At 43.7% G+C, this 288,358-nt stretch overlaps 5 protein-coding genes and 2 long non-coding RNA genes across 12 annotated transcripts; 2 read left to right on the forward strand and 5 right to left on the reverse strand.

Moving 5' to 3' along the window:
* The first annotated feature begins 26,804 nt into the window (after positions 1-26,804).
* Positions 26,805-65,335, forward strand: GALNT5 (polypeptide N-acetylgalactosaminyltransferase 5). The gene is made up of 10 exons (XM_081006545.1): positions 26,805-28,760; positions 39,674-39,840; positions 41,550-41,669; positions 43,079-43,214; positions 43,741-43,860; positions 44,705-44,822; positions 45,654-45,977; positions 48,489-48,569; positions 54,227-54,388; positions 61,654-65,335. Exons 1-10 carry the CDS (start codon positions 27,490-27,492, stop codon positions 61,792-61,794), a joined length of 2,640 nt encoding a protein of 879 aa, XP_080862671.1. The 5' UTR covers positions 26,805-27,489; the 3' UTR covers positions 61,795-65,335.
* Positions 65,336-67,615: 2,280 nt separating this feature from the next.
* ERMN (ermin) lies at positions 67,616-80,257 on the reverse strand. The gene is made up of 3 exons (XM_081009077.1): positions 79,660-80,257; positions 78,786-78,866; positions 67,616-70,778 (listed from the first exon to the last, which is right to left on the reverse strand). The coding sequence occupies exons 1-3, from the start codon at positions 79,901-79,903 to the stop codon at positions 70,297-70,299; spliced, it is 807 nt and encodes a 268-aa protein (XP_080865203.1). The 5' UTR covers positions 79,904-80,257; the 3' UTR covers positions 67,616-70,296.
* Positions 76,313-142,248, forward strand: LOC308479457. The gene is made up of 4 exons (XR_013987678.1): positions 76,313-77,061; positions 108,353-108,440; positions 136,537-136,654; positions 142,011-142,248. It is a non-coding gene; the product is annotated as an uncharacterized lncRNA (long non-coding RNA).
* LOC308479659 lies at positions 88,150-93,795 on the reverse strand. Its single transcript, XR_013987776.1, has 3 exons — positions 93,677-93,795; positions 91,462-91,592; positions 88,150-88,251 (listed from the first exon to the last, which is right to left on the reverse strand). It is a non-coding gene; the product is annotated as an uncharacterized lncRNA (long non-coding RNA).
* On the reverse strand, positions 100,198-116,592 carry CYTIP (cytohesin 1 interacting protein). The gene is made up of 8 exons (XM_081008689.1): positions 116,183-116,592; positions 113,826-113,875; positions 112,503-112,557; positions 110,697-110,799; positions 109,945-110,038; positions 108,362-108,431; positions 105,460-105,526; positions 100,198-101,862 (listed from the first exon to the last, which is right to left on the reverse strand). The coding sequence occupies exons 1-8, from the start codon at positions 116,339-116,341 to the stop codon at positions 101,396-101,398; spliced, it is 1,065 nt and encodes a 354-aa protein (XP_080864815.1). The 5' UTR covers positions 116,342-116,592; the 3' UTR covers positions 100,198-101,395.
* On the reverse strand, positions 136,850-182,351 carry ACVR1C (activin A receptor type 1C). Of its 4 annotated transcripts, XM_081007498.1 has the most exons (10): positions 181,807-182,351; positions 168,878-169,111; positions 161,954-162,094; positions 153,035-153,280; positions 150,315-150,545; positions 147,392-147,559; positions 146,232-146,388; positions 144,846-144,970; positions 142,255-142,385; positions 136,850-140,231 (listed from the first exon to the last, which is right to left on the reverse strand). In XM_081007498.1, exons 1-10 carry the CDS (start codon positions 181,880-181,882, stop codon positions 140,106-140,108), a joined length of 1,635 nt encoding a protein of 544 aa, XP_080863624.1. In that variant the 5' UTR covers positions 181,883-182,351; the 3' UTR covers positions 136,850-140,105. The 4 variants fall into 4 exon arrangements, with proteins under 4 accessions (XP_080863624.1, XP_080863625.1, XP_080863626.1 ...); XM_081007499.1 differs by lacking the exon at positions 161,954-162,094 and having other exon boundaries at positions 181,807-182,347; XM_081007500.1 differs by lacking the exons at positions 161,954-162,094; positions 168,878-169,111 and having other exon boundaries at positions 181,807-182,037.
* An 8,393-nt stretch (positions 182,352-190,744) lies between these two features.
* ACVR1 (activin A receptor type 1) lies at positions 190,745-262,139 on the reverse strand. 3 transcript variants are annotated; one of them, XM_081007676.1, is made up of 10 exons: positions 261,713-262,139; positions 225,126-225,199; positions 213,719-213,982; positions 211,746-211,963; positions 208,608-208,707; positions 206,858-207,004; positions 205,051-205,326; positions 202,891-203,088; positions 193,679-193,809; positions 190,745-192,520 (listed from the first exon to the last, which is right to left on the reverse strand). In XM_081007676.1, the coding sequence occupies exons 1-10, from the start codon at positions 261,718-261,720 to the stop codon at positions 192,386-192,388; spliced, it is 1,551 nt and encodes a 516-aa protein (XP_080863802.1). In that variant the 5' UTR covers positions 261,721-262,139; the 3' UTR covers positions 190,745-192,385. The 3 variants fall into 3 exon arrangements, with proteins under 3 accessions (XP_080863802.1, XP_080863800.1, XP_080863801.1); XM_081007674.1 differs by lacking the exon at positions 261,713-262,139 and adding an exon at positions 260,480-260,515; XM_081007675.1 differs by lacking the exon at positions 261,713-262,139 and adding an exon at positions 225,558-225,670.
* Between the last annotated feature and the right edge of the window lie 26,219 nt (positions 262,140-288,358).

Consider the following 288,358-nt stretch of genomic DNA (forward strand, 5'->3'; position numbering starts at 1 on the left):
TGGCTTTTAGGCACTGTGAGTGGTTTATTAATGAGGACCACACCACAAGGTTTTTATGAAAGAGAGTTAAAAGTTTGTTAAAAAGATTAATGGGGTAGTTCTTTGGAAAGGCGTTTTACATAGGAAAAGTTATAGAAAACCAGCATATCCCACCTAAAGAGCAAAATAACTGTCAAAAGTTTGCCACCCACTTTCCCTTCAGCGAAGACATTTCACTGTCAGTGTAAGCAGCCAGCAGTTCTTTGAAGGTTCTTCTGATGTCATTCTGCCTAGCAGTGCAATCCTTTGCCTGAGACCCTCCTTGATTTGAATACCAAAGCCTTGCCCTGGCAGATACAGCCTGCAGCTAGAGTGATTCACATGTCCCGCAACATGTCCCTCAATCAACAAGGTTCAAGGAAGTCCTTGGAACTTAATCCCCAATGGCAGACAGACTACCGCATTTACTCTAATGCACCAGTGAATCTAATGTGCACCTCAAGGCCCTAGGCTTCCCTCACAAGCATGTGGGCACGGGTGGTAGCTGTGATGACAGAGAGCATGAGAAGCCAGCCTGGGCCACCTGCCTGCCTATTTGTTTGCTCATTCTCCTGGCTTGCTCACTCATGAAGCTGGTCTGCCTGCTTTGCTCCCTTGCCACACAAACTACAGCATGATGACAACCTTACAATTTCATTATACAGTATGACAAAGCAGAATATTTTTATATAATACCAAACAGTCCATTTCATTCATATCCACCTTTCCTCCGAGGAGCTCAAAGTAGCATGTATGACTCTCTTCCTCACTACAACAACCCTGTGAGGTAGGTTAGGCTTAGAGACAGTGATTGGTCCAAGGTCACCCCGTGAGCTTCATGTCTGAGTAAAGTTTTGAACTCTCTAACAACTACACCAAGTCTATTTTCTGGATGCTCTCCATCTGGAATTAAACAGCTTATGGTTGCAGAGAGAGCCTTTCCAGTTGTGGTGAGCTGTCCTGCCTCTGGAGCAATCAACCAGGGTAGCCTACATAATTCCTACTCTTATTTACTTTGTGTTGTCAGGCAAAGACATTATAATTTTCTTAGACTTTTAAAATGGTTATTATTATTATTATTTTGCTGTGTCCACCTTTTAACTTCTTGTTTTTATGTTGCTGTTTTATTTTTCCATTGTAGCTTCATGTTTGATTGCTTTTCTGATATCACTGTTTTATTGTGATTTGTTGGTAACTTCATCTTCTGTTCTATATCAACACAGTAGGGCTATGAAACCCAAATCCTTAAATCTACATTGTATGTGCCATTTGTACAGCCATGTTTCAGCTGGTTCGTTCACACCAAATGTCAGCAGAATGCCGCACCATAATCTGTCATGATTTAAAAGCAAATGGCCCCTTGGGGAGGAAAAGAAATATATCATTTAAAAATTAATTTAATTTAGCTGCAATAGAAATAAAAATGAGCCTGTTCTGTTGCATTTGTATTACAAAACATATTAGACAATATGTAAAGGCTCTTTAAACCCCCATTAAAAACAAACATTCCATCTTCACACTGAAGAACAGAAAATAGATTGTGGGTAGAACCATCATGTATTATTTCAATTTGGCAGTCTGAAGGGATTACCTGGACAAGGAATCACAAAGACTTATCCCTACAACCTGTCTACAAATACTGGGGTTTAAGAACTGAACACCAGAAGAAATAATAAATAAGATAGTTTCTTTCACTATATGCACAGCATCTTTCTTACCACTAAGTAACCTAAAGGACACACTTCTAGGTATGGGGCTAAGGTACTCCCCACTGCACTAAGGCCATTTAGCACACTATGGCTGGAGAGGCCAGGCAAGGATGGAGGGACTGATTCAGGTGACCCACAAAAAACAACAACTAGTTGGCTAGTCACAAGGGCAGCAGATGGCTATAGCTTTCTAGCAGCTGAATCAAGTGGTGCTTTAATTAATTAGTTTCTAATAAGAAGAAAATAACAACAGTAGAATCAAAATTCTGGAATACAGACACATATAAATAGTAGAATGAAAGGTTACAGTCCTCAAGTTGCTTACTCTAAAGAAGTCCCTTTGAAGGTAATAGGAACCCTGTACAGTTGCAGATCTTGTGGGTCTCAAATATCAGGGGTGCCCTGTGCAACGCCAAAATTTGGTGCTCATCCAGCTCTTGTGCTCCATGGTTAATCATAATTGTGGCGCCCCCAACAGGTCCACAAGGTTCCATGCCCAGTGCAACTGAACGTCACGCTCCCTTAAATCCACCTCTGTAAAGACAGTGGGCAAGACAAATTCTCAGTCAACAACGAAAACCTTAAGAATGTAAGAAGAGCCCTTTGACAGACCAAAGACCCATCTAGTCCAGCATCCTCTTCTGAACAGTGGCCAACCAGACGCCCAGGGAAACTAACAAGCAGATCACCCATGTCACTGATGCATGCTCAAATGGGGAATGGTGAGGTGGCAACAAGGTGCATCAATAGGAACACTGGATTGGCTTCTCCATTGTGATTGCACCATGCCCTCCCCCTCTCTCCTTCCAGTGACCCAGGAGACTTGAGGTCAGGTAAACACCACCACCCTGCCCCACTGTCTGCTACTAATTGATAGCCTTGTCACCCTCGAACATCTCTAGACCTCCATTAAAGCTGTCCAAGTCAGAGGCTATCGCTATATCTGGTGGGAGTGAATTCCATAGTTGTGTGAAGAAGTTCCACCTTATGCCTGTCTTGAATTTTCCAACATTCAGCTTCATTGGATTATGAGAGAGGGAGGAAGCTTTCCTATCGGTCCACTTTTTCCATGAATAATTTTATACATCTGTCCTTTTTTTAGGGAAAAATATTCAACTTTAAAAAAATGAAAATGACCCAAATGTTATATCACGTCCTTTTAGGAGAGTTACTTTAACCCTGGGATGGGGAAACCCGTTGACCTTCAGATGCTGTAGGACTACAGCTCCCATTAGCCACAGCTCCCATGTCCAATGGCAAATGATGGGAGTTTAAGTCCATGAACATCTGGAGGGGAAAACATGTTCCCCATCCTTAGCTATAGCTTCTTCTTTGGACCTTGTCTAGGTCTACAATATCTGTTTTGAGGTAAGGAGACCAGAGCTTTACAGAGCATTCCAAATGTGGTTGCATCTTATATTTGTATAACAGCATTATGATATTGACAGTTTTATTCTTAATTCTTTTTCTAATTATCTCTAGCATGGAATCTGCCTTCTTCACAGCTGCTGTTCACTTGATGGACAGCTTCACCGAGCTTTCTACTATGGCTGAAAGGCCTTTTTCCTGGTCAGTCAACACACCAGTTCAATTAGGAGTGAGAAGTGAAGCCCAAGGGTGGACCCTATGACTGTCCCTTGGAGAACAATTCTTTTATGCACAGAAGGTCACCAAACATTAAAGACTTCTGCCAAACATTAAAGACCTCAGCCAAATCTGAATGAAGAAGGGAAGCATGAATATTGCTTATGTTGTTACCCCTCACTTCTGTTAAACTGTTCAAGATACTCAAGGCAAGGCACTTTTAATATCAACCCCCAAAACACTGTCTCCTCAGATGGATGCTTCCATCAATGTCAAAGCAATCCATGGCACATTTCATGTTGAAAGCAATGCTGGGGAGCGGTAGCTTTTAACCAGCTATGATGTTTAGCTTAGCAGTTCCTATCAAATGGGCAGGTTGTTCTGCCCAGGCTGAATTATAAAGCAGTAGAAATCAGATTGTTAAGTCCTCCATCTCAGCAGTTGTCCTCCTAATACAGCCAACAAAAAAAGTTAATTTCACAAAATCTTTTCGGACATTAGTATGAATTGAATTCAGACAGCTGGAAGTGCTCTTGAGAAAATGTGCCCTAGGTAATTCCCTTCCAACACACGGATCAATGGGGAATCAGTCCTCTGAAATAAATTACTGCATGAAATTAGACAGACATCCAACACCATCATGTTCAGGTGCCTACTGAAGAAACATACTGAAGAGTTGTGACCCGGTCATTTATGAAACATTGTGCATCTGCGAGAATGGTTTGTGGCTTTCAGAATTTGGAGAAATTGTTTTCCTGGTGCAGAATTCATTGATCAGGTTGTTGAGTGGGCCACGGTGGTCCAAATACCTCAATCAATTCTGACAGGACTGCACTGGCTACTGATTAGTTTGGGCTCACTTCAAAGCCTTATGCTGCTCAGGACCCCAGTACAGTGGTACCACGGGTTACAGATGCTTCAGGTTACAGATGCTTCAGGTTACAGACTCCACTAACCCAGAAATAGTACCTTGGGTTAAGAACTTTGCTTCAGGATGAGAACAGAAATTGTGCTTCGGCGGTGTGGCAGCATCAGGAGGCCCCATTAGCTAAAGTTGTACCTCAGGTTAAGAACAGTTTCAGGTTAAGAACAGACCTCCAGAACGAATTAAGTTCTTAATCCAAGGCACCACTGTACAGGACTACCTCTCCCCATATGAATCAAGGCTGTTCTCCACTTGCCCACTCCATGGGAGGTGCAGAGGGTGCAGCACAAGATAAGGCCTTTTCAGTGTTGGCTCCCTGCCTGTGAAATGCTGTCCCATGAAGGCTTCCTTGTGATATCTGTATCTATTTTTAAGTGCCAGGCCTGGATTTCTGGCCCTTAATTTGAAACTTTTCAAGTATTTGTGGCCATTGCATGTTGGTTTTCATCAGGCAAATAGTAAGGCCAAACTCCATGTAGGCTTGGACAAAATGGTTGGTGAGACTCCATAGAACTTCCTTGGCATGCGCTGTCAAGGCTGGGTCATCTGCAAAAACATATCTCAGATAAGGACCCACCACACTTTTGTCTTGGGATAATGTGTAGTTGATAGGATGGAATCACAGTGCTATGTAGCCAATCAGATTTAACAGTCAATGAGGGGAAATGAGAACAACATACAGTGGGACAAATAAGGGTAAGTTCACTGTCTGCAAAGGGTGCTGAAGAATTGCTTCAAAGGTGAGGGATGATTATGACGATTTAACATTTGAAAAAGCAGAATTAGTAGCTCCACCAGAATTTCAGATACACTGAGAACTCTGCTTCAGCTTTCCACCTCTGTTGGATTGGGAAAAGTATGTATTAGATGCAAAAGACACTTGGTTGGAAGAAGGCATGTTACAAATCTACAGTTCAGCTGTCAGGCCCAGAACGTATTGCTTCCATAAGCAATAGTCTTGTTTCCAGGAAGATGCCCATTAAGAATGATCAAGGCCTGCAGAAACACAGCATCTCTATCGATGCCAGTGATATACATGCGGAGCATACAAGCTCACAGAGCCTTATCTTGACAAAGAGAAACCAGGCCTTTCCACTAATACAACATGGCTCCCAGGGGGACAGCATTTCCAGAGTGAGAATGCCATTTTGAACACTGACCTTCATGATCCCTTTCTGAAGCCAACCAAATCTGAGGAGGATAAGAACTAATTTGCTCCATCCTCTCGTACTAATACTTTCTGCCAAAGAGCAAACACACTGGAGTGCTTTCTTTATGCCTTGACGCAAATACGTTGTTTCATACATACTCTTTGTGAACAATACTTCTCATCTTTGATACAGGGGGAAATTTTTTTTAAAAAATAGATTTTCATTTAAAGCATTTTATAGACATTGGACGCAGATTATGTTCTCGCAACAGATGGCAGAGATAAATACCGAACGGAGATCTCTTCTTAATACCCAATATCAGTTATAATATCTGTTTTGCGAAACAAGAACCTCAAAATAGTTAAGCTGGGGTGTGGGTGGGTGTACATTTCAGCCAGTATATTCTTTGTTGCATTCTTTGTTGCACAGAATATCTGACTGATATGTGGACTGCTGCCAGGATTGGCCCACCCATTAGCCAAGGTGAACCCCTTTCCTCAGGCGGCAGCTTGGGACGGGTGACAGATCAAAGGCACCACCTATTCCTATGTGCACCATTATGCTAGTAACGAGGAATTTGTCACTGGAAGTGGGAAAGGCTGTCTTTTCATAGGAATGTGGAAGTTACAGCATCTTCGTCTTGCATCTTTTACTGCCTGCTTCCTTAGAGAAGGCAGGTGAACAGGAAGCAAGGATGAGGAGGAGCAGGGCCAGGAAGCTCCAGGGACTGGCGGCAGACCTACATGCCCATGCCCATGTGTAGTGGAAATGCGGAAGACAATTGTATTTCGAGGAGTTAGGTGGCATGTCCCTTTCCCTTTAACATTCCCAGTTGGAGGTCTGCTGGATTCTTGTGTTTCACACACCTGTCGGGAGTTTCTTGGGTTCTTCTGTGTTGCAAGTGCTGGCGGCTGGATGCCCGGCTGCAGGTAGTGGGAGACTCTCAGCCGCTCTGTATTAATTCCATCTCAGGGTCCTGGGCTAATCATGAGTAATGCCAGGTGCACTTGATTACATCAAGGCAGGCTATAAAAGCCATAGGTGGGAGGGGCCCAGAGAGCTTCTGCCCAGATCAAAGGACCTGATGCTGGGAGACCGACAGTTGGGGTCTTTCTCCTGCTGCTCTACCTGGGGCTCCAGGCAGCTGAAGGGGAGATTGGGTAGCCTCTGTTGGGTATGTTTTATGTTATGCTTTGTATGCCTGCTGTTTATTTGTTAATAAAACAGTTTTGGTTCCCCTTCCACCTCATTTCTTTTGTCCTGATATCCTTGGAAAGAACTGCTGCAGCACACCATGCCCATCTCTCAGAGTGGGGCAAGGGGCAACCATTTGGAGGGAGTCAGCAGCTGGGAACCATCTGATGGAAGAACGCAGGAGCGCATGAAAACTCATTAGGCTTTGCTGCTCAAGCAAGGCCCAGTTAGGTCAGGGAAAATTATGTTTCCCCTTCCTGCCCAGCAGAATCCAATAGCCAGATGGGTTAACAGAGTTAGTCTAGGGCCTGGAGGTACTTTACTGAGAGTTCTGCTCCCTGCTGTTCATCACATGGGGACACCACACACATGGATTCAGCAGTTCCCGACATTAATGATCCTCCTGACCCTGGAGGTGGGAATAGGGAAAATACAACAGTGGCGTTCCCTCTCACAGGCTACTGTTCCATAGGGACTAGATAATATATAAGTCATTGAAATAAGTGAATGAAAGATAAGATATTGAAATTGTTTGATGTGTTTTAAACTGTTTTTGTTTTGTTTTGTTAGTTTAATGTGTTAGTGTTATGTAGGGTTTTTGTATTGTTTATTTTTTTTTGTAGTGTCTAAATTGTTGGAAAAGCAATAAATATTATTTTCCAAAAAAAAAAAAAAGATAATATATAAGTCTACTGAACAGCTCACAGTGCTCATATAACACCAAGCAAAGCAAACAAAAAACAACTCCGGGTTGTCGTCTGGAAACATTTTTATGCAGCATGATCTAATCTGCAATTTTTAGTACTTTACATAATTTATCCCATTTCTGCAAAACACATTGGGAAGCCATATGCACTGGCCAGTAGAAGCATTATTTGGAAGTTCCTGGAGCTTTGGGGATTTGTCCACACACTTCACTGATATTTCTACAGTAATCAGGACCGGACAGTTCCTTATGCAAAGCAAATGAAAGCTAAGGCCTCCTCCTCAGGGAGCTACAATTCAGTACCAATACCATATTTGGGTCTAGCATGGAATAATGGCATACAGATAGCCCTGACTGTTGGGATCCTCTCCTTAGAGATCCCCTTGTGGCTAATAGTCCACATCACGAGCCTAACTTCAGATAGTTTAGTGGAGAAGATATTTTGTCTTAGCAAAGAGGACAGAGGGCAATACGTTGCTGTTCTGCTCCACTCCAAAGCAAGAGGCAAAAAAACACACTGACAAAGGAATCCTACGTGTATTTATTTCAAAAGTAAGTCCCACTTGTATTCAATGTGGTTTATCCCCGGAAATGTGCATAGGACTGTCCATATGGGCTTTAAGATTTTATTTTATTTTATTTTATTCTATTTACATTCTGAATGCAAGGAATAGCAGGGATGGAATATCACAAGCGCCTTGAACCCGAAACATACTTCTAAAATTAAACATATTTCATCAACCATTCCAGGGATGCTTTTGCATTTCTCCTGAAAAAGACAGAGAGAGCAAAAGCCCCACCTTGTGGCGAACAAATGGTGCAATTCTCATGCAACAATACTTTTTTCCAAGTGAATGACGAATCTCCTTTTTTAATAGCTAAAGGGGAAAACCTTCTCTGCTTTAGTTTATTTCTCCCATAGTTGAATAGTGGATAATCCTATGCATGCTTACTGAGAGGCAAGCCCTACTGAGTTCAATGTAAGAATGTGTGTGTGTAGGATAGCATCCTAAAGCCACTTCCAATGGCAGCTCCTCAAACTCTGCTGGAGGTCACACAGGAAGGTGTCTTGGCATTGCAGAATGGCTTTTTTGAGCGCTTTTGAACGAAAGGGAAGTGGCAGTAGTGGTGCCCCCCCCCCCTGTGGAACACCCTCCCATCAGATGTCAAGGAGATAAGTAACTATATAACCTTTAGAAGACATCTGGAAGTTTTTAACGTTTAACATTTTATTATAATTTTGTTTACGCTGGAAGCTGCCCAGAGTGGTTGGGGCAACCCAGTCAGATGGGCAGGGTACAAATAATAAAAATTATCATTATTATTTTTAAGTGGGTCAGAAGCCCTGATGAGCACAGGGAAGTTCTCAGCATAGCCCTCTTCTCCTCTCTGATGGGGCATATCTTCTAAACCAGTTCCCACAATGAAATGTTTTCTATCTGGCCATGTTCTCCTAGCATTGGCTGATCTCCCAGTTTGTCGTTTCCATTTCGCCTTTGATTATTTTTTCCTGTTTTTATTTCTAATGGCAAGCTATGCTTGGTTACTCTTGAAGAGGAGGGGCTGTCCTCCCACACGCTATGGTATGAGTAGTTTGATTTGCATCATCCTGCCCAGTGGAGTGAATGGGAGCCCCAGTGCACCCCACAGCCCTGACATCAAAGGCAGCTGTATAATGTAAGCTGTATAATGGCAGAGCTACTCCCTGTTTTTCCCAGAGGGTTGGGGTTTTTTAAAGAAGGAACATTTTAATTTAAAATATCTGGAAAAGATTGATATAAAACTAATCTGATGCAATGGTTAAAGTGTTGGACTAGGACTTGGGAGACTCAGATTCAAGTTCATACTGGGCCACAAAGTTCACTGGGTGACCTTTGGATAGTCACTGTATTTCAGCTGAACTCACCTCACAGAATTGTTGTGAGAATAAAATGGAGAGGGAGGTGGACCAAGCCCTCCACCTTGAGCTCATTGAAGGAAAGGTGGGATATAAATATAATAAGAAAACAAACTTTACAAATGTGCCAAAAATAAAAAGAGTCCCCAGATGTTGCTTAGATATATGGTTCATGACTTCAAACGAGTAAGTGTTCAGCTAAACATTCTGCAACTGATACGTCATTGTGCTTCTGTAAGAAAGCAGGCTGGGAGAGATGTTGCCTCATCTGTTGACTTTAATAGCCTTCAAAAAGAATGACACTTGGAAAAACGTACATCTATTTTAGTTCATCGATCAAGAAGGGGAAAGTGGACATTTATAATGGCCTTAGTCCTTGAAACTGTCTCCCAGCGTCTCTGCTTATACAATGTGAAATACTCAAAGCATTTGGCTGCCTGAGGCAAAGGACAAGATGGCACCCACAGACCCTATTCCACAAACGAAGCTGACAATTGCATCTTATCAACATGGGTGACAGGATAACATTCTCCACAGCACCTAGATTGCAGACAAGGTTAGGGGCACAGGGGAGACACACATGAGGCACACATGGTTCTGGCCAGTGTGTTTTTTCTAAAAAAATGTTTAGGGGTACTCTCATTCCGTCTCAGGAGACTCAGGAAATGCCGTGACAGGAAATGAGGCCACCATCGGGAGTAGCAACGGAACCGATGATTCACCGTGATAGAGAAGAAACTATTTTTTTAAAAAAAAATTGTTTCTTCTCCCATTAGATTCACAAAATGTTTAGGAGTATGTGTACCCCTGCATCCCCCCAGGAAAAAAAGCAGTGGCTCTGGCCACATTTACACAATACATTCAAAGCACTGTGGTTTCACTTTAAACAGTTGTGGCTTCCCCCAAAGAATTCTGGGAGCTGTAGTTTGTTTAGGGTGCTGAGAGTTCTTAGAAGTCCCTCATTCCCCTCTCAGAGCTACAATTCTCAGTTCTGAGTGAAGCGTGGTTGATTGTTAAACCACAATGTGTGCACTCTGCCTGCTCCGACTGTCAGCAGCTCTCAGGCCTTTCCCATTACTTGCTACCAGCCCCTTAAATAAGAGACTGAACCTGGGATTCATCTTCATAGGAAACTGCCATAGCTCAGTGGAAACAGCATCTGCCTTGCATGCAGAAGGTGCCAGGTTCAATCCCTACCCACTTTAGGTAGCGCTGGGGACTTTCCATGCCTGAAAGCCCAGAGAGAGACTGCCAGTCAGTGTAGACCATACTGGACTAGAGAAACCAATGTCCTGACTCGTTATAATAATATATATATATATATATATATATATATAATAAAGCAACTTCCTGTGTTCCTCGTGCAAAGGATGTGCTCTGCCACTGAGGGTCCCACCCCATCATGCAGTCACAGACCCTGCACAAACTACAGTCTTGAACATGCAATGGCTTTGCACATTCACAGCACTGCTGCATCTTCACTGCATGTGAAAAGTTGCTTGCAAATAGCCTTGTGAACAGGCAGGGGTTCATGCAGTCCTGTTCTTTGAGTTCTCTTGCTGCATAGGAAGCCTTGAACTGGGGTGGGGGGAAAGCATAACAGAAACTCAGTTTGTTGTTGTTGTTGTTTAGTCATTTAGTCGTGTCTGACTCGTGACCCCATGGACCTGAGCACGCCAGGCACTCCTGTCTTCCACTGCCTCCCACAGTTTGGTCAAACTCAGCTGTAGCAATAATATCAGACAATTATTTTTTAAAAAGCGGGGGTGGGGGTGGGGAGGGAAGAGACCAGAATGAATGTATGTCAAGTTGCTGGAGCCATCCCACGTTTCCACACGTCAGAGAGCTGCTAAGAATCTGACATGAATATTCATTGCCATTTTGTATGTAACTCTTTTTTAGTTCCGTTTGCAACTCTTTAGTCTCTCATTCTGCCAAATTAGTTCCCTAGCAAGAATATCATTTGCAGTAGGGAAAACGACTGTGAATATTTAAACCCATATATATAATCTCACCAGAAAACATTTCCTAAGGTCTTGTGGACAGATTGTACCTGTTCCACATGAGGCAGCAAAATGTCTTTGGCCAGCCTTTGGGCAGACTTTGGCCTTTCAAATCTTAGCCCACCCTCACCTCTCGTGGACAGGGTTGCAGCCAGAAGCTGCAGTCTTAAACACAACTTATGCAGAGTCAGTCTTGCTGAACACAGTAAGCATGCACAGGGTTGAACTTTAATTAATAAAATGTCCGTGGTGTGCAAAATAATTATAAGAAAGGATATATCCAACATAGAGTTAAGTAACTGCCCTGCCAGTGCAAGAATTTACATTTGTGGAACTGGATTTCCCCTTCCTCCCGCAGCATGCCCCTCGCACCCTCCCCAAATCTGCTCCACAGAACAGATTTAAGAGGTGCCCAATGGGAGAAGAGGGTGGAAGTCCGATTGTGCAAATGCAAATCCTTATGCTATGGGTCATAGGGCTACATAGAATACAAGGTGATGATAATTCCATAGACAAGTTACTTGAATGGGCATGGATGTATCCTAGTGGTCTGTGGGCCTAGACTCCCAAAAATCATCAAGACCCAAAGCAGGTCACCCCATTGAAACATTCTTTTCTAGGGACCAAATAGTAAGACCTGCCTGGTTACTACTGATTATTGCAGCTGCTTTGTACTCCTGGGAGGGATGTGGGTGGTGCTGTGGTTTTATATCTTGGTTTTATTCTGTGAACTGCCCTGAGACCTCTGGATATATGGCGGTATATAAATAATAATAATAATAATAATAATAATAAACCACTGAGCCCTTGGGGCTTGCTGATCAGAAGCTTGGTGGTTCAAATCCCCACGATGGGGTGAGCTCCCGTTGCTCTGTCCCAGCTCCTGCCAGCCTAGCAATTTGAAAGCATGCCCGTGCAAATAGATAAATAGGTACCGCCCCGGCGGGAAGGTAAACGGCATTTCCATGCGCTCTGGCTTCCATCACAGTGTTCCGTTGCGCCAGAAGTGGTTTAGTCATGCTGGCCACATGACCTGGAAAGCTGTCTGCAGACAAACACCGGCTTCCCTCGGCCTGAAAGCGAGATGAGTGCCGCAATCCCATAGTCGCCTTTGGCTGGACTTAACCGTCCAGGGGTCCTTTACCTTTTTACCTTTACTCCAGGGAGCAAATGCAGCCTTCTAAACCTCTCTCTTGGTCCCTTGAGACTCTTTCCAGGCTGTGACCCCTTCCCAGGCTACCATCCTCCTCAGCCTTGTCCTGTGCTCTGCTTAAGCAATCTTGCCTGCCTGGAACACGTCCTTACACTGGGATAATGACTTTGGTTGTTTGCCTGGATAGAGGACAGAGATAGGTTTGGGAGTGGAGCGGGTATAGGAATCTCTTGGTGTTTGCATGGCTGGAGTACACCTTACGATACAAAGTTAAGAGTCACATCCATTGCTCTCCCCATTGTGCCTTGGGCCCCACCCATCCCTGGTCTGTGGGCCCTGGAAGTTGCCCTCAAGGGCCTCTTGCCCTCTGCTTGAAAGAAGTTCCCCAGCCTTGCTATAACCCTATGATGTCAGCATTAGAATATTACTTACACCAGATAATAGATAATATCTAACAGATAATGAAACATGTTCTATAAATTTGAGCTCCACAATCAGATTTCTGTTTTTTCAGTCCCAATCTAGCTAGTGGATAGAAGCAAGCATACAGAATTTGTTTTTGCCTTCCTGTCCATTCCTTGAGCTGCTGCATTATTTTGCAGATTCCTACATTCTGTAGCTCTCTGCCGATAACTTGACAAATTTGGTTTAACTGTTTTGATGTAATAATCTAATTTGGTAATGAGTTCAGCAACAGATCGTGTTTCGTTAATGTAATGAGTATGGGTTGCTCGTGCGTAAGTTGCCGCCTCTCCTGGCTATGTTGCCTTGTTAAACCTTTCTGTCTGGACAGCCCTTCACTTTGTGGCTGCCTCAGTCGCTAGCAGAATCCGTCAGTGGGCGTTTCTTAAACCTTTTCCAACATAAAAGTTGTTTGACGCCAAGTCTCCTCCTACTCTCCCTGCGCGGAAGTCTTCTGCGCAGGGAGGGCGTGGGTAGCGGAAGACCCGTGCTCTCCCCACTGGTGTCCAGTGAAGAGTCCTGGAGCCCTCTCGCCGATTCCCCCATCTGCCCCCCTTTATCCCTGGTGTTGCGCTGATTTGCTTCCCCATCTGCTGAGCTGCCTCTCTCCCTGCTGGGCCCTTCTCCAGCATCATTTGAGAGCCTTCCCTCCGCCTCTAACTCCGATGTCAGTTCCCTGACATCCACCTCCCCCCCAGGACCCCCTCCACCCCCGGCCCAACCTGTGGACCCAACTTCGTCCCTTTCTTCGGCCGACGATGCAGGGAACCCCCGGAAGGAGCTGTCGTCATCCTCTGAGGATTCAAAACCCACTTCCCACCCGCTCTGATCCCTTCCCGCGGGGTGGGCCTCCCAGTCTGATTCTTCTTCCTCCGAAGCCTCTTCTCCCTCCCCTTCGGAGGCAGAAAAACCCACAAAATCCTCTTCATCGTCTGTGGTTCCAAATTGCTCCTCCCAGATTCTCGCTAGTGGTTTGGGTTTGTCCGGGAACAGGCGGTGGAATTCCTCCACCAGATACCCGTCAGTGATTGCCTCCGTGGGAACCCACGTGTTTTCCGACCCGGGTTCTCCCTCCCAAGCCACCAAGTACTCCACCTGGCGTCCTCGCCACCTTGAATCAAGTATTTCCGTGACCAAGTTGTGGTGCTCCCTCTCTTCGACCTGCGGGTGTGTGGTCACTTCTCCCTCTCGCCCCGGGAATCCCCGTCCTTCCCTGTACGGCGAGAGTAGGGACCTATGGAACACCGGGTGTATCTTCATGCTGTCAGGCAATTTGAGCTTGAATGCCACGGGGTTCACCTGCTGTGTTACCTCAAACGGTCCCAGCCGCCTGGGCTGCAACTTCTTGCACCCCCCCTTAAAAGGTAACCCTTGGGTTGACAACCACACCCGATCTCCCACCCGTATGGTCTCCCCTTCCCTACGGCGCTTGTCTGCCTGCCTCTTGTAAATTTCCTTGGCCCGCTCCAAGTTCTTCTTAAGTTGCTGGTGCAGGGCTTCCATTTCTTCCACAAACTGCTCTGCCGCCGGTACGCTCCAACCTTCCTCCCCACTCCCCGGGAAGGCCCTGGGGTGACACCCATAACTGGCCATGAACGGGCTCATTCCCGTGGACACATGTTCAGCGTTATTGTACGCAAATTCAGCCAGCGCTAGTTTCTCTACCCAATCGTTCTGCCTCTCGCTGACGTAGCAGCGTAGGTATTGCTGGAGTATACTGTTCGCTCTTTCTGCTTGCCCGTTGGTTTCCGGGTGTCTCGCCATTGAGAAGCCCACTTCGACCTGCAGCAAGCTCATGAGCTTCCTCCAGAAACGGGAAGTAAATTGTTTCCCGCGGTCGGAGATAACCCTCGAAGGAGCCCCATGCAACCTGAAGATGTGATCTACAAACAACCTGGCGGTTTCCTCTGCCGTGACCGCATGTGAGCAAGCTATAAAATGGCACATTTTTGTTAGTAGATCGACCACTACCATGACTGCTGTCTTCCCCCGGGACTTGGGCAAATCGGTCATAAAATCAATGGACACCACCTCCCAAGGTTTCCCCGGCGTGGGTAAGGGTTCCAGTAATCCTGCGGGGGCAGCCCGCTCCCCCTTTGCCCTTTGGCAGCGGTCGCAACCCCGTACATATTCCCGTACATCCTCCCTCACCCTGGGCCACCAGAACTGTCTGGTGACGAGCATCATGGTTTTGTGCTGTCCAAAGTGCCCAGCTGTGGGGTTGTCGTGGAGTTGTTTGAGTACCTTCCCCCATAGGGTCTCCCCCGGTACATACAGCGCCCCCTTATAGTACAGCACCCCTTCCTTCTCCTCAAACCCTCCTTGGGTTTCTCTTCCGTCTCGGAGTTCCCGGATTTTAGTTTGTGCAAACACGTCGTTTCTAGTAAGTTTGGCCAGTTCTCGTTTCCCCACCAAGGTTCCCCCACACACCCATCGGTCCTCGGGGATCACGTGTCGTATCTCCGGCGGCCCCTCTCCTTCCAAGTACTCCGGCTTCCGGAAGAGAGCATCTGCTCTCACGTTTTCCTCTCCTGGCACGTATCGGATTTCGAAGGAAAACTTGGAGAACTCCTGTGCCCATCGAATCTGTCTCTGGTTGAGCACTCGTGCGGTCCTCCAGTATTCCAAGTTCTTGTGATCTGTACAAACCTGGATCTTGTGCTGCGCCCCTATTAGTAGATGGCGCCATCGACGAAACGCCGCATAGATCGCAAGCAGTTCGCGGTCATACACAGTATAGTTTTGCTCCGACTTGTTCAGCTTTCTCGAGAAAAAGGCACACGGTTTCCATTCCTGCTTGCTCCTCCCTGGCTGCAAAAGAACCGCCCCAATGGCTCTGTCGGACGCGTCGGTCTCTAGCCTCATGGGTTTCTCCAGATCCACGTGCAGGAGCTGCTCTTCCGATGCGAACGCCTTCTTCAGTTTTTCAAAGGATTGCTGGGCCTCCTCCGTCCAGACGAACTTCCTTTTGCTACTGAGACAATCTGTGATGGGTGCTGTCAAGTGGGCGAAGTTCTTGATGAACTTCCTGTAGAAGTTGCTGAACCCTAGGAACCTCTGCACGTCCTTCCGGGTTTTGGGAGCCTTCCACTCCAGCACTGCCTGCACCTTGCTTGGGTCCATCGCTAAGCCTTTGTCTGACAACTTGTACCCCAGAAACTCGACTTCTCTGGCGTGAAACTGACATTTTTCCAGCTTGACCCACAACTGGTGCTTCTGCAGTCGTTTTAGCACTTCCCTGACGTCTCTGACATGTTGCTCCTCATTGTCCGAATAGATTAAGACGTCGTCCAAGAAGGCTACGCAGTTCTTGTACAGCAGGGACCCCAACACGTGGTGCATGAAAGCTTGAAAACAGGCGGAGCCCGACTGTAATCCAAAAGGCATAACTAGGTACTCGAAGGCTCCCAGGGGTGTGAACATTGTGGTCTTCCATTCGTCCCCCTCCCTCATCCTAATCAAGTTGTATGCTCCCCTGAGATCAAGCTTGGTAAAAAATTTCCCCTGCCTCACCCGTGTTAAAATGTCGTCAATCCTGGGCATTGGGAAGGTCACTGGTTCCGATACCAAATTGACGGCCCTATAGTCCACAACGAGCCTGGGTTGATTAGTGTCCTTTTTGTCCACAAAGAACACCAGACTGCCCCCTACCGCTTTTGATTCTCTTATGAAGCCTCTTTTCAGGTTCTTGTCAATAAATTCCCGCAACTCCTTCATCTCCCTGTCCGACATGGCATACAGTTTACCCACCGGTAGCTGCGCCCCAGGGAGCAAGTTGATTTGGCAGTCAAAGGGCCTATGGGGGGGTAGTCTATCTGCCTCCTTCTTGCTGAAGACCTCCTGCAGGTCAGCATATTGTGGTGGCACCTCCCCTTTCGGCTCCACAGCTATCCCAGCCACCCTGGCCACGGTCATTCTTGGGGTTTCCCCCCCCCCCAGACAGTGTTCCAAGCAGTAAGCGGACCCAAAGGTGACCGTTCTCTGATGCCATGCCACCACTGGATCATGTTGTGCTAGCCAGCTCATCCCTAATATTATTGGGGGCCCTGCCAGTGAGGCTACGTGAAAGGCGATGGTCTCCGTGTGCCTGGAAACCCTCATTCTCATTGGTGGGGTCTGGTGCGTCACTTCCCCTCCCAGAAGCTCCCTGCCATCAATGGTGGTTACTTGCAAGGGGAAATCCAGGGGCAGCAGGTGGAGCTGGTGCTCTAGTGCAAAGTCCTTGCTGAAGAAATTGCAGGAACTGCCTGAATCCAACAGCCCTTTCACCTTGACTGGGTGCCCATTCGGGAGTTCTAGCACCACTTCTATGGCTATAGACCCCCTGGGGGGGTCTGGTTGGGGCACTTCTATTGGTTGCTGGCCTGGCTGCTGTGCCCGCTGAGTGGCAGCCAAGCGTTGGCGTTTCCCTGCTCCTGCCCCTTTACCATCTCCCCCTCACCCCCTGCAGCTCCCACCATCCCTTGCCAGGCCTTTCTTTGCAGGCAGACCCTGGCAAAATGTCCTGGCTGCTGGCAGAGAAAACACTTCTTGGTGGTTTTCCCATCCTTTCCCTCCCTCTTGCGACCTTCACTGGAGTTTGAAACCTCCCGCGCGCGCGCCCCATCGATTTCCATTGGCTCCGCCAGCGGGGAAGGCTGCCTTGGTATTTCAGGAATGCGGTAGTCGTGGTAACGTTGCTCTCTCCCTTCCCGCTTCTCCTGGGCCCGCGCTTCCTGCCTTACACCAATCGCAAGCACAGCCTTGGTCAGCTGATCCATTGACTGCGGGCGGGGTGTGCAGGAAAGCTCATCCTTCACCGTTGGGGACAACCCCTCCTCGAACAGCATTTGAATGGGTTCAGAGTCCAATTCCCACCCGACCCGGTGGACTAACATGGCAAAGCGTGACCAGTAGTCTCTAACTGACTTGTTCCCCCGTTTGCAGCCCATCAGTTCCCGCCGAGTCACACTTTGCTGTACATCACTGGAATACATCGCATCCATCGCCTGGAAGAATTTCCTCAGGTCTTTCAAGGCGGCATTCTGCGTTGCCATTAGGGGCCTGATCCATTCTCTGGCCCCATCCTGCAGATGTCCGACAATATAGGCAACCCTCTCCCCATCGTCTGCAAAATCATTCTGTTGCAGTTCCAACGCGTACTCTATTTCCGTTCAGAACGCACTGTAGTCCTGGGGTTTCCCTCCAAATTTGTGTACCAGTCCCGGTACCTTCCTTGCTACGGGGGTGGGTCTGACCTGAGCATCCTGAGCCCGCCTTTCGTCTAGCCGCGCCGTCAGAAGAGCCACATGCTGTTCCAAATCTCGATTCCTCTCCACCAGATTTTGCACTCCAGCTGCTCCCTCCGTGGCGCCAGCTTCTCCGGTTTTGCTCATGATGCTGCCTGCCTGTCGCTGTGCACGAGCGACGTCAGGGACTGACGGATTGCTGTAATGAGTATGGGTTGCTCGTGCGTAAGTTGCCGCCTCTCCTGGCTATGTTGCCTTGTTAAACCTTTCTGTCTGGACAGCCCTTCACTTCGTGGCTGCCTCAGTCACTAGCAGAATCCGTCAGTGGGCGTTTCTTAAACCTTTTCCAACATAAAAGTTGTTTGACGCCAAGTCTCCTCCTACTCTCCCTGCGCGGAAGTCTTCTGCGCAGAGAGGGCGTGGGTAGCGGAGGACCCGTGCTCTCCCCGCTGGTGTCCGGTGAAGAGTCCTGGAGCCCTCTCGCCGATTCCCCCATCTGCCCCCCTTTATCCCTGGTGTTGCGCTGATTTGCTTCCCCATCTGCTGAGCTGCCTCTCTCCCTGCTGGGCCCTTCTCCAGCATCATTTGAGAGCCTTCCCTCCGCCTCTAACTCCGATGTCAGTTCCCTGACAGTTAATTTCAACCATCTGCTTCCGCATTTGTTGATATGTATACCAGATTTTCAGTGCTTCTCTGCTCTAATAGTAATTAATGGTACTGTTAATAAACTACATATATCATATTATGCAGCAATAATTCACCAATGGATCATTTTATGAGACAGATTATATTTAGCAGTGGTAGAAAATACTTCACGTTACTGAATACTGCACACTGCTAACTAGTTGTTTTACTTTCCTCTTCGTGAAGTCCCTAATTAATTTATTGCACACTTCATGCATAATTTGAAAATTTTAAAAAAAATGTTGCCAGGTCATGTTTTATCATCTTTTATTTAAAACATGCTGTCTGCTTTTACAAGACACATATTAGCCAAACATGACCCTTATGCAAATTTGCAGAGACCTGATGTTGTTTTAATTCTGAGTCCTTGTGAGCAGATTCCAAAGCAAACATATCCTCATCTCTGGTTTTTCCACAGGCTTGCTTTGCCTTTACCAAATTGTTTTCTTCCTGAAAGGAAGAAACCGACATTACATAACACAGCACAATAATTTCTTTGCCAAATTTGCTTTCAACTCAAGCCTTTAGTGAAACTGAAAAAGAAAGTTATTACTAAAAACAAATAAAATAAAATTACAGATATGACCTAGGTGTTGAGGTTTCAACTTGACCAGTAGTGAGAATCAGTTCTGCTCTCTGCCTAACAGGAGATTGCAAGTGTTACAATTAGTTATAGAGACAGCTCTGAATAACTACTGGCATTTTTATTTTCATGGGAAGTGGAAAACATTATTTCTTAACTCCAGCAGCTCCTAAAGGATCTCTCCAAACTGAATGAACTGGCAATAAAAAGACAAGTGCAATTCAATGCAAGTAAGTGTGTAGTGGTCCACATTGGGGCAACCCTCCCCTCCCCCAAAAATAACATCTTTCCCTGGTAACAAGATCTTGAGTTTGTAGTGGATAGCTCATTGAAGATGCTGACACAGTGTGTGGCAACAGTGAGGGGGAATGCATATTCCATGCTAAGGATCATTAGGAAAGGATCCTAAAATACTATACAGATCTATGGTAGAAGAAGAAGAAGAAGAGTTTGGATTTGATATCCCGCTTTATCACTACCCGAAGGAGTCTCAAAGCGGCTAACATTCTCCTTTCCCTTCCTCCCCCACAACAAACACTCTGTGAGGTGAGTGGGGCTGAGAGACTTCAAAGAAGTGTGACTGGCCCAAGGTCACCCAGCAGCTGCATGTGGAGGAGCGGAGACGCGAACCCGGTTCCCCAGATAACGAGACTACCGCTCTTAACCACTACACCACACTGGCTCTCAGTACAACCATATTTAGAATAATATGCACAACTCTGATCACATAACCTCAAGAAAGCTACTGTAGACGGAGGTGTACCTAAGCTCCCTTGCACCCTTGGCAAGGAGATGTATCAGTGTGGAGAAGTGTGATTTTTTGCACACACACATCCCAGGGCCTGCGCCATTGGTGGGAGCCAAACTGGCCAACTCCTAGGTATGTCCCCCAGCCCGGCTGTAGTTCTGGAAATGTTTCAGGAAGAGGCAACTGAAATGATCAAGGGGTTGGAGGAACTCCTCTATGGGAAGACATTACAAGATCTGGGGCTTTTTAGTTGAGAGAAAAGGTAAATAGGGACAAGAGGTGTGTAGAATTAGAGAAAATGGATAGAGAGACATTTCTCTCTCTCTATTAATACTTCAGCTTGTGGGTTTCTCACAGACATAAGGTTGGGCATTGTGAGAACAGAATGCTGGACTACAGTAGATGGGACTTTGGCCTGATTCAGCGGGACTCTTACGCTATGTGTTATTCTACTATTTCTTTTCCCCCACCTTCAATACATAATACAACTTTTTTGTCACTGCAACAGCAAAATGCTAAAAATTTATACACATTGCCCACAGAACCCATTCCTTGGTTCTCTAATAGGCTTTGGGGTTTAATATTTGCTCCTTAGAACTGAATGTTCCCTAGCACAAATCACTGCTCTGCCACACACTTGTGTTTAGTTGATCCCGACAAAGACTGAATGGTTGGAAGAAGCAATTAAATAATGTTCCACTTCTAGTGTAACCCTACATGTCTGGTTAGAGGCGGTAGACTTTGATGGCTCGCTTGGAAAAAGATTATGGATAGATCTTTTTATTTTACATCATAAAGCCAGCTTTTGGAGCCGGTTTATTGAAATACAATGCCAGATGATTTTGGGGACTTCCTTACCTTATATACAGTGGTGGCTAGGGCCTATTGAGGCTGGCAGGGAGGAAGACAGGAAGATCAGCAGGAGGTGTAGCCAGAACCAAATACAGGCAGAGCCACCTTCTGACAAGTTTTAAGATGGCAGGTAGGTGGGTATTGGCTGACAGTATACTGATGTCCGTGGGGCAGTGCCCCCTTTGCTATAATAGACAAATAGCCTCCATTACTTATATACAGCGGCGGAGCTTCAAGCTCTGGTGGGAGGGCAGAGAGCAGGCGAGGGAGTGGCTGGCACATGTCCCAAGGGCGTGATGTGGTTCCCAGGGGCATGGCTTGCGTCCTGAGCATGGCGCCCAGGGCGGGGGGGGGGCAGCCGTGATGGCACCCCACCAGGATCGTGCCACTGGGGCGATGCGCTCCCCCCACACCCCTGTTCCTCTGCCGGTGCCTATACAGTGGTACCTCGGTTAAGTACCGGTACTTAATTCGTTCCGGAGGTCCGTTCTTAACCTGAAACGGTTCTTAACCTGAAGCACCACTTTAGCTAATGGGGCCTCCCACTGCTGCTGCGCCGCCGCCGCCCGATTTCCGTTCTCATCCTGAAGCAAAGTTCTTAACCCGAGGTAGTATTTCTGGGTTAGCAGAGTCTGTAACCTGAAGCGTCTGTAACCCGAGGTACCACTGTATATCCCTGCCCTGTTGCTGTGTTCCTCAGGAATGACACTATTTGTAGTGTTACATGTTCCTAAGGTTTGTCTTATGTCTTAAAAACAAAACAAAACAGGCCTTTTTGTGTTGTGGCACTTGCTCTTTGGAATGCATTCCCACCAAATATCAGTAATGGTATTTAGGTGTCTGCTTAAAACACATTTGTTCACTCAGGCTTTCCCTGTGGGAAGATCCATTTGTGTTGTTAATCTGATTCATTTAATTGTTATTTGTAATTTGCTTTATTGATATAATTGTATTGATTGTTTTATGCTGTTGTTCACTGCCCGTTTTGTTTTGTTTTAATGTTTGGCAGTACAGAAATATTTGCAAATAAATAAATGTGTGCACCCTCAGACGAGGCAGTCCAAATTGGTTTCAAGGCTGAAATGAGAAAAGCTGCATAAATATTCAGACAGAGATGTGTGCCCTCTACGAAAGGGAACAGCTCATGCTTGCCATTAGACGATTCATCGGGAAATATGAAAGACAGAACAACTATTCTTATAATTAGTTACTCCATGTCACGTAACAAGTCTTTAGGCATGCAAGAACGCTAACATCTAATTACCACTTATGTGAGTGCTAACAAAACATTAGTAAAGTGGCAAATGCTGGCAATGTGGTAAAGTGTGAAGTTGCAAAGTGACAAATTTTCCACATGAATGGTACAAATCTGAAGCACTGGAATCAAAGTTCAATTATGAAATTGTGAGCATGAAATACTTAACGGAATTTGCATGAATATTCAAAAGAAACCTTATATTCACTCATGCGCTATTGTATCCTTGGTCCACAAGACACATGTTAGCATCGAGACAGATTCCATGTAGTGCAGAGGCAGGATTGCAAAGAACAAGAAGTTGGGCAAAGGTGGGCAGTCTCCCCTCTCCCAAAATTGTAAACCCAAGACTTCATGTGAGGGCAGGACAACTTGGGCCTCTAAATCTAGGGGGCCTCGCCGGCCTGCCCTCTCCCAAAATTGTAAACCCAAGACTTCATGCCAAGGGCAGGGCAACTCAGGCCCAGCAACTATGAAAATCAGGGCTAGCCAGTGGGGCCCAATTTGAAGCAGTCGGGAACAACTTGTTTGTTGTTGTTGTTGTTTTTTGGTTTTTTTGTAGGGCCCCAGTTCACAGCCAAAGTCTGCAAAATCTTATAAATGAAATCCATCTAGATTGCCCTGGAGAGGGGGGCCCCTTAGGAGCGGCACGTGGAGCCCAATTTGGGCAAATTGCTCCAATTGCCTTAAGGTCAGCCCTAATGAGACTGTGCAGGGGTTGGACTGACAAGCCCTGCACCTTCAAGGTCCCTGGTGTCACTATTCAGAGTACAGACTCAAGGACTTGTTATAGAAATAAAGGGGGGCACTTATTGGAAATAAGTTTTGTCACCTCTCCCCCCAAAACCCCAAGACAATTAGCCCAGCCACCTTTTATTCACAGTCGCATAAGCACTACACTACAGCATGGCCATAAACCTGTACGTTCAACCGCTGAAATATACACCCAGTATGTAGCAATGGAGATTTATGTTACTGCTTTATGAATGAACACTGTGTTTTATTAATGGACTCTGTATTTTGTGAATTACCTAAGAGTCACCAATAGGGAGCTCTAGAATCTGACAGCTAACCAACTGGGTTCTACAAAACAGCGACCCCTATTGCTGAAAGCCGGTAACCAGCAGGGAATGCTTCAGCTCAGCCTTTGCACTGTTGATTGAACACCCCCTGCTGTGCAGATAATGGAGAAAACTCGTAAATTGTATCCCTTCTGGCATCCTGGCCAACTCTTTTACGCTAGTGTAAACCCTGGTGCACCAGAAGCCCAGAATAGGAGCAAATAAAATCTGCTCATACGTCAGTGACTGATAAGACTTGTCAACCAGTTCTTCCAAAGTCTTCCTAAATTATAAAGCTCCAAAATACAGGCCAAAAGAAAGCAGGTCTGGGAAGAGCGAGGCATACAATGGGCACCACCAGTGAAAAGGCCCTGCTCCGTGTAGCTCCTACCCTGTCATTTGATAGGGTGCCCACTTGCCCTTCTTCTTGACATGGAATGCTCTCTATTGGAGTCTCCAAGTCCAGTACAAAGACCATAAGAAGGGAGAGCAGGGACCTTGAAGTTCTCAACAGCTGTTAAACAAGCAAGCAGGTAAGCACACAGGTCACCTTTGTCACAGTCAGGATGGCTATGTCCTGGCCAGCCCTGCGCCCAATCTTGTTTTTGTAAAATCTTGTTTGTCCTCAGTAACCAAAATTATATTATCAATATATACAAGCAGAAAAGTTGTTTTCCTTCATTTGCAAGCAATCATACAAAACAAAGTGGCACTAATAAAGAAAAGTTCCAGGGTGGCAACAGAAAGCAAACTAAAAATGCTTTTGCAGTTCATCAAAACTATCCAACAATATCAAGTTATAGGAAAACTGGTGGTATTAACAGTAATCCTTCTAGTTAGTTAATTGGTTCAGCAACTTCCATGCACATGATATGTGATGCTAATTATTTCCCCAAAGAGTTAAATGATAACTAATCAGAAGCAGCTACAGTTGCAAATGGCAACAAAATACTTGTGAAAGGAAGAGGAGCAGGTTTGCTCAAGTGTGCTGCAGGTAGAAATACTGTTTGAAATGAAGTGAGAGAAGTTGTTTACTTGCTCGAATTAACAAATAAGAAAGTTATGAGAATTTAAACTCTAGATTAAAATTGATTACTTAATTGAGAAGGGGATTGTAACAAAAATACTGGGGCCTAATTGAATAGTAAAGTGCCTGGTGTATAGTAAATAGAATAGTAAAGTGCCAGATGGTGGGCAATCTCATCCTTTATTTCCACACTGTGGTTGCAAACCAAAGCACTCGTCAGGAGAGCTATGAGATTCAGGTGAGGGTCAGATGCCTTGTCAATCCCAGCAGGTATATAACAGGAAGACCCGGCCCGCCCAGCCACTGTGTTGCTTCTAGCATATACAAAAGCATAAAACATTAAAATCTTCCCAAACAGGGCTTTCTTCAGATGTCTTCTAAAGGTTGTATCTCCTTGACATCTGATGGGAGGGTGTTCCACAGGAAGGGAGCCACTACCGAGAAGACCCTCTGCCTGGTTTCGTGTAACCTCACGTCTCATGGTGAGGGAACTGCCAGAACGCCCTCAGAGGTAGACCTCAGTGTCTGTGCTGTAGTGAAGTATGTGATCCATTCCTTTCTGAAGACCCCAGGTTGCTCTGACACCTGAGATGCCTTGATTTCTTATTTTATTACTAAGCAACAACCTCCACTTCTGAAGCCCTGCACTTAAAATAATCTAATAAAAACCTATGTGTTTTATTTAACACCAGATTTACTTGCCGATGTGAGGCTGCCCCTCAGTATTTTTCTAATGTTAAGAGTGGTCTGAAGTTAATTAACCAGTTCATACCCATAAAGGTTGCTGCCCCATGTTGAGCAAGTCTGTTCAAACAAACCCTGCACGTTTGTATTTGCTGAGCAGGAAAACCAGATGGCAAAGTTTGCGGTGGAGCTGTTTGACCATGCCATTTCCAGCTGTGAAATGTTTCATGATTCATAATATGCAAGCACCGGATTCACAGTGAGGGTATTCCCCTTCATTCACTGTGAATAATTCATTCATTTGGCAGATAGGAATCGGCTCAAAACATCCCGTTTTATTTGGGCTGGCCACTCACTGTGATTTGTTGCTATCAGAGGCTGCAGCCTTGTGGTAGGGTGTGGGCGCTTTTGGAGCCTCAGTGTGAAAACCTCCATTTGGAGCATGTTGCATCCTAGGCCCTGTGCTTGCAAGGCCACTTCTATCAATAGGCAAAGTGAGGCAACTGCCTCAGGCAGGTTTCGGTTTTCATGAAAGGGCAGAAAACTGTGTTACTCAATTTTTATTTTTACTTTGCACAGAGATGATATTTGCACTTAGCACTGTTTCTGTATGTTGCTGGTTTTTTTAATATATATATTTTAACTTCATTTTTATACTTGCCACTAAACACGTATTATTTAGTAGATACCTATATTAGGTATCTACATAATATATATGTGTTATATATGCACATTATGTCACCTGTTGTTACTTTGTTGTCAACTGTCCTGTAGTGTGATATATAAACTCCAACAACACATACTGCTGTTTGATGTGTGTCCCCGCCTCAAACCAGTTTTAGTCCAACTAGAAAACTGGATGCGCAGTAAGCGATAGTGGGAACATAGCCTGAGAGCCATCGTGCCTGTGCAGATGAGCATGCAAATGAACAGGAGTTCTAGGGGGGTTGCAGGGCCTGGGAAACTGAAAAAGTCATGTGCATTGGGTGAAGACATCCTCGCCCCGATGCCAACAATTTTGTACATGCAGATGTGTTTCTCTGTGTTCCAAGCCACTAATGTGAATATACCCTTAGGCCCAGGAGTTTAATGCATGTATTAAACTTCCAAGCCTATCAGGACTTTTCCTGGGCCACAGCCCTCAGAGACCCTGCTCCACACTCTCAAGTGCTTTTGCCTGAGTGGTGGAAAGCATCCTTGAATTGTGATAGTGCCTCTTTCTTGCCCGGATAGAGCAAGATAGAGAAATAGTGTGGGGGGGTGGGTATACTTTGACTTTTGCGTGGGTGGAATGTAGCCTACTGTACAATGCTTGAGTCACACCTGTTGCTCCACCCACTTTTTGACCCTGACTCCACCCACTGCTGCACCTGGCCCCACGCAGCACTGGAACACAGACCTCGGAAATTTCCTCTTGAGGAAATGTAGCTGCTTGGTTGAAAACAAGTTATTCAGTCCTGCCTTATGCAAAACATCTCTGAAGGGTGGTGTGTATATCTTAAGACCCTCTTCCAGGCAACTGGCTGCGATTTCTCAGCAGTGGGGAGCGGGGTGATTTTTTAACATGCTCAGAAGCAAATTATTTCTCAAGGGACACCATTTGTTCCATTGCTGGCAGAGCTGGCTGCCAATGGACACAGCAAAGTCCTATCTTAAAAATGAATAGAGAAAGGATATCCTTACTGTACCCCAGAACTGCATGCAACTCTATTTTTTCAAAAAGCTATCATAGTGTCCCAAAAATGACCCCTTTTCTTGAGGAAGCAAGGCTTGGTTTGTTTTAGTTTTATGATGTATTGTACTTGGTATTCTCATTTTGCATTTTTCTGTGGCGAACCGCCCTGGGATCTTCGGGTGAAGGGAAAGAATACAAATTTAATAAATAATCACGATACTAATAATCAGAAAGGGAGAATTTCCTCCGTGACTCCGTGAAGGAATCTCCAGCTTCAAACCACAAAGCGGATCTTCGCTGCCAGTGTTTGCAAAGGCGCAACCGGGTCGAGGTCGGGAAGTGGCGGCAGCCAAGGAGCCACGCGGCACTCTCTCAGGAACTTTGCAAAGCTGGAGGTTGTTTGCTGCTCCGGGAAGGTGTTGGGTTACAGAGGAGGAATGAGAGCGGAGAGGGGGTGGGGGAGGCGGGAAGAGAGAAAGGGAGCAATTGCTCCAGCAGCTGATCTGCTGCAGCCGCCTGCAAGGTTCCTTCCCATCCCAGCCAGGGCAGCGTGCGCCGAGCCCGAAGGAGGAAGGGTCCGGGCGAAGAGGCGAGGCGGGCGGGCAGACCAACAAGCAAGTGGCCCCGGGGGCGCTCGGGCCATGCCGCGTGGCTGCGAGGCGCGCGCCGAGCCCCAGAGACGATGCCACGCAGGCAGGGAGCAACAGGCGGCCGGCGCGGCGGCGGCGGAGGTTCCCCCTAGTTCGAGATGCCCAGGGCGGGCAGCCGGGAGCGGCAGCCTCGGCTAGAGCAGCAGGCCTAGGAAGCCTCCCGAGCGGGGAAGGAGGGCCCCAGGAGGCGCCTCCGGCTGTGCCCGGAGCGACCCGAGGAGAACTTTTCTCTCTGCCGAGATGAACAAGCTCCGGAAGCTTTTCCGAGGCAGCGGGCGAGCCTTGGCCTTCATCTTCGCCGCCTCGGTGGTGTGGCTGCTCTTCGACATGGCAGCGCTGCGCCTCTCCTTCGGCGAGATCAACACCCGCGTCCTCAAGGAGGAGATGGTGCGGCGGGAGAGGCTGCGCGGCTGGCGGGAGAAGAGCCTCGACGGCGCCCGACGAGGAGAGGAGCCCCGGGCGCCGCCAGGGGCGCTGCCAAGGAGCCTCGAGGAGAAGGGACGCGACGGCCTGAGCAAGAAGAGGGGGAAGCCGGGCGCGCAATGGAGGCGCGCAACCCCCCAAGCGGCGGCAGCAGCTCCCAGCCTGCACTGGACGGTCGACGTCCGGAGCCACGCTCCGTCCGCCCCCGCGGAGAAGAAATCGAGCGCGGAGGCCGGCTCCCCTCGCCCGCCGCCCACAAAGCCGCCTCTTGCCGTCGGAAGCAAAGTCGCCGCCAAAGGGCCCGGGCCGTTAAGCATGGGATCCAGGGGGAGAGAGGCGGCGGTTTTTATACCCGAAGGTGGATTAGGGGAGAAAGGCGCCTTGGCTGGATTGCCCACCAACGGAAGCAAATCTGAGGGACCTCGGGGCAGCCCCGGGCTACTGAGCGGGCCAAATGTCCCTGCAAAGCGGCCCGGGGGCCTGGATTTGCCTGCCGCTTCGGAAGCAGCGCAGAAGTCTCCGGGTGCGCCACGTCCAGGAAAGCTGCCCGAGGAGGAGGCGGCCAGAATTGCCGGTGCAAAAGTCGTCCTGCCTAACCAAGTGGTGCTTATAAGCAAGGAGGGAGCGCGGGTGGTCTCCGCGGCCGCGCAGGCTCCCGAAGGCGGAGGACGTGGAGCCGTCGGGGAAAAGGCGCGAGTGGCTGCGGGCAAAATCCATGAGGGCCCGAGAGCGGCGGGGGCGACCCAGGAGGTCGCTGTTAAGGGAGCGGCGGCGACCCTAAAAGTTATTCCAGTTGGAAAGGCCGAGCTAGGGAAGGCCGATGGGGCCCGTTCCGCCCATCAGGACCAATCAAGGCAAACCAATGGGACCCATTTCACAGAAAGGGCCAAGCTGCACAAAGTGTTGACCATTGATAGGACCTTGGCCCCAAGGGACCCCAAAGCGCTGGGTCAATATGGGCGCCCGGCGGTGGTCCCAGGCGAGAAGGAAGAGGAGGCGAAAAGGAGGTGGAAGGAGGGGAACTTCAATGTCTTCCTAAGTGACCTCATCCCACTAGACCGAGCCATCGAGGACACAAGGCCCGTTGGGTAAGAGACCCAATTTCTTGCCTTGCACAAGTCTAGACTTGGGCTGGCATGAATTGCCCAGTGATCAAATGGATTTTATGCCAGTTGCTTAGCGTTAGTTGCCAATAAATCTTGAGCAGCAATGGAAACATTAACATTTAGCGTAAAAAGAAACTCATCCCCATTCATTTTATGGGAAGCCACAACAATGCTTTTCATATACTGGGTGCAAGTACTGCCTTTGTACCTTGGCTGTCAAACGGCTTGGCTCCCAAACATATCAGCTCCCAAATGCCACAAACCTGGAAGTAAGTGTTCCAGTTTGTGAACATTTTTTGGAAGCTATACGTCCGATGCGGCTTCCGATTGAGTACAGGAAGCTTCTGCAGTCAATCAGAAGCTGCACCTTGGTTTTCGAATGGTTCCGGGAGTTGAACGGACTCATGGAACGGATTAAGTTCGACAACCAAGTACCATTGTACACAGTTTTAAGACTTGCTCCCACTTTAAAGTATCAACTGGAAACAAGGATCCTATATAGTCTTAATTAATCCAAATTAACACCTTAATTTAATATGTGTGTTTATAATAACCATTTCTTAAATTTTAACATCCAGCCTTACACACGCATGCAAAAATGATAATAATATACTTATAGTAAACAAATCCCTGTGTCCCTGAATAATGCTACCTTTTTCCTGCAGTTAAGCTGAGAATCGAGCTAAAGTTTTTTAAGGTTCTCAATGAACCCTGTTTTCTGGCTCACACTAGCTCTCCAAATCAGGGCCGTGTTGTTGATAGGTAATCACTGTACCTATAGGATGTATATAGGATGAAACGTTTCATTACTACATTGCCTGGCTTCATAGTTCATGGCATTGTAGCTGTTCTCTATAGCGGTGGCTTGATTAATAAACTGTCCGGTGATAGGTTCTTCCTATATTGTATATATAGATACAGTGCTATCTCTGGATGCGAATGGGATCCGTTCCGGAGCCCCATTTGCATCCTGAAGCAAACATAACAAGCGTCTGCATGTGCACGGGTCACGTCTCGCCGCTTCAGCGCATGCGTGTGATGTCATTTTGAGTGTCTACGCATGCGCGAGCGGCGAAACCTGGAAGTAACGTGCTCCTTTACTTCCTGGTTGCCATGGAGCACAACCCAAAAATACTCATCCTGAAGCTATTTCGACCCAAGGTATGACTGTAACAGGTCCTGGCTTGGTTGAGTGCTAACCTAACCTGGGCACTAGGTGGCAGTAGAATTGAGGAAATGTCTGGAACAGGATGCTCTTGGGTCTGTTGAGGTGTTCTGTGTAACCCAAGAAAATTAACAAAAAGAACATGCAGGCCAATGGAGTGTTTAATTCAGAGTGGAGGTGCTCTTTTAGTTCCAGCATCATGTCTCCTCCTACCAAGTGTGTGTTGCAAAAAAAGCCCCAACACGCAAACAGCTATGTACATGTTAGGGGCTCCATCAGGTTTCCTTGGAGCCTCTGCATGCGAGCTGCTGTTGGACTACAACTCCCATCACCTCCAGCCAGCATGTCCAGTGGTCAGGGATGATGGGAGTTGTAGTCCATGCCATCTGGAGGTCCAAAGGGTCCATCGCTCTAACCATTGATCACACTGGGACTCCATCCTGGAAGATGAGTTTTTTTCCACTGTGGATCATTCTGACATGTGTTGGCAATATACAAAATATCTGTTAAGCTCCTCTGATGGAAAGGAAGCACTTCAAGAGGGAGCTTTCCTTGCTGGATTTGATGCTGGGAGTGGGCTGATTCTCTGCATTTCTTGATTGCTGCACCCAGTATAGAGTGAGGTGGGGGGGCAGGTATATTTTCCAGAGAGGCTGTGGATTGTTCTAATATTTTCTGTTTGCGCAGTAGTTCAGCCTGAGAGCCATTATTATAAACTCTCAAGAGTTAAGTGGGGGAATTCTCCCAGGCAAATCCAGCGCATTGCTGTAAGAGGAGACAGAGTCAACTCTTTTGAAGGGCGATGTGGAGGGACTCAAACATTGGGACGTGGCTCAGCCGCTGCTCAAGTGTATGAGGGCTGGGAGAAATAATGGGAAGATGCTTGAGCTTCAAGAATCTTGCGTGATCCCTTGCACTGAATTCAAGCAGCACAATCCGAAGCAGTTTTGCTCAGAAGCCAGTCGTACTTATTCCAATAGGATCTGCTCCCTAATCTTAAAGGTAAAGGGACCCCTGACCATTAGGTCCAGTCGTGACCGACTCGGGGGTTGCGGTGCTCATCTCGCTTTATTGGCCGAGGGAGCCGGTGTACAGCTTCCGGGTCATGTGGCCAGCATGACGAAGCCGCTTCTGGCGAACCAGAGCAGCGCACGGAAACGCCGTTTACCTTCCCGCCGGAGCGGTACCTATTTATCTACTTGCACTTTGACATGCTTTCGAACTGCTAGGTTGGCAGGAGCAGGGACTGAGCAACGGGAGCTCACCCCGTTGTGGGGATTCGAACCGCTGACCTTCTGATCGGCAAGTCCTAGGCTCTGTGGTTTAACCCACAGCGCCACCCGTGTCCCCGCTCCCCAATCTTATTTTTGGCCAATTGCAGCATTGAGGAACCTCCAGCCCGCAGGCCTAATGAACACCCCCTGAGCTTTCTCAATTAAGTCACCCATCTGCCCTACCCTTCATAGAACTGTACAGTTGAAAGAAACCACAAGGGTCATTTAGCCCAACCCTCTGCAGTGCAGGAATCTTTTGCCCAACACAGGGCTCAAACTCACAACCCTGAGATTAAGAATATCATGCTCTAACAACTGAGCTGTCCCAGAGGCCGTGTATGTCGTCAGATGTGTGTCTAGGCCCAAAAGGGGTTTGCGGAGCCCCGTGCATTGCTTTTTGCAAGCCCCGGCCATCAGCTGACCAGCAGGACTCTCATAAAACGGCACGCATCTCTTTGAACACTTGACAATCGGCTGATGGTTGGTGCTTGCACCACGCTGTGTATGGGTTCTCTGCAAGCTCCGAAGATCAGCGGATTGTTAGCACTACAAAGTTTCGTGAGAGGCATAATCCCCTCTTCCAATTTTAATTTTAAACCCCGTGGGCAAAATCATTCTGATGCCAGGTGGCTTTACAGGTGAGGGGCCGCCAACGTGAAATGTGGCGGGTGGGGACAGAAGGATCCGGGCAGCTGACCGGATCTAGTTCCTTGCCCTTTATCTGTCATGCTTCGTTAGCGCTGATTACAATGCTTTTTGATAAGATAAAGTGGCTTGTAAAACGTTTTCAATGAATAGATGTGCCTGTTGTTGCCAGTCCTACCATTAGGCAGAGTGAGGCGGCAGCCTCAGGCGGTAGAAGCTGGGAGGGCAGAGCAGGACATGGCCTGCTCTGTGCCGCTCCCTAAACTAGCCAGGTGCCCTCAGGACTCACATTTTTAGAGCTGAAGTGAGGTTTGATGGCCAGTCTTGTCAGCTTCTCGATATGGAATTGTGCAGGAGGGAACGCCAACTCACCCTTTGCCTCAGGCAGCAAAATGTCCTGGTCCGGCCCTGAGTATTACCTCATTAAGTGGCCATAGGATTGTGGCCTGAGCCACTGGAGTAAGGTGTTCTGCTATCCTATTCTTTCTTAATCGAAAGTCCCACAACAGCATAAATCTGCAGGGCGTGTGCACTCAGGGCACTGTGTCAGAGTCCAAAGTAGAAGTGGTGTCTACGGAAATGAGCCTGCAGTTTTCTCGGTCAAGATGTCCAGCCCAGTTGTGGGAGTGTTAATTCAGGCATCGGAGTATGCACAGAAAACTGGAAAGTTGTCCATCAGATAAGGTAGCCTGCACTGTTACCGCAAAGCTAGCAGAACAGTTAGTGATGCACTCGTTCACTCAAGGGGGGGCGGGGAGACTGTTTCTTTTTGCAGCTTTGAATACGGAGCACAAGGATTTCCTTTTTAGCTTATCGGCTTTGGAGAACGAACGTTCCTGCCCATGAGGGCAATCAATTGCCAAAGTGTGTCAGGGTGTATCGGCTGGGATAGGCCGGTTGCAGACTCCAAACAAGCAAACAGTCAGCCACTGATACAGGACACCCTTAACTTTCATCGTTCACATCAAGCAAAGCAACTTGTTTGCTCTGCGTATGTCGACAAGGAAGTTGTGTGAGTGTATCGTTGACGCTGAACAAGTTTCTCCACTGTGAACATGCTGAAAAGTTTGCTTTGGCAAACAAGTATTTCCTCTAAAATCTGCCTAGGGTGGTGGATGTTGTTGGGTTTTTTTTTTTTTTAAAAACCACACTCTTCTTCTTCTTCTTCTTCTTCTTCTTATTGTTGTTGTTGTTGTCACGTTTAAATTATTTAAAATGCCCTGGGAGTTTGTTTTATCCTAGTGGAGGGCTTGAGGTAACGCTTTTACTGTTGAGGTCTGTGTACACACCATACATTTAAAGCACATATTGTCTCCCTCCCCCAGGAATCGTGGGAACTGTAGGTTACCCCCTCACACATACAGAGACAGCTATTATTCCCAGCACCCTTAACAAACTACAGTTCCCAGCATTCTTTGAGGGAGAAATGAGTTTTAAATGTATGGTGTGAATGTAGCCAGGAGCTACATTGCCTCAGGAGCAATTTGTTTGGGGGCGGGGGCAGGGCCAGGTAGGTGAGGTCCAAATCCAAAGTTGTTACGGCCCTCTTTCTTTCTTTCTTTCTCCCTCCCTCTCTCTCTCTCTCTCTCTATCTCCCTACCTCCCTCTCTCTCTCTCTCTCTTTCTTTCTGCCACCTCCTTTTCTATTTGTATTTTTCTCTGTCTCATTCCGCTACCTCTTCCCCCACCCGCCTGTTCCCCTCCTTCCTAGCCACTCAGGTGAAATTGTCCCGGGGGTGTAGATACCCCCACCTCTCCTCTACTGCAAGGACAATCCTGGTATAACACAGTGAGGCTTTCTTTAGGCTGCTCAGCCTCCCCGCCTGCTCAGCTGATACGCAGGGTGGCGGAGCAGCTGCCACAGACACTTTCCTGCATATCCTCCAGCCTCCAGAGCTTCAACTCTAGTTATTTTAGTCTGGATTAGAGAGAGACCTGGAGAGTAGGGGGGAATAGGGATTTAGAGGCTTTTTAGAGGGTGCTCTCCCACTTTATGCAATTACAGTGGTACCTCGGGTTAAGTACTTAATTCGTTCCGGAGGTCTGTTCTTAACCTGAAACTGTTCTTAAACTGAAGCACCACTTTAGCTAATGGGGCCTCCCGCTGCTGCCGCGCCGCCGGAGCACAATTTCTGTTCTCATCCTGAAGCAAAGTTCTTAACCCGAGGTACTATTTCTGGGTTAGCAGAGTCTGTAACCTGAAGCTTATGTAACCTGAAGCGTATGTAACCCGAGGTACCACTGTACACTTATGTGCATGAGGGCCTGGGACGTAACCCCCATGTAAGTGGAGGGGATGCTTGCACCATATATTACAGGTTCACCTTCCATGCACCTACCTCATAGCACCAGCAGTGAATGTACCTGCCTTATACCAGGTCAGGCCATTTGTTCATCAAGCCAAGATTCTCTAGTCTGACGGCAGTGGCTCTCCAGCGTCTTTTCCACCATCTCTCTCTCTCTCTCTCTCTCTCTTTCTCTTTTTCTAACTTCCCTTGCTGTGAGGGCTGCTTGGAAATTCCAGCCATCTCCCCAAACAAAACGTCCCAGAGGCAAGGGAGGCAAAGATATGGATATGGGGGAACAACAACCACATAAAACATTCTCAAGGAACAATCGAGAGAATGGACTCTGTGAGAAGTTCTTTGGTAGGATGTTGTGGCCTTCTCAAGATCCCCTTGAAGATATTGGAGCTTAGGGAGCAAAGGCCCCCCTTAAGGCACCACATCAAGCCCACCAATGAATTGCAAATAGGAATGGAGAGAAATGCTTTTCCCTCAGCCTTTTGTTCAAGCAGGAAAGACTCAGACCTGACCCAGCCCTTTGCCTCCTCCTCCTTTTTACTGCCATGAAATGAAATGACAAATTCATTGAAATGGGAGAAATTTTTATCGCCCCCTCAGATCTGCAGATTTTGTTCTGTTCCTTCTTGATATATAGGCCTAGTGGGCTACATTCAGACCTTGTTGCTTTGCAGACATCAGCGTTCGCTGGCTTAGGTAGAGCGAAAGGAGAGGCTTTTATTTTGACAAGCTAACAACAACAACAAAAGTTTTGCAAATACAGTGGTACCTCTGGTTAAGTACTTAATTCGTTCCGGAGGTCCGTTCTTAACCTGAAACTGTTCTTAACCTGAAGCACCACTTTAACTAATGATGCCTCCCACTGCTGCTGCGCCGCCGGAGCCCGATTTCTGTTCTTATCCTGAAGCAAAGTTCTTAACCTGAAGCACTATTTCTGGGTTAGCGGAGTGTGTAACCTGAAGCGTGTGTAACCCGAGGCATATGTAACCCGAGGTACCACTGTATTATTATGGTTGCTAGTTAGTCGCTTTGCTCTTAGAAATGTCTCAAAGTGACTACAAACACAACAGAAATAACGAAAACCAGTTGTAGTAAACACAGAGGGAGGAGAAAAGGGGGATGCAGTGGTCAAAGTCCTTGCATTGAATTGGGCTGCCAGGAAGCATCCCCAGGGAGAACGTTTCTTAGCTGGGTTGCAACACCTGAGAAGTCCCTCTCCAGTCACCACCCATGTAACCTTACATGGCAGGGGTGCCTGGGGAATGCCCTCAGAAGCACTTGCAATGTTCTGTTTTGCATTTTTTACATTTTCCATTTAAAGTAACCTTTTTGCCAGTAAAATAATTGGCCCACTTCAAGGTTTTAACTTAACTGGCCCTGCGGCTCCCAGTCTCTGCAGCCTGCTTTGGCCGCAGTGTTCCACAGTGTATTTATTTAATCATGATTAACAAGGACGAATGGCTACACAGCGGCTAAGGAAGTATCGGTGCTAAATAGGCATTTTAGCTGTTTTTCCTTATTGCTGGAGTCTTAACGTTTCCGTGTTTTATATCTTCTCACATTCCTACTTCTATGAAGCATGGAGAAACAACTGTAATTTCTTATAGGATTTCACACATCCGGCCTGCAGCCACTAGAGTGCACTAGAAATCTATTTTCCACCTCTTCCGGAATAAAACTAGGATTGTTTGTATCTGTTTCCAAACTGAAAATCACTTCGGAATACAGTCATACGTTTGCTTCAGGTTGCGCGTTTTCAGGTTGCATCCCGCGGCGACCCGGAAGTACCAGAAAGGGTTACTTCCGGGTTTCGCCGCATGCGCAGACGCGCAAAATGACCGCATGCGCAGAAGCGACGAATCATGACCTGCAGACGCACAGATGCGGGTTGTGTTCTTTTCAGGTTGCGAATGGGCCTCCGGAACAGATCCCGTTCGCAACCAGAGGTACCACTGAACTGTATTGAGCTTGCATTCTAAGGAGCCCCCAGTGTTAGTTTAACTACAGTAATTAGACGAGACTAGGAAATTTGTTTTGTGTGTGTGGTTTTTCACCCTCCCTGCATAGCCAACCAAAGTTCAGGTCCAGCCCAGTTCGCAATGCTGCCAGTTGCTCCTCCCATTTCCTATCCTTGTAGTGGTTGTGACAGCAATGGAGAGATTCAGAAGAAGGGCTCCCTTCAGTCCCCTAGTACTGACATCCTAGACTCAAGGGGCCATAGGTTTGTAGTTCCCATGGCTCCTGGGCATGTGAGGAGCTATGGGAACTACATTTCCCTTGGCCCATTGTACCTAGGCCTAACAGAGGTTCCATTTTGAAGCTTCCCAGGAAGAAATTGCTTCCTCGCGAAGCACACACTTAAACCGGAGAGGGCTCTCTCCCACAAGGAGGCAGTGATAGCGACCAACTTGGACAGCTTTAAAAGAGGATTAGTCCAGTTCATTGTGCTTTGCCGCCACAGTCAGAGACAGTATCTTTCTGAAAAGCGGTCGCTGGAAACCACAGGAGGGGGACAGTGCTCCTGAGCTCAGGTCCTACCTGTCAGCTTCCTGTGGGCATCTGGTTGGCCATTGGGAGAACAGGGACTGTGTTTGAGGTGGTCTAAGAGCTCTTTTGTGTTTAAATCTGTGCTGCATGTTTTACACATTGCTGTTATTTCCGTTCGTTTACTGTTCCGCCTCCAAGGTGTGTGTATCACATCATTCCATTTCTCCAGTGTTAGAAACTCATATGCACAAGCTAGGTGCCAAATGGCTCCTTAAAACCAAGGTTGCAGGTGCCAGAAACAAAATGTCTAGCTGTCATTTTTAGCCAAGAAGGCTCTAAAGTCCTTTTTTTTTTCTTTTTTAAGGATGGGCTGTCTTTGACAGATTATCAGTTAAACATCTGGCTAGTTCAGATGACAACCTTGAGCTAGGTTAAGAGCTTTGAGAACTTTATCCAGGGACAGTCCACATATATATTTGTCGACTCCTACATCTTTTTTTTCTTAATGGTGACATGGACCATTCAAAATGTAAGAATATTCTGCAGGGCAGTGGGCTGGAGTAAGTGAAGGCAAGCTACAACAATTAGCTATGATGTTTTTCATTGCTCCTGCTCAGGCTGCACAGAAAAAGCATTTCGCTTCCGGAAATTTATTCTGATGGTGCAGATAAAACATAACTGATAGAATTCTATGGGATGTGGTGTGAGAAAACAGCCAAGATCCAAAACTCCCCAGGCATGCACCTCCAGCTGGTGATGTCAGGCGCCATCCTGGCACCCAGGCATCTTCACTTGGACGCAAGCAGTCAACAGTCAGGCACAAAATGCGCCTGGCGCCTGGCTAATTTCAAACACTGCATTTCTCCACCCAGCCCTCAAAAACTCTTAAGAGGAAGTATTACCCCAAAAGTCCCCAAGTCGGCCAGTGAGATCTATGGTTAAGGAAGGATATGTACTCATATTTTCCCGGTCCTGATATTGTATCTGCTACTCCACCCTGCCACATGCAACTCCACAGCTTTTTAGACGACAGGAAGGAAGATTTGCTCCTATTCTGCACCTGTGCTTTTTATCTACCATGCTTTTGCTGGTCACCCATAAGTTGTCACAGTGCAGGTGGATAATGAACAGTTGCCTGTTGCAATGCCAATCAGACAGCGAGATGGATGTCAGGAGTACAGGCAAGCCATGCATTGGTTTTCTCTTTAAATAGCCACTGGATGCTTTTTCTGTTTGTTAGCTTATACCACGGGATTCACACACACGCCGCCCTCCACAGCTGGCTTCCATATACTGCAAAATCCACAGGACATCTGCTCTTTCACTTCTCCTGACTTCCAGTTCATTATAACACACTGCACTTGCCAAGCCATAAAAAAAAAAGTTACTCCTCTGGAAAAATCATTTGTGCGTCTTGGTTTTTCAAGACTAGGTTGGCCACCCTGCTTGTTCTGAGCTGGCAGGTGCTCTCTTAAACACAGAAGCTGACTAGCAGCAACGCAGGCTGTAGACTAGATCAGTGGTTCCCAATTGGTGGCTGGTGGACCCCCAGGGGGGTCCGCATAACCCACACAGGGCGTCTGTGACACCATTCACATAACAAGAGCTATTACAGAGATACCAAGTTTTTCAAACATTAGGGGCTACATAGCTTGGCTTTTGAAAAACAGGGGGTCTGCAGTACTTACCGTATTTTTCGCTCTATAAGACGCACCCGACCATAAGACGCACCTAGTTTTAGAGGGGGAGAACAAGAAAAAAACTTCTCTCCCTGTCTGCGCAGCGCCCCTTCAGCGAAGCGGCAGGAGAAGCAGAGCCCCTTCCATTTCTCCTCCCGCTTCACTGAAGGGGCGCTGCGCAGAGAGGGAAAGCTGCGCAGCGCCTCTCCAGAGAAGCGAAGCCAGGAGAGCAAGAGGGATCAGTGCGCACCGATCCCTCTTGCACTCCTGGCTTCAGCGAAAGCAACGCGAAGCCTCCTAAGCACAGTGGGAGCGCTCCCGCTGCGCTCAGGAGGCTTCAGGCGGCTATCCCTGAAGCCAGAAGAGCAAGAGGGATCGGTGCACACTGATCCCTCTTGCTCTCCTGGCTTCAGCGAAAGCTGCACAGCCTGCATTCACTCCATAAGATGCACACACATTTCCCCTTACTTTTTAGGAGGGGGAAAGTGCGTCTTATAGAGTGAAAAATATGGTAGCTAATTGGGTACCACTGGTCTAGGTGATGGTGGTGATGTTTTGATTGAATCTGCCTGAGTGGCAAAAAATCAGGAATTATAGCAACTAATCCCTGGATCTTATGAAGTTCCTCTCCATTAAAAGGAGACTCATTAACATAGTCTATTTTTATTGATGTTAGCTCCTGACAGGAAAGTACAACCACTTCCTTTCTTGCCTGCTCAACCCCTGATGTCGGTGCTGACCAGCATGATAGTGCTACATGGAAATTTGTTCCTTGGTTCCCTTCGTTCCTTTTGGTTGAAAACATCACTAGCATTTATTTGGATTTTATCATGGGTTGCCAGGGCAGGTTGAAACAATTAAAAAAAAAAAATACTCCATACACAATCAAAAAGAAGTTACGACCGTAAAATAAGAGAAGCAGAAAACAATTACAAACATTTCCATACATAACAACAGTGGGAAATAGTTCCAGTGCAGATGCAGGCTGTGATAAAGGCTTTGTTGAAAGAGGAAGGCAGTCAGTAGGCTCCAAAAAGACAGCAGAGGCAGCATCTGTCTATTACAGAATGGGAGGAGGGGATTCCAAAAGATAGGTGCAACCACGCTAAAGGCCCTGTTTCTATATCATATGGAATGGACTTCGTGGTAAGGCAGAGTCTGCAAGAGACCCCCTTCTGCAGAGCACAGTGATCGACCAAGTATATAAAGGGTGAGACAATCTTGAGGTAAAATGTTTTGTGGCAAGTTAGAAACGCCAACCCTCCATTCTTTTTTGCATGTGCTTTTACCTATGTGTGTGCACTGCTTCAGTGCCATTTATGCCTGTTTCTGTTCGCTACAGATGTAGAGATCTTCTTGTCCACAACAACCTTCCCACCACCAGCATCATCATATGCTTTGTTGACGAAGTGTGGTCCACCCTCTTGCGCTCTGTTCACAGTGTCCTCAACCGCTCCCCTCCTCAGCTTATTAAAGAGGTTATTCTGGTGGATGACTTCAGCACAAAAGGTTGGTTGGTGTTTCCCAGTGTGTTTCGGCTTACTGAGTGTCCTGTTTTCCAAGCCGTTTTACTCAAAAAAATTTTTGCTCAAAAAAATCCCAGAGAACAAAACAAAACTCAAACCAGTCCAATTATATATAAACCGTGACTAAAATACACAAACCCAATGAAAAAACAAATATGTGTAAAACTATCACTAAATATCAAGATAAAAACAATAAAACAAATGTAACTTAATACAAGTGGTTGTTGTGATATTCTAGTGAAATTCTGTTGCCTTACATTTCCTTGTGAGCTCAAACTGGTTTGGTTTGGTTTGGTTTGGTTTGGTTTGGTTTGGTTTGGTTCCTATAGATGACATTTTATTTCTATATACAAAAAAAAAAAAAAAAGACAATTAGAATACAGTTGTACCTTGGAAGTCGAACGGAATCCATTCCGGAAGTCCATTAGACTTTCAAAAATTTGGAAACCAAAGTGCAGCTTCTGATTGGCTGAAGGAAGTTCCTGCAGCCAATCAGAAGCCGCGGAAGCCCTGTTGGACGTTCGGCTTCCAAAATAATGTTTGAAAACTGGAACATTCCAGGATTTGATCATTCAGGAGCCGATTTGTTTGGGAGCCAAGGCGTTTGAGATCAAGGTACGACTGTACGTGTATCCTGAAAGTAAGGACCCCTGACCATTAGGTTCAGTTGCGTATGACTCTAGGGTTGCAGCACTCATCTCACTTTATAGGCCGAGGGAGCCGACGTACAGCTTCCGGGTCATGTGGCCAGCATGACTAAGCCGCTTCTGGCAAATCAGAGCAGCGCACGGAAACACCATTTACCTTCCCGCCGGAGCGGTACCTATTTATATACTTGCACTTTGACGTGCTTTCGAACTGCTAGGTTGGCAGGAGCAGGGACCAAGCAACGGGAGCTCACCCTGTCGCAGGGATTCGAGCCGCCAACCTTCTGATCTGCAAGCCCTAGGCTCTGTGGTTTAGACCACAGCACCACCCAAGTCCCTTATCCTGAAAATATATTTGGCCTAAAAGAGGGCAGACCAAGGACCCACTGTTCTGTGGGGTGGTTTCTTCTGATGATCATAGATTTGATTCTACCTGTTACTGGGGCCTTATTGCGAGTCCATCACTCAATCCAATGCCCTTACTCAATGCAAGGAATCCATAGCTAGAGCATCCCAGCAGATGGGTGACCAGTCTTCTTGGAAGACCTCCAGTGAGGAGGAGCCCCAGTCCCACCCCTCTGATAATGGTTCTGGTGTCAAACTGTTCTTAATGTTAAAATGTTTCTTGTAACGTTCAGTTGAAATCTTATATGAGTTATCACTTCTCCACTCAGCTTGAGAGAAACCGCTATGTAGTCGCACTATGGATGCAGCTTAAGAGATGTTAACTTTGGGAGGATTATTGAAAGGAAATAAATGTGTCAATTAGTGCTTAAAAAACAAAGTATTTTTGGGAGGCGACAATTCATATGCAATGAAGGTAACATGGCAGCAAGTGAGTGTTGGGTGGGGAGCCAGGGGAAGGGGGTCCACCGTTCCTGTCATGGCTGTCAGAAGAAGGGAACCAATGTTTGTTTTCCACTGTCTCTCCTCCAGCAGCCTGAACAAGTGGCAGTGGCTGAGGGCTGGTTGGTTCCTCTTTATTTCTTGCTCATAGGCACGAATCTGTGGTCCATTTCCTTGCTTCTCTTCTGTTCTGTTTTAGCATACCTCAAGGATAAACTAGACCAGTACATGGCCCAGTTTCCCAAAGTACGGATCCTTCATCTCAAGGAAAGGCATGGTTTAATACGAGCTAGACTAGCGGGAGCAGAGATTGCCAAAGGTAAGAAGAGTTGCATTTTATCAACAAAGTGCAGTTGGTTATTTGCTGTTGTTGTTGTTTAAAAAAAGACAGAAGTCACTGGAAGCAATCTAGTGGAAATTTGACTCATTGCACTGACATCAGTGGAACTAAATGGGTCCAATCAGAAGTTAAGTGCCATTCTGCTAAATGGGGCTCTCTCCCAGAAAAGTGTGCAAAGAATATAGCTTTAATTCATTGGGATGTAGGCATACTTAACCTTCACTGGACTGTACCTGATCACCAAACAATTTTAAAATGCGCACTAAAATCAGAGTAATAGAATGCAGATATTTTCCCCCACCAGTCATGTAGATTCAGTAGTACTACAAAGGTGGCGCCAAATATTCTCTTCCTTTTGATTCCCCCCCCCAAAAAAATAGTGAGTTAAAATATGTTTTTAAAATATTTCCTGAAAACCCCTTTAACTGTGAAAACGTTCATTTTTTTAAAAAAAATGTTTTTTGGTGCTATCAGCATCCCCCCTTTCTGGTATCAACTGGAAATCAGGTCATGAACACTTTAATGTAAAAACATTTTAAAATCACAGAGATTATTGTTCCCTGATGATGACATGGGAGAAGGGGGGGGGCAAACAAGACTAACTAAAAATGAGGACAGTGCTTTCTTGAATCAGTCACACAGGTGATCTTAGCCCACGAGAAGTCATGAACCACTACAGACAATACAACTGTGATAGAGGGAAAACAAGGTGCATTGGGAGAAGGGGGTCCTGGGTGCATCCCAATGTAAACACAGGTTTCTCCAGGTGATGTGGGATAGCAACATTTTAAGCTATGTTATACTGAGTCACATCATTGGTCCATCCATCTCACTGTTGTCTGCACTGTTGTTTCCCCTTTGCTGTTTCTGTGTGAAAATCTGATAAGTAAAAAAGGGGAGAACCCAGATGAAATGGGAGGGTGAGTAGGATGTCATTATGATGAGGGTGACATCATGTTGATGCTACACAAAACTTGTGTGCATGAGCAGCACCAAGTCCACAAAAAACTGCTGCGTGGAAGCACTCTTACTTAAGCTGAGAAACAGTGAGTTGGGCATTGTCCTCCCTGGCTGTGTGTGGATGTTCCCCGAGATCTCTTTCTACAACAGGACACCAAGAAACTATTATCACATGCACACACCCAGCAATGTTTTCACAAGAGGCTATCAAGTACGATGGATGAGGAGCCTGTGGGCTTTCAGACTGTGCTGGCCTACAATTCCCATATTTTCGAGCCATTCACTTAGGGGTACCTGGGGCTTATGGGAGCTGGACTGCTGCATTATCCGGAAGGCTGCAGGTTCGCTATCCCGGAGTGAGAACTTTCCAGAGTTATTCCATTTCATCTTCTGCAATGGAATTAGCTCCTTTTTATTTTCTTCTCTAGGTGACGTACTGACATTCTTAGATTCTCATGTGGAATGCAACGTAGGATGGCTGGAGCCGCTCCTGGACAGAATCCGTTTGAATAGGAAGAAAGTTGCCTGTCCTGTTATTGAAGTCATCAGTGACAAAGATATGAGGTAATTTTGATGCCTCCATATTTGTTCTGGTCCCGCCTTGGTAATCCATGCACAGGGAAAAATACTTGTTCACGTGGATCATTTTTCTTGGCAGGGATGGGGAACCTGTAGCCTTACAGATGTTGTTAGATTCCAGTTTCCATCACCCTTAGCCAACATGGCCAGTGCCAGTCCAACAATGAAGGGAAGTGTGGAAGACCACAGTTTCCCCTTCTACGTTTTGGAACCAGTCCTTTCTACCCTTTATCTTCTTAAGCATCTTCTGGTTGTGACAGTTTCCAAAATAAATTGCAAACAGGAAAAGATGTTACACCAAGAATTTTAAAACTATTTTTAAAGGATGTTACACATTTCACCACTTGTTTAAAAAGCTCATAATTTTGTGAGAGTATGTGTTTTAATGTTACCCGTGGGATCTATTAACAGCCCCTCCCCGTTAAAAGTATATCATTTAAGTTACAGTTACTCTTTTCAGACACAGCTTTTGTTTCTGAAGTTAATTCCTGTTGTGACTTCCATTCCTTAGCTACATGACCGTGGACAGCTTTCAGCGTGGTGTTTTTACATGGCCAATGAATTTTGGATGGAAGCCCATTCCTCCAGATGTCATCTTGAAAAATGGGATTAAGGACACCGATATAATTAGGTAAGTTTATGCTGTTAAGCTTTTGTTGACAGAATTGCTCCTTAAAACGCTAAACCCACAAGTTGGGAGAAAGGCGTATATTACTCAGGTTTGGAAAACATAGGTAACATTTGTTGGGTGTGCAACCCTACTCTTTCCTGAGTGCAAACTAGCATCATTAAAACACAGCGAGTTCAGCTATGAGGATCCCATATAAAGAACAAGGTTGGGTAAACACTGGGCCTCTAGACCAGAGTTGTTGGAGTCCAACTCCCATCAACCCATAGCCAACATGGTCAGGGATGTTTGAAGCTTTAGTTCAGCTCAGCCACAATTTCCTGGAATAGAAAAGCAGGAATGGCCAACCTACAGATGTTGTTGAACTGCAACTCTCCAGCATAGCCAGGGTGTTCAGGGATGATAGGAATCATAGTCCAGCAACATCTGGAGAGCCCCACATTGGCTACCCCTGATTTATTTAAAGTATGTATCATACAAATAGGGAGATGTCAGTTTATAAGCATGTTAAAACTACCACCTGTGCAAGGAACCTAATGCTATGTTTGGCTAGATGCAATTGTACCCAAACTGTGCATTTGCAAGGCAAGCCATCTACACCAAATTCAAGACTTCCATCATATAACAAGATTATATTTTAGAGTTTATAAACAGTGGCAGAGCCTGCTGCTAAGTTTTTGTGGCTGGGGGCGAGCAGATTTAATTCATCCTGGAAGTCATAAAGGGAACTCTGATGTAAGCACATGGAGCACTGTTAAAATTAATGTGGTAGGCGCCCTTTAATAGCAAAATCTGTATTTTCTTTTAAAGCACAATGTATAATCCTAAATTATGTTTCAATTACTAGGTGTCCTGTGATGGCAGGTGGGTTATTTTCTATTGATAAGAAGTACTTTTTTGAACTTGGGACATATGATCCTGGCCTTGATGTTTGGGGAGGTGAAAACATGGAGATCTCATTCAAGGTATGTTGCATTAACTGTAACAGTATTCCCCCTACCCCAGTTGATTTGCATCACATTCATAATCATATTAATGGTCATATTACAGCAGCAGTCCTGCATATATAGTGGTTTCAGATGCTCCTTAGTAGAAATAAATGGTCAAAAATGACTGCATCAGGGCAAGCAGTATATTGTATCTGTTATATTTACATATTATTCCGTCACGTCCCCCCAGCAATCACATTTTAAACTTGAGGGTGCTTTGTAAGATGTATGCACCTTTAACAAAATATAGCTTTCATGCAATAGATTAAAATAAAATCCTAGGCAAAAAGCACTAAATAATACAATGGCTCATGTCAGATACCACATATGAAACCATGGTTAAGGAACATTCAACATGGTTAATGTTTTGTGTGAACTGATAGATCATGGGTTGTGATCCAGTGGCAAATTAGAATGGGAAATGGATTTGCAAGCCATGATTTGTGCTATATCTCATTGGTGTGACGTCTGAATTGACAAACCATTGTTAACAGCCATTGTTGTGCCTCTGAAGGCCAACTGGAGACTGTAGTGCTGAGCAGATATAAAACAAAAACAGACCACAGGTTGCCTGTACATACAGAAGCTCCAACTGTGGTTTGGGATCTTAAGCCACATTTACTGTAAACTATGGTTAGGCATGCTGTCTGAACTGAGCTGGTGTGCTGTGGAATCCCCTTACATAATTATCAACAGCAAGTTGTTCTAAACCTTCCCTATCCAGATGCACCCGAAGGCATATTACACGACAGAATCCATTGGCCAGTAGCTGCCTCATGAAGTGTTATCCTACCTCTTTTTCACCAGGTTTGGATGTGTGGAGGGGAAATAGAAATCACCCCGTGTTCCAGAGTGGGCCACATTTTCAGGAATGACAACCCCTACTCCTTCCCTAAAGACCGCCTTACCACGGTGGAGCGGAATTTGGCCCGAGTTGCAGAGGTTTGGCTGGATGAATACAAAGATCTCTTCTATGGACATGGTTATCACCTCATCCAAAAGAACCTGGACGTTGGGGATTTGACTCAGCAGAGAGAACTGAGGAAGCAGCTTCAGTGCAAAAGCTTCAAATGGTACCTGGAGAACGTCTACCCTGATTTAGAAGCTCCCCTTGTTAAAGCTAGTGGACTGGTATGTTCAGTTTCCCAACTCCAATGTGCCCCTTGGGCTAATGTCAACTTGACACATCATTGTCTAAAATTTTATGTCTTTTGTGTGATATTTGCCTGCGATGGATTTTGCCCAGTGTTTGGTAGCCCAGAGCTGAGGAACATCTGGCCCTCCAGATGTTGGACTACAGCTGCGTCATCCCTGACCATGGGCAATGTTGACTAAAGCTAGTGAGAGATGGAATCGAACTACATCTGGAGGATCAGAGGATCTAAGGAGATGAACTCATGTCCAAAGGATGAGTGGGAAACTAATGTGGGGGGAAAGATCCTGGTGGATTTTGCATGTGTTGCAATATATTAAATGGGTTGATGTTTGGGGTCCAGACCCCACCTCTCTGCCTTGGGCTTGGTGAGCTGAAGCTACTCACTTATCTTAGAATTGTAGTGTTGGAAGGGATTCTGAGGATCATCTAGTCCAACTCCCTGCAATGCAGGAATATGCAGCTGCCCCATGTGGGGATCGAACCTGCAACCATGGCGTTCTCAGCACTACGCTCTAACCAACTGAGCTAAGACATCAGGTCCAGAATTCTGCATTCGCTAGTGACCACCCAAATGCTTCTGAGAAGCTTTTGAGCAGGGCATTGGACCCTGCTGTTTGTCCCCAGCACCTAGTTTTTCAGAGACCTCTGAAGATGAAGGTTCTATTCAGCTGTTGTAGCTGAGGTAGCTGTGCCCATTTAAAGCACTGGAATCTGTCAGGGAGGAGGAGCTTTGGGTGAAGCCAAGGGAAGATGTCGGGAGCAGCCTAGTGTCGGTAGCCCCTGCAGTAACGATTAGCAGCTAAAGAAGAGTTGTTGATATTTTAGATATTTGCCCTAGAATATTGGTGCTTAAAAGATCTTAGGTTGGTTTGTTTTTCTTCTTACATTCCTAACTCAAATCACCGAGGCTCAACTTCCTCTCAGATCTCAGACTTCTTGCTTGCAGCCACTAGAGTGCAGTAGAATCCCATTTTCCTCCAGTTTCTGGAATAAAATTGGCATTTTGGTACCTTATCCCAAACCCAAAATTTTCTTCCGTAAAGCAGTGATATGGCATCCTAATGAACTTTCCATGCCCACCATCCAATTTCAATGCTAATTTATAAGCTGTAATTAGGAGAGAGGGCATGAAAATTGCATTGCTGGTGCTGATGGGAGTTGTAGTTTTATCGGGGTCAAAGATTCCCCACTCCTGCTTTGCACCTTATGCATATTTGCACAGTGTTCCTTCTGCCCCTGTCGTGTCCCCTCCTTTCATTCCATGACAGCAGACATAGACCTGTGATGTTGCAGGAGCTTTTCTGTGCCTGGCCATCACAAGAACTCTGACCTTTCCTTGTTTCTACAGGGCCAATAGGTGTACAGAGAAAGTGAGAGAGTGCCGTGCTCTATGCCATCATGGGGAGAAATTGGGAACCTGTGGGCTCCCAGATGTTGCTGCACTCCAAGCCCTAGGCTTCATGACCCGTGGTCGGGGATACTGGGAGCTGTAGTCCAGCAAATATCTGGAAGGCTTCAGGTTCCCCATCCCTGACCCTGGGCGAGAGAAGGTGTTGTGATGAGAGAGTTGGAAAGAGATCCTTGATAGGCCACTTAGTACACGGCCGTAAAAATTGCAAAATGCAATCAGTCACTCATCCCCCAAATCCATTAACAAACTGAGATCTGGTGACAGCAGGAGGGCTTAGCCACTTATTTATATTTATTTTGTTGACCTTTGCATTAACAAATTACAGTGCACATCATTAACCCAGAAGATTTTTGTTTAAAACTCCAAATTAGTCTTGCTTAGGCAAGGTAATCTCAAGATGGAAGATTGCTATTACGATGGGTTGGGCAACCCAATTGACTGCATAAGGTCAGCTGTGGAGAATTGCTCTTTTTACCTGTCCCTGGCTTAGGTTTGCTGATAGGGGGCTGCAGCAAATAGAGATAAGTCATTGTTGCTCCCTCCAGCCTGAAAACAAACCTGAATTACAGCATTTGAATCAGTAGAATGAAAGTTTTCATACTTCCAAAACAGAAAAAAGGGTTGATTTTAGGGCTGTCCAGAAACACAAGAATTTGAAACTGATTAGAAACAATTTGCATGCCACCTAAACTTTTTAATGAGATAACAAAGACAGCTAGCAATTTAATAAACAAGCACTGCCAAGTTGTTAAAAGAGAAGGCCATCTTTTACATTTTCTTTTTCTTTCCCTGTTAGCTGTCACACACCTGTCAAAATAGCCTCAGATGCTCAGGCCAACTAATTAAAAGTGAGCCCAATCTGATTGATCACCTTCAATGACTATGTTTCAACTTACGAAATACCCATCAAATGTCAGAAATGGGGTAGAGGAGCTCTAGTGGCTATTGCCCACCTCTAGATATTGAATTGGGGTTTTTTTTTAAAAAAAATGCTGCATTCCTTCTTCAGGGTCTTAACGCCCACTTTGACATCACATTTCTAACCTTTTGCTTCAATTTGCTTGTTTTATTTTAGATCATTAACATAGCACTGGCTAAATGCATCACTGTGAATATGTCTAGCCTGGCCTTTGAAACATGTGACGTTAATAACAAGGTAAGACTGTTTATTGCCTTCCTGTTGCATTTTTTCATATTGGAGGCCCAATATGGTTGCACAGGGACTGCTGCGCTCTGCTGCCCAGGAGGACTCTCCTGTGTGGGTGTCTGAGGGCCCTGCTCCTTCCTGCCACTCACCATCTGGCCCAGGGCGGGGCCTGAAGGACTCACAGGGACTGCTGCGCTCTGCTGCCCAGGAGGACTCTCCTGTGTGAGTGTCTGAGGGCCCTGCTCCTTCCTGCCACTCACCACCTGGCCCAGGGCGGGGCCTGACAGGCCTTACAGGGACGGTTGTTGTCACTGCTGCTGCGACCCAGGGGGATCCGGAGGGGCGCAGAGTTTGTTTTAAAATGTTCCTTTTCCTTTTATTTTTTTGTATATGCGGGGACGGGGATGGGGGTGGGATGGATGTTTAGTTGGGAATTTGTTTGATTTTAATGGATTTGTAATTTTTATAGTTTTTCATTTGTATTGTTTTTTGTTTTCTGGGGTTTTTTATTGTTTTAAGGTCTTATTTTGTTCTTAAGGGGAAGGGGCAGGGCGGCCGGGGAGTGGGTCCCAGCCAACAAAATGGCTGGGGTATGTTCCACGGAGGGGGATGCGCTGGGACAACCGATCTCAGTGATCACGGGTAGGAGGAGGAGTTACGCTAAGACCAGACCATGTCATTACAGAGGAGGCAGGTTTAGTCGTTGTCTAAGGACTATCCCTGCCTCCGGGTCTGGTCCTGTCCGGACGGATACTAGAATCAGCAAGGGATACCCACATAGCCTGAAGGTGCTGCTGTGCAATGCCAGGTCAATGATTCATAAGACCACTGCCATCCATGACGGGATCATGGATGGAGGATTTGACCTGGCTTGTGTAACAGAGACTTGGTTGGATGAAGCAGGTGGGCCTGTTCTTGCCGCTGCTTGTCCACCAGGTTTCTCTTACGCACAGCAACCCAGGCCCTGTGGGCGGGGAGGGGGGGTTGCAGTGATTTTTAGGAAGTCATTAGTTTGCACCAGGCATCCTATTGGGAAGACCCAGTTCTCTGAGTGCATGTTCTGGAAGTTGGGCAATAGGGGCAGTACAGGATTCCTTTTGGTGTACCGACCTCCCCGCTGCACCAAGGATTCCCTGCCCGAGCTGCTTCAGGTCGTGGCGGATGTTCTCCTGGAGACACCTAGTTTGGTTGTCCTAGGGGATTTTAACATCCATGCCGACACGACCTTACAAGGGGCCGCTCGGGACTTCGTGGAAAGCATGGCCTCCATGGGGCTGTCCCTGAATAAGTTTGGCCCAACCCATAGCCACGGACATGCCTTGGACCTGGTGTTTACCTCCATGGATGTTGGTGTTCTGACACTAAGTAAAAGCGAAACAAAAGAAGTGCCATGGTCAGACCACTTCCTGGTGCAACTTGACTTCTCCGCGACCCTTCCCCTCTGCAGGGAGGTGGGACCGATTCGGATGGTCCGCCCCCGCCACTTAATGGATCCAAATGGTTTCCAGAGAGCGGTAGGGGATGCTTTATCCCATGTTGATGGCCTTTCAGCTGATTCCCTGGTGGCCCGCTGGAATGTGGAGTTAACCAGGGCTATTGACTGTTTGGCTCCGAAGCGCCCTCTCCGATTGCATGGAGCCCGGACGGCCCCGTGGTTTTCCACGAATCTGAGGGCAATGAAACAATCGTTGAGACGGCTAGAGCGCCGGTGGCGGATGACCCATTCTGAAGCTGACCGGACACAGGTTAGAGCTCAGTGTCGAGCCTACCAAGTGGCGGTAGCGACGGCGAAGAAGGCTTTCTTCGCCGCCTCTATTGCATCTGCAGAAAACAGCAGCAGGAGACTTTTTCAGGTGGTCCGCAATTTAGCGGAACCACCTGCTACATCGGGGCCCAATACGGGCCACATGATCTCCTGCAATGATTTTGCAAAGTTTTTTGCAGATAAAGTCGCTCAGATTCGGGAAGAGGTAGACGCCACCGTGGGAGCAGGGCCGGGGCGGGGGAGTGCTAGAGTCCTGTCTAGTCAAACTGTGTGGGATCAATTCCAATCTGTTACCTCCGAGGATGTGGACAGGCTGCTTGGACGAGTGAAACCAACCACCTGTCTCCTTGATCCTTGCCCATCCTGGCTTATAAAAGCTAGCCGGGAAGGGCTGGGCGATGGGCTTCGTGGGGTGGTGAATGCTTCCCTCCGTGAGGGAGCCTTCCCAGACCCGCTGAAAGAGGCGGTTATTAAACCGCTTCTTAAAAAACCATCTTTAGATGCGGCCACGATGGCCAACTATCGCCCAGTCTCAAATCTTCCATTCTTGGGCAAGGTGATTGAGCGAGTGGTTGCTGAACAACTCCAGGCACGCCTGGAAGAAGCGGACCATTTGGATCCCTTCCAATCGGGATTCAGGCCTCATCACGGGACTGAAACTGCCTTGGTCGCACTGGTTGATGATCTCCGGCGGGCTAGGGACAAAGGTGAGAGCTGTTTCCTAGTTCTGCTGGATCTCTCAGCGGCGTTTGATACCATCGACCATAACATCCTTCTGGACCGTCTTGAGGGGCTGGGAGCTGGGGGCACTGTCATACAGTGGTTCCGCTCCTTCCTCCTGGGCCGTGTTCAGAAAGTGGTGGTGGGGGATGAGTGTTCAGACCCTTGGGCTCTCACTTGTGGGGTGCCTCAGGGTTCTGTCCTCTCCCCCATGCTTTTTAATATCTATATGAAGCCGCTGGGAGAGATCATCAGGGGGTTTGGACTGGGTGTTCATCAGTATGCAGATGACACCCAGCTCTACCTCTCCTTTAAATCAGAACCAGTGAAGGCGGTGAAGGTCCTGTGTGAGTGTCTGGAGGCGGTTGGAGGATGGATGGCGGCAAACAGATTGAGGTTGAATCCTGACAAGACAGAAGTACTGTTTCTGGGGGACAGGAGGCGGGCAGGTGTGGGGGATTCCCTGGTCCTGAATGGGGTAACCGTGCCCCTGAAAGACCAGGTGCGCAGCCTGGGAGTCATTTTGGACTCACAGCTGTCCATGGAGGCACAGGTTAAATCCGTGTCCAGGGCAGCTGTGTACCAGCTCCATCTGGTACGTAGGTTGAGACCCTGTCTGCCCGCGGACTGCCTCGCCAGAGTGGTGCATGCTCTGGTTATCTCCCGCTTGGACTACTGCAATGCGCTCTACGTGGGGCTACCTTTGAAGGTGACCCGGAAACTACAACTAATCCAGAATGCAGCAGCCAGACTGGTGACTGGGAACAGCCGCCGAGACCATATAACACCGGTCTTGAAAGACCTACATTGGCTCCCAGTACGTTTCCGAGCACAATTCAAAGTGTTGGTGTTGACCTTTAAAGCCCTAAACGGCCTCGGTCCAGTATACCTGAAGGAGCGTCTCCACCTCCATCGTTCTACCCGGACACTGAGGTCCAGCACCGAGGGCCTTCTGGCGGTTCCCTCACTGCGAGAAGCCAAGTTACAGGGAACCAGGCAGAGGGCCTTCTCGGTAGTGGCGCCCTCCCTGTGGAACGCCCTCCCACCAGATGTCAAAGAGAACAACAACTACCAGACTTTTAGAAGACATCTGAAGGCAGCCCTGTTTAGGGAAGCTTTTAATGTTTGATGTATCATAGTATTTTAATATTCTTTTGGAAGCCGCCCAGAGTGGCTGGGGAAACCCAGCCAGATGGGCGGGGTATAAATAATAAATTATTATTATTATTATTATTATTTTCTTTAATGCCCTTTTTGAAATTTCAACTTGGGAGGCTAATACTGGGAACAGTCTTCCTGCTGGGCTCACAGCTAGGCTTCCCTCACTATCGGGAGATGCAAGACGGCCCTTTATACTTACCCGGAGGCACAGATGATGGAGTGGAATCTGTAGCCCGGTCTCCAGTGAAGTCACAAACCAGTGGCACGTAAGTGGCCTCTGGAAGCCAGATTATCCCCGCTCCATTTCCTGCAGCTTCCAGGAAGCATAAAAGATACAGTATTTTTTGCTCCATTGGACGCAGTTTTTCCCCTCCAAAAATTGAGGGGAAATGTGTGTGCGTCCTATGGAGCAAATGCAGGCTTGTGCCACAGCCGCGCGCAACCCCTCCGGCAGGGAGAGGCTGCATGGGGCTATGGCTTCTTTAGCTCCACGCAGCCTCTCCCGGCAGGATTTTTTTTATTGATTTCCCAGTCTAAAAACTAGGTGCGCCCTATGGTCTGGTGCGCCCTATGGTGCGAAAAAAACAGTATGTAATATTTTCATGGGGTTGGTTACTACTTTTTGAACTAATGGGTTGTTCCTAACAATCCAGTTCCTTTTCCCATTCATACCACTGCGAAGTGCCACGGGTGAGACACGTTTTCAGCCACCAAACCAAAGGCAGGCTTTCATGCCTACCCTTCACCCGTAAATACAGGTAACAACAATATCAAACTGCAATATTAAAAATTAGTTGAAAACACAGTCTGATGTTTATCCCAGGATCGTAGAGAACGGTCTCAGCAGCTCTACCCATTTCACAGGTTGCCTTTAGGTTAGTGTTAGAAGATATATAAGCCAGGCAGCAAAATAACTTCATAAACCAGGGTTACCATCACCAAAACGGAATGCCTCGTTGCCATTTTGGGGCGAGATGGGCTTGAAAGTCGTGTTTTTCAATATGACTTTTTGGTTCCTGGAAGTCATTCTGACTGTGCAGATAAAATATAATGGATATAATTCTGCAGGATGTGTTCCAAGTGTGTGAAAACCATTCAGATCCAAGGATCCCCAAGCATGTAGCTCCAGATGGCGGAGACATCAGGCACCATCCTGCTTCCCAGGCATCTTCACCTGGTTGCAAGTGGCCAGTAGCCAGGTGCAAAATGCACCTGGCGCATGGCAGATTTTGAAAGCTGCTTTAGATCGCCTGCATTTTGCATACTGAGGGATTCAACTGCATACTAGAACAGCCAATTTTAGTCATTTATTTAAAAAAAAATACTTGTATACCAGCCTCTCACAAAACATCAGGGAGGTGTACAGCAATGTAAAAAAACCATGTAAAATAAAAGCAGTACAGAACAATCATTAAAATGACTGGCTACTGAATAAAATTTTAAGGAGCTGCATACAGTATTACTACAGTGGTACCTCAGGTTACATACGCTTCAGGTTACATATGCTTCAGGTTACAGACTCCGCTAACCCAGAAATAGTGCTTCAGGTTAAGAACTTTGCTTCAGGATGAGAACAGAAATCGTGTGGCAGCAGCAGCAGGAGGCCCCATTAGCTAAAGTGGTGCTTCAGGTTAAGAACAGTTTCAGGTTAAGTGCGAACCTCTGGAACAAATTAAGTACTTAACCTGAGGTACCACTGTATTACTAAAATTTATCTATCAAATCGCCTTCCAAACCAGGTGATCTACATGTAAAATAATTTAAAACAGCTTAAAACACACACAAAAAACAAATACGTTTAAAGTCCTAACAAGTGGACACCCATTTATCCAGCTGAGAATGCCTGTTTGAACAAAAAAGGTCTTCAACTGTTTCTGGAAAGTGCAGATATTGGACGCCTGTTGTGTAGGCCTGTTGGCACAAAAATGTCTTCCGAGTGGCACCTGAAAGCAGGGTTGAAATTGAGCATGATAACCAACCACCGAAATTTAGCCTGCTACTAATTCTTTCCCATGCGCAGAACCAGAAGTTCAACTATACTTGGCTGAGATTGATCCAGCACGGAGACTCCTGTGTAGCAGTGACTGATGCGGAAGGAACACCGGGCCTGCACCCTTGCGATAAACGAAACAATAGCCTGAAATGGTTGCATAAATCACTAGTGGCTTTTCATCCAGAACTCGTAAGTGCAGCATTTGCAAAGGGCTCCTCCTCCTCCCTCCCAGCTCCCTTTGCTGTGGCCAAACTGGAACCGGTGCAAAACAAAGGGAGCCTTTTTTCTCATTTCCATTTGTATGGGGGCATGTGAGAGGCATTTGTCATTCAAGTAAAGAAAGGGTTTGTGCAGGCGTTAACTTTTAGCTATATTTGATGAATCGAAGGGCATTTTTTAGTTATTTCCATATGTTTATCCTTCCCTTCCTCCAAGGGGTTCGGGGTGGTCACATAGTTCTGTTTTATCAACCCATTCTCTACTCACAACAGCCCTGTGAGGTAGGTTAGGCTGAGAGATGATGGCTGCAGTGAGTGAGCATTCTGGCAGAATATGGGTTTCTCTGGTCCTTAGCCCAACACGCTTAAGCCAGGGGTGACAGACCTGTTGGCTGTCAAGGGCTGCAGTCCACCAGGGTCAATCAACCGTGGCACATTGTGGCAGTGGGAAAGACGGAAGCCAAAAGTGGACAGGACACGCCCTTTCCCCCCACCCTCTTTTTACACCAATTCCCTCCTTCCTCTACGCCTAGTAGCCTGGTACAGGCAGGGGTGTAGATTGCTTTTGTCAGTTGTCCAGATTTGCCACTTGCAGAAGGCTTTCCTTCTCTCCTTTGATCACTCCATTCATTTCAGCTCTCCCCCCCCCCTGCAATTTCCCCTCTGGGCTCCCCCCACCTATATGAAATTAAGTTGAGGGCTGCATATGGCCCTCAGGTTGCTCACCTGTGCTCTAATCATGCAACCACACAGGGTGTAGCAAGCTTACATACTTAAACTTCCAGTCCGTACAAACGAATCAAAGTAGACAGGGTCACGCTGTGGCCTAAACCACTGAGCCTCTTGGACTTGCTGATCAGAAGGTTGGCGGTTTGAATCCCTGCGACGGGGTTGGCAGGAGCTCCCATTTCTCCATCCCAGCTCCTGCCAACCTAGCAGTTTGAAAGCACGCCAGTGCAAGTAGATAAATAGATACCACTGCGGTGGGAAGTTAAACAGCGTCTGTGCACTCTGGTCTCCGTCACAGTGTTCCGTTGTGCCAGACGTGGCCTGGAAAGCTGTCTGTGAACAAGAGCTAGCTCCCTCGGCCTGAAAGCGAGATGAGCACTGCACTGCACAGTCACCTTTGACTGGACTTAACCGTCCAGGGGTCCTTTACCTTTATCTTTATATGTGTGTGTTTGTGAGTGTGTGAAAGAGAGAGAGAAAGAGAGACAACAGAAGGAATCATTGGAACTTTTTCGAGCAGGTGCGTTTCTTAAGCCCCAAGTCCTGTTTCTCCACTGAGACATACGTGCAGGCCAATGAATTTGTGGGATTTCTCCAAAAGCTTCCTTGGGTCGCAAAATCAGCACAAGTCTTGAGGCAAAGGTCTGAAACCAGGTGGCTATAAAAATAACAGGTTGGGTTCAGACTATAAGTGAGTTGTGCTGGAGTCCCATTGAAGTGACTAACGTAAGTCATGTGTCTCCCCCTGTGTTGTATTGTGTCCACCACCCACCACCCTGCAATCCAATTCCATCAGCAGAACCCTTGTTTCAACACTGGCAATGAAACAACATCCTCTGCTGCAGGTGAGGCAGCTGGGTAGTTTAGAAGTTAGAGAATAGGCTAGTTTAAGGGACTCAAGGGAAATGGTTGGGGGACTGTCCCCCTCCCCACGCCACCTGAGGCAATAACCTCACACTGCCCTGGGTGCTGGGGGTAGTTTTCTATTTTAAGACCTCAACTTTGCCTTACTAAGTACTGTGATTTCAGTTTCTCACAGATCTTCCTTCCAGGGTGGTCATCCATACATCATAGAAACACTTTGCAGTGATAAAGAATAGATTCTCTAAACTGTCCTGGTGCAAAAATCAATCTAATGACTGTATTTAAAACACGAACACCAAAATCGTTTGCAGCCTCCTCAGCTATAGCTTCTAGAAATAATTCTAAAGGCTTTTTTTTAAAAAAAGAAAAAAGAAAAAAGGACCAAGGTAAATTAAAATGATTTTCCCTATCTGAAAGAAGCTGATTTTTAGCAGGTCCTTTCAAGACTTTGGGGTGGGGGCTGTTGAGAGGGAAGAATAGCAATTATAGGAGCTGATCGATAATCTTGTACAAGATCCTGACATTGTGACTCTTTCCATTTGTTCCTCCTTTGCCAATCTTGGTTCAAAACCTCCTAAAAAGTGAAAATACTCTTTTTTTTTAGGCTAAGACATGAAAAAGCATATGAAAAATGAGCAGCCATTTAAGCTACCAGATAGCTTGTCAGGTACCACTGACATTCTTTGATCTACCTCTGAACTATGGGCCTTAAAACAGATTGGACCTTCCACAATATAGAAAGTTGTGTTTCCCTTCTTCTTCTTCTTCTTCTTCTTCTTCTTCTTCTTCTTCTTCTTCTTCTTCTTCTTCTTCTTCTTCTTTTTGCTAAATTGTAATACCCAGTTCAGCACAATTGGATATGGGCAATTGCACCTGTACAAAACTAAGCCAGCAGCAAGTTTGAGCCGTACAATTTTATCCGCCAAGGTAAAAGATCAGATTAGTTTTTTTATGAAAGCTTTGGAGGGCAGGCTGGCCCTGTGGGAGCCTAAAGTTATTGCCGTCACTTGAAACCAAAAGATGGATTTATTTTCTACAAAGCTAAGGGCTGTCCTCTGCAGGCTCGTCTTGTACCGGCACTGTTCAGAATGAATAAAAATCGTCCACAGCACAGCCTGTTCTTTGGGGGTAATCAGGAAGCAAACCTGTACCTTTTGGAAGCTTTTGGTGTTCTCATTTGTACATTTCAGCTTACGTTGGAGTACAAAGAGGGGGATTTGAGCATACAGCTCCTATGTTCGTCAGTTCTGCCACAGGTACTCTGCAGTTGTACATGCATAGGCACCCCCAGGTGATCAGGACTCCCGATTGTACAGGGCTACTTACTGCATGACATTTCTATATGCACACAGCTGTATGTGCATGGGTGCTCTTTTTCAGAAGTCCTGTGCAATGCATGACTGTCATGGGTGGAGCCAGTGCGGCGCAGTGATGTTCGCCCAGATCTGGCAGCTGAATATATATACACATGGAGCAATGCATGGAGTTTATTGATTGATTTATAGCCCATCTTCTCCTCCCAAGGAACTCCCAAGGCTGCATACATAGAATAATGGAATCGCAGAGTTGAGAGGGACCCCGAGGGGTCATCTAGTCCAACCCCCTGCAATGCACATATCTCAACCAAAGCATCCATAACTGGTGGCCGCCCAATCTCTGCTTAAAAACCTCCAGTGAAGGAGGTTGGACCCTCCAAGGATTCTCTCCTCCTCTTGTAATCTCCACAACAACCCTGTGACGTAGCTTAGGCTAAGAGGCAATGCCTGGGTCAAGGTCACCCAGTGAACCTCATTTGAACCCTGGTCTTCCTTCCAGGTCCTAGCTCGACACTCCAACCACTAAGCCGCACTTGCATGAGGGTCCATGAACTGGGTTTTTAAAATTGCCACCACTATCATCACATTAATAGTAATAGTAATAATTCATTATTTATACCCCGCCCATCTGGCTGGGTTTCTCTAGCCGCACTGGGCGGCTCCCAACAGAATAGCAAAAATAGAATCAAACAGTTAAAACTTCCCTAAACATTACCGCCCATGCAATCCGCATGGGCATCCTTGTGTGAAATGAATGGAGGCTGTTCAAGAGCACTGGTGGAACTGCTCAAATTGATTTCATTGGAACACGACAACTTCACGGTGGATGGTGCTTTGTGGTCCTAGGCTTCCAAAACAGCAGGCAGTGCAACAGAGCTGAGTTGAAGATGGCAAATCTAAATGCAGGTGTGAAAACTAAGAACCACTCTCAAACCCTTCCACTCTCAAAAACCGGGAATGGGCTTTTGGTGGCCTGCATACGGTCACATCCCAGTGTGCATTTGTTGGCACAACTACAGCGCTATTCCTAAAGGATATATTAGCCTCGAGTTTTCCTTAAATGGGTTGTTCCTTAATGCTTTGTACAGTGGTACCTCAGGTTAAGAACTTAATTCATTCTGGAGGTCCATTCTTAACCTGAAGCACCACTTTAGCTAATGGGGCTTCCCGCTGCCACTGTGCCACCGCCGCACAATTTCTGTTTTTATCCTGAAGCAAAGTTCTTAACCTGAGGAACTATTTCCTGGGTTAGCGGGAGTCTGTAACCTGAATCGTCTGTAACCCGAGGTACCACTGTATTTACTAAAGTACAGTAGTGAAGTGAATAGAACCTGTAGACATTTTGGAATCTATAGAGGGCGTTTTCCAGAAAACAAACAAAGGTCTTTTGAGAGAGCAGATCCAAAGATTGAAATGATGGGAAATTTTCCTGGGTTTCTACCAAATGTCAGCTCTTCAAGAATATTCCGTCATTGCTAAGACAGCTATGTACTGAAGATGGCATATTGACATAATCTCATTTTCCCCCCAATCAACCATATTCATGACTAGATAGAAATCAAATAGAAAAGAACTTTCCCAGCTAAAAACGTATTGTGGAGTGTGTCCATTGTACTATAGGCTTTCCCTCCCCTAAAAGAGCCTTTGTCATTAATTCGTTAACAAGATTACCATTTTATGATTTGTTACTCTACACTAAGGTAGCAAAAGGAAACAGCTCTGGACAAATCCACAGAGCAGTTTACTTTGCTTTTTGATCAGTGTAGTGCTTGCTGTCTCTGCTTTCAGATAATGGCTGTAGCTTCCTCTGTACTAAAACACAGAACTCCATGGGCACAAAACTCCTATCCTGTGGACTCCACCCACATCAGCTTCTCATGACGGGCTTTATTAAACCAAAAAGGCTAATTGGACAGCGTCTGAAGGATTTAGAGCAACAGAACAATCTGGCCATTATAAAGAAATTCTGTCCTTGGTATGCCTCCCCCCCTCCCCTTCTCAGTTTGATTCCCTGGCACCATATTTGTATAAATTACCGGTAACTATCCCAAAATACAGGTGTGCCTTCACACTGGCCAGATTGGATGTGATGCCCTCTGCTGTACTTGAGGGCAGATACCAAAAGATTCCAACTGAGAAACAACCTGTGGAGATGGTAATCTGGAAACAGTGGCTCATGTTCTCCTGTCCTGTCCCCTTTATAAAGATCTGAGGAATGAGATCATTACCCCACTCTTACTTACCATCCCAGGCCGCCCATTTGAGGCCACATTGTTCTTTCTATAACAGATCAAAATGATCAGACAACAGCAAAGGTTGCTAGGTTTATCGAGGGTGCAGTGAGATTAAGGGCCACTATCTGAACGATAATCTTGGCCATTTGATTGCCCTTTTTACCCATTGCTGTCTTTTTTATTTGTATATATTGCTTGTTTTATGTTGCTATGGCCGTTGGCTAATGCGAATAAAGTTTAACTACTACTCCATGGGCACAAATAGGATGAAACTTTAGCATGAATCTACCATGATGCACACTTACTGAAACAATACGTAAACCAAAACGCAGCTATCCTTTGCAATTTGCACTTCTCTGAATTGTGCAATGCAGTTCTCCAACAGCAACAGAAAATGCGCACAAAGATGCATACGTTAGGGTAAACTGTGCTTAAAAATGCAGGTATTAGTGAAAATAACATTAAAATGCATTATATTAGCAAAAATTGCAAACAATGTGTATTGAGCAAAATTATATACAAATGTGTGTCTGTTATGAGAAACGTGAACAAAAACGCTGGCATATTTTTGTGAGCGCTTTTAAAAAAAATCTCAGACTGATGCAGAAATGTGGGAAACTGAACTTAAGGCTGGAAAAACAAGAAACCCAAATTGACAAATTTGTCCCTGATTGCAGGCAGAATGAACCATGAAAGTTATGCCTAACAAGGAACGAACAGCTCTTGCTGACTTGTGTATTCTTCTGCATTTTGCCAGTCATGTGTAGTTTAAAGACACATGATGCAACATCATCAATTTAAAAAAATCCCCTGCCCTTTGCAAGGAGCAGCCAGTAGAGTTGATCAGAGGTAGAGAAAACACTGAGCGCAATTGCATTATAATACCAGCATGTGTTGACCAATCCTGGAGTACTGTACTGGCTGATACCTGGACATGTGAACTGACTCATTGATGAATGTTTTACCTGAAGAGCTCTGTCTCTGATGTCAGATATACAGTGGCTGATTCACACATGAAAATCCATCGTTAGGTATTGCAGTCATCACATATGCATGTGTAAACCAAAGGCTATGATACTGGGTATACTACGGTCATGTAAGAAAAAGAGTAAATTTTGTGAATGTCTGAAAACACAGATACACCACTGAAGTGTGACTATCAACATTTACGTTTAAGTGTCTGGAAAATGGGCAAATGCCTGTTGTCTAATTTTTAGGCAATCCTAAAATTCAGCTAGCATTTTCAGCGTTGTAAACATCAACATTCACCAGATTGTGAATAATCGCTATAGCATATATGTCAAGATAATAGTATTTCTACCGCCTACCCCCCCCCAACAATACATTTGCTGTTTCAATCAAATGATGCTTCAAAATATTAACCTGAATTTCTCAAAATTCAGCCTAGAGCAGCCTTCAATATAACGGTACTCTGCCTCATGAAAGATAGCTAAATGCAAAATAACCAGAATAGGATCCCCGCTCATTCAAAACTTCTCACGATTTCATAATCCAGTTCTGTATCCCAGCCCTTTGGATTTAATTAACAAATTACCCAATCCACTTCCCATCATGCTATGTGTCTGTCTACTTCATCAGCTGAGACATAATGCGATATGAAAGGCAGGATCTCCTGCCATAAGTCATCCTATATTGCAAATGCCATCTGGGATTATTTCCTTTGCAGGGTAATTGTCATTCAGGCAGCAAGAGTTCTGCTCGTTGCATTTTCAAAGAACTGGAAAGCCATGTGGCACAGAGGGTGCAGCCAAGTTGCGGTTTGAGAACAGGTGGAAATATTGAGCACTGTCCAACATCCCCATTCAGCTTATAAATGCATACCAGCCTCCGCCAACCTGGTGTCTTCCAGATGGTATCAGCCAACGGTCGGTTGTTGAAGGATCAATAATACATATTGAGCAGAAGCAGCTAGGGCGGTCCTTCCCTAGTCCCATGTAAAAATAAAATAAAATAAATAAACCTTTATTGTCACTACACCACCTGTGTACAGTGAAATTAAATTAAATAGCAGTTTATCAGTTTGCTACTTGCAGCCCATTGCCCATACCTTCTCTCTCTCCCTCTCTTTCCAGATGGATCACATTGTCTTGGAACACCTTCCTCGGGCCACGTGTTTGGAAGTGGATCGGTCTCAGAAAGCCCTGAGGGCCGGCGTTTGTTCCTCCTCCAATCTTTATCAGAAGTGGCAGTTTGGAAATTATTATGCTGCCTGAAGAGGAAGACGAGCAAACCGGACAGAAGAGTCGCTTTGTAATCCGATGAATCTGAAAGCGGCAGCTGTGGAACTTCCGATAGCAGCGAGCGATAAACTCCGATCTCCCTCCCAAACCGCAGTCGGAACCCGACACTTTGGAAGAAGCATATGGCCAGATCAGAAGATGGAGCGAGAGCGCGGCTGGTTTGATGCAGCTTAATGACACACGGCCGGCACGTTGGCAGGGGAGGAAATCACCAGGAAAAAAATTACCAAACTTCTTCCTGCCTTAGAGGGTTTACCTGCTTGGCACTGTTACATTTCTGGTTTGGTTTTGGTTTTTTTTACAGGAGCATTATGGAGATTCCACTTCACAAGTTTCACTCTTCTCCCTATTTCAAAAAATCTTTTGGAAACCTTGAGATTCATATATCTCGAATCTGCATCCCAAAATGTGTGGCCTGTGAGTATAGAAGTTGACAGCTGTCCGATTTGATTGGTAGTGGCTGCCAGGTGAATGGCCAGGCTGCACTTTGAGGTCGTGGCAAAAGTCTGACTTTATTACGTGTGTGGAGGTGGCAGGAGTTTGAAAATGTCTTACGGGGCAAGCCCTCTTGCTGTCACTTCCAAGAAGCTTTGGGGACAAACTCGGGCTAAAACAGTCCAGATTAGAGAGATCAGATGCACAGTCTATAAGCTCTAAGTGGCACAGTGCAGCAACAGATTCAGCATATGTGCACAGTAGGGATTTTCAGGTGCCTTCCTTTTTTACACATCTAGTCTATGTGCATGGGGGAAAGTGCGACTTCGCCCTGACCAGCAAGCCAATGCGCTCAAGTGATACATTTCATAAACAAATTCCCAACATCCATGTACTCAGAGGGATGCCAAAAAAAGAGTTCCCATGTGTCCATAGGTGATCGAGGTAATTGGGAACCTTCTGATCCGAGGAGCTGTCTCGTGTATGCGCCCCTTCAGAGAAATTCCACTGAACATGTGAATGTCAGCATTTAGACCAGTGGGTCATGGCCCTGCATCTCCCTCCTCACGTAGGCTATCTTGGGTATTGTTGGAGAATGACAGCCATTGTTAAGTCGCTTCTGTAACTTCGCGGGCCTGAGCCCTCAAACCATTTATTTCAGAGCAGTGCCCTCTGAGCAACTTGAAAGGTAACTGCTGAAGGACCACATAAACTTCAGATGGCCATAGTCTTCAGGAGCCACAAAGGCCGTGGGGCTACTCTGGAGTAAGAAGCGTCCTTTGCCTCGGAGCATTGCCCTGAAGCTGTACCTCACAATACAAGCTTTGATGACAGCCGAGCTTTCATCATCCGTGATGTTTACAGCCTTTTACAAGTCTGTTTTATGTCCAAGAGAGCCTCTGTATAATGTTGCCGCGACATCGCATATCAGCACTGACAATGTTTGGCAAGCTGAACCTGCCAAAATATTGATTTGCCTAACAGACTTCACAGTCAGCTTCATTCCCAACTGTCTTTCTGAGTCTCTCCTCCCCACCCTCCACCCCCCCCAGCACCCTCCAGTATTGTTGCCCTGTAGTTGCCATCAGAAAAATTACACAGATGTTGTCTGAACACTCATGTTTTATCAAGAGCATGAATTTCATTGCATTCTGTGCGCTGACATTCCATCATTTGTCATTTAGCAGGCACGGAGTGGCCATATGTCACAGTCACATTGCATTTCCCCTCGTGCCATTTGCAAAACGTTTGCGTCCACCCTGGCTTCGCTTATGCTTTAAAAAAGCATATTGGGTGAACCTTCTGGACTCTCGACACACACAAAAATCTACAACATTGAGTACTGTGGAACACTGCCCAAATAGGCTTTTCTTGCAGGAACAACCACGCCAAGCTATATATTTAAAAATCATAATTATATTTTGAGCTCCTGGAACCCAAAACCTAAGAACATGTTCCCAAAGCATTCCTCCATCCTGATATCCCCAGACAGAAAACCATTGCAACTTCCAAAAATGCAGATGGTTTCAACGATGCAGATGGAAATGACTTCGAATAAAGAGCATCCGCCATTTACATTGGACCCGATTTCGTGGCTAGAGCAAGTCTTTTACAGGTAGGCCTCTGCCGTCGCCTGTTTTGCAGCCATGCACAGCCTTGACTTGCTTGGTTCTGGAAGGTGGGAAAGGCACTCCGCTATAGATTTTCAAACTTTTTAAAAATAAAAATGCTGTATTTGCAAGCAATAACATGGGTGCAAAAAGCTAGGAACCCAATACTCGCTGGTTGCTAGATTGCAGAAGAAGGCAGGAAGCGTATGGCGGGGAGGGGTTAGGAGAAAACAGATGAATAAACACTGCTATTTTGACACAGGAATAGTATGTGTTTGGGGGGGGGAATAAGTGAAATGTTCTGCTGTGTAATACTTGTCTGTCCATACTACTACCATCAACCCAGTATCTGGGCTAGCACTGCCGGCTTTAATAATACACTCCAAAGAGGTGATTAGTGCTTGATCATCAGCTCATTCAGCTGCACACCCAGCCTCAATCCAGTCTGAATCCCCACTGAAATTTCAATGCAATTGCTCCTTCTGTTCCAGTAGAACTTACGCTCAGCTAATTTTTCTCTGGACTGGGCCGCGTTTCCCACCCCACTGCCAAGAGTCACATGTGCAACGCAGTACAGCATCCACCCATTTGTGGTTTTTTTTCAGAAAAGGAGCATGCCAAAGCTTCTTCCATGCACCACTTTCCCAGTAGCACGGTGTGTGTGTGAAGCGATCTTGAGATGAAAGAGTCCCATCTTCTTAAGGAGCGTCCTGTTATTTAAAGGATAGTACTTAGCTGAACTAAGATGGTAATGAGCAGGGCAAGGCAGCATATCTGTGCTCCTCTTTCCTCTCCGCCTACATGACCTTCAAGGCAATTACTGCCTAACCACTTAAGGAAACTTGAACATTACTCTTACATTGCTGGAGCAGCACAAGGAGGTGCATTAGTGACCAAAATCTGACCCTACCAGTCGTTTTAGCATTTTATATACTGTCATAAATTTGATCCAGATGTAATTTAATGATGGATCCTGTATATGTTTCATTCTCAAAGTTAAATTTAATTTGCTTGATTTTGTTATTGGGGGTTGGGAGGAAGGAACCTCAATTTGCATCCAATGAAAAAAAAAACCTTATGCAATGACTTTGAATGCACTTGTCCACTGTGAATTTTAACTATGTCCTATGCAATGTATATAGCTCAGAGATGAACTCACATTGATAAATGAGCTAAAAGAGTGGTGACTTAATTCATTTTTTTTAATTAAAAAAAAAGCTGTATATATATTTTAAAAATGTGAGCTGATGTCTTTTATATAATAGAATTTGTGGGTTTTAAAATATATATGTAATTACTTCCTTCCTGTCTGGCGTTTGTATTGTACCCTTATCTGTAGGTAGCAGTAATGCGCTCACCTGGTGGTTTTTTTGTTTGTTTTTTAAACATAGCTTTTATGCATTTCAGACAAAAAATGTTATTTACACATGGAAAATTCTTATTAAAAATCTGACATAATTTTTTACAAACATTGTCTCACTGCATCTGTCAACAGTTTTCCTTTAATAGCAGTGGAATCCGCATAAGCCTGGAATCTGCTAAGGTAAGCCCAATACAGAAAGCCCATTTTTTAACTTGAATTACAGTGGTACCTCGGGTTACATACGCTTCAGGTTACAGACTCTGCTAACCCAGAAATAGTGCCTCGGGTTAAGAACTTTGCTTCAGGATGAGAATAGAAATTGTGCTCCGGCGGCGCGGCGGCAGCAGGAGGCCCCATTAGCTAAAGTGGTGCTTCAGGTTAAGAACAGTTTCGGGTTAAGAACGGACCTTCAGAATGAATTAAGTACATAACCAGAGCTACGTACACATAAAAACCCTCTGCACTGAGAACATTCTTGGCAACCCTGACCATCACATTGCTACCCATAAGGACTACAACCTTGTCCAGATTGCCCAGATGGCAGTTGCCACTATGTTTGTTTGTGTTTGCGTATGTTTCTCTCAGGGAGGTTCCTATGTCTTAATAACTGCATGACAGACATAAATTCAACAGGTCCAGCTTTCCTATGTAAAAGCAAAATCTGCAAATTCACTTTTTGGGGGAGGCGGTGTCAAACTAAACAATCAATTTTTATAAAAAAAACAAAAAACATTTATCAGGAACATTTCATGAGCTATGCTTTAATTTTCTCCCAAATATTTAACCCAAAGAGGGTTTTGTAAAAATAAAAATGAGATATCTCCCCCCCCCCCCCGTTTCTAGTTAAATCAGAATTACACACATCCTTGTTCACACTACAATCCCAGAAGGAATTAGGTTTTGAATATGAAATGTCCAGGATTTGTCTTTTATCTTCTGGGAGGGCGTTCATAACAAAAACCATACTACTATAACTCGGGAAGAGGAGACATCCTTTGAATGTACACAGACCAGAGGGCAAATAAACAACTTCCATTGGAACAATGAGGTTAGTGTTTGGGTTGTACAATACAGAACTGTCTTTCCCCCCTCCCAGTTAGAAAATAAAGAAAGGCCTTGTATGATGAACAACAAAAAATCTCAAACAATATTTGATCCTGCCAGAAATGTGAAACATCAAAGAACTCTTTAGTACTGCAGTAACATAAGCTCCCAGTTCCAGACCCTCACAGATTTCACTGCAGCCCAGGCTTCCCTGCCCCATACCCCTTTCTTTTTTTACAGAAGGGAGAAGTGACTGCAAGGAAAATCTGGAAGGGAAAGGGGTTAAGCACCACCACTGCCCTTACCCTTCCTCTGCTCCTGATTTCAGTTCCCAGTGGCTTTTTCCCTAATTAAATTTTGAATATTTAATTTTAATATTAGAAAGGGGCAGTCGAGAGAACTCCAGATGATCTGCCATTAATATTTTGCACGTTTGTTTTTTTAAATTTAAAAGTATTTATAAAGCCCTTAATATAATTGTTATTTTTAAGCTGTGCACAATAGTACGAATCAGCATAAAGCCTGAGAAATCATATAAAAACAGTGATCCGGTGGTACAGGGCCCAATCTTATGATCAAGGAAAGCCTGCACACAATACATTTTTTGCAAGACATATGAAGCAAATAGTTGATGCTGCTTCTTGTATGGAAGAGGGAAGGACATTCTCCAAAGAGCAGCAGCAGCAGAAAATGCCTTGTTTTCAGGTCACTGTCCTGTGATATTCTTTAAAGTGCGGTGCCATGAATAAAAACCCCTGAACTTACAGGTCTAATATAGGGGCAGGCAGTGATTCACAAAACTTTTGACTAGTAACTATTCTGCAACCAGTGCGATTCTCTCAAGCACAGCTATAAATATGTTTGCATCTTGGCTCTCCACTCCACAACTTGGCCACGGTGTTCTGCACTAGCTGCAGTTTCTGTACCAGTTTCAAGGGAAGCTCAACACAGAGCGTGTTACAGTAGTCCAGTTGAGATGTTACCATCACATGACTCATAATAGCCAATACATCCCTGTCCGGGAAAGGGCATAGCTGGCATACCAACTGAAATTGATAATGGGTGCTCCTTGCCACTGAAGTCACCTGGGTGTCCAATGAAAGAAGTGAATGTAGGAATGCCTCCGAACTACATACCTCTTCCCTCAGAAAGAGCGTACCTCTCTCCCTAATTCTCAGACCACATAACCACTCATTGAAAATGTCTAGTCATGGCAAGATTCATCCTTAGTTTGTTGGTTGGCCCTCATCCAGCTACCAGAATGTCACCATTTCACCATGTTGAATCATACCAATGGTCACTGATTTTATATATCTGAAAAGTAATGAACAGGAAACTCAAGTATTTAACAAGGAACTTTATTTGAACCATGCAGTTCTTAACAATGATGTTAAAAATGCCTGTTGCTCTCAGTTTCGATTCCTTGCTTGGCGCTCCCCAGACTTGCCATAAAACCACCCACACAGAACATTTTAATTCCTGTTCTTGGTTTTTGGTCACCTCACCAAAAAGTCACCTCACAATGGCTACCTCCCTGTCAGAATGGTCGTGTGAATCTGATAAGAGAATCTGTTTCAGAAGATGAATGTGGAAACGAAAAGTATCATAATTCTGGGTTTCTCAAAGCATTTGAAATCAAGGAACTGTCTTCAAAAGCATTATAATAGCCTCTAATTTCACCTCAGCCTGTTTATTCACCTGAGGTGCTTCCCTTAAGGTTAGTTCCCCACTTAACATTTCTCAGGAATGGACTCTTATTTTTTTTTTTATTCAGGCCATCTGTTAAACATGAAAGCCCTTTTATTTGTGCCAGTTCTATTAATTTTCCCCTTCTTATTGAGGAACTCTGTTGCTACTGGAAAACTTGCTATCTGCACTAACAAGAGCTGGTTCATTAAACAGTATCATCTGCAACAATTTGGATATGCAAATTTTCTCCCTGTTTTACTGGTTGGAAATGAACTTCAATGGGATTTTAAAGGGTTTTCAGTTGCCTTTCATTATACTAGCTAAAATATACAGATTGGAGGAGGAAGAAAAAGGAAGGCAAACCTATTCTCATTTTGCATCGCACAATCTCTCACTCAAACACACACACACACACACACACACACACACACACAGAGTTTATACCCAATGTGGTTTTTCAAAAAAAAGTTATAACAATATATCAACCAAAGAATGTTAACAACTGAAGTACATATATTTTAATACTGTAGTCATTTACAAACATGATGTTAACATTCAGTCTGTATATTAATTGATACTAGTATGCAGTGTTGATGTTCTCAGTTGCTGACTGGAATGTGATGGAACAATATTTGACAGACAAAATTGTGAGAACTAGTTTTGTGAGAATTGTGGACATACAGTTATTTATTTGTGAGATGAGTAAATCTGGTTCTAGTCTGGATTTCAAGTTTTTGAAATGTAAAACAGTGTTTCAGCCTTTTTATTAACAATTCATATGTTGCTAACAGTTCCAACACCGGAATCCAGAGGATTCACCATGTTCAGTGGGGTTTTCTCCCAAGAAAATGTGAAAAGTATTGCCACCTTAGTTTTAAAGTAGCTCCTGGACTCATTTTGTCAATGCCCATAATGAAAGACTAATACAACTAGCTGGTGCAAATGTATGCAGTTATTTTCTCTCAACACAGAATGATAGGATAGGAAAACAGACAGGAAGTGGGTTTCAAAGGTGGTGTAGTTCATGCTCACAGAACCCTTTAAAAACAGAGATCATAGCAATTGCAACGAGTTATAACTTTATTCTTCTAACGGTATCTTCAAGTCTACTCTATTTGTCAGGAAATCACCAGAATGGAGAAATATCTTGATTATTCTGTGTGTGTGCTTTAAAGAGATTACAAATTAGTCCAGGACTATCTAAAAGGTCACCAATGTTATGCCCATGTTGTGGCAGTGTGTCCTATGGCACCCACAAAAACGTCTTAATAAATATCCCCTCAAAAATGTTTCTTCTCCCTGCTCAGTTCCTGTTTGCACTGGCTCACATTGAACACACCCTCTTAAACATGTTTCCACATTTCACTGGATGCCAGGATTTGACACCCATCTTCCCATCTGTTCAGAACTGAGGAGAAATGCCAAGAGCTTCTCTCTGTGACAGTGGCTGATGTGCCTTCTCCACCCCACAGCTGTGAGGAGAGGCTCACACCATTTTGTGGTCCTGTCTGTTTCCTTCTCTTTTAGATGTGGAAGACATGCCCTCATAGCAGCAGTTTTGTGTTATGCCATTACCCCATGGCAGCCATTTTATGACTGGTGCCCACAACACTCTTTCAGTGTTCAAAATGTGCCTGCTGGCTGCCAAAGGTTAGTGTCCCCTAGCTGTTTCTTCCATTTCAGTACCAAAAAATGGATAGGGGGGATGGGAAACTATCTCTAAAATACCTTTTTCAATTGAGCTATGTTAAAGTTATTACACTGCTGATTTAAGTTAGTACATGTATTGTTGTGGTTACATTTCTGAGGTGCAGACAAATTGCACATACTAGCGCCAATCCAATGAAAGTTAGTTGTAATTTATGACTGCAATCCTAGAAACACTTGTGGGATTAAGTCCAGTTGAACTCAATGGGACTTACTTTTGAGCAGACATGCATCAGTCCCACCAAAAGCAGTAGGAGTGAAGTTAGTCATGACTAACTTGTTCTGTTAGTTTCAATGAGACTTCCAGCCCAAGTGTATCCACATGCTATGTACTCAGAAGCAAGTCCCCTAATAGTCCAACAGACAGTACTCCCAGATAACAATGCATAAACCTGCAGCCATGCAGTCCCATCCTCTGCATATCTATCTGGAAGTAAATGTGATCAATAGAGCTTGTTCCCAAACAGAAAGGGTGTATAGGGTTGTAGCCTTAGATTACAGGTAAGCTTAGGTTGGATCGAAGCTGCAAAATATATTTTGATAACTTGATATTACAGGTGGATAAATGTCTGGCATTGGGGAGGGGAGGAGAATCGTAGCATGCCCATCAAATCCTCTGCCTCAGTTTTATGAATGCATCATGGACTCAAATTCATCAATTCTCTGTTTAGTGTTTCCTTTCCGGATCTTCCGGTAAGATATTGTATTGTATCGAGAATAACTGTGCCTGGAGATATCATTTTTCTTCACCAAGCTCGGCTGCTCAGCAGGTTTCTCAGTCTGAGAGTTACAGCTGGCACTGGCAGAAAGGAAATCCTTGCTGCCGCTCTCCAGCCTCTTTTTATGTTTATCCTCATTGCTTTCCTTCTGCATTATTTCTTCAGTGCCATCGAAGTCTTCCTCTACCATGGTTTCATTTTCTTCTAGTTGCGTTTCCTTTTTCATTGGCTCCTTGGGTTCACTCAACTCCACCTCTTCCTGTTCCTCCTCCACCACCACCTCGTTAGTGCTGTAGACTTCTTCAGTCTGGGGTTCCTCCATCTTTCTTTCTTCCATCTTAGCTACTTTATGGTCTATAGTGCTCACAGGATGCTCCTCCTCATAAAAGCCTGTAACAGATAACAGTGGGGTTACAGTGCAGTAGAGCTAGGGTAAAAGTATGGTGGCAAGGAGGCTGAGATGCAAACCTGGGAAATCCCTTGTTTAAAGTTTGCCATTACCTCAGTAGGTGGCCCATGGGCATCCACTGTCTCTCAGCCATACTCACAACCTACCTGCTATTTAAGACTAATAATACTGACAGGCTTGGCGTGAGGAATACTGAGATAATATATGTGGAAGCAGAATCAGAAGAGGTTTTGTCTTTGTAAAAACTGAAGTACCAGTGCACATATTTTGATTAAAAAAAAATAGTGGGTGCCAGTACAAAATGGCTGCAATTGGCAGCAAAAAAAAGAGGCGATGGTACTTTGGACCAGTGAGTACTGTCACAAAAAAGCAACAACATCATCATCAACAACAACAATATTGTACTATAGAATAATGAGATTGTATGGCCATGGTCCACATACAACACCAGCATACTAAAGAGTCTACCAGTGCCCTACAGATCAATCTAAACATTCATAGGAGTGGGGAATGTTGTTCCCCCTTCTGCTTTTCATGCTTTTTCTGAAATATATAAAGTAACTGTGCCTACATTCCTATATACCAGGGCTGGGGGACCTGCTTGACTACATCTCCCATCATCCCTGATCATGCTTGGCTGGTCTGATGGGAGTTTATAAGCAAATGGAGTAGAGACCCCATGCACTCTTCTCCACCATCCTTACCACCCTATTTTTCAACACTACTTCTAAGGAGGCCCAGTGGAGCGACTTGAATCCTGAAGCATGACCTCTCTAGCAATATGCTTGCACTAACAAATTGTTAGTGAGGCATCCATAAAAGGGAAAGAGGGACACAAGAAGGGCAGGAGTTTACCAGAAATGGATAACAAGAAATAGGAACTGTCCCCGGAGCAGATGGTCTTATCATCATTATTTTGCAAAAATTTATAACCATCTAATTTTCCCATTCCACCACCACCACACACAAACAAATTAGCAAGATAACTGAGGTGTAACATACAGTGCTTGAAAGCCTTGAAACAGATATTTACTAAACGTGGCACAGATTGCTATATTTTCTTGACTCAAAGCGCAACTGTCTGCAAACAGCCACTTTTCTCAACCTTCTTATTAGGGTAATATGCCTGGAATTTTTCAGACAATATCTGGTCAGTAGGGGGATTCTGAGAGGTCAGTAGGTGGAGTCCGGTATCTTTTTGACTGGTCAGGAAGTGGTACCATAGGAGAGCAGCCTAGTTTGATACTGGCTTGCTCAGCAAAATACCTGATATAGACTGACCACCTATGTATTCCCAACAAATAGAAATGCACCCCCCACCCAATAAAAGGACAAAAGATTATACGGATTTGTATAAAATAGGCTTATGCTAATTTATATGTTCAGGTGCACATTTAGAAATTACTATAATCGAAACAGAAGCGCCTTACACAGCGGGAAAGACTGTGATGACGTGACCTGTCTTGGCTGCTCAGTCTCCTGTTCTGGTGGTAACTGTTGATGGGCAAATGCTCGCCCTTCTTATGGTTCTTAACCTTGAAACGAGATTTAAATCATGCAGCCCTTCAAACCCAGGACTGTCCTCTGTAAGTAGGACACATGGTCACTCTATCCTGATATCTAACTGGGCAAACATACTGAATAAGCAGCAGACTATCCAACTCTTGGTTGGGCCTAGTAGTGTTACAGTGGCTTCAGTCCTTCCTGGAGAATCGGCCTCAGAAGGTGGTACTGAGAAGCTTATTTTCCACCCTCTGGCCAGTAGGCTATGGGGTGCCTGCTGGGAAAAATCATCTAGAGGTTTGAGTCATAGCAACATCAGCATATAGGTGACGGTCATTTCTACCTCTTGTTTCCAACTACTTGAAATTATTGAAAAGTGTGTGTGTGTGTGCACCCCACTGAAGTGCAGTGTGGCTTGCTAGATAGCTCAATGGTAGGATAGCCAGAGAAAGACATAGTATCCCATTCAATTGTCTACAGCAGGACCAGGGAATCTATGACCATCCCAATGTTGTTGGACTCTAACTCCCATCAGCCCCAGCCAACATGGCTAATGGTCAGGAATGATGGGAGTTGTGGTCCAAAAACATCTGGAAGGCCACAGGTTCCCCATCCCTACCCAAGAGTCCAGTCTGAATGAGAAAACACTAACATCTGGCTGTGGTTAAAGGAATGCCATATTGAAGATAACTATGCTAGGCCTTCTATTGTAGCGTCTTTCAAGATTTGCAGTATTTTGCCAAAGTCATAAAAGTTCAGTGCACTTCTGTAAGCTCTGCGGAGGGTGCGCACGCTGATAAAATAGCATCACTTTGTGCCCCTCTGTGTGGCACTGGATATTGATGGCTTTTGACATGTAATTAAAGTGGATCTAAATGTATGGAATGACTTGCCAACATTTGTTATGCAAAATCCAAATAACCGGTGTTAATGCGTTGTCAAGATTGTGAAATCGCACACTTAGCAGGCATAAAGCTATAAAAGCAAAAAAGCCTTCTCTTATCAAACTTGATTCAACCTGAACTATTGGGTCACATTTCTACAAGCTTCCTGCATGGATGTTCAAGGTGAGAAGGGATATCAAAAGCCCTTCCTAAAATAGTCACCAGAACATAGGCATACATGCAGCTTCGTGATACTCCTGGAGAAAATATTTAAAGGTGGAAGGAACCATAACCCACTTTGGGAGGGACATGGTAATTCAGTACCATCCCCTGTTTCACTTGTAATTTTCAAATAGGTCAGGCATCTATTTAAATTAATAGGAGTACCCAATGTGGTTTCAGTTGTGGGACTATACAATCCTACGCAAGTCTCACTGAACTTAATGGGACCTATATCCACATAAACATGTGCAGGGCTGAGCTGTATGACTAGCAGGAATGTCGCAACCCATGGAGAGCCACATAAAAAATGATGTTAGCAAAATTTGCCAGATTATTCTCTGGATGAAGAAGAGCTGTATGGGTCGGGGCAGAAACTCCTCATGGTATTTTTAGACTTCAGCCCTATACACTCTTACCTGGGAGTAGGTGCCAATGAACCAAAAAACCATAAAAGTTACTTCTGAGTAGACCTAGGCTGTGTACACACCATATATTTTAAAGAACATGGCTTTCCCCCAAAGCATCCTGGTATTCTGTAATTTAGCCCTCGCAGAGCTACAATTCCTAGCACCCTTTACAAACTACAGCTCTCAGAATTTATTGGGGGAAGCTGTGTGATTTAAATATGTTTTAAGTGTATGGTTTGCATGCAGCCATGCATACCATTGCACTGTTACTCATATTAGATAGAACTCAACATGGACAAGGAATGTGATCTGCAGATAGTTTCTCTGTAGAACTTATAATAAAGAAGAACTTTGCAAGTGTTGCATTCAAACAGGCAGCTATTGGAGTTTCCAAGTAGATTTTAAACAATTGGTTCATGCCCACTGGTTTTTAAAAAGTATTTTTGAACCATCTGCAGGGGGTTGGACTAGATGATCCTCAGGGTCCCTTCCAACTCTACAATTCTAGGGTTCTAAAGTGTGTTGTTTCAGATCTCTAGAAATATCACAAGCAAAGAGGCTGCCTATATCTGCAGGCTTCATGAGAATCTTGATCAGGCAAGTCACTCAGGTGCTTACCTCGCTCTTCCCATAAAAAGAGGCACTGATGATGCCATCTCCTGGACTAGGTACCCTTCCTGCCTTCATATGTCACCTTGGGAATGCAGACAAACACTAATAGTGTGCCTTTTCTGAGACTGGTGTTAGGTGTGAACACATATTGCAAGAGCACCATTTTCCCCCCAGCTTTGCCAGAATTGGGATCCTTAACGCTGTGCACAAAAACATAGGAAAGCAAAGGTTCTGGTGGTTCTGCTTAAATATTATCTTACTTCCATTTTGTGTTTCTAACTACAGCCCTCGTTGACCTTTCTCCCCTCATATAAGACATTGGTCCATAAAAGATGAGCAGAGTGGTTTTTGCTATCCTTGCTTAAATTGTTACACAAACTGCCACCAGGGAATCTAAAGTCAAGAGAACGGTAAATGGCAAATGTACCTTATATACATAGGCATGAACTGTCTAAACATTTGCCTCCTTCTGAAATATAAACTTTCTTAACAGAGCTGTGCCTATGCTAAGGAAACTGAGGGGCGCAGGGAGTATCCTCAAATAGAAGATAATGCACACCAGTTCAATACAAGCATGGACCTCACTCTGTTTAAATTCCTCCGCATAGTTAACAACTTCATGTGGGATTTTCTACAAGATCACAGCTGAATTCAGATTAACAATCAAGAGAATAACCTGAATCAGACAATTCCTTCACACAGGTCTGTATGCACCTGCCTACCAAACGATGCAACTTTGGTTGGAATGTAGAATCCAGTTTCAGTCCCTACCAGTGATCATCATCACTGTCCAAGCTGACCATACTGACCATCTGTTAGAAGTTGTGTGTAGAAAAGCAAATAGGATAGGTATCCATGCCCAAAGCCCCAGAAAAAGGAAACCAAATGTGCATCACACTCCATGGGATTCAATCCATCATATATATGTTTAGAAGCCTGTCGTCCCTTGTTTGTTGACAGCGATGGTGTTTGATCATTAAGTAGAAGCTCATGGGCAGTCAGACCACTTGCATGAATGAGTTCAAACCAGCCATAAAGGTTATGTATCATAGAAGACCATTTAACCATGTAGAGTATATATTGCTTGTCCGTAAGCATGAAATTTTGGCCACTCACTTTGCAACATGCTGCAGTTGCTGCTGTGTCCAGCTTCACACATGCAAAAGCAGCTGCATCATCGCAGCAAGTTAGAAGATATTGCAAGAGGCTAGGCTGCAGTTTCCATTATTAGCAGTTGCCACAGGTGGGAAGTGCCACACTCTACTGCAAGTGAAGTTATTACCTTAAAGATCATTTCTAAGGCCACAGCAGGCTCCAGATTTTTGTTTATTTGATGTGTTTTTTACATTCCCTCATCTCCACAGCAGGCTATGGCACCACACAAATCCAAGGATCATCAGTGACTGAGACTATATAAGGACACTGACGAACTGGAACGTGTCCAGAGGAGGGCAACCAAAATGGTCAAAGGCCTGGAAACGATGCCTTATGAGGAACGGCTAAGGGAGCTGGGCATGTTTAGCCTGGAGAAGAGGAGGTTAAGGGGTGATATGATAGCCATGTTCAAATATATAAAAGGATGTCACATAGAGGAGGGAGAAAGGTTGTTTTCTGCTGCTCCAGAGAAGCTGACACGGAGCAATGGATCCAAACTACAAGAAAGAAGATTCCACCTAAACATTAGGAAGAACTTCCTGACAGTAAGAGCTGTTCGACAGTGGAATTTGCTGCCAAGGAGTGTGGTGGAGTCTCCTTCTTTGGAGGTCTTTAAGCAGAGGCTTGACAACCATATGTCAGGAGTGCTCTGATGGTGTTTCCTGCTTGGCAGGGGGTTGGACTCGATGGCCCTTGTGGTCTCTTCCAACTCATGATTCTATGATTCTATATATAATGTTCTAGAAACTGCAAAAACTAAGCAAGAGCAGAACTTGGGTTGTCCATGAAACGTTGACCATTCAGCCTCCACACAAGTGTTTGTAATATGACAGGGTTATTAAACTGGAAGATATATAGGGTTCCTTAAGCAGAGACCTAAACACAGGTCTGCTGCAGGGATTTGCCCCTAGTCTAAGGGGAGAAAAGGGAGAACATTATCTGGATGTGGGGCTGTGTTTAAACAGGACACAATTAATTCACTGTGCCTGAACAGTACCTTAAATAGGAGACTACTGGTTATCCCCAATTCGGACTTTGTTTATTGCAGTATAGTCCCTTAACAGGGCTAGCCAAAGCCATTTTGCTTTCTGAGACAAAGGACAAAATGGCACCCTCCCCCATTCTACATGTAGAAGATTTGTCATGGGCCAGGAGTCAGCTTTGCCTGCTGAACAACAGCCTGAAGGGGGAGAAAGCGGAATGACTCCACCTGCAACTGATCAGCCTTCAAGGACACAGAGGAGGATGTGCTGATGAGAAGCAGCTGGCTTCAGGCTTCTTAAAGCAGAGCTTCCAGAAGCAGTCAGATACTGGTAACAGCACTTGGAATTCTTGGCCCTACCTTGCTGCTTCCTGGTTGTTTTGACCCTGGACCCTCTGATCATTGGATTCCCTGACTCCTGGACTGTCTGATCATATAAGATCGCTGTTCACCCGACCCTAGGACTAGACTAGACTTCAAATGCTGTCTCTGTCTCCAGGTAAGTACATCTCAGACTTTTGGCTTCCCACTCCATTGAGTTCTGCACATTGTTGCTCAGCAACAAAACTATAACAAGCTGACTGGTCTAGTAGTCAAATCTTATTTCCAGCCGTTGCAACAGAATATTTTTATTTATTTATCCTACCCTTACTCCCAAAGGGGTGCAGAGCAGGAAACAATAATAAAACATTTTTTTTAAATTAAACAAAATCCAAAAGTTAAAAACAGCTATCTCAGATTGCCATATATTTTTAAATAAAAAAAATCCTGACATCCGCAAAGTTGTTGAGCAAAATTTAGAGCTGCTTCCACTGCTATTTCCATCATGTTGCCATATATCCCGGTTTTCCTTGATTCACCAAAATTCCCCCTGATGCCATTTTTACGCCCCCAAAAAAGGACATGTCATGCCCTGCTCACGGTCCTGCCTTCTCTGCCAGGTTGCTGGCTGCTCCTTTAAAGGTTCTGACCTAAACATAAGAAAGGTCCTGCTGGACTGGGCAGCTCACAACCCTAGTAGCCATTGACGGCACCACTCTCCATGAATTGGTCTAACCCTCTTTTAAAGACATGTTTGTGAGACCTGAGTCTCACTATGGGCTGCCTTGAAGAGACTAACCCATCTATCATTGTGTAGTATTCTTTATTGTGCAACAAGTGCCCCGAGTTGTGTGCATGGCTACACAGCTAAGCAAGTAGCCATATGGATTGACCAAGCGCCACATTGCATATAGTCTCTTTGCATTACCCGAAGATAGGCAGGCTACATGATCATTTATACGGGTGTCGCACACTTGTCGCATTCGACTCCTCTCTGGCTTAATTGGTGCTTTAATGTTGTGACAAAATTCTCCATTCAACTTCTGCCTGTGGTGTCTTAAGTATTAATTAGGTTGAATTGGATAGGTAGTAAAAATGCTGTCTGCAATTTAGAGATAAAGTGCTTGTGCATGGGAGTTGGGGAGGGGAAGGTGTCAAATTTTACTTAATAGGTTTTATTGTGTGCTTGTACAATGCAGCGTGAATGCGGATATGTGTTGGCGGGAAAAGCCATTCTTCATGAGCTGAGCTCTCCAAAATACTGAGGTTTTAAGACTGGCAAGGTCACTTCTGATAAATGTGTAGATTATACCACCGACACCTTTCTGAAGCCAAGACAGCTGTAAAATTACTATCCTATTTCACCTAGACTGAAATCCGAAGCACAATGGAACTCGCATATAAGTAAATGTACATAGGAGTATGATCTAACTTGGTCCTAATTACTTTGCCTTTCCTAATGGAGTCTATTATTGCAGTCCAAACCATGATTTTAGAGAGATGGGTAGATAAAGAGAGCAGGTGCATAATATTTGTGAGCAAGAATGAATAAATGGGGGGGGGGGAGACAAATTACCCCTGCTGTGGGGCACAAATTTAGCTGTAGTCTTTCATCCATGCATCTCGTACCTGCACGTATCACTGACATCCTTCACTGGGATTTAATCCTGTATGCAAAGTTGGCTGTCGACCCTGAAGAAATAGCCACCAGTTTGAATATAAACTCATATTGAGTTGAGCTCTTATACCTAGACTAAATTAGCCTCAACTGATTTCCGTGAGAGAGACTTGTGCATGTGCTTAAGTGCCTCATTAAATTAAATTGGATCTTGGTTAGACCGTTAACAAAATCTGTGGCTTTCTTCCTACTTTTTAAAAAAGTAAGGCAGCTCTACTCCTCACCTTCTCTGGATTCTTCTTCCCAGCTTCTTGTCTCCTGGGAAAAGATGTCACTTTCTCTCTCCTTGTTTCCCTCTGGCTCTCCTTTAGAAGATACAAGACAGTGTAAAATTGACATCTCCTACAAAGTGTTTAGTGATTACAGCGGCAATTACTAATCTCTTCAGCCATATAGTGCAGCTTAAACCTTTCTGCCTGGAGTGATCTTTTCCCATTAGATTTTGATCTAGAGCCACTTGCAGCAGAAAATATGTGCCACAGCAATCAATGGACCAACTTCCAGTGAAATGGAATGTAATGCCTTCCCCTCAATTTTTCTTTTTTGGGAGGTACAGCAAACACTTAGAAGCAAATTCAACTGATAGAAATTAAAACTCAATTAAAATTAGAAAATCAGTGAAAGTTGCACACAATCCAGCCAAAGTTAAGCTACTTGAAACTGCATCGATTTCAACGACAGAATGTAGCACATGCTTAAATCTCTCTTGCTTATAATTCTCATTCATTTCACATCTCTCCCATTAAGGAGATTTAAAAGCACTTAACTTTGGCTAGATTGTGTTTAGAACTAGATCCACATTTGCTTTTTAAAAAAATGTATATCCATATCAATAATGGGACAGATCTTTTTTCTTTTTCTTTTCTTTTTTTGAGGGTCAGAGAAAATTTCAGAAAGTGTCAGTCACTGTTATTCATTCAACACAAAGGATTTCTAATCTTACAGACAGAAATAAAAAGAACGCTTTAAGAAAAACATTTAAAACACTTATATTTCTCACATTTCATGAAAAATAAAAAGATCTCAATATAATAAAGCATCTCACATCATTCCCAAGACCAAAAAAAGGGGGGGGGAATGCATAAGCTGGTTTTTTACCTTGAAGTTCCTTTATCCCAACTGAAATTTCGTATGGTGTGCTCTTTGCTAAATGTTTGCCTCCCCCTCGGTTTCCTTGTGCAAGTGGGGAACTGGGAATAGGCTCTGCGGTTTCGTAAGGAAATATCTCGACAGAATTTGCAATTTGATCAATAATATCAATGACCTGGAGCTGAGGTTTTTCAGAGGGCACGTTCCGATTATATTCTGACATGCTGGTTGGAACCTGGACATCTTCTGTCATGATTCCTGCAGTATCCAAGAGGTTCCTTGCGGATATGTGTCCAGAGATGATCTGGTATCCCAGAATCGCTGCAGAAATCAAACCATCCACAACTATCCCTCCCCCACCAAATAGATAGATATATTGAAGAGTCAACAAGCTTTCCGTCCTCCTGAAGTTGTTGCAGCCAAGCAGGGAATAATGTCAGGATTTGCCTTGGCTTTGTCAGAGGTCCCTTTCCAAGAGGCTTGTCCAATCAGCACTTTTCTTGCCACTTAGAGCCTTTCCCCGTTGCATAATAAAATGCACCATGTCAATTTACATAAACAAACAATCTACAAGCAACAAAGCTTTTTGTGCTGGCATGCAGGAGTGGGGCTTTCAGCATGTCAGCCTGGCAGTAATAAACAGAGATTGTTGTCCTTGTTGTCATAAATGGCCCTTTGTATGCCAGCCTTGTAACAGGAGTGGCGATTGTTCTAAATCTTTAATCCACACCAAGTGACTACCTTGAGTCACATTAGCTGTGAGTTAACCAGCTTAACATTCCCAAACAGGTTAAATGTTCTGCGTAAACCTTGAACCGCTCTTGTTCGGACAAAGAGTCCATTGGAAACTTGTTGAAAGTGGGAGGTGAGGGAGGTAGGATTGCATGCAATTTTGTCATTTTCAGCTATCCTCCTTCCAGATAGCTCGGTGTTCCATCTGCTGCCATCACACACCCACACCCACGGGCCCAATTATTTCCATTTTTAACCTGTCCTTACCCACAAAAGCTCATAGGTTGTTTTTCTTTTATTGCTTTAAAACAATTGATTTAAATTATATGCTAAAAGGATGGGCATCCAATGCTCCGAAGCAGAGGGATCTTTTAAGAATGACTTTAAATAAGAAATTTTGTCTGGTCCAGTTTTTCTTACTGGTTCAAGCATCACAGTTTGGCAAACGACAATTGTCTTTACCATAGGAAGAGCTCTGGTGGCTCAGTCCAAAGCCCAGCCTTTTATTCTCACAATGACCACAGTAAATAATAATAATAATAATAATAATAATAATAATTTTATTTTGTACCCAGCCACTCTGGGCAGCTGCCAGCAGATATAAAAACATAATAAATCATCAAACATTAAAAACTGCCCTATACAGTAAGGTAAAGGGACCCCTGACCGTTAGGTCCAGTCGTGGCTGACTCTGGGGTTGCGGCGCTCATCTCGCTTTATTGGCCGAGGGAGCCAGCGTACAGCTTCCGGGTCATGTGGCCAGCATGACTAAGCCACTTCTGGCGAATCAGAGCAGCGCACGGAAACACCATTTACCTTCCCACTGGAGCGGTACCTATTTATCTACTTGCACTTTGACGTGCTTTCGAACTGCTAGGTTGGCAGGAGCAGGGACCGAGCAACGGGAGCTCACCCCGTCACGGGGATTCGAACCGCCGACCTTCTGATCAGCAAGTCCTAGGCTCTGTGGTTTAACCCACAGCGCCACCTGTGTCCAGCCCTATACAGTAATGAGTGCTATTTTTCTAGAAAGAGGTGTCAGAACTCACCATGAATGCCTCCCTTGTTCTCTTATGAAGGCAGTGAAGCCCAGTAATGCATACTGCAAACTGTATCTATCCAGGCAAGGCTTGCTGCACTCTGCACATGGAGGGAAGGGTGTGTGGGTGTGGGTGTGTGTGGGTGGGTGTGTGGGTGGGTGGGTGTGTGGGTGTGTTGTAAGGGGTGAGGGCATTATTAACCAATCTATGTGTCATATGATTCATCTTGGGAGCCACAGGATCCCCATGCCAGCCATGGCATAATCATCTGAAGATAGTTAATCTCATTTGCCTATGTTTATTTCATGTCCGTCTTTATGTTTGTACCCCACTTTTCCTCCCAAAAGAAGCTGGTCTATAGAGACCTGACAATTATGAAGAAAATGAAATAATGCCAAAACCCAATAAAATTATCAAACAGGACATGGATCTCCCCACTTAGGAGTCCCAGTGACTGGCATTAGGAGGCATATGGCCTCTGACTTTGGAGGTAGAATGCAGCCATCAAGAGTAGTTGCCTTATCCTCTATGAATTGATAGTCTGATATTTGATAGCTTTATCCTCCATGGACTATCTAATCCTCTTTATTTTATTTATTTTAATTTCCTTCATTAATTAAATTTCTACCCCACCCTTCCACCCAAAGGAGTCCAGGGTGGCAAAAGCCATCATTAAATCCTGTGGGAGGAAATGCCATCGTTTAATTATATGAAGTTCTTTCTCTTGCCTGTCCTGAACCTTTCAACATTCAATTTCATTAGACAGCCCCAGGTCCTACTATTATAAGAGCAGTGCTGGATTAAACCCTGCGGAGGCCCCTAAGCAGTCAAAATCTTGGGGTGGGGTGGGGTGCCTTGTGTGCACGCTCTAGTGGGATAACATTGAACTAAGGAAGCTTGATGGTACAGTGGTGCCTCGCAAGATGAAATTAATTCATTCCGCGAGTTTTTTCGTCTTGTGGTTTTTTTCGTCTTGTGAAGCACGGTGTCGGAAAAGCTTTGGAAAAGCTTCAAAAATCACCAAAGTCTTCAAAAACCTCAAGAAAGGCTACCACACCGCGTGCTATGAGTTGCTCCTCGAAGTCAAGTTGCAACTGTATTAACGGTTTTAAGAAAAAAGAAGCAAGCCCATAGGGAAAATCGTCTTGCGAAGCAACTCAAAAAGCCAAAACCCCTTTCGTTTTGCGAGTTTTCCGTCTTGCGAGGCATTCGTCTTGCGAGGTACCACTGTAATTTACTTCCAAGATCAAATCAATATTATTTTGATCCATTGTTGCAGGCTCCTAAAAGGCATGGGGCCCATAGGCCGCTGCCTGCTCTGCCTATTTGGTAATCTGGCACTGTATGAGAGGGAGAAAAACTTTCCAGGCCTGTTTTGCAAGCACATGGCAGTTTTGGACAACTTTTTAACTTTAAGGAAGTTAAATAAATAAGAAAAGGGTGATTTCAAGCTTGCTGAATCAGCTGTACTACTGAATTCTTCTTGGGGGAACCTGGTAGCACAACTAGTCACTGTCCAAAGTGGAGGCTGAATTGGAGTGGCTTGGATTTTCCTTTGTAGCACAACTTCTCATGCTACAAAGGAAAAATGGATCACCTGATTTCATGGATCACTTGATTGATGGTTCAGAGGGGGGCAGGCAGCATATCAAGAAATCGGGGAACCCAGGATCTGGCCTGTCAGTCAGATCCAATTCACCCCTGGTTTAGAATCATCTCATACGACTATAATTTTATGAGAAAAAGCAACAAAACCCCAACCATTAACACTAGAGGTGCAAAAAAATAAATAAATCGGCTTCTAAAAGATCTCATTTGAATGTTCTCTAATTTAGACCAGTGCACATGGTAGAGCCATATAAGCATAACTCCCTATCTTGTGGGCTGCCATGGTGCAGAGGATTGTTCTTCTTAGTAAAAACCATGAACAGTACAGAATGTGTATAGAAACCCTCATATCCCTGGAACAGAATTGCAAAGCTAGGGAGCAACATACCTACATGCTCTTTCTCAATGGAACATGGTGCTTAGAGGCCCACCACCACCAACCAGTCTTGGTTGGTCTTCATGATAGAATCCAGAGATATGAAGATCCCAAGATTGGTTTTGTTTTGTTTTCTACAACTTTGCTAGGAACTTCCCTAGTTTTAGGTGCTTAACAGCAGCTGAAACCCTGTTTTTAATCTAATGCTTCAGGAGTAGTCTGCTTGCTACCAAATCCAAGTTTACCTGGAAATGTTAGGATATCTGAACCTAAGGGGTCCGGATCCAGTCACCTGCCCCTGCTGTTAGCATGAAGGAGTCAAACATACACCAGGGTGGGTTCCACAGAGAAAAAGGTTTATTGCAAAATCTGCGCAGAGTTAGCCAGTGGAATAGCTTCCAAAGACTGGCCGCCCCCTATTGTCTTCCAAGCATTCTTATACTGAAGCTGCAAGCTTGCCCTCAGTTGCTCCCCAATCAACAGGCAGAGATACACTTTATTACCTTTTTAGGTTAGCTAAGCCCTCCTCCCCCACCTTTGCATATTGTTTGCTTCGCGTTATAAATGTTTGCATTTTGCACAGCTGAGCTGGGAAGCTAGCTCACCACAACTGAAGCAGACAGGAAAACCACTACCGGCCTGCCGAGCTGAGCTTCTTTTGCTTCAGCTAAGTAGGACGCCAGACAGGAAACCCACTGCCTGCCCGCAGAGCTATCTTGCATAGCTAAGACAATTGTTTAGCTGGAGCTAGCTAAAGCACGATGGAGTTTTTACCTTCCCCCTCTTCTCTACTCTCCCTTCACTCCCTCCTCTTCTTCTTGATCACCGTCAGGTGCATCAACAGGGACAGGGCGATACTCCCTCAGGTAAGCTATCACACGGGGGCCCATCATGCGAGACATCATTTTCTCCATCATATTCTGCATGCATTGCATCAAGCAGGGAATACAGAAGCAAAGAAGCACTAAAAGCACCAGGGGGCCCGCAACCATAGTAAATATCCTCCCCATCCATCCCGGGGGTGTTCGTGCCAGCAGAAATACAAAAGCATCAAGAAAATCAGGGGCATACACAGAACCCAAGCCCACCAAGCCCCGGGAGTCCAGGGCTCCTCCCACCACATATCAGGCATGATAGGGGCGTGGGGAAGGGCTTGGCTATCAGGAACGTTGGGGGTACTGGCGTTGGGTACCCCTCCCATCCTATTTCTTCAGCCGTGCGTAGAGCTATCAGCTTCCTGGAGTGACAGCAGCAGGGCGGTCGTCCGTCGGGCGCCTGGAGATGTTCAGCCGAAGAGGATCTTGCGGGTTAGGAGACACAGTCCAGTCTGATGATGCCGCCTTCACACGAGTATGGTGGACCCAAGGGGCGATGCCAGCAACCTTGACAGCAGTGGGTGTAGAGAGAAGCACAGTATAGGGTCCCTTCCAGCAAGGCTGTAGCGGAGTTTGGGCCCAGTCTTTCACCCACACATCATTGCCTGGCTCGAAACGGTGTAGGGGCTCGACCAGTACACACGGGGTACGAGCCTGGGTCCACCTGTTGAGAGAAAGAAGAGTGCGGGAGAGTGACTGCACATAATGATCTGTTTCAACATCCTGGACCGGGGTGGGGGAAATCATGCATACATAGGGAACAGGTCTCCCAAACATCAGTTCAAAGGGAGAGAGATGGGTTCGCTTGGATGGGAGACTTCGAACCCGGAGCAGGGCGAGGGGCAACATCGCTACCCAATTGGACCCTGTCTCTTGTGTCAATTTGGACAGTTGATTTTTCAAAGTCCTGTTCATCCTCTCTACTTTTCCAGAACTCTGGGGTCGGTATGCACTATGTAACTTCCAATTTATCTGCAAGAGCTTAGCTATCTCCTGCAAAACTTTGTGCACAAAAGCTGGACCATTGTCCGACCCTATGGAGCGGGGCAAGCCATAGCGGGGAATGATTTCCCGGAGCAGACACCTAGCAACTTCAGATGACCGCTCAGTCTTGGTGGGCCAGGCCTCCTCTCGGCGGCCGCGCCCTCCTCATTCCCGCCAGTACATGGTTCCTGTATGTTGCCAGGGCGGTCCGAGCATTCTGATCCTGATAGTCCCAATTAGGAGTGGCTCGGGGGTAGGCATCATTTATTTGGTTATCATTTAATTGTAACTGCCTCAGATGCGCCCTTGCCTCACTATGGACCCTCCGGACTTCTTCCGTTGTTAACAGAGAGTCCAAAAGATATTGAACATCATTATAGGTAGGGTCATAAGTTTTAAAGATCCCTTCAAAAAGTTTGATGATTTTGGCTGGGTTCTCCTCAAAGGAGGGGTTTTGATTGCGCCAATTGCAAATATCAGCAGTTGAAAAAGGCACATGTTGGATTGTGTAGGTGCGTGGTGCTGCTGCCCCATTCTCCCCTGGCGGTCCCGGGGGGTCATAAACTACCCGGAGGGGCATCAAGGCTGTAGCCTGATCTTTCTTCCCTCTCTCTCTCTCATGGTGGGTGGTGGCTCTACGTGCTGCCTCCAGCCACCTCTTTTGTTTCTTCTTCCAGCGCCCATCCTCACAACGTGCCACTTCTAAGAGGTGGGGACTAACATCCACTTGGTCTTTATAGGGGTCTACATAGTCCTTTATCCATTTGTCTTGCTTCTTACTCCACTTCTCCCCCTTCTGTACCTTCTCTTCCAACATCTTTAACAGTGTTTCCTCATCCCCCTCATCATCATCACTTTCATCCTCCTCATCTGTCTCTGATTTGGTGGGGTTTTTATCCTCAGGGGTTGGGTTGATAAGGCTGCCACCAACTGGGTTCGGGGGGTTATCCTGGAGATTATTCTGCGGGGGTGGATCATTCTGTGGTGCTGGTGCCGGTGCTGGGGGTGTATAAGGAGGTGGCCTCACAATTAACTCATCTTCCTCTGTGTCTTGGACCACAAGAGGTAATTTCTGCTGCCGGACGGCACAGATCCTTGCCTGTGGTGGAGCAGTTCAGCAAGCCTGCAGCCAAGGGGGGTTTTTATCCACATTGGTTTTCCACGTGGAAATATAGGGAATTTGATCTGGATGGTTTTCAATTACTCTCTGCCACAAGGGATTGATCAACCGTCCATCAAAACTGCCCTGGGACGGCCAGCCAGTGCCCTGCGTCGGCCAGTCCACTTCACAAAGGGTCCTAAGCCTCTCCTTCTTCAACTTGAATCCCCAATCATCATCCTTTGTGGCCAATTTCCAGTTGTTCAGGAAGCATTCCAAAGGGGTACATTTACTGCTTCCTGAACCTATGTTTACCAGAATACTCCGCTCCTAGCCAAAATCAGCACCTTGCCCACTTCACACGCTACAGACTGTGGCTTGGACGAGCACAGCCCTAGACACGCTTGGCCACGGAGACGCTAAGCCCCGACCTCTCACACATTCATCCTTTCACTGGAGTATTTGGTCATACAACACACAGTCCACCTTCACACCCTCCACCCTTTTCCTTTCCACACCCTGGCAGCAGGACCCCACTGTCCCGGCCAACCCTTCCTGGGGGCACTTTATTGCCACACTCCAGGTGAGATTGATCAGATCTCCAGCTCTTCTCTTTCCCCAAGAGCTTACCTCTATGTCCTGAGACACACCCTGTGTCCTCCCTCGGCCGATCCTTTTTCTCCCACGACCGGACGTCTCCACTCAGGAACGGAGTGATTGGTTCCTCCCGCAACTGGCGGGTGCGCGCTGGAGCCGTCTACGCCGATCCAAGCTGTTCGTCCAGTCGAGCCTGGCCTTCAAGCTCAAGCAGCAGGAGAGGTGGGTTCCCGGCCAATGCACCAGATATGTTAGGATATCTGAACCTAAGGGGTCCGGATCCAGTCACCTGCCCCTGCTGTTAGCATGAAGGAGTCAAACATACACCAGGGTGGGTTCCACAGAGAAAAAGGTTTATTGCAAAATCTGCGCAGAGTTAGCCAGTGGAATAGCTTCCAAAGACTGGCCGCCCCCTATTGTCTTCCAAGCATTCTTATACTGAAGCTGCAAGCTTGCCCTCAGTTGCTCCCCAATCAACAGGCAGAGATACACTTTATTACCTTTTTAGGTTAGCTAAGCCCTCCTCCCCCACCTTTGCATATTGTTTGCTTCGCGTTATAAATTTTGCACAGCTGAGCTGGGAAGCTAGCTCACCACAACTGAAGCAGACAGGAAAACCACTACCAGCCTGCCGAGCTGAGCTTCTTTTGCTTCAGCTAAGTAGGACGCCAGACAGGAAACCCACTGCCTGCCCGCAGAGCTATCTTGCATAGCTAAGACAATTGTTTAGCTGGAGCTAGCTAAAGCACGATGGAGTTTTTACCTTCCCCCTCTTCTCTACTCTCCCTTCAGAAAGATGTCCCACTGAGTTCAGTGGGGGCTATTCCCAATTTACATAGGCATAGAATTGTTGTCTAGAAGTTTTCTATCAAATCTGGAGAGGCTACAAATGGCTATTGGATAGAGTAATCTTGGTCTTGAGGTCTAAGATTAGTAAATCCCCTGCCCCTGCAATTTAAAATTAAGAAATTACTCTGCATCTAACTGACCATAGGCAATTTTCACCTCATCTCAGCTTGATTCCTTACTTGCTTGCTTGAGCCAACTATCTATGTTCTGCTGAATGGACTCATTTATCCTTAATATGCATCTGGCATGGTGCACCTTTTTAATTTAAAAAAAATACTTATTCTTGATCCTGCTTGTGGATGAAATAGGCTAATCTAGTGCGATGCCAGATTTAGAAGAGTGTGGCCTTAATACATAAGGAGTTGGAGAATATAAACTTCAAGTTCTTTCAACTCTGCAAAGTCTTGTTCTCCTGGCGTTGTGAGAGTTCAGCAGTTGGCCCTTAGAAACGGGGTGGGGGTGGAGAGTGAGATTTAAATAAGCAACAGTACAGAGAATGCAACACATTGCGAGATGAATCAGCTGCGCTTATTTTATGCTTCCCATGATACTAATTATCAAACAACTCCAAATATTAATATACAATCATATCCTGCTACCAGTACATTGCCAATGAAGGAGACCTGGAAGCAGAATCAGTCTGCATGCAGATTACATGGCTACATTAGGAACCATGCATTCAATTTTCATACAATGTGCAATTAAATGAAATGCAGCTACAGTGGTACCTCGGGTTAAGTACTTAATTCATTCCGGAGGTCTGTTCTTAACCTGAAACTGTTCTTAACCTGAAGCACCACTTTAGCTAATGGGGCCTCCTGCTGCTGCCGCACCACCGGAGCAAGATTTCTGTTCTTATCCTGAAGCAAAGTTCTTAACCTGAAGCACTATTTCTGGGTTAGCGGCGTCTGTAACCTGAAGCGTATGTAACCTGAAGTGTATGTAACCCAAGGCACCACTGTATAGCAATACTTTCACATTATATCCTAGGGATTGTCACATGTTACATTCAATGTTGTTGAATTATATTTCTATCACACATTTTCGTTCAATGATCTCAATTTGATTAGTATATGATCTGTGAACCTATGTACACAAATAGTTTTATGCAGATGTACAGGTGTACATTCACACAAGCGTGTGAATGTGTGTAGTACCTATTTTCATTGCAACACATGAGCAAGCTTGTTGTGAATGGGAGTCTGGGCTACTTGTGGCACATAACAGCTGTACAGTGGTACCTTGGGTTACATACGCTTCAGGTTACAGACTCCGCTAACCCAGAAATATTACCTCGGGTTAAGAACTTTGCTTCAGGATGAGAACAGAAATAGTACTCTGGCAGCGCGGCAGCAGCAGGAGGCCCCATTAGCTATAGTGGTGCTTCAGGTTAAGAACAGTTTCAGGTTAAGAACGGACCTCCGGAACGGATTAAGTACTTAACCCGAGGTACCACTGTAGTCATTTTCTCTAGACTAAAACTGTGGAGTTTAAGAAGCATACATTGTATAAAAGTCAAACAACATACAGTATTTTTTAAGAGAAAAAAACTGGGTTGATGTGTGTATATATAGAGAAGCCTTCACTATCTCCTTCACTGGCCCAGCATCTAAAGCCACATAAGACAATAACTTGCTGTTTTATATGGCATCCTTTCTACTAGGGGCAAAGCATATACTGTACACACTTTTTAATTTTACTTGCTTTTATTTTAACCTTCCTGTTTGGCTCAGTTCCAGCACTGGGAAATGGGAGCAAAGCCCAGGTGGCCTCTGATGGTCCCTGAGCTCACATACTTAAATCAAGAGTTGCCATCACTGTCATAAAGATGAGCTGGGAGGAGGTGACTCATTATCGCTATGGCTGTTCATGAGAGTCAAATGAGCTGTGAAGGTGCAGAATGAGCCAGACTTTTACTTGATAAAAGCAGTCATGATGAGAAGGAAATCCTTTCTCCCCAAGTAGGGAGAAGACCTACGTATTCTGCGACCCACATATTCAAGGAACTGTCTATCTCTTTGGCAGCCCATGTGCCTGTTGTGGTCAGGAAATCAGGCCCTGCACCATATTGCATCTGGATAATAGTATGGCAGAATAATAGAATAATAGAATTGCAGAGTTGGAAGGGGCCACGAGGGTCATCCAGTCCAACCCCCTGCAATGCAGGACTCTTTCACCCAATGTAGCCAATCCCACAACCCTGGGATTAGGAGTCTCATGCTCTACCAACTGAGCTATCCAGCAAGGAGTAGGACCTTTGCTATCACAGGCCCAAAGCTGTACTACTGAATTCTTCTTATTGAGGTGACAAGTGCCTCTTCCTCCTCTGGTTTCACAAGGCTGCTTATTTGGGCCACACTGGTTATTTCTACTTGCCTTTGGTGAAGTCTATGGTTGGCTACTTAAAAGTTTTTATGGTTTAAACGTTTTTGTTATGTACTGAAGTTCTCACCCTGGGCCAGCAGGGGGATACTGTGGATAGTTTTCACTCAGGTCCACACATGCAAATAAGGGATCGAAAGTGACGTTCAGTGATTGGATAGTTACAGAAAATTGTTACTTTTGCATTCTAGTGGAGCTCTATATAAACAGGCTGGCTGAACCCTTCAGTTCAGTTCAGTTCAGGCCTGTGAATAAACAAGAGCTGTTTGAAGAATTGCTGTGTCATCTGATATGTTCACCCACAACTTAACAGTTTTCATCATCTATGGTTGGTTTAAATGGGTGCCTTTCACCAGCTTCAGTTGCTCTGTTAGCTGCAGCCATTCCTGGGCAGCAGATGTCCCTGACAGTGCTTAACACTCTGGTTAGATTGTTCTCAACTAGGGCCAGGGCCTTTTCAGTACTGGCCCCGATTTGGTGGAACACTCTGTCACAAGAGACTAGGGCCCTGCGGGACTTGACATCTTTCCGCAGGGCCTGCAAGACAGAGCTGTTCCGCCTGGCCTTTGGTTTGGACTCAGTCTGACCCTTATGTCTTCCCTCCCCTTATGGTTTTGATCTATGGCCTACTTTTAAAATGAGGCTGCATTTTAAATTGTATTTTAACATGTATTTTAAATTCCCCCCCCCCCTTATGTTTTTATTGTAATTTTACTGGTGTTAGCCACCCTGAGCCCGGCTCTGGCCGGGGAAGGCGGGGTATAAATAAAATTTATTATCAATTTATTATTACTTCTCACCAACAGCGACTCCACCCGGTGGGGTAGAGCCACAGCAACAGCCTCCTGGCAGCAATGCCACTGCTATTTGCTGGAAGAGGAGAAGGCATGTAGCTTCAAGCTCATCACTTTCTCACCCCCCTAGGAAGTAACAGTGCTGCTGCTGCTGCTGGGAGGCTATTGCTGTGGCTCTGCTGCCCCAGGCAAGCCACTCCTGCTAATGAGCACATTAAAACAGCTTCCTCAGTTGGGCTCTGTTGACTGCCCACCTTGCCTCCCTCTAGGACCATTCATGAGCTGGACACAATTTCCCTTATTTTTAATGCCCTACTCTTATGGCCAGATGTAGCACAGTGTCCTCCAGGAATATGTTATTCTGGGAATAGCTGGACCAGACTTGAGTTTTTCCATTGCTTCCCATGGATATCCTTTATAATGCTTTACCATGACTGTCTCATCGAACTTCGCAACAGCCTTGTGAAGGAGGGACTTAGGACCACCTACCACAATACAGTTCTTGCATGGAGGCCCAGTGAAACCATCAGTATTTCATGGGCAATCACTGCACAGAATAGATTGGCTCCTACTGTGTAGCCTGCTTCAGTGCTGCTTCTTGAACAACTATGAATAAATTGTGCAAAAGAACAAGCCATTATTTATTCGTATCGCAGAATTCGGCTTTCCTCGTTGCAGAATATGGGCTACCTTGCTGCAGAATTCCATATCGTTTGTAGCACAGGGGACTCGCACAGCCATGACAAAAAGATTATGTCCTCAGCTGGGTACTACATCGCAAAGGACTGCCTTGGCAGCCCACAATCCCTGTGGGGCCCACGAGACAAGAGAGTAATTATAGAGCCTTCAATTATGCTAGCAGTGAAAGCATCTCAAATGGGCACTTGGAAGGGAAGAGGAACAAACAGCCCCGGCCTGGCACTCGGCAAGCCACGTGACATACGAATCCTGGATGAATAGGAGCATCAAATGCAAGTCTGCATGACTGAGTGCAATCACTGAAACGAATAAAGTCTGGGAGAGGGAGATGCAAATGAGGAGGTTGTGGTCAGAAGGAAGGCACATAGTGCAATAACCTTGCTGAAGCTGATCTGATCTGTGTCCGGCCAAGGTTTAGGCGCGATGTGGCCTCAAGTCCACTGCCTTGAGATCCACCATGGGATATAAACAAACTAGACTGTTCGTGAATAGCTGGAGCCATGTGTTGGCTCTGAAGACCCATTGGTACTGAAAATAACAACTGAAACAGGAGGAATGTGTTCCACCCACTGAAATGCATCAGGAAAAGGCACACAAGATTTATCTTCAGCTGAAATCATGAGATGCTATGTGAAATTAGGGATCTGTCTTAAATTGAGTCAAGTCATTGGTCCATCTAGCTCAATAGTGTCAACTGGCAACAGTTCTCCAGGGCATTCCCAGTCCTCTGTGTAGATGCCAAGGTTTGAACCTGGTAGGACGTTCAGCAGGCAGAACAGATGCTCTACCACTGAACTATGGCTCTTCCCCAAGTGAGCAAGGAAACTGATGAAGGTGGTTGTTTTCCATCAGTTCTCCTTAGAGGGCAACATTAGCCCTGCTATGTGGGAATCCCTTGCAGACGACCGCAATGCCTGGAGACAGACAGACAGGTTGTGCATCCATAGCAGTGACCAGAGGAGGAATGGCAGCTGGGAGGAGCACAGAGAGAAGTAATGCTGTGGTACACTGGCGTCAGCAGAACCGCACGCCTTCATCTGCCTCAGCTGCAACAAAACTTTGGTCTTTACAGCCACAGCAGGTGCTGCAACCTTGCAACAGTTTGACTTCACCCCCAAAGGTGCACTCCTCCATCGTCTCTCAAGACAGACGGGTGCCAACAATTAGCGTATAAAGCACTGTGCAGTTTGGTACTGCCTTTGCAGTGCCTCTGTTTTGCAGAAGTAAAATTAAAACCATTTTCCTTTGTGTAAGACTATCTGTAGGCTGATAGAGGGCATGCCTTTTACACTCGGCATATTTCTCCATGTAAGAGACAGAAAGGCCTCCAATCCACTTTCCCACAGCAAATTTTGTTATTACTAGTGCCACCTATTGGCATCAAAACATATTTTTTTGCAATTAGACATTGCTGCAAATTACATTCTAATCTAAACTGAAAAATCTGTTGTAGTCTGCATAGCACCAAATGCTGTACACCACAAATTAGAAATAATCTGTGTGTCCAGATGTATCACTGGTAGCCTTTGATCAACAAATATTGGCACAATGCACTTGTTACTGGCTCATAAGACAAACTGAGGCAAATTGTCCAAGTTCCAGTTATCAATACAAAGGATTAAGCAATATGTGAGCAAATTCACAATGGCTGTCATAATGGCATTCCTTAAAGTTCTTTCTCAAAAGGAGTTCTTATTTCCTTTGTTAATAAGCTAGAGTTGCCCTCTATATCCTGAGGTTAAGCAGGGATAAAGAAACCCCTTGATTCTTGGGACATCAAGAAATCCTTTAAAACCTAGAATCAGTAAAAGCAAATCTAGCACTGAAGGTACATAATGTGCTCCATGGAGAAAGGAAAACCAGCTTCCTAATAAACCAGTGAATCACAATCACATTTTCTACAAAACCAGTTAATGATTTCTTACCAGCAGCGACATCATTAAACCTATGCAATTTTATCAAATCATTTTATTCCATTGATAGAATATTACCTGCTGCACCTAAATGAAATATCCATGTGACTTTTAGAAGTTGATTCCTCCTAATGGCCTTCAATGTCTACATTAGGGTATTCCAGTGGTTCTCAAACTTCTTACCCTCGGAGGCCACTTGAGAATGTTAAAAAAGAAAAAGGAACATAAGAGACTGCTTGATTAGCTGGCATTTATTGACGACATCATCATCATCATCATCATCATCATCATCATATTATTCATATACTGCCCTTCACCCAAAGATCCCAGGGTGGTTCACAAAAGAAAAATGCAAAATGCAAATGCAAAATACACAAGAAAACAAAAACAAACCAATAACCTCCTGCTCCCACAAACACATTTTAAAAGAATGTATAGAATGTTAATCAGCCAAACACCTTGTTGAAAAGAAACATTTTTGCCTGGTGTCTAAAGATATGTAATGAAGGCACCAGGAGAGCCTCCCTGAGGAGAGCATTCCACAAATGGGGGGCCACCACAGATAAGGCCCATTTTTGTGTTGCCACCTTCCAGACTTCTCGTGGAGGAGGCACATGAAGAAGGGCCTCAGAAGGTGATTGCAGGGTCCGGGGCAGTTTCTACTGATATCTAATCCATCTTTGGGAATATCTAAATTCTTTGCTAAATCATTGTTCTTGTGGATAGGAATTTCACTGCTCAGCTTTCTTCAGGGTATGTATGGATATTAGCACTGGATGTATTGTGATTTGGCACACCCACCCACCCACCCACCCCTCTTAAGGCAGAATTTGCTGATCTGGAGGCAACCTTCGACTCTTATCTTTGTACAGTGAGCTCCATCCCAGCTGTGCAAAAGCCTGAGGTTTCTACACCGCCACTGTCACCCACTGAAATATACTCAGTCAAGAGTGGATTTCATGCTCTTTATTCAGCTCATAGTGGTGAGGAGGAATGGAAGTTCCCCCACAGTATCTGCTTTATATACATTATTTACACAATGGGCTGCACGTGATTGGCTAATTCCGGGATTTTCCTGTAGGCCAATCAGATTGTGGATTCACTTCCATCTGGAGCTGGATTGGGTGGCTCCTGCAGACCAATCATACTGCTGCATTGTTCTAGGACCAATCAGACTGCTGCATTTTGGATCCTATTCAACTCAGTACATAACACCCACCCACTGCGTTTCTGATAACAATACCCCACACCCCACTGCCTGACAGTACAGCAGCAAATTGGGAAACAAGGGCTGCTAAAAACAAAGATGTGTACAAGAGCAGAAGCTAGGGTTTTCTTTTTTTACAGACACACCCTTGCCTGGACAGAACTTCCTTGTCAGAAATAGAACCTCACAGAAATTCAGCAGAGTCCTAAACTGAAATTGGTGGTCATGAATCTTATCTGTTCATTTGCTGTTCCCCATCTGACTTCCTTGTTTCCTCAGATTATTTGTACAGTTAGTACATGGACTCAGCTGCATTAGTAAAGAAACAACGGTTTGAATGTGCTATAAACATGCAACACTAGATGGTGCGAGAGAGCAGGAATTTTTTAAATGCATTTTTCCATCGGGTTTGTTATAACGATCTAATTTCTGACTTATTTATAGCGGCGGGAGAGGGTGTTTCCTGTGTGTAGATCCACCCTATGATTACTTCCAAACTTTGTTCACTGACAGTGACTGAGGCTATGTGAATGGAATTTTATCAGTGGAGGGCAGTAGGAGCTGTGTCTCAGAACCAAACAGCAACTACAGTGGTACATTGGGTTACATACACTTCAAGTTACATACGCTTCAGGTTACAGACTCCGCTAACCCAGAAGTATTACCTCGGGTTAAGAACTTTGCTTCAGGATGAGAACAGAAATTGTGCTCCCGCAGCGTGGCGGCAGCAGGAGGCCCCATTAGCTAAAGTGCTGGAACGAATTAAGTACTTAACCCGAGGTACCACTGTATAGCATTGCAATGAATGCTAAAAGTTGAACATATATGCCTTTCTACACACTTATTCTTGGCTGTATTAAACAAATTTTTAAAAAGTTATTTACAGTGGTACCTTGGGTTAAGTACTTAATTCGTTCTGGAGGTCCGTACTTAACTTGAAACTGTTCTTAACCTGAAGCACCACGTTAGCTAATGGGGCCTCCCGCTGCTGCCGCCACCCGATTTCTGTTCTCATCCTGAAGCAAAGTTCTGAACCCGAGGTACTATTTCTGGGTTAGCGGAGTCTGTAACCTGAAGCATATGTAACCTGAAGCGTATGTAACCCGAGGTACCACTGTATTGCATATTCTGTTTGATCCTAAGGATGGAGACAGTAGCTTTTAAGAGAACTGAGCATGATGATGATGCCCATTCTGATAAGCTGTTCTTTTCTCTCTTTTTTTTAATAGCAAACATTGACAGATGATAGTAACATTGCTTACATTTTAAATTGACTGTTAACTGAGCTTCAAATATGCATTGTGCAAGCTAATAACATTTTCAGAAAGGCTGTCATCCAATTAAAGATTAATCTGCTAAACCCCAAACCATTAATCTAAGAATTAAATTTGCAAATGGGTAAAAACAGTATTTCTAAAGCAAGGCACAAATTCACTTTTGTGAGGAGGAAGAGAAGTTCCACTCTCGTGTCTGGTCAAACAACAGTTGGGATTTTCACCGTGCTTCAGAAATATATAGAAATGTGCATCATATCAAACTTAGCACTCTGGGGTGAAAAAAATTACTTATCTCAAGCCTGAAAGTAGAAGACATCCTCCCTATTGTGGTTAAACCATGCCTGAGATCAAGGGAACCATTTTAAGCACCCTCCCATGTATCTCTGACACCCACTTCCTGTTTGTCTTACCAACCGCGTCAAAAAGCTTCAAACATTTTGATGTATGAAGCAGGCCACAGAAGCAGGCGAGTGAGACAGGGGTGTGATTTCTTTGCTGAGCTTAGCTCTAGTTTGCTGTAAAATGTCTAATTCGGGGAAGAATTGGCCGCTTGCAAAGGAGCCTAACACAGGATTGACAAAAGGTGTTGCAGAGAGGCACTGATCCTGCATGGTTCAGAGTGCTTCCCCGCAGAGAATTGACCCCTCTGCTCTTGGTCAGAAGTCATGTGGGGAGGAGGTGCAACATTGCCAAGCTAATTTGGGACTGGATTCAGGGCAGGTGATTCCTGGGTGGGCCAACCTGATTGGGGGACCCAGATTGGGGCCACAGGTGGATGCAGGGGGCTTTGCACACAGCTCTAGTATTTATTTGCCAATAAGTATGTTCATCTGGCTGCAGGGATGCTGATAATCTTCTCTTTAAACTTCACCCAGGGCATTTCACTGCTAAGCTAAGGGCAAGGTGATGTCTTCTCACCATTTCACATACAGAAGCAGATTGGACTGGCAGCTGAAGCTCACTTCAACAGTGGCAATGGGACACCGTCTTCTGTACTTGAAGGCAGCTGGCTAAGTTAGGTGGACAGGGTAGGTCACAGTGCACACACTGTGTCCACTCTTTGCTGCTCAACATTTTCCGCTCTCATGGTAGCACTGCCCCTGACTTCACTGTCATTGACAGGCAATAATAACATTGCTTATGTCCTAAATTTCCTGTTGACTGAGTTTGAGATATGCACTCCGTGGCTAATACGTTTTCAATAAGTCTGTCACCCAGTTAAATAAATCTTTAGTAGTTTAATCTACTAAAAAATTATATGATTAAATATTCAGTTGGGTAAAAGCAGTTGTTCTAAAGCAACATGGATATGCTTTGCTTTTGGTGACACAGAGGGGGACAATTGTCAAAACAGGAGTGGGCATCACAATTATTAGTCTGTTTTCCAGCAAAAAAAAAGTCTCAACACCAATGAAAATGCAATACACAGTGCCACTGGCATACACTGTGTATAAATGAAAATAAGACATGTCATGTAGGCCCTGCCCTCAGGCTTAGAAATTCAAAGGCAAGACTTAGCAGAGGAAGCAGGGAAATAAAAAAGTACATAGGAGGAAAGAGATCAGTCTGATAATGCCAGAAGAAAGAAAAGAGATGTTAAGAACCAGTTAATCTGGTTGGGTCCATGCTGAACTTCTCTCGCTGGTGTTCCTGTTGAGATGGTGGTGGTGCAACAACTACCCAGAAGTCCTTTTGGCCCAGAAGTCTTTTGCCAAAGGCAATTGGCAGACGGCTGCCCCCCTACGTCAGCACTGCTGGTTGCGGTAAGGTCGATGTTACTGTGGCAACAGCTGATGTTAGCATAGTGGCTTGACAGAAAAACACTTCCTCTCTCCCATGCTATATTAAACTTGCAGCTGTAGAGAAAATGGAAATATCCTCCCACAGAATACCTCACCTCATTTATTTATTTTTAAACCACCCTAAAAGCCCACCCACCTCGAGAGTTGTGAATGGGCAGAGACTGTGGGTCAACCTCATGTGGTGATATTAGCCCTTGGCTCCTCCACCCTCAGTAGGGAACTGCAGTAAATTCTGGCAAACAGGTCTGTATATGTGTGTGGTACCACAGGGCACCACCAAAGTGCCATAGTAACCTTGTGACACAAATGTGTACAATACAGCCAGCATAGAGGTCTGTGTCGTCTTGAAATTCCTAGCCAAGTTGTTTGTCCAAATGCACAGGTAGCTGATGTAGTGACGTTCAGATATTGTTGGACTACGACTCCCATCAGCGCCTCGGACCATCACAACTATAGCATAGTGCACATGCAGAACAGAAGGCGAGAGGTGAGGGAGCTGAATTTTGGCCTCGCACAGGGCACTGCTGAAATTTGAAAGACCAAAGACCTGCCGCTGCCCTTGTGTGTGCTGAGGAAGCACATGCAGAAATTTGCTTCGCCGCATATTTATTATTTTTTGAAAAATGATATCCTGCTTTTCATCATGTAGGTCTCACAATAAAACTTACAACATACAAAATGTAAAAACATAAACCTCCAAAATTTTAAACCTCAAGAACTGCAAATCCTTCTTTAAAACATGTAAAACGTTTAGGTTTCACAGACCTCCTGAAATAGAGTTTTGACTAGGTGTCTGAAATTCAGAAGGGGCAGTGCTTGTCTAATTTATTGTTAGACCCCTAATTTAAAAAATACGAAATTATTGTGAGCAAGTAGTTCATCTACTTTATCAGCAGAGTACTTAGTACAGGTACTCTGGCTCCTTGCAGTCAAGGTGTTTTGCTTATTAATTTGATATGCTTATATCTTGCTGCATCTCTTCCAGCGTGGATCTCAAAGGTGGCAGGCAGAAAGTTCCCATACAGTCTCTCACCCAGACCCTGGTGAGATCCAGACATGCTTAGCTTCTGCACAGTTGCCACATCCTCCTCCCTTTAGGCCACGTCATGAAAGACAGCTGCTAGCAGGCAGTTCCAGGATTCATAAGAAAGGGGCCCTGACCACATCCTCTAAATGTTTTGGTTTTTTTTTAAGTTCACTCTGCTTGAGTACAGTATGGGAGGAAGAAGCATAGAGGGCACTGATTGGACCTGAACTCTCCAAACTGTGCAAAACGGTTAATGTAATTCAATGGGAACAGTGTGTAAGGTGATGAACACTGGGGGGGAATCCTAACTTTACATATACACTGATGGGGTCTGGTTTACTACGAGGTAAACATGCTCAGGGGACGTGGGTGGCGCTGTGGGTTAAACCACAGAGCCTAGGACTTGCTGATCAGAAGGTTGGCGGTTTGAATCCCCATGACGGGGTGAGCTCCCGTTGCTTAGTCCCTGCTCCTGCCAACCTAGCAGTTCGAAAACACGTCAGAGTGCAAGTAGATAAATAGGTACCGCTCCGGCGGGAAGGTAAATGGCGTTTCTGTGCGCTGCTCTGGTTCACCAGAAGCGGTTTAGTCATGCTAGCCACATGACCCGGAAGCTGAACGCCGGCTCCCTCAGCCAGTAAAGGAGATGAGCGCCGCAACCCCAGAGTCGGCCACGACTGGACCTAATGGTCAGGGGTCCCTTTACCTTTAAACATGCTCAGAATTGCAGCCTTGTTCATTGCTATATTTTGCTCCTCCATTGTCTATCCTTCCTATCTTCCTTTAGAGCATTTAAGTGGCCTAATCCGGCCTGCCGGTTGATTTAAGCAGGCCCCTGTGGCAGTATATGTCCCGGGGGGAAATCCTAAAAGCTCAACAATGTCAACCCTAAAAAAAGCTCAAGAACTTTGGTCAGCCCTCACGCATGTTCACTTCATCAAATCTGGCTCTTTGGAAAAAGTTTGGGCACCCCTGCTTTAGAGTGTTCAGTTTCCAGGACATTTGTCATCTAGGTGTAGGTCATGACCAGACCTATTCAACTCCAGAGGTGGAGCTATGCATGCCTTTTTAAAACCAGCCACTTAGAAATCAGAATCTCAAAACTCCATCCCCCCCCCCATGTGGACCTTGAAAATTTAGTATTTTATATTTTTACCATGTTTGAGTTTTTAACCCCTCCTGCCCCCGCCCCTCCCCCAACAACTTCTGATGTCCATATCCCAATATTTACCATTTGGTGACCACCTTTCAGTTTGTTTTTTGAAATGCAAATATCGACCACTACATTCTTCAAAACTGATATTCAAATATATACACATGAAATGCAATTTGAACTATATTTACAAAAGGGGGGGCTGTATTAAAGCACTTGGTCTTCTTTTCTTCTGGAACACACACTGTACATAACAGGCAGTGTAGTTACATCTGAAGGCTATAGCTCTATGAACCCAGTTCATTAATGCTGCCAAATCTTCTTTGCACATACAGTCATACCTCGGGTTGTGAACGTGGTCCGTGCAGGAGGCATGGTCGCAACCCGCAGTGCCGCGTCTGTGCACACGTGTGATGCGATTCTGCGCATGTGTGTGACGTCATTTTGTGCTTCTGCGCATGCGCGAGCACCGAAACCCGGAAGTAACCCGTTCCAGTACTTCTGGGTTCGGTGCGGTTCGCAACCCGAAAACGTGCAAACTGCAGCGTTTGTAACCCGAGGTATGGCTGTACATGCAAGAAATAATTCTAAATATACTTGTATGCTGGTTCACAAGATTGCATCGATTCTCATGCTTATAACAGATTTGCTTTGCTTCTTAAGGCTCCTCAAATCACAGGAATAGCTGTACTCCTGCAAACCAGTACACACATATACTTCTGGTTCATGGGTTACTTTTTCCATGTGATCAGAAAGGGAGAAGAAAACAAGCATGGACAGCTGCGAACCCTTAATAACTGTGTGAAGGAAATGTGCTGGTAGAGCCAAACTTGTGAATGGGCCTTTGTTTGATCACCTAGATAAGAAATATGTCTAATTTTCTTGTTAGCAGCTAGTAAGACTTGGGAAAGGACCATCATGACACTTAGTTCCTAGCAGTTGCCATGTCCGACCCACAATGTATGAATGTCATTTGAAAACAGCCATCCACCCTACTGCCCTTCACCCCAAAATGCTGTGTATATATAATATCAATATGGATGTCTTGAAACTATTTCAGACAAAAACAAGTCTCTCAGTCTCAAGTGTTCCCTTCACCTCCATTGACTTTTCACTGAATGAAGTGCAGGCACAACGTTAGGGATGGGGAAATCTTTGGCCTTGGACTCCAGTTCCCATCAGCCTCTGCCAGCATGGCCAATGATCAGGGATGATGGGAATTGTATTTTGTCCCTGACGTAGGACCTGCACTTCTGTCTGAATGGTTTGAAAGCTGCAGGTTGTTGCCCAGATATTCACTGAAGGATGCAGTTCCTAGCCCACTTCAGTTGTCAGACACGACTTTCTTCCTCTTCTACAGCTCGGTAGAGGCCAGGGATGAATTTCAGCAGCCTTTTTCGAACACTTCCCTTCCGGCTTTTTCGCGGGAGAGTCCCAAATATGTTCGAGACGTTGCTTCCATCCCAAGAGGGAGACGCAGACCCACTGCTTGTCACACTGATGCTTCTGTGCCTTCTCAGTGAACTCTTCACAAAGGCAACATCACTGTCCCTCGAGAGGAAGCAGTCGTCTTCTGTGCTCGACTGCCGGCTAAAAGTCCCACTGGCAGGATCCTCGGAATCGTAGGCTTGGTAGAAGCTGTCCTCACTGTCCACGGTCATTGAGCTCAGGCGGCTTAAACAGCTGCTTTCGCTGGGAAATCGGGGTTTGTTTGCCAAAGCTGACCCTGATCCAGCGTAATCACCAAATAAGTTAGATTCTTCCAGTCCCACAAATTCAAGTGGCGAGCACATTTCCCCTGGGAAAGAGACAGAAGAGAACATGCATTAATTACCTCAAAACGCATAAGCTGGAATAATATAGAGTGGTACCTCCATTTATGAACTTGATTTGTTCTGGAGGTCCGTTCTTAACCCAAAACCGTTCTTCACCTGAGGCATGCTTTTGCTAATGGGGCCTCCTGCCGGCATGCGACTTCCACTCGCATCCTGGGGCAAAGTTCGCTACCCGGAACACCTACTTCCAGGTTAGTGGAACTCGTAACCCAAAGCGTTCATAAGGAGGATGGTACATAACCCAAGGTTCCACGGTACTAAATGTACTGATCTTGGTGAAATATCATTGGAGCTCTCACTTTGGAATGGGGGAGAAATTACATTCAGTTTTCATTTAAAGGTGATCCTTCCTAATTCACACTCTCTGAAACAACATGAGAACCAAAACACAGCCATCTTTCAAAATTCACACTTTCCTGGATTTTGCAATGCAGTTTTCCAGCCAAGTAAGGCGTACAAAAATCCATACACTGTGGTAAAGTGTGCATTAGATGCATATATTACTGAAAATAGCATACAAAATTGAACTGTTATTATTTGAGGACGGGGGGAATTGCTTTGCAAAAATGTGTAAGGCAATATTGCATACAGTTATGCAGATTAGGAGAGACGGGACTAAAATGCTGATGAATTTCCATTAGGACTTTTTCTTTTTAAAAAATTGCAAACTGGTGCAGAAATGTGGAGATATGAAATTAAGGTGGGGGGGGGGGAATGCAAAATTGAATGAAACCGAAATTGACAGATCCACCCATTGCTAGCTCTCAGATGACACGATAAGCGCCCCAGTGGGTGGGGTGTGTGTGTGTGTTTTACTTCTGCATTATAACTGGTGCACATTGTGTGAATGTGAAAGCTGGTGAAGTGTAGTGTGGTAGGCGAGACTGAGCTATGAATTGTATCTGCCATGAACTTATCAGGGTGCCTTAGGCCAGTCTCTCTGTCATCTGCAGAAAGGGGAATAATAATAACTTAACCTTGCAGAGTCGCTGCAAGGATTACAACTAAAAAATGCATGGTAAATTCTTTGAGTACTCAAACACGCTACGCTAGGAATGGGGAACCTCAGGTCCAGGGGCCAAATGTGGCCCTCCAAGTCTCTCTGGCCTCTCTTGGAACTCTAACCCCTATTCGCCCTCCCACCAGATGTCAAAGAGAAGAACAACTACCAGATTTTTAGAAGACATCTGAAGGCAGCCCTCTTTAGGGAAGCTTTTAATGTTTAACAGACTACTGTATTTTAATGCTTTGTTGGAAGCCGCCCAGAGTGGCTGGGGAAACCCAGCCAGATTGGCGGGGTATAAATAATAAATTCTATTCTATTCTATTCTATTCTATTCTATTCTATTCTATTCTATTCTATTCTACTATTTTCCCTTCTTCACACCCCAAGTGTTTTTGCCTGACTAGAATGTGTCATTGAACTCTGATAATGCCTCTTGCTTGCTTGGGGTGTGAGAACATGCACAGAGGAACTAACCAACTCTACAGAAGTGTTCACCCCCATTGCTCTTTCTTCTCCTCCTTTCTTACATTTATATACCACCTTTTCCTCTCAGGAGCTCTGTGGTTCTCCCTATTTTCTCCTCACAACAACCCTGTGAGGTAGGTTAAGCTGAGAGATTGTGACCGGCCCAAGGTCACCCATAGCCGAGTGAGGATTCAAACCCTGACCTCCTAGGTCCTAGTCCAACACACCACAGTGGCTCCACATTTGCCCCTGGCCCTGCCAACCTCTGGAAGGTTGCTCAGAAGGGGAATGTTCCTCACCCCTATGCTATACGAATGTTAAATTCTATTTTTTACTTAGCTGGCCTGAGAGCTGGTGTAGATAATGGTCAAAGCAGCGATGGCAAACTGATGTTCCTCCAAATGGTGTGGGACACCAACTCTTATCAGCCCCAGTCAATATGGCCAATGGTCAGAGATCAGGTGAGCTATAGTCAAACAGTATCTGGAGGGCCACAGGTTACCAGCCCCTGCACTAAGAGCATCAAACCTGGGGCTGGCAAGAACTGGATTTAAATCTCTACCCAGCAATGGAACTCAGTGGCTGGTGCTGGACCTGTTACCATCTCTCTCCCTAACCTACATCACTTAAACTCTTCGTTGTTTCCAGGTCTCTGTGGAGGTCCCAGATCTCTTCTCTACCTTCCAAGTTTCCTTTACCTTTGGTTTAGAGATGAGCCTAATTCATGTGACCTATTTTGGGGCCAAAATTCGATTACACTACAAATAATAATGTGGTTTTTATACTGTAATCTGCCCTGTGATCCTCGGATGAAGGGCGGTATAGAAATTAAATAAATAAGTAAAAGGTAAAGGTACCCCTGCCCGTACGGGCCAGTCGTGTCCGACTCTAGGGTTGTGCGCCCATCTCACTTAAGAGGCTGGGGGCCAGCGCTGTCCGGAGACACTTCCAGGTCACGTGGCCAGCGTGACGAAGCTGCTCTGGCGAGCCAGCACCAGCGCAGCACATGGAAACGCCGTTTACCTTCCCGCTATAAAGCGGTACCTGTTTATCTACTTGCACTTAGGGGTGCTTTCGAACTGCTAGGTGGGCAGGAGCTGGGACCGAAAGACGGGAGCTCACCCCGCCACGGGGATTCGAACCGCCGACCATGCGATCGGCAAGTCCTAGGCACTGAGGTTTTACCCACAGCGCCACCCGCGTCCCCAAATAATGAGTAAAGGCTGTTTATTAGGGCTCTGGGGAATTCTACTTTCTCCAGTGTGACTCACAGCAGCCTTGAAAAATCAATACAAGTGGATACAAAAATCATGTATGTATATTTAAGGCATTTATAAACTGCCCTTCATAAATATCTACCTCCCAGGCAGTCTACAATGCAGATTAAAAACAAAATAGCAACAATAAGAAATAAAACGTAAAGGTAAATCAATAAAACAAATACAATTAAAAACAAATCGGCTGGATCAGCAAGGTGAAAAGCTTCGTTTGCAGTGTTTAAAATGCAATTTCCTGAAAGCAGACACTTCAAGCTAAAGACTACTGTATGCACAATTCAGGCAAATGTTTTAATACCAGCCAGAGGTGTACAGTCAGTGTCATATGGCCACATTCACACCATATATTTAAAGTATTATCATATGAATTTAAACAGTAATAGCTTTCAACGAAGAATTCTGGGAGCTGTAGCTTGATAAAGGTGCTGAGAGTTGGTATGAGACCCCTATTTCCCTCTCAGAGCTACAGTTCCCAAAGTGGTTCAACAATCAATTTGTCTTCACAGGGAAGTCTGGGAATTGTAGCTCTGAGAAGGGAGCAGGGGCTGCCTAACAACCCTCAGCACACTTAACAAACCGCAGCTCCCATAATTCTTTGGGGGAACTGAAGACTTATCATGGCAATTTATGCTATGGCTGGTGTTCTTCTATACAGCTTCTCCCAAACCTTTTATCTGCAGGAGAGAACAAAGGCAAACCAAAATCTGAAACTCAGGAAACTCATTGACTCACTGGTGTTCACATCATTTTTGCAGAGGAAACTGGGGTGGGTTATGCATTCTTATTTTCTATCACAGGAAATTCAGCCTTACCATTAGCAAGGTGGTGTTCTCGTAAGCACAGTGACTGGAACTCCAGCAATTTTTCTTGCAGGGTTTTCTGTAAAAGGCAAGCAGAGATCACTGCAATTTGGGGCACAACACTTTATAAGGTAGCTCGGTTATACACTCAAGCCCCCATTGTGATTGTGACAAATGTGTCCAGCGATTTTCTCTGAATTGGTCCAGTTGTGTCTGAGGGATTTGCAGTTGTTTTTAAATGAAGTTTAGTGTTTTATCCCTCTTTCTCGTGTTGCCTTTTTCCTGTTGTTGTTTTTTAAATCAGTATTTTAACCCTCCCCCCAAGGGCACTGGAGTCAGTTGGACAATAATTAAAGTGAATGGTGGGTTTTTTTGGAGGGGGGAGGGAAGGAATAATGCATATCCAAGTTATTGGGGGGGGTCATGATGGACTTTGGGTATTCAGATTTTGAAATTTGCTTACTGGTCACACACCTGGGGACTTGAAAAACGCCCAAGGGAAACATCAGAATCTAAGAGAAATGACCAGGAAATTGGACTAGGTGGGTCTTTGGTCTTATCCAAAAGGATCTCCTTATGTTCTTATTGGGACACATAATCCCATCTCACTTTCCCCTAGAACAGCTGAGCAGTGACATTCTGTACTGTATATCATAGATTACTGCAAATGTATTACACTTCCTTTAAACTCCAATCCCTTTCCTTAAATCCCAGTGCTTTTCCTAAAGCTTTCCTTCCAAGAGAGAGAAAGATCATCATCAGGGAGTTTATCCAAGTTTTGGATAAGTGACAAGACAGCATTCTTCCTAGTTTGCCAGGCTTCATAATAATCAGCCACTGTGCTCTCTCATTAATCAGAGCAATGAAAAAGTTTGGCTCTGCGGTTCAAGCACAATTTTGCTAGCTCTTTCTAGGCTGGATGGCAGGAGTCCCTTGCCTTCTTAGCTGCTTTAATCAAGGGGCTTGCTAGCATCCCAGGATTTGGTGTCATCTGGAGGTCAAGCTCAGGTGGTGGCTTTGGGGTTATGTAAGCAGTTTGGCTGGGCCAGTGGGCTTCCCACGTTTCCTCCTTCGGTTTCAAGATTTTGTACCAGAGTGGAACAGCAGCAGAGTGCAAGGACCTTTCCCTCATATTCTCTGCTGGATATTGGCAGCATGGTTGCGGTGATGATTTATGGGAATTTCACAGCAGCAGCTAACGGCTTAATCAAGATGAAGGCCCCATTGTGCAGCTAAAGAAACCTTTAACCCTGTCCCTGCCAGGATTTCATGCCCAATGAGTAGAAGGGAAGGTGAAATAAGTTTCAATTCATGACCTCTATGTTAAGGATAATGGTTTAATTTCCTGAGATGGGAATGTTCAGTTATAAATGCATAGGTGCTTCAAGGGACGAGGAAACCTACGTGATCAGGTCTCCAGTTAAATGCAAAGGAGCCTGAGCATGTATGTGTGCAACTTTCCACTAGGTTCAGACCTTCCACTGAAAGTGTGAAGGAGGAGGAGGAGGAGCAAGGCCAGTGGACACAATTCTGCTTTTTCCTTTGGTGGTTCAGTATCTGTGCAACTGAAAATCCGAACAAGGCTACTGTTTCTACTGGGTGTTGTTCCATCATGCAGAGTGTGGCTTTCCAATCATCAGGAGCTAGGTGGAATCACATGATGCTTGCTGACTCCCCTCTCCCAATATAAATATTTGGGGGCTGAAATGTACTTTCCTGGCTTAAGCTTCAGGCACAGAGCCCAAGGAAAGCTGAACGGATGCCATTCTGCTTCAGCTGCTGCCTGCACTAAGTCCTAAGAAAAGCTGGCTGCTCATTAATCACATTGCAAAATGAGTCCAAACTGGCAATAGAAGATTTAATAATTTTGCGTTCTTTTTATAACTGAAGACATGCAGCATTGCGCTGAGGCCCATTTTCTGTCTTCCTCATCCCAAAAAAAGTGTCTACGGCAGGTGCTCTACTCTTCATTATGCTAGCATTAGTGTAATAGCCATCAGAGATAGATAGGTTCCCCGCCCCCCAAGGAACTTTCCTCCTCCGCCCCCACCTGTTGAGACTACATTCTTTGGGGAAGGAGTTGTAATTCATTGGGAGCAGTGGGCAGGGCTGGAGTAAAAATGGGTGGGGCCATTATTTTCCCCTTTCTGTTTCCCTTTCTCCTCCCTCATTCTCTTTCTCTTTCTCTCTCTTCTTCCTCCTCCTCTTCTCCCCACCCCCACCCCAGTTGCCAGGGGAAGGATAGGATCAAAGATCTGAACAAATCTCCAGCAAAGGGCTTCCTCCACCTCCATTTGAGATTTTCCCCAACTCACCCCATGTTTTCCCCCTCCTGTTCTTCCTCTGAGCTCCCCTCACCTGCATTAAATTAGGCTGAGGGCAATTAACATCACCCAACTGCTGGCAACAAATGCAGCTGTTTTAGAACAAGGGTTATATGAGTTCTAAATGTAACTCCAGCTGCTGCCTTTTGGACCAGTTCAAGCTCCTGAGTTATCTTGAAGGACAACCCCATGTAGGCTGCCCCCTCTCACTTTCTCGACTTGATAACTTAGAACACATGACACCTCCATCTTTCAAGGATTTCATCACTGCCTCCAAACACCTGCCTAGCCCTTCAGCTGGCTCTCCTGATTCAGGTGGGACAGAGAAAAGGCTAGGTAGTTTCCCTGGATGCTGTGATTATAATGTTGCTACTTTGCATAGCAGATGTTGTTTTGTTGCTCTTATTGATTTAGGAATATTTATATTGAATTTGCTTTTATGTTTCGTATTATGGTTTGTTATCTGAACTACTCTGAGTTCACTTGTGAAGAAAATCAAAGATATAAGCCCCTAAATAAACAAATGTATCTTCAGGTGGTTTCTGCATAGTTAAAACTGATGCTTTCTATCCTCTATATAGAATCAGTACCTTCAAGAACCGCAGCTTAGTTTCCAGTTCCATCCGCTTCATTATAAAGGACTCATTCACAGTATCTAACCTGCAAACAGTAAGTATTGTTATTATTATTACTATTATTACTATTATTATTATTATTATTTATTACCACTATTAATAAAATTTCATATTGCTAATATGAATGCAAGTTAAAATGTCAGGCATGCGTTTCCTGCATTGGACTGTGGCTCCATCTAGTCTTGGCTGTTTCTCCCTTACCAAATATAAGCCATGCTAAAGTTCACAAGGAGAATGGTGATAGCCATCTCCTGTTACTTGCCTCTGGCAAATATGAACGTTTGCAGACATCATTTACATACTTGATTTTTGAGACAGACAAGATTACTATTGGGACAACAATGTTTTATATTTTGATTTTGTTCTGTGAACCACCCCACCCCCCGAGACCTCTGGGTATAGGGTAGTATATAAATTCAACAAATAAATAAAATTAAATAAAAAACAAGCTTAATAACTTCTGGCAGCTCAGGTGGATAAGGAGGCAAACTTGGGCTCATGTCACCACTGATTCTTGCCTAATCCAAGAGAACGTGTATTACTGGTTAAGAATGTGAAAGGACTTGAAATCCATTTCTGATTAAATGCCATTAAATTGTGCCTGAGTAGTGGGGGCAAAGAGATATTCCAGGGTTGTGGTTGAGAAAGAGAAGGGGGCATAGGAGAAAACAGGTGTACTTTTATTAAGATGAGGAGCCTACATCCCCTCTGAGTTCTGTCCCATTGATTTGTCCCAAAGGAACCATAGGGTAACAGACCTTAATTGATTGTCATATGTCAGCCACATTTTAGGCTGTGTTGCAACTATCGGGCAACTCAGGCTCTGAGACTGGCAGGTGCAGCTTACTGTCCCATCACCTTGCTGTCAAGTGACATGAAAGAGGGCCTTCTCTGTCGTGGCATCCAGACTACAATATTCCTCCTTCCTGGAGGTATGGCTGGCCACAATATTGTTGGAATTCTGTTGCCTTGTTAATAAAATGCACGGTCTCTCAGGCTTTGGAGGGGCTTGCTTAAGCAGTTTTGAATTTTCTTACGTATCTGGATTGTTCTACTGTCCCCAATGTTTTGATTTAAATCTGTTGTCATTTTAATTGTGCTTTATGGTTTTAAGTAATGCTGCTTTATTTAAAATGTTGCAAAGTCCTCTATGATCACAATGCGAAGAGTTGTCCGTAAGTTTCTTAAATAGATTGAATACTGTTTCAGATTCTGGACCTAATGGTTGTACAGACATACACACAAACACCACCTGTTTCAGTTAAGCTCAATATATGGTAAGCCAGCTCTGTTGCTGCATTTGGGCTCCTGCTCATTCTGCTGAGTGGGGCCCTGGACCTTTGCCCCAAAGTCCTGCCCTGAGTGCACCAATGGCTTTTGACGGCAAATGCCTGCCTGCCTGCATACTCTAATGTTCTGAATCCTGGAACGTTTCTTGTGGCCTGTGCCCATTGCTGCCTTGGCCATTTCTCTGCAGCAATAACAAACCATGAGAAAACCCTTTTTGTCTTCTTGGGAGCAGAAGGGCTTTTGATTACCTCAAAAAGTTCCCTGATGACTTGATCAAGTCCACCATTTGCTTATGAGCAAGTCCTTCGGTGCTCATTCCGTTGATGTTGGTCAAAATATAACCTGTGATAATTCAAAAATGGATATAATTAGAGACTGTGTATTCATTGTTCCCTCTGTATCCTAAAAAAAAAAAAAAAAAAGCAAATGGGAGAAGCAGTAAACCAGGAGTGGGAAACCTCAGGTCCAGGGTCTGACTGTGGCTGTCCACACATCCATGTCCAGGCCTCAAGGTGCCAACTTGAATAAAATATGGGGGGACGGACGGACAGGTAAGCTCTGCCACACATAATCGATCACATGATACAGTGCATGCACACCGTTTGAACGGCAGTGCCCATCAACTGGGGGGGCGGCCCTGTGCCCCTAGAGGTTGGCTCCTATGGTCCAGGCCAAACTGCTCACTGACTTCACTCTGTGCCATCTTGTAGTGATTTTATCTGACTAGAATGTATCCTTAAATTCTGGTGCCTCTTGCTTACCTGCATGGCGAGAGGGGTGGGTGTGTCTGTGGTGTCTGTGTCTACATCCACACACACACACACAGAGAGAGAGAGAGAGAGAGAGAGAGAGAGAGAGAGAGAGAGAGAGACTGACTACTGGTGTGTGACCCCTGGGAAGTTGCCTGTGAGGAAATGTGGTCCTCAGGCTGAATATTTCCCCCATCCCTACAGTGAACTTTGTTAGGGTGAATTTTAGGGTGGGGGAAAAGGCTAGTTACCACTTTGTAGTCCGGCAAGAGAGGCGGGGCTTCCTTCTTTAACTTTGCAGATGTACGTGCAAGTTTCCAAGGAGTGGCTGATGTGGCGCTGCAGTCGAAGAGTCTGTGAACAGAAACACTGCGTTGGGAACAGGAAAAGGTTTATCTTGCGGCACCAGTTCACAGAAGTAGTATCGAAACTGGCTTACGTACCCATCAAACTGCATCCTCCCACCCATTCACTCTCCCACACAACAGTGAAACAAATGCTTCCTCTTTCTAAAAGATAAATAGTGTGTGGGGGGGGGGAGAGAACTAACAGGAACAAACAGTGTTCCCACCCAACAACAAGGCTGTCCTTCTCCTTCCCAGACATTTAGAGAAGATCAGGAAGAAATTGCTCATATGGTACCACAAAAGAAATTATGTGTCCAAGGCCCTGGTGTGTTACACAGCTGTAAGACAGTCTGACAGTAGGTGTGTATAATAATTCAACAAGCACCCAGCAGAACAGGGGGACAATTTTTTCATTATTATCATTATTTATTAAATTTGTGTACCACCCTATACCTGTAAATCTCGGGGCGGTTCACAACATAAAATTACAATATCAAGGATCTGGTCAGAGGCAAAGCAATGTTTCTTAGGTCTCCTGCCTGGGCATAGCTATTGGCTGCAACTAACAAAATGAAGGGAATGTGAAGCAAATCTAAAGTACGGTAACTGTTTTGGCCCTAATCAGGTCCTGTCCAAATGACTAAACAGTGTCCCCTCCCAAGGTTAGCTCAAGCCATTTTGCTGCCTGAGGCAGAGCAGCAAATGCTGCTGACACGGCCAACCAAGTGGTTTTGGCACCTCGAGCAGGAAATCTCACAAGCATCTCTGCCCTTCCCTGGCAATAAAAATAGAACAGTAACAATTTGCTGTCCTTTCATGACACCCCACACCAGCTGCCTGATGCGCCAATGGCAGGGCTGGCCCTGCAACACCACCTCCCCTCTCCAATGGTCAAATGCCCACAATAGATATTGCTCACAATATAGCACTGGAAAAGGAAGTGAGGGGAAAGGAAGAAGAGGAGCTCAGACGCCTCAGGGGCCTCTTTCATTCGTCTCTGAGGCATTCAGTGCTGTGAGATCTTCTGAGCTCTCACAGAAAGCCCGACCCACCTCTTTATGCATGGTAAATAGCTGTTGTTGCTGTAACAGTTATATCCCAAGTTTCTTCCAATGGGGGTCAAGGTGGTGCAAATGGCTCTTCACTGCCCCCATTTGATCCTCAACAGCAACCCAGTGAGGTAGAGTAGACTGAATAGAGTAGCTTTCTGACTGTTTCAACCCTTCTCTTCCAGGTTCTAATTCAGCACTCTAACCAGTAGGCCACACTGGGTCTTTCATAGTTATGAAATGCTGGCTTAGCATGGAATAAAGACCTCCCTATTCCAGTCAACATGGGGTAACAACCATGAGGAGCAGTTTAGCACCCCATGAAACATTCTTTCTAACAGTTGTGAAGAAGCACTTCTGTTTTGTTTGTTTGCATTTTTGTCCCCTCCTTCCTCTAAGGATACATGGTTCTCCCCATTATATCCTCACAACAATTTTGTGTGAAAGGTTTGGCTGAGGGAAAAAGCCAGGAACAGCTCCAGGTTTGAGAGAGCCAAGTATTCCATAGTGCACACACACACACACACACACACACACACACACACACACCTGCTTACATGGATGAGTGTGCTTGGGCTAACCTGATAATGGCAGCAGCACTCCAGAATGGTTTGAGAGCTCCCATTTTAATTTCCCTGCATTCATAGGGTTAAAGGCTCACCTGAATTTCAAATCCAAATGTTTCATTATCTTCTTTGAAGATTTTAAGTGACTTTCTGCAGAGAGAGAGAGATACACAGATACACACAAAGTCAATAACCCATTGGAAGGGAATAACGTGTTTAAGGCTTAATTTAGAATAAATGTGCTGTTCATCAGAAGCATCAGTAGTTCTTAACAAGTGCTGTGCAATGAAAAATCTAAAATCTCCCCACATCTCCAAAGATCATGTGGACAGGATTGTTTACAGGACGTACATTATTGTACACATCACCAAACTGTCACTGGGAGAATGTGGCTCGACTGGATGTGTGCAAAGCTGAGCATACAAGGAAGTAATTGTGCCATTGCCTCTCATCTCCTGCAGCCAAGGATACTTAAAGAATTCACCCTCTGACCAGATCTGCACATCCCAGACTTAACAAGCAGAACTGTACACAGTTATGCTTCAGATTTCACACTTCCCTGAATTCTGTGATGCAATTTTCAGCTTCAAAAAAGATGAAGTACTGAAATGCATATAAAAATGTTTGGATAAAATACATTTTAAAAGGTGGGAAATACATTCAAAAATACAAATTTTCATGCAGATTTTTTTTTTTAAGTAGCAAAAATGGGAATGAATGGACTTCTGCATAAACACATCTGAGAGTGACATGAATGAGAAACAGACTCATCCATTCATCCTCGCTCCCAGCTTACCACCACGTTCTCCAGCATGGCATCATTTCAACCCACTTTTGAGTTCTGTGCTGGGCATATAGTGAAATGACCGCCTAATTGCTTCACCCTTCACAATACTATATGCATGAATCCTTTCTGTTCCTATATTTGGCCTCCCATTTTGATTGTGTGGTCTGGGCCACTGAGTGAAAGGAACGCATCACATATAAAGTGATGCCCCAGTTCCTCTGCACTCTGGCCTTCTGTCTACCCAATTGGTAGCACAGGGGAAATGACCAGCCGTGTACTGGAGAAATGATTTCAAATCATTCTCAATATCATCGTCGTCAAAAGAAAGTATATACCACCTTTCATTTCAAGAAGAAATACAAAGGTGATTAACTCTCTAATGATACTCTACCACACTACAATATGTAATGGTGGCTGCATTAGCTACTGGGTTTAGGGATGGGCTGTGGGTATGCATTGCTCAGTCTTTCCACAACTCTCCAGCCCACGGATTTCATTGTAGTTATTTGTTTTTTCACACTTTCATCTTCCTCTTTCAGTATCTGTCTTGGGCCCCCACACACAATTGTCACATTTCCAGTAGCAGTGTAATGAACTAATATTTAGAGAGAGAAAGCAATGCCTTTATTACCTTTGAGGGCCAACAGAGTCACCTGAAGAGATTGTCCTACTTAAAGAAAGCTGGAAGGAGAAGAGAGAAGGGAGGGCATTGCATTAGAAATTCATTTGTGTCTAGAAAACAAAATGCTAGATGAAAGCTTTACATATGCAAAACTGCCAGTGAGAATTACGATCATATAAGGTCCACCTGGTCCAGGGTCCTTTGAACAGGGCCAAGCAGGTGACTCTGAAAGTTCAAATTCAGGGCATGATGAAGACGGTTACACCCTCTTGATTTCCCCCAGCTTAGGAACACAGAAATGTTAAAAATGGCCCTCCTGGATCAAAGGCCCATCTGCATTCTAAACCCCACAGTGGTCAACCAGCTATTTCCAGGAATCCCTCAAGTGGGGCAAAAAGGAAAAATTCCTTCTCTCCTGGTTGCTCACCAGCAGGGTGGTGTTGGGTGGCATCCTGACTCTGGTTCAAGCACATATCATGGCTACTAGCTGTTGATAAAGGCATCTCTCCAAAGAGTGCTGGCCCTACCATTAGGCAGAGTGAAGCTGCTGCCCCAGACAACTGATTTTGGATGTCATAAAAGTTGAATAAATTGTAAGTCATGGGTTGCCTTTCAGTTGTGACTCTTCACTAACAGAAGTGGCTGTGCTTGCTCAAGGCAGGGCACTGGATTTTCAAAGAGTCCTCCTACCCAGTACAGCTCTTCCTTTTTTGCAGTATCTGCTTCTGAAGAATAGTGGACCCTCTGAAACAGAATGGGGTATGCCATAGAGGGTGCTATTGGTAGAAGGGATCAAGGGAAAATGGGGTGTCTCATCTTGTGCTAGTGAAAGTGCATCGCTAGGGCAAAGGCACCATTTGATACAACAACAACAACCACCCGTTTACTTCCAGGGAAGGGGGAAAGGAGCTTATGGGATTTTCTTCCTCAGGTGCCAAAATAACTTGACTGGCTTTGGGTACTGTGCCAAAATACCTAGGGCCAGCCCTGACTCAGAGGCACCAGCAACCCATTCATCACCATTGCCTGAAGTTAAACGATTTACACTTGTGGGAACAAATTTCAGCTCCCAAAAGTGGAAAGCAAGAGCCTCTCTTGATTAAAAATATAATCCATCTCAGCACATTTGTCAACTGAGAGCAGTCCCAGGTATGGCACATCTTAGTCAATTTAGCAAGCAGCCAAGGAACTTATTGGCAGAGGTGGCTTGAACCGTGAATTGATCTTGGGCCCAAAGCCCATGCCTGTGGTTTCTTTCAAGATTTAACCACAGCACAAGCAAGCACTTCAGACCATGCCTGGCCACAATCCCTTAGAATCAACTGGGATTGCCTGTGCCAATCCTAGTTCATGCTTCTGTGCCCAGGGCCTGAGAAGGAACACCACATGGCATCCTCCTTACCAAGTCACCCTCCTTTCCTAATATTAGTACTCAAGTTGTTTCGGCATCCGAGGAAGAAAATCTTACAAGCACCTCTCCCACAGAATAGAATCAAAAAGATAACCCGTTTTTCCCCGGTCGCAAAGCTCCAAATCAGCTGGCTGAGCCTCTGAGGCAGCTGCCTCCCCCGGCAGACCAGCCCTAAAACAGTAGCCTAAGATATGGAAATTGAACAGGTGTAGATTTCTGTGGCATAGAGATAAATGGTGGGAAAGCCTCACCTGCTAAATTTCTGTGATTCAGGTGGATAATATAGCCACAGCATCTAGGACTGTTAAAAGATTGCAACTGTAAAAGCAGGCACCCCCAAACTCAGCCCTCCAGCTGTTTTGGGACTACAACTCCCATCATCCCTAGCTAACAGGACCAGTGGTCAGGGATGATGGGGATTGTAGTCCCAAAACAGCTGGTGGGCCGAGTTTGGGGATGCCTGCAATAGACAGTTCAGGGCTGGCCCAAGACATTTTGGCACCTGAGGCAAACCACAAAATGGTGCTCTCCTCACCACCAGGGAAGAATGGGTGAATGAAGGTCTACATCAGGAACGGGGTGGGGGTCATAGAGATCACACCTTGCCTCATGTGTGGACCAACACCTTGCCTCATGTGTGGACCAACAAGTCGTCTGCATTGTTATTTCCCATTAGCCCAACTTGGAAATGAATGAACAAGAGCAGCAACAGAAATGTGAAGCATAAGAAAGACATATCCCAAAAAATTCTGTGGTGTGCTGAAGGCAACCCTCTTTATCCTTGATACCTCTGATAGATATATTTCCCACCCCATTCTCTTGACTGTAACTTGGTTTAACTGGTTTTAAAACTCTTTTGAACACTTAACTGCTTTTAACTCTCTTTTTAAATTGTTGTAACCCACCCTCATGGTGAAATCCGGGTAAGAAGAAATAATAATAATAATAATCATACCTGCTTGTAGTCCCTAGACAACGTGTCTATTGAATTTGTGAATGCCTGGCTTCTTTTGTTGTCCAGTGGTGGGTTACCTATGGGGTCCAAGTACGGGGTGTAAACTGAGCCCACACAGTTGGCGTTGCGGTTCTGCTGAATGAGCCTCTTTAAGGACATCTTGAATTCAACTGGAAGTCATTCACAGGCTAGCATTGCTTAAGGAACCTTGCGCGACTGAGGAAGGAAGCAAACTAAAAACATAACCTCAATTGTGAGCAAAAGTAGCAAACACACGAACAGGGTGGAGGGGGAGAGGAGAACAAGGCCATGTGACTTGTGGTTTAGGTGCAGTTTACATAAATCTCTTCTCACAGATCAGTCAGTGTTACTCAATGTTTCTTTTTAAGCTTACAAGAGTTTGTCCCTGCAATTAAAGCAATCTGCTTATTCCCTCCCCACACACACTATCAACCCCCCACCCTCCCGTCCAGGAACACACACTGCCTGGATGCAAACAGAAGCAACTCTTTATCGTGCAGTTTCTGTGCCCCCTTGATAGTTTGTGTCTAAAACACCATCTGGCTTTAAATGTCCTTGGAGTTGATGAATTTGCCGCATTCTCAGGCTTGTTTAGGTTTTTGTTTTTAACTCCCCATTTCCCATGGAACAGGACAGATTAATAAGATTTTTGTTAATATAAATAGATTAAAACCATAACTTACATGTATTTTTTTTTATAAGATATTTATTAGGATTTTCAAAATATTACAAAATAGAAAAAGAAAAAAGAAAAATACAAAATAAAAATAGTTAAAAACAATTCAGTCTTTCAATCACTTATCTTTCATTTGCTTGTTTCCCAGACCTCCTCGCGCTTCCCTTTTCTGTATTCCACTTCAATTGTTAGTTTAGCAAATCCCTCCCCTCTTTGTTTATCCTAGTCTTCGATCTTAAAATATTGTAACATTAAATTTTTACCTATTAATAGTCCATTTTTTCATATTCCCTTATAATATTACAGCTAAAAACCACTTAGTTTCTATCCAACATCATTCTAACATTCATCAGTTTTACAATATTTCTGTAAATAGTCTTTGAACTTTTTCCAATCTTCTTCCACCAATTCTTCTCCCTGGTCTCAGATTCTGCCAGTCATTTCCGCCAATTCCATATAGTCCATCACCTTCATCTGCCATTCTTCCAGAGTGAGTAGGTCTTGTGTCTTCCAATACTTTGCAATAAGTATTCTTGCTGCTGTTGTGGCATACATAAAGAAAGTTCTATCCTTCTTTAGCACCAATTGGCTGACTATGCCCAACAGAAAGGCCTCTGGTTTCTTTAGAAAGGTATATTTAAATACCTTTTTCAATTCATTATAGATCATCTCCCAGAAAGCCTTAATCTTTGGGCACGTCCACCAAAGGTGAAAGAATGTACCTTCGTTTTCTTTACATTTCCAACATTTATTATCGGGCAAATGGTAGATTTTTGCAAGCTTGACTGGTGTCATGTACCACCTGTATATCATTTTCATAATATTTTCTCTTAGGGCATTTAGGGCAAATTTACATGCCGTAAATTTCATACCTGTGGTCCACAACTGTTCCCAGTCAGCAAACATAATATTATGTCCAACATCTTGTGCCCATTTAATCATAGCAGATTTCACCGTTTCATCCTGAGTATTCCATTTCAACAGAAAGTTATACATCTTTGACAAAATCTTAGTTTTGGGTTCTAACAGTTCTGTTTCTAGTTTTGATTTTTCCACCTGGAAGCCAATTTTCTTATCCAAATTATATGCCTCCATTATCTGATAATAATGAAGCCAGTCTCGCACTTTATCTTTTAATTTCTCAAAACTCTGCAATTTCAATTTGTCTCCTTCTTGTTCCAAAATTTCCCAGTATTTCGGCCATTTGGCCTCCATATTGAGCCTTTTCTGAGCCTTTGCTTCCATTGGTGACAACCACCTTGGGGTTTTATTTTCAAGTAAGTCCTTATATCTTATCCAGACATTTAACAATGCTTTCCTAACAATATGGTTTTTAAATGCTTTATGTGCTTTAACCTTGTCATACCACAAATATGCATGCCACCCAAAAACATTATTGAAACCTTCTAAATCCAGAATGTCTGTGTTCTCAAGAAGCAGCCATTCTTTCAACCAGCAGAATGCTGCTGATTCATAATAAAGTTTGAGGTCTGGCAGGGCAAATCCACCTCTGTCCTTTACATCAGTTAATATTTTAAATTTTATTCTGGGCTTCTTGCCCTGCCAGACAAATCTAGAAATGTCTCTCTGCCACTTCTTGAAACAGTCCATTTTATCCAAAATTTGCAATGATTGAAACAAAAATAACATTCTTGGCAATACATTCATCTTTATAACAGCAATTCGACCTAACAAGGAAAGCTTCAAGTTTGACCATATATCTAGATCCTTTTTCACTTCTGACCAACATTTCTCATAATTGTCTTTAAATAGGTTTAAGTTCTTGGCGGTCATATTGACCCCCAGGTATTTTACTTTCTTAACCAATGTTAAACCTGTCTCCTTCTGAAACCTCTCTTTCTCAATCGGTGTTAAATTTTTCTCAAGCACCTTCGTTTTTAACTTGTTCAGCTTAAATCCTGCCACATGACCAAATTCCTGAATCATTTCTAATACTCTTTTAGTACTAGATTCTGGCTCCTGTAACGTCAATACTAAATCATCTGCAAAAGCTTTCAATTTGTACTGTTTAGCTCCGACCTGTATACCTTTAATCAGACGGTCCCTTCTAATCATATTTAGCAAAACCTCCAGGACAGAAATGAAAAGCAATGGGGAAATTGGGCAGCCTTGTCGTGTCCCTTTCTCTATCTTAAATTCCTCTGTCACCACATTATTAACTATTAGTTTAGCCTTTTGTTCTGAGTAAATTGCACTTATACCATTTTCAAACCCTTGACCAACCCCCATCCCCTGAAGATTTTTCTTCATGAAACTCCAAGAAATGTTGTCAAAGGCTTTATCCGCGTCTACAAAAATTAAGACAGCTTTAGTATTAATATTCACTTGCAACATCTCCAAAATGTTAATTATATTCCTCGTGTTATCAGACAAGTGTCTACCCGGGAGAAAGCCAGCTTGGTCTTTATGTATCTCCTCCACTAATACTTTTTTTAACCTTTTAGCCAAAATATCTGCAAAAATTTTATAATCCACATTAAGCAGGGATATGGGGCGGTAGTTCTTAAGTTGTGTCTTTTCAGACTCATTTTTCGGTATTAGTGTAATATAATATTGGCCGATTCAAATGTCCTTTGTCTCATCTGTTTAATTTTCCATTCTATTTCCTGATTCATCATCTTCATATATTGAACTTGGTATAACTTTATTTCTCACAGAATCTCTTGTGACTTTGGTTTCGCTCTCAGTTTCTTCTCACCCTCTTTTATTTTTTCTAAAATTTTATCTTTTTTCTCATTTTGGGTTCTCTTCTTTATTGCATTCTGTTGAATTATAAACCCCCTCATAACTGCTTTGCTCACGTCCCAGATTACTCTTTTTTCGATGGTAGTGTTCATATTTATCTCAAAATAGTCTCTCAAAGTTTTTTGGGCCTTCTTGGTAACTTCTTGATCTCTAAACAAGGTGTCATTCATCCTCCATCTGAAGGGACCGGTAGGTGTTAATTTCATCTCCATTTTCACAGCATTGTGGTCGGAGCAAGTTTTAGGACAAATTTCCACTTTTCGAGTCTTAGGTGCCAGTCCTCTAGTTACCCAGATTTGGTCAATTCTTGTCCATGTCATTTTGGCTTCAGAGAAGAAGGTCCCCTCTCTGCCCAAGGGATTCTTTATTCTCCAAATGTCAATCAAGTCCATATTGTCAGTCATCTTAAAAAAGGTTTTTGGTAGTCTGCCATCTTTAGTAACTACCTGTCTCTGCAACTTGTCCATGTTTGTAGATACCACTCCATTCATATCTCCCATCATAATAATGTTGTAATCCATATAGTCTAACAATGTCTCATGCAACTTCTTAAAAAATTCAGATTTCCCCTCATTTGGTGCATATACTCCTACTATCAGAAATTTTTCTCCTTGTGTTTGGATTTCAATTGCCACATATCTTCCTTGGTCATCTTTAAAAATAAATTTCGGTGATAGGCTCTCTTTCGCGTAAATTACAACTCCTCTCTTTTTGACCTTGTCCGACGAGATAAACTCTTGACCCAATCTTTTATTAATCAATACTTTCCTATGGAGCCTTATCACGTGTGTTTCCTGCAGACAAATCAAGTCCAATTGTTCCTTTTTCAATAAATGAAAGACTTTTTTCCTTTTCTCCGGGGAATTAAATCCATGAATATTCCAACTTAAAAGTTGCAGAGACATGGTATATTTATTTTACTTTTCCTCCAACTGCGCCAAGTAATTGTTCTTGTTCTGTTGGTGGTATCACCTTCTCTAACTTGTCCAATCCCAAAGGTAGTGGTACTATGTCCTGTATTCCTGGTTTTAAAGCTCTTGGCTCTTTTTCGGCTTCTTTTTGCAGGTCTTCTCCGTGATCTTTCAGAAATTTTTCTTTATCTTCCACTGATCTTATTTTAAACTTTTTCCCTTTAAAAGTAATAGATAGGCCTTGGGGGAATTCCCACCTAAAAATGGTTCTGTTTCCTCTTAGCAGGGCCACCAAATCTCCGTAGTTGGACCTAAGATCCAAAAGATGTTTAGGGATGTCCTTAAATATCTCCACTCTTGATTCCTTTATTTCCAAGGTCTTCTGGAAGTGCAGACTCAATATTCTGTCTCTCTCCTCTCTTGATTGGAGGGTAATCAAACAGTCTCTCACCCTGTTCTTTCTCCCCCCTCTTCCGAGTCTGAAAGCACTTACTATCTTGAAATCTAACTTATCTGAGTCTAAGTTCCAAAAGTCTGCAAATTCCTGCGTAAGAAAGTCGCTCAAATTGTCTTTCTCAAGTTCAGGTACAGCCCTGATCCTTAGATTTATCTGTTTTTCTTTTAATTCGATCATAGACAGCAATGACTTGTGATCCTCCAGCTGCCTACATATCGGTGGTATCTTTTCCTTTATCTTTTCCTCTGCAGCCAGTGCTTTTTCCTTAGCTTCTTCAGCTGTTTTTTGAATTGAGGTAGATTCCTGCAGCAGTTTCTCAATAGATTCTGTATTTGAGTTCACCTTCTGCCCCAAGTTATTGATGCTTGTAGTATTTTGATCAATTTTAGTTGTCGCTTCAGCCACTTGTTTGCTCAACTTTTCCAAAGATTCAAAAATTTTGTCTAGAGCTGAAGCTAAGCCCCCTTCAGCTGCCATTCCTTTAGACGCCACCTGGGCTAAATCTTCCCCTGGTGGGGCAGGGAGGCCGGGTGCTGACGGTCTACGCTGCTGCAGTCTAATTTTACCAGATCTTGTTGTTTTTTCCTGAGTCAAGTCTGCCATAACATTTTATCTAAGGATCAAGGTCAGTCCCACGATTACTTGTTTGTAATGGAAAATTCCCCTTTAGTGTGGCCAGTTTAAAGTGGAAAATTCCCTGGCCAATTGTAGCAATTTCAAAGTTCCTCTAGGGGGACACAGTAACAGTTCCAACTTGTAGCAATAAAATAACTTTTCCAACTTTCAGAAATCCCCCCTTTAGCCAAAAAGAACAACAGTTTCAAGTCAGGAGAGACCCTTCAGAATCAAAGTATCCCTCTTGCAGAGCTAGCTGTCAAAAAGTTGCATTATCCTTTAACAGCGCGTTTCACAATACGGCAGTTCCATTGTCCCTTGACAGTCCATTCCCAGGCATTAAGTGATGGTCTTTGTTCCCTTTCTCTCTTCTTTTTTGTGGGAAAAAGATACTTTCCCTTCTCCCTCCCCTCTCCCGCACCACAGGGAGGGAGTTCTCTTTTTATTGAAGTAAGATTTGAGTCTTTTTCAACACGATTTTCAGGGTCTTAGCTTAGACAGTCTTTGCTTTGATCTATTTACAGAAAAGGAAGGCGGACTTCCTGTTTACACCTTCCCGCTTCAGTGCCAAACTAGTCCTTTTTTCCCCTTAAATTCCCCGGTCTTCAAACTTAACCTACTCACGGATAGTTGTTTATTAGCCGAATTGTCACAGGAAAAAGGTCAGCGCTCTCTGGCAACAGCTGTGCGGCTTCACTCCACGGAAGAAGCAGTTGACTCTCAGCACCGCGCCAGACTCCCCATTTCGCTCCGGAACTCTTTTCAGGGTTCCCTCACAGATTGGGGGGGCGCTAAAGGTGCCCACCGAGTCCCATGGTCACAGGCTTCACCCGCCTGTGGTTTTCGAAGGGGTCCCCGCTTCGCCGTAGCGGCAAGACCCGATTTCCACGGAGCTACTCCCTCAAAGCTAGAGGGAATCCGCCATTGCCGATGGCGCCGCCTCCGGAAGTCCATAACTTACATGTAAAGCAGTAATTCTTCAAGTGGCGGCAGCAGGAGGCCTTACCCAGGGATGTGTTATAGAGTTATAGAGATTGAGGGCCACATTCTGTTCTGCACAGCTTTCAGAGGGCCACATGCCAAAGATGAATGAAGCCAGAGGCAAAAGTGGGAGGAGCAACAAAAGGACGTTTCACCTTTCCTCAGTAAGCTAGTGCTTTTTACGTATCCTCAACACACTCCTCTTTCCAGGCAAACACAGGCAATATCAGAGCAGGGGCGGATTTTAGGGCAGTACAACTGGTTCAACCGCACTGGGTGCCGAGTCAAGAGGTGCTGCAACAGTGACTTGGAGCAGAAGGCGCAAGAGGCCAGGGGTGCCAAATTTTGGTGTCACATAGAACGCCCACGGGAATCTGAAAGCCCAAAGGCCACCACTGAGTGCAAGGATATATTCCAGTCTGGCAGAAGCACTCAAGGGCGGTGCAGATCAGCGCCAGTGAGGGGTGTGGCGCTAGACCAGCGATGTCCAACCCTGGACCGCGATTGATAGGTAGATCACCCTGGTACTCCTAGTCAATCGCGACACGCCCCTCTCTGCCCCCTGCACTATGTCCCATTGCTGTCACCAGTGAAGGGGGGGGGTAAGCTGAATAATTCTTGCCCCAGTCGCTAAAAGAAGCTCAATAACTCTTGTCATCCCCTCCTAAAAACAGCTCAACAACTATGGTCGATGACAATGGGTAGATCAGTGCCAGTTTTATTATACTGGGAGTAGATTGCAGTCGCTAGAGAGTTGGGCGCTAGACCATCCTGAGGTCTAGACAGAGAGCTGCATTTGGCCTCCAGGCCTGACACACACACACCACACACACACACACAACCCATATGACTGTCTGGTGTGTACCCATCCTTAGTGTAACCTGTGAAATGGACCTTTATCTCACAGCTGTATAGGGTCAATCTGATATCTGTGCAGGATTGTCATTGTTGAATCACAGTGCTTCATTATATGCAAATGGACCCGGGGATGGGGATTAATCTTTAACACAGTTGTTTTTATCTGCTGCAACCTGAATGCATGGATATGTGCTTCTCATTTACTTCAACTTCCTGAATTCCAAAAGACTATAGGCAAGACAACAGACATAGCAACTGTCCAGTCCATCATGCTTGTCTTTCTCTGGGGATTTCTGAGGACTATATTTTGGGATGCAAACATGTAGATGAAGTTGAATTTCTGAGTCAAGCTTATCATCACCCTTCTTCCAATTAACTAGCGATGTTCCCAAAACCCACATTTGGATGCATGAATCTCAGTGGTTTGTAATGGTCACCTCAAATACAAGACACACGTTACAGACCTAAAAGTTTAGCTATTCTCCATTTCAGAGTTTGATTCCTCCCTCTTTGTAATACTAGTGCAACCATACTCCACACAGTTCACATATTTGAAGTAAATGTGCTAGATAATGGAGTGATCATATTTTCCCAGTGACAGACTAGCTGTTTCTGCTTGGGAAGTGAGAAAATATGATATCCCCCTCAACATAAGCTTGAAGGATGACATCTGCATTACCCACAACTACTGTGAAACATGCGGTTTTATTGCATGAAGAACCATTATCTGTGGAAGTCCCCTGAAATGTTGAGAAACCGGGGTTGGCACAACCCTTTAAAAAATAACTTCAACTTAATCTGATTTCTTAGCTCATTTAAATCATCTTTAACCAAAACTCGGTGCTTTTTTGCTTCTTGTTCCCCACTCTTCTTTGGTTTCCTGTATATACATTTGCAAGAGAAAGATGGGTTTCATTTGCTATCTTGTTTCCTGTAAAGGGTGAATAATGTCTGGCCTTCAGGATGAGTGTGGTCAGACACCCTTCAGAATACTCCTTTGCAGTAGTGCACCTGCATATTCTTTGAGCAGTGCTTTGGGGCTGGTGAGATAACATTTGCACAGAGACTTTAGAACTTCCAACTAATTTCAACACTTTTATCAGTGTAACATTTCTTCTGAATCATAGTTTTCAGGAGAAACTATCTCTTTGTCAGTTGCATCATGTCACTAAACTTGATCTAGGAACAACAGCAAGATAACTGTGCAAAAACAATTGAGAAGGGAAGGAGTCTGTTTGCAGATGGGAGGCACATTCATTCTGTGTCCGAACTTGCCGTTATTTCTTTACCTCCCATAAACCTAGACCCTCCAAGTGTCCCTATTTTCCAGGGACATCTCTGATTTAGAGAAACCATCCCGGTTTCTGTTTTGATCCCAGAATGTCCTGCTTTTCCTTAGGATGTCCCTATTTTCATTGGAGAACTGTTGGAGGGTATGGAGTTACCCAACTCCCGAGCTATCTGAAGGCAATTCTCTATAGGGAAGTTTTTTTAACGTTTAATGTTCTGTTATGTTTTTATATATGTTGGAAGCTGCCCATAGTGATTGGGGCAACCCAGTCAGATGAGTGGGGTAAAAATAGTAAAATTACCATGAGTGGGGTATAAATAGTAAAATTACCATTATGGAATGGGATGTCCCTATTTTTGTCAGAGAAATGTTGGATGGTATGTAAACCAGTCAATGGAAGTGATGAAGCTAACTAGATCAAATGGTTTTTCTAACCACCCCTCCTTTTTTAAAAAGGGCTCCACCATTGCCACGCTTGCTTTACTTGCATTTTTAAAGTAAATTTGTTAAAACTACTCCACGGACACGGAGCGGGAAGGGGAGAAGACACGTGCAGCTTGTCCACTGCTTATATCATGGGCACGCTTCAGTAGGTGCTCATAACTGCTCAGCGCTCATAGACTGCCATGGTAGTGGACATCATCCTAGTGGAAACTAAAGACCTTCCTCCAAACACCATTCTTTTGAATTGTTTGAAATCATGGGCCAACCATTCACGTCTGCCTGGAAAAATGATACAGCAGCTATTGGCCAAGGTATCCACACTCATTTTTATCTGTTTTCCCTTTCAACTTTGATCATAAAGCCTGCTTCACTGGAAACTAGACTGCGACAAAAGAAACTAATGTGTACACCATGATCGATGGCGTTTCTATCTTGCCACTTTGGGCTCTCTTAAAGACTATAGCGTGACTTCATTTATTTATTGAATTTGTAGACTGCCCTTCATCCGTAGATCTCAGGGTTGTCTTCTACCCCCAGCGGTTTGGTACTGGTACAAGAATCACAGCCCAGCAGGAAAAGGCAGGAGGCAGGAATTGCAGTAAAGCAAACCCCATCCCAAGCTGGGTCATTTCAGGAACACCAGAGAAGTTTAGCTTCATTGTAGAGCTTTCTCTCTGCTCAGCCGCATTGCACACATTTGTTTTTCCTTGCCAGCACACGTCCTCATTCTCCGCCACCACCATGGGCCTAACAAGCCAAGGATGCTCAACTCTCACACCTCCACCTCACTCTCCATCAATTCCCCTCTCTTTTGTTCCGTTTCCTATCCCCCTGCCTTGATTCCATTCTCTTTTATTTTTCTTCCATCCCGCTATGTTATTTATAGCTCAGGGCTAAGGACATGTCTCGCAGCCTGGCAAATCAATCACTGTAGCAAAGCAGAGATCAATGAACAGATGGAACTGGCTTGAAAGCTACCTGGCTGTTTGCAGTTGGAAAGAGGCTCTAAGTAAGCCGCAAGCAACCTTTTTTTTTTATTATTTAAAAGGTGGTGGGGAAATCCAGTTCCATGTAGGATGAATACTAGCCCTAACTTTCACCCCAACCCTACCCCACTTTATCTGAGGGCTGCCTTCCAAAAACAAGTTTAGTCAGTCTCTCTCTCTCTTAATATAAATTAATCAGGCAGTTTCTCAGAAGTGTTCCATTTATTAGGGGTAGTTTGAATCACTCTCTATTACCCCTATTACTAGGTGCATGTGATCATAGTTGGGGGGAGAAACACAGCAGTTATTGTAGGATGAAAGTGAACCATCTGCTTGTCACTGCTTGTTTTCTGCTGAACACAAACTAGGTGGTTCCTCTAGAAATAGCATCATCTCATCACTTGCTTAAGTGATATGACTAATGTCTCCAGTGACACTCTTCCTCTTTTCTTCCTTTATTATGCATTGCTTTGTTGTGTGTTGCAGAAAACAATAAATGTGCATCCCTATGTCTTAAATATTATATGGGCCTCCCACCTTTTTTCTTTTCTTTTGGAAACAAAACAAAACAAAACAAAACAAAACAGGAGAAAGCTACGCTTAAGAGGCACCATCGGCAAATATACCTGCTTGCAAAGTCAAAAAGATTTGTAGATAATAATTCTGCTTTAAGACGACTAAGTTTTTAAAAAAGTTAACCAAACGTTAATGAATTGATTTAGTTACTTATTAATAGCATTTATATAGCTGCTGCATGAGAGGAGTTTTCTAGGAGACTCAAAAGGCAAAAAAAAAAAGCCATTAACAATGCAATTTAGAACACCAAAGGCTTATCACAAATTAATTAAAAACTAAAACAAAATTTAAAACTGAAAGGAGCTGGGAAGAAACCACATTCTAGGACACCTCTCATGTGGCTTACAATGTTACTGGAGTAACTGCAGAGCTCCCGTACCACTAAGATAGCCTCCCCAGTCTGCTAACCTGCCACATGTTGGACTACAACTCCCATCATTCCTGGCTGCTGGCCTTGCTGGCTGGGGTTGATGGGAGTTGTAGTCCATCAGCAGCTGGAGGGCACCATGTTTGGGAAGGTCGCACTAAGGCAGGCATCCCCAAACTCGGCCCTCCAGATGTTTTGAGACTACAACTCCCATCATCCCTAGCTAACAAGACCAGTGGTCAGGGATGATGGGAACTGTAGTCCAAAAACATCTGGAGGGCCGAGTTTGGGGGTGCCTGCACTAAGGAAATGCCTTAAAGCAAACTTAGAAGTATATTCATTTGGACATGGATGTTCTGTTTAGTTGTCATGGCAAATAGCAATTGATGGATCTGCCCTGGATGAGTATCACTAATAGACTTTTTTAAAAGAAAAAAGAAAAGGCGTTTCAGCTATAGTCCATCATCAGATCATGCAGTAGTGAAGCATGTTGGTTTACTGTGCACACTTCCTTTTTTTGCTGATGGTGTTAATCAATTTTACCAGATGACTTCAAATTCTGAATTTATTTTGTAACATTTTAATGGCTCTTCTGCTGTTAAAAGGGGGGCACTCAGGGTACTCAAAGTGATGTACAAATCGATTTAGAAGAAGAAGCCCCCCAAAATAAAGACAGTAAAAATGGCAAAATAATACATTCCATTTTGAAAAAAATAAAAGAATTGTTAAAGTATTCAGCACATGAACTCTCCTGGCAGGGTGACCTGCTTGCAAAGATGTTGTTGGACTCCCATCAGCCCTAACCAGCATGACCAATGGTCAAGGATGATGGTAGTTGTAGTCTAACAACCTATAGTGAGCCACATGTGAGCTACCCCTACAATAGAGCAGATATTTACTGTGTATATACTGAGGGAAAGAGAGTGGAAATTCTCCCTACTTGCTGGACAGGGGGTCAAAGCTTATTAAACTGTTTATTAAACCATGGCTTAGCATTATGTGCGAGCCGAGCCACTATGTGATGTTAGAAGCGTTGAGTTTTTTTGAACCCCATCACTCTGAACTTGTTTGCACTGGATCTCACATGCTATTCTACTGCCCACTCATTCAGTTTGGAGAGGTCCCTTTTTAAAAAGTTCTACACATGCTCCCTGAAATGTCATCATACTGAGTAATTTGGTGTCATCTGCAGTCATGACTCTTTGTGAGCTCATGTGATAAAGCTGACTGCCGTGTGTGTGTGTGTGTGTGTGTGTGTGTTTGACTGGTTCACCAAAAAGGGAAGGGGTAGGGTACACTTACTGTCCATTATTTTAACCCTTGACGTATTCCCCAAACCTATTGCACAGGTGAACCATGATGCTGTTTGCACATCACACTCTGTTTCTTCTTTGGTGCCACCATTTGATGGCAACCACTGGTGTGCAAGCCAGCCAAGAAAGCCACTCAGTTGCTAGTCATCAGTGCCAGCCAAGCAGGTCAGCCCATTTCAGAAGTCTCTGACTCCAGCTTGTCATAATAAATTAAAACACCCCTGAATCCAGAACTCATTCTTGGAGACATTTGGTTGCATCCAATGTTGTGCAAGCAACATCCCACTCATGCAATGGGATTTCCCCTTCCTCTTATCTCCTCATGCACTCACAGAAACTGCTCCAGAGGGTCTTCCAACCCATATTTTGATGGGACTGGGCGGGGGGAGAGAGAGCGCAAGGAAGAGGAGAGGAGGGGGGAGTTCCATTGCAAAAGCAAATGTTTGCTGCATGAGGAGGTGGAAGCATTGGAGAGGATCCATTGGTGCAATCAACTGCTTCTATGAAATCTGTAGCATTTAATGAGAACCACTGATTTTATTTTATTTTTAAAGTAAATATGACTTGCGTATTTGTGAAGTCATAGTGTACACCAGCTGCTGAATTTGATTTTTCTAGTTTGGAAATAGCAGCAGCAGCAGCAGCAGCAGCAGCAGCAGCAGCAGCAGCAAAGGGGTTTACTAGTGCAAATAGTTTCCCATTAAAAACAATCAATGTGAAATTAATGGCTTATCTATAAAGATTCCACATTGCAATTATGTTTCCCTTGTGCAAGCATGCAGTGGGAAAGTGCTGGCCTTCACCCTTCCCTTTTACAGTCCCTGGTGCCTCTCAGCACATGCTTTGAGATTCCCTATGGTAGTCAGCTTTCAGGGGATATGGGGACTGGCAAATGGGCAAAACTGGTGACAGCACTTGTGCTGGGGGAGAATTGGATACAGTCCGCTGTACACAAAAGATAAACCTGCTTTGTGTATCCAGCTTAAAAGTATATCGAACAAACTTCCCATGCAACGATGGTTCTTTATTGGTGTGTTGTTAGAGCTGCAGGCTTTCACTGGTCAATTAATCAACTAAAATAGCAGGGGGGAACCTTTGGCTTTGCAAGACTACAACTCCCATCAGCCCCAGCCAGTGTGGCTAATGATTAGGGATGATGGGAGCTGTAGTCCAACAGCATCTGAAAGGCCAAAAATTAAAGCTTTGGTTTATTAACCAGTTTGGGACACTTTTAATTGCTGGGGTAGAGAGTTAAAGGCACGTTTGCATATTTTGGAAGGTGTTTTGGCTCTGGTATGGAAATATGCTAAGGAATGACAAAGATTCAAAGAGTTCTTACTTGTCTTTGTTCAATTGCCACTTGCAACACAATTCAGTACCTCAATAAGGCACTAAACTGAAGTGTGGGAATATGCATGTTTATTTAAATTAGTTAAGCAATTCAGCAAATGATTGTTTAATTGGTTGATAAAGTATGAATTATTCCTTCAGTGACCCACCTTACAGGGTATAAATCCAGAAATATTTTTGAAGGTGAGGTCCTAAAGGGTAAAAGTCACAGTTGTATTAATCTAAAGACATGCATCAAACAGAAAGCATAATCTAGTTTTCTATCTCATAATTTGGCTCTTGAAACTGCACTCTGACTCAGAAGTTAATACCTATATGAGTAATAGTTAAAGTGCATTCTCTTAATTTTTCTTGCATGCCACTCAGTGATGTATAGTAATTTGTTAACTCCCCTTACATCTACTTTCCCAATCTGGTTTGCAGATTTTAGTAACAAAGTTATTCCTTGCCTTAGTTCCCTTTCTAATGGAATTGTAACACAACTACCTCTCATGAGGAAAACAGGTGTGTGTGTGTGTGTGTGTGTGTGTGTGTGTGTGTGTGTTTTAAAGCACTTTACATAACAAAAGCTCAGTGCTTTTTAAGTGCCATGATATGCCAGGCATGTCAACACAGATAGTACGATTGCTATTTTTTAAAAAACCCCAGAAAAGTTAAATAAAGGCCACTTCACAACATCAGCTCTTGCCAAATGTCATAGGTAAACCTCAAGGTCACACTTCTGCGATTGTGCTCAGGCCTGTTCTTGACACTGTATCTTATTTACACCTTTAGAGGGTGGAAAGTTAGGCAGTTGCACTGTTCACACTTTTAAGTGACATTCTGGACGGTCTTCACTTCTCTCTGTTGTAGGAAGCTCAGGGTGGGGTGGCGCCATTTTACCTTCACCACAACAGTGTAGTGGACCATAAATGGAGCCGAGAAGGACCAGCTGCCATTGCTTCTCCTTCAGACTGGTCTCCTGAGGATAAAATGACATAACCCAGGGCTACCCAGTATTTTGCACCCTCCCCAGTGTTATAAACTACAACTCCTGCCATCTCCAAGCAACCTGGCCCAAAGACCAAGGGTGATGGGAGTTGCAGTTGACAACATCTGGAGGGCACCCTGTTGGGTACCCCCGACAAACCACACTCTGAGCTTCTTAAAATGGAGATAAGAAATGGAAGAAGCAGCATTGAGCGTGTTAACATCGTCATGAGTATTTCCCATTTCTAATTCAGGGATGAGGCACTTGTGGCCCTCCAGATATTAGACTACAACTCCTGTCAGTCAGCGATTAGGGGTAATGGGAGCTGTAGTTCAACAACATTTGGAAAGCCGCAGGATCTTCAACCCTGTTCTAGCTGAAGGTGTCAAATATCATTCTCTTCTCTTTTTTCTAGCTGTGAAACACTTTCCTGCTTCTGTGAAACCAATAAAGCAATGGTGACCCTGCAACATATCAGTTCTACTAAGCAGGAGCCTACAATATCATTTAAGTGTCTTTACTTTAAGCACCTTTAATTAGCTTTCTGATTGGGCACGCATTGTGGTTTGTTCTCTTCGGCTTTTGAAAACAAACCTTGTTTCTCAATAATCTGTGCAACTATTACTCAATGTGTACCTCTCTTCGTACTGAAGCCTGCAGAGAAGCCACAATAAACTTGCAACACAGACGTAACATCATGCACCAGAATGACTCCACTGAGTCGATGACTTAGTGACTCAGCAATGAAAGTTCACTGCAGGACAAATGGGTAGGAACCATAAAGAAATATAGTGGGAATGGATCTGTGGCACTCGCAGCCAGGGGGTGTAGGGAATGGATAATCGCAACCCAGAAAGAGGATGGATTCCCTAGGAAACTCTTGTGTGTTGTGGTGGTTAGAGTGTTGGTAAAAAGGTAAAGGTAAAGGATCCCTGGATGGTTAAGTCCAGTCAAAGGCAGCTATGGGGTTGCGTCGCTCATCTTGCTTTCAGGCCTAGGGAGCCGCCGTTTATCCACAGACAGCTTGTTGGGTCATGTGGCCAGCATGACTAAACCGCTTCTGACAGTGTTGGACTAGGACAGGTATGGCCAAACTTGGCCCTCCAGATGTTTTGTGACTACAATTCCCATCATCCCTGACCCCTGGTCCTGTTAGCTAGGGATGATGGGAGTTGTAGTCCCAAAACATTTGGAGGGCCAAGTTTGGGCATGCCTGGACAAGGACATGAGATACCAGGGTTCAGAAACCTTAGCTGTGTGCACTATGTACCCTCAAAGCACATTGTTTCCCGCAAATAATTCTGGGGAATGTAGTTCACCTCTCATAGTTACAATTCCCAGCAACCTTTAAGTGGAATACAGTGCCCAGAATTATTTGAGAGGAAAGAGTGTGCTTCGAATGTGCTTTAAAAGTATAGTGTGTACAAGCCCTACTCAGCCATAAAGCTTGAAGGGTGATTTTAGGTTACTCCCCCCTCACTAGGTGTTGTAAAGATAAAATTGAGAGGGGTAAACCATGTATAGCACCTTGAACTCCTTGGAGGAAAGCTGGAAAACAAATGTTAATGATGATGCCGCCACTAAACTCATCTGGGAATATCCATCTGTGCATGAATATGGCACCTTGTTTAATAAAGATTAAAAGCCAGACTCTCCCAAACTGTTAGTCAAACCCTCCTCACAGTAGACCTTCCATTCAACTAATTCAACTAAATGTTTTAAAGAGGTTTCTATTGTTTCTATTGTTTCATTAGTTGCTACCCTGGGCTACGGTCATATTACCCCGAACACGCCCGATCTCGTCTGATCTCGGAAGCTAAGCAGGGTCAGGCCTGGTTAGTACTTGGATGGGAGACCGCCTGGGAATACCGGGTGCCATAGGCTTGAGAGCCAGTGTGGTGTAGTGGTTAAGAGCGGTGGAAGGAATTTTTTAAAATCCTATTAGAGTTCTCTGACAGTGTCAACAAGCTTCTAGATAGAGCTGATCCAGTTGACATAGTGTATTTGGACTTTTAAAAAGCGTTTGATAAGTTACCTCACCAGAGACTCCTGAGTAAGCTTAGCAGTCATGAAATAAGAGAAGTCCTCTTGCAGATCAGGAAATGGTTAAATAGCAGGAAACAGTGAGTAGGAAGAAACAATTCTCTGAATGGAGAAAGTGTTAGGGGTGGGCAATCAGGTGACCAGGTTTGCTGACTATACTAAATTGTTTAGGGTTGTTAAAACAAAAAGAGATTGTGAAGAGCTTCCAAATAACCTGTTAAAAAAGGAGTGGGCGGACAGTAAAATGGCAAATGAAATTCATTGCAAACAAGTGTAAAATGAGGCATGTGGGCACAAAAATAATATTAGTTTCACACTGTTCAGACCCCTCAGAACCATCAGTTGAGACCCCGTGTGAATTTAGATAACTGACCAGGAATAAGACCTTGGGGTTGTCGTGGCAAGCTTGATGAAGATGTCAACACAGTGTGTGCCAGGCAAACTCCATATTAGAGATCATTGGGAAAGGAAAGAGGAATGAAGCTATTCAGTGTGTGGGAAGGGGGATTTCTATGTTGATGGAGTAATGCTGGAAGAGGGCAGAGGATTGAGGGTTTTCTTGAGAGAATGGGCCTTTGCATAACTTTCCCAGATGAACTAGGTGAGCAGAAATAATAATAATATTAATTATAATTATAATTATAATAATTTATTTTTTATCGCCCGCCCATCTGGCTGGGTTTCCCCAGCCACTCTGGGCAGCTTCCAACAAAATATTAAAATACAGTAGTCCATCAAACATTAAAAGCTTCCCTAAACAGGGCTGCCTTCAAATGTCTTCTGAAAGTCAGATACAGTGGTACCTCGGGTTAAGAACTTAAATTGTTCTGGAGGTCCATTCTTAACCTGAAACTGTTCTTAACCTGAGGTACCACTTTAGCTAATGGGGCCTCCCACTGCCGCCATGCAATTTCTGTTCTCATCCTGAAGCAAAGTTCTTAACCCGAGGTACTATTTCTGGGTTAGCGGAGTCTGTAACCTGAAGCGTCTGTAACCTGAAGCATCTGTAACCCGAGGTACCACTGTAGTTGTTTATTTTATTGACATCTGATGGGAGGGTGTTCCACAGGGTGGATGCCACCACCAAGAAGGCCTTTTGCCTTGTTACCTGTAACTTGGCTTCTCGCAGTGAGGAAACCACCAGAAGGTCCTTGGCACTGGACCTCAGTGTCTGGGTAGAACGATGGGGATGAAGACGCTCCTTCAGGTATACTGGATCAAGGCTGTTTAGGGCTTTAAAGGTCAGCACGAACACTTTGAATTGTGCTCAGAAACGTACTGGGAGCCAATGTAGGTCTTTCAAGACCGGAGTTATGCGGTCTTGGCGGCCGCTCCCAGTCACTAGTCTAGCTGCCGCATTCTGGATTAGTTGTAGTTTCCGAGTCACCTTCAAAGGTAGCCCCACGTAGAGTGCACTGCAGTAGTCCAAGTGAGAGATAACTAGAGCAGAAAGGTGTATATACCCTGCCCTCTAGTCTGGAGGCGATGTCATCAAGATATTTGTTTCTAAATATCTAGTTACCATGTCCATTTTCTTCAAAGATAGATATTTTAAGAGTAAATACCTGAGCTTTATGTTGTGTGCCCCTATACACATGAAGGGTGGGATGGGTGAGAAATAAACAATCAATAAATCAGTTCTGAGTTGCACCATAATTGTCCAGCCTTAGGTGGCTGTGCTGGTCCTTTCCCAACTGTCGACCGTGGCTCCACATCACCTGTGAGGTCAGAAAAGGACATGGGGGGGCTGAGGGGGAAGAGGCCCTCCCACTTTGACATCACTGGGCAGTGGGCTCTGTGTAGGTCTCAGGTTTGGGCCCTGAAATCTTAGGGTGTGGGGTGCTCCTGACCTGCATCACTGCTGCTAAGGAACTGCTAGAGAATTTCTCCTCCATCCGCTGCCTAGAACCAGGGCTGGTAATTTCGAAAGTGCCTTTCAACCTTTGCTCTCCTTAAGATAATATTTGCTTTTCACGTTGCCGTTATTTGATACATGGTGGCAAATTAGCTAGCTAGCTAAATAAATAAAATCACCCCCTGACATCACTGAACAATGAAAGCAACTATGCATTGTTTTATTTTTTTAAAAGAAATCTAAAGCATAGAATGTTTCATTCAGAATTAACCCAGTATTCAGAGTACACACACTCATAAAAAACCCTTCAAGATCCAGCAGGTGGCGCACTGCTCTCACCAGAAGAAAAGCTGTTGTTTGCTCTCCATACCAATTTATAATTGCATTTGAGACAGACAGACAAGAGAAAGAGAGTGCGCACAAAGTAGAGCTCTGATGCTATAAGGCCTATCCTGGGACTCTCAGCTTTATTTATTCTCTTCAGAATAAATAGTTTACTCTGCTTAGGAAAGCATTTCAGTATGTATATAAACTGGCAGATGTACGAAACGTTTTAAACAGCTGCAAGTTCTAGTTGACCTTACAGGTGATAAATTGTCTGTTTGAGCCTATACTGTAGTTTAAATTTTACTTTGTAATCATGTGTCTCTAATGCAGTTTGTAAAGGCTGCTGTTGAAGTGGTGCAAATGTACTTTAATATTTATGGTGTGGATGTGACCTTGGTTCTGGCTATCTTGGGAGAAGGAAGCTGTGTGAAGAAGATGGAGCATATTGGGCCAGAACACATGGAAAGGAGAGAGAGAGAGAGAGAGAGAGAGAGAGAGAGAGAGAGACCTGTTCGTTTCTTACCCCACTCCCCCTAATTAATGGGTGATAGAAGGGGGAGGCAATAGTTAAAATATGGAAGCTTCCACCTGCATCTCAGCCACAGCAAAGATTTCTATCCTCACCTCCATGACAGGCAGATAACACACTGCAGAGTGCCTTCTCTAGGCACTAACACATCACCATCAAGACGTTTCTCCTCAATGTTTAGGCATTCATTGAAATCTCCACCCATTGATTATAACACCATCCCCTTGGAACGACAGAGAGGAAGTCCACTCCATTCTTCTGTGTTGACAGCTCTTGGTGGTAGCTGGTGACTAGTGGGGCAGAAAGCTAGTAGACCAACAGTAGGCAGAGGCAGAGCCAATGAAGGCAGGCAGGTAGGTAGGGAAAGGGATCTAACTGAAAGCAGACTGTGGTTGTGGGGCAGTGTCCCATTTGTCTTAATGGACCAGCCTCCGCTGACAGATAGTTGTCTCCTCCTTAACCTTGTCTTCCCCACCCCAGGCTAAATATATTTAGCTCTTTCAACTTTTCTTCTGAGGATTTGGTTCCTTCCTTCCTTCCTTCCTTCCTTCCTTCCTTCCTTCCTTCCTTCCTTCTTTTCTTCTTTTGTATTTTCCAAAACAGGAACACAAAGCATAGTTAACCCCCCCATCCCCTTGTCCCACTTAGAACTTCGTACCAAATACAGCATGCATACATATACCATATGACTTCCCTTCCACCCTTTTCCTGGTTCCTTTGCTTTTCTACTACTCCAGGGGTCAGCAAACTTTTTTAACAGGGGGCTGGTCCACTCTCCCTCAGACCTTGTGGGGGGCCGGACTATATTTTGAAAAAATAAATAAAATGAACAAATTCCTATGCCCCACAAATAACCCAGAGATGCAGTTTAAATAAAAGGACACATTCTACTCATGTAAAAACACACTGATTCTCAGACCCTCCACGGGCCGGATTGAGAAGGTGATTGGGCCGGATCCGGCCCCCGGGACTTAGTTTGCCTACTCCATGTAATCCACATCTTTTTAATCTTTTTTAGGATCTGGTTTCTAGACCGCTCACTATCCCATGACCATGCTCCAGTCAACATCCCTCTTAAAATTTGGTGCCCAAATAGGCATGGTACTACAGATGCAGCATGACCAGCGCAAAATAAGGTAAGAAATTTTATTTCTCCTATTCTTCAAACAATATGCAGAGATTTCTAGGCTTTAAAAAGCACCTAAGATTAGGACTTGGGGTGGGGGGTGGGGAGGGAGAGGTGTCAGTGTTTTGTTTTTACTCAAAAAATACCCCAAGGTCGAATGAGATATATATGACTTTAGGAAGACATAGCAGCAGAACAGAGTACATTTCGTAGGCATCGTGTTTTTATTCTTTAAAAGAGGTTATGCTTCACAGAAACAATGGCAAAGAAGGATTAATATAGTAAAATTGCCACTTTACAAAAATACACTTTCAGAAAAATGTAGGTATTCAAAAATACAACATTCAAAACTCATTATTTACAACCAGAGGCAGCAGCAGTATTGAGCAATAAAAAAAATAAATATTTTACTTGTTACAGTATACACTAAGGTTAGACCAGGTACAAGTTTGAAGACTGACATCATCACTCAGTTCCATAACTGTGTTTGAAGCTAGTCTCTTAATGAACATAAAAACATTCCTATTTCTATTTAAAAAAGCACAGCTTTTATGGAAACTTGCAGGTTTGAAACGCTACATATTCCCTACTCTGGAATGGCGCTATGCCCAACCATTAAGCATCTCCGAACTCTAAGAGTTGTGCTTTCTTCTGATATAGGCATCTTACCCAATACATTCAGGATCCTTCAAATTCAATTTATTGCACTTCTGTCACATTCCATCAACAAAAAATAATAATACTCCTTTACTGGCAGAGCCATAAATTTGTGGCGCCTGCTAGCACAGAATATGTGTGTTCCTTTCAGAAAGGTTCATACAAAAGAAGATCACACAGCACATACATAAAGTATTTCAAAACACAAATATGGAGCTTGTGGCAGCATCCAGTTAAATATATTTTTTCCCTGCAAGGCCATTTATTTTTCACATTAGAATTGCACAGTACAGGCAATAGGCATGGGGCTTCAATATAAGAAGATTTCAAACTATACCAGTGATTCCTTAAAGAACGGGGGGGGGGGGCGGTTTAAGAAGGAACATTCCTCACATACATATAGGCATCTCTCACTCGACTTGCAGCAACAGAAGGGTTGGTGCTAATTTTACAAAGTTAAGAAAATGGCAGGACAGCAAATAAGAGGGCGACAGGTTGATCCATAAAATGAATTTTAACGTATAGGCTCTGTGACTCACAGTGCCAAATACATGAATTAAGAACCAGTTCACACATGCAGTATTTTATCATTGGTTGACTACAACATCAAAACGATGACTTAAGCCACCCTGCATGGCTTCCAGGATATACAAAACCATAATAAAGCATACAGAGCTGCCTTCAGATGTCTTCTAAAGGTTGTATAGTTACTTCTCTCCTTCACATCTGATGGTAGGGCATTCCACAGGTGGGTGCCACTGCTGAAAAGGCCCTCTGGCTGGTTCCCTGTAACTTCACTTCTTGCAGTGAGGGAACCGCCAGAAGGCCCTCAGAGCTGGACCTCAGTGTCCAGCCTGAACAACAGACATCTAAAGACACAGCTCTTCTTTAAATATATGTATTTAATAGTCTCATCACCCTCCCAGCTTCAAAATTTCATGGAAAATTAACTTTGAAAATATATACCCAAATTTTCATTATCTAATACCCATTGTTTTCTGACATCCTTCCATTAAGAATCACAGACATATTCTACAGCCTCATTCTAATTTTTGGCACCACATAGCACGCAATCCAAGCTTATCCCAACAGCAGTGGTCCTTGGCTAAGATTCTGGAATATGAAACTGGACACATGTAACAAAATGCCGTTTCTAACATTTAAGTATAAATTTGCATTTGAAGCATTAAATAAATGGCCACTTTTAAGGCAACATATAATGAGAACTTTAAGTTTCACAGTATATGTGTTCGATTGAACGCCTCTCTTATTTGGTTAATAAAAGACCAAACAAGAAACAAATTCTATACACATTGCACCAACTAGTTTACAAAATTCTGTGGGAAATGCTTCAATGAATTTGGTCCAAGATTCTCTCTTGTTTGAAGGGTAACAGCACACGGTTTAGAACATAGAAAGTGGCCTTGTATCAGGTTGGATCATTGGTCCACAAAGCTGAATATAATCCACACCAACTGACAGCAGCTTTCTATAGTCTTGGGCCAAACTACAGCTGTGCCTTCTAGTGAAGGGTTTTTGATAGAGATTTCCAGTGTGAAATGGAGGGGGCAGAGATCTGCATGGCAGGGCTAACATCCTTCCTATGGTTCCAATCTAGATTGAGTCCCCTGCTGCTGCAATTTGCATAGGGGGAAAGTTCTTATTGAAGAAAACGAGTTATTCCCCACCAAGCAAAACTGCAGGAATGGGTGGAAGCAATCCAAACTGGTACCACAGCAAGGAGTAAAGGGTTTAAATCCCCTTCCCCTTCTCCCTGTTCTACTAATTTCTGTAACACCACCACAACAACTTAAATGCACAGCTATATAGCCAACACAACAGGTAGTGTGGCTTGGTTGTAGCTGGAGATGCTAGAGAAATGTGCTTCCCTTGCAAACATTTTCTACAGTCACACAATGCTTGTAATGTACCTTAGCTTAGAACAGATATACTTAGCACATTTTCAGGAATCCCTACCCAACATAGTAGCAATCCACTGGAGAGACATTTGTCATGCCCTGGATGGAGAGGGGGCTCATTGTTGCTCAAGGACCACAAGCCAGGAGGAACTTGAGAAGCTCAGCATCCTTGCAAGTGGGCATTAATGCTCCAGATCCCATGGAGATTTTCCAAGACATGCCTCTCTGGCCTGTAGTCACACTTGAAATCCCATGAGGAAGAAAGCTCCAGGTCTATGTCATGTGAGGTCTTGTGGCTTAAGTCGCAGTTCTTTAGGTGACCTGGAAAGCTATTCATCTTGTGAGATTTACTGAAGGGAGGGGGGGAAAGTGTGGCTCGAGCAGGCAATATATCTTAGCACAGAATAAATACGCAGAATATTACATTCAGGTTTTGCTTACAATGCAAACCTTAAATGCTCTAGTTTCTTCAGTTACCATCTGCACAGACTACAAAAGTCCTAGGTGTGGTTGCATCCTGACCTTGTCCATGTTTCTCAGTTGTGTCTTAGATGCATAAGGGCTTGCATGGCAGGCGCAGGGAGGGTGATGTCACACAGTGGAACATTGACCAGATCCGGTTTTCCAAAAAAGAGAGGGAGGAGGGTAACTTTTCATTAACCAGGCAAGGCAGTCTGTGGACATCATGAACCAGCTGGAAATTAACCTTTGAACATACCAATGAAGTTAATTTCCATTACTCTGCTTTGGGCTCTTAAATACTGTGCTCTGCATCATGAGAGGTAGAGAGAGAGAAAAAAAAATCAAAACAAATGCAAAACCAAACAACCAACCAAAAACCAACAGAATTTCCTCCCCTTTCTTCTTCTGTGGGGGTGTGCAAATCTAAGCTTTGGAATCTTCTTGTACGTAGAGCTGAGAAATGGTCTTCTTAATGCGAAGCGCTGTCAGTCGAGCTGCCCCATTGGCGTACCAGCACTCACGCATTATCCGGCCCATTACTCTGAGTGCCTTGAGAAAAGAGCAAAAGCAGAGTAAGAAGCGCATATCCATGGTTGTTGCAGTGCTTCAGCATGAAAATTGCCAGCAGGAACAAGCGGCTTCAGAATGTGTGTATATATCATACACACATGTTATCATAGCTGTCAACTTACAGATTTGAAAATAAGGGACCAGCAGCCAAAATAAGGGACCTGCAGCCTCACCTGTTCCAGGCACTCCAGTCTTCCTGTCCTCCTGCAGTCTGGTCAAACTCATGCTGGTAGCTTCGAGAACACTGTCCAACCAACTTTGTAACCAGAGGTTCAACTGAATAGAATCTGAATCACATGCACCAGAAGGCCTATGCAGCCTCAACTTAAGATGGCTCCCCGGCCTGGCTTTGCACTGCAAAGTTTGCAGCAGCATGTGCAACAAAATGGCGTCCAGCGTTCAAAAAAACCCCTCAGCTTGCATTAACTAGCCGCACACAAGGCATGCAAGCTCCACCCCCCAGTCGTTCTTAGACTTCTTATTGGGTGAGCAACACAGCCAAGCAACACAGTTGGAGCCTCCCTCCTCCCTGGCCAGCAGGGAGAGAGGGAGAGGAGCTGCTTCCTTTGAAATTTAAGGGACATTTAAGGGACATCCATCAATAAGGGACAGCAGCGGGACATGGCGCTGGAATAAGGGACTGACAGCTATGATGTTATTGTATTTGAACTGGGAACCTTTCTGCTCATGCAACAAGACTGTGCTGCCTCCTCCTCCCCCCCCCCTCTGCAGGTCCCTGCACCCCTGAAGAAGTGCTCCTGAGGGGCTGGGAGACCCTATAGGAACACCATGGCAGGGCAAAGAGGGCTGCAAGCAGGAAAGGGGAAAATCAATGGAAATTTGGGGGGGGGGGGGGCTGCAAAAGAACTTCTGCTCATGCAAATGCGCTTTAAATGGGGTTATACCATTGGGGTGCCAAGTTCTATAGGGAGTATATCCGCAATCGCTACTGATTTATCACCAGAAATATGCTCTAAGGTACTCTTTTCTGTTGTGCATGTGTTGATATAATTCCTCAAGTTTACTGTCAGTAGTTAACTTTTTTTTAGACCATCACCAAGGCTCAAGGTCTGTCTGGAAGCCATGCTTTTGACGAAAGACTGAAATTCTTTTGAGCAGTAAGCCCCTGTGTGCTTGGTGCAATTAACTTCTTAGTAGAAGTATATAGGATTTTGCTGGAAATCCTAGATATGTTTTTTTGTGGTTTGCAGGTATGTGATAGTCACTTGGTCATGAGGACAGGATTCTCAACACCTGATTGGGATAAAAGAGTATTAAATGTAGTGCCTCAGAGTTAAGCCTGCGCTGGGGAGCCAAGAGCTGCATTCTCTAGGCAAAGAGTGGTTGGGGGGGTCACCTAATGAGCTGCATATTATTATTATTATTATTATTATTATTATTATTATCATCATCATCATCATCATCAGACTGGGTTGCCCCAGCCACTCTGGGTGGCTCCCAACAAAATATTAAGAACAGAATCAAACATTAAGAACTTCCCTATACAGGGCTGCCTTCAGATGTCTTCTGAAAGTGAAGTAGTTGTTTATTTCCTTGACATCTGATGGGAGGGTGCCACTACCTAGAAGGCCCTCTGCCTGGTTCCCTATTGGGCAAAAAGTGGGTGGGACCAAAGGAAAGGTGGCTGGGATACCATTTTTCTCTCTTCTTCACACATACTCTCTTAAACCCACCCACCCACAGACACTCAAACTCTTCCCAATCCTTCCATCATCCATGCATTCTCTCTCTCTCTAGGTTTGGAAGGCTGCATCAAAGGAAAGTCACATGATGTCCACCTGTGGATTAAACTCTGGCATTTGAAAGGCCTCTAGGGGTGAACTGCACCTCACATTGAGCCCATTTACTTAACCAGACAGGTATATGCAACCGTTTGGGGGAGATAAGTTTTCATATTTTAGTTCAGTTTAAAACATGCACTTTTAAGATACACAGTAAAAGTTGCAGTTCAAAGAAGGCGCGAAGCAAGAGAAAATGTTACCTCACAGCTTTGCCACTGATTTGGGATATTTGGTCTATGTTTTTGCTCACAGACTACTTTTCTCATATCTTCTATTGAAGGATCAGAAGGCACAGCATCATAGTAAGGTAACTGGTACTCCTCAACAATTCCTAGAAGAGGAATGTGGTAAAAATATAAATTTACTAGGGGACTTTCAGTTGTTATGAGAGCAAAACATGGACAGGTGTAGTACAGAAACGGCTTCCTGGCACATCTGTACAAATATCCATTGTGTCAGCAAATATATTCTTGAAAACATTGTGCTTTTTCCAAATGCTTCGGTAAAAAAAAAAAAAGTCTGTAAAGCCGCATCCTTGAAGCATTCAGAAACTTGTTTTCATTCAGGGCTGCATGGGAAAGTCCTTGAAATTGCCGGCAATCATTCCCGTCAAACTAGCTCTGTGGTATCCGCAATTGTTTCTGTCAGCTTGTTAAGGGCAGGTGAAGACCCAATATGGGCTAATACAACTCTGGCTTGGATCCAAAGAATGAAAGGTGAAAGGAGATGATGCATTTCAGTGGGGAAAATGTAATAACACAACCTATTATATAATGCAATATGACAACGCCTTATGTTGGAGCAGTAGCCCAGTTCGATGGTTTTACAATCCAGTGGGGATGAGGAAGGGATCCCGAGGGCCATCTAGTCCTACCCTTTGCAATGCAGGAATCCTGTCCACAGGATTGAACCCTCAACCTTCCAGTTAATAGCCAGATGCACTGATCCAGAAGTCTCAAAGACGAAAGAAAGCCTCGCACTTGAGCTAGATGCAAGCCTGTGGTTGTGGAAGAGTTTGGGGGTGTTTGTGTGGAGTTCATTTATGCTGTGCGTTAATTAGTATGGTAATGTGTTTGATGCAGGAAGTCTTGGTCAAGTTGGGTAGCCTTAAGTGACAGCTGAGATAGGGTTGGAGATTGAACTCTCAGTATGCAAAAGGAGGATAGAGAGCGTTCACATTGCGATGGAGGGCTGCAGGTTCCGAATTCCACGATAGATGGTGTGATGGGCTGGGGCTAGACTAAGGGGCGGCAGAAGAAGTGTCTATATGTTTGGGTGCTGGTTGGTCCATGTGGGTTTGTGCTGGTGTTCTTGGTTGGCAGTCAGAAGAAGAAGACAGCAAAGAGGAAGAGGATCAAGGAAGAAGAAAGGAGACCTGAGAGGGAAGACAAAGTGGTTTGATGGCTGAAGACTTGCTGGGGTGGGTAGCTGAATCACTTGAATGGACAGGGAGAACTTGTCTACAGGGGTGTCTACAGAGTTGGGAATGCTGGGCTCTGGTGCCTGGTAAAAGTTCCAGAGGAAGGTCTTCCAAGACAAGACAGCAGAAACAGACCCATACTTCATTAGGTGAGTAGGGGTTAAAACAGAGGCTTCAACAAAAGTCCTCAATCATAGTGTTGAGGGCTTAATTAACAAGGGCAATTGCCAAAGGCTGTCTGGTATTAGTAATAGTAGTGTAAATTGAGCTGTTGGTATTGAAAGTGACAGTAACAAATTAGCAAAGTGTGTAATTTGAAGCTCACACACTACACAATTTTACTATATTTGACAATATTAACATTTATTTATAGTAACTATATACAACTGGCTTTATCCCATAGCTACCAGGATTACTGGTAAGTTAAGGGTACAAGTGATATTAAATGGTAGCAGAAGTACAGGTGCAGGAACTATTGGGTGTGGAAGTTGGATTTGTTTAATGAAGGAAATACCCTCTTTCCCACCACAGGGAACCACCTAGGAAAGGCTACAGAAGTTTGACTCAGGACAACAGTCAAATTGTAGATGGCTTTTGGGTTTCACCAATCCTGAAGCAGCAGCTGAATGGCCTACTTTGATGTCATTTTATTAAATTGATATACTGCCCTTCAACCAAGGATCACTGTTCTCTTTATGCTTGCATTTTATACGTATGATATTTGTAACTCAATGCTCTTCTGTTATTACAATGCTACATTTTGTAAGCCACTTACCTGGTGTATATGTTCTTAAAATTAAATAAAGTACCAGTTGTGCAATTTCCTATTCTCTAGTCTCCCCACTATTCCTTTCCTCCTCACCACCAATTATTTCAGTCACTCATAAGCCACCTTTAAGCAGTGTTATTTGTCTAGAAAAAAGAGCTGCCCTTCTTTTATAATGGCAATGGTGCACAACTGAGAGGTGCCAGAAAAAAACCCTGCCTTTACGCATTATTTATGTGAGGGAGCGTCACACTACAGTGGTACCTCGGGTTAAGAACTTAATTCAGTCTTAACCTGAGGTACCACTGTATGTCTAGGACACAAAGCACCCCCATCCCTGCAAGCGAAGGGGATCTTCTTCAGATGCCTGCATTGGTACGGCTAGTCGCATGTGATGCTACAGTAGCATAGCAGTGCTCCCTAGTCATAGTGTGAGACCCTTCTTCCCATGTGTAACACTACAACCCTATTCCTGTGTTAGAAACTGCACTGAGTGCCAAGCAAACAGGATGAAACATGTCCCTGTCTTTATGCTATCTAAGAATAGTTTTAAAACACAATGGCAGGGGTCTGGAGCATTAAAAAGAGAGAGAGATAGGTTATACCTCCAACTGAGCATCTTCGGGATATCTCCCAGTACACCAGCCCAAGAGAGTAGATATCTGCACGCTTGAAGGACTCGAAGATACTTATGTTCATCGTGTCATCAAGTATTTCTGGAGCCATGTACCTTTCAAATACAGAGATACCAAAACTCAAAGAGGTAGAAAGGGGTGTGTTTAGTTAACTAGGATTAAAATTAAGGGACAACAAATAAAAATGAAATACAAATGTGGTATTTTTAGAACACTGAACTTGCTTGAGAGAAAGCAGAAGATTCGAGGCATTCTTGTTAGGTCACCCAATTCCTGGGAGTTGGTCTTCAGCCCTTCTCATGAGATCAACATTTATGTATTATGAAAACATTAAGGAGGGAGGCAGGATCTCAATAACTGATCCTGACCCCTTGGACCTGTGCACATTGAGTAGACCATCAGAACAGTACTGCCTAGTTTGTACATCACACTAAGTCAAACCATGGCTGCCAAAGAGGCCACTTCACTTGTACCTGGCAGTTCTACGGTGGTACTGTGCTGAACTAAGCCATGACTTGACTTAGTGTATTGTCTGAACCTGGGCTCATGCGTTAGTTCTCTCCAAATTAACCATGTGCTACAACTAAGGTTTTTCCTATGACTTACAGCTTATGCTTTGTCCAGGAGATTGTAAACCATGAGATTGGGTTCAGATGACACAGTAAAGCAAACCTTGAGCTCAAGTCATCTTAAAGCAACTGCAGGAATCCTGGTTTATTTGCTTCTCCCCCTGCCCTCCACAGCACAGGAAATAGTGAGGGCAAAACTGCAAGCCGCATTAGCCTGCTGTTTAGCACTGCATGAGTTTTTCCTTTCTTTTAACAAAGCAGCTCCAGAGCTGGGCCTGTCGGGAGGGAAGCTCCAACTGGCACACTACACCTTTCTTTGAGGGGAACTTGGTGGGGGGGGAAGGGTTAATTCCACCCTACCTGATTGTCCTGCCCTCAGTGGCTGCTATTTTTAAAAAAATCATGCATGCACACACAGCAGTAACATACACATATTTTGCAATGCGTCATTTGGCTGTAATAAAGGCAGATATGCAGTGAGCCTTGAGTAATACAACATTAATTTTTTAAGGATTTTTGGCTACTGGTATCTTGATTCTCATTTGCCTAGTTACACATGTTGCTGCATGTCGTGTGGACAAATCTAAGTGAGGGCAATGAGACCGCGAAACATATTTCACCCCGTTTCACCAGACCCTTCAAATATCTCTGAAACAAACTGAGGATGGGGCGACATTTCACAGGGGAAAAGGTTTTGGGTTTTTTGCCATATGCATGTAGAATTCCAACTCAACCCTCTTTGGGTGTGAAACATTTAATGGGAAATATTACAAGCATACTGACTTACCTCTTGGTTCCCACTCTAGAATTCTGAGGTATGTCAATTGTGTTCAACAGAGAGTCATGCTTGACAGCCAGTCCCAGGTCAGCAATGGCACAGGTTTCATTCCTTTTGACTAAAATGTTTTTAGATTTCAGATCTCTGTGGGAAATGGCTGGTTTGCCTGCGAAGCACAAAAAAATATGCCCACAATGTCTTTACGTTACCCACTGATATATTTAACAGAAACGTTCATTCCCTTTACATGTATATATCTATCAACATTGTGGGATGTGATCCATAAGTAGCAGTCAAGTACAACATTCCTTGTTTTCCTAGAGTGGACATGCAGGGGAATGTTTGGCTCAGCCAGCTGAAAACTTCCTGTTTCCTCCTGGCTGGGGCATACTTCCTTTGCATGTGGCCTTATCTGCCCAGGTAACAAAAGGGCAAGTCATGCAGCACACTCTCTCTCTTTGACTTCCTCCATCGTTGGAGCAGCTTTTTACCTAGAAATGCTCTGTTGGCTGCCAACAGGAAACACTGGGATTGTCCCCATATGGGATACACCCACACGTATATACTTTGTAACTAAGTCTGCTTTCAGGGATCCAACTGTGAACTGATGATGTGAGTAAACTAAGTCAAGATTGTGGCTTGTTTATTCTATGAAGAGGGATATAAGGGGAATCTAAGGGTAAGAGGCTTAAACAAGTCTGCAACCTGTTATCTGCTGTGCGTTTAAAAGGGGGAATGTAAAACTCTGCTAAGTAAAGGAACTTGCTAATGCAAGTTAGGAAGAATATTAGAAAACAATATATCCTCTCCTGCCTCCCTAAACATTCCCACAAACACAGTTGCTTCACATCCATATACCTCTCCCCACTTCTTCAATGTAAATTTTAATTTTGTGTAGGGGAGAGGGGAGTGAAAGGCAATTTCCACACTAATATTAATATTTAGGCACCCACTCCCTCATTTATATTAAAAGCGTTGGAATTTTTTGTAAACACGTATCTACCAAATGTACTGTGCTCATTTAATACACAAAGATGCTAGAGAAGGGGCAGAAATAATCATGATTCAAACAAATCCTGGTTCATTCACTTCTCCAACATTCATCCAAGTCATCTTCTGCCCGAAGTGAGCTTAATATGAAGGTAACTGCATAAACATGAACATATTACCTTGAGTGCCAACGATCTCCATGTGAAGATGGGCTAAGCCACTCGCTATGGAAAATGTCATCTTGATCATCCCGTTGGCTGTTACAGTGTTGTTGTTTAAGTAGTCAAACAAAGAACCTTGGTCGTGGTATTCTGAGACAAGCCACAGCTGAGTCCAAGTCCCATTATCTGTGGAGAGACATAACTGCATTTAACAATAAGTAGCAGCAGAGCACAGCAACCCTCAAAGATGAAAATATTTTCTAAAGGTATTCGTTTTGCAAGGCCCGTTTATTTTCGCAATGGAATATTTGGCAATACAGAACATAAGAAGAACCCTGCTGAATCAGGCCGAAGGCCTATCTAGTCTTGCATCCTCTTCTCACAGTGACCAATGAGATGCTTATGGGAAGCCCAAACACAGGACATGAGTACAACAGCACTCTGATCCCCATAAATTGGCATTTAGAGAAAGGCCCAGGGCCTCCAACAGTGAGGGAGAACAAAGTGAATATGGCCAGCAGCCTTGGTAGCCTTCTCCTTCTCCACGAATTTTGTCTCATCCTCTTTTGAAGCCATCCAAGCTGGTAGCCATCACTACTTCTTCTGAGAGCAAATTTCATGGTTTAAGTATGCACTGTGTGAAGAAGGACTTTCTTTGGGCTGCCCTGAACCTCTCAACGTTCTGCTTCATTGGATGATCCCAAATTCTAATATTATGAGACAGGGAGAAAAGCGTTCCTCTAATCACTTTCTCCACACTGTGTCATGTCCCCACGTCGCTCTTCTTTAAACAAAAAAGTTGCAAATGTTCTAACCTTTCCTCACAGCAGAATTTCTCCATCCCCCTTTGGTTGCCGTTTTCTGACCCCATTTCAACTCTACAATATCCTTTTTAAGATGAAGCAACCAGAACTGTACACTGTAGGAAAAGTTTAATTCATGCCAGGATGGAATTTCACACTAAAAAGCTGCAATCTCCAACACACTTACTAGGGCATAAGTCCCACTGAAGACAGTGGGGGCTTATTTCCAAGTGAACATGCATAGCACTGTGTTGCAAATCTTATTTTGTAAGCCACACAGCAAGGAAATCACTGGTAAAGATCCACTTGTCGTTAGAAGAAGAGGAGGAAGTTTCAAGGTTGGACTCTTGAGCTGCCTGCAGCCCATCTGTCTCATTTGCTTGAGTCCTCAACAGGACCTGAATTCTCATGAGGAATGTCACCTATACTAATCATCTGTTTAGAAAATATCTTTAAAAATCTGTTGACATGCTTTGTTTATAGGGCATGTGTGTGATGTCTCCTAAGGTGTTCAAGAGAATGGATGCTAGTTCCCCCCCATCCTGGTAGGAAATTACAGCTACAACTAGCTGCATATTCTAGTAAAGTATCTCAGATAGTTGGGTCAGCAGTCATATGATTGCTGGAAAATGTGAGACAAGCACCAGCATAGGATTAAAATGTATGAAAGAACAGAAATTACAAATGAGCTCCAAGAGTTCAAGTTTGGAAAACGGATAATATAATAATATTGTGCAAGATTAATAACCATAATGCATAGCACCCTTTAGTAATGGGCACTGCCTTACACCTCAAGTTGCAATTATTCCACACCTGAATCAGATCAGAGAATTACTTCTATACTCATTATCCCCACAAAGGCAAGCATCCTTGTCCTTTGAAATCAATGGGCTTAACAGCATGCTGCATTGTGAAAGCTATAATGATGTATTAAAAAATGCCAAGTACCACAATGAATGGACTTAAAATACGGACAGATAGTTGTTTGTTTTGCAATTTAACTTTAAATGTAACCAAAAATAGACTTTCCGACCTTCCTAAATCTCTTTTCCTTGCCCCACTACAAACATATTTTAATGATGGACACTGATATTTCAATACTTTAGTGAGATTGCTTTATTATGTATTTTAATCCTTTTGTATGTTTAATGTATGTATTTTAAAAATGCTGTGTGATTGGTTTCTATATTTTGTAATATTTCGGCATTCAGAGGTATACAAATTAATAAATAATTATAATTAAACTACTTGTCCCCCCCACCCTCTGCCAAAATCTGGAATGGTACCCTTGTCTTCACACCTGTTTTCTAATTAAGTGGGTTGCTATAAGCCATTTAAAATGTTCCCAGCAGAATGTAGAACTACAGTTCTGTGGAAACCAAAACAATCAAGTCTCGATTCCCATGCTCTTGCATTTAATTTAAATTATATGTTTCTATAATTGTTTGGCATCCAATATAGTGTATCATGCCAGTGTGCTGTAGTGATCAGAGCATTGGACTGAGAGCGTGGAGAGACAGATTCAAATCCTTGCTCACCCTTTCTCAGACCGACCTACCTCACAGGGCTATTGTGAAGATCAAAGGGGAACATATGTGATATGCTGCCTTGAGCCCCTTAGAGGAAAGGCAGGATATAAATGTAATAAATAAATAACAAGGAATACCATAAAGACATTAAATTAAAAATCAAATGCTCACACACTGTTAAACACACTGATGAGACACACTAACAGCACCTCAGTGGCAAGCAATACTAATAACAGCACCAAGGGCAGTGCTAAAAGCCACCACACATGGAAATTAGTGGGGGAGAAACTAAATACAGCAAATCAAACCAGATCTCCTGCCAAAAGCCCTGTGAATAGAGGATATCGACAAAAGCAATTTTCCCCTTGGGAGAGATTGCCATGTTTAAGATACATGCACAGGGAAAGCCTTTTCTCTTTATAACTACTAAACCTCCATTATGAAGATCTCAGGAGTGGGGAGGCTTGTACAGGAGTATAAACAGAGTGGGACTACGCTTGGCATCACATCATCCAAATCATAACAAACCAGGCTTTCTTAAAGAATATAACAACACACGGCTAATCTAGCACAGGGCAAACATTGTGAAATGGTGTGGAAGTACTATACCCTTGTTATCGGCAGCAATAAAACCCAAGATATTTTCATGCCTCAGCATAATGGTCTGGTAGATTTCTGCTTCACGAAACCAAGACCTTTCGTCTCTCGAGGAAAAGATCTTCACAGCCACGTCTTCTCCGCACCATTTTCCACGCCAGACTTCGCCGAATCGACCCTTTCCTACTATTTCCTGAAGGACTATTGTTCTTGCAATTGTTCTTTGGACAAGCAGAGGCAAGCCTAACAAAAGAAATACAAGCATTAAAACGTTTTCTCAACCCTCCCTCCAATAATTACCACTGATCTACAACACGTGCAATATATACGCAGAGGCAATCTCCAATTTGTGAAATCCACATCTTCTTGTAATCAGTGGCAAAACTCCCATTGTTTTTGGTACAGCTGGATTGCCCTTTGGTTGCAATCTATCTATCTATCTATCTATCTATCTATCTATCCATCTAATAGCAAACCCAGATGGCAAGTGCCAACAGAATTGGATCAAAAATGGGCTTTCTGGTACTGAGGAATGCTTGTTGTGGCTATCACACAGCAACAGTTTGTGTGTTTTTGTGTGTGTGTGTGTAAAAAAATCAATATCATGGGATCTTCTCAGTCAGGACCAGCAGGTCATAGCTGATATCTCATGGTAAGCATAAGGTTATCAGTTGTGGCTGTCTCTAATTTTGTATTATGCCACGTTCCCTGTGGCAACCATTTTGTGTTATGCCATGCTTTCCTCATAGCAGCTATTTTGTGACTGGTGTCCCCAGCACTCTCTCAAAATTTGAAATATGCCACTGGTCCGAAAAGGTGGATGACCCCTGCTTTACAGTATGCCATTTTCAACCCAAGGGCAACAGGACCAACTAGCAGCCCACAGGCATAGTCTCACCTCAGAAGCAAACTTGATCTGGCCCTCCTGAGAGTGACACACTAGAAAAGGAGAATGAATTACCAACAGCAGATTTAACCCTTGATTATTAGATAACTTGGGGGATAATGTCACAACCTTACAGATGGAAAATGAAAGTAGTCCCTGAGAATGACAACGGCGCTCTTCAAAGATATCAAATAACAATGACATGAGTACCATCACTTCTGTTTTGTGAACAATTGATAGATCAGCCCTGTCTAAGGCCAAGACTTCAGGACACTCTGCTTGGAAGAAATTAGATTGCAGCCCCAGTGTCTTCACTTCACATAAGGCATGGTGTTAAGCAAGAAGATTAATCTAAATCTACACTTATTTCAAAACAGTTTTAAAGTTTCTGGCTCAGGAAACACCCAGGAATTGTCAGCATAGGCCTGACCTTTGAAGCCAAAACATTTGTCTTTCGCAGACATACAAAGAATAGTCTGGAAATGCTGCAGAGACTTCAGCTACTGCAGCTTGACAAGTCTTCAACCTCTTCCTCATTTGGCTTGCGGTCAGATATTGCTCAGAATATCAAAGATGGTACTTTTTCCCTGGCAAACTTTAGCTCTCAGTGGAGAAAGACACAGAATATGCTGAAGTAAATAGTATCTCTCAGAGAGGTGAATGGCACTATTTAGCGGGAAGAAACTCCAATGAAAATCCTCTTTATTACATATTTTTACATGGCTGTTTATCTGTGTATATTTTAAAATTTTATATATGGATGTTTTATGATGGCCTGTATTTGTAATGCGTTGGCGCTGTGGGTTAAACCACAGAGCCTAGGGCTTGCTGATCAGAAGGTTGGCAGTTCAAATCCCCGCAATGGGGTGAGCTCCCGTTCCTCGGTTCCTGCTTCTGCCAACCTAGTAGTTCGAAAGCACGTCAAAGTGCAAGTAGATAAATAGGTACCGCTCCGGTGGGAAGGTAAACGGTGTTTCCATGCGCTGCTCTGATTCGCCAGAAGCGGCTTGGTCATGCTGGCCACATGACCCGGAAACTGTATGCCAGCTCTCTCGGCCAATAAAGTGAGATGAGCGCCGCAACCCCAGAGTTGGTCACGTCTGGACCTAATGATCAGGGGTCCCTTTACCTTTACCTATTTGTAATGCCTAATAAAGGTTTGGCAAAGTAAGTAAGTGAGCAAGCAAGCTGAAGTCAGATGAACATTTCTAAAGCCATCATCACCTTTGAGGGAACTCTTACCTGGAACTTCGCACATCTTCAGAAGTTTTATCATGCGGGGGGGGGGGCACATAATTTTTCCACATAGTACACCAATTCTAAGCAGCAGCCTTACTAACTGCATTTCAGGGTGTTTTTCCCCCATGTTACTTATTTGAATATTCACACATGTGTTGGGAAAGATTGACATTCTCCAGATGGTTTCATGTGCATGCATGTCTTTTATGAAACAGACTGCATGAAACACATCTTGAGAAGAAGGCATGCCTCACTCTAACAGAGAAGCTACACAAAACTGCCCCGGTCATTATGCAATATTGATTCTTAATGTTGCTATGGCCTTCGGTTAATACAATAAACTATTTGGTTTGCATTTTTAATGTCTAGCTGCGATACCTGTTCTTTGCATAGCTGTAAACACAATGCAGCTGCGTAACAGACACCAGATTAAAAGCATTTTTTCTACTTGCACTTCCAGTTATCAGGAGTATGCCTCACCCCCTTGGCTTCCCATTTTCAGGCTCTTCCAGAGAGATTTTTTAGCACTATGCTTCTTGGAATATTACCTTAATCTGCTACACATCATGGGAAATTCCAACAGAATCCACAGCGCACACTCACATACCAGATCCAGAACCTGATGTCGTCATATCAAAAATCAGATCTTTGAGAGTCTTCCCTGGGTTCACCAGACTGCATTCAGACAGAGGCTCTTCAATGTTTTGTCTTCTTTTCTTCCTGAATCTGCAGTTGTTGCCTTGATGTGTGCACAGAGTCAGCATTAAAGCTATAGACAAGACACATACTGGTACAGTTATAACCACCGTCAGTTCCACAGGGCCCAGCTTTGATTTCCTTGCAGCATCTGGACCTTAAAAAGACACAAACCAAAATCTGTCAAATCCACTATGCTCTCAAAGAAGCATTTAAATGTACTTTTTTTTTTTGTGACAGCAAGGATTGACATTATATTGAGAAAGTTGAGAATGGAGCTGTCTTGGTTATCAAACTCCATGGTCACATCCATACCATATGTTTAAAGGGCATGGTTTCCCTGAAAAATCTTGAGAACTGTAGTGTGTTAAAGCAGCTTGGAATTGTAGCTGGGGGGGGCAAACTACAGTTTGATACGATATGATACGATACAATATCTTTATTATCATTGTCCCATACAGAACAATGAAATTGAAAATCTACATAAGACATTCAAAAACCCCTAAAAACTCTGAAACCCAATTTTAAAATACAATATACAATAGAGACTCCTTATACTGCTTTTAGAACCAGAATTGCATTTGGGTAGAAACTGTTTCTCAGGCGGCTAGTCCTGGTCTTTATAACCCTTATACCTTCTTCCAGAAGGCAGAAGCTGAAAGAGATCATTTCCGGGGTGCATACTATCCTGTGCTATCTCTGCAGCTTTCTAATGGCACCTGACAGCATAGATTTGATCTAAGGTGGGAAGAGTGCACCCAATTATTCTCTCTGCAGTCTTTACAACCCTGGACAGCATTGTTTTTTCCCTGGCCGTGCAGCTCCCAAATCACACACACAGTATTCTTTGCAGGGGGAGCCACGATTGTTAAAGGGTTATAAATGTTTGATGTGGATTTGACCCAGGTCATTCCAAAGTCTTCACTCCTCATCAACATCAATTCATCAGTGCTTAGACTTCTGCTAAGCACTTTACAAAGAATAAAACAGGTATCTCTTTGTCATGCTTTTCCAAAGTGACTGGAATAATCTGACAAGTCCCAGGAGCCTATGGTGCAACTCCACACACACATATACATACACACCCCACAACCAGTATTATCCCAAGTTCCAGAGGGGTGGTGCTGTGGTGGGGAAGGGCCAGAGCATGTGCTTCTCCCCTCACAGCCTGGAGGTTGTCGTTTTATGCCAGAAGCACAGAAAAGGTCCAATGCTTCCACTGCAAGTGAAGAAATGGGGCCTAGAAGATGTGACACAAAATGGGGGGGGGGGGACAGTTGAAACAAGAGGCAAATGTATAAGAGTCTAGATATGTTCAAAATGGCAACTAATACAAGAGGTCAGTTCTGGTAGTTAATCCTCTGTAAAGTAGGACGCATGTTCACATGGTTAAGTCCTCAAGGAGCCATCCATTCCAAGTCTGCTTTACAGATAAAGAGCCTTAAAGAGGGGGGAGCAAGAGTAGGGAAAGTGTTTCATTTCTACTTAGCTGACAATAATGATTTCTGAATTTGCATTTATGCCTATAGCCTGGCTTATGGAAACGTGTCTCCTCCTTTTTTGGTGATGCCTATTGGGCCAGCCTATTGACACAGAATTGGCTAAGCAGCCTCTCCCTCTTCTTTGGACAGCTACTGTGCAAATAAATTACACCACAGGTTCACAATGCAAGTCTTTTTTAAACCAGATCAGATAACTACATACATGCATCTAGTGAACATTTCCAGGGGGGCAGGGGCGGGGATTCTACTATTTCACAGCAGCATAGAACAATCAGAAGAGTGCTTGCTTCTTTTTTTAAAAAAGCACAACAAATTAAGGCAGAACAAAGGCAGGGATCAAAAGGACCCGGTTAAAATTTGGCTGCAGAATACAGTGTGATGAGGTGACACCTACTGCCCTCAATTTAGCCAATTTCTTTGTTGTGTGCTGCCAAGCACTCAGCTTCTGTAAACAAACCACTCGGTGGGTGGAATGTCATCACTGATAAGCTTATCACCAGAGGTCTGATGGGCATGGGACATGAGCAGAGATCTTCCCAATGACACCTTAGCCCCCTTCACAGGAAGGGGAGTCTGTCCACAAGCTGAAGAGGTAAGGATGCCACACCACTCAACCATGTGTTGAGTGCAGGGGTCTAGGAAAGGGAAATCTACATGCTCCATGTGTGGATGTCAGAGCAGGGCCAGAGAAACTGCATGGCTTGAGGGCAGTGGCACAGTTACACTGCTTCTTCGCCGCCTTTGCATGAAGGGGGCTCCTGTCATGTTTACAATGTGCTTATCACATGCGTCAATGTATTTACACATGGCATTAGTACACCAGATGGGTGCCATGCTGGCATGATCATGCCACATGGGTCAGTGGACACATAGTATGTGTCAACCCGATGTGCCGTGCATGGAATGCTTACCTGGAAAAGCACAATGTGTTTAGAGCTTTGTAAACCAAAAAGTAACACTTTTTTAGCCTGGTTTGGATCATTAGGAAAAGAATTGAAAATCAGAGCGGCCAATATTATAGGTTGCAGCCACACTTGGCATACTGCCTACAGTTCTGTTCACCTCACCTCAAAAAGGATATTCAGAAAAAAGACCCTGGGGTTGAGGCAACTCAATTTTGCGCATGGGTTGTCTGGAATCATGGAGTCATGGAATTGGGGGGGGCCGCAAGAGTCATCTAGTCCAATTCCCTGCAATGCAGGAATCTTTTGCCCAATGTGGGGCTCAAACCCACGACCCTGAAGTTAAGAGTGTCATGCTTTACCAACTGAGCTATCCCAGGAAGGCTTTTGTAGAAAGAGGCAAATAAGGGGTGATACAATATAGGTGTATAAAACAATGCTTAGTTTGGGGAAAGTGGATGGAGAAATTATTTTTTTTCTCCTTCTCACATATCGCTAGAACTTGGGGACAGCCAATGACACGGAATGGTGGGAGATTAAGAACTGACTTAGTTGGTCTCTAAGGTGCTACTGGAAGGAATTTTTTAAAATTTTGTTTTGACAAAAGGAAGCAATTCCTCGTGCACTGCATAGCTTTTTTAAAATGTATTTTTATTAATGATTTTCTTGGTTTACAAAGGTATGTGCAATGTCTGTCTCTAGTTTTTTGTTTGTTTTTCCCCACGCACTGCATAGCTAAACGATGGAATTCGCTTGCACAAGAGCCAGAAATGGCCACCGATTTGACCATCTTTTAAAGAGAATTAGGTAAATTCATGGAATATAAGGCTATCAGTGCTTACTGGTCATGGAAGGTATATTACTCTCCCCACGCCAGTTCCAGAGGCTATGTGACTCTGAAGACCAGTTGCTAGGGAGTGTCAAAAGAGTGCTGTTGTGCTCATATCCTGCTTGCAGGTTAGCCTGGTCTAATTTGAAGGGCTCTGATGTTCTTACTGTGGGAAGCATATTGTTGAACAACTGCTAAACAAAATAGGTCTGTAGTTTGATCCATCAGTGGTGGTATTCATCCATAACTGTGTCTATAGTATCCTCAAATATTGCATCAATGGAGATTACATTTTCACCATGTTAGAAATAATAGCCGTTGCTGCTTCCTTATAGCCCAGGATGTTTACTTGGAAGGAAGGGCCACTTATTTTAATTGGACTTACTTCTGAGTAAACTTGCTTAGGATTTCAGACACCAGTCCCCTGAGAATTTGATCAAGAGATAATGCCTCTGTCTGGAGGTGGGTGGGGCGGAAGAAATCCTGGGAAACAGAACATTCTGTCTATTACACAGAAAATTTATTTTTAACACTACATCGTGATACTCAGTGACAGGTCATCAGAGGCAACAAAAGTCTGATGAGGATAAACTCATGAACTACGCTGGAAATACAATAAAAAAAAGTTAACAGCTCAATAAAGCCAAACTGTGGAATGATCAAAGTCTGGCCAAAACTAAAGGAAAAATTGCACCATCACCATGTTTACAGCTTATGAATTAGGATACATAAAATCTCCTGGTGACTAACTGAGGCCACTAATGGACAACGGTAAACAAAACAGGTCTTCCAGCTCTTATTTCAATACCTACCCAGTTATTTAGGGCTCAAAAACAGAAGCTGTTTATAAATTAACTTGCAACCAGATGAGTGATCCAATATCTGCCTGATGGATTTGAAGTACTGAATGAATCACTGACCATGTTCTGCTAATGAAGACCACTTTTAAGCAATGGAATAGGAAATTTGGTTGCTAAGCAGTTGAAAACAGCCCTTTGAAGGGCAAGGTAAATTAAAAGCAACCAATATATGACATAAAGCAATAGTAATCCAATTTCAATTACTAGCAGAAAAACATATTAGTACACAATAGTGCTTTTAACATGCGCATGTTAAAGCAGACCCCTGGCTTGAAGCACTAACTCCAAAAGTTTAAGTGAATTTACAAGGTAAGCCTGTTTACACAGAAATATCTCAGTGAGACTTGCTCCCTAGCAAGTATGTTTAGGGTTGCAGCCATAGAAGGATATTCTGAAGTTTTACTATAAACCCATTTCTTCACCAAAGCCTGAGATAGCACTTGGAGGCCCTACTGGAGGATTTTAAGGTTTGGGTAAGTATATGTGGGAGAAGATCTTTCAGGTTACCTGGTCCAAGCCTTTTAAGGTTTTAAAGGATAAAAATACTACTTGGCCAACTGCAGCTCTGCAGCTCAGCTGACAAAAACATAGGTGTAATGTGGTTAAACTGCCCAGTACCAGTTTTGCTCTTTGGGGATTAATGCAGTTTCCTGACTGTTTTTAAAGGCAGCCCCATGTACAACACACTGCATTAGTCTAAACAGGAAGTGAGGAAAGCATGGGTAATTGTGGCCAAGCTATTCTCGCCCAGGTAAGGTTGCAGCTGCCATATTAGACAAAGCTGACAAAAGATCCTCATTCATTTACTTACCTGCCTTCATCTTAAGGTCCCAGGGCAATTTACAGAAGACCATATACAGTTATAAAAACAGATAAAGCCGTTACAATGATAAAATAAGCAACCCCATTCCATATGGAATAGTAGAGTAGAAATCCAGTAAAAGAGGTGGGGCCCATGAAACAGAAAACCATAATGGTCAAAGACCAGGTTAAAGGGGTCCACTTTTAGCATATGGCAATTGCTACACAGTGAAGATGCTAGCCACACGCCTGTGGAGAGGGAGCCTGACAGTTTAAGGGCTGCCACAAAATGCCCTCTCCTGAGTCACCAGTCTGATGAGCGAGCAATAAAGCATCATCCACATACTGCCAATGCCTCGGACAAATCTCTGGTTGAGCTATCCCAGTTGCTTCATGCAGATGTTAAAACAGCATGGGAGAAATAACAGAACCCAGCAGAATTCAAAAGCATGACAGTCAAGGGTCGAGCAGTAATCTCCCAGTGCCATCTTTTGGAAACAGTCATTCAGACAGGAATGGAACTGCTGCCAAGCAATGCCTTCCACACCTAACCTATTCAGAAGGATTTCATGGCTGATGGTGTCAAAAGCCATTGAGAAGTCCAGGAGAATCAACAAGGCAGCACTTCCTTACGCCAAGTCAGACAGTTGTCCCATCTAGCTCCTTACTGAAGCTCACTAAATGTGGCTCCCCAGGTTTCAGACAGGGGCCATTGTCAGCACTACCTGGAGATGTCAGGGATTGAACCAGGAACCTTCTGCATGCAAGGCAAATGCTCTACCACTGAGCTATCTATGGACCTTCCCCAACAGGTTCCCTGCCCCTGGTTCAAACAGCATCATTCTTTGGGTATTGTTTGCAACATCATACAGGAGAGGAGGGAAGATGAAGGGGCTACTGGGAGTAATGGGGAGATTTTCCACTAATGCACATTTAAAAGGGGTTGGGCTTTTAAAGAGACACACAGAGCTTCTAACATCAAGAAGAAGAAGAAGAGTTTGGATTTGATATCCCGCCTTTCACTCCCTTTAAGGAGTCTCAAAGCGGCTAACATTCTCCTTTCCCTTCCTCCCCCACAACAGACACTCTGTGAGGTGAGTGAGGCTGAGAGACTTCAGAGAAGTGTGACTAGCCCAAGGTCACCCAGCAGCTGCATGTGGAGGAGCGGAGACGCGAACCCAGTTCCCCAGATTACGAGACTACCGCTGTTAACCACTACACCACACTGGCTATGCATGCTTACTTGGAATGTTTATGAAGTCATAAAGAGCAAAGGAAGCTCCCTTGTACCGAATCAGTCTGCTTTGCTGAGCTAAATTGACCTATGGTCCTTCCAGGTGGCTCAACCCAAGGCAATCATGGACAGAAGCTGAATGTTCCCAGCTTCATGTATGTGGTATCCTGATACTCAATAAGCAAGTTTGGAGCAAATATTTGGTGATGCTACCAGTCTGGGTAATTAAATATTACTTTTATGAAATACTGGCCTGGTTCAGCATACAAAGCAGGTTCCAAGGCTCTCATCAGTGCACAACACACTTGCCTGTTTTTCATGTTCATCAAAACAGAACTTTCAGAGGGGTTGCCTGTGCTTGAGCAAAGGCCACAGCATATCTGAAGTTTATCAGAAGAGGACTCTTTGCTTAGCTTCAGTAACACGTACACACAATCCCTGCCGCTGCAAAACAGTTGACCAGGCAAACTACACGGTTATGGAGCAATTTGGGAGTTGCTCCTGGGCAAACATTCATAAACTAGTTTCACAGGTATCCAAAGGATTTTGAATCCCAGCATTTTCCTCACCGGACAATGGCTGCATTCAGACAGAAAGACAAATCACACTTTGGCATTACATCTGAACACGAGTTAGGTTACAAAACATGGTTTGTGAGGGGGTGGGTAAACCAGGGTGTGAGTTATAAACCATGGGCTTGGACTCAGGTTTTCTGAACTGAACTAATGGAACCTTGTCAATCTGGATCTGGATGAACAGGCTTGTCAGTGACAGGCCCCTCTGTTAACCCTAATCAGAAATGGGGGGTGATGTACGTGGGCTTTAAGGCAAATATTTTAAATAACAAATAAATAAATGGGACCCAGTTTTAATTTAATGTGACCACTTCTCAAGGCATTATCTTCGCTGTAACATACTGAATTAACAGTTATTCTTTCTGCCTAATTAACCTTGGGAATGACAGTTGCATCCAGAAGTGGATGTAAGGATTTTAATATACAGTGGTACCTTGGGTTACATACGCTTCAGGTTACAGACTCCGCTAACCCAGAAATATTACCTCGGGTTAAGAACTTTGCTTCAGGATGAGAACAGAAATCGTGCTCCGGCAGCGCGGCAGCAGCAGGAGGCCCCATTAGCTAAAGTGGTGCTTCAGGTTAAGAACAGTTTCAGGTTAAGAACGGAACTCCAGAACGAATTAAGTTCTTAACCCGAGGTACCACTGTAATTCTCCAAACCACTGCTAAAAAATAAAAAATTCATGAATTACTGTTGCCAGGATCCAGTGTTAATTTCTGGCTTCCCCATAATTATGTATTTGAGCCAATGAACTTATTTTGTACCACACTAGATGCTTAAGTCTCAGCCCCATCCAAATTCAAAGATTCACAACCTGTGCTAACTTTACAGGCATCTGTGTGGCTATTGCATGCGACCAACTTTGGTGTCGGGTGTCTTGAGCTACAGAGGACGGAATCCTCTGCCAGAATCTCTGAGATGCTGGAATTCATAACAGCAACTCAAGGGCATGGTGAACTGTGCTATAGGAACTGGCCTCCACCCAGTCTTCTAGCCTCTTGCATTATTTCAACTGCTCCAAGAAGACAACAGATCTAGCTCTCTAGGTCTCCACAGCTTCGCTCTCTGCTAAGATAGCAAGCAACAAATCAGGCTGCCCATTCTTTACTAAGATCAGACCAATTTAAAACAGATTAGTGCTATAAACCCCCTTCATGGATCACTGCCTTGCCGTGGCGAAGGGGCTTGAATAACTCAGAGAAGCTATGAACTATGCCAAGCAGGGCACACAAGATGAACAGGTCATAGTGGAGAGTTTGGACCAAACACGATCCACCTGGAGGAGGAACCGGCAAGCCACTCCAGTATCCCTGCCAAGAAAACTCCATGGACAAAGACAACAGGCATACAAAAGTTATGACGCTGGAAGATGAGCCCCTCAGGTCGGAAGGCGTCCAACATGCTACTGGGGAATAGTGGAGGACAAGTACAAGTAGTTTCAGAGCTGATGAAGCGGCTGGGCTAAAGCCAAAAGGACGCTCAGTTGCGGATATGCCTGGAAGCGAAAGGAAAGGCCAATGCTGTAAAGAAAAATATTGCATAGGAACCAAAGACAGAAGTGCCTGGTGTGCTTTGGTCCATGGGGTCACGAAGAGTCGGACATGACTAAACAAAAACAAAAAAGTGCTATAAACCAGAGAGGCGGGAAACAGTTTGCTACACATGTGATTATTCTAATCTGATGGGTGGAATCCCGTTTACTTGTATCGGGAAGGTGTTCTATTAGCACAAACATGGCATAAAGAAAGTGCAGCTTCTAATACAAAACTGCAGACCGCAAAATAAATGTATATATAAAAAGATGATCTTGCCTAGGAATGGACATTTCCAGTCATGTGTTATGTGCTAGTTATGTGTTAATCTGCACCAACATTTTAATTTCGTTTTCTTTCAAAACATGTCTTTCTAAATGCATTTTGGCCCCAAATACACATTATTACATGCCTTATGGAATTTACTTTTTTATTATTTAGCCATAAATTGTATCACAAAATCTGAAGACGTGTGAACTCTGAGGGACGAGTGCGTTCTGAACTCCACGTTAAATTGGGAGGTGTGGCTCAAGTCAGAACAGTTCATATCAGAATTTGCAGAGAATGAATTCATCAAGCACCTCTACCTACCTTTGAGTTCAATACTGCAATATACATGCTCCTCACATGACAGTGTTACTGTTTTATGCCACATAGCTTCAAAATCAGAACACCACAGGAAAAAACCTTTACGCAGATTCAGCCATCGATCTTCCCAGTGCATTTTGCTTCCTTTAGGAGTAACAGAAGTATAACCTCAGCATTATAATCCTGCTGTAGTATCGCCAATTTCCAGGAAAGACTAATCTAATATAACAAAGCAACCTGATGTCCTTCAGCTGTTTTGAACTGTAACACGCATCAGTCAGTGTTAAAAAATCATATATATATATATATAATCTGATCACCAAATGGCACCTTAAACCTAGGTTATGGTCACCACAACAGAATGTCTAGGTGCCATTTTTTCCATTGATGGTGGTGATGGTTGTTATTCACTTCATTTCTATACTGCTTTATATTTTAAAGAACAAATCTCAAAGCGGTTTACAAAACATTAAAACATCAAAATAAAGCAATCCAGAATAAAACTAATTCAAACTTCAAAGAAAATATTTCAGATCCTTCTTGAAGTGACATTTTGCTTTCCCCAGTCACCAACCAGGGATCCAGAGATCTCCATGTGGTCACAACTGGACCACAATTTTGAACACTGATCAGTCCCAGCTATGACTAGTGGGAGTTATAGTCCAAAACATCTGGAAGGCCCTAGGTTGGTGAAGGCTGTAATAACAGTGGGACTCACTTCATGTCATCAAGCATATTTAGATGGAGAATGACAGAAGGTAGGCTTGCACTCAGCTCTTCCCCATCTCTTTCTGTGTCTCTCTCAGTAAAGGAAGATGCCTTATACCAGTGGTTCTCAACCTGTGAGTTCCCAAATGTTGTTGGACTACAACTCTCATCATCCCTGAGCTCTGGCCTTGGTAGCTAGGGGAGATGGGAGTTGTAGTCCAACAACATCTGGGCACCCACAGGTTGAGAAAGGCTGCCTTATACTATGTCAGACCCCTGGCCCATCCAGTCCGATATTATTTGGATGGCTGCAGCTTTCAAAGGAATAAGTCTTTCTTCTTAGCCTGCTCCCTTTTTTGTTTTAGCTGGAGAAGCCAGGGATTGATTATTGGCCTCTAACCAGTCAAAGCACGCACACACTGCCGCTGTGCAATATCCCCTCCATGCTTTAAGAAGCATCAAAAGGAAAGGTTAGCATCATCAGCATCTCCAGTCTCCCACACTGACCAGGTAAATCCTCCGCAATGCAAAGAAAGCTTAAAGCAGATCCTTTATGGAACAGCACAGCAGGCAAATGGCTTTGGTGAAAACTGCTTGCTTGCAAGCAAATAGCGCCAGTCACACAAAACTATTATCATGTTTTATCTCTAAAGGCAAGGAAAAACACACACTTCACAGTTTTCTATCAGCTTAAAACATAGCATAGCTTAGAAACCCAACACCACCCCATCACACAAAAAGGCTCTCAAATGGAATCACCTCGTCTCAACTGCGAATGTTGGTTTCATTGGAAACAATTCCTCTCCCTACTGATGTTATGAATTCAGCCTTTCGAAAAATCTCTTACAGCTGCTGTGCAGCATTGCTTTATATTAATGCTATTTTCCAGAGCCTGGTGGCATAGGAACATTAACCATCCTGTGGGTCTTTCCTCAGAAGCAAACCCCATTGAGCTTAATGGGACTTACTGTTAAGATAATCCTATACCTGATTCCATTGAGTTCAGCACGGCTGACTTCCGTGTAAACTGTGAGAGAAGAGACAGAGAAGGATCCCTTTCTGGATCTCAATACCTTCTTAACGTAGCTTGTAGATAACGTACTGAAGCCACAGAGAGCTATTTATTCTGCAACATATGTAGAAGTAAAAGAAGCAGACTACACTTTGTGCTAACAGTTTGCCTTGACAGACCACTATAAGAGACGGGAGAACTGTAATGAACAACACTGAAAGGTGTTGAGCTGCCACACATTATTTAGGCATATAAATACATCTGTTTTTGATGTAATCTGTTCCAATACATCTATTTTTAGTGCAGTTTTCAATCTCACTTCTTCACATTTTTTCATACCTTTTGGGGCTGCTGGGGTGCTTTATTTTATTTTTATCAGATTTTTTTAAAAAAAATTGTTATTATCATCCTAGCAGAAGCGTGCAAGCAGCAGAACACCAGAGGTAATGGGGCAGCTCATGGGCCAGGAGTTCCCAATTGGTCTTGCCAATTCAGCGATTTATCCCAAAATGGTTTATTCTTAATAGGAAGCTGGAGTCACACGCCCCCGCTCTTCAAACACATTTAGTTCTCCTGGTTCCAATTGTACTTGCTTCCAGAACTGCATACCAGTTCAGGTTGGGATATGCCACCATCACCTGCTGGAGGACCTGCATGATTATGGGAGTTGTAGTCCAGTATGAAGGGAACTGTATTGCAGCAACATCTCAAGGGCACCACATTGACTATCCCTGACTTAGGGGTGAGCGGCATCTATATGCTCTGTAATATACAAGTGTTACTACCTATCTCTCTAAAAAGTGGTCTAAAAAGGCTCTAAAAAGTCTTGGCTTCGGAAACCACTTATTTCACAGCTCAACATAACACAGGGGTCAAATGTCAGAGTGGAAGCATCAGAAGCTAATAATTAAGGCTGCCCCCCAACCCCCGGTCGATGAACATGAAATATTCATATGGCAATATTCAGTGCTGTTTTTTCTAGAAAAAGAGGCGCCGGAACTCTCCATGAATGCCTCCCTTGTTCTCTTATAATGGCAATGGTGCCCACCTGAGAGGTGCCGGAACTGAGTTCCGGCTGAACAAAAGACCTGGCGAGAGTCAGCATTGGTCATACTAAGGTTGCATCCACTGAATTCACACCCAGAGTGTGACTTAATCGTACTTCACTCACAGTGGAGAATAACCATTACCACACACCTTGGGGCTTGGACACTGAACCATGGCTGATGCATCACCCTTCATTTTTGGTCAGTTAAATTAAATAAAATATGGTGTGATCATAGCCGATCCAGAAGCTGAACTTGGAACCCATTTAAGCTGAACCCATGTTTAAGGACAGATGTCCTATATTCCGTGGTAACTAATATCACAACAGAAGTACTCTGTAATACATGCACACAAACACACCCATACTCTATGTCCCATATACCGTATTTTTCGCTCTATAGGACGCACTTTTTCCCCTCCAAAAACTAAGGGGAAATGTGTGTGCGTCCTATGGAGCGAATGCAGGCTCCGTGGCTTCAGCGATAGCAACATGAAGCCTCTGAAGCGCAGCGGGAGCGCTCCCTCCGCACTCCGGAGGTTTTGTGTTGCTTTTGCTGAAGCCTGGAGCGCAGGCTTCAGGGATAGCCGATCTCCAGGCTTCAGGGATAGCCGCCTGAAAGCCTTCGGAGTGCAACGCGAGTTCCCGCTGCACTCCGCAGGCTTTGGGTTCCTGTTGCTGAAGCCGTGAGAGCAAGACTCTCCTGGCTTCAGCAGAGAGGGAGAGCTGCACAGCGCCCCTTCAGCCAAGCGGGAGGAGAAATGGAAGGGGCTCCGTTTCTCCTGCCGCTTCGCTGAAGGGGCGCTGAGCAGAGAGGGGGAGAATTTTTTTTTCTTGTTCTCCCCCTCTAAAACAAGGTGCATCCTATGGTCCGGTGCGTGCTATAGAGCGAAAAATATGGTATTTGAATTGTTCACCAGTTTCATGTTGCTAGTCTCCCCCTGCTGGTTGGAATGTGAAACATCAGGCTGAATGACAGGCTAACCAACTCCGCCTTTTTTTTTCTGAGGCAGCCATGGCCCAGAGGGTTGCCCCACACTCCAGTGTCTCAGTCATAATCTCATGGCCACAATGAAGTCCAGCCACCCAAAGGCAGGGCAGCCCTCCAATTTCTATGCATCTTAATTCACCCTACCATGAGGCAACACAAGATTCTACACAGAATTCCAGGCAGACCACAAACCACCTTGTTACTACCGAAAGGAAAAAGGAAACCCTCTCCTGTGACAAAGCAACAGTTAAAGCTGAAGCAAGAAATCAACAATAATTAAACATTAACAGCAAAATAAACACAGTATGAAAATGAAACACCCAGAGATGTCCTATCAAATGTGCCTCTGCACAATCGCACTTCAAAGCTGCCCTCAGCAACGGTTCTTTGGAAGCCAATTGCGTTTTGGAGCAAGGAGCACTTCTTCATATAAAATCCCTCTGTGTTCAAGGCAGTAGGCAGAGAGCTATCGTAACCCCCACCCCAATTTGCAAAGGGGGTAGGATTCGGCAGAGATCACAGAACTGTAGAGTTGGAAGGGACCACGAGGCGCATCTAGTCCAACTCCCTGCAATGCAGGAATCTTTTGCCAAAGTGGGGCTCGATCCTGAGATTAAGAGTCTCATGCTGTACTGACAGAGCTATCTTAGCCAGCACACGACTCCAAAGGTCCCCAACCTCTGCATATATATATATATATATATATGTGTGTGTGTGTGTGTGTGTATTCCTTGTGTTTACTGAGATTTTATATTAACTGTATGCTGCTTAGATGCTTTAGATGAGTCAGTAGTATATGATTACTTTTATAGATAGACAGCTAAATAAATAAATAAAACCCCGACTGTTGCATTAGCAGTGGCAGAACCCTAGTGCTTTATTTTTATGACTATGAATCAGGCTTTCCAAAGTTGGAGGCAGCCTCCCATATGACTCCCATCATCCCTGACCGTTGGGCCATATTGGCTTGGGGTGATGGGAGGTAGAAATCAACCATACCTGTAAGGGCCACACCTTGGGGAAGGTTGATGTAAACGCTAGTACAGTGGTACCTCTGGTTACGTGCTTAATTCGTTCCGGAGGTCCGTTCTTAACCTGAAACTGTTCTTAACCTGAAGCACCACTTTAGCTAATGGGGCCTCCTGCTGCCGCTGCGTCGCAGCTGCACGATTTCTGTTCTCATTCTGAAGCAAAGTTCTTAACCCGAGGTACTATTTCTGGGTTAGCGGAGTCTGTAACCTGAAGCGTATATAACCCGAGGTACCACTGTATTTAAACTTTTTAAAGGTGTACTGTAAGTAATCTGTGAGGGCATTCTGCAATTTCCTGATCGGTCTTGAGACAATGAGGGGAATGAGCTGAAGCCTGGTGGAAGCAACTCCTTCGTCAGCCTGCCAGGGCAGCTGAAGAGTCTATAACTCGGACAAAGCCACAGCCATATGTCTTTTCTCCTGATGCCAGTTCATTGCTGAAGGACAAATTCTTGCATTGTAGGATTCTACCTAAACTGGCACATACCTCATGTACATCTCAACTGAGGGCTTCTTTTCTCCCTTCTTTGTTTGGCCTTCTTGCAAGTGGCATGTGTCCCACTTTAAATAAGATAGTCCTCTTATTTGAAGGACTGATCACAGAATCATTGCAGAGCTGGAAGGGACCAAAAGGGTCATCTAGCCCGACTCCCTGCAATGCCGTTCATAAGAACCAAAAGTTGGGTCAAGGCAAGGTCAAGAAAAGAGGAAGCTAAGCAACACCCAGATACAGTGGTACCTTGGGTTACATACACTTCAGGTTACATACGCTTCAGGTTACAGACTCCGCTAACCCAGAAATAGTACCTCGGGTTAAGAACTTTGCTTCAGGATGAGAACAGAAATCGCGCAGCGGCGGTGCAGCGGCAGCAGGAGGCCCCATTAGCTAAAGTGGTACCTCAGGTTAAGAACAGTTTCAGGTTAAGAATGGACCTCCAGAACAAATTAAGTACTTAACCAGAGGTACCACTGTATAGGATCGCAGTTTGAAGGCTGCGTGGGAATATGAGGCTGATGTATACATAGAACAAAAACCAGAAATATAGCAAACAAAAGGGAAACTCTGCAGTGCTTAGAATGATGCTACTACGCATGAAATTCAAAATACATAGCCTCCAAGGACTAGTTAAAATAAACTGTGGGTATATCCACTGCTTTTCTAAAAAAAATTGTTTGTCCCCTCACCGCCACAGCAATTTTCCTTTAATACTTCATTCACTATCTTGGTGCCTAAAAGAGAGTCTCTCTCTCTCTCTCTCTCTCTCTCTCACACACACACACACACACACACACACACACACGAATGGCTGAAAAAGGTCAAAGTCAAGTTTTAAGTTAAATAATCTTTATAGCTGCGGCACTTTATTATAATCATTTATAGAAATGGCTGCTGTGCTACATTAATTCTCTAAAGTGCTACTAAAGTTCACAGATTTGCCTAGAGGGATGTGAATGGGCGGAGGGCACAAAAAACTCACAAGAAGTGGGGCTAAAGAGCTAGAATTACTGCAGTACAACTAATCCAGAAAGTGGCAGCTAGACTAGTGACTGGGAGCGCGGCTGACAGGACCATATAACACCGGTCCTAACAGATCTGCACTGGCTCCCAATGTTTCTGAGCATAATTCAAAGTGTTGGTGCTGACCTTTAAAGCCCTAAATGGCCTCAGCCCAGTATACCTGAAGAAGCGTCTCCACTCTCATTGTTCAGTCCACACGCTGAGGGCTCTGGAAGAGGGAATATTACCAGGTGCTACTTTCAAGCTGAAATTCCTTGTTTTGCACAACTATTAAAGGTGTGGGAGCTCTGCTGCCTATTACATCTGGCCACCCTTTTATCAAGGCAAGAACAAAAATCCAAAATCTTGCCTTGAACAATTGACAGGAATTTCCAGGAAAGAAAAGAAGAAAAAAAGTTGCACTTCTAATCATTTATTTGGCAGGTTTCAAATTTGTACTAACAGATTTCGCGAAATAGTGTTTTAACAAACAAAAAACCCCACAATTTGTTTTTACTCTAACACACTGCTCAACCCTATGCACACTGACTAGGAAGCAAGTCTCACTGGGTTCAATGGTAAGCACTCCCAGCTAAGCATAGGATAGTAGCAGATTTCTTTACCCTAACAAGCATAGCTTACCTGTGGGCAGGTGAATGGTGATGTTGTTGCAGAAATCTGTATAGCAGCATTCTGTCTTGGTTATGTTCTTAGAACTGTGGCAGAAGATTTGTGCTTTCAGTTGTGGTAGGGAGACACACGCCTTTATTACTTCTTGTCTACCGTTTTTTGTTAGCATGACAGATGCCCAGCATGCGCCCTCAGTTTCACAGGTGAAGTTTGTTTTTTCACACAACTGGCACACGCATGTTAGACCTGAAAAGATAATTAATCATTGGGTGAACACCACCAAGTAAAACCAAGTTTGTGCTGGTTGAGTTGCACATGGAGAGGAGATAAAAGTTTCGTATTCTAACCAGAAGCTTTTTGTTAGAGATTGTAGGACAAGACCTGCCAAGAAAAACAAAGAACTTATTTATGTATGCTACAACAGCGGCAAGAGTCTTGATAGCACAAGGATGGAAGAATGAGGAAATCCCAACGAAAGAACAGTGGCAAGAAAAATTGATGAGCTATGCAGAACTGGCCAAATTGACATACAAACTGCGGGACAAGGACAACTGTGACTTTAAGGAAGAATGGGAGCTTTTCACAAATTATCTAAAAAGACAACAAAATGAACTGGACTCCTTGGCAGGTTTTGAATAAACATACACAAATTTATTGGTTTATAACACGATAGATAGATAATTAAGGATATATACAATTTTATAACATGCAGAGAATAATATGTGCAGAGAAATCAGAGAGAGGAGGTGAGGGAAGTCCTAGGTGGGAGGGGGGAGGGAGGGATGGAAGGGGGGAAGGGGGAAAACGATGTCTGTGATTATACGGTTTGACAATTTGTTATGTTGAAATTGCTCAATAAATTTTTTTTTTAAAGTTTAGTATTCTTTAAAAAATTGAAAAGTTCACGATCTTGATGAAAATCAGTTTTTGAGCTTTACTCAAAATTCTAAATGGTGTATCTTTATTCAAACACTGGCTTACTTCCATTTTAAGACTCTTAAATGTGAACCCCATGCTACTTGCTCTGTGGTCCCAGTATGTGGTATGCATTGAAACACTTTGGGCTGGTTGAATTTAAAACAAATATAGAAGGTTGCATTCAGACAGCACTTTATTCCATTTTTCTGATGTTTCCTTACCTGATCATTTCCATGTTTTGCGTGATCTTTCACATGACATAAAAGCCATTTCTTAAACACTAGCAGAAATGAGTAGAAGTTTAGTGCTCATTTCCCTGTTATTTGCTTACAGAAATAAATATGTATTTGCAACTTGGTTACACCAGAAAATTACAGGGCTTTTGCCCTGTAATGTCTTGTGATGGGGCTGAGAGTGGTATTCTGGCACGTGGTTCTTTCTCACCATTTAGTGTGACATGGGAGTGTAACGATCAAAAAGCCACAGTCCTGTAATGCAACAGGTAACGTTGTCTAAAAGCAACATTAGAACCTGTGATGGAAGCACTAGCATTGTAATCAGGCAAACTATTGCAACCATCTCCACGTCACAATGCACTCCAAGTTTATTGATTGCCTTACCATGGTTGTGCAGTCAGTTGCAGACTAAAGGATCATGCACTCCCACCCCTTCCTTTCTGGGGCACAAACTCTCCCAGATAGGCCTAACATAGTTAATCACTGAATCAGCAGTAATGTTCCCCATAGTTCGGGGAAAGTACCCACTTAATCACAGACTTTAAAACCAGCCTAGTTTTTGTGCCGGTGGTTTTTTCCATGCATGAACTGTGTGCACTGCATTGTTTGCTGAGCCCTGACTTTTGAATTTAGACTCCACAGAAGTATTAGTAACTAAGCAGATTTATTGACAAACTCTACACAGCTCCCCAGAAGGGTTCTTAACACAGCCCCATTGCAGCAGGATTTTTCCAAGCCAGTTGGGAGAGGGATATCTGTGTTGCCCTTAAGGGAACAGTGTAAAGCCAGTTCACTATATTCCAGGGATGGGCAACCTCTGGCTTTCCAGATGTTGCTGGCCTCTCGCCATCACTTGATCATTGGTCATGTGGGCTGAAGCTGACGAGAGTTGGAGTCCAACAACATCTGAAAGGGCAGAGGCTGCATCAGAGTACAATGCACGGATGTTATTAAGCAGCTGCCGGACTATCATACATGACTGGTGAGTTGCATTCCTCATGGTGGGTCACAGATTGTACAGTCCTAGTCTAAAGCTGTTGAGGAGGATTGGCTTTCTTCAAAGCAGTTCAGACGGTGTCCCTTTAAAAAAGGAAAGGAAAACCTATACCCGCATCATCCCAATACTATATTATTTTGCTTTCGGGCATCACTAAATTGACCCTACAAAGAGATGCTCTGTGCCAGCTTTACATCATGGGAAAGATATGCCTGGCTCATAAATTGAGGGTAACAGTATATTCCAGTGTAAGCAGGCAATCCTGTTTTTATTATTATTATTATTATTCTGTGATTCCTCACAAATAATTGCCCTCAACCTCTCTAATTTACTGAATGGTCCCTACCCAGACAAACATAACATCAGTGCCAATAAACCTCATGGTGCAAAAAGTTTTTCAGCATCTGTACCAAATACTTTATTCTTAGAATTAGAGTATTTTTGCATTATGCATCAAGCCAATACTTGAGTTATGATGCAGAACATGCCTTTTAAATCTAGTTAAATACAAACACAAACACGCTTGCTTGATGACTGCAGTTACACCTGCTGAGAATTGAATCTGTTTTCCATCAGTACAGTTCTAATAGTCCTTTGGGGAAAGGATGTGTGTGTGTGTGTGTGTGTGCGCGCGCAGCTTGTTTAACTGGGTCCTTTCAAGTTAAATTGAGGTATATTTTCAAAATTGCATTTTGCTCTGTGTGCGCTCTATATTTAAACCAAATCCTGTCTTCCTAAAAGCATATAATTTTCCATAGCCTTTTAAAGTTATTCAGTGTATTTTAGTGACTATTTGCCACTAAATATTTGCCTGAATAAAACTGCCATTCATGAATTTGTTAGCTGTAATGAACAAATAAAATTACTCAGACCTTTTTGTTGTCAAGGTGAAGACAGAAAAGGAAAATGCTTATTTTGTATGGAACACAAATGGGGGTCTATAACAAGCTGTTGTTATGTGGAGTGCTTAAGGATTCTTGCTAGCCAGCCATGCCCTTTCACAGGTACTGCACTGACCCTTCTCTCACCTCAACTCTCGAATTATGCAACCACCCACTGACGATGCTCAGTCATTAATGGCAAGTTCCTCTCTTCAGCACCCCCTCCCCCCAAAAGATGTTTCATACTTCAGCAAACTTTACTGTCCTTCTCTTTCACCCGCCCTTCATCCATACATGCTGTAGAAGTGGGAACCCAGACAATCTAGCAAATGCATGTAGGGCAGGGCAGGTCCTGCTATCATGTTCCTGTTCTTCCCTATGCACATTCACTAAAACATTCCTGCCCCCATCCCATTTTGGAACATCCGTTTTAAAAACATTCTGTGGACAAGACTTACTGGGAACAATTGCTGAGATCGCTAGGCTGTTTTGGCTTCTTAGAATAAAGAGTTAACTTCACCGACACAGTATTTTTATTATTATTGCTGACCTGCACCTGATTCCGGCTCCTGGCAGGTGAGCACACCTTCCTGTCACCTGTGCGACATGGTTGACAAGACACATAAGCAATTTGAAAACCAAATTTGGTTGTCAGTCTTGTCCTTTATCCCATTCTCCCATCGGGCTATCCAGCTTTTCTTTCATAAGCACCAAGCATACTTTCATTCAAACATTCTTCCATCACCTTTGTGGAGTGGGGGATAGTGGTGGTTCAAGATGCAAAACTGCTCTGGAGACTGACCGGGGATTGGAAGAAGCTGTGTGTGTACACAACCTCACACCTAGGTAGAACAGTTTTCAACAGAGCCTATCCGAATGACCATCCACTTTGCAATCCAGCATTATCAGTTACACAGATGAGCTGTGTATGCCTCTGCCTGAAAAGGCTAGACTATTGCTTATGAAAGTCACCAATGTGCCTTTTAATCTTTAAACTAAAAATGTGGTCTTAAATAAGAAGACATTTGCTAGTTTTTGCCCAGAAGGTCTACAGATAAGCTTAATGGATTTTGAAAGGACATCTCATAGTAACTCGGCTCGTGTCATATGCTTGTTTGCCGCATTTTTCTATACCATGATTTATTGGTTGGCAAAAGCACTTCTATTTTAGTCTCATCTCTCTCTCCATAAAACAACAATATTTTTCACATGCAAAATGACTCATGCCTATTCCCATATCATTTGCCATTCAACTAATCTCCTCTCCTCCAACATATGAGACTGAAATAGCTATTCATATTTTTCTATTCTGGCACCCAAAAGCCAGTTAGATTGCAAAACATTACTGAACAGGTTACTGTGATCTTCCATTCATTAAACTGATTCTGGGACTTCCGGGTTGGCGCCATCGCCGAATGGCGGACTCCCTCCGAGCTCCGGAGGGAGCCTGCTCGGCAGGGGCTGGGTCCTACCGCACCGGCGATGCGGGGACCCTTAAAAACCACGGCCACGAGGGCCGTGGACATGGAGACTCGGCTGGCACCGTCAGCGCCCTCCCGACTCGTGAAGGAGCCTTTTTAAAGGCTACGGATCGGGTGCCGGGGAGAAGCGTGGTGCTTTGAGTCCTCTGCTATCCCTGCCGAGCGCAGCCGCATGCCATCCGGCGGAGAGCGCTGACTTCTTCCATTGAAAATTCGGACTTTTTAACAACAACCCGTGAGTAATTTGGAAACTGGGTTTAAAAGGAGGAAAAAAAAAGAATTTCCTTTCGATTTGGACACGAGCGGGGGGGGATCCAAAAAGGAAGTCAGTCCCCCCCCCTATTGTAAACCTTCTAAGACAAGGACGGGGAAACCAAGGTCCAAAAAGATTTGTATTGCTGATAAAAACTAAGAATTCCACGATGGGAAATTATAAGAACTGTGCTGGAGGACGAATTGAGGGAGAAGAAACGTAACCCCCCCCCCTGGGAACCGGGGTGATTGAAGAGAGAGCCTGGTGAAAAGAGTCGGAGATTTTGACAGCTGTCAAAGTAGCTGTCAAAGTCGGAAAGCAGAGAGGATTTTATTATGAGAACTTTGCTGGCTAAATTTGTTACAATTTGCTACAACTTTTTAAAACTTGGATACAAAATGGCGAAAACATGGATAACAATCGGACTTTTGGACTAGAGAAAACAAAGTTACAACAATCCCCCTAGAGGAGTTTCGGGACATTACAAAGATGGTCGTAAGTGGAAAAATACCATTGGAATTTTATAGAACTGGTTATCTTCTGGGAAAGCTGCAAAACGGAAATAATATTTTGTCTACAGGGTGTACAGCTAAAGGAGACAATAGAATTTTCTATTGAAGAAAGGAAGGGACTGAACGCAAGTTTTTGTTCCTGAATAACAATAATCCCTGCAGACTTACTAAGCTTCTGAATTAGAACGTTTCAGCAGCGGAACAAGAGGAAACTGGACTACAATTTGGAAAGAACAATGGGGGGAGCTTTATTAAAGATCTGAAGCTAAGTGTTTTAAAAAATAATTATGAAAGGAAAAAAACAAAAACAAAAAAAAAACCAGCAAGGAGTTGGGGGAAAATAGGCGATTTATGGATTGTAAGAATTCCAGGCGGATAACATGGTTTGGTGGTCAGGGGGAAATTAAACCGGGGACAGAGGGGGAGAACTAAAATCCAAAGGCTTGTCAATTTCTTTTTTTGAACTGGTTTTGTTTCATCTATTATATCTTTTATTTCTTATTTCTGATATTTCTATTCTGTGGGGTGTCTTTATTATTAAAAAAAAAGGGAAATTGTGGAATAAAAATGGGGTGGGCCCTGGGAAAGAAATTTTTGGCTTTTTATTAAGGGTATTGATGAGGAGTGTAGAAATTTTAAATTCGAACAATGGTCTAAACAAATTAAGTTTTTAATCAGAATTGAGAGCTTGTGGAGCCAACAATATGAAACAGGAATATGATAGGGGTGGGGGAAGGGGGGAGTCCCAGAAAGTGGATATATGAAAATAAGGTTCTGAATGTATTTTAACTTTTTACTTTCTGTATTTTTGAAAATTTTAATAAACATTATTTAAAAAAAAAAAAAAAAAATAAACTGATTCTGAAAGCTCCTTGTTTATTATATATTGGGCAGAACAGTGTGTACAAGCCTGATTTCTATGGGGTCCAAACACCTATAGAATAGTGGATGCATTGTTAGGGTAAGAGCCCGAGGGAACTGTGAGGTTACTTTGGTAAATGAAGTGCATTTAAAGACTCTCATGGCTTAATAATAACATAAAAAGCATTATTGCAGATGCAGCTGGATCCTGTTAGGTGCATCCATTGATTGCACATTTGTATCCAAAACTGAAAGAGAAAAACATTTTGCTTTACCATCCGCATCTGATCTAAAGCAAAGAAAATATATTAACCAGAATTGGGCAGACGTGATTGTAGGCATGTTGATCCTACCAACTTAAAAGACTGGGCAGGTCAAGTGACACTCTTGCAGTTGTTTTAAACTTCTTCAAGACTTTGGCCCTCCTGAGGCATGAGCATATACTGCAAACATTAAAGCAGATGGCTAGCAAAGTGTTCTGGTCTGGAAACAAAGGAGGTGAGACTATGTTAATCTAATCATGTTTATTCTGGCATGTGCCTCATATAGCTTCAAACCCTTGGACTTTTTTTATTTTTCTTGCTTTACCAAAGTCAACTCAAGGGTCATATTAAACAGCAATAAATACAGGGCAGTGCTCTGTTTTGCTCTTTCCTCTCTTCAACCTTTCCTAGGCAATTTTCCCCACATCGAGACTGTCTCTCAGATACGTGCAGTGTAGTGCATCAAAGGCCTGCTTTGTCATCAGTGATCTTACTTTCCACGTCATCTTTTTTCTTTATATTCTGAATTACACATGGCTGAACATGTAAGGAATCTGGATTTGCCACTGAATTTACCCTCAACAAGGGGTCAAGGCTTTGATGAAGATACAATACAATATGTGGTAACTTCAAAACATCTGCATGTCATATTCACAGCTTATATTTTTAAAACATCATAGAAGTACTATCTTTAAAATAAACACCACCCAGTAATGAGTGAAGTCGTCCATAGAGGCACATTATTACCAAAAGCAGCATATTCTGGCATCCAATTATGTCCAGGTATGTATTCCCTTCTGCACTAATGGGAGGTGAGGAGAACACAAAAAGTTGTCAACATAAATGGCAATAAATGGAGTGGGTGAAAAGAACCAAATTATGCCAGTGCTTCTCCATCTTCACTGGCTGCCAGTCTGTTTGCAGGACCAATTCAAATTCTAAGGACCACTACTTCCCATATAGGCACCTTCCCCATTTACACGCATTCTATTTGCGAGTGACCACACACAGGTCTGGTGCTGGGTACCTGGAAATGGGGAGCACTTGGTCAACCAACCCCACTGTCCCTGCAACTCACATGAGCCAGAAAGGTAGTGGAACTGGCATAGCTGACAGGTGGGGAAGCCTCTTCTCCAGGTGTCAGCTGGGCTGGTCAACCAAGCCTCACTGTGCCCCCAGCTCATAAGGAGATGCTCCCCAGAGCCCAAAGAGGTCCTTTGGGTGGGTCTCCTCCCTAGCCATGCTCCTCATTTACAGGCCCTGGACCGTAACTCCCCCATAAGTGGAAAGTCACCTGTATATCCCTATTGCAGTAGTAGCCAACCATCAGAGATGCAGGGTGCTGTATCCAAAATTCCTGGAGAGCACCATGTTGGCTATCACTGATGTACCTGGATCTGGAGGTCATCTTCAGAGGCTCTTCTTCAGGTGCCTCTGCCAAATAAGGTGTGACAGGCAGCTACAGGAGAAAGGGCTTTTTCATTGGTAGTGCCCTGGTTTATGGGATGTCCAAGCCAAAAGAATGGCTTGTAAATGGGTTTGTTTACAGTCCAGAGAACATTAAATTATTAATGAGCCGTGCAACTTACACCAGTTTTATTCCCAGAAATCCCATGGAATTTGTATCTCCCAGTATATACTAAACTTGCAATTTATGTGAGGGTTATATTCCAGGGAAGGCGCCTAAAGGCAAAATCATGTATAATCAAAACCCATTGGATTAAATGGCAGGTGGGATTGCCCAAGCTATGTTTCCCAGAACATTGCTCCCTTTCTTCCCCTTGAAAATAAACTACTTTTTTTGTCACGTGCACAAAGCTGAAGCATGCAAGTTAAATGCACGTAAATAGTGGGCTTACTGTAGATTGGTAATATTTGGACTGTATACTTTTATTCTTCTGTCATGAATGCTACATGGTAGAAGTGCCATGTTCACTGATGTTGCTCATCACACCATCAAAATAAATGCTGATGTGCCAGTTACCATATTCCCAGTTATGTAAATATACAAAATTTTAAGACACAAGAACCAAGAGTTATTCAGAAAGTAAGTTTGAAGCCCCTGTATTTGCACTCAACAATAAAAGTCAATGGACTCGTATTTTCTCGTACGACGCCTCCGTATCATAACAACTTGGACTGAACCCATCCTACCTAATAGCTTTTGACGGGTTATTCCGTTTAAAACCTAATTGACCTAGTTCTTGAATGTATACATTGATTATAATTAAATGCACTAAGCTCCTCAATATCCCTGAAAAAATAATAATGAAGACACATCAGCTACAAGCAGCTGTCAACACTATACGGACAATAGACTGAGGAAAGTGGAGGGAGTATGAATTATATCTTTGATTTGGGGGGGAAAGGAGAAGTTATATATAATGGGAAATACTATGAATGAATAGATGCGAACCCCTGGTCTCTTGGAAGCAAAAAAAGAAAAAAGCAGGGAGAAAACAGACTTGGTATTCCAGTTGAATTATGCAATTAACTATCTGGAGAACACATGCTTGTCACGTACATTTATGCGCAGGCTTGCTTTCTGGACTTTACATGGCACCTCAAATTTTAAAATACAGTGGTACCTCGGGTTAAGTACTTAATTCGTTCCGGAGGTCCGTTCTTAACCTGAAACTGTTCTTAAACTGAAGCACCACTTTAGCTAATGGGGCCTCCTGCTGCCGCCGCGCCGCCGGAACCCGATTTCTGTTCTCATCCTGAAGCAAAGTTCTTAAACTGAAGCACTATTTCTGGGTTAGCGGAGTCTGTAACCTGAAGCGTATGTAACTTGAGGTACCACTGTAATATGAATTTGAACACACAGAATAAAGCTAAGTGACCATGAGAAAAGGGTATTGTACAACCAGTGCTGATACTTTGAATGCACCTATCTCAGTGTAACCAGGGTCCTCTATAACCAGGGATGGGGAACCTGTGGCCCTCCACAACTCCCATCATCTCTGGCCACTGGCCATGAGGGCTGATACAAGTTGTAGTTTAACAACATCTGGAGGGCCACATGTTCCCTATCTCTGCTCTAACCCCTCACACACATACCAAACTGCATTCAAACCCTCCCCACAATTTTTTTTTACTGGAATTGTGTCTGCCTCAGACGCCTTGCATTAGAAGTGGCACACATCATACTTATTTATAAAGGATTTTGCTCTTACTTCTACCACTGTTGACACGCAAGCATCTACATCGCACAAACACTTTGGGTCATATAAACATTCATGCCATGCACCACAGTAATTAAACCTAGTACTTATCGTCTCTATATAATACAAGTGTGGAATCTGATATTAGGTTGAAAATATTCAGCATGTTTTGGCTATCAGCTTTCGGTGTTCAAAAAAGGAACAAGAGGAGAGCCACACAGGTGTGAAGATAGGTTTTCCAGAGTATGCAACATTTGGTGAAATTGCCAGAAGCTTATTTGCAACATTTTCTGACTTTCCATAATCTATACAGATTATAGAATTCCACATTTTCGGCATAGAATGTGGGTTACCTTGGCACAAACTTGTTCCGTATATTTAGAAGGTATTACATCTAGCTCTGCTGCCAATATACATTAGAATTCCAAGTTCATGCAAATATGTTCTTATGGAAAAATCTTCTTGAGAGAACTCAGGTTTAGACATGGAAGCAATTGGGTCCACTTCACCACCTCTCCTGTTTTTTCCTGATTGCACCCCACTGCTCTTCATTTCATGCAAATTCCCCAAAGATCTGAAGTGCCCCTTCTCTTTGTTGTGTTCATTTGTATGGAAAGCAAAGTCAAAAAAGCTTTTGTTGTGTTCATTTGCAGGAAACAGACCTGAGCAAGACACATACCACCCTATAAAACAACATGCACCAGAGTGACTTAGAGCAGCAAAATAGCTTAGAGAGGGTTCAGCACTGTGTAAATGCAATTATAGAATCGGAGAGTTGGAAGGGACCCTGAGGACCATCTAGTCCAACCCCCTGCAATGCAGGAATAGGCAGCTGTCCCATATGGGGATCGAAACTGCAACTTTGGTGATATGAGGACCCTGTTCTAACCAACTGAGTTATCTAAGCTCTGTGCTAATGGACATACTGTTTTGTACAAAGGAAAGCCTGGGCATCCTCAAGGCTATGGAGTTTACTTCTATCTTGTCTCCTGGTACTTGGGGGTGAGAGGACTGCCCCTCAAACTGCTATTTGCATTTCCAAAAATGGTGCCTCCATTTGCACCAATGGGAGCTTTCCTCTGAAATGCAAACAGTAGTTTTGGAGGTTTGATTTTTGCTAGGACTGCCAGGCTCGTTCCTATTTACATAAAATCTGTGCACATTAATTGCATTCACACCCTTTATGTATCAAACTCAAACCCATTGTCCTCAGTCTGTTTTTCCCAAGTGGTTCTCCTCCCACAACTCTGATACAGCAGCCCCTATCCAACAAACATCTCCTCTGCATATTATCCCAGAACATTGCTCCCATAGCATTCTGTTAAAAAACAAAAGACCAGCTCTTCATAATCCTGAAAACCTGCCACATGCTATATTTCCTCCTAACTGTCATGCACGCGATGCACCCCAAACTGCCAGAGACACAACCTCCGCTCTCCAAACCTGTCCTTTCCCCACATCCCTCGGAGCCCATCTTTCTCACCTAAGGCAATATTTCCCCAAAAGCACTCTCTGTCTCTCTCCAACCAATTACAGCACCATTTGCTCACTGTGCACCAAAGATGTGGCTTAGATACTGAACTGGTGCCTAATACGAGTGGATTGCCTCTATGCCTGCCTGCCCATTCGTTCTAATACAGTGGATATCACAACTAACATAAGATGATTTCCCCCCCACCTTTGAGAGTATTTTGAGAACATACTAAGAAGAACAACACTGATGGAACCCTACACACAAAAATAGATTTTTGTGGGTTTAAGGGGGGGAAGCATGCATTTGAACCAGAGTTCTACACACCACTTTGGGATGTCTCATAGAGCGAGAGAGAAAATAACTGGACCATATCAGTTTAATTTGAAACAAGTTTCAACCTGAAATTCTAACCCCACTTACCTGTGAGTAAGCCTCACTCTCACTGAAATCACTAACTTCTGAGTAGACATGTATAGGATTGCAGGGTTACACTTTTTTCTTCCATGTTAGAAGTTCAGAGCAAGCATACACTCATAGCTGTCAACCTTCTCTTTTTTTGCGGGAAATTCCCTTATTTCAGTGCCGTTTCCCACTGCTATCCCAGATTGTTAAATATCCCATAGACTTTCTCCGGGACAGGTGAGGCTGCTGATCCCTTATTTTCAACTCCGAAAGTTGACAGCTATGCTGGTGATCCCTTATTTTCGAGGCTGCTGATCCCTTATTTTCAAATCTGAAAGTTGACAGCTATGCATACACTTGATGCAGCAAGTTAAAATATACTAGAAACCATTCGGTGGTCAAGGAGTACCAACCAGATCAAACTCAAAATGCAAAGGATTTAATTGCAAGTCTTTAGAAAACCCAATTCATTCCCAGTCTATAAATATACTCCTATTCCTCAGCTGACATGAAGGAAACTGGTGCAATAGCAAACGGTCCCAAATTCCTTTCAAGCAAAATGCTCTATGTGCAAGTGCAGCAAAAGTTGCATAAATAAAGGAAACGTGAAGTTGTGAAGGTATGAATCCAGGGGCCCTGCCCCCAAGCATGTTTCAACCCCAGGGTTAAACCTTGAATCCCATGAAGTAATACTTCTGAGGAATGTGTAGAACGCCCTTCGCCCTAAGTAACAACCAAGTGCTCCCTCTACATCTACAACCAGGGAGGAAGAACCTCTGGATTGTAACTTCTGGCAGAATAGATCCCAGAGCCATTTAAATCAGTCAGCTGAGTTTGTAAACCTAAAAGACACGCTCTGTAAAAATATATATATATATACAGTTCCCTGCCGTCAACTCTAACCGGCCTTTGCCCTCAGAATCGTAGCCACCACCCAAAAGGTTTTATATTAAGCCGAGTTCAGGAGGATCAAACCTGGAGCCGCTCTCCAATGACCGATCTTATGGGACTCTCCTCCAACCCCATTCACGGGCGCTTTATTCCTTTCCCTTCCTTTTTTAAAAGAATAGTTGAAAACAAACAAACACCCTTTGAGTATATTTGCATGAGATTTAACACCCAAACCGTTCTTTGGCAACAGAGCCATTCAAGCAATTTTTCATTCTAGTCACATTTCTTTCCCTTACGCACGAGATTTAATCACCCAAATCGTTCTTTTGCAACGCAGCCATTTCATCCTAGGACCTAGTCAATATTTTTTTTTAAAAAAGTACGTGTAAGTGGACCAAAGGGATGGAGGGATGGGGGCTAATGCCTCTGGGCACGTGCAGAGAGCATGCGCACAGACCGAGTGGGCAGTTTCCTGGGAGAAAAGCCACACACACACACAAAAAGTTTCCAAGCCAGAACCGCCCCGCCACATGTCCCGCGCGAAGAAGAAACAGGTATCCCGCCGCCTCTCCAGATCCCGACCCCCCCCCCCCCCCGTTTTTCCTTACCTGTGCAGAGAGAGGCGCAGGCTACCAGGACGAGCGCCAAGGCGCCCAGCCCGGAGCGGGACGCCGGAGGTCGCATGGCAGCACATGGGAGAGGCGCTGGCGGGAGGAAGAGCGGCCGGAGTGGAGCGAGGCGAGCGGCGGCAGGACACGCGCGCAGCCCCGCTAGGGCGGGCTTCCCGCGGCTGCCCTCTCCCCTCCCCTGGCCGACGCTCCCGGCAGGGCAGGCTGCAAGCAGCGACTGTCAGCTGTGGGGGGAGCGGCAGCGGCGCCTGGGGTGGGGTTTGCAGCTTCGCCCTCCTCCGGCTCCGCCCGGCCCGGACACACCCCTTGGGTCCCTGTTTACAGGGCAGAGGGGATTTGCCCCGCGGGAGAGAGAGAGAGCCGAGGGCCGACGCTTCTCCAGCGGCGTGGCTCCAAACTTCGGGCCTCTGTCCGTGGAGCGCGAGGCATTCTCTGTAGACGACGGTGCCCGGTCGGGGTTTCGCGCGGGAAACTTCCGAGGCCTGATCTCAGGTGGCTCCTCTTCAGGTAGCACACGAGTCACCCGAGACTGCCGCTGGCCCTTTGTTGCCCTGCGCGCGCGCGCGCGCTCACACCTGTACGCACTCTTCTAATTCCAAGGGTGGAAGGCAGTGCTAACGTGCGTTCGCCATTATATTTAATTATTTGCAGGTGATTCGCACACATTGTCTTTTGTTTACCGGCAGGTCACGTTTTTTCCTGATAACTCCAAAAGCGCAGTAATGTTTTAGTACCCAGGAAAAAGCTTTTCCCCCAGTAATGCGTTCCATGGGATGGCGATGCGTTACAGGCAGTAATTGTTTGTTTTGAGTATGATTTCATTGCATCTTTTTTTTCATAATACAATAAGAGAAAAGAAACTATTCTGAATAAAAAATAAAGACAGTTAAACATGCCATAGTAAAAAAATACAGTGGTACCTCAGGTTAAGAACTTAATTTGTTCTGGAGGTCTGTTCTTAACCTGAAGCACCACTTTAGCTAATGGGGCCTCCCGCTGCTGCTGCACGATTTCTGTTCTCATCCTGAAGCAAAGTTCTTAACCCGAGGTACTATTTCTGGGTTTGCGGAGTCTGTAACCTGAAGCGTATGTAACCCGAGGTACCACTGTATTTAAACTTTTTAAATTAATAAAACTGTAAATTAATAAAACACTGATACTAAGCCTTGATTTTTAAGATTATTTAAATGCAAATGTAGAATTAGAGCACTCAAAACAGTTCCAGGTGTCTTTAAAAACACCACCACCACAAACATTTCAAGCATTGGTTCATTCATTTAACATGATTTTTTCCACACAAATCAAAGGCGCCCATTCTGGTGGGTGTGGGTGTGTGTAGTAGTGGTTAGAGTATCAGAATTGAGACCAGTTTCAACCCACTGAAATAGAAATGGAGCACAGGTTGTCACTGTGTATCAGAGCTATTTCTCATATTCTTTCAGCTGTATCTGTGTAACTGGCAAATATTTACAGTGGTACTTCGGGTTACAAACACTTTGGGTTACGAACACTTCGGGTTACAAACTCTGCTAACCCGGAAGTAGTTACCTTGGGTTGCGAACGGTTTCGGGTTAAGAACAGACTTCCAGAACAAATTAAGTTCATAACCGGAGGTACCACTGTACTTGGAACTATGAAATCATGAATTAAAGTGACCAAGTGGAACTTGTGTGATGAGATAAACAGACGCAAGTAAATAAGGAGAAACCCCACCATGCTTCCTGGGTTGCTACAAATATCTTTAACCTAAGTGGTTAGTCTGTTGGATGAGGACCCAGGAGACGGGTTTAAATCCTCAGAATTTAAATTGCCCAGAATTTCACTATTCATATGTAGGTTAGCAAGTAAAAAAAATAAGTGTATCACATCTACACAGGAAAACTGTAAGGTTAGAGTTCCATTTTTTTTCTACCTTGTTAAAGTTAAGCCTGACCCTTACCATTACCGTGAATTGTTCTCATTTCATCTGTGCAGTCCAAAAGTGAGAGCAGTAATTGTCAGGGGAGCAGAATTAAAATCTGTGTCACCGTTCAGTCCTCCTACCCACCCACCCTCTTACGTCTTTGACTCTTGCATCCTTCCAAGAATGGCCTCTGTGGTTGCTTACATGCAGTAGCAGAAGGTTGAACTCATCAGCTAGAGAATTAAACTTGGATGCCAGAGTTCGTGACACAAAAGCAGCACTATGTTCATCGCTGTGGGCTACCACTGGCTTCTGCCCCAGGGGGGAAATAACGTGCATCCTTCTTATATTCAGTTGTTGAGATTGGTAGTTGCCTTCAAAATCTCCTTAAAAGTACCCCATCCTACAGTTCTGCTTCGGAACATATCTGGGGTTTTTTTTTTGGGGGGGGGGGGGAGGCATAACCAAACTGTAGCAAAAATTAATGGTGGTGACTGGAAAGAGCACACAAATTGGAGACACTGTGTTTGCATAGCAAATGCAGAAAGCACTAGCATTGTTTAGCAAACTGCTGATACTCCCTAGACGCTCATTGGCTGTTCCCTCCAAGGTCTCAATGGCGTTCAAATAGTGAAAAGTATACTCAAGCCATTTTCTACCAGGTGTAAAACCCAAGAAATCAAGTTGTTCTGATGTTTTTGTGTGTTTGTGGAACCAAGTACCCATTCCCTATAAACATCAAGCATGTAAAATGGACACAAGGACAATGAAACCCTCTCATATTCCTTGCTAGTTTGTGAAGCACAGACCTAAGGAAGTCTGGGATGATCCTAAAATGTGTCAAGTATCAAGTGCTGGAGGGACAGGAAACAAGTTACAAAGGACAGGTTGGTTATTGGTTGGAACAGAACAAAGTTCACCTTTCTAGCTCACTGACAGCCAGTGGAATTTTAAGACTGGTGACATCTGGTCCCATTGGGTTGCCCGACCTACTGGCTTAGCATTCTGCTCTAGCCTCAGTCTCTGGAGCATCTTCAAGGGCAGCCCCACATACAGTGATTTACAGTAGTCCATATGGGAGGTCACCAGAGCATGGATAACTGAGGCCAAGGCTATCCCCATCTAGAAATGGCCATAGCTGGTAAATCGTGTGCCTCCTCCTTGAGAGGCCTGGAGGGTGGCAACATAAGAACGGGCCTTCTCTGCAGTGGCTCCCTGTCTGTGGAATGCTCTCCCCAGGGAAGTTCGCCTGGCGCCTTCATTATACACCTTTAGGCGCCAGGCAAAAACGTTCCTTTTTAACCAGGTCTTTGGTTGACCTAAAGGGATGCGGGTGGCGCTGTGGTCTAAACCACAGAGCCTAGGACTTGCCGATCAGAAGGTCGGCGATTGAATCCCTGCAACGGGGTGAACTCCCGTTGCTCGGTCCCTGCTCCTGCCAACCTAGCAGTTCGAAAGCATGACAAAGTGCAAGTAGGCGGGAAGGTAAATGGAGTTTCTGTGCGCTGCTCTGGTTCGCCAGAAGCGGTTTAGTCATGGTGGCCACATGACCTGGAAGCTGTACGCCGGCCCCCTCGGCCAATAAAGCGAGATGAGTGCCTCAACCCGAGTCACGACTGGACCTAATGGTCAGGGGTCCCTTTACCTTTACCTTAGTTGACCTTATTTACATTTTGATGTATTTTTAATCTTTGTTGGAAGCCGCCCAGAGTGGCTGGGGAAACCCAGCCAGATGGGTGGGGTACAAATAAATTATTATTATTATTATTTACATCCTATGCCCTTTTAAAATGTGTTTTTTGGTGGTGGCGGGGGGGCTATTGGGTTGTTGTTTTTATTTTTATTATGTATTTTGTGGTTTTATATCTTGATTTTATTCTGAGACCCCTGGTTATAGGGCGGTATATAAACTCAATAAATAATAAGCACTCTTGGCCACAGAAACCACTTGTGACTCCAGTGACAAGTTGGAATCCAGGTATGCTCCCAGCCTCTGAACCTACAGGGGAGAGCACCCCCTCCAGGACACAGGAACCACCCACCCACAGCACTTCTTTCCTATCAGGATTCAGCTTTAGTATATAAAAAGGAACCTCTTCCAAAAGATAAATGTACAACTACAAATAGGTAAATATTCACTCACTAAAGCTATTATACATATTATAATAAATCTTTGAAATTAAGGCAGAATATAAATATTTTAAGGGACACGGGTGGCGCTGTGGGTTAAACCACAGAGCCTAGGACTTGCCGATCAGAAGGTCGGCGGTTCGAATCCCCGTAACAGGATGAGCTCCCATTGCTCGGTCCCTGCTCCTGCCAACCTAGCAGTTCGAAAGCACGTCAAAGTGCAAGTAGATAAATAGGTACCACTCCAGCGGGAAGGTAAACGGAGTTTCCATGCGCTGCTCTGGTTCGCCAGAAGCGGCTTAGTCATGCTGGCCACATGACCTGGAAGCTGTATGCCGGCTCCCTTTGCCAGTAAAGCGAGATGAGCACCACAATCCCAGAGTCGGTCATGACTGGACCTAATGGTCAGGGGCCCCTTTACCTTTACCTTTTTATAAATATTTTAAATACATTGCACCAGACTGAAACAAGGTATCTTTAGAATATTGAGCACTTTTCCACATTGAAAGGAGCCGCTGGGAACTTTTAAAGTAAGTACTTCAAATTCAGCTAAATAAAAATGGCGCCACTGAACATCTAGTCTGAATGATATATACTGGAGAAGGGACAAAGGGACATAGTGGAGAATCTGCTTGGCTTGGAGACTATTCCAGGTTCAATTCCCAAGGGCATCTCCAGGTAAGGGCTGGCAATGTCCCATCTGAAACTCTGCAAAGCCACTGCCAGTCAAAGGAGACAACTCTGAGATAGATGGACCGATGGTCTGATTCTGTATAAGGCAGCCTCCTATGTTCTTATGTAAACAAACAATGGCCATTTCACACCTTCAGCTGAGGAAAAGCCATGGTCCACAGGAAGCTACATACTGTCATGTTCCCTTGTATAATACCTCCAATCCAGCATTGACCACAGTCACACTTTTAGGTGCATGCTGACAATGTCTAAGGTTGTACACTTTTTAAAAAATGCAACGCTCTAGGAATTATTGCAAAATGGAAAATTTGGTCAACAATAAACAAACACTTCATACTACCCCCATTGCATTAAAGAGCTAGGAATCCATGACTACCATCCATTTGAAGCATTCATCTCAATTCCCAGAAGATGCTCCTGCACTGCTGTGCAACTCAAAAGAGGCGTCCTTAAAATGCTGCCTCCTCATTGGCTGCTTGCAATCTTCTCTTTATGAAAACTTCTCTCCAAGATTTACAGCTCTGCCTATCTGCTCCAGCTTGCTTGGGGAATAAACCTTGGACTCTGGAGCCTAGAACGATTATGTTTGACTGGCATCTTGAAAATAATGGTCTATTGATTTCCCCTATGAGACACATTACTTATCAGTGTATTTGTTTTGGAAAGTTTCTGGTGGCCAGCTCATTTTCTGCAAGCGTGCTTTCCCCATGTGTGGTGATTGGGGAAAGGGGTTTTGCAAGTGCCAGTGCACAGAAGAGCCATGAGCAGAATGAACAGAGAAACAAGAAGAGACATAAAGCTTGAACACAAAACAGTGCACATCAGTGGAAAGGCTATATCACCTACTACAGCTAAGAAAAGACAATTGCTGGGAATTTAAGTTGGACCACAGGCACCATATAACCTGGGGCATGACCCTCCAGAAGATCAACTACAACTCTCATCAGCCCTCCAGCCAGCATGGCCAATGTTCAGGAACTATGAACATCTGGAGAACCACATGTTCCTGAAATAAACCTTTATGAGAATGTGATAATACGTTTACCACATATAGTACTTCCATCAGCTTATTTAACATCTAGTGGTTGAGACACACAATGTAATGGCTGCCCCAGTTAATACAAGTGACCCCATTTAACAAGTTTTCTTTTCTTTTTTTAAGGGAGATTAATTATTTTGTCACTTGTGAACAGCACTTTCAGCTGCAGGAACTGAAAGTTGAAAACAATCAATCATCTTTAGAAATAAAAGCAGGCTTGCATAATTAGGAAACAAGGGCAAATATAGGCCCCATCAGCATTATGCTATGCAAAAGACGCGGGTGGCACTGTGGGTTAAACCACAGAGCCTAGGACTTGCCAATCAGAAGGTCGGCGGTTCGAATCCCCATGACCGGGTGAGCGTCCGTTGCTCGGTCCCTGCTCCTGCCAACCTAGCAGTTCAAAAGCACATCAAAGTGCAAGGAGATAAATAGGTACTGCTCCAGCGAGAAGGCAAACGGTGTTTCCATGCGCTGCTCTGGTTCGCCAGAAGCGGCTTACTCATGCTGGCCACATGACCCGGAAGCCGTACACCGGCTCCCTCAGCCAATAAAGCGAGATGAGCGCCACAACCCCAGAGTCGGCCACGACTGGACCTAATGGTCAGGGTTCCCTTTACCTTACAGCATTATGCAGTTAAAGCAGTATTATGCCTCCCCCACCCCGAAGAATCTTGGGAACTGTAGTTTCTTAAGGGTGCTGAAAGTTAAGAGGCACCAATTCCCCTCCCATAGCTACAATTCTCAGTGTGGCTTAACAGTCAATTCCACTTCCCAAGGAATTCCAAAAATTGTAGGTCTGTAAGAGGGATTTCCTGAAAAATTGCAAGGTCACTTTATCACTGTTATATCAATTGATTTAAAGTAACCAAAATTGAACAGTGCTACGACCACACATTACTGATAAAAAATACTGTACAGCAGGAGTTCAAGCCACCAAGTTAACACAGGTTTTTTTAAAAAGCCATACATTTTAACACCAGGTTTAAATGAATGCAACGTTACACTTGTCTTCCCTCTTCCACTTCTGCTCATCAAAATTAGCGTGGCCACCTGCCTATTTTTATTCAAATGTCCAATACTATGGAACCAAGCAATTCAGTATTTGCAGGGAGGGGGGGCTTTAAAACTATCAATGTGTCAAATGCAAGCTACAGAGGTTTCAGAATTAGCTAGCCAAGTTGGTTTGCTTCTTTTTTTTTCTTAAAAAAGCCCCCCAAAAACTCAGTGCTTTAATCTGTAGACATTGAACAATAATATTTTCCCTCCCTTTCACTGGACCTCAAGTTCTACTTTTAAATCTATTTTGCAATATGAGCAATTGCAATATCCATCTAGAGTAACCAATATGAAGAGGGGAAACTGCTCTACTCTGCCAGTCAAAAGGCAATTTCTACCCGACCACTGTCATTTTGCAAGTTTTGAACATTGTATTCTGGCAGACTTTGCTTGTTAACAGCTTATCCATTTGTGATCCCAACACTTTTCCAGTTTATTCCATGTATTCTTGCCATTGACAACATTTTACCTGAATGCACACATTTCTCAACGTATTTTCAGAAGCATTTCATCCTGAAATACACATTTTTAAAGAACACATATTGTTATTGATTTTTTGAGTGGAGAACTTTATTGCAAAATTCAGAGAAGTGTGAAATCCAAAGGATAACCACATTCCAGTATGTACATTAGCCCAGGAAGCGCAGATCAGATCTGTTCACATTGGAATTCAAAGAAACTGAATTTCTCAAGCATCGATTAGAACTTCACTCTCCCAAGGAATTGTACACAGCCTTAGCTGACATGCTTGTTCCTGTGGTGTAGGGTATCAAATAATAATGGTGTAAATGCACTGAATAAAGAAGAATGAGTGCTGAATTTGGTTTTTTAAAGGAAACATTTTTGATAAGGGATAGAAGGAACTGCTAGCCTGGCCCATCAAAGGATCACCAGAATCAGGGTTTAATGCAGAATTTATGTCCACACACATTTTATTATTGCTGGAATCGTAAGAAGGCAATTGAGCCTCCTCTAAACAGATGCAATTTTATCTCCTCCCAACACAGTCCTACTGTGCTTGTACTATTCCTTGACGCTTCCCATGTTTCTACCATGCACTAGCAATCCCGCAAACACTTGACTTGCCACTAACAAGCAGTAGATATTGTACTACTAAGTAAGCAAACTTGAAGCAGTAGTACAGATGTGCCAGAACACCCACAATTCATTTAAAAATGTTTAATATCACTTTCCTTGATGAAGACTTTCATACTGTTAAAAGAGGACCTCATCATTAAGAAGACATTCACAAATTAGGTTATTTCAAATTAACCATACAAATGGTAGAAGAACTAGAAGTTTGCTTTTTAAATATAGATAGGTAGTCTGGCTCACCCACCAACACATGGAAAAGTTCACTCTGATTAACCAGACAGGAGGAGAGAGATTTTTTCTCCTCTCCTCCACCCTCCCCCAGTTTCCTTATCATCATTTATTTATTTTTAGCAGGATGAAACTTTTTGCGGCAAGCCATCATTCTCCAAGCAAATACCAAACTTCATCTCAACATCCTGGAAACCTTATGGACAAACGCATCCAAACACACTCTTCCCAGCATTTCTTCGCAACATGTGAACAGATCATATTATCAATTCAGTTTCCAGCACAGCAAATCATGGCACACCTAACCCCGTCTCAGAAGAGGGGCCATGGTTTGCAGCCAGTGTTAGACATGCTCGGAGTAGACCCGCTGAAACTAAGAGCATGACTGAGTTCCATCAGGTTCAATGGGTCCAACTCTAAGAAGAACTGAGTTGGAAACAACCCCATATCCTCCCGCCCCCTGTATTCAGTGACAGGCGCAGCAGTTTTCCATGGAGAAAAGGCGCACAAATCAAAGCTCTTACAACGCTTCTCCCAAAAGAGCTTTCGTAAAGCAATCTGAAGGAGAACGGGGGAAATGGAAGCCGCAACAGGGCCCTGTCTCGTTTGGAACAATCAGCTCAAAACAAAGTCCATTCAGCTTGTTTCCTAAGCTTGCGGCATCGTGCTGGTTTAACGGTTATTAGGACAGCCACTTACATTCAGCATCCATCGTTTTCACTATGAGGGCTCCACAGGGAGAACAGCTACACAGTTATAAGGCAAGGCACTCAGATCAAAACTCTTTACTCAGGAAACTCAAGATTATTATTTTTTTAAAAAAAACAAAAACACCACGGTCAGAACAGCATGATCTGATTTGTTCATACATCATCACACAATAATTTGTGTCCTTGCGAGGTCATTGCTCCAGCACAGACCCCACCTCCCCAACAACAACTGCCCGGCATCCCAACATCAGCATCACCTTTATGAAGCATCTCTCTGGTGTTTTTCAGTGGTGTTCTGTCCTACACCACCAGTTTGTTGACACTGCTTCTGACTTGCAGAAACAGCAAAGGCAGGGAGAAGATAATCAGTGGATATACGCTGGTGATGCAAAACTTTGCGGCGTTTACCTCGAACCACAAGAGGCACTAACAGAACGAGGGGACATTTTCTTTCCATTTGACTTGAAAATATTCTATGTCATTTATACAAATAACTGCTAAATACAAAAAAAGGAAGTAAAATTTAAAAAATAGCTTTCTCCCCGCCCCGGTAGAGTTCATATGCACATTACGTATATAGCTTAGAAGAAGAAAAATGCACTTTCCCATAATACGATCCATGGCCTACCATTCTGCCATTTTCTTCTGCTGCTCCCCTTTCTCTAGGATCAATAAGGTACTAGATGTGGCATCATTTGGATAATGGCTTTATATTTAAGAGAGAGAGATATATCTATATAATATTTATATATAAATGTTCCGCGTATTTTGAACTGAAAAATATATGTTACAGACCACACGCATATAAAATGTGAAACACTTTAAAAAAGGCGATTAAAGTGTATAACTGATAATACGGGGGGGGGGGCAGGGAGAAATGGTATAACCATTTCAGGTTATACCGTGTTAAACCTCCCCCCCCAAAAAAAAATACGTCTGTAAGAAATAGATGAAAGAAGCCACATAAAAATAAGCTTTTAACTATTCGCACTTTCCTCAGTATTTTAAAACTGTTAAGTGCACTAATAATAAATAAAAGTTCGCAGTTTCCATATAAACAATAATTCCTAGCGTCCAGCATTATTGTAAACGGTACACATATGTAAAATGCAGCTTTAAAATAATAATAAAAAGAGTCAGTTACAAGTTCAATTTCCCAAATTGGATTTCCCATTATTATTATTTTTTTTTAAAAAAAAACATATCAATGAGTACAGGGCCAATCATATTTTTGGCAAGTCATGTCTTTCAAATTAAACTGTAACAGTGCAAGTAAGGAATGCAAGGAATCCCTAGTGCAATAAAGAGAAGCGCAGGCAATATTGCTGATTCGAATTGACCACTTCCACTTGGGAGCGAGACAAGGAGACACTTTCCTTTTTCTTTCTTTTCATGAAATAATAAAAAAAAAGCCATGGTTTTAATGCCCCAGTTTTGTCTTAGGACTTCTCTTCTTTCCTTCCTTCCTTCCATAGGCCACCATAGATTCAGCATTAAGTCTTTACAGATTGGCCATTTGTAAAATACCACGGACAGTCACCGATTAAGGCTCACATGGGTCTATTTCCTTTTCAATGGCTGGTTAGGTAAACAACTCTGCCTCTGTTTGAAGCCACTTGTGGCCGGATCCTAGAGTTCATCAAGCCATTCTTCCATGCTGGACACAAGCCATGATGTCCTGTCAGCATCAGGTGTTGGTTATCAACAGTCAGCTTTGAGCTTATCTAAGGAATTGTCGATTTTGGTCAAAGTCTTTTTAATACGCAGTGCTGTTAATCTGGCTGATGGATTGTGGTACCAGCATTCTTTCATCAACTTGGCAAGGGAAGTTAACGTCTGAAAAGGAAAGGTAGATGGGTGTTCAGATCAGATCAAGTTTTGAAACACTGTCCATGCAAATCTCAGTAGATTTCAAGAATCTATATAAGATCATTTCAGACACCACACCAAGCTGTAGTCCAAAGGTGGGGAACAACCAGTCCTGGGTCATTCTTGGCCTGCCAAGGGGTCCAAATGAACATGCAAAGCAGTTTTCTGCAAACCATACCCACCAACCAGGTGACGTCACTGATGATGTCAGCTGATGGGCTAGAGGGCATGATTAATCTTGCATAGCTGAAAATGCCTGTTCCCAGCAGGAAATAGGCTCTTACAGGCAAGGCAGCAAGACTCAACCCCAGGGCATAGGCAAACTCCGGCCCTCCAGATGTTTGGGACTACAATTCCCATCATCCCTGACCACTGGTCCTGTTAGCTAGGGATGATGGGAATTGTAGTCCCAAGCATCTGGAGGACCGGAGTTTGCTTATGCCTGCTCAACCCCCTACTCATGACAAATAGGGGTTAAATTCTGCTCAGGTGTGTGCAGTCAAAGAAAGGGGTGAAAGAAAGGGGAATCTTTGCTCCTTCATTCCCCTGCCACTGCTGTAGCAGGGAAGGGGAGAGGGGAGGCAAAGCTTTGAGCAGTAGGTGAGACAGCCCACCTGTCATTCTTGTGTCATACTGACATTGTCCGAGTGGCATATGAGCACTCCCACACACCTGTCAAACATCACCTACAAGGCCAAAAAGGTTCCCCCCATCCCTTCTATAGCCATTGAAGCTTAACAATGATTTGGCATCACTGTTACGTAGAGTTAGCCCCCACCCCACCCTGAGAAAAATAATAGCTGTTCTCAGGGCAAGGATTAATTTCTGTGACCATGCACCCCTTGTCCCTTAAGCCTTGTCCCTTAAGAGTATACCCATTCTTAAGGACACATACATTGCCTTTTAGGAATACACAAATGTTCTTCAACCTTGAGTCCTTAGATGTTACTGGACTACAACTGCCATCATGCCTGACCTCTGGCTAAGCTGGCAGGAGATGATGGGAGTTGTAGCCCAATCACATATGGATCCCCAAGGTTTAGGAACACAATAGCAGACGTCGTTTTGTTTTTTAAAAGATGATCTATAAGAAATATGGCAGGAGGTGATGGGCTGGGCACTTACAGGATCTGAAAACCATCTGTTGGGAATGTTTGGCCTCTGCTGATCCACACAGACCACTTTTCTCATGTCTTCAAAGCTGGGGTCATTAGGCACTACGTCATAAAATGGAGGTTTGTAGTCTTCGACAATACCTACGGCCAAAACACAACATAGATCCTGTAGTTGCATCGATACGTTTCAGAATCTTCATTAGCAAGACAAAGTTCAGTGCATTATTACATAGCGTGGAACCTTAGCCAAAGCTAAGTCCTTGTGACATCTCACCGATATTATGAAATGAATTTCTAATAGCACAATACAATCAAGACATTAATCAGCCAGTTCTCCCTGTGGGTTAGAATGCAGTTCCTTACTCTGCAAAGAAAAACATATGTACAGAAGGCAAATACTGTCACAAACAAGGCTGAAGCATCTTGGTAAATAATCTAGAGACAGAGGGGAGGTTGGGGGGGGGGGAGAAAGAACAGAAGAACTCAAGATTCCAGTACAGTACACATATGCTCCTAAATCCACACTAGACAACACAGGGCCTGTGGAGAATCAGAATGGGATGGGGCAGTCATTTAGAAAACAATAGAATGAACCCCAATTCTATGCCAGGCATCAGGCGTCCCTAAAAACCTGTTTAAAACCATCTTCCAAGTATCAAGATGAGTTTCATTGGTATGCTGGCAGCAAATACGAGATTTATTTTGCACTGTGTGATTTAACCATAAAATTAAACCAGGGTATCTTGGATATTACTTGGGAAACAGAAATAAAATGTCTACCTACAGTATTCCATTTTAAAGGCACCTTAGCCATTTTGAACCTCCTATGAGTAAGTCATTACTATTAAGGAAAGGGGAAAAAACTTGGCAAGAATAATCCAGGAAGGAATTCAGAAATGTTCAGAAATGGCCCTTTGAGTGATATTTTGCTCCATCTACATTTAAGAAAACAGGCTAGACATGCAGACAGACAGACAGACAGACTTTAAAAAAAAATACTACTTTGTTTATTTGCTTCCTGGGATCCTTTGAAAGAAAGGACAGGATTGAGATTTACTATAGGGGGAAAAATCAGGAAGAAATTTAAAGACTATTTACAGAAATATTGTAAAATTAAGGAATCTTAGAAGGATGTTGGATAGAAACTAAGAGGTTTTTAGCTGTAATGCTTTAAGAGATATGAAAAATGGTTTACAATTGGGTAAAAGTTTAATGGTAAGGATTTGCTGAACTAACAAACTGAACTGGAATACAAAAAAGGGAGGTATGAGGAGGTCCGGGGAAATAAGTGTAGGGAAGATAGGTTTGGAAAATCAATGTCTTTTTAACTGTTTTATTTTGTATGTTTCTTTTTTATTCTTTACTTTTTTGTTATATTTTAAAAAACTTTACTCTTTTTTCTGTATTCTGTATTTTTTGTATTTTTTGAAACTTTAATAAATATCATTTTTTTTTAAAAAAAAAAAAGAAAAATCAGTAACAACAGAGAAGAAATTAGCACATCGGATCATTTATGTCACTGCCTTTCAAAGCTTAATGACTCATTATATACTCTATATTGACCACTATTTGTTAACACAGTTCAGCAATGATAACAATTTGTGCACGTGTTAGGATTTCTTTTGTCTGTTTATAACTTGAACCTGAAAGTTTTTGCCACTGAAAGAACATTCATTCGTATCTGGGGAATTTCCCAATAAAACCTGGACATCTGGCAAATCTAGACTCATAAGGTACTACCTGAGAATCAGAAAAAGTAGTAGAAGGAATGCTGATAAATATGATGATTTATATGCTGCCCGTCTGACTGAGTTGCACCAGCCAATCTGCGCAACTCCCAACAGAATATTAAAAACACAATAAAACATCAAATATTAAAAACATCAAACATTTAAAACTTCCCTGAACAGGTTAATGATGTTCTTGCCCACCAAGACAACAAAATGACCTTCATCACACCCATAACATCAGATGCTGCTGTAAATACACTTGACACTAATGCATAGAAATTTTCTTTTATGGTTAACCAAGTCTGCATTAATTCCTTCTAAATGCCTCCTCCTTCGCCAGCCTTTTGTATCTATTGCCTTACTGAAGAGTCCTTTGGGGACAATGGCTCATCTATCATTTTTGACAAGTCCACAGGATAGGATAGGCAATACATGTAAATAAAATACCCAAGAGTAGGGACCTGGCAAGAGCTGGTGGTGACCCCTGGTGTCCCCACCGGCAACTCCACCCAGCATTGCAGTGCACATACAACATGAGTCACGTTTCTGCCAGGTCAGTGAGGCCACATGTATCTATGCCAACACTCATATTCAGCTGCCAGCTGCACTAAGGCACAAGATTCATGGCATTTCTCTTTCCTTTTCACCAACTTCCCTTGGCCCTTAAGTTCACCTATGTATGCCTAATCCTCGGCCAAGGGAAGCTCTCTTCCTGGTTGTGACTTGTTGTTGTTAATAATAATAATAATAATAATAATAATAATAATAATAATATCCCACCAATCTATCTGGGTTGCAACACTTCTGATAGAAAATTATAGAAATCTAGAAGGTACTCTCTTTAAAGCCTAGAGGTGATGTTCAGAAATTATTTCTGCTTTTAATTTAGCTCATACAAATCCTTACGTATTTATTTTAACTTCGATTGGCCACACATTAATCCCATTCTTGTGCATTCATGCTGGCATCTAAACTAATCCGCTTCTAGCTGTCCTTCCTTTCTCCTGATCAGAAAGACCTCCTAGCAGTGGTATTTTACCAGAGGGAGAAGAGGTACCCCTTTGTAAAGATGAGAAAGTATCTCTGATTTTGCTAGTACGAGTGCTGACGACTGCTGGACAGATCACCGATTAATACGTTCCACAATGACTATCAAGATTATACCTCAATGCAGGCTTCAAGGAAGGAAACCAAGGCACAAAATGAACACTCAAACCCTTCAAGATCCTATTAAGTGGGATTGCTTCCAAATGACTCTTAAGGACCATCTATCTGCTTTCGGAGTTCCCTGACAACATTGAGGAACAGTGGACCAAGCTAAGAACATCCATTATTGCAGCCTGTGAACAAACTATTGGATACCAAACCAAGAAACACCAGGACTGGTTTGATGAGAATGACAGCATTATTGACAAGAAAAGGAAGGCCTTTCAGATCTGGCAAAGATATAGAAACTATGCCACTAAGAATAAAACTTATGCCAGCGCTAAGGCTGAGGTTCAAAGAAGAACCAGAGAACTAAAGAACACTTGGAGGATAAAAAAAAGCTCAAGTAATCCAGCATTTAGCCGACACTCATGATGTTGTTTCTTTAAAGCCACAATGACCATCTATGGGACAATAAATCATGGCATATGCCTCCTATGCTCAACAGATGGTACCACACTTCTAAGTGATAAAGAAGCTATTGCACTGCGCTGGAAAGAACATTACCATCATCTCCTTAACCACAACTCCCCTGTAGCTGCTGAGGTCCCCTCACAAATTCCACAAAAACAAATTGGAGATGAGCTTGCAGTTTCTCCAAATCTGGGAGAGTTGTGTACAGCTATTAACCAAATGAGAAACAACAAAGCCAGCGGATCTGATGGGATACCTCAAAGTGGGCAAAACTGAACTTACACAACAATTTCACAAGGTCACCAAAAGAAATGGGAGAGAGGAGATCCCAGCAGACTTTGTTGTTGTTGTTGTTTAGTCATTTAGTCGTGTCCGACTCTTTGTGACCCCATGGACAGAGCACACCAGGCACTCCTGTCTTCCACTGCCTCCCGCAGTTTGGTCAGACTCATGTTTGTAGCTTCGAGAACACTGTCCAACCATCTCGTCCTCTGTCATCCCCTTCTCCTTGTGCCCTCCATCTTTCCCAACATCAGGGTCTTTTCCAGGGAGTCTTCTCTTCTCATGAGGTGGCCAAAGTACTGGAGCCTCAGCTTCATGATCTGTCCTTCTAGTGAGCACTCAGGGCTAATTTCCTTAAGAATGGATGCGTTTGATCTTCTTGCACAGCAGACTTTAGAGATGCCAAAATAATCACTCTCTCTATAGCCTTCAACACTGTAAATCATAATGACCTGTGGACTGTCCTTCTGAAAATCGGCTGCCCAGATAAAGTTGTGAACATCATTCGGCTCCTCCATGATAACATGGCAGCAACAATCGTAGATAACAACGGCTCTCAAAGTGGACCAGTCGCAGTGGGATCAGGCATTAAACAGGGTTGTGTTATTGCCCCAACTCTATTTATCATTTTTATCATTTTCATCATCATGATCCTACACTTTGTTGAAGGGAAACTCCCCACGGGAATAGAAATCATATATCGAACAGATGGAAAGCTCTTTAATCTGAGTAGGCTGAAAGCAAAGAGTAAGGTTACCATAACTTCCGTCATAGAGCTTCAGTATGCTGATGGCAACGCAGTGTGTGCACACTCAGACAATGATCTCCAAGCCATCCTAAATATCTACGCAGAAGCCAAGGAAAAGCTTGGCCTTTCGCTCAACATCCAAAAAACCAAAGTGCTGTACCAACAAGCACAAAACAACCCCTCTGCAGCACCACAAATCCATCTCAATGGTGTAATGTTGGAAAGTGTCAATCACTTCTCCTACCTGGGCAGTTATCTTTCCACAAGGACCAACATTGATGCCAAAAGCCAGTATTGCCTGAGCTCAACAAGTGCAGCTTTCTCCCGAATGAAGTGCAGTGTGTTTGAGGACTGGGACATTCATAGGGAAACCAAAATGCTTGTTTACAAAGCTATTGTACTATCCACCTTACTATATGCTTGTGAAACATGGACCACTTATAAACGCCATCTCCAACTCCTTGAAATATTCCATCTCTGAAAATTTTTATATATCACTTGGGAAGACAGGCGAACTAATGCCAGTGTACTGGAAGAAGCAAAGTTCACCAGTGTAGAATCAATTATTCTTCAACATCAACTTCGTTGGACTGATCACATTGTTCAGGTGCCTACTCTATTCTGAACTTAAAAATGGAAAGCGTAATGCTGGTGGTCAACAAAAGAGGTTTAAAGACTCTCTTAAGGCATTTTTTTTAAAATGTAGTATAAAAGGTAAAGGGACCCCTGACCATTAGGTCCAGTCATGACCGACTCTGGGATTGCGGCACTCATCTCACTTTATTGGCCGAGGGAGCTGGCGTACAGCTTCCAGGTCATGTGGCCAGCTTCTGGCGAACCAGAGCAGCACACGGAGACACCGTTTACCTTCCCGCCAGAGCGGTACCTATTTATCTACTTGCACTTTGACGTGCTTTCGAACTGCTAGGTTGGCAGGAGCAGGGACCAGACAATGGGAGCTCAGCCCGTTGCGGGAATTCGAACGCCGACCTTCTGATCGGCAAGTCCAAGGCGCTGTGGTTTAACCCACAGCACCACCCACGTCCCAAATATTGTATAAACACTGGCAACTGGGAAACGCTGGCCTGCGAGCACTCCAGTTGGAGGATAGCCTTTACCAAAGGTGTCATGGGCTTTGAAGATGCTCAAAACCTATGTCCCCACTGTGGAGGGACGTGTTGATCCAGAACTGGCCTCCACAGTCACTTACGGACTCAATGTGAAGACTGTGTTCATGGAAGACAATCTTACTCAGTTATGAGTGATCACTAAAGAAGAAGGAAGTGGCTTGGCAAGCAAATAAGGCCCATCAGAGATGTGTTCACTATCCCCGCTAACAGAGACTTGCATTTATACAACTGAATATTCCTATGCATATTTTAAACTTTCTTCTTGACTGTATTACAGTAGAAGAAGAAGCTGTTTGGCTTTTACTCCAATGTGTTTTTTTGGTGTTTGTTTTTAAAAAATACAATTAACAGTGCCAACGTTTTAAGGCTCCTATGGGGCTGCTTCTGGCACCAGACCTACTGAAGAAAGTCACCATAACCTCTGATCTACACTGTCATAACACTGTCATAATGAACCCTGCCATAGTTTCCTTCTATTCAACCAGAATAAAATGGATTATTTTTAAAGAGAAATGTCTTTGGACTAATGAAATATAATCCATAAAACCAGTAATAAACAGAGAACTTAAGGCTCAACAATTCTAACCTATGTTGCAGGAGATGAGAGGAAATGCACCCTCATCTCATCCTCAATTCTAGTCCTGGCATGCTTAGACAGCGAGGAGGAACAAGAGCAGCTGACCCCTGGACTGAAAAAAGGCAGCAGCAGTCTGAGTGCCTCCTCTGAAGTTTCCAAAATCATGGTGGAAATTCTGGTTTGGTTTTGCTTTTAGTAGATCATTGTCTGTCACTTCCTTCCTGTCTGCACCTCCAAGATGCCACAAATTGTTTCAGGGGCTCTTGATTCATTTGGATCCAAGGCACACCCTAACTCAGGCATAGGCAAACTCAGCCCTCCAGATGTTTTGGGACTACAACTCCCATCATACCTAGCTAACAGGACCAGCGGTCAGGGATGATGGGAGTTGTAGTCCCAAAACATCTGGAGGGCTGAGTTTGCCTATGCCTGCCCTAACTTCACCATATTTCTGAGAAATCACTCGGAAACTTGAGAGTTCTCTATAGCTAAACAATAGGTGATGGGAGTGTTTCTTTGATTTTGTTAGGCACAAAAGAAGATTGGTCATTTAACGGTTCTAGGAGGACCCATACCAGTGTTAAATTCCCCCTTCTTCATTTCACACAACAGGTTCTGGCAGCAACTTCCAGGTGAATTTTGTCCTAGGTTCCACTCAATCCCTACTCACTCACCTTTTCATGGGGGAAAAAATGAACCTTTTAAAGCCAAGGTGCTATTATGGAACATGCAAAATGATGACTGGCTATACATGACTACCATCAACCTTATGGCTACTTTTCTGGAAGCAAAGTATGGTTGTCTGTGTATGCTCTGAAGGTCACCACCTTTCTGAAGATATGTAAGTCAGGTCAGCGCCTGGATAGGAGACCACTTGGGAAACAAATGTATGTTCCATAACAGAAGAAAGGTGGGATATAAATGTAAGAATAAGCAATGGCCATCCAAGGTTGACAGGTACTGTGTCAGCCACATATTCTCCATGTGTTCCTCCCAGCTGATCCAGACTTGCTGCACTGAGGCTTCCATTACCTCTTGAATGTCATGAGCTGCCCTGTATACCTTTGTTCTCCTTTCTCCATAAAAGCAGGGAAAGTGTTAGGTGAAAACAGGTACCACCTTCAATGACAAATGGGGCTGCCTTGAGTTGGGGACCCTGCTGTTTTTGAATGGCAGAGGAAAATCCGCGTGGAAAACTACTGGTGCGCTTGCACAGACACAGGACGGAACGTGAAACCAAGCAACTGAATGCGAAACAAACTGTACTGATTCCTGCATGTCTTGTAATATTTCCAAAGAAATGGGGAGAAACTGACCTATCACACACTTAAAAAACAGTGACTCTTGTTAGGAGAGAGAACGATCCCGTTTTCAGCTCCACAATACTTGGCTGCTACTTTAAAATAGGGGGAGGAAACTCACTCCTGCGGGCCAAATCCAGCCCTCCTAGCCTCTCTGATCAGCCCTCAAAACTCAACCCAAGCCATTCCCTTTCCCAAGGTCACTCTACCCACAAGATTTGCTCGGTGCTGTCCTTGAGTGCTTTTGTCCCTGGCAAGAACTGTGATCATGGCTCTTTCTTGCCTTGATAGAGGATGGAGAGGTGCAAGTGAGTGCAAGTGTAGAGAGGCCTCTGACTTTTCTGTAGCTGGAATGTGCCCGGCAGTACAAAGGAAGAGTCACAGCCATTGCCTCTGGCATGTGGCTCCCATACAACCCTCCAAGGGTTCCAGGAGCTAAGAAAGGTGATCACTGAAAGCTTATTACAGTGGTTCCTCGGGTTAAGTACTTAATTCATTCCGGAGGTCCATTCTTAACCTGAAACTGTTCTTAACCTGAAGCACCACTTTAGCTAATGGGGCCTCCTGCTGCTGCTGCCGCGCTGCCGGAGCACGATTTCTGTTCTCATCCTGAAGCAAAGTTCTTAACCCGAAGCACTATTTCTGGGTTAGCAGAGTCTGTAACCTGAAGCGTATGTAACCTGAAGTGTATGTAACCCGAGGTACCACTGCACACATATCCGCAAAACAAAAAGTCTGCCAATAAGCATGTAAGAATGATCCACGTACTACTTTTGAACTTTCCAATAGGGTGCTGCTCCAATTGGTCTTATAAATGTATTCTCACTTCTACAGATGCCTTAGGATTCAGTACACTGTTCCTTTAAACAGCTTTACTTCAAAGAACTCCTATACCATATAGATAATTGAGATTGTACATACACATTGTTTAAAATGCCACCGACCCAGTACTAGTGCTGGTGCTACCAAAAAAAAGAAAAGAAAAAAAGCTGATGCTACCAAAAAGAAAAGAAAAGAGGAGTCTTCTCCATGGCAAATCCATCTCCATTATTCGGCTGTCAGGCCATGCCTCAGTAGGAGGGCAAAGCAATCCTCCTTAAGCCATGTTGCTGTAAGGATGGATTCTCCCTGCCACAGGCATGGGATTCCATGAAACCCCAAGGGGATTTCCTTGCCTTACTTAGAACTTTAGCAGTGAAATATTAATTATCAAGGAAAGTGTTTACTGACTGTGGCTGGTGAGAGATATAGTCCAAAACATCTGGAGGAGTACCAGCTTTTCCCTTTACAGAACTTGCTGGCCCCCTCCTGATCATTTAAGGTACACCTCAATGTGGTCCCATGTTTAAGTTTCAGCTATATAAACTGAATGAATGAATGCTTAAACAGAGATATTGTAAAGGCAAGTGGGGTAATCTGAACAGCTTTGACCCACTGTCATAAGCTGAGAAATCTGTTGTGATCTATGAGTTTCTTTATACCACCTCACCTTTCTTTTTTAATGCAGTTGGCGGCGAACATAATAAAGAACATTGGAATTTGACTTGGAATTCATAACGTACCTACTTTCACACACACACACACACACACACACACACACACACCCAATTTGAAATAGTATATGGGGCGGGAGGGGGGGGGGGCAAGAGGCATGTCAAGAAAAGTGGCAGCCGAAATCCTGCAAAGTAGGTAGGAGTTCAGTGCAATTTAAGGCGCAAATACCAGGAGAGAAAACTTGAAACCACTTACTACTAAGGAAGATACAAGAGAAGCTTTTCACCTTTAGTGGCCAGTGGATTAATGTAACTAATTCTAGAAAGGAACAGATACTCACCATTGCTGACCATACGCCTGGCTACTTCCCAAAGGACCAGTCCAAATGCCCAGATATCAACCCGTTTGTAAGAGTCAAAGCAGTCCACTTGGATGGTTTCATCTAAGACTTCTGGTGCCATGTAGCGCTTGGTACCCACACGGGGATTGTTTCCTACATCCAACTGATTGGTGCTTTGAGAGTGCATGACTGCGAGGCCTGTAATTGCAAACAGAAGAGCTGTGAAGTCAGTGTTGGTCTTTCAGCTCGAGGGGAGCCCACCTGTTACCACTGCCATATATTTTCCAGCTACAAAGTGCCACCGTGTCATGGTTTTGAACCTGAGATCTCCTGCATGGTAAGCACTGGGATATGGCCCTTTCCCCTATACCTACTCTAAGAGATTAGGAAGACCTTTGTAAAGCCACTCTAAAAAACAACAACACCCAGTCGTAGCAAATCTACACAGTGACAACACAACACCACAAGACTAGCATTTATGTGGTGGGAATATATTGTGGTCCAGCAGACTGAGTGCTACATAGCCATTATCCTGTTCACACATCTGCTGTAAGGGGGTGTGGGGTGGGGATAAATCTTAACTCCCAAGGTTCAAGGTGAGCTTTTGAGGAAATTGATGAAACCAAAAGTGCGGCGAAGGCTAACGCAAGGACAACTGTGACCGTAAAAATGGGTCAAATCAAACACCTTCCAAAAATAAACCACAGACACATATGGTCACCAGAAAGTAAACACCTTAAAAAAATACAGTATGCAAACTACGCTACACAGTTTGCATTCTGCTCCAACCACCAAATAGCTTAAAATTGACATATATTACACTGCAGCCTTCAAATAGCAGCAATTTTAAGTAAGTAAACTAACAACCACCGAAAAACGAAAGACAGTTTACAGTAAAGCAAAGGCCAGACAAACAGACCTTTCATGAGCCCATCATCAATATAAATATTGCTGGGCAACATGGAGCACTTAAAAGTGAAAACATCTTTACTTTGTATCTCAGATATGCCAATTAAATATTTGTTGAAGGGGACAACTGTATACAGTAACTAAGCAGCCCCATATAAATTTAAAGGGATTGCAAGATCCATGCACACAAAGTTTTCAGAAAGATACAATCCTGCATGGGACAGGCAATCCAATTGACAGGCTATCATTTGGGCAGTGCAAATAATATATCACACATAAGGTCCCTTGGCTTATTCATAGTTTAAAGTGTCCTGTTTAGATGTGGTGAATACGGGGATTGCCCTTCTGACAGGAGACATAAGAGATTCTATGCTGCATTTTCAATATTAAAACATTTATTCAAAAGTTACAATGCAGCTTTGTCCACTGCCATAGTATCACAGAATGATCACTCCAATCCTCAGCCCTACATGTCATAGTGCCAGTGCAGATCTGCAGTGCAGATGCTTCTATTACCCACAATCCCCATGGACCTGGGGTGGTTTTGCTCCCATCTAATGAGCAGTGCAGTATGGGAGGGCAAGGCAAGAGTGTGAGCATGACAATCCAAAAGCCAGGTTCATAGGCTCGCCTGCTTCTGCCTTTGAAGTGCCGTAAATCCCTGATGCCTCTATCGCAGAATAGCCAACCCACACTTTAATTTAGCCAGTAGGTGGCAGTGTTAAACTGGACCTGGGAGGTGTTGGGAAATATCAACCCCAACAAGACAGAACATCATCCCAAATGATAACAGGCTGGGCTCAAAGGAAGCTATAATCACAGTTGGACCCTTGTCCCAGAGCAGTACCAAGACTCTAAGCTGAAACCTAGAATCACACCTAAGGGCAATGGCAGCGGTAGCAAATACTCTAGCTGCTGTCTTAAAGACAAAAAAAGCCTTCATTCATGATGCCATTGGTGGTTCTTCCCCTCCTGATTTTTTATTTACTCCAACACATGTGTCTCTAAAACCACGTATGAAGGATATCCTTTACAGGGCTGTACAAACAACATCAGAAAATAGTATGCAAGATTCCACAGACAGGAGTGAGACTTAAAAATGATGTGCGCCCTCTAGTGGATGAAGAACAATCCCCCCCCCCAAATAAACTCTTAAATCCAAATAAAGAAAGGTCCTCAAGAATTGCATCGGGTTATTTGAGGACTGTATATTTAAAATGCAAAAAAGAAGGAGAAGGGAAAACCACTCACCTAGGTCTGCTATGCAACACTGTCCGTTTTTCTTAACCAGGATATTTTTACTCTTCAAGTCTCGGTGAGCAATGGCAGGTTTCCCTTGGGTCCCAAATATCTCTATGTGCAAATGTGCAAGGCCACTAGCTATAGACAAGACTATCCGCAGGCAGCTCACTGTGTCGAGCGTCGTGAGTTGCAGATAGTCATACAAAGAGCCCATCTCATGGTAGTGGGTGATTAGCCACAACTGAGTGCTGGAATTCCGAGAGGTCATATCTGAGGCAATAAACCCTGAAAGAAGGAGAAGAAACACCAGGTGAAAAGATCAGGGGTTTCCTTTCCCTCACTATCTAAACTCTCTCCAGAATTAGGCCATGCAAGATGCAGGCTGCAGTGTCGTTTTCCTCAGTGTTAAATTCTAGCTTTCAAACCCACAATCTTAGCTTGACTGAAAAAGCGTAACAGTCTACAAAATGGCAATGCACATACAAGTCCATTGCTGTCAATACAGTGGTACCTCGGGTTACATAAGCTTCAGGTTACATATGCTTCAGGTTACAGACTCTGCTAACCCAGAAATAGTGCTTCAGGTTAAGAACTTTGCTTCAGGATGAGAACAGAAATCGTGCTCCGGCAGCGTGGCAGCAGCAAAAGGCCCCATTAGCTAAAGTGCTGCTTCAGGTTAAGAACAGTTTCAGGTTAAGTACGGACCTCTGGATCGAATGAAATACTTAACCCGAGGTACCACTGTACTCTGAACCCATGCCTACCAAGGCCTCAGCTGCACTACGCATTTAAAGCAGGATCGCAGCTTCCTCCAAAGAATCCTGGGAGCTGTAGTTTGTTAAGGGTGCCATGAGTTGTTACTCCCCCTCACGGAACTACAGTCCTCAGAGTGGCTTAACAGTCAATCCTGCGTCCCAGAGAACTCTGAGAATTGTAGCTCTGTGAGGGGAACAGGGGACTCTCAGTTCTCTTAACAAACTACAGCTCCCAGAATTCTCTGGGGGAAAGTATGGCTGATTAAAGTGGTACGCTACTGCTTTAAATGTATGGTCTCTTCTGAATGTATGGTCTCTTCTGTATGTACTCCATGGGGATAGGGAACCTCAGACCCACAGGGGCAAGCCACAAACCACAGCTCCTCTGAAGGACAAACCGCACAACAGCCTCATCCTGTGCTCTCCTCAAGTGGTTTCACCTGCCTGGAATGTGTCTTTAAAATGTGATACTTATTGCTTGCCTGGATGGACAGATACGATGCTAGTATATGTATGCACACATACATGGGGGGCATTTAGAAATTTTTGCATGGGTTGGAATGTACAACATTTAAGAACCGCATCAGTTGCTATGTCTCTGGTCCCAACCAAGCACCAGCATACAGTCCCTAGATGGTTGCCCATGACAGGATGAGGCTGGTGGACTGGAAAATGTTCCCCATCTCTAGCAAATATAGTCTGTTTTTAACAGTCTGCTTCATCTTATCTGCAATGGAAATGTGTACTGAAATGACATAATGCTTAATACATAGGATTACACAGAGGTATACTTAAAAACATTTTTATCATGGTGCACATATGGTATTTGGCCGGTGGGGGAATCCTGCTCATGAGTATGGTTTTGCTAACAGAAAACCGAATGCAAGGATATATTTCTGCAGGAGTCAAGTTTTTCTTGATTAAGGTGGATAAAAACTTAGTTAAAAGGGGATGGAGAAAGCCTTGCACTACAGCGTTCAGCAGACTCAGGGTCCAGGTCTTTTTTAATGCTCCCAACGCCCTTATCTGTATACAAAAGCCATTAAGAAAATATCGCTCACCTAAAATGTTTTCATGTCTCAGCAACACAGTATTGTACAATTCCGTTTCCCTGAACCAGGACTTCTCGTCTCGGGAAGAAAATATCTTTACTGCAACATTTTCTCCTTGCCACTGTCCTCTCCAGACCTCACCGTAACGACCTTTCCCTAGAACAGGCAAACAGATACATGGGATTTGAGCAGCAGTCTTCATTAAGCAAATAGTAGGATGGTTCCAGGCTAGACCAGAGCAGAGACATGAAACTAAATCAACATTTTAAGGCACTTTAAAAACAAACCGTTCATGGTGCTCAGGCTCCAAGGCAAGAGATTCCAACTTCAGGATGTAGTTGGGTGGAGAGGAAACATAGCAAGGACTTTGGCCAAATATTACCAATAACGGAAGTTTTAAGACCAACTTCAGAGGCACATGGCTCTGAGATCAATTTAGGCCTTTTTCGTGGTGGCCCCTCTTCTGTACAATTTCCTTCCAAGGGCTATATGGCTGACTCCTTTGGTTCAGAGGTTTACAGAAAGTTTTTTTTTTTTTTTAATACCCACTTGTTTTCCTTGGCTTTTAATGAAATGCTTCATTTTAGAGGCGCTAATTGGGTGTTTTGTTTTGTTTTTCTTACAGGTGTTGATTGTATACAGTACATTTAAACCAGCTGTACCGTTGCAATTTTTATGTTTCTGTGTTTGTTTAACAAAACCGTGCATTTGTTATTAACGGAAGCAGCTTTAGGAAAGCTATAGGCTTGACAGCTAGCTCTGAAACATCTGAAATAAATAAATCCCTGGCTGTACTTCCCATATCTTTCTATTTCAGCAAGCAGGCACCAGCAGTTACTAAAGGCTTGGAGCACTGGGAATGCTGATATCAGTTCCACCAATACCCCGCCATAGGAACTTTGAAGATTCTGAGTCAGGTGCGTGTTAACTGTGTGGCTGCTTTTGGAAGTTGAATCTCATATGCCTTATATTCTTACCATCTGCCCACAGTACTGCCTACCCTCCAGGAGTTTACCAAGTGGAGCTGCCATCCCCACCCACCCCCAGCCCTTGTACTGAAAATAATTCAACAGGTGAGGTCAAAGATTGGAAACTGTGGGCAAATGCATACACAGTACACACTCTACCACTGAGCAGGAGAGACTTGCTAACTGATTTACTCATGAAAATAGCGTCGCCTGTTTGCCACGTAGGAAGTAAAAGACATAATAACAGTAATAATGCATTGATGTATGTGGTAAATGAAGGCGACACAGTAGAAGGGAGCAGTACGTGAGCTGGACACTGGGGACCCTGGGTTCATCCCAAGCAGACTAAAATAAGCTTAATTCAACACAGTGCCACCTGCTCTCCTTGGCAGCCTCACACGACTGACGCTGGTCTCTCGTTTCTTTACCTCGCCTTTGGCACATGTTCATCAGCAACAGGTGTAATCCAGAGTAATGGGACACACGACACCTTTGAGGCTCTTGGCGTTACACAGAAGGGACTTCCTGTCCAAAGATTCCACTCGCGACTCAATACAGACTAGCCGTTTAACCATTTGGCCTCTCTTTGAAACACAGACACACTGTTGTTGTTTTTTACAGTGCAATCCTATACGTCTCTATTCAGAAGTAAACCCTTTTTGAGTTTAATGGGACTTGCTTCCAGGTTGATGTGTACAGGATCGCACCCTCCTCCACAGCACGCACTCATATGTGCACACAACACAGAGGAATCCTCAGGGCCCTGTCCCAGGTAGAATAAGATTACTAACCCACACACTCCAACAGCGTAATCTGCCGAGCCACCGTTCTTTGTACCAGGAAAGGAAGGCCAGAGCCACTTCCGGATGTACAGGTATGGTCCAACAAATCCTGTGTGAAAAAGAAGACCACATATTTGGAACTAGAATTGAAATGGAACAGAAGTTGGCATTCTGCCACCTCCCTCCCTTCAATTCATTTATTGAAGGCATTTTTCTTCCATTTACATTGCACTCAGGGACCTATTTGTCTGCCGTTTGGAAGGCTTAATCCACTCTGCAATGGCCTCTGTACCTGTAAATTGCATCCACTTTGACCCAAAGGGGAGGGGAGGCTATAGCTGTTTTCCTAGTGAATGGAGAGCACGTAGTTTTGTTTGTACAGAGCAGCTTGGAACACAAATTACAGATCAAATGTGAGAGCACGGAGTAACTCAGGAAAAAAATTGCAAATTAAAAAATGCACAGAAACAGATATAAGGTGGAGCTACAATTTGCTCCCAGGTTTTCTGCACCACAAAAGGGAACTTTTCCTGCTAGGGAACGGTAGGCTAATAATTCCAGACCTTCCAAAACAGTAATCTACATTACTTTGCAATTAGAGTACAGTGGTACCTCGGGTTACATACGCTTCAGGTTACATACGCTTCAGGTTACAGACTCTGCTAACCCAGAAATGGTGCTTCAGGTTAAGAACTTTGCTTCAGGATGAGAACAGAAATAGTGCTCCGGCGGTGCGGCAGCAGCAGGAGGCCCCATTAGCTAAAGTGGTGCTTCAGGTTAAGAACAATTTCAGGTTAAGTACGGACCTCTGGAACGAATTAAGTTCTTAACCCGAGGTACCACTGTATAGTTGATATATATTTTTAAAAGACATCCACCATCCAAACCAGTAAGAGCTGAACTCCAGGGTTTACTGAAAACATATACGCAGCCATACATGTGTTGAAAAAAAAGTACATATAGGTTGTGTGAACACATGCTAGCCCCCTTCAGGCACTACAATGAAGAGTTCAAGTAACACATGGGCAGGGCATTGGGGAGACAAGGACCCCAATTACCAACTATTAAGAGAGAAAGTGTCTGCAGCAGGGAGTCTTCAGTACAGGTTTTCCTGGGTTCTAAAAAGGCACAAGAAGTATCCATTGGGATAGCTCTGTCGGTACAGCATGAGACTCCCAATCTCAGGGTAGTGGGTTTGAGCCCACACTGGGCAAAACATTCCTGCATTGCGGGGGGTTGGACTAGATGACGCTCGTGGTCCCTTCCAATTCCACAGTTCCATGATTCTATGAACATGCACGAGATGCAGAAGGTTCTCCAACACAGACCTTTGCCTTCCACATGTTGGAAAGTGATGGGAACTGTGAAGGAGGACGAGGGGAGCAGAGCTTGACACACTCACCCCCTGCTGGCCCCTCCTCCTCCTCAAGTGGGGTTATTCTTCATTGTAATGCAAATCTTCATTGTAATGCCTGAAAGCTTTTGTGACTGGCTTAACGCAGAGATTACTGAAATGTAATCCCCTTCTAACTGTCTATTCAGGTTTTAATGCAGTTTATCACCCAATTTGGAGAACTGCTCCTACTCAGCAGAGTTTTATATAATTTATGCCACTGGGGGAATGTGGGGGCGGACTGATGTTCCCTCTTGGTTGGGAAGCTCATCTTTTTATAACTAGTTTATTAGAACTGTGGCATTTTGGAGTGGTGACTTCATCAAAAGGGGGGGGGGAGATATGAAGTTCAATAAACACTGCTTTAATTATTAATTATAATTAATTACATTATTCTCATTATCATTATTTTTATTAGACTCACCCTTAAGCAAAAATACGTGTAAGAGTTCCTAAAAGGAATGCCACCCTTAGATACTTTTAATAGGATTTGATAAAGCAGTCAAAATACGGCTACATGCCTACGCACAGTGACCAAGGAATAACTCAACACAGCTTATCTCTGAAAATAAATATATAGGGTTACAACTGTTAAAGCTCAAAGAGGTTACTGAACTTAGAAACTTCCTGTTTTGGACTTAAGCACTGAGTAGAAAACCTTTCTTAAAGCCACTCAGAATAACAAAATCTGTAAATAAATAAAGTGTGTGTGTGTGTGTGTGTGTGTGAACACACCTTTGATATAGCGATATTAGCAAGTGTCATTAACTCAACAGGAAAAGGATTTGTATAATTCTACTACAATCTTGTACTAAAAAATGCATTTTAAATCACTCAGGTATAACCACAAGGTGGCAGCAAAACAATTTATATGTTCAGTTTTAGAGCATTTACCAAAGGAATGATGGATATCCTACTGATCCTGCCTTCAAAATATACAGTCATACCTCTAGCTGCGTTAGGTTCAGGTTGCAGATTTTCAGGTTGCAAACATGGCAACCCCGGAAGTGTATACTTCCGGGTTTCGCCATGCGCGCCTGCGCAGAAGCATTCTGCGTGTTTCGCGCATGCACAGGAGCGCTCTATTGTGTCACGCGAGGAAGCAGCGCTCTACTTACTTTTCGGACTGTGAACGGCACCCTGGAACGGATTACATCCGTAAGTAGAGGTACCACTTGTACAGCAGTCTTGAGGCCCTTGCGCCATGCCAACACTAATATATGTTCATGCTATCAACTGTATAAACACACCACTTGCACATCGTGGTTAACTCACTTCTAATTAAAGCACCAGAAGACATACAAGAATGAATGAGCTCAATCATCAGACTTCCTCCCTGTGTCATAATTCTCCCAGTAAAGCTGAACGTCTCAGACCCCTCTGCTGAGAATCAGAATCAGAAATGGGGAGTGCGCTCACATCCTGTTTGCAGGATAACCATAGGTATCTGGTTGGCCACTGTGAGAACAGGTCAGTGGGCTGGACAAGGTTTTGTCTTAAGCCAACAGGGATCTTCTTAAGCGAGCATTAAAAATAATCCACAGAAGGTGGTGGTGGGAACAGAATTCAGCTCCTAATGACATTTTAGTTTTTAAGAGAGTGGGCAATGCCTACTCCAAGCTTATAAAAAGGTAGTTGAGAGGAGACTGTGCGTAGTGTTCACTTTTCACAAGTAACATTTTTGGCAGTCTGGTCAAAAAATAAAAACAGCAGAATGCTTTCATAGGCATTAACAACAGACAAGATTTACTTACTGCCAGGGTGCTGTCACCAACGTTTGATGCTATGAGTCCCTCAATGGTTCCATATTCTGGATCCCTTGAATTGAGCCTTTCCATATGGTACTGTTTCACTTTTCGGATGATCAGCAACGTCACTGCAGAAAATATCAGGAGTGCCAGAACTGATGCTACGACAAATATGATAAGTGTTTCCGTGGTGTAACCCACAGCTTCCCCTTGAAGTGGGTGCCCTTCACATAAAAACAAAAAGAAAGAACAGAAGGTAAGTCAAATCTTAAACGCTGGGAATTTTGACAAAAGTCCATTGAAAAGAAAGATAGAAGGACACTCGCTTGTGTACATTTATTGTAAATCCTTATTTTAAAAACCCCACACAATTTAAATGGAGAATTCTGCTGTCTCAGAAGGACTCAGTGTGCTGAAGAAGGCTTTGGGGAGGAGGGAGACTCGGCTCCTGGCCATCAAAAAAATGAGAAGCTATAACCTAAAAGTGTGAAATCTGTCTTTCCAGCTCTGGTGTTAACTCCAATATCTGGTAGACTCTGAAAAACAGCCCAGCAGAATAAATGGGAACCCAGCTGGAGCTCTTGAACTTTGCGAGCCCAGCTCTTCCATGGATACTTGCATCCTGTGCTCTGACAGAATACAATACTCTATATTCCTTATTTTTAATTATGTATTTATTTTCTTACATTTATATTCTCCTTTCTGACATCATGGAAGTCCACATGGATTCCAACCGATCACCCATCCAGGCCAGGTCTGAACCTACCAAGCTTTTCTCCAACAACTGGAAGTTGATGGTCCCACGGGTACCTCACAACGTGCCTCTTTTTTAGGGCCTTTCTGCACTTATCATTTATAAGACTAAATTCTGAACAAAATGCTTGGTTAACTTGAAGGTAGGCTGTATGAATTTTGTATTGATTTGTAATGATTTGTTGGGTCTCTGGACCGTAATAAAGATTGATATAAGTGGTACAACTGCTCTTTGAGTTAATGTTTTCAAGAATGAATTTGGAACCGATTGCCTGCATCTCTGGTCACATGACATTGTTATTAGAGAGCGGTTTTCTTCTCCACACTAATGGTGAGTTGTGCCTGAACTGAGAAAAGTTCCAGGGTTGTGGTCACACCCCTTAAGGACCTTATGTGGTAGCAACTATACCACTATGAATAGGAAGTGTGGAAGGGCCCTTCCACTTGTATCCCACCTGGTTTGTTAACTTCATAGTCCCACCAACTTCCATGTCATCTTCGGTTTTAGATTTCAGTTTGTTCTTCATACAGTATAAGCTACTCCTGGTTCCTGTAGGGAGCAGTTTTGTAGCTGTGGAATCTCCCTGTGTTTTATAAAACCCTGATTTTCCAGTGTGGAGAGCCTCCACAGATACAGGAGCTTCTTGCTTCAAGAACTCTCCAACTTGGGAGGCAAGATCTAGAACACTAATTCCTGCCACACCCCTCACATGTCCACTTACCCCTATCTGTAACGCCTGGAGAGGCCTATACACTTGCCTCTCACACGGAGATTGAGGTCCGTAATTTTCCAAATAATCACTATTGGTCAATACGCTTCCACACACCAAAACCAACTTTTCCTCCCTTCTCTTTCATGTACAGTGGTACCTCAGGTTACAGACGCTTCAGGTTACAGACTCTGCTAACCCAGAAATAGTACCTCGGGTTAAGAACTTTGCTTCAGGATGAGAACAGAAATCGTGTGGCGGCAGCGGGAGGCCCCATTAGCTAAAGTGGTGCTTCAGGTTAAGAACAGTTTCAGGTTAAGAATGGACCTCCAGAACGAATTAAGTTCTTAACCCGAGGTACCACTGTATTCCATTTCCGGAGATGTCACACACGTTCCAAGGCCACAGATCCCATAACATCATAGACCTCAAGTCAAAGACATTGAACTTATTATAAGAAACGCTTTGTTAATAATATGAAATTTGTTTCTGGAAGCCAGAGAATAAGACTTTCACCTTTCGTCGGCAGCTGTGCTGTGATGTTCATGTTACACAGGTTACCCTGACAGCATTCGACCGCTTGATCAGGGGAAGGAGGTGTTTTACATGTCATTTTCCCTTGTTCGTAGACTTGGAAGCAGCCCTTCTGATACACTTTAGCGCCATTGTTGATGCTCAAAGAGGCAAAGCACTGGTGGCCTCTGCAGCGGTCGCCGTTCACACATGACGTGCCTTCACACACACAGTCATAGTTAATCAAGGTAGGTTTGTGCTCCTCATCTGCATGGGGGAAGAAGGAAGGAAAACACCATTTCATTAGGCGACTTACACATGTAACAAATGCATTATCATTTTTTGAAAAATAAAAATTAGTTTGGTTCAGTGGCTCTGCCAACTTTTGGCTCATTCTCCCCTCCGAGAGACATAGAATCATAGAACTGAAAGGGACCCCCGAGGGGCATCTAGTCCAACCCCCTGCAATTCAGGAATCACGGCATGTGGTTCCCCATTCAGTTTAAAACCATACCAGACCCTGCTAAGCTTTGCAAATGTGCCAGCAGTTTTATTGATGCGCCACTAGGAGGAGAATGAGAAGAAACTGCAAGCTTATCAACATTTCACACTACAAAGAAGGCTGGTGCATTCTGATGACTTTATGCTTTTGAGTGTGTAAATCAAACATTTGGGGGTGGGGCTGTCTCTTCACAATGGGTGATATTTGTACACAAAACTGAACGGAGCTCAACAGCAACTAATACAAATTGCCACAAAGTCTTTATTTCCAAAGATTACAAATACATCAACCTCTTTAACAACTTCCAAGAGTTGGGAAGCCACTCTGGAAAGTTTTGAGCAAACCAAAAAGACCTCGGTATCTCAAAAATGCCCCCCTCCCCCGAAATATGCATGGCCCCACTCTTTAGGGAAGGGGTGAGACACCTTTTTTTTTTTTTAATAAGATATTTATTAAGATTTTCAGAAAATTACAATATAAAAATGAAAACGAAAAAGAAGATACAAAGTTACAATATAAAAATGAAAAAGAAAAAGAAAATACAAAATAAAAATGATTGAAAACCACTCAATTTTTCCATTACTTATTTTTCCTTAGCTTGTTTCCCGGACCTCCTCATACCTCCCTTTTTTGTATTCCAGTTCAATTTGTTGGTTCAGCAAATCCTTACCCTCTTTATTTATCCTAATCTTTGGTCTTAAAATAGTAACGTTAGATTTTTGCCTATTAACAACCCATTTTTCATATTCCCTTAAAGCATTACAGCTGGAAACCACTTAATTTCTATCCAACATCATTCTAACATTCATTAATTTTACAATATTTCTGTAGATAGTCTTTGAATTTCTTCCAATCTTCTTCCACCGACTATTCTACCTGGTCTCGGATTCTGCCAGTCATTTCTGCCAGTTCCATATAGTCCATCAGCTTCATCTGCCATTCTTTCAGAGTGGGTAGATCTTGTGTCTTCCAATACTTTGCAATGAGTATTCTTGCTGCTGTTGTGGCATACATAAAAAAAGTTCTGTCCTCCTTTGGCACCAATTGGCCGACTATGCCTAGGAGAAAGGCCTCTGGTTTCTTCAAGAAGGTATATTTAAATACCTTTTTCAATTCATTATATATCATCTCCCAGAAAGCCTTAATTCTTGGGCACGTCCACCAAAGGTGAAAGAATGTACCTTCAGTTTCTTTACATTTCCAGCATTTGTTATCGGGCAAACGATAAATTTCTGCAAGCTTGACTGGGGTCATGTACCACCTGTATATCATTTTCATAAGAAAAACCTTTTGGGCTCCCTGGGCAAGATCCTTACAGGATTGGCCTCGCAGCCAAAACTGACAGGTGAGTAGAGGCACCAAACTGTCAATCACTTGACATTACAATGACATCAGATGCAAGGTGCATTGTAAGGATTGGCCTCGCAGCCAAAACTGACAGGTGAGTAGAGGCACCAAACTGTCAATCACTTGACATTACAATGACATCAGATGCAAGGTGCATTGACGTCCCAAAGTTGAGCTTTCAAAGCACGCCTTGAAAGGTGCTGCCAAAACAAAAGTGTTTTTCCCTCCATTTGTTTTAGCAAGGGATTCCAAAGCAAGACCCTTCCTGAATCAGTTGAGAGGTAGGGGTTAAATTCTGCTCTGATGACCGGGAAGCAGCAGACCCAGCCGAAACCGGATTTCACCCCACCCACCAACTGATGCTACTTGTGGTCTGTGAGAAATGGCCTTGCAGACCAACTTGGGACACCCTGGAGGGGTTAAAATTGGCCCACAGGACAGAGGTTAAGGAGAAGTCTCTTTTATTGTGGTTTTTGGCTTCACTGAGGTGCTGTTATGGCCATTTAAAAATAACTGTTCTATTGGTTGACATTTTTATGTTAACTGTTTTTACTGCCATTTTAAAACCTTGGGGTGTTATCCAACCAAGTCAGAATAGGCACCATGGAATCAATGAATTTAAGTAACTTAAGCTCATTTATTTCAATGGGTCCACTCTCAGTATGACTAGTATTGGATATCACCCTTGAATTTTAATGTAGTATTTTATTGATTTGTTGTAACCTTCTCTGGAAGAGTATATACTCTAAATGGCAGGCTAGAAACCCATTAAATAGTAATAAATAATACATAGCCACTCAGAATCTCTCTATCCTATAAAGGTGTCAACGTTGCTGATGTAAAACCTAATTACCCAATCACATTAGGCCTATTCTCTAGAATGCATCCCACACATCTTGTCAATTCAGATGACATGCAAACTATATTTAGCGAAACCATTGTTTTGAATCCAATTTCAAACCATAGTTTATGATTCTGGTTTGCCATCCACGCACAAACTGTGGTTTATCAATTCAGACCCCTTTCCTTAACTGCAGTTTTCAACATCATCTGAAGTACGCTATTTGTGCAAAACTCTAATAGCCAGCACATCACACATAGCCTAGGACTTGCCGATCAGAAGGTCAGCGGTTTGAATCCCCGTGACGGGGTGAGCTCCTGTTCCTCAGTCCCTGCTCCTGACCACCTAGCAGTTCAAAAGCACGTCAAAAGTGCAAGCAGATAAATAGGTACCGCTCCGGCGGGAAGGCAAACGGCATTTCCGTGCGCTGCTCTGGTTCGCCAGAAGTGGCTTAGTCATGCTGGCCACATGACCCAGAAGCTGAACGCCGGCTCCCTCGGCCAATAAAGCGAGATGAGTGCCGCAATCCTAGAGTCGGCCACAACTGGACCTAATGGTCAGGGGTACCTTTACTTTTTACTAATAGCCAGCACAACAGACTGCCTACAGGAGATTTTATGCTTCTACACTCTTTCTTTCTAGTCTAGATGTTCCTGAGAAAGCAGTGCTCAATCCTATCGTAGCAGTTTGCATCTGGAAAGCAGCCAATCTATCACTTATCACTTTTGCAACAGGCTAAAAAGGCAATAGCAGTCAATTGTTACACAAGAGAATGCATGTGTATACAACAAATACTCCACCCAAAGGATAAACCAAAATCTTATCTTTTTTTACAACTATTTCAGGAAGAAAGCAAAGTTTGCTAGTTTTTATGCAAGCAACCAGCCAGAACACATCTAGCAGAAGTGGATTTTCAAATAGAGTATGGTTGAGGAGTCACTGCTTTAAAAAATGTACAGACTTCATTACAAATTAATTAAGAATCACACAGAACAGAGAGAAGCAAAACAATATCCAGGTGTGCTTTGGTCAGTTTTCAACACAAGTCTCACCTTTACATACCAGGCGGATCTTTTCATTCATTAGCAGTGCTATGGACTCCCAACCAGCTCTTATTTGTATTTATTCATTAATATATAGCTTTAAATCTGATCTAATATATGTACACATTGGGAAAGATTATGATGCCGCCTGAAAGGGACACAGTGTTCCCTTAAACTTTCCAGGACACACCAGCTGCTCTAAAATCATTAGTCTTACCATTTGGTGTGTGTGTGTGTGTTTTCATGTGTATGTGTGCACACATGATAGGTATGGTTGCACCTTCAACAGGTTTGTGTGCGAACACGGATAGAAGACATAAGATGAAGCGCATGCTCCCCATGACACCATCCCCTTTTGGCCATTCTACTGGCATATAGTCACCAGCAGAATGGCTCCTCTATCCACAGTATCTGGCATGTTCTACCAGGTTATATTCCATGTAGGCAGCATAGCTTGACATCCAGTGGCACAGCGGGGCTTCCACCAAACACTACAGCTCAGGTATGTGGAATCAGTGGCCTTGTGCTGTTGGACTGCAACTCCCATCATCCCTGATCACTTGCCATGCTGGTTGGGCCTGATGGGAACTGGAGTCCGGCATCATATGCAGGGCCACAAGGTGCCCCCATCCATAATACAGTCTCTTAGCCAAAAGGATCTCCAGGATTATGCCCTAAAGCTCCAGCTGTTAAATTCTTTCAGCCACTGTTCAATACCTCGCAAGATCAGTTGCCACACCAACCAAGGCACATACCTAAATTTTTTTTTTGTAGTTTTTTTAAACACAGAGAGACACATATATCACATTTGGAAAACATTGAGAATATTGCTGGAAGCGAAACAGATATTTAGCACAGTTATATTTTTATATAACAAAATGACTGAGCATCCTCTGGAAATGGTGAAAGGAAAGCCATTCAAGTCAACTTGTCTTGTTAGCAAAGCAAAGCAATTTCTTTCATTCTTTTTTTTTCAATCTAGCTTTAATAGCAGCCATACTGGCTTAAACAGGAGGGGGAAAATAGCATATGGTCACTAAGCAAAACAAAGCTAATTGCACAAAGCAGCATCTAAAAATAATTCACAGCATGGACCCTGGTTTTCAGTTCCAGCACAGGTTTTATTTTCGAGTATACAGCCTGTAATTCAAATGGGCTGTTGTTGTTTTCTTTAACGGCAGTTCTACCACCACCAATCATTCCAAAACACTTTTCATCTAGAGAAAGGCACCTCCACTCCATTTCAATACACAAATTGGAATATCCATCTCAAGCTGAGGAGTAATTAGAACACAGTTCAGGCATTCATATGTTCTAAGTCTTTTCATGATAACTGAATTCATGTGCAATGGATCAGGTATTGATATCGAGGGGGGGGGAATGGGTCTGATCTATCCATAGAAAATTCTGGCCATCTAACAACTTCTTCTAATCATTAGATCTGGATTGGTGTCTGATTGCAGTGGTGGGTAGGATGAGAATCAACAACCCCAGGATTGCAAACATTTATGCATTAAATACAAATTATTCATTTGGGAAAGACTGAGCTACAGTCATCAGTTTATTATAAAATACTGTTCCTAACATTGTCTTGAGACCTGCAAACATTAGCCAAAGTTCAGGCAAGGAGACTTTTGGGAAGACTGGTGGCACACCACCAAAAACCCAATTCCTTCCTGCAAACCCATCCTTGGGAACATACATTTCAGATTAAGCGGCTCCTGGGTGGAACACCTAGGCGAGGGAATGGAATCACAGCAGACCACTGCAACCAAACTCATTTCCTACTCCCAGGCTTAGGAGGCTGCTGCCACACAGGAAGGGAGATGGGCACAACCACTTTGTCTCTGTTATAACTTTGCATTTTATGAAGGATATAAGAATTTCTGAACAGGAAATGCATTCACCAATGGTAAGAGGAGCCCTGCCAGATCAGACCAAGATCCTCTCTTAGCCCAGCATCCTGCTCGCCATCGTGGCTGATCCAACGCCAAACGGGAAGCTCACAAACAGGAATTGATGGCAATGATCTTAACATAACCATAATGAACCATTAGATAATGACATTTCCCCCCACCCTTTGATCTTGGCCCTCAACACCTTGGCCAGCCATCCAGACCAAAGGTGCACAAAAGCTGCCGAAACATCTACCCACAAGAGAACCAATGTGATCTTTCAAAGCCAATTTTCTCTTGATAACAAAACAATTTTACACGTTAAAAAAAATTCATATGTGAACTTTCACAGGATATTTCTGATTCCTTAGGGTTAGGGTGAACCTTCTTCTCTCCCCACCCATTTATTTGACGGTGAAGTTCAAACACAACTGGGAGATTCTGCTTTTACAGATTAAAAGGGTAAAGGTAAAGGGACCCCTGACCATTAGGTCCAGTTGTGACTGACTCTGGGGTTGCGGTGCTCCTCTCGCTTTATTGGCCGAGGGAGCCGGCGTACAGCTTCCGGATCATGTGGCCAGCATGACTAAGCCGCTTCTGGCAAACCAGAGCAGCACACGGAAACGCCGTTTACCTTTCCACCGGAGCGGTACCTATTTATCTACTTGCACTTTGACGTGCTTTCAAATTGCTAGGTAGGCAGGAGCAGGGACCGAGCAACGGGAGCTCACCCCGTCGCGGGGATTCGAACCGCCAACCTTCTGATTGGCAAGTCCTAGGCTCTGTGGTTTAACCCACAGCGCCACCCACGTCCCTATTAAAAGGCTACAACAGGCCTAATCCAAATCAGGCAGGACTTTCTACTCTGCTTTGTCACTATTCCCTAACTGGGAACTCTTTTCACATTCAGTAAATACACAGGAAAAACAAGAGTGTGCGCCAAGACAGAAAATGAACGTAAGCAAAAATGATAAGTTTTTAAAGTGTGCATGAATGCTACAACCTGTGTCATAGCATAACTGCTAGGGTAATAGGGCTTTGCAATGTCCACTGTGTAATTTTGTGTGGCATTTATTAGTTCAGGTACTGGGTCAAGACAAGTTACGTGGCTGTTTGAGTTACCACATTCCAAAGAGTAGTGGCATGAAAATCACAAGTGGAAACCAGTAGCCGTTACAGCTTCCTGCCACCATGCTAAAGACCAGGTGTTCTTTAAAAAATAAAAAAGGAGGGAAGGAAAGGACCACCCCACACATTTAAAGCACTACAGTGGTACCTCTGGTTACGTACTTAATTCGTTCCGGAGGTCCGTTCTTAACCTGAAACTGTTCTTAACCTGAAGCACCACTTTAGCTAATGGGGCCTCCTGCTGCCGCCATGCCGCCAGAGCACGATTTCTGTTCTCATCCTGAAGCAAAGTTCTTAACCCGAGGTACTATTTCTGGGTTAGTGGAGTCTGTAACCTGAAGCGTATGTAACCTGAAGTGTATATAACCCAAGGTACCACTGTATATTCATGGACAGTCCATCAATCTTTACCAGACCAGACAAACAGCAGCATTAACAACAACATATACTACATCGGCACCAAGGTGTAATGTGTAATATTCATGAAGAAACCTGGGAAATGTAGTTCCAAGTCTGCTGACCACACAGAGGTTAGGCTTCTGGTAGCCTTAACAAACTATAGTTCCCAAGGTTACTGTGGTATAATAGTGCTTTAAATGTATGGCGTGGATGTAACCAAGTAGATGTGTCCCAAATAGGGCTGTATGGTAAATAAGTGCCTATATGGACAAGAGCACATTAAGAAGAGCTCTTGCACATGATAAATATATTTGAGGTCCCTTCGTTATTTCACCCTGCCTAAGAGAACAAGAAAGTTCAACAACCCAGTCTTAAAAGGATATAACTTAAGAAAATGAACAAGGCAAGAGCACATAGGCCATGGTTATGTTGCAAGGCCCAAGGTCAAGATGTCAACAAAGGAAATGTGTGGGAGGGGGGTGAACCCTGTAAAATGTCATGGATTGTTCCACTACCCCCCAGTTTATTCAGAACAGACATAAATTTCCTCCCTGTGCACAGAATGCACTTCTTAGAAAACACCCGCACAAACATCTGCTTGCTTGCAAAAGGAAAGAAAGAGATAAAGGACAAGGCCAGGGCAGTCTCCTCAATAGGCTAGTTTTCCAAGAAGTTGATAAGGCCACTTCCACACAAAAGCAATTGCTACGTACATCCTGGGAAGCTACAAGTCCTAGATATTTGACTTAAGAGTTCAAATGGACTCCACTCCAGTTCCTGGACCAAATGCAGATATATTGAATCTGGAAGGGGCGGGGTTGGGGCATTCCCTTCCCATAGGAGTTGCTCAAAGTCCCACAGCACCTTATAAGCAAAGCAAGCTTCGCACCTTGAGACATATGATCTAATTTATTCAGGCCATCACTAAAGAATAGCTCTAACTTGTGTTAAAATCCTTTATCTCCCCCAATGATGGTTTTTGTGGCCAGTTCACTATTTTGAAATAGTTTTCCTGGCATTGCTCCTTGGCATCTTGTCAAGGAGATGACAGACGGCCTTCTCAATGGTGCTGCCCGCCCTGTGGAACTCCCTCCCATCAGATGTCAACTATCTGACTTTTAGAAGACATCTGAAGGCAACCTTGTATCGGAAAATTTTTATGTCTAATGTTTTACAATTTTTTATGTGCTGTAAGATGCCCAGAGTGGTTGGGGAAATCCAGCCAGATGGGGCGGGGTATAAATATTATTATTATTATTATTATTATTATTATTATTATTATTTCATGAAAATTTTTGTCTCTCTGCCCTTCGACTATCCCTTGCCACTGGCTGTACTGGCAGAGCTGACAGGGGCTGTAGTCAAATAGCAACTCAGGATCCAAGCTTTAAAGAGCTGAGTTGGATTTTGTTAATCTACAGAACAGTGCCTCTTACTGAGGTCAAGTAATGCCTGGCTTTTCAAGCACGAAGAATCTATACAGATAACAGAAAGACTGCATAATGGGTTCCACAAGACATTCTTGGGACTTTCAAACACTTTTGCCTGTATGTTCACCTCTGACCAAAGCAAGTCTGCAGGCAAAGCATAAGTCCTATCACTAATTGAAAGGGAGGGGAGATAGGAAAGCAGCTCTCTACGCAAAAAAACTGAACATCTCAAGACAAAAACAAAACATGGAAGGGATGCTTGACTCATGCTGATCCACATTTTCCATCTACTTTCTACCCTAACTTTAAGGACAGGCCAAGTGTTCAATGCTTCAGTTTTTGGGACATGTTTTCCTCTCAGTTTTGCAGCTGAAAAAAAATGGTGTTGTGTCAGTGATCTATTTATACAGCTAGACAGGCACACTGAGGTTGAATTACCTCATCTTCCTCCCCAAATGGTTCTCTTTCAGGAAAATCATTACAGCAGCAGCACTCAAGAGTCCCCTCATTTTGTTTGAGAAGTTCTATCATACTAGAATGGCCAACTGCAGGGTAATAAAACGGGCAATAATCCCACTCATCTTGAAATTCACCAGCTCTCTTAAAGCAATGTTGCATGCACACATTATTCACTGTACATTTTAAAAAATAATATTTAGAACATGGGTAGGGTTATCCCTCTGGTGTGTGTTTTTTTAAAAGCAGCAATGTATTTAATTTCCAAGTAGCTAAACCACAAATACATAAAATGTTAACAAATTGATTTTAAAAAAGAAGAAGCCAACGTTTTATTTCTGAAATGTGTGCCGTTCCTTTTGCTGAGGTAACATACACAATTGTATGTGGCCATATGTGGCGATTCTATGTCCTCTCTCAGAGCTATAATTCCCGGAGGTGTTTAACAGGCAATTCCTCTTCAGAAGGAACTCTGGAAATTGTAGCTCTGGAAGGGGAATACTAGTCTTCTAACAACTCTCAACACCCTTAACCACAACTCCCAAAATTATTTGGGGGAAGCCATGGAATACCACCAGAGTAACAGGCCCTGTTCTGTGTATACTCATGACCATAGGTTTTGCAGCAGAGATTAACTTTCCTTTCACGCAGAAAGAAGCAAATCTCCGTAAGTCTATCAACTTCTCTCTGCAGCTTTTGAACCTTTCTATCAGCATCTTCCAATTCCAAATATAGAATCAAGCAAAAAGTTGGTGGTAGAAGGGAGTTCCTGCATGTATATCATGCTATAATATAACCTTCTAAATCAAAGACGGGGGGGGGGGGTAATTTCAGGAAGCAGCAATCATTTTTTGTAGCCTCCCTATAAAAGTTAGAAAAGACTAGCAGAAGTTCATGTGCAAAAAAACCCTGAAACAAACAAACAACAAACAAACAAACAAACAAACAAATCCATGCTTCTCTCTACTAACTCAAGTTAGTACCATTTATGTATTTAAAATATTTTGAGACAGCCTTTCCAGGGTGGCATACAGTAAACATAAGAATTAAAAGAAGAAGTACAAACACAATAGAATCTGTCAGACAAGCAACAGGGAACTAAAAGGACTAAAAGCCAAAGAGACTTTAGCACAGTGGTGTCACATTTCATTTTGCATATATGGAAGCCAGAGGAAAGACTATAGGCAATGAAACCATAGCCTACAGTATTGCTGTGGTGCAAAAGCAGACATATATTTCATTCAGAAATCTTAGCACATCTCAGCAAGAGATTCACCAACAGGTTCATAATGAATAATCTTACTCTGGTGCCACATAAATGAGGAACCACACACTGTCAGCTATCTAAGTGGGCTTGTCAACAGTTTGCAGCCACTATGGAAATAAATTTGTTCTCATTTTCATTTTCTTCCCTTTGGATCTGACATCAACACACCTACTTATTCACCCACACTTCTATATGAAGCAAACAATGAACCGAACAATGGAAAGAGAAACAAAATATGAACAAGGGCGAAGTCTATAAGGAAGTATCAAACTGGAACATGGGCCAGGATAGGATGGAAGAGGAAGCATTTGCCCAAGATTTAAAATGCATAGACAGAGATACTCTAGAGGGGCTTTGAGGGGGGATTAATATTTTTTGCTAGTGCAGATTATGTCAACCAAGTATTTTTCACAAGACATTATTCTGCCATCTATTCATTCATTACATATATTCATTACATAAATATATAAAGGCAACCAACAGATGTTCTCTTATTAGATTTAATGCTGATACCTTGCTACTTTTAACGTGAGGGTGGTGGAATAAGAGAGTCTGGTGAAGGGTAGATAATATTTTTTTATAATTATTATCATTAAATTGTGAGATTTACAGGTTTCAAATCTGGCCCATGAAGCCGGAAAGGTTCCCCAACTGTGTCTAAAGGGATTTATTTGGGGGGGGGGGTGAGCAAAGCAAGCAAGTGTGCAGCTCCTATCCTTGTAAGAACTTTCTGTCCCTTCCCTCACAAATATTCACACTCAGGAGACAGTGTGTCGCAGAAGAAGAAAAGTACTTGGGTGGTAGAGTGAATAAGTCAGAGGGAGGAAAACACTCTTTGTCCTCTATTCCCTCTCCAAATTTATGGTACCCACTACTGTACTCCAAAATTTACAACACACACAAAAACCCAGTAGTTTCTGGCTTCCTTGCTCCATATTTGCACTTTTCCTCCCAACAGCTTGGCTTCTTGATTGCCCCATACAAGAATGTATGCAAAAACGTGGCATCTGCTCCCTGTGACTGATGAGCAGCCACAGTCCTCCTGTGACTCGTCAGGCACTAAAATAACCAACCCAGGTTTTATACCCCCCTCATAACTTACCTTCCATGCTGGGTGAAGGAAAAGACACCATTACTAGAAGAGGAATAATCAGAAGTCCATTTATCATTGTAGACCTAGGGAAAAGGGGAAAAAAAAAGATTATTGCTTTCAAAATAAAGAGAGAACTACTTGACTCAACTGCATACCTAAGATTAACACGGCCAGCTGCCTGAGCGTCAATTGCCACTTCTTGGGTTTACCAAGACCCCGACTCTCTCTTAAGACAGACTTCAAGAGCCTTCCAAAGAGGGTGGATTCTGCAAGGGCAAAAGAGAAGAAAAAAGGCCTCTTCCTGAACCGAAAAGCTAAGTGTGTTCACAAGTCAAAAAGGGAGTATACATGTCCACATATCCTTGGCCTTTTCCAGTCAAATACATAAGTCCAAAAGCGGTTTGAAATTCACATCACAACGACAGTATCAGAATATTTGACCTGGGAATATATCGCAAACCGTGTTCAAAACTCCAGGGGGTGATGAGATCGCTGTCTGCTGCCTTCCCTTCCGACTCCCTTCCGTCTGGAGGAGGAAGAGTTCCAGCCTCAAGAGTGAGACTGGTGGCTGCCTGGCCTGCCTTCCCTTTCCCCTCCCCTTTGCTCAGAGTGAGATTGCTGCCTTCCCTTTCAGCTCCTTTCCCCCTCCCCTTCCCTCCAGTGGAGGAACAGTCCCAGCCTTGGCATTTCCCCCACAACCAAAGTGTCCTGCTCCCTCCTTCTCCCCTCTCTGGCTGCTCCACTTCAGCTCAAGTGGGAACAAGCTCCCGTTTTTGTTTCTACCCTTGGCTGCTCCTCATCTCTCCTCCTCTCCCCAATAGGTGGAAGGAGGACAAGGAGAGCTCACTGGTCCTCCTGTCCTCCCCTCCCTGGGTCCTTTCCCCACAGGGTGAGGAGTCACCTCAAAATGGGGTTTGGGAGACAGTGTATAGGAAAGGGAAGGCTTCTCCTTATGAGACTCTGGGTGTGGGGGTTCCCGCTCCAGCATCTCACTCTTCCTCGGCTGCTGCTTCCTCCCCACCTCTCTCTGTCTAGGTAGCAGTTGCAAGGACGTTACCCCATTCACCTCTATGTAGGTGAATGGGGTAACGTCCTTTCAGATATCGTGAAATATTTATATGTCACAATGTTTAGCTGATGATATATCACAATGATGAAAACCAGATTATCACCCAGCCCTACCAGCCAATCCTACAGAAGGTAATATGAACAGGGGCTTTCACAAGCATGTAATAATTTATTTTATTGGAAAATTGCTTGTATTGAGTTGTCAAAAACGTACAACAAATCAAAAACAATATAAACAAAGAACATTATCTACAACCGCGTTTGGAGTGGTATTACAAAAGTTCATATCACAGAATATCTGAGCAAGTGCTCAGTGATTCAGAATAGAATTCAGAGAGTATGTCCCAATAAAAGCAAATGTTCGTAAACAGAATGCAAGCCATTTAGATATGCCCTACACAATGACTCACTGTAGGTTGCAGTAAATGTCCATTCTTGTTTGCATAAGAAGTAAAAGGCCACCATATTGCAACAGATTCGTCTTCTTTACTTTTTCACTAACTGCCTGATTCTGTTAAGCTAATCTTTCTGACAACATGCCCCATGTCAGCCAGCCTTTTATAGACAATCCAGCCAACTTGGTCTGCTATCTCAACTAGTGAAGTATCTAATTTGAAGAAAACCAGGAAAGTTGCAGCGTGCCCAGTATCTGCTTCTATGTGAGAGGCGCACTAGTCTTGTATAAACTGTGCAGTCTATAAATGCCTTTAAATATTGGCAATATTTAGCCAAATGTTTGAGATATTTATGCTCTAGGATGGGTATCAAAGGGGATTCATATGCCACCAACCATTTAGCCTAACTTTTCAGAGTGCTAGCTGAAGTTCTAGAAATGGGTTTTCAATAACACAAGCATGTATTATTAGGGCTCCAAACGAAATGTCTGGTATTGCTTGAGGTGATCAGCTTGCCGACCCAGTATATCAATAAAAAGGACTCCAGTAGGAAGCCATGCTGAATTGTATGTGGCATTAATATTCTATCAGTCAATACTGTCCAACAACATCTGGACAGCCATCGGTTTGTTCTAGAAAGTTAAAATCTGTCAGAGATGTCATTCCACAAAAGCAGTTCCAAACAAGTGTGATTTTCGTGAGTTGTTGCACCAGTGATCTTAGCATAGCCTCTGGGGAAGGAGGGCACACCCCACCAAAAACTATGAGAGCTAGCTATATCTTATCAGACACAATTTCTAAGAGGCAAGTCGGTGAGCTCTGAATTGGATAGGCCCTTGCTCTTCCCCCTTTCTCACTAGGGGTCTAATCCACTCACCACTGTAGTCACCAGCAGATTACAATCCAGACTGAGAAAAGTGCTCTCTCTCGTTTCTCCTAAGATGGGCTGAGAGCCATTGTGCCTTCTTTTTTCTCCTGATGCACAATAATAAATTATTATCTCTCCCTGAGAAGCTCGACAAATGTACGCACATCTCTGTCAGCACTGGAAAACCACTGGCGGGATAAGAGCAAATTGATGCTGTTTGAATTAGCTGCTACGCTTCCCAAATTGCTTGCGTGACAGCACTGCATAGAACCCCAAGGGGAGGAAAAGAAGGGGGCTTGGCAAGGAAGATGGCAAAACTGCATCCATCGTGAACAAGTCCCACTCACCTTCACAACCCACCCACAAGTCACTGTGTAATTACTTCACAAAGCCACAGATGTCCCAACTATAAAAATACCCCAGCAGCAGTGGTTTAAGTGTTTTTATAGCACAAGGGCAGATAGGCCTTAAATTAGCTCCCATCCCAAATCCATACTCCCCACACAATTCAAACATAGTTTACTTAAAACAAAAACAAAAAAACCCTACCTCTCCTCTGTTCCCACAACATTCAAGCATGAAACAAACAAGAACACAGCCCTCTCGCTTTCTATTTTCAGGTAAAGGGCTTAGCTCTGTGACAAAGGGCATGGTTTGCATGCGAAAGGCTGCAGGTTGAGAACCCAAAAAGACGGGGCATTGACCCTTGTTTGAAACTCTGGAGAGTTCTGCCAGTCGGCATAAAAACTAAAAGGTAAAGGTAAAGGGACCCCTGACCATTAGGTCCAGTCGTGACCAACTCTGGGGTTGCGGCGCTCATCTCGCCTTATTGGCCAAGGGAGCCAGCGTACAGCTTCCGGGTCATGTGGCCAGCATGACTAAGCCGCTTCTGGCGAACCAGAGCAGCGCACGGAAACGCCATTTACCTTCCTGCTGGAGCAGTACCTATTTATCTACTTGCACTTTTGACGTGCTTTCGAACTGCTAGGTTGGCAGGAGCAGGGACCGAGCAGCGGGAGCTCACCCCGTCGCGGGGATTTGAACCGCCAGCCTTCTAATCGGCAAGTCCTAAGCTCTGTGGTTTAACCCACAGCGCCACCCGCGTCCATAAAAGTACCGTGAACTAAATATATACTGTACAGTATAAGGCAGTTTTCTCTGTTCACACTAGTTCTTATATCTTCTCCTCCCTCCTGTAACATCAAGTCAGAAATGAATTTGCTATTTGTTTCCTCCTCTCCACAGAGAGCAGCTTTTTTTAATGAACTCCAGAAGATGGCGATCAGATTTGAGTGTTCTCCGAAGGTCACATCCCAGAAAGAACATCAGCATGTAAAAGTGGTTCCAGACTTCATTCAGCTTTCTAAGCACAAATTGGTGAAGAAAGTATTGAAAAAATTACAGCATGCACCCAATTGCCCACCTGATTGCAAAGTTAAATAGGGGATCCGTCCAAAAGGAAAGTAAGCAAGTGAGAGATATAACCTCTTTGGTTAAAAGATGCATGGCTTTGGAGTGATTATGAGTCATGATCAGGCATGCCATCCATATGCTGTACAATATACATTTTAAGCAACTATTTAAAATCATAGTAATATATCAATTATTTGTGTTAGAAAGACTACACACAAAATATGGAGTCCAAGGAGATATGAGGGATTTCAGTGCAAAAGCAACTGATATAGCAAAAGTCATGCAAATTCTTTTGTGAAAGAAAGCCTTATTTTCATTTTAGATGTCTAGCAATACTTTTTTGACTCTTTAAAACCAATCAGGCTTTGGCCTATATGCTGTCTAAATACTGTTCCTTCAAATGCTGCACAAATAATTACCAACTAAGACACAATGGGTAATAATACCCAATGTCAATCATACTCAGAGTAAGCCCACTGAAATGAACAGACTTATGTCCACTGATGATCATTGGGGCTACTCTGAGTCATCTACTCCAGCCCCCTGGCAAATAGCCATTCTGGTGTGGCAACCGTAACCTAGGTTTAGGGTGCCATTTGGCACCTAGCTTATATATCTAAATTTCTAATATTGAAGAGCCTAACCACAATCCTGGATTTGGAGAACACACTAAGCCAAACCGTAGCTAGTTGCCACTGCACCAAGCTAAAAGGTCAAGGGAGGAACAAAAGGAGTGGCAACTCATATCCGGAAGCCACCAAAATTACATGGTACTGGTAAATCATAATTTAGCTTACTGTGCTGTGCGAACCAGGCTAATAAATACAAACTAATGGTGGTTTTTATGTACCTGGAGAAATTATCAACACAGCTTTCATTGTTGAGTTGCTGCACAGATTTCGTAAGAACAGCAACAAAAAGAATAAGGAGGAATTTGCAATATCAGCTTGCCTGAAATTCAGATTCTCTGTCCTAGGGATATGGAATGAAAATACTGTTTGTCTTATCAATAACCTTCCTTTTAATCAGAACAAATGGTTTAAGCAAGAATTGAAACAAGAAGGTCAACAACATTTCTTGTCTTAGTTCCAAAGAAAACAAAGATAAACTAAAATGCTTATTTTTCAAAAAGAGAGTCCAGCTCCTTTCTACTGTATTAAGTTCTCTAAAACAGGCCAACATGCTGCCTAGACAGTTGACAGCCCACCAAGAAACTTTTGGAAGGGATGTCAAGATCTCTTCCTGGCTGCCATTTTGCTCAGAGAAGGCAGGATCTGCTGTTATGACTGTTAATTCAAGCTGGTTAAAAATAAACCTTGAAAGAAAGCCTATTGATTTTAAACACACACACACACACATCAACTCCACGCAAAGAGATGCCAAGAATTTCAGACAAAAAGAAAGTGAGGTTCCGCCGCTACCTTTCCCTTAGATAAAAAGGAAGCCCTTGGAAAGGATGATTGTTAAAGAATGGGAGATTAGAATTATGGATGTTTGGAGAAGGAACACAACCCTCTGGACATCAGTTAATTGAGCAGCCTTCTTCTGCAGCAGGCTGGGGGGGTGGAGGGAAGAGGAAGGGGGTCAAGGATATAAAAGAGGTGGCAATGAACCAAGACTTGAAGCTTGAGAGATTCCTTCAGTCCTGCTTTCTATTCATAATAGACACAACCTCTAGTTATAGTATCTCAGTAGAGGCGCCCCAACTCTAACCGACAGGATTACTTCCCCAGCTTTGATTTCCTATCTTGCTTGCTTTGAATTTAAATACAAATACTTCCATCTTAATGTAGCCATGGCTGTTATGTGTGTGTACAATTCCCACCCACCCCCTCCCAGGAGAAGGGACGCGGGTGGCGCTGTGGGTTAAACCACAGAGCCTAGGACTTGCCGATCAGAAGGTCGGCGGTTCGAATCCCCGTGACAGGGTGAGCTCCCATTGCTTGGTCCCTGCTTCTGCCAACCTAGCAGTTCGAAAGCATGCCAGTACAAGTAGATAAATAGGTACTGGCCCGGCGGGAAGGTAAACGGCATTTCCATGCACTGCTCTGGTTTGCCAGAAGCAGCTTAGTCATGCTGGCCACATGACCCGGAAGCTGTACACCGGCTCCCTCGGCCAATAAAGCGAGATGAGCGCCGCAACCCCAGAGTCGGTCACGACTGGACCTAATGGTCAGGGGTCCCTTTACCTTTACCCTCCCAGGAGAGACTTACAAGCAGTCCAATAAAACCCACTATCTTGAATGCACACATTCAATTTCCCCCCTCTACCTTGCTATGGCCTCTTAATCAAAACTAGTTTTCTACACACATTGCAAAAAAAAAACCCAAAAACTTACAGACCACTTTATATCAAACACTTTTTCAAGTCTCAAGGCTTGGATTCTGACAAAAGCGGCTTCTGTTAAAAGAAAGAGTGTTGTGCTCACAGAAGAGACCCTTCTGTTATGGCCGCTCGCTTTCCATTCATGAAGTGACGTTAGAATCCAAGCTGCATACGTCACTCGAGACACAAATATTAGATAGTGGCATTCCTCACAAGAAAAACAGCACTGTTGCTATCATTTGGCTCCCCCCCATCACGTTTTAGATATCTCTGCACAGACAAATCTATGAATGATTTTGTTTTAGAAGATTAGCAAGCAACCTTCAGTAGCTACTATTGTGCAAGATTACCAAAGCTAAACCTCTAGTATTGCCTCACTGTGTTGGCTTATATGTCTGCACTACACAAAGGTTTTGAGTAACTTGTTTCGTCAACTCTCTAAGCTTTGTGTAAAGCTATATATCTTGTTTGCATTGCTAGCAATGTTTCCATCTGATGAAACAAGGACATATAATGAGGTGGACTCTGGTCCACAAAACCGTAAGCAGTAATAAATTTGTTTAGCCTTTAAAATGCTACTTTGTTCTTTTTTCAGTTACAGACTACAAAAAAATTATCCCTCTGGATACAGTTAGAAAATTGTATAAAATTGCAGCTTTAAGAGTTTTTTTTGGGCGTGAGGAACCCTCTAAACCAGGGGTAGGCAACCTAAGGCCCGGGGGCCGGATGCGGCCCAATCGTCTTCTCAATCCGGCCTGCGGACAGTCTGGGAATCAGCGTGTTTTTACATGAGTAAAAACGAATGTGTCCTTTTATTTAAAATGCATCTATTGATTATTTGTGGGGCATAGGAATTCGTTCATTATTATATTTTCAAAATATAGTCCGGCCCACCACATGGTCTGAGAGACGATGGACTGGCCCATGGCTGGAAAAGGTTGCTGACCCCACTCTAAACTCTATTTTCTAAACCCAAACGCTCCCCCTGGCGTGGTAAATGCAGCACAAACTGTACTCTATTGTAGCATCAAAATGTGTATCGATATTTGCCAAGCTGCCCTTTTTTAAAACAAGGAAGAAAGGTCCAGGCAAAATGCTTGTGCTTGATTTACTATCATCAATTATTATTTAAAGTATTGAAGTTTGGGATATTTCTTTGATATCATTAAAAAAATAATTTTACAGCTGATAGTGGGTGGTACGCAAAACCAATCTATAAACTGCCTTGAGTCCCTGTGCGGGGGGCGGGGAGCTGGGGCTTAAATAAATGAAGAAGAAGAAGAAGAAGAAGAAGAAGAAGAAGAAGAAGTGGTGGTGGTGGTGGTGGTGGAGGAGAATACAGGTTATTCAGTTTACAAATGGGCCCATGGGCCCAAAACAGTTGTTGACTGCTATAAAATAACAAAGCATACCATGTGCACACATGTTCACTGTGTCTATGTGGGCATACTCCAGAATTTTGGTTGGCTTCACTTCCTAAAGTGCAAGTAAACACACACTCAATGGCAGAGACAGGCACCCTGGGAAGGAGAGAACTGCTTCTCTAACATTTGTATACATACAAAACCCATACAATACTGGGTTTAGAGTACTGCTCCTGTGTAAAGAGTTCATATTCCTACTCATTCCTCACCTTGGCCCAGTATACCTGAAGGAGCATCTCTACCCCCAATATACAGCCCGGACACTGAGGTCCAGCTCTGAGGGCCTTTTGGTGGTTCCGTCACTGGAAGATGAGGTTACAGGGAACCAGGCAGAGGGCCTTCTTGGTAGTGGCGCCCGCCCTGTGGCAACTTTGTTTAAGGAAGTTTTTTCTTCTTTGATGTTTTATCGTGTTTTTAATATTCGGTTGGGAGCTGCTCAGAGTGGCTGGGGAAACCCAGCCAGATAGGTGAGGTAGGTAGGTACAAATAAATAAACAACTAAAAATAAAATATAATAATAATTACTTTCAATGTGAACCATTGGGTAAGCTGAAATAACTATGCAATGTGGCCTGTGTGTTGCTGGCTAAGGAAAATTAAGACCTGGATCACTCCACCGAAAATACACACACCTCTGCCATAGATGTTCTCATCTTGGCTAATGCACTGCTAAAGTATACAAATAATAATAATAATAATAATAATAATGATAATGTGTGCCAGACTCTTGTGCTGCATCCCCCTCATATTTCAACAGCTCAACACACACACACACACACACACACACACACACACACACAGCACTTATGGCAGATATGATGCTGAGCCAGCTGCAACCCGTGCAAGACATGAGTAAGTCTTCAATCAGCTCTTTCGTTAACTTTTGTCCATTTTTATCAGGGGCCCCGATAGCCCTTTCACCTGCAACCCTTGGACCCGTAAGGCAATGTAGATGAAGGACATGCTGGTCTAACCACCAAGATACTTAAAATGTGTTAACAATGCGTTGCATTCACACTTACAGAGGAACTGATGCCATAAATAGAAGGGCAGGAATATTTCTAGCTGATGGAATTTCCACCCCTCCTCTTTCCAAGAAGTTACCAGTTGCTATCTGTGTGTCTTGCATGTTTATGGACGATAATCAACCAGAAGAGGGGCATGTTGTTGTTTTTTGGTTTTACAAAAGAGAGGAATGAGGTAAGGCAAGGTACACTTTGTTTTTGAATTTGCAAGGAAACATGGCAGCTGGCCGGAGAGGCCTGTAGAGGAAATCCCAAGGGTCCCTGCTCTTCTCACTTCACCACGGACAGCTGCACATTCTGGAAGGCAGGTCCCCTAGTTCCCACTGTATTATTGATCCCATATTGTCCACCAGTTTTTGAAGAGAAGGCGGGCACAGCATACAGCAGCCTCCCCTCAATCTGTTGTTGTTGAACTACTGCAACCCATCACCCTTGACTGCTGCCCATGATGGAAATAAAATAATAATAATAATAATAATAATAATAATAATAATAATAATAATTTATTATTTATACCCCGCCCATCTGGCTGAGTTTTCCCAGCCACTCTGGGTGGCTTCCAATCAAGTGTTAAAAACAATATGGGAGTTGGGAGTCCCAACCAAATATGAAGGGTGGCAGGCTGCAAATGACTAATCTCATGAGTGGCAAGTCCATTTTTAAAATATAAGTTTTAAGCCCCCCCCCTCCACTTCTGCCACCCTGAAATTATTCCAGAGGCTTAATATCAGACAGAATACTTCAAAAATGAGAAAATAAAGTCATGAGAAATACTTGAACCATCCTCCTGAGGTAGCCCTCTCTTGGTGATCTGCCCTCTACCCAAAACACTTTGTTGCCAGTCAGCCAGTGTTCATCTCTGCAAAAATTCAGCAAGCTTACTGCTTGTCAGGTTGACTGCTTTCCCCCTCACTCTGCTGTTACAGGGTAAAACAAATGCTAAACCAGGAGGAAGCCAGAAAATACTGGCCCACAAAACTGCCTTATGTTTGAAATTCATACATTATAGTCCTCCCTCCTTCTCCTCCACCTCCCTTCCGGACAGTATTTTTCTTTCAGTTAGCTGGGGGTGAGGGGGATGTTTATCTTATTGGTATGGGGGGGAGAGGGAGAGAGAAATTGGATAATTTGCAATGTGACTCAGATGCACAGCTGTTCATTAAATATATCCACCAAAAATACAAATATAAGCAGGGAAAGACAGTATAATGTGCTTGGTGGGGGGACAGCAGGCTAATCGTAAAAGAATAAAGGGGAGGGGAGGGAGAGCAAGTTTAAAAAGGTTGCAGCAAGTCCCCAGAGAGTAGGCCATCTGCAAATAAGATACACTACGCCAAGAATACGTTTAGAAAATTTAAGCCAAACATTGCAGCGCAGTATGTGTGCATGTTCCCCAGGCTGTCTCTGTGCACCTGAAAATAGGTTGCTCTCTTTTTTCCGTATTTGCAAGCAGAGGCTGGTTTGCTCTTTTTCTTCCAGAAAAAGCAAGAAGCTGAGGGAGAGCATCCCAACTAAAAGTTCAATTCTTGTATTTAAAAATGTAGGGCAGTTCCTACAGGTTATTCACTCCAGCAAATCTGTAAGTATCCACTCAAGTAGTTAATCTGACGAAATGAATCACCCTTGAATTACCGGCATCTCATATTTTAACTCCAGGAGACTCGTGGTTTTTTTGTACTCCTGCCATATAAAACAGTAAAGTTGAAACACAAGGGTTTAAATAAACAAGGAAGAATCAATATCCCTGTCACAAATAGGCAGCATATACGGTATATGTAAGCGTTCTTTACTGGTTTCCATCTCCTCAATTCACTAATCACGACAACAGCCCTATAATGTAGGCCTCTATCATTATCCTTATATATTGCCCCCAGTATGTGATGGAATTTGAACCAGGGATTTGCTTACACTCCTCTTGCATACCAGTTCTGAGGGGAATCCATTTTATAACCATTCCTACCGTTCACACCTCTACATCAAGTGTTTGTATGGACACTTAATTTTGTATTAGGAGTGCCCCAGGTGATTTTAATTTGTAAAACGAATCCCACCAAAATGTATTACTGCAGTTTCAGTCTGGAGGAAGACAAGGGCTCAAAACATCTGCAAGTGACAAATGGCAGCTTTTCAAACACACACTATGTAAGGATAAGCATGTTTACTTGGAAGGCAGCCCCTTGAAATTCAATGGGTCTTATTCTCCAGTAAGTGTTTAAGATGACAGTCTCCGTGTCGCAATTAATTCAGTTGCTCTCAAGCTGCACCTCTCACTCTTCTTTGCTTCCTTATGTGCTCTCCTTATGCGCTCTCACTTCTGCAGGAGAAAGCAGTGTTCTGTGTATATCCAGTCACAGCAAATGAAAACACACTAGGCCTAGTCAGGCATCCCTCCAAACTGTGTAGACGCAACCATGTGGAAAGGCATGTGCACTGGCCCTGCCACCACCCTCAACCTTTCTGCATTCAAGGGGCATGGTCCTAGGTGGAACATTTTTGCACGTTCAGCTGAACACACTTTTGAGTTCTCCCCTCAACTGGGAACCCTGTGCAAACGGGGTTCTTGGTCACGTCCAAGATGCTGATCAATGTCCAGCTGAACATAATTAAATCCACTCCATTCAACATGGAGATATATACACACAAACACCAGTTCTGGGTCAGGGATAGCATGCATCATTGACCTCTCCAAACATTATTTCCACATGCTGTCCTATACATATTTGGAATAATGCCTTAATAACGTTGCTTCCATAACCCACTACAAGTTCACATAAATGACACTTTCATGCTCATTACATGAGATGAAACAGTGTACATGTATGTGTTTGTCTGTCACATACCAGAGAAGTGACACCCGGGTAGGAAAATGAGCGTATAAGGTAAAACTTAACGCAGTCTCACAAACTAGTCCACAAACACCGCCCTATATTGTTATTTGATCAGCTGCTGCAGAATAGGTTTTGTTTGTTTCAATGCGATATTAAAACACCTTGGGTGTATATGACATAAACAAGGCCAGAAGGTGGGTTTGTTTCGGGGGTTTTTTTACAAATAAATACATTTCGTATGTATTGTGTTAAAATTATGGGTTATAAAGTGTTATATGAACAATAATTTTATATATGCTCCCTGCAGATGAGTATTAATTAAAAAACTGAGAGGTTGCTAATCAGTTGCATTTTTAAAAGTAAATATATTATTTTCACAACTAATGTAAGCAGCTCATATCTCTGACTAGGCAATTTTCACACTGTTCACAAGAATAGAGCCTGAAATAGATATATATAGAGATGACAATTTTTATCTCTCAGTACCTTACTACGCAAAATCATGCTAACATACTTCAGACAAACTTCAACTAACTGCGAAGAATACTGTAATATTTTAATTATACACCTCTGTCATTGGTCCCCAAAATCTAAAATGGAAATTCAAGCATTTATTACATTTTTATGCCATGCATACTCCAAAGAACAAAGAGCAGAATATATCATTCTCCTCTACTACCCTAATCCCTAATTTTACCCAGAACATTCCTGTGAGGTAGATTAATCAGAGAGACAAGGAGCAGTCTGGGATCACCCAGTGTGTCTTGCAGTAAGAGTGGAAATTTGAACCTAGGTCTCCCCAATACATAGTCTAACCACTACAACATGCTGTAGAGGACAAAGCGTTGCCATACTGAAGAAAGTTGGTCCAGCATGAGCTGTCCAAACAAAGTAGCTGTAGGCACGGAAACACATGGGATAAAAATGAGAGCATTTGCTGGGGATGTGATTATAAGATGCTAAGAGGCCAGACGTTACCTATACCAGGGGGTACCAGTGTGACACAGACAAGGGCGGGGGGAGAGATAGGTCAAACAGACACAGTATTTTTGCTAATCAGATACAGTATTTTTTGTTAATACACCATTCACCACTTCCTTAAAAATCTTTACATGTATGAAATTGCAATAATAAAAATAACTTCTCTCCTGATCTGCATGAAATGTAATACCCTTTTGCAAGAATGGAAGCCAAATTACCTTGCTAGAAGAAAAGTGATTTCCTGGGGACAAACTTTGAAAAAAAAAAGTATAAAAGTCTCTTCGTTATTTAGTGAAGTCTTTTTTTCTTAAGTAGTGTGATTACCCAAGTATAAAAGTAACCCTCTTTGTCTTGTAAAATGCCCACCCTCTTCAAAAGAACCTCTTCATTTTTTAAAAAAAGTCTCATTATTAGGATTGCCTCTTTTTTTAAAAGGCAAAATTATAGTCAGCTCGAAATGGTATTTTAAAGTATTGACCTTTACTGTAATGTAAGGAATCCTTTCACAATCCATCAAAAGCTTTTAAAACCGTGCAGCTACTTTGCTTTCAACAAAACCTATTAGCCTTTGATTGAGAAGTCATAAAAAAAACCCTAGGTGGGTGAAGAGGCAGGCAGGAAGGAAAAAACCCGCCCGCCCCCCCAAGTTTTATCAGAATGTTATATTAAAATATGAAAATAGTTGGTCATTTGACTGCTCAAAATAAATGACAGAATATTAAAAGAAAATTATTAGAACACACACACTTTCTAACTACAAAGTTCAAAAGCTAATTACTTGCTAGAAAACAAGTTATAAACAACTTTCATCTATTATTATTTAGAACAATGATATGCAAATAAAAACATGTATCAGGAATAGGCTAAAACTGGAAATCAAAACATACATATGAACAGGAAATAAAGAGACAAAATACGAGATTTGAGCTGTAGTCCAGAGCAAATAAATCCTTTGTCATTATCAAACATCATGGTGAAATTAAAAAGGTAGGCTACCAACTATACAACACTGTTCTCTGTTTCTTAAATATCTGTTCTCTGTATTCTCAAATATTGAAAGAATTGTCAGTTGCAGCTCATCCCTAGGTGGGAAGGAAAACGTACTCTCCACGTATCGATTACCCAGAGAAACTCTGCATTGGTTTATTCCTACACTAAGCAATCACATGCCTGACAAGGAGAATGTATTTTGTCCACCAACACATTAAATGGATTCTTTTATGAATCAAGAGCTCAATTTCACAACTGGAAGAAAGTTAGCAGGAGCTTGAAACACAAAGTATGTTTGATGCAGTCACATCAACATAGAACCACAGAATTGTAGAGTTGGAATTGACCCCCACAGCTCATCTACTTGCAATGCAGAAATCTCAACACATGGTCCTCCATTCAATTTCAAAACATACCAGACTCTGTTTAGCTTTGCAAATGTTCTAGCAGTTTTTGATTGTTAATCTTTGGTAGCAGACCCCGACCCCACCCCCAGTAAGAATTAAAGTATGCTGTTCATTTCCTGAGTTATACATCCCATCACAAACAAAATCTGCTTGAAGCCGGGGTGTGTGTGTGTGTGTGTGTTTCAGAATTTGTTAACATTTCTGATGCCCAGTTTGGGGAGCATTTCCTGTTGCTTGCCATGAAGTGAAACTCCCTATTCACCCTAGGTCAAAAATAAGACACTGAACTTGCCCAAGCTTGCAGAGCAAGGCCCGCTCGGTGTGCCAGCTCTGGAGTGCTGAGGGTGCTCTCTTGCAGTTCCAAGGGTTTGACTCAATTTTTGCTTATACAGTTGTACATTAGAATCCGTTCCGCAACTCCATTCGACTTCCATAATGTTCAGAAACCAAACTGCAGCTTCTGATTGGCTGCAGGAAGCTCCTGCAGCCAATCAGAAGCCACGGAAGCCCCGTCGGACACTGGGATTCCAAAGAACGTTTGCAAACCGGAACACTTATTTCCGGGTTTGCGGCGTTCAGGAGCCAGAACGTCCAAGTACCAAGGCATTCGGGGTCCAAGGTACGACTGTATGTGTAACCCTTGGAACCAACCGCTTTTGGTGTGTAAACTGCAGAAATTGCTGGAGGAGAGATTATTGTATTGGTGTGGCCTGCATGCTGATTTTACTGCTTTTTACGCATAAATGGTATGCTTCCCAATTTTATTTGCTCTTCTCTTCATATTATACTGATTCTTTTTTACAGCAATTTAGTTGAACCACTTTTGAACTGCTCTGGTGGCAGATGGGTGGCATATAATATAATAGATGAAATAAGGAAAACGGGAGTTCCAGTTCTAAGGAAAATGCATGTCCAAAGTGTTTTGCATTCCTTTGGTCTGTGTAAAAAGAGACTCCAGTAAAAATTACCACCAGTGTGAAACCTTTGATTAAAAAGGCGCATCAAAACAACCACCTGTTTAAAATGTATTACACGGAATGGGATGACGCAGAAATCACTTCTCCATCCCCAGGGCTGAAGAAGATCCCAGCATGTTTAGTCAGTCCTCTCACTGAAAAAAAGATCCTTCCTCATCTTGCAAAGAAAGTCCCATCAGGCCTTCATTTGAAACAGAAGAGACCCATGGCCAGCTAAGGTGCTTTCTATTGCACCTGAAAATGAGCTCGGAATTGTCATCTCCCTGACAAAAACTGGGGTAAAGGAAACAGAACATGCCCTTTCTCTTTACTTCAGGAAACTGCCTGCTTCTTAGTACAACAGCATTCAATTCACCACCAGTCACGCCTCACCAAAGTGCAACACTGATCCGTATACAGTCATATATCGGGTTGAATGTGCTTCAGGTTGAGCGCTTTCGGGTTGCACTCCGCGGCAACCTGGAAGTAACGGAGTGCGTTACTTCCGGGTTTCGCCACTCGCGCAGATGCTCAAAATGACATCTCGCGCATGCGCGGAAGCAGGAAAACGTGACCCGCGCAGATGCGCCGTCGCGTCTTACGTTATTGTTTTCCATGGCTGAGCACATATTCTGCATGCAAAATGACCCAGAAACTCAATCCCAAGTACGGCTGAGAAAGACTCCTGTCTGACACCCTGGAGAGTCACTGCCTGTTAGAAATCAACAATACAGTGGTACCTCGGTTTACGAACTTAATCCGTTCCGGAAGTCCGTTCTTAAACCAAAACCATTCTTAAACCGAGGCGCACTTTCCCTAATGAGGCCTCCAGCCACCGGTGCCCTTCCACCATTCAGATTCCATTCTTAGACCAAGGTAAAGTGCTCAAACCAGGACACTATCTCCAGTTTTGCAGTGTTTGTAAACCAAATCGTTCTTAAACTGGACTGTTCTTAAACCGAGGTACCACTGTACTGAGTTAAATTAACTAAAGGTCTCACCCAGTGGCCTGGTTTGCACATCACACTAAGCCATGCTATTGCTTAGCAAGAATGCACAAGCTCCAGGAGAGAGTGCAGACACGTCGATCCTCTCCTGTTGTTTCGCTGCTTCCCCGTGGAGATATTAGTTTGGCTAAGTGTGTCATCCAAACCTGGGCTCACGGCTTAGCCCTCCTGGACCAGCTACAAACCGTAAACCATGTGACAAGCCGTGGCTGCAAAAAACACAACATTTTTGTGCTCCAGGGCAGCATTGGCGTAGGAGCAAGAATGCACACTTCTGTCATCTGAACGCATCACAGCCAGCAGCTCGTGCGAACCGAAGTAGCCAACAGCATGAGGCTGCTGCTCACAAGTGCCCAGGAACAGCTCTGACTATGGAAGGAAAACAAGCCAGAGACTGCAGACGCAGGTTTGTATTTATTGCTATGCAGACATTTGGGAAGAGTAACTCTGCAGATGTTCCATTTAAATTTTGGATTCCCCCCACCACTTTTTTAAAAATTGTGCCCCCCCCCAAAAAAATATGTGGGGGGAAAGCCCTTCTGTGAGGCAGAAGCACAGGCCAAACTCCTAAAAGTCACTCCACAGCCTTCCCTTCTCGCCCACCATTCTTCTCCTCCTCCTCCCTTCGCCAACACACATTACTTTCTCGGCAATCTGTGCAGCTGCCTCTTTGTGCAGTTGGCACCGATCACTGCCAATCTGGGACTTATTTCCAGTGAAGACGGCATTGTTTTATTAGCTACTTAAGCAGTGCATGCACCATTAATGGAGTTTTTATCTCTCCATTTCCCTGACAGGGCAGAACCAGCCAGTCTGACTCTGTTATTATCATTAGGAAAGCTCACCCCTCGCTATCTTTAATCCAAACAACATCTGGATTCATAGCGGCTCTCCGATAAAGTGAGGCGAAAGTGCACACTGCATTAGCTCCCAGAGAACAAAAGTTTATGCTTTTGTACATGCACAAGTGATTAGATAAAATGTCTCCAGCTAGCCAATACAGTTTTGTTTTTTTTAAAAGGTACACATTTCCGTTTTTTGCCTTGTACCCCTTGATAAGATTTTCAAAATTACACATTATACAATTAAGATCCCCTCCCCACACCTTCAAACAAATAGCAAAGCTAGAAAACAAAGCAGTGCTTCCTATTTCTGCAGCAACATTTACACACAAGCAATTTTACAGGGGGGAGGAGCCGCGGGCCTTTGAAGCCTTGAGTAACATGCCAAGGACTTCAATAAGAGGAAATTAAAGAGCCCTTCACTGAAATATTATTATTAATGTGTGCACGGATGACAAAACAGTCTGGCGCCGAAGTAGCCCAATAGACATGTCCCACTGTAACAGACAGCTGTCTCCAGTGTCATTTAAGTATGCTTTTGCTCGAAATCAACTCCTCAGTGTCTCCCAAGAATCAATAGAGAGAAGAGAACCGTGAACTCCCCCTCCCCCAAATACATGCAACTAGGAATTTGGAGCGTCATCTTGATTATATTCAACCCGCCAAACGGTTTTCCAGGCAAAGTGCAGCCCAAAGGATACATACTGCACACCATGATCCCTCCTCTCTCTCAGAGAAGGCAGCCATCACAACAGCAAGATAGATACAGCCCTGTTGAGTTCAACAGGACTTGCAAGGAAGAAATGGGTGTATTATTGGGTTGTCTTTGTTGTTATTTATATTATGTATTTTCTGTTTATTATGCTGTGATTTTATGTTGTGAACTGCCCTGAGATCTATGGGTATAGGGTGGTAAACAAACTAATAATGATGATGATGATGTGCTTTTTTTAAAAGAAAAAAAGGTTGTGGTACTCACCATGAAGTTGTTACAGTAAATGTCACATTTTAACACGGGGTTTGGGATTGGTGCTGGTACACTGTGTACCCTTGAGTGTCCCCTTAAAAAAAGCACTGATAATAAGGTTGTAGCCTTGGGGGGGCCTACTAGCAAATAAGTCCTACTGAATTTAGTGGGTCATCCCACTCCCAAGGAAACATATATACAGTGCTTTTTTTCTTTAAAAAAATGTTTAGGGGTACAGTACTCTCATTTTCCTACTCATATTGAAATACTGCTCCTCAATGAGGCCAAATTTAGATTCACAAAATGTTTAGAGGTATGCGTACCCCCAGAAAAAAGCACTGCACATACACAAACACACAAACACATATATATACATACAGTGGACCCTCCGGATACGAACTTAATCCGTTCTGGGGGCCCATACGTACCCTGAAAAGTCTGCATCTAGAGGCACTGCTTCTATGCATGCACGCAACACGATAGAGAACTTCTGCGCATGCACGAAGCACGCAAAGAGCTTCTGCGCATGCGTGCGCCGCAAAACCCGGAAGTGTTTCCAGGTTTGCTGCGTTCACAACCCAAAAGTTATGTTACCCGAAGGTAACATAACCCGAGGGTCCACTGTATAGGCTAGATGATAAAACATAACAGGGCCTTCCACCAACAAATAACCCTAAGGCAAAAGAAAAACACAAAAGAACTTAAAATCTGTGTTTAACCTTTATAAGAAAAGAGAAGTCCAGCTTTGATAAAGGGTTTCAGCTCCACAAAGACATGTCAACAAAACACGAAGGTGGAGAAGTGTTTGGGAAGGCACTCCAGAGCAGAGAAGATTTTCTTCCTCGTTGTTCAACAGAAATACCTTCAGTCTGAGCCACAGGCTCCACTGCTCAGATGCGAAAGCAGCGCTTCAGATTAGAGCATCATGCCATGCTGTTAATGACAGGCTGCGTAACCCGATTCTCTCAGTGGGCGTCTGGAATAAGCACTTCCTCCTCCAGCGCCCCTATCCCATTGTCCCACCCCACTGTGCCAGCTGTTTCTGACAGCCAAATTGCTGCACATTAAGCAATAAAGGCTGTCAAGAAAAAGAATTTTCATTTCTGTAACGCATAGGCCTCCTTGGACAAATTATACAGTTTACAGTCCTAGGCTACGGGAACCTGCTTTCATGTTGAAATGCTGCCAAATACAGTCTTAAAAATAAAATTAAAAATTCCAGTTGATAATTGCATCAAACAAGTGTGAATGACCAGTGCAGAAAGAAGGCGTATGTTTCACAGAGTAAGAACCAAGCACTGGAAATGCTCACGTGGAGCTGAAAAGATTCTCAAGATTTCCTGCGTTTGTTTTCCGTTTTTTTCTTCCAATGAGCTTCAAGATGGTGCACATGAGGATTATCCCGCTGAATCCTCACAACCACCCTGTGAGGTACATTGGGCTAAGGGACTTGCTTCATGGCTGAGCAAGCCCAAGGCCCTGCCCACTATGCCACACTGCCTTTCTAACATAATAGCGCAAAGGAGACTTTCAACTGATACAATCCTTATATAGTGGTACCTCAGGTTAAGTACCGTATTTTTTGCTCTATAAGACTCACTTTTTCCCTCCTAAAAAGTAAGGGGAAATGTGTGTGCGTCTTATGGAGCGAATGCAGGCTGCGCAGCTATCCCAGAAGCCAGAACAGCAAGAGGGATTGCTGCTTTCACTGTGCAGTGATCCCTCTTGCTGTTCTGGCTTCTGAAATTCAGAATATTTTTTTTCTTGTTTTCCTCCTCCAAAAACTAGGTGCGTCTTGTGGTCTGGTACGTCTTATAGAGCGAAAAATACGGCACTTAATTCATTCTGGAGGTCTGTACTTAACCTGAAACTGTTCTTAACCTGAAGCACCACTTTAGCTAATGGGGTCTCCTACTGCTGCTGCGCCGCAAGAGCCCGATTTCTGTTCTCATCCTGAAGCAAAGTTCTTAACCTGAAGCACTATTTCTGGGTTAACGGAGTCTGTAACCTGAAGCGTATGTAACCTGAAGCGTATGTAACCTGAGGTACCACTGTATTATTTTTTTGAACTAATTATCTGAATGTCTTAACGTACAGCAAAAATAGTATAATAGCAAAACCCAAGAAGTAGAAAAGTGTGTCGAGGAGGCAAAAGATATGTCCTGTGCATATATATATATATATATATATATACACGCTTAATTTACCCCAAACTCAAACAAATACAAATGGCTTTTTTTTTTCAGCTGGAACTTTCTAGAACTCAGTTCTCAGGTGGGCACCATTGCCATTCTAAGAGAACAAGACAGGTGTTCGTGGTGACTTCCTGCACCACTTTTTCTAGAAAAATAGCACTGCGTAAGTCCCTCTATAAAGTACTCCAAGAATTCAGCTACACTTCTAGGGTGGCAGCAGGGAAGGAAAGTGTTAAAAACTTTCTGGACATAATATCCCACTCTCCATAAAATATCAAATGAAGTGCAGCTGTATGCTTTATTGGGCTGAGACATCTCTGGCGGGAGATCCTACTGTAATAGTTTTCTGCAAATGCAGTTCTGTATGGTCTGCTGACAGATGCAACAACGTCCACAGAACGAATACCTCCCCTTCCAAAATCCCATGCAAACCAGCAGCATAACTCAAACAAGCTGTACAATAAAACTCCTAAAATAAGGGCTTCTCTCAAGCCAGATCTGCAAATTGAAGCAGCCTAAAAGCTGCACCACTGTTCATGCAATATTCATAGCATCCTATTCCCCAGGTACAGGGACATGATAACACCCCCCCTCACATTTATTTTTTATGTAGAACACAGATTTTATTCACAGACAACCAATGCTGGGTATGTATGTATGTATGTATGTAACCCATGCAAGGTTCTGCGCAGCCCAAAGTATAAATCAAAAAGGTTCTTAATGGCACAACCACTTCCTGGTTGGGTGGGGGAGATGTTGAGACAACAGCAGTCTATAAACTGGAACAAAGTCAGACTGGTGTACCCAGGGGCGAGCTCACCATTGAAGAATCCACAACTCCAAGCTCTGCACAGGTAAGTGCTTTAAAGCACACGCAGCACCTGATTTGAAAGTTGGAATTTTTTTGGAGAGGGGGGAAAAAGTAGAGAGAACTGTGCCAAACCAAGCCGAGCCAGAGTTAGAATTGCAGTCTCACATTAAACAAGCATGCTCAAGTTAACCATGGATTATTTGCCCTTTTACAGCTCTAGCACAGTTACAGCTAGAGAGCAGGCCACTGTGGTGCCAATGCCAATACATCAGAGCCAACCTCAGAGTTTGTAAATAGGCAGGAAAGGGGTACAACACGGAATACAAATATATAATCTTGCAACCGTAAGGTATTTTCATCTAGTGTATTTGTATCTACAAGCCCAGGTGCAAGCCAGCCAGATGGGCAGGGTATAAATAATAAATTTATTATTATTATTATTATTATTATTATTATTATTAGGCTCTTGTATTGATATACAAAGCCCTGAACATCTTGGGTCCAAGGGCACCTTAAAAACTGCCTCACTTTTGCATTTTGGGCATCTCTTGATGCTTTATTGATGACAGGCTTTCGCAGTTGTTTAAAATTTTAATTGAATAAGCTGTCATTTTAGCAATGATCTTGTATTACTTCTGAAGTTTTTTTCATGTTTTTATAATTGCTGCACACCACGGATATATTTTCTGAGAGGGGAGTATATGAGTATTTTAATAATAATAAAAAAACAACCCAGTGGTTACTGGCTATTCAGAACCATCAATATATCAACTCAGTGCTGCTCATCCAGTTCTTAGAGTAAAATTGTGTTGGGAAAAAGTGCTTTGAGCAAAATGGCGATTTTATGTCAAGGTGAAGAGGCTGGGGGGGGGGGGAGAGAGAGAGAGAGAGAAAGAGAAAGAGAGAGAGAGAGAGAGAGAGAGAGAGAGAGAGACTGAAGATCAAAGGTCATCAGACATGGAGCCCTTGAATAAAAGATCCTATGCATTCCACATTCTTAAACTTATCCTTAAACTTAAAATCCTTAAACTTTCACTTATGCATGACTGTTAACGCTATTTCAGCATCCCACATACACAGATTTTCCCCAAAGGAGACATGTCTCAAGTTCACACCTTCCATGTCCTCCAGGTGGCCAAGCAGGATCCACCAATGCAATGAGACTGCGGAAAATTGAAACGCACCCAAATGTCTAAGCAACTTGTAACAACCTTACCCAACTCCTATCACCTTCGTAATTCTCACAGGAAGCATGAACAACTAAGGTAAAGTACCTGTTAAGAAACACGGTGAATAGATTCATATTTTAAAACTGGAGCTAATTTATGCCTCTCAAGTTCGATTTTCAAATGAATTCTTGGGCATTGTCTGTTTAGAAACTTTGTCCCCCATCCTTCCTGACAAAAATTGATTCAGCGTTAGTAAAAGATCACTTCTGCACAATAATAATATTGTTCCTATTTCAGAGGAGGAGCTTAGATGACAAGAGTTGAAAAACAAAACTCCCCTCCTCTCTTCCAGACCTGTTAAGCAACTCTTATAGAACTTTCCACTAACTTTAACAGTGAAAGTTCGAAATCTAAACCTACGTAGCTGAATTAAAAGCATACTGTAAAGAGACTCTGTTGTTCCAGACACAATTGTCTCCTGCAGCCAGACTGAAGCAGGAAGAAAATGCATGCACAGCAAAAAAAATAGAAAGGGAAGAGAAGAGGGAAAAGTTTTGCATACCTCTTTAGAGGCTCCCTTGCACTACACATTTTAACAGTGCAGCAGCCTGGTCAGAGGGACAGACAGCTGTGATGAAACTTGATCTCATGACTCAGTTATAGCTGTAACTCAGACAAGGCCTAAGGGCCTGTTCTCACCACCGAGCTCAGCTATATGCAAGCACAATTAGAGAGCACCAGTGTTACAACATGTTTTGGTTTCTAACAAGGATGCCCCAGCATGCCCCGTGTGTCTGGATTATGGTTTCCAACCTGCTTTGTACAGTGTGGCTGCACAGCCTTTATCCCACCCAAAACACAAAGCTGTGATTAAGACAAGCACCTCATCCATGCCAGGGCGTGATCACATTTCTAGTGTGGGTTCAAAACAATCAAATTTCCTGCTGCCACCCTCTTCGTTTACCGCTTTCTTTGATGTGCTCCTGGTGCTGCTAAAAAAGCCATCTTTGCAAAGCCAACACTGGCATTTGCAAATGTGTGAAGATTAACCTTACCATTTTCTGCCTTTTAGGAGTTGTCACATCCAACTCCAGAAAACCGAAATACTAAAATCCTTTCGAAATGCTAAATACGCATACAGGCAAATTCAACTGTTAAACCCCTTGGCTCCCCACCTCCACTACATACAGTTCGCAATTCCTAAAACAGTGCCGCATCAGCAACAATTCAGAGGGTCTGTGTGAACGGCCAAGTCTACAAGCCTCATGTCAAATGCCATTTTTCATAGTACAGTGGTACCTCGGGTTAAGTACTTAATTCATTCCGGAGGTCCATTCTTAACCTGAAACTGTTCTTAATCTGAAGCACCACTTTAGCTAATGGGGCCTCCTGCTGCCGCCGTACCGCCGGAGCACGATTTCTGTTCTCATCCTGAAGCAAAGTTCTTAACCCGAGGTAATATTTCTGGGTTAGCGGAGTCTGTAACCTGAAGCATATGCAACCTGAAACGTATGTAACCCGAGGTACCACTGTATACCATAATTTGGTGCGTTATTACGACAGTTCTTGCCTACTTTGCTACATTATAAATCATTGCTCTTGTGTTTAAAACAGGGCAGTATGGCATTGCTGGCAGCCCCAGAGTTCAAGAATACTAGTGCTATTACCTTAACAGTTGTGGCTTGTGCCATCAGATGCCAAGCACCACAACAGGCCTCTCTACAAGCATTCAAAAGAATAAAGCGCTCAAACTGTGTGGGGTGCAGAGCTGTGCACACTGGCACAACCACCTCCATGCCACGCACACCTACCCGTCCCTCTTGAGTTTTTGCTTGGGAGCAAAACTCAACCTGTGTGCAGGGTTCCTGATCATGGGGAGGATTCTGACATTGCTCAACTCCACACAAATACAGCTTGCACCCATGTGCGTTCTCTTGAATGTCTGAACAGAGGTTTGGCTGCCAGCAATAGCGGTCACAAACGTTGACTGATAAATCAACTCAGAAGGCAGAACAATCGGTATAGTAACCACCATTCAAGAATAGTTTTGTACATGCAGAACCACCAACCCATTTCCGTAAGAAGAGAATCTGTTTCAGTAGGGCTAATTTCAGTGATATGAAAAGTTGTACCAGAGCAAAATGTTTGGAAGAGGAACCATTAAAAAAAAAATCTGTTCACTGGTTGGATGGACATCTTTGTCCCATAATAAAATGCTGGCAGCCTGGAAAAAATAGTTTTCATGTCTACTTATTGCTCTTTTTTTACTATTAACGTTTGTTTGTGGCAGGACATTAAATATTGTTTTTGTTTCATTAAGCACCTAGTGTTCCAATGGACCCAAGAAAGAATTTGCCCCATCTTCGCTAATCCTTATTTTCAACCTGCTATGGAAATACAGTATGGCAAAATTCACTTCAACACATGGCCGGAGGCTACAGATGACCAGTTGCCAGATGACAAGGCGGCCAGTGACCCAGAGTGACTTTTCAATCAGCTGTCAAGTGATAAACGGCAACCCGCATCCACCAAAAGTCCATATGACACATCGTTGAATTATTCTCATCATGAACCTTTCTTGTAAGCGAAGCTGTCCATCTAGCCATCGATTCCTATAACTGCTGATTAGAAGGGCATTGCCCTGTTACCATTTTCTATATGTAAAGTTTTCCACTTCTAAAAACTGCAGTTTCCTAATGTTAAAATAAGTAACAAAGGTTTGGGGCTGTAAGCTCCTGTGAGCAGCTCTCTCCTAGTGGGATGCTCCAGCTGGCTGAAAAGATCGAGAGTCTTCTCCTGTCCCCCTACACCACACACTGGAAGTTTGCTCCAGATGGTTGGAGGAACCCTCTGAAATAGCATGGAAGGCGATGCTGGGGGCTACGGGGGGAATAGGCAAAGAAATAAATAAAAGTTATCTCCTCCCTCCAGTATAAGCCTCCACTAGAAAAGAGTCTATAAATGTGAGGAGTGTTTCCAGTGATGGAAAGGCAACCCAGAATTCAAGGTCAATGAAAGAATATAAAAATCAGTCTAACCCAGGGTTTCCCATACTTGGGTCTCCAGCTGTCTTTGGCCTTCAGTTCCTATCATCCCTGACTACTAGTCCTGCTAGCTAGGGATGATGGAAGTTGTAGTCCAAAATCAGCGGGAGAGCCAAGTTTGGGAAACCCTGGTCTAACCAAACACTTTCAAAATTGTATGTTAAGTTTTTGCAGGCAATTATCCCTGGGAAGCAAATATCAACTCTTACATACACATTTATATACAGTGGCACCTTGGTTTACAACCATAATCCGTTCCGGAGGTCCGGTTGTGAACCAAAACAGGTTGTAACCCAAGGCATGCTTTCGCCAATGTGGCCTCCCAAAAAAATGGGTTGTAATCCCCCCCCCCAAGAGGTTGTAATCCAAAAAAAGGGAACGCACTTCTGGGTTTGACGTGGTTGTAATCCAAAACGGTTGCAAACCAAGGTACCACTATACAGTATGAGTTAGGAGAGCTTTGCTACTATGACTCATACCAGCAATCTCAGGATTGGGCTACTGAAGTTCGCTCTGTGTGGGGCTGCCCTTAAGGCTGCTCCAGAAGCTCCAACTCCTGCAAAATGAAGCGGTTCATGCTGCATTTTACACAGGGTTCCTGAAGGCATGCTTTCTGCCTTACTGCCCCGTTCAATCACTGCCCCATTCAATTGCTACAATCAGCTGATAAGACCCTCCCGGGATGTGCCCAAGCCCAAGCCTATGTGAGCGTGGCTGGCAGCAACTGGGGGGGGGGGCTTTTTGGAGTGGCACCCTTGCTATGGCATCACCTCTCCTTTGAGATTAGGCATGTGCCAAACCTCCTGGTGTTCCAACGCCTTTTAAAAACGCATTTATTTTTTGAGCTTCAACTTTGATAAAGTTGACCTCCAGCTTTAGGAAGAAAAGGGGAAGGAGTAGCAGCTAACCAATGTGCCCAAGTGTGATGGAAACTTGGGTTTTATATTACACCAGTGTGCTTTTTGTTTGAGGTACTCAAGGGAGAAAAGCCCTATATTACACACACATACAGAGTGATCAAGGCGAACCATTTCTAAACATACCTAAATCAGGAAGCATGCATTCAAAATGCCACAATTAAAGCAGAGGATCACATACGTACAGTGCCTCAGAATCAAGGGTGAGTGAGATGTTCCCCATAAATAACTTGCATTAATGCTACAGAAGATTAGCTGGCATGTTACAACAAGAGCAAAAACTAGAGCATTTTACCCCAAAAATAATTAAAAAGCTTCACATGAACATGGATCACCAGCTTGCCATGACTAAACACTTATTTCAACTGTTTAAAAATCACGATGGTGATTTTTTTAAAAAAATCACATTTATTAGGCTTTCCCTAATCTAACCCCTTCTTAACATGGCTCCACACAGCCAGTCCTCTCTCTCCCAGCTGCTGAAAAGATGCAAAATCCAGCTTTATTGAGCAGATTCAACTCATCTCAGGAGGAAACCATAAACACAGTGGTACTTCGGTTTATGAACTTAATCCATTCCGGAAGTCTGTTCTTAAACCAAAGCTGTTCTTAAACTGAGGCGCGCTTTCCCTAATGAGGCCTCCTGCCGCCGGTGCCCCTCCACTGTTCAGCTTCTGTTCGTAGACTGAGGTAAAGTTTGCTATCCGGAACACTGCTTCTGGTTTTGCGGAGTTCGTATACCGAATAGTTTGTAAACAGGGTTGTTCTTAAACCGAGGTACCACTGTACACCAAAAAGCTCCACAAAGCAAAGAGTTTATCAGTCTTAACTGGAAAAGTTAACCCCACCAGGAATGTTGATAGGAGCAGAGCCTTACAATTTCTGGTATCAAAGCTGCAAATGTGTTAAGCGGGGCAAGAGTGCTTCTGTTTCAATTCAAAATCTTGAAAACACCACCACCACCACCACCACCCAGGTCAAGAAAGCTTGACCACTGCCCTATCCCCAGGACAATTCAATTTTTATTGATTGAGCCAGGACAGATTCCTTGCTCTGCAGCGTGTGAAAATGCCATTCAATGCCAGATTCTGATTTGCTGCATTCAGACTCACTGGTTTTCAAATCTGGCAGCCTAAAGCCCAAAAAGCAAATAAGACGAGACTGACAAGGCTATTTATTAGTCACCAATTAAGAGGGTGGTAAAAAGAGAGAAAGAATATACTAGTGATCTGGGGAATCATAGAACAGCACCACCTATGCTCGCCTAGATCAGGTCTCCGATTTAAACAGCGCAGGCCGAAGGACAGATCATTATTGCCCTTTTGTCTCCATACTGCCCACCAACATTTCCAGCTGAAAATCTCTCCCAAAGCTCCATCTCAGATTCCTGCTCTGACCATAGATGATAAGTCAACTGCCTGCCTCATTTCCTCCCTTTACAAACGAATGAATACAGCTCTTCCAGTCTCTATTATATGCCCAGACAACTCCATGGAGGACAGTTGGGATGAACCCAGCAGGCTAAAATTCTAGGGAGGACAGGGGTGTGAACTTACTTCCTTTACACAGTGTGAAGTTAAACTATGGAACTCGCTTCCAAGAGAGCTAGTGATGGCCACCCAACTTGGGTGGCTTTTAAAAAGAGGATCAGGCAAATTTATGGAGGATAAAGCCTCCATTGGCTACTAGCTATGATGGCTACATTCTGCATCCACGGTCAGAAGCAGTGCTGGCAAGCACATGTGGGGAGAGAGAGGGCTGTTGTAAGCATGTCCTGCATGCTGGCTCCCCATAAGTACCTGGCTGACCAGTGGAAGAGCAAGATGCTGACCTAGACAGGTCTTTCACCTGATGCAATAAGGCTCTTCTGATGTTGGCAGCTATAGCCCCTTTCCAACAGAAAAGGACTTGGCCACTGCACTCCATGCTCTGGTAAGACTGGATTGTTGCAATGACTCTATGTGGGGGGCTGCCTTTGAAGATGACTCAGCATTGATCCAAAATGCAGCGGCCAGATTACTGGCTGGGGTTCTATTTCGATCTCGTATAACCCCTGTTTTAGAACAGTAGTTTGGCCCCGATTCAAATGTGCTCATGTTAAGAGTTTAAAGCAGGGTGGATAAAAATCAATGATTTTTTAATTAAAAAATCATCAAAAAATTGGATTTTTAAAATAAAATGCTTTTGGTAGAAAAAAATCTTTCTAAATATAGTTTTCTTTTTAAGTTACATTATAGTCCAAAGGCTATTCATCAGGAAATAAGAATTTGTTTTAAGTTTCTCATGTGTGCTAAAACTCAGTCTAAGTTTTTGTGTTTTTTAATGTTTAAGCACATCAGTTAACAAACATGGAGACATATGCTATAATGTTATTGTTTTAGTTAACTAGTTTAAATTGTTATTAAGGAAATGATTATTTTTCTCTTTCCAATAAAGTACAGCAGAAAAGTTTTCCAAATATAAACAGTTAACTTATTAAACCTCACAATAATTTCATGATTATGTATTTCTAATAGTATAACCAAATCAGTAATTTTGATACAACTGTAAAAACTACTCTGAAAATTTATTATTATAGCAATGAAACCTTCACCTGGTTGTAAATATCAAGATTATACCAGCAAGGATGAGTCTGTTTAAAAAAAGAAGATGATTTAAATCAAGTCTTACTGACTAGTGATTTAAATTGTGATTTAAGTCGATTTGATTTAAATCAAATCCATCCTGGTTTAAAGCCGTAAATGTCTTAGGCCTCAAATATCTAAAAGATGGTTTTGTTCCCTTCTCAAGTTTGAAGATCAGCACAGGAGACCATCTTGATAGACAGCAGTGTCCTAAGAAGCTAGGGGTGATGGGCCAAGAGGAAGCATTTTCCACAGCAGCCCCCAATATTTGGGACTCCCTCCCCACAGAAGTGTGCCTGTCATCTTCACTATACAAGTACTCTGCAAATGCTGAAGACAAAACTCTTTACTCTGGCTGTTGACACCCGGGATTTTTAGGACCCACCCTATTCTTGAAATTTTAATTTGTTTTAAACTGTTTCTTTTTAATGTTGTGATTTAAATTGTTTTAACCCACCCAGGGACCTCAGGGTGAAGTGTGGGCACTAAAATAAAACTGGTGATGGTGATCTTATGGGAGCACAGAAAACCCACAAAACAGAACTCTGGTTTTTAAGAGAGCGTCCACTGTAAACTCAGGAGTCTGAGGGATTTGGGGGGGGGGGATTCAACACCATACATATAACTAGCAAGGGCAAACAAAATAATGAGAAGTTGGAATTAAGAGAAATATTAGGAGAGAAAGAAGCCATTTTGGCATGCAAATGGTATATATATTAATAATTATAATGGTAACAATAATGTAAATTGACTTCAGTTGAATAATTCATACAGACCACAGACGTGAACTCTTCTTGGTACAGAATTTTGCACTTATTTTGGTTTGCTTTTAAGATACACAAAGCCCCAGCAAAGGATTGGGGAAGTCATAGTGGCACCCTAAAACTCCCACCGCCCCCAACTACTGGACATGTTAGCAAGAGTCCAACAACAACTGGGGGGGGGGGTAGCAAACTCACAATCCCTAGTATGAGTTAATATGTACAATGTCAACTGTGATGATTTGGTAACCAAAGAGCTAATTATAACCATAGCAGGTCAGTTAAGACTTTAAGTTACGGAAAAGTAAACCTTGGTTTGTTGTTAGCTTCTGAACCATGGCTTCTTAGGGGGAAACAAACCACCATTCAGATGTCCTGTTTGTGCCAGGGGAGGAGCAATCGAGCTGTGTGCACAGGCACACTACTCATTCATGGTCAACCATTGTTAAGCCACAACCCCTGGCTTATCGTTATGTGCAAACATGGCCACTGAAACTCCCATTTAAGTTTGGGGCTCACGTTTAGGTTCTGTAACTTGGCTGCTCTCTGCCAGACAAGACACGCATTAAAGACACTGGAGAAAACCAGCCCTTCCACAAATGCAGTCGATTCTCATGGTCTGAGGAAGCCTGTTTAACATTTAACCAGCCAACACAGCGTAGTCCCACCCAAATCATTCAACACAGAGAGAAGCAGCACAGACAAAAATGACAGTCTTGTGCTAATTCAGGGGCTGATTCAACCCTTTCTAACCTGAAGCTGCCTGGGGGACAGCGGTTGGAGGGAGAGAAAGCAATACAGTGGTACCTCAGGTTAAGTACTTAATTCGTTCCGGAGGTCCGTTCTTAACCTGAAACTGTTCTTAACCTGAAGCACCACTTTAGCTAATGGGGCCTCCTGCTGCTGCCTGCCGGAGCACGATTTCTGTTCTCATCCTGAAGCAAAGTTCTTAACCTGAAGCACTATTTCTGGGTTAGTGGAGTCTGTAACCTGAAGCGTATGTAACCCGAGGTACCACTGTACTCAACTTGGCACATTCAAGGGATACAGAGCCACTGCTTCCCAAGGGAGATCTGCACAAACACAGCAGCTACAGCAGGCACTTAAATTGCTGCCAGGGAGAAGTAGCTGTATTCATGGAGACATCAGGCCAGACATTGCTTCCTTCATGCATCTTTGTCCCCTGGGCAACTCTGGGCAAGGCAGGTTACAAACTCCCCTGCCTAGGGGGAAACAAACAAACAACAAGCAAAACCACCCTGGTCCAAGGCACAAGTCACTGATACCACCACTTTGTGATGAAGGCAGGAGTACAAATGGATTCAGAAAGGCATTGCCATTTCTCCCAAAAAAATCATTTAGATAATTGTTTAGAGATGGGGAGGGGGGGGTCAAAGCGACTTATCAGACGCCATTCTTCAAAACACTTCCCATAAGCTTTGCAACAGGGACTGAGTCAGCAAGCGATCTGTCTGACATCACCTTCTCTAAGCGCCTGGGACCTCAAAAGCCAACAGCCATCAGTTTGATAGGGGGAATATGAAGCTGTTAAATACATTTCTGCAAAAGTTCACACGGAAGAAAACACATGCAGAACTAGGGAGACACATGCAAACTGACAAAAAAGGGGCTTTTTTATATATCACAGTTTCCATGAGACAGCAGATAAGCAATCAAAAAGCAATCTTGCAAACCGATGGTTCATAGGAAATAAGCCTTGATTTGTATTTTAGCCTCATCTATAAGCTACTTGTCCTTGTTTCAGTCTCTCTCTGTCAAATAAACACCAATGACTACCAAGAAGAAGCGTGTATCCCTTGTGTTTAACTTCACTGCAGTTTTATATAATTTAATCAAAGTAGTAGGCCTTGAAAGGATCAATTTCCAAACAGGCCTAAGGGTGATTTTGAAGGTAATCAAGCAATCATCACTGTGCAGGGAAGTGGAGGGTGGGGGCAGATGTTGCACTTGCTCTATCCAACTCACAACCAAATCTTGCAGACAGGTTTCCCATAATCACAAGGAGATCTTTATTGCCCCAAAGATTCTAGTAGGAAGCAGCTTTGTGCTTCCCAAGAGGCAGAGGCAACAAACACGTGCAGAGATAGAATAAAAACAATGATAGGTTTAATGACCACAGAGGCAGCAACAGAAGATAACGGAATCTGGGCACATATTGGCCTAAGGACTGAGGAAACAGGAGGAAGAATTTGGGAATGGGGTAGGCAGACACAGTGCGTCAGGAATTGGGATGACTTTATCTGGTTGGGTTGAGTGCACACATTTAGTTAGCTAGTATTTCAAATCTGGGGTACAATCCTGTTTTTCTTACAACAGCCCCACCCTTTGCACCAAGGTAAGCTAAGGATTTGACAACATTTATATATTGAAATTTGTATACCGCCCCTCATCTGTAAATCTCAGGGCAGTTCACGACATAAAAATACAAGATGAAAACAGAAAATACATAATAAAAAACAAGGGGGGGACAAACAAATAACCCCCCTTCCCTTCCCAAACACACACTTAAAAGGGTATAGGATGTTAATCAGCCAAAGGCCTGTTTGGGGGGAATATTTTTGCCTGGCGTAGAATGAAGGTACCAGCCGAACCTCCCTGCAGAGAGCATTCCACAAACAGGGAGTTGCTGCAAAAAAGGTCGTTCTCATGTTGCTGCCCTCTGGACCTCTTGGGGGGGGGGGAGGGAGGCACACAAAAAAGAACATGAAAGCTTATGCCATAATAAATATGTTAGGGCCAAATTTAACCAACTGGTCCCACCAGTCAAATCCCATGCAGGGATTTCTTCTAATGGAGCAAGCCTTTTCACCTTCTCCTTCTCTCACCTGCCCCTCAAACTGGATCAGGGGAAGGGGGAGAACTCCCAAAACAACGCACAGAGGGAGAAGAGGAGAAATTGTTATTTCAGATTCCAGTTATCTTACTGATTGTAAGCTACATGGGATCCATATCCCCAGTAAGCCTCAGAATTGCACGTGGAGTGAGTTACATCCGTGGAACACTTGCAGGGAAGGGGAACACTCCTGGGCCTATTGCACTGCAAGTCTCTTTCTCTTTTTCACCGCCACATACATCAGTTTTCAGCTCACATGTATAACTGAGAACGTAAAGAGAGCCCTGCTGGATCAAGCTAAAGGCCCATGTAGTCCAACGTTCTGTTTTCACAGTGGTGAAACAAATGACTATGGGAGCCTTCAAACTAGACATGAGTGCAGCAGCAATCTCGCCATTCATGATCAACTGGTATTACTAGCGAGATTTGTGTGCTCAAAGAATCATACCAGATAAAAATCCTGGGCTGGGAGAAGAAGAAGAGTTTGGATTTGATATCCCGCCTTTCACTCCCTTTAAGGAGTCTCAAAGCGGCTAACATTCTCCTTTCCCTTCCTCCCCCACAACAAACACTCTGTGAGGTGAGTGGGGCTGAGAGACTTCAGAGAAGTGTGACTGGCCCAAGGTCACCCAGCAGCTGCATGTGGAGGAGCGGAGACGCGAACCCGGTTCCCCAGATTACGAGACTACCGCTCTTAACCACTACACCACACCACACTACACCACACTGGCTCTCTGGAGGCAGCTTGCAGAAAGCTCCCCATTGCTGCGAGTGTGAGGCTCTTCTAAATAGCTCCTCAATGAAAACAACAGGGCAGGTCCCTTGATCACCTGGGTAAATGCAACCTCCTCAGACCAGCCTACTGAGAAAGAAAGAGAGTATGTTACCCACACTTCCCCCCCCCCCAAAGCATGTATATTTCACCCCTGCAACCTCTCTTGAATGATGAAAGAAAACCTCTGTTAAGGTTCAGCACGGCACTAGCTCACACACTTTCTAAACAGCCAAACTTTCATCTTACAAGCAGATGAGAGCACGGGCAGCTAGCAGCCTTTTGTCTTTTCAATTAAATGGATGCCTCCCAAATCCATGCTTAGGCCATAAAGCCTGCAGTGTCTCAACACATGCCACTTAGATGGTCGTATGGGACCACTTTGAAAACCAACTGTGATATAGCTTTATGTGATTGTCTGTTTTCTGTGCACTTCCTGGGAAGCAGTGAAGACTGCCAAACTCCATCTTTTTACCAACCACATTTTATATGTATCAGGTTATTCCCATAAGTTTATAATATGCTATACCCATATACTGGGAATCTGGGCTAACACAGGATTAGGCTTAGATCGCCCCCATAATTTGTGGGCACCACCGATCTCATTCTTTCACCGAGCCAGAGAATTCTGGGGGTGGGTTATCATATTACACTGGACAGGCTCTGTTCCAAAGCCCAGAACAAGTAGACAACCCCTCCTCTCTGAAAGCACAAGTTCTGGAAAAATGTGAGTTCTAAAATGAGAAACCTGACTGAAAGTCAATCCATCTTGATTGCCATAAAATATACTGGACATGCACACACACCCCATGCATAAAACCTTTGACTCCTCTGCACCTTACGAAGGGTGCAGTATACATATTCTGAAAGGGGGTGGCTACCTGTGTAGCCCTCCAGTTGTTGTAGATCAGTTCCCATCACTTCTGACTATTGGCCATGCTAGCTAGGACTGATGGGAGTCATAGATCACCAACACCTGGGGAGCTGAAGGTTAGTCACCCGTGTTGCAAATTAACAAACGAATTGAGTGTGTAAATAACATCCTCCTGGTCCTTGTCTTTAAAAAAAATAAATGCCACACACACACACTCTCCCCGTTTTGAGTCAAGAGACAACCTTTGAGCACTTTGAAGTATGTACTGCGGTCCCACCACAACATACTGAAACTGCGCACAGCTTGCACACATAGCCAAGGCCTTGCTGCTCTTTGTCAACTACCACTTTCAATGTCCTGGGTGAGTGCTCTAGATGTGTACAGAATGGATGCACAGTCATCAAGAGCAAAAAAATAAATCTTCATAACGTGGTTTCTGTAAAGGGGAGAGGTGAAGAGGAAACAGCAGCCATCAACCACCACTAATATCACAAACAGCCAAAAAGTACCTCTGATACTCCTGCAGCAATGGATGTAACCACAGTTTCTCTGGGGCTTTCTGTATCAGGCCCCAAAATGTGATACCAGCCTGTTCCTAGGCCCAAATTCTCAAATACAACTAGATAACTATCTTGCTGTCTTGTGGAACATCCACCTTCTTTCCAGATACACTTTTCCTTAAAACTTTTGGAGAGCAAGCAAACAGTATATTTTTTTCTAATAAACCTAAACTGCCGTAGAGTGCTAAAAAAAAACCAGAACTACTATTTAGGGATGAGTTTCATTTACCAACATAGCTCCACGGACTGACCTCTATGGTTTGTTGACAAACACACAGCTAGAAAATCACACATGCATTCTGCATGGGGAAGGACATAAATAGATGTTTAGGCCATGACAAAAAGTGGGGAGCAGACTGTCAACAACTCTGACTAGACAAGACTCTCCCACTTATGTCAACATCGGTGCTACTCTAAGTTAATGAGAGGAAGGTTGGGAAAACAGGGTTAACCTGTGTTACTCAAGGTCAACTACTTGAGATGCACAGAAACAAACCAGGCTATGCCAAGTCCTCCTTCATTATACTTACAGATTATCACTGCTCTTCAAATGTACAGATTTGCAATAAGATGCACATTACCACCAAACATTTATAAAGTTCAAAGAGCAAAGAAACAACCAATATGGTACTGGCAGAACCGCAGCATATTATATGTTGAAAATGAATACATAATGTGGCAGTTTTGTAGAAAGTAATATTTTAAATCAGCATGAGTGCATCTGATGAAGTAGGCCAGGCTTCCTCAACCTCGGCCCTCCAGATGTTTTGAGACTACAATTCCCATCATCCCTGACCACTGGACCTGCTAGCTAGGGATCATGGGAGTTGTAGGCCAATCTGGAGGGCAGAGGTTGAGGAAGCCTGAAGAAAGCTGTTGCCCTGCCCTCATCTCATGCCACAACATACCAACCAGCAAACAGTTTATATATCAGCAGCAAATATACATTAAATGTAAGTTACAACATGAAAAAGTAAAACCTAAAATCATACATACAAAATAGACATACAATGACTTCGCTCTTTCCCCTCCTCTCCTTCTAGTGAAGGAGGCTGAGTACTCTTTAACAATTAACTGTTAGTTCGTTTGTTGACCAAGGGGGAGGGGGGAATTGTGCACTGTCTCACTTTCACACGCAAAAGCCAAAATTAACTTTGCAGAACTGGACAATGTGAATTCTCTGAATGTGTGGGTTGGCTGTACAGACCAACGCACTGTTTTTCATTTTTGTTTTATTTGAATAAACCAAATAAAGGACTCCCCCACAGAGTAGGCAATTTCATACCTCAACATTTTCCATAGGATTTGGAAAGGGAGCAACTGCCAACTGACACCACGAGCCAAGAGAGTAGTCAGACAAGTAAAAGATGCCAACAAAGAGGCCTATTTTTTATTTTTTAAAAATAAACACAGAACGAGTCTTCCTATGTTCTTCAGAGAACTAAATCAAAGCTTTTAATGTACCCGGTTCTTTAAAGTGTGCAAGTCACCTCCAAAGCAACAAATAAAATCTACAAGGCAACTTAATAAAAAAAAGGTACCCGAGCCTTTGGGCACCTCCCAAACACTTTAGAGGTATAATCAACCAGCAACTTAACAACAAAGACCAGTCCAAACACACACTCAAAAATAAAAATAAAGTAAGGCTCTTGCTTCAAACTAAATTATCCATCTCCCTTCCATTTTTATTTATGACTTTGCCAAGCTGCTCTCTTTCTCTTTTCCTGCAAGAGCTGCAGCTTAAGAGGGAAGGGCTTCTACTTGGCAAGGTAATGAGTAACATCTGTAACCACAGTTGCCCTGTGGGCATCTGAAGATGAATCCCACATTCCTGCCTTTGATGCTGCTGGAAGACTATAGCCAGGAAAGGAGGGAGGGAGCCAAGGAAAGTTTACAGATTCTCTTTCCTCCCTGACCCCCTCCTTCTCCTCCTCTCCCTCTCTTCCTGCACCAGAAGAAGCTTGCCTCCCAGAAGTGATTAAAGGATGTGCCCCCTCCCCCCACCTCAAATCTCCTCTTAAGTTTCCGCCTCTGGAAGCAGAGCTCAGATGTAATATTATTGGCTTTGGGAGCTTTTCTGGAAGGATTCTTAAAGGCGCGTCCGTAACGCCCATTTACACAGACAGAACAGGAGCAGGCACTGCATGAACCGCACATTATTGTACAGTATTCCGAATCGAGTTCCTGGCTTGGTTTTTAAAAACAAATAAATAAATTCTACGTATATTTATATATATATATAAAGAAGTGGGGGCTCGTTGTTTTCCAAACAAGCGGCGTAAGAAGGAAGGGGGTTGGAAATCGAGATCTTTAAAAAAAAATTAAAATAAAATAATAATCGTCTCCAACACAGTTCCAGAGACGCAGTAGGAGGCGGGTTTTGACCCACGCGTGGGGGGGAGGGGAGGGAAAGGACGCATTTTGGACCCCGAGGAGAGAAGAGGGAGAGGCTGCTGGATTTGGGGCGGGAGTGAGATCCAAAGGGCGAGCCTCCGCTCAGACAGGCAGCTCCACTCACCTCTTCATAGCACCGCAGACAAAGGCGAAGAAGCAGGGGGGAGGAGGCGGCGGCAGCGCGGGATCCCCAGGGATCCTAAGGGAGGAGGAGCAGGAGGAACTTCCCGTCCATGGGCTTTGCTGCTGCTGCAGCGGCTGCTGGTGCTCTGTCTGTAGCTGCAAGGAGGGCTGGCGGCGGCGCAACCCCTTCCCGGAGACCCGCGCTGTAATCACGGCGCTGCGCCCGGCCGCATCTTCCCAGCGCCCGGCCCCCTTTCCGGCGATGCCTGAGCTGCCCGCAGCGGCGCCTTTGGGGAGCCCGGAGGAGGAGGGGGAGGAGAAGTTCCCGTCGAGTCGCGACGGGGAAAAGTTGGCAGCGAAGAGCGAGCCAGGCGCAAAGTTCCGAAGAGGCAGCCAGGCGAGCCGAGGCGAGGAGGAGGAGGGGCCACTCAGCCGGGGATACAGCTGCAGTGAGGGAGGAGGAAGTGGCTGCTCCCTGCTCTGCCAATGGGAGTCTGGAGCTGTAATTAACCAGGCAAGCCAGGCACATCATTTCCTCCCGGCGCAAATCCAGGCGCCAGAGCAGAGACGCCCCGTCTCGCCCCCTGCAGGACCGAGCCGGGAATCACACCCGGCCCCACGAGACACCCAGACGTGGCACGCCCACAGGGCACACGCAGATGCCCCCACACTTGTCTGGGAGCCACCCGGGTGGCCCGGGCTCGGTTTTTTGGAAGGAAAAAAAATCAAGCAAGCGCATGCAAGCCGCCTCTTAAGTTACGATTTTTTTTCTTGCCCTAATGGACCACGCAGCACCAAAGTCTTCACCCATCGCTCTTCCAAGCCGTGTTTTGATCACACGCACACGCGCGCGCGCACAAACCTCTTTTTAGCAACTCGAGGGGGAAAGATCGCGCATTCAGGAAGGGTCGGATCCAGGCTGCTAGGCCACCATCACACCCGTCTCTCACAGGAAACGGATGGGGTGGTTCAGTTGTAAGAGAACAGCACACTGCACATGATCAGAGACTCTTAGTACATCTCAGGGATGAGCTTTGCCACTAAAAATAGACCGCGAGTTCCAATCACTTTTTTATTAAAAAAAAAAAAAAAAACCTTTGGCCTGTCTCGCCAACGTAGAAAAAAAATGTTTCGTTTTTGTACAGGGGGGGAGAGCTTTCTGAGCCTTGTGTCTGAGTGGTTTGAATAAGTTGAGGTTATATTTTTCACTGCTTAAACTAGTGAACAAATTGAAGCTGTTTGATTTAAATACTTATTCTAATAGGAATTTATCTTAAGGAAAGCTGTAGCTTAGGAGAAGGGGCATAGCACAGCGGTAGATAGAGAGCATCATGCAGGCGGTCCCAGGTTCCCTATTTCACATTTCAGTGTTTCAGATTTACATAATTTTGAGAAACAACACTGAAAATAGTGTACATTGCTAACAATTGTTTATTCACTTACCTGGGAGTGAGCCTCGTTGAATTCAATAGGACTTGCTTCTCAGCTGGTGTACAGTGGTATCTCGGGTTAAGTACTTAATTCGTTCCGGAGGTCCGTTCTTAACCTGAAACTGCTCTTAACCTGAAGCACCACTTTAGCCAATGGGGCCTCCCGCTGCCGCCGCGCCGCCAGAGCACGATTTCTGTTCTCATCCTGAAGCAAAGTTCTTAACCCGAGGTACTATTTCTGGGTAAGCGGAGTCTGTAACCTGAAGTGTATGTAACCTAAAGCGTATGTAACCTGAGGTACCACTGTATAGACTTGTATTGTAACCCTTGAAAGATTTTTACCGCTTCAGTTTGTAACATCAGCAAATTTCTTCAACAAGATATATTCCTGAGGCATTTTATTATATTTTATTTAAACAATCCCTGCTCCTGAGTTTCCGCTTGTGTGCATAAGGAGAGAAATACGCTGCCCCCGTGGCTCCCTTCCTTCCCAACCTTTGCAGGCTGCCTCTCCCTGTTTCTGTCAGCAAAGGGTGCCCTCAGGGCAGGGTGGCAGGAGCTGAAGTTCAAAGGCACGCTGTGGCATCCATCAGAGGGGTCAGGCCAGACTCACACTGGGAGAGCTGCTTGAGGGATGACAGGAGGTGGCTGTCAAGGTGTCTGTCAGGAGCAGGTCAGCAATAACTCACACAGTGCCCATGAAGTTAACTTTCTTCAAAGAAACAAAACAGCTTAGGAGGCCAGGCCTAGTGAGCACAGCAACTCTTCCTGGTAAATCTTGCCGCAATTAGGCAGTTGTGAGCACTGAAGGTCCCCACCTTCCCACAGCTCCCTAAGTCTCCTCCTCGCCCCCCCCTCCATTCCTACCCACACAATCTGAGGCCCCTTAGTCTTACCTGCCTTTGCTCTGCCCTCTTCAGACCCCCCGAGGTCCACAATGCATTGCAAGGTGGATGAATTATCTCTTTGTGGCAAAGGGATGGCAGGAAGATATAAGTTGTGCTGCAGAGGTATAGCCTTTCATTTGTATACTATTTTTCCCCATTTCAACCCTGGTGGTTTGCAGGAAAGGGGGTGGAAATTGGAAAAGCAAACAGGAGAGCTGGGTGGAAGGGGGTGGGCAGAGGAAGAGAACAGAACTTCTTTGAGCTGCAGGGATCTTTCCTGCTGATGCTTGTTCCTGCATTTTTCCATGTCTGTTCCTGTAACTCCATTTCTAACCCAAACTGCATCTTTACTTTCATATATGTTTTTGAAGGATGCAACTGTTTGCTTGTTGCTTGTTTTTTCTTTTTTCTTTCCTTCTTTTTTAAAAAAGTTACATGGTCCTTTATTGTAAGAAGATACTTTAGCAAGGAGATTTCTTTTTTCCCCCTTTTGGGTACATATCAAGAGCAGATTACATAATTTATGAACAGCTTTTTGAGCGGCACTTACACTACTCTGCTGAGTCGATATTTGAGGATACTGGAGCACGGGTTGAAGAGGAGTCCAGCGCAGACCAATTTTGGAACATGCATATCCCAGGAATATGACCCCATTTAGATCTTGATGTGAATTGTGAGCAGACATGCATTCCTCAGCAGCAAGGCTTTGTAGCATTTGGAAAGCTAGTGGTGCAAAATTGCAGCTTTGGGATCCCCCACAGCCCTTTGAAGTTAATCTACTTTACAACTTCTTAATCAACTGCTTTCTTCTACCAAGAAGGTGTTACCATTGTTTGCATTACAAAAGGAAAGGCAATGGATATGGAGATACACAAGAAATACCATGCAAATCTACCCTGGCAATCCTCATTGCTCAGGAAAATCACCAAAATGTAGCTGTTTGGCATTGTGCTTGTGTGAGTCATTTGTGTTAAGTTTTGGCCATTTGGAAGAGGTGAAGCAAGGGGCATTGTTCTTCCCTTGCCCTCTTTGTGTGTCTTCAGAACCACCCTAAGAAGTAAATAAAAAAGGTAGAAGAAACCATGCTGGTCCATAAAAAAAATTCCCAAATCCACCGCTGGGCAATACCTTTAAGAACTGCCCTGGGCTCCTTCAGGAGGAAAGGCAGGATATAAATCAAATAAGTAACAGCAACCAACGTGTCACAAAGTACTGAGCGAGATTTCATGCCCACCAGACCTCTTCATCTGGGCTAGATGTTCTGGAAAAACTCAAAAGCTTGCCCAACACTTCATGGCATTTCGGTTGGTCCCAACTGCCCACTTATGAACCTACAAACACGGAGATGCATTTTGCAAATGGAGGTTCTGAAGCTGAGAATAGTTTCCCCACTCCCTGTGCACAGTTACAAAAGTAGGAGTGGGAGACAGTCATCTGGAATTAATGTTGACAAAATTTCCCGAAGTTGCTGCTTTAGGATCAAAGTAACCACTCCAAGCTGAAGTGTACAACATTGAGTGTCATAAGTGCTAGGAAGGAAGGAAGGAAGGAAGGAAGGAAGGAAGGAAGATGCAGAGAGACCATAGGGTGTTCTATTAGATCCACACAGTTCTAATATAAATTGAAAATGTAGAGTGAATAGTTTTCATTGCTGCATGGGAAAGTTCAGCCTGTGGTGGAAGACTGAGCAATTGCGAAGGCCTAGACCAGAGATCCTCCAGAGCATGGGTAGGCAAACTAAGGTCCAGAGGCTGGATCCGGCCCAATTGCCTTTTAAATCCGGCCCGTGCACGGTCTGGGAATCAACGTGTTTTTACATGAATAGAATGTGTCCTTTTATTTAAAATGCATCTCTGGGTTATTTGTGGGGCATAGGAATTCGTTCATTCCCCCCCCCCACAAAATATAGTCCAGCCCCCCACAAGGTCTGATGGACAGTGGACCGGCCCCCTGCTGAAAAAGTTTGCTGACCCCTGCTCCAGAGATTCAGGCATCCTGAAGGGCCAAAACTAGTGTTTGCAAGAGAATTAACAGTGGGAACAGTAGTCATAATTTTTCATTAGTACTATAGACATATGAGGGGTGCCAGTTGAAAAATTCCCTCTTTGCCTCAAAGGGCAAAAGACCCCACAAATGTCTTGCTAGATTGTGAGGAGGAAAACCCTGGGATTGTATGAAAAAACCAGAATGATTTGGTAGGTCATATAGTGCAGAAACCAGGTGGCAGCTGTCACCAGGAGTGCCTTTGCTCAGCAGAGGCTAGTGTGCCAGCTGTGCCCATTCCTGAAGAAGTCAAGCCTGGCCACAGTGACACATGCCTTAGTTACTTCCACGATGGATTACTGCAATGCTGTCCACATGGGGTTATCTGTGAAACTTCAGCTGGTCCAGAATGCAGCTACATGAAATCACGTTGCACCAATCCTACAACAGCTGCACCGGCTACCAGTTTCCTTCTGGTCACAGTTCAAAATGTTGGTGATTACCATTAGAGTCCTACATTACTTAGGTCCAGGATTCTGTAGGGATTCATCTACTCCCAAGTCATTCTGCCCAGTGTCTAGGATCAGAGGGTCCCTCTCTGTGTCCTACGATGGAAGCACGGCTGAGTAGGATAAGAGATGGGGCCTTCCTTCGGAGTGGCTGCCCTTGGTTGTGGAAAACCTTCATCTGTAATGAACTATGGTTGGTTCTCTCTCTCCCTACTTTTCACCAGTTATTTAAGTCCTATTTATTATTTCATCAGGCTCCCTTTTTATTTATGCTTTAACATTTGTATCCTGCCTTTCTTCCATCATGCAACCCAAAGCAGCATGCCCATATTTGCCAGGCACTACTGACCAGTCCCAGAACTCCATAACTTCAACAATGTGCTAACCTCATGTCTCTTCAGACCAGACCCTGAGAGTTTTAGGAGACAACACATTTATAATTTAACTGCTGACCCCGTCTCTTCTATAATTGCATTGCATTCTTTATATGAACTTGTAATGTTATATATGCTGTAAGCCACCCTGAGTGGTATATTTACACAAGAACTGAGGGGAGAGAGGTTTTTTGCAATCAATGGCTTTCCAGTGGCCTTGCCCCACCCTCCAGCCCCAGACCATGACTTGGAGAAGAGCAGAAGCAGATGGGAAGAAAGGAGTTCAGGGATAGATTTTAAAAAATAATGTTATAAGTTGTGTGTCCTTGTTTCTCAGTTTTGTCCTTGTTCGTTTTTGGTCCTTATATTTGGTTTTGTGCGTTTTCTGATATTTTATGCATTGTGATTTGCTGTTATTTTATTGATTATATAGTTAAAATATTATTTGCTGATGTTTAATTTACTATTGGAGTCTAATGGATTATGGAGTACAGTGGTACCTCGGGTTAAGTACTTAATTCGTTCCGGAGGTCCGTTCTTAACCTGAAACTGTTCTTAACCTGAAGCACCACTTTCGCTAATGGGGCCTCCTGCTGCCTCCGCGCCACCAGAACACGATTTCTGTTCTCATCCTGAAGCAAAGTTCTTAACCTGAGGTACTATTTATGGGTTAGCGGAGTCAGTAACCTGAAGCGTATGTAACCTGAGGTACCACTGTATTGCTTTATTTGATACAAGTTGTTTATTATAGTTATTGTGATTTTTTAAATATAGGACCTGATTATTACTGTTAATGTTTGATGTTTTATTATTATTTCTGTGTGTGTTGGAAGCTGCCCAGAGTGGCTGGGGCAACCCAGACAGATGGGAGGGATATAAATAAAAATTATTATTATTAAGAAGGGAGGGATATAAATGCTGAAATAAAATAAAACTTAAAAACAGGGTATAAACACACACATACACACAAACACACTTATTTTGCTCCAAAAGTGACTTTTTTGCTTTTGCAATTTTTACACCTATGAACAGCCAAGTTTAATTTGTTGAATAAATCATATCTGAAAACATAACATTGCTCAATCTGGGCACAGAAGCTGTTTCAGGTGCCAGTTTTCAGCCTATACAACCTGAGTCACAGCTTGTGCAGTTGAAGAAGAGGCTCAGGGTGGGAACGCTATCACCAGAAGGTTTGTTTTTTCAAAAAGGCACAGCTATACAGTAATACTAATTTAGGAGGTGCTCTTTCGAACCAGCTTGAGACGATTGAGGCACACTTTTCTGTCCAGGAAACAGGTCCTACACCTCTGCGCCACTGTGTCAGCAGCTTGCACTGTGAACATCCAGTATCAATTACATGCCAGCAAAGAGCACCACCCACCCACCCCTTTTTATACATGTAAAAAGAAAAGAAAAGAAAAACAAGACCATATAAGGTTGCGGTTGTCCTCCTTGTTTGTTCCTGTATACATTCTACGTATCCCACAGTGCCAACCAAACATGGATTGTTTGTTCATCTCTGATCCTTTTGGCTTAGTTTATGCCCATTCCCCACTCAAACTTGGCTAAGGGAGAATACTTTCCTTGGCTACTGTTTCCATCATCTGGCATTTAAGCGTGCACTTGATCTCTCTCCCCGGCAACTCCCCTAACAGCAAAGCCATTTAGGTTCCAAGGCTTCTTTTAAAGCATATTATTAATGCCCCTTTGGCAAGCGCAAGCTGAACACTCCGCAAATTAATTGCCATATTCACTTCGGATCCTTGCCAACAAAAAGAGCATCAAATTTAGTCATATAGTGAAAAGTGAATTAATGTATTCATGTCCTAATATTGCTCATGATCCAACCAACTGCTGTTCGGGCAGCATCTGCTAGTTGGAGGCTCTTCTGGGCTTCTGTACAGCGAGTGAGAAATGTTAAGTTTGCTTGGTGTACTAGTCTTTCCGCCCTAGTACATCTCCATTTGATGGAAATCTAAACCTAAAATGGTGGCAGTGGAGGCTGGTGCATTAGGGTAAATGTGCCCTGCGTTGGCATCAGTGCCGATGTGCCACCAATACACAAAGTTGATGAACGCAGGATGATAAGAGTGACTTGCCCACACCCCTACCTCGCCACGGACACAACAGGAAAGCTAACACAACAGTACACAGGTTGCGTGCACTTCATCAAACCTAGTGGCGCAGCTAGCAACAGCCTGGGTATAACCAGTCCCCAGGCATCCTTTATGCCCCTCCTCCCTCCCTCCCCCATCTCACCATAACTGAGTGCCTCATATGTCCAACTTTCCAACTTTTATTGCACAGTGCCCCTCCAGAAGGCAATAATGCAGTAACATTGAAGAAGCATTATGGACCTAATAAAATGGAATGAGACACCACTAATGCAATATTATTGTGTGAATGACATGTTGCTGAATACACCCACAAAAAAACCCACCAGCCTGGAGGGGACCCTACTAGTCACATACCCACATGTTCACACACAACCTCCCTCCCTAAGGAACAAGTCCTACTGAAATCAGCGGGACCAGGAGGCCAAACTGACAATTGAGTCTGAGCAAGTCACTGCATCAGCCCCAAGTTTTGTATCTGTGTTCCCATGCCTTCTCTTCATACAATTGCCTTAAGGGCTAGAGTGGATTACATGACCAAATAAATAATTTTATTTCTCTAGAAGGTGATTGAGCAGCTGGCGGGAGTGAGGGGAGAAGTTTAATTCATCGACTATGTTGCTTTTAAATTAAATAAACAAATATAAATTTTAAAAGTCTGAGGTGATGTCTTACTGTGATGTCTCTGAACAGCTGGAAAAGAAAAGACAGAAAATGCTTGTGACTAATTTAATACTGGACGTGACAAGAATAACCCAGCCATATATCAGACAACAGACAGAGTGACCCAATGAAAGGCGGAGACTTCTGGGAGACCACAGTGATGATTGTACCTCAAATGAAGTGACTGAAAGAGGCTGCATTTCAGAAAGTCTCTTTTGATGAGCACAATTATGAATTGCTGCAGACTTATCCCCCTCTCTTCCCACAAGTAGCAGCAGCAATCTGCAGACCTTCTGCAGCCCATCTCTTTCTTTGGTAGGATCAGTGTTCTGTGGCTAATAAATTAAGGGCAGAAAATCCTGCTCTCTGTACCAAGCTGTCACTGCTGCTGCTGCAGCTCAGCTTTGAGTGTTATTTGGGTAAGCTTGGACCAAAAGCAGGAATGGCTTGTTAACATCCATGCAACACGTCATTCTTGTGCGCACACTCTCTGTCTCTCTTCTGCTCCCACTCCCCACAACCCAAGTCCTCAGCACCAGCTGTTTTCAGCTTGAAACAATAAATGGATATTGCTCAGCTCTATCAAACCAGGTGGCTTTCCCCACAAATTTAGCTTATGTCATAGAAAGTAAAAAAATGCAATTGCAGACCCTCCAAGTGTCCCTATTTTCCAGGGATAGTCCCAGATTTACAGAAGCTGTTCTGGGTTCTGATTTGATCCCATAATGTCTGGCTTTTCCTTAGGACGTCCCTATTTTCATCAGTGAAATGTTGGAGAGTATGGTACAATGTCCCTATTTTAATCCCAGGGTATGGAGTTATGCAACATCCCCCCAAGTCAAGGAGATAAGTAACTATACAACCTTTAAAAGACATATGAAGGCAGCCTTGTATAGGGAAGTTCATAAATGTTTAATGTTTTATTATGTTTTTATATCTGTTGAAAGCTGCCTAGAGTGGCTGGGACAACCCAGTTAGATGGGCAGGGTATAAATAATAAAATTATTATTATTATTGGAATAGGACTTCCCTATTTTCATAGGAGAAATGTTGGAGGGTATTGTGAATCACCAAGGATACATTATCAGCGTGAAATCCAGTGTCTTGTAAAACAGAAATAATTTCTGGCTGTAAATTCTATTAGATGATCCTGGTAAGAGTTTTTCTCTGCTGTTTAACTCCTGGTCTCCCATAACATCCTTGTACTGGGGAGCATGATTAGTGCATTCATTCATTCATTCATTCTGCATTATAAATACATATCAACAGTACTTTGGGTGTGATGATTGTCTAACAGACACCTTCTAAACACCTTGACTTCTATAATTGCAGCACGTTGTATTAGTTTCTCAAGCTGCTTATTTATATATTTCCAACATTTATATACAACTTTTCACCAAAAAGTAGTTTTCCATGCACTCAGCAAAGCCAGTCAGTTAAAGTAATATAATATTTTAACAGTAAAGCAATCCTTATTGTCTATAAGAATACAGATGTGGTCATCATAAACAGTAAGTGTCACAGTACAGCTGCACCTTTGTTTCAGAAGCATGGATGCAACAATCAAGGCACACTGCTAAAGCTATAGGGACGCAGGTGGCGCTGTGCTCTAAACCACTTTGCCTCTTGGGCTTGCCGATCAGAAGGTCAGCAGTTCGAATCCCCGTGACCGAGTGAGCTCCTGTTGCTCTGTCCCAGCTCCTGCCAACCCAGCAGTTCGAAAGCACACCAGTGCAAGTAGATAAATAGGTACTGCTTTGGCAGGAAGGTAAATGGTGTTTCCGTGCGCTCTGTTTTCTGTCACGGTGTTCCGTTGTGCCAGATGTGGTTTAGTCATGCTGGCCACATGACCCGGAAAGCTGTCTGTGGACAAACGCCGGCTCCCTCGGCCTGAAAGTGAGATGAGCGCCGCAACCCCATAGTCGCCTTTGACTGGACTTAACCATCCAGGGGACCTTTTACTATAGGGCACAGCATATACAATGCACTTCCTAGCTACATGACTCCACTGGCAATGACACCGTAACTGCTTTTGCTGGCTGTGTCAAGCTTGCCGCACTGAAACCTGTACAGGCTTGCCCAGAATTTCAGGCGACGCTTTCACAGCTTAGAGAAACCATCCATGTACCATCAGAACTCTGTGCCGAAGACAAGAGTAGTAAAATCTGCTGTCCTGCAGGTGTAAGCAGTCTTGTGCTTTACAGCTGCAGATTGGTGCCATCAGATGGGGGCTTAAGCCTGCATCCTCTGGACTATTTTTCTAGATAACACCTCTCCCTTCTCAACTGCTATTTGTTCTGTTGGTAAAAACCAACGTGCATACAAGCTGTGCCTACATGGTTTTTACTAATGGGGCAAATAGCAGCTTCAGGTGAGGAGACATTTTCATTCAGAAAACAGGGCAGGGAGAATTAAAAACCTTTAATTGGTCTTAATCTTGATAGGACCACCCTGTGGCTATTAAAAAAATGTAAAAGAAGGACTTTTTATAATGTGAATGGCAGTAGCGGATGACATGGGGGGGGGCAGCAGTGCTCACCCAACATCCAGTCACTGGTGTTTACGGGGAAGTAGAGGGAAGCTAGTTGTGGTGGTGAGGTTACTGGAGCATTAACACTCTACCACTGCGCCCAGGCCTGGTTGGAAGGGACCTCAATGGTCATCTGCTCCAAACGCATGGCAATGCAGGAAACCTATGGCTACAATATCCCTGATCAGTGGCTATCCAACCACCTCTGCTTTAAAACCTCTAACGAAGGAGTGTCTGCCACTTCCCAAGGTCATCTGTTCTATCGCTGCAAACCTTGTACAGCCAAGCTCTTCCTAATGTTTAGTCAAAATATTCTTTCTTGTGACTCTGTAGCCTGTTGTTTGGGTTATATCTTTTGGAGTAACAGAAAACAAATTGGCTCCGTCACCTATTTGGCAGTCCTTCAAATATTTAAAGATGGCAATAGTCTCTAGGCTAAGCTTGCCAACTCCTTTAAGCTTCTGAAGAAGGCTATAATAGGGAATGAGAAAATATATTAAAGATGGACTCTCCTTCCACCCAACAATGGTAGCTTTTGTTTATTAAATTGCAAGCATCTTCCTGCAACCCCCCCCCCCCACAAAGGCACTTAATAGTGAGGTTTTGGTGATTTGCACAGTTACGTAAATATGATAAATTAACCAGTCAGTAGGTTAAAAGGAAGGTGCTTGATCAGCAAAAAATTCTTCAGTCTGTTGACACCCCTCCTTGTTTCTCCTCCAACCAGACATCCTCCCATTCAGAACATTCTTTTCAGCTCCCACCCAGGTAGGTCATCGTGACCTGCATTCCAGGCTAGCTTTCAGCCCATTAATTAGCACTCTTTGCTAGTTGCCAAGCCACTAGGCAGAACAACATGACTTATAAGAAGTTGCTTTATATGAAATTAGACCATTGATCCATCTCGCCCAGAATCATCCCTCTTACCTGGCAATGGAGAAGCATCTGTGAGCCCTACATTTTTGTCAGCTCTGGTTCAAAGGAATCCCTTGTGCTGCCAGTAATAGCTCCTCAATATTACTTTTACTGTAATTTAGTTTCTGGGCATGGAGCAAAACTTCACCATTTATAATAGTTTCATATGGTGCATTAAAACACACACAAGCTTTATTTTGCATTAAAGAGACTAGAAGGTTTAAGTAGGCAGAAAAGTAATTAGCCACACTGGCATTTTGCTAAGACACCTCCCACTAGTCTTCTGAAAAGCAACATGGAATATTAAATAGCCACAGATGGTCAGGAACTGAATCCTATTTCTCATCTAAAAATGGTGCTTCCAAACTCCCATTCAGTGCTGAGTCAGAAGACAAAGTGCCACTTAACAGATGACAGCTCATCATCTCCTCCATGGCTCTCTTTGAGGGACTCCAACACTGATAAGCATGGGAGATGATGTTGTTGTTGTTGTTTTAAAAAAATACAATTCAAGGATATTTAGGGCACAATCCTAGGGTAGAGGCCGATCGCCTGATGGGCTGTAAGGTTTAGAGGAAGCATTGCTACATGGGCAGAATACCAGATATTCTGCTGGTGAAGAATACACCTCTAGAATAGCTGAAATGAGTCATGGGTGAGATGTGGGTAGCGCAGGGGAGGAGCACACCGTCATCTATACTCCCTTTGTATCACCATGCACTCATTGACAGTGCAACATTACTTCAGCCCCAGATTTGGCACAACATCAAACAATTCTAGAATAGGTCCATGTCCCCACCCCACCCTGCCCATGGCAGAGCAGAGGATAGTATGCAGCTCAGAACCCAATCACAGCACACCACCACCAAAATATGAGCCAAGCACAGGGAGAGCACAAGTGTGACAAGAGAGTACGTGGCATGCTGCTAAACCTCACGGGGTTCGTGATAATGCAAACTTAGAGCTCTCTGGTGATGGGGATGCTATGGAAAGACGGAACCTAGCACAAATGCTTCAAACCCAAACAGCTTCTCTCCAGAACACACAGGGGGAATCTGAGAATATTGCTAGCACTTCTGTGCACAGAATTGTACCAGGTACCCTTTGTCTCTGGACTCTAGACACAAACACCCAACACTAAATTCCATTCCAACAGCAGGAGGTGCCAGGACAAAGTACCCCACACAGGTAAGCAAAAGAAAGGTGAACACATTCTGCAGCTGTCCCCCACGTTTCCCCATCATCCCCTTTTCTACTTTTGAGTACAGTGGTACCTCGGGTTAAGTACTTAATTCGTTCCGGAGGTCCGTACTTAACCTGAAACTGTTCTTAACCTGAAGCACCACTTTAGCTAATGGGGCCTCCTGCTGCTGCTGTGCCGCCAGAGCACGATTTCTGTTCTCATCCTGAAGCAAAGTTCTTAACCCGAGGTAATATTTCTGGGTTAGCAGAGTCTGTAACCTGAAGTGTATGTAACCTGAAGCGTATGTAACCCGAGGTACCACTGTACTGTGTCTTGTTCTGATTTACATTACTCTAACATACACAGAGTGGAAAGCAGTGCCCTACTCCAAAGGACAGCAGGTCTTATTCATCCCCACATGCAGGTAAGATCTCGGTTGGTAAAGGCCAGGCACACCACTCTACTGCAGGCCAAACACTGAGAAGCACTTTTGCTTTGCAGGATCATGGATACGCCAGGCAGAGCAAACTGTGTTTTCCTTTTAAAAAAACCAAACCCATAAGCGCCTGCCAACCATGAGGGGGAAGCTAAGGCATGAGTGCGGGGAAAGTTCCTGAAATACTTTTATTTATTTATTTTAATATTCATTTATCCAGCTGCTATTCACAGTGTCTAATATGGCTCCTCCTTCTAGAATAGGAGTGGGGAACCAGTGGCCTTCCCAATGTCGCTGGACTCCAGCTCCCATCATCCCTGACCATTGGCCATGCTGCTGGGACTGATGGGAGTTGGAGTCCCACAACATCTAGAGGGCCAAAGCTTCCCCACTCCTGTTCTAGAAACCACGGGCACATCTTTCTCCCAGCTCCATCCAGGCCAAGCACACCTCCGCAACCAAGATTAGGCAGTAACCATCCTAAAATTCAGCTGATCATGATTAAATCAAAGGAATAGAAATGAACCGAAACCTAAGCTAATAGTTGCATTGGTTGCCACCAGCAACTATATTGAGTTAGAACTGAAGGGTACAAATTGTTTGTAAGAGGGTGGGTGGTTGTAGCTGAGTAATATGCACAAAAGAGACAGGGGAGTATAGGGCAACTGGAATTATTATTATTATTTTGCTATGTGCTCTATCTTTTCTCTCTCTCCCCCCTCCATTATATTATTAGAGTTTTACGTGTGAGTGTGTCTTTCAAAAAAATTCAGTTGGGTGTTCCAGAATACACTAACCCAATATTGCATAGCAGTACTTGTTTAAAAGACTCCTCTTTGTGTAAACTGCAATCTTCCCAGCCTATGGGGAGGGTCATCCCTGCATACCAACTTCCCAATGTAAATCACACGAGTTGGTGTATGTGTGAGTGTGGATGGCTCTGGCCATGCCTGGTGCCAGCTCCAGCCATGCCCTCTGTCACATGGTCCCAGACCAATCAACCGCCACCTCTTTGGGGCTCTTGTGGCCAAAAGGATTGCCAAGCCTACTGAAGTGACTGAATGTCATGCCGTGACTGCTGTGCAAGATTAGAACAAATATGTTTTATTACTTTAAACCCAGCTTGTTTGAATTTATAGACCCTTCATTATGATCCCTTGGTTTTTACGGTTGGAAGAGTTCTGAAGGAAATTCTAACTCAAGGGATGCCAGCCTTTGGGGAACAGTGAGCACATCTGGAATTCATAGCAAAATACCATGGGCTCCAGTCACAAAACAGCTGCTCCGGGGGCATGGCATACCACAATGGCCACTGTGGGGCACAAAATGACTGCCACATCTGAAAGGGCAGAAAAAGAAGTGGGACAGAGAAAAAGAAGTGGTGCAGGCATGTGCCCCCATCAATGGGGAGGGAGGCATCAGCCACAGCCATACTCACAGACAGAAGTTCTTTCACCTCTCCTCTGGTTCAGAACAAATGGGAAGGTTGGGTGTCTTGTCCTGACACTCTCTGAAAGCCATATATTGTTCGATATATGTAAACACGAACTGAGCAGGAAGAGCAAACAGTCCCTTGTATGTACAAATTTTTAAGGCGATCTTCACTGAGACCTTTCGCAAGCACCATAGGAGGAACTGGTGGGAACAATTGGCACTCCCAGGAGTTTGTACTAACCCTTCCTGCTAGATGCTATCAGCTAGCAGAGACAAACAAACAGTCGGTGGGCGACGCTCCCCCGAGCCCCTACCTGTGCTTGTATTCATGTGCACTATTCCCCAAATGGTTAGCCACCCACTGCAATCCTCCCTCATCAGCCTTTCTGTAATGAAGGAATATTTGACAAGACTTCTTTTGTTACACGGTTGCATTGGGGAAACTTGCCTTTCATATTTCTTTTCATTTCACGCCATGAAAGGCACAGCTACGCTCGCTTAATTAGTACAGTGTGTGAACAGACAGAATAATCTAGCATCAGCTGGAGTACATTGATTTCTAAATTAAATTTTTAGTAACTGCCTGCAGTATTGAGCAACTCCTTGCAGGCGTCAGAGTTGCAACCTTGCTTCAAGGCTTCCCTTGAAACTCACAAAGCTGAACAGGAGCACCACCGGCCTCCTGCAGCTGCCCAATGAAGGCCCTATTTACTGCCCGTCTAGCACTGTGCAAATGTTGAAGGCTGCCAAACACCTGCCAGGCCACAATGCATGACTCATAGGCTGCAACTGTCCTCGTGTTCGGGATGGGTGGGGGCGTCACAAGGTGTGCTGGCCTGCTTTAAGGAACACTATTTTTGTCTCTCAGGTTTTATTTTAAAAATCTAATTTAGTCAGACCTGAATAAAGAAATCAGAGAACAGTAATTTACTTTAAAAGTATCACGAAGGGGAGGCCCCACAGAGGATGCACAGCAACAACTTTATTGTCAAGCGTTTTATGGAGACAGAAAACCACACAACAGGTCACTGCTTGCAATGTAGAATTGAAACTAAGCAGCGTACTGCCAGAGAGGTGACTCAGCAGTTTCTTGGTATGGAAAGCCAGGAGGCCCAAAATACACTGCATTCCTGGTCCATACCGTTAACAAAGGGAATATAGCTCAGTGGCAGAGCACTGACTTTGCATGCACAAGGTCCTGGTTCAGTATCCATCATCTCCAGTTAGGGCAGGGAAAGACTCATGTCTGAAACCCTGGAGAGCCCCTGCCAGTCAGTGAAGACAATATTAAGAGAGATGGACCAATGGTCTGGAGTGGCAGACGAAAATGATGGAATGTGCAGAACTGGCAAATGAAACTAACAGAATAAGAGATCAAAAGGGCATCTAAGGAAGACCGGGAAATGTTTATAGAATATTTGAAGAATCACTGCAAACAAGTTAAAAATGTTAGAAGGGTTAGAGTTGTGCGTTATATATGTGATTATGTAAAAATTCATAAATAAAATTAAAAAACTAGATGGATGAACGGTCTGACTGAACAAGTCAGTTTCCTATGTTCTAAGGTTTTCTCAGATATATAGCCAAATCTGGTAAGAGCAAAAGCTTGTCTAACAAAAGGGCTTAGAGCCTTTAGGTGAGCCCCACCTAGGGGGGGGAGCCACTCGCACATCACAAAAAAGAGACCACAAATTTACATACAATTTGTATGTGCTAATTTAGAAATACCATATTTTTCCATCTATAAGACGCCCCCATGTATAAGACGCCCCCTATTTTTGAGGACTCAGATTTAAGAAAATGGGGAGATACACTATCCGTGTATAAGACGCCCCCTAATTTTTGACATTATTTATTAGGGGGAAAAAGCCTACCAATAGGAATACAATACAATCTCATCATAGTGGGGAAGTCTGTGACCAGGGGATCTGTGAGCCACCCAAGTCTGCAGTCCAGTCAGGACTGGCCCAAGACATTTTGCTGCCTGAGGCAAAGGACAAAATGGTGCACTTCTCCATTCCACACAGAGGCAGTGAATCTTACTTCAACACCCACCACTACCCCTGAGGGTAGAAAGAAAGCTTAAAGGAGAGGGGCACACAACTCTGTCCACGAAGAGAGGAGAGCAGTTTAGAGGGCTGGATCCACTGCCCTCCTCAGCCTGCAGTATTTGCTGCCTCAGACACCTATTTCACTCCGTCAGATGGTAGGGCTGGCCCTTTGTCCAATTAATTAAATAACTGTTATGTTAAAATCCCTCCTGCTGAAATCTGTCTTAAGTACACTTACATTTATCAGACTCTTGCCCATGAAATTAAAAATTCAAAACTTAGCATTCTATGCAACTCAGTTGTATGAATGTGATTTTCTTTTTATTTATTTCATTTCCCTTTCTGCAGTGTTAATTAGGGACTCCGTGCTTCAGAAGGAAAACATTGCATTTTTCAATTCACCACAAGATGGTGCACTTTAGCACATCTATTTTTTTGAAAAAAATGGGAGGGGGTCCTTGGCAATCAGCGTACACTGTTAATGTACTTTGCTTTTAAAAAATGATTTAAGCCTGAATGATTTAGTAGACTGAGAATGCAAGGTTAGAAAAAGAGGGGAAGATCAGAATTTCTGCACAAAATGACTGCTGTGTTTCTCAAACTATCAGATGCCAAACATATAAGTGTAAGCAATAGAACAATGATAAACCTATTATTATTATTATTATTATTGCCACTTTACAAGCTCACTGGGGAAAGGCTGTTAAAGAAGCAAATGCCTTCTTAGGAAGTTGTGCTTTATCCTGAGGGATTAATCTGATAAGTTTGATTTGTTTGTTTTAAAAATAGAAAACTCAGTCTGCATCAGAAAAAGTGGGGGGGGGGGGGAGACATTAAAATTAAATTGTAACTGAAATCTTGTAAATTACAGACTCCCAGAGGCAACAATGCCAAACTGTAGCATTGCTGTCCACACTCTGATTTTAACATTCACATTGCTTCAATTACAGTAATTTCCCTGGAGCAAATAAAAACCATCCAACTCCACACTTGTCTTGTGTACTGTACTCAAAGCAAACAGGGTAGCAAAGTAAACACACTATGTGCCTCTGTAGTATGACTAATGAAAACAGCAACAAGCAAGAAGGACACATCCTCCACCAGACATGAGAGGGATGAATGACTACTCTGGCTATTGGCTGCCAAAGGGATGCCAGGCACTTTGCTCCCAGGTGCCAGAACTGCAGTAAGATACAGATTGGCAGCTTAGTACCATGTCCTGTTTGTTTGCCTATGGCCACTCACATACCATTTTTCATGCCAGACGAGGAGATTTCACTCACATTTTTTCTAAATCTGGAAACTCCTCTGCTTGCAGAGGACTAGTCAACGTAGGACAGGGCCTGCTTTATGATGAAGCAACTCACTTTGATTAGCAGATTCTGGGAAGTGGAATGTTATGCCTCCACCTTCTATTCCTATGTGCCTTTTAAAAAACATCTGCAGGACATTAAAGGTAAAGGGGACCCCTGACCATTAGGTCCAGTTGTGACCGACTCTGGGGTTGCGGCACTCATCTCGCTTTACTGGCCGAGGGAGCCGGCGTACAGCTTCCGGGTCATGTGGCCAGCATGACTAAGCCACTTCTGGAGAACCAGAGCAGCACACAGAAACACCGTCTACCTTCCCGCCGGAGCGGTACCTATTTATCTACTTGCACTTTGACGTGCTTTCGAACTGCTAGGTTGGCAGGAGCAGGGACTGAGCAACAGGAGCTCACCCCGTTACGGGGATTCGAACCGCCAACCTTCTGATCTGCAAGTCCTAGGCTCTGTGGTTTAACCCACAGCACCACCCACGTCCACTGCAGGACATTACTATGTCATTTTCCCCCTATTTCATGTATTAAATTTTCTAAGGCCCAGGGTCTAATACTGACTAGTAAATAATAACCACATTTTGTATGTAGGAATGTGATCATGACAAACTTCTATGTTGTAGCCCAGCCTTCCCCCAAGGCTTTTGCCCCCCAGATGTTGGGCTGCAACTCCCATCATCCCTGGGCATTAGGCAGGTTGACTGCAGCTGATGGGAGTTTCAGTCCAAAACTGGGGCTGGAAAAGGCAAATGTGGGGGGAGGCAGTTGTAGACTCTTATATGGCGTTGCTTGTGGGGTCAGGAGACCCACACAGTCATCCAGCCTTATCAAGCTGAATGGGTGGGGGAGGGAACTGAGATTGTGTATGCAGATCCTGACTCTGAATTCATAGTTCTTTTTGCCCAAGATCATAGGCATGCACGTTCCACATGTGCAATCTTTCCCTTGCAAAAGCTGAGGGTATTGATCATGGACAAGGAGCCTCCATATATACAGGTCTTCTCATGTTGACACACTGCAACCAGGAGCAGCCCAAGACATTGTGGCACCCGAGGCAAACCACAAAATGGCGCCCACCCTCCCTGCCAGGGAAGAAGGGGTGAGTGAAGATCTACACATCATGAGCAAAGCGGAGAATAAAGATCTACATTGGGGTGTGCTGCACCTATGAATCTTGCCACCCGAGATGGTCGCCTCATGGGTGGGCTGGCCCTGAGTGTATTTCATATCTCGTTGCAAACACATGCAGGATTCCATCACCACCCTCCTTTCCCCTCTCCTTTTCTGCATTTTTAAAGTCCCCCTCTTATTATTATTGGCAGCGTTTGACTATATAGGTAATTAGACTTAGCTTATACAAATGTGTCTGTTGGAGGTATTGTTTTGCTGTTGTTGTTATGCATTTTGAGTTTTTATACTGTAAACTGCCCATGTGATCTTCGGATGAAGGGCAGTACTGTATGTAAATTTAATAAATAATTATAATATCCTTTTTTTAAAAAACAGTTATATATGGCATCAGAATGTCAAGATTTTTTGACTAAAGTTAAAGAAAATATGACAAATATGAAAAAATATGACACAATGACAAATTACACCCAGAATATTGTAAAAGTTAACTCGTCTTCTTTCTATACTTTCCTTGTCAGCAAATTCAGAGATGAGATTATCAGAAGAGATTTCTATCAGAAGGTCTCATTCTATGAATAGAACAGATAAGGGTGACAGCCTTGACTGCAGTGATGTGCTGCGCAACTTGTTTTAAATAAAGAAGAACTGTAGAACGCTCTTTCTCCTCCACAATTTCAAATTGGCAAAGTTAAAGGTGGAGAGCTATAATAGTGTTCAGAAAAGTAACCAGGTCCTTGCTGAAAATTATCTGCAAGCTACTATGTGCAGTAGTCTCGGATCCATCACATCCCTCTGCAGTATCTAATAAATTAATGAATTAGTTTGGAGGACACAGAAATTTGCAGATCATTTGAGTAACCACTCACTACAAGAGCTACATGTCTTTCCAGTGCACTAAGATCTGGGGAAGAATGGTTCAGTCTTGCTAGGAATCCAAATAGATTCACAACTGCTGTATAAGCACAGGAGCACTTCTCCAGTTCTATTTGAATTTTATATCTAAGACACTGTAGTATGTTCCCAACCTCAATTTGTCTATTTTAGTTTACAGTCACTTTTTCCACCTGGGAAAATGGATTTGTGTCTTCGAGCTGTTGATCTTTCACCCAAATATGTGGATTCCACGTGATTACTTCTTTGTCTCTTCTTCAACGTTGTTCCCTATGTCATGGATAAAAGTGATAAAGAATGATGAATTTTCCTCTGACACAACATCAAGGCCTGGTTTCTGTAGAACTTTCCTGACCCAATCAAATCTGTGAAGGACTTTATGCCAGAATATTGCTATAAAAGATATTTCAAATGTTTTCATTTTCTTTACCCAAAACTTTGCTTCTAACTTAACCACTACTTTTTCTTTGGAATCATTAACAGTCTTTGTGAAACCTTCCAAAACGTAGTAACAACGGACGACAAGAGTTTGTATGGCATCTTCTCTGCATGACCATCTTGTTTGTGACAGGTTTTTCTAGGTGATCTTTGGTTTACTGTTATTAATTTTGAGGTCCAGTGATCAATATTGCCTTGTGGGTAGATCCTGAAAAGAAAGCATAAAAGTAATTTGAACAGCTTAAGTGCATAAAGACTATAATCCATGCTGTTTTGCCCAACTAGGTTCAGTGAATGACTTGCACAAGTCACAAACACAGCATTGTTTATACTTTTTATGCAGGCCCTGGTATTGACCGCGCATATTCCTTGTTTTATCATAAGTCTGGTCCCCTGCCATTCTTGATGTCAATACCGTTCTTCTGAAGAATGCTGGTGAACGTTTCGCATACGTTTTCTCCAGCACAGATGCCAATAGGCACAAAGCACAAAAAGGACTCCTTCACTTCTCCATTCAATATGTACTAAAAACAATGTATAGCTGATCTTCATGAGAAGTATCTAGTGTAGTGTCAACAATAAGAGAAAAATACTTTGCCTCTTTCGCCTCCTAGATGGTGTTCATATGAACTTCATTCCCCCGTTAGTTCAACCTAGTTCATCAAATATCTGTGATGAAATACGGTATATGAAACATGGCCTTTTCCTTTGTTTGCATGATTTCTCAAGTGCTGCTTAAGAAAAAGGATCAAACCTGGCAATTTCTTCCAATGTACCAAGATAATTTCCTTCGTGGGGTGACCCAAAGTCTAGTTGCCACCATGGAAGAGAATTTCTATTTCTGCAAGAAAGATCATAACTGCATCAATATGCTTCAGTATTTCTTAACAGCATTTGATCTCCTTGCATATCTGGCTTTGAAAATGTTCCCACTGTGTTTGTTTTGCTCTTTCTTAAAATCCAGGTCATAATACACTATCGGTGTGGAATGCTGTTTTCATGCTCAATATTTTCTTCACATTTCCCCCCCTCCAATTTAAGAAACCTCTTTTCCCAAAGGCAGATTTCATCCCTCTGTATGAGTGAAAAAAATTGCAGGCAAAACAGAAAATGTTTCCTGTTCATACATAGCGTAACAGCCACTTCCAACAATGTTTCTCTCCATTTTCTAATACACAAATGTGGATTATGACAGATAGCAGATTGATTTTGGATCGATGCATGCCAGAGCTTCCATCAATATTATGAAAATATTCAGATCCTCTGCTGATGCAGATTTTTTAAAAAAAAATCTTCAGTAATTCCTTTGCTGTGTCAAATCCCTCTTTTCCCTTTCTGAGTTCTTAACACAGAAGGATAAATACCAATTCGCTGAAAGTATATTTGAATTATTCACCATCCAAGCCTGCCTGTGAATCTGTTGGGAAATGTTCATATGATATAATATTCTGGCAGGTTTTTTTTTTTAAGGCACTTCTTATCTCTTATCCCAATAAATCTACCTGGCTGATTTAAGAAAAGAAATGGGTTTTCCACTTGCATTTAGTGTTCATTCTATCTAACTCTTATAGGGAATCAACTCCTGCTAAATCCCCTATTCTGATGCTGAAGCAAGCAAGGATTTTCCAGAAGACCTGTTGTTTGGATTTTCGTCCAGATTTGTTGGCAGAAAGATTAGACGATGCCACCTATTTAGTGAGCCTTTAGCCTGATTGGTTTGCAGGGAGGTTAGATGATGTCACATCAAAACAAGTGTTTCCTCATCAGTTCCTTAGTGCCAAAAGTCTGCTATCTGCAGGGAGGATATTTGTTGCGCAAGACCTCCCAATGAACTATAATTATGCAACCCGGATTTGCCAGTATGTGACTGAATCCCACCTGGAAACAGCAACAGTCTGGAAACACCCATTCTGTGAGCAGACAGGCACAACCTGAATGAATCTGCCCCATCTTTCCTGACAGGGTAAATCATGACAAATGCAGTTTCCTTGCTATTCTCTCACAATGAAGCTTCTTTGTGAATAGGCCCACAACAGAATCATATAGATATAATCTACATAGAGATATAATTATCTACAGTGACTGACAACCTTGCATCATACACGTTAACAGACATAGGAAGGAAATGAATCTATCTGCTATCACTTGGATACATTTCCCTTTTTTTAAGCAAACATATTCTTTCCCCCCCTCTTTATGTGCTTAATCAGTTACAGAATAACACAGGTCAATGGAACACTGTTGGCCTAATCTTCTTTGGGAACCTTGAGAACATCAAATATATATTTTTTGTCACGGAGTCTGGGCTCCATGATCTGTTTTGCTCCCTGCTTTGGTTACAAACCTCTGCAATAAATACAATGCCCTGAGGGTGTCCTCCTGACACAACACATCTCTCAGTCTTTAGACATGCAGTATAATTAGAATGTGACCTCAGAAATCCTGGCTAAGAGAACCTGAGGTAAACAGAAATGTGATTATTAACAGCATTTCGTAGAGATATACATGTTGGGATTCGGTTTTTTTTTGGGGGGGGGGGGGTTATGTATCAAGTCAAAAGGTTACCACTGCTCGCTCATAGCTAGAACATTCATGAAGTATGCTATCCTTAGAAATGTTTATAAGGTTGAATTTGAGCCAGGGTTGGGGGTAAGGAAATATGCTGTTACAGGAGACACACCTTTGTAACTCAAAACTGTTTTCTCCCCTCAAACCGCCCAGTGGGTGGACTTTGTCAGGATTTAGTAAGAAAACAAATATTATAATGGAACTAAAGGCTGAAAAGGGAAGTTTATCTCCCTTTCTCCCCTGAAACATTCCAGGGTGTGTACACTTCAGCACAGAAAGTTTGGCATATTCCAAGGGCTGCCTAAACCTTCCCTGACCCGAGAAGCAGATACTGAGAAGCATCTGAGTTATTTTGAGAAAATAATGTATCTTTTGCAATATTTATGCTGCCCTGGAAGCAACGGATGCTGAGAGGGGGGTTCTTTCCCAAAACATTTGGCCTGTCCAGAGGGTACTAAAGTTAATGGAAATCCTTAATACCACTTTAGATAATTAGGCTAAGTGCTCTGCAGAGACAAAGTGAGCATCTTTTCCTAAATTCATTGTTGGCTCAATGTTTTATTCCACGGAGTCACTATGAGCTGCTTACACACTAAACATAATCCTGTTATCCCATGGTATATAACACATTTTCAGCTGGTAAGATAGTACTTCAGTTGCATCTGAGTGATATTCATCACCTTTCAAGAAAGCAGGAGGGCTAGATGCCTACTAGTCATGAATTTATGTGAAGACAATTATGGGCCCATGAGTCACAATCGGACCTCTATCCTATTTCCTTAGTCACATGGACTTTCCCACTTATTTCCTGCAACAGTTGTGTAAAGAAAAGTGCACAGAAGGGCTTTTTAACCACAACATCACTTTTCCCTAGTAATTTCCCTAGCAAGAGAAATTTGGTCAGAAAATGGCAGCATCAAGGGGCAGCCTCACTGGGCATCTCCCCGTGCCCCTGTAAGTGACTCTCTGCTGCCAATCCCTGGAGAACCCTGGTCCTCTTCCCTGTTCCTACCAGTTCGTCTGTCCACTCTTAAGCAATGAGAAGAGTAAGGAAAAGGAGCAGTAACCACCACTGCATACCTTGTCCTTATGGAAGAGCAAATGTGTCTATTTTCAGCCCATGGGCATTGTCCAGCTAAACAGTTCCGCTAGCACAAACATTTTGGGCTGTGCAGTGGAACTTCTCCTCCTCCTCCTCCTCTCTCTAGGTGCTCCACTGCCCAATCCCGTGAACTTGTTGCGGCTTTTCTTCCAACCCACCCTGCAGCTAACATCTGCTAAGAGCCTTGCCACCGTATTTCGGACCAAATGCTAGACTTTGGTCAACTAGGGCCAGGGCCTTTTCAGTACTGGCCCCGACTTGGTGGAACGCTCTGTCACAAGAGACTAGGGCCCTGCGGGACTTGACATCTTTCTGCAGGGCCTGCAAGACAGAGAAGTTCCACCTGGCCTTTGGTTTGGACTCAGTCTGACCCTTATGTCTTCCCTCCCCTTATGGTTTTGATTTATGGACTACTTTTAAAATGAGGCTGCTTTTTAAATTGCATTTTAACATGTATTTTAAATTGGGGTTTTTTGTTTGTTTGTCTCCCCCCCCCCATTGTGTTTCCATTCTCCGCTCACTGCTTTTCCTTCTGCCTCCTTCCCTCCCTTCCTTTTCCTTCTTTCTGCAACTCACACCTGTTCTCGCCATCTTTCTTCTCTCTTAGTCCCACTCAGCACTCTGCTTGCACTTCTAGTAGCGCCGCCAGCTGACTGGGGAGGCAGCCCTGCAGGGCTGCTGGGAGAGCACACACCAGCAACATGCACCTTTGCCTGGCCACCCAGAGCAGCAGAGACGCAGTACATGGGTAAGTGACCAGGCTATATGAGCCATTCCAAGTCAGAATGGAGACGTGAAATTTTTGTGCTCCCCTGGGTCTGCATCTTTGGCAAAGGTCAACCCGGCCAACCCCTAGGTGCCACCATTATTGCCCCAACCTTTCATCTTATTTATCAAATAGTAAACATCTTTCTTTAACTGACTCCAACAAGATGCCAGCAAGAGCATAGATGTTAAGGTGTATAGGAAATGAAACCACAGGATTTATAAAAACAGCTAAGTACTGTATTCACAGGTTCTTTCTGAGCATGTGGGAGCAGCAATAATTTATATTAAAATGTCATGCAACCCAATCAAACCTGTTTTCGATTGCTTCAGAGATCTTTCTTGTTTCCCATGAAACTGCATGTTCTTTGGAGTATGCATTTGCAGGACCACAGCTGCAAATGCAATTAGGGAACTACCAAACATAAAAAGCTAATACCGTGCCAGCAGCTTCTAGCATTAAGATATGCCAAGAGGAAATAATGTTTTCTTGCTTTGAGTGTTGGCCCCAAACAATGTATTTTGTGTAACATACAATATGAAGCATTTGTGTCACTTTATGAAACACCAGTGTCATACCAACATATATTTAAAAACCCTGAATGAACCACAACACATGTACAAGACATGCATCTGCTACCTGTAGGTTTTTTTTCCATGTTTGCTTCAAGCAATACTGATATCTGCTGCAACAGAGATTTACACATGGCAAGCACAGTAGTGCTGTTACCCCCAATGACCATACAGCCAAGGGGCACCTCAAATGATCACCAGATAGGCAGCAAGAGGCAGCATGCAACTCAACCAGGGCTCCCTCAAACCTGGCAGCACCTCTGGGGACCTACATCTGGAGTGGCCTATCAAATGTGGAGCTACCTTAGTCAGGCAATATGTAGGCGGGAATAGTCAGGACAGAGCAACATGGCAGTTAGAGTAAGAGTAAGAGGTGCCTTGGGAACTGTAGGCACTAATTAGGTGCTAAATAGTAGAAATATCTGAATTGGGTTAATAAATTGCTAATCCCTGACCTAGGGTGCAGGCAGTGTGCCTCCAGCTCAGATAATCAGCTAAAAATCAAGCTAAAGGAATTACACTAAATCTACTCTAAGGAAAAGGTCATGTTTAGGTCAAATGAAACTAGTACATAGGAGCTAATCCTGACAGATGCTCTGCCATTTATTTATTTTCTAAATTAGAGCTTTATGGCAATATCCTTTTGGGTAGAGCTGAGTTATTTCTGCATCGTGTCTTGGAAGGAATGAGAGAAGTGTGGCAGCAAAAAGATAAACAACAACAAAAATGGATTTGACCTTTTTTGGCACTTGTAAAAGGTCCAAGTCTAACGCATGCTTAGCAAGGATTTTGTGCTGGTTTGTGTTTTTACTGAGACTGCTGGCTCCACTTCAAAATAAAAGGAATGTATTTATTAAGGGTACATGTGCTATCATTATTTCAAGCCTACCAGTGGAGATTTTTATAGAGCTGAGCCCTTTGCTTTCACTTACAGAGGTTACATAGGAATACATTAGGCTATCCTCCATACTAGCCTGTTACTTTGGGAGGTAGAAAGAAACAAGTGTATTCATGTCAGTAAGAGGCTACAGACTCCTTGAAAGGAGGTCTGCTTGCCTGGAAAGACTTCATGCTGCTACAAGCAGCAAGATGCATCTGGTAACAGAGTGGCCATTTTTACATTGCTCCCCCCCCCCCCCAAAAAAAGCATCACCCCAAAAGAGGTAAAAAATTGGGCACACGTTTTAAAAAATGTGCTTGCCAATGTATATGTATAAATGCAAATACAATACAGAAATAATGGCTAGTTGTCTGTAATAATGACTGCAAAGTAAGGCCACCCTATCTAGAAACTTCCTTGCTGGTGGATTAATCGCTCCTACATTCTCAGTCACCAAAACCACTATCACCAA

This window comes from Podarcis pityusensis (assembly GCF_964106645.2).
Source record: "Podarcis pityusensis genome assembly, chromosome: 1".
Taxonomy (NCBI): Eukaryota; Metazoa; Chordata; class Lepidosauria; order Squamata; family Lacertidae; genus Podarcis; species Podarcis pityusensis.

Bases quoted from the DNA above. Each gene is read 5' to 3' on its own strand.
- GALNT5 (XM_081006545.1), top strand. From the start codon at position 27,490: ATGAACAAGCTCCGGAAGCTTTTCCGAGGCAGCGGGCGAGCCTTGGCC. The intron at 43,215-43,740 runs GTAATTTTGATG...TCCATTCCTTAG, and splicing joins ATCAGTGACAAAGATATGAG to CTACATGACCGTGGACAGCT. The intron at 45,978-48,488 runs GTATGTTCAGTT...GTTTTATTTTAG, and splicing joins TTGTTAAAGCTAGTGGACTG to ATCATTAACATAGCACTGGC.
- ERMN (XM_081009077.1), bottom strand. From the start codon at position 79,903: ATGACAGAAGATGTCCAGGTTCCAACCAGCATGTCAGAATATAATCGG. The intron at 78,867-79,659 runs GTAAAAAACCAG...TATCTTCTAAAG, and splicing joins TGGGATAAAGGAACTTCAAG to GAGAGCCAGAGGGAAACAAG. The intron at 70,779-78,785 runs GTGAGGAGTAGA...TATCTGTTACAG, and splicing joins GGAAGAAGAATCCAGAGAAG to GCTTTTATGAGGAGGAGCAT.
- CYTIP (XM_081008689.1), bottom strand. From the start codon at position 116,341: ATGTCCTTAAAGAGGCTCATTCAGCAGAACCGCAACGCCAACTGTGTG. The intron at 112,558-113,825 runs GTAATAAAGGCA...CTCTCTCTGCAG, and splicing joins GACTCTGTTGGCCCTCAAAG to AAAGTCACTTAAAATCTTCA. The intron at 110,039-110,696 runs GTAACTAGCCTT...GAATTATCACAG, and splicing joins TCTTGCCGGACTACAAAGTG to GTTATATTTTGACCAACATC.
- ACVR1C (XM_081007498.1), bottom strand. From the start codon at position 181,882: ATGCGACCTCCGGCGTCCCGCTCCGGGCTGGGCGCCTTGGCGCTCGTC. The intron at 147,560-150,314 runs GTATAGTACTTC...GTCTCTCCACAG, and splicing joins TATTGCTGCCGATAACAAGG to ATAATGGGACTTGGACTCAG. The intron at 142,386-144,845 runs GTATAACCTATC...TTCCTCTTCTAG, and splicing joins CCGAAGATGCTCAGTTGGAG to GAATTGTTGAGGAGTACCAG.
- ACVR1 (XM_081007676.1), bottom strand. The intron at 207,005-208,607 runs GTTAGTAATCTT...TGCCTGTTCTAG, and splicing joins TACGCTGTTGGAGTGTGTGG to GGAAAGGTCGTTACGGTGAG. The intron at 205,327-206,857 runs GTGAGCGATATT...TCCTTCTTTCAG, and splicing joins GAGACATGAAAACATTTTAG to GGTTTATTGCCTCAGATATG.